The following is a 265,982-nucleotide window of genomic DNA, read 5'->3' as shown; positions in this document are numbered from 1 at the left end:
TTTTCTTAGATTTTTCTTTTATGGTTTTAATTTTAATAACCATGATAAATTACCTGTACGCGAACAGCATGTACATAGTTTTCAATCGAAAATTAGTAGTGCTATTAGCAATAATTTTGAATTATGCTTAGTGTATTTAATGAAAATGTCATCTGTCAAAAATAAATATTCAAAATATCATTAATTATTCCATATAGAAGAGACTTTTCCATTTCCCATTGCATGATTTAGGTTGGTCGGATTTTTTTCAGGTTACAACCACTTTACGAAGATTGACTATTATTGATGCGACTTTATTTAAAATGTAGATGGATAAGTGTGTTGAGCCTTAGATGATTGTGTTGGAAAATGTCGTTCCGCCTTTTTTGTTAGCTTGGTATCTTTTAATTAAAATTGGAATAATTTGAAGCCGGTATACATAATTTTTCATCATGTTACTGATTATGGTAGGAATTACCCGGTAACTTTTAGAATTCAAATTAGAATTTAATATATAAAATTTGAGGACAAAAATTAATGGGTCTAACAAGAATTATACCTTAATTGCACACAACTTTAACTGTGATAACGAACTACACAGTGAACGGAACTCAAATTCCAAATAGAATTAAAGTTATTCTTCTTACTTAAAAATGATATTCAATAATAAATAATGTGGAAAGAATAGTTTTTTTTTTGATTTTCTATATAATTTATAAAATGTTATTTAGAACATTTAGTTTTCATATTAACCATCAAATATTAGTTAATTAGATCAAATGGGTAAGAGATTTTCGAGAGGTTGTTGTTGAGAGGTTGAGAATACTTGAAATTCAGAAGAAACTTTCATTATTTTCAATTCATATTTCAATTATTCAACCTATACACTTTAATTGTTTATATATATCCATATCCATGTAATAAAGGGTACGAGTATAATAAATTATAACTGTATGTTCAATAAATTAAATATTGTGTTATTTTAAGTGTATGCGAGGTGAATCGCAATAACATATTGATCCTATACAATACGAGTATGAGTAAAATTTGTGTTGTTGAGTGGGCCCCAAATTTCAATGGTATGCAAAACACTGGGATTCTAACAAAATTTTAGATAACTTGTAGATTTTTACAACCGAGGTAATAGTGCACTGCAACCATGTATAAGGATCTATTGTGCTTCCCCTTCCCTGACAGCGGGATATGCTCTTCAACATACGGTCGAGAGCTACGCTCCTGATGAAATGAAGCAACTTTCGAAGGCCTAATAGAGGGCTTGAAAGTAAGATATCATATTTTTCTTTTGTTATTCATGTAAGAAAAACATTTGAATTTTTTGGAAAATTGTTTTTTAACCTAACAAATGGCATATAATACTCGTATATTGTTGCAAATCTGAATCACCCTGTACATGGTTATGAATATATATCTTACATATTATGTATGTATATCACCATATTACCATAGAAATATTCAAAATAAAATTAATAAACATCAAAAGAATTTATTCTTTCTTTTATAAAATACACAAAATAATAATGGAAAGTGCGGAATAAGAAGTCAAAGATGAAAAACAAAAACGTTTTCTTTCTCTTTTTTTTTGAAATTTAATAATAATAATGGTAATAATAATAATATAGGAGGAAGGAAGCAGGGTAGGAAGAGTGGAGGAATAAAATAAGGTTGAGTAATTCTTGTCTATCATCGTACAAAAATGTACTCATTTATAAAAGTGTACCGAACGTTTAATTTGGTTTCTTTTCACTTCTATACTGTATAATTGAATTTCAAACGAAAAAAATATTAAGTGGGTAGACAATAATAATTGGTATTGGTGTCATGAAAAGTATTATACTCGGTAGTTAACCTGTTTTATTATAAATACTAATTTTAAAAGAATAGAGGTGGTAAATTTTATTTTTTTTTTTCTTTCATTTTTTGTTCAGTGAATAATCTAGGATGGTATTTTTTAATGTACAAAATTCCCACGTGAAGTGTTCACAAATAAAGGTGTTCATGATATGTGGGTTGAAATTGTTTCTTATTTATAACTTAATATTTCCATTAAAATAATGTGTTAATATAATAAGAAACAAAATGGAGTCTTTGAAATAATTAAAGAATAAATTTTATTGATCCTTTACAGGAGTTTGTTAGATTATGTACGAGTACAATGCTTATGTTTATGTTCCATGTTAATATAAGGGTGCAATATTGAAGAATAATTTAATTAATTATAATAAATAATAATACTTGGTGATCAAGTTCATTTAGGGAACTTACCATCATATACATCGAAGATCTGATTTTTGGAAGAGAGCGATTGACAGTATACAATAACTGGAGTGTAACTGGCCTAACACTCAGGTGGGGAATACAATAGATTCATATGGAAACCATAGTGCATTGTTGTCTCAATAAAAAATCTATTCAATTCAGCTCATTCCTCTCGTTTATATACATGCGATCCAGTCACTATATGTAGGATTGATGATATCATTTTTAAATTTACCTTCTGTACAATCACAGGCAATATGAGTTTTGAGTTTTGTAAATAAAATTTTTTGTGCAAGTTATGAGAAATTTAAGAAATATGCTGAATTTCCATGTGTGTGTGTGTGTGTACTGTAATTGATGTACGAATTTCTATATGAATGATTTGTTGTCTAAAAAGTATTCAAGTAGGTGTCCAATTATAATTTTTAAAATTTGACCTCATGTCTATAATCATCATGTGTCAATGTAATTTATCTAACTGAAAATTTAATTTAAGCAAAATTTTATAGAAAATTCCAAACAAAATTAAATATTTGTCTTTAAAGTAAAAAAGTCTAAAATATGAAATGAAAAATCTCAAAAAGGTTAAAATATCCTTGCTTTTTTTAAAAATTTTATTTAAAATCTTATGAACAAAGGTAATAATGTGTGGGCATTCCACATACATTATAAAATCCTTATATATCCTTTTAATATTTTTGTTATTAAAGTCATTATCGTATAAAAGGGAAACAAAGGTGTTATAATTGGTGAAAATAAAGAGGTGAAAATATTTGAAAATTCACAAAATTTTAAGCTTTATTCTATGGTTTCTATAGGATATGATTTGCTGTGATATAATGTAGCTGTATGCTATGTAAGTTAATAAGAAAGCGTCCTAAAGCATATCCATATTTTATATTGCATGTATATAGGTGAAGTAAATCACCCACACACATACTGTAACTATTTTCTAAATTTTAATTTCAAAAATTTTTGTTTATTGAATTTTTTTTTTTTTTGGAAAATATTGCATTGCAAACTGTGAGAAAATTTTGAAAAAAATTTTCAAAAGGATATTTTGCATTTTTCTCACTTTTAATTAATAAAAACCAATGAAAAGTGTTTAACAATTTTCCAATAATTGAGAAAATATTTATAAATGTATATGTAATGTTTGTATACTTATGGAAATCGTTGAGTAGGTGTTAATATGAAATCACTTTCAACTATTTCAATTAAAGCAATTAGAAGTTCTAAAAGAAATTTTCATAATTTTAACGTTGCTGGAGTTTTTGGAAGTGCATAACATTAAAATTCTTAAAATAATCAACAAACAATTTTATTCTGTTCTAGAAATATTATCTAACATGAACCAATTATTAAAAATTAAGGGTAACTCCGATATTACAGGCTACAACAAAATATTTTCAACACTACTGGAAGGTTGTTAACTGTGAGTGACAAAATAATGCGAATAAATTTAAAGTGTTTTGGAATCTAATACGATCCTCTGTTGTACACCTCACACTAAAGGTAATGACAGAAATATGCCATTATTGCTGATTGCGTGTGTATGTTGATTTTTATTACCATTTTCGTCTTTTAAAAATGAAAAATAACCTGTAAGTAATTTTTGTAACTTTCGAAACTTTTGAAGAGAAAGTTTAACAATAAAAAAAATTTTGTATAAAAATATTTTTTTAACAATAATAATAATGAGAACATCAAAAATGTTATCAAAGTTTTACGATAAAATATTATAAACGGTTTTATTGATCTAGTATAAATGGAAATCATTAAGGATTTTTAAAGTTGAAAATGTAAATTTAAGGAGATTTTTAATATCTGAAGAAACATATTTCCCGCGATTATTGCAGCCATTCATGGCTCGCCTCTGCTTCGTGATGGCTAGAAAAGAACAGTCAAATAAAATATGTATGGCTATCCTCTCGAAGTCTCAGCAAAATTTATATAAAAGAGAGTCAGCTTTACTCAGTTTGTGTAGATAATATTTCACCGGAAATATAGGACATAGACTGTGCTGACGAGCTCTATATTTGAAGCATCTATTTAGGCATTCCTTATTGATTTTGAAAGATGCTTCTGGATCGAGTGGATTATTTAAGATTTTTGCGTGGGGGAAAAAAGGATGAATTCCTATAAAAAACGGAATTAGAAACAAATAATTTACACTTTCAATACCGAATGCTTGTTTTGTTTAAAGATTATGAATGTCGCATTCATAATCTTTACTGACTAGAATATTTTTGTTCCTATGGTAGTGAAAGGGTTAACTATTCATTTAAAAGCTTATTTTCTGGGATTAAAGAAGTAAAAATGCTATGGAATTATTGGTGTTATTTTGAATGACGGCTACTTTTAGAATACCAAATTCTTAATACGCTACATAAATTATAAAAATTTTCAACAATTTTGATATTCAAACTTCAAACCAGCCACAATTTTTTGTGGCCTATTTTCATTAATTTATTCTCGAACCAATGAATTTTTGTATTTCCACTTCGTTTTGCACGAAATTTTTCACTGAAAATCTTTAAATTACTCGCTCATAATCACGTTTTTTCTTATTACTCAATTTATTATTAATAAAATTAAATAATAATTTTAAAATGCTTAATAAAAAATATTTTTTTTTTGATTATCTCATTTTCTTAATTAAATATTTTTTAAATGAATTTATTTTAAGTGAATTCCACGAATCTCTTAAAACCTTTTGACATTGATGAACTAAAATTTTGCTTACAATTCTTCCATTTTGTTTTTTTTTTTTAACAAGTTCAAATTATGGGCAACAAAAACCATCAAAATTTTGAAATAAAGAGAAAGAATAATATTTTTTATTGATGAATTTTTAAAAAAAAAAAAACAACAACAAAGACGAACAAAAAATCCATATCCTCACTTTTAACATTTATTATGACATTTTGTCCTTCTTTTGACATTTTATTATATAATCATAAAAAACATATATAAATAAATTTTTAGATTACCGAATATGGATTTGATTTCCAAAATTTCCAATTCCATTCTGAATAATTAATTTACTTAATTTTAAAGGGGTAGGAAGATGTAGCATGCTTTCAGCTTACAATAATTTTTTGAAACGAATAATGTTGCCCCGTAATTTATGCAATTTTTAATTAATGATTAAGTTTTTTGTTTTCTTCGGTTGGAGACGAAGACCCATGATAACTTCTCATGTCGACCTATAAAATGTTTTGTGATTCCCATCCCTACTTACATTAACACAATACCAAGGCCTCTGATCCTTTGAAAAATTGCATTATAGCAGCTACTTAAAGCCGCGGAGACCTCCATCTTAACCAACCATAACCAAGCCACCGCCTAGAATTCACCCAATGCTCTACTGTTTCATCTTCTTTCAGACAGAAACGGCAGATCTCCCCGGCAGAGTGAGTACACTTAGCAATATCCTCAAGCCTCAAGTCATTAGAAATTTATTTAATAGTAAAATTTTTTAATTTATTATTACTATGCATTGAATTCTCATTGAATTCCCATTGAGTTGCCATTGAATCTCCAACATTTTGATGAAATTTTTATGCATAAAAAAATATTTCAGGATATCTTAGAGTATATAGGACTTGATTTTACTAAAAATACTCTCAAATTCTCTTGTTATCTTATTTATTTTAAGTTATCGTTTTCTTATTATAAAAAAGTTATCCTTATAAAAACTTTTTTTTTTGATAAAATAACAATAATAATAATAAGAATAATAAAAGAAAAATACTTACGGGATATCCTTATTTAGCGACATTGATGTGTATATACCAACTTGTATATATATAAATAAAAAATAATAAATTTTGAGTGACTTTTCATAATAAAAGACGAAGAAAGTATACGAACAAATAATTGTGCTTTAGGGGTAAAAAAAAATATAAAAACAAGAAAAAATAAAAATTATTATTCCTTTTATATTTAAAGTGATAGAGTAAAATCGAACGAATGACAAATATAAAAGAAAAAAAAAGGATATTTAAAAAGGATATTTCTTATTTTTCTCTTAAAAACAAAAAACAAAGAGCAAATTGAGTAAAATTTTTATAAGGCGAGCATTGGACGCACATGAATCATATTGTGTGCCTGTATTGTGTGTGTTCAATTGAAACGTTCTCAATTTTTACCCTAAAATACAAGAATTTTATTAAGGATACGACGCTTTAGATATAAATTTGATTGAATTTTTATTTTCAAAATTTAATTAAAATATTTTCCTTTTTTCTCAAAATTTAATTTTAATTTAAAACAAAAAAATAAATGCAATTTTTATTGTTATGCACAAAAATTGACGTGCCAAAATCTCTTAATACCAAAATTATACCATCAAATTTTACTCAGGTTTCAAAGATATTTAAATATTCACTTAATTTTTTTTTACTGTTATTTTAATGTTATTTTAATAAAATGGGAATTAACAAATGGGAACACGGCCCTTATACGAGCAACTTCATGTTAAAATACTAAATCACGATTTTATTGGTAAAATGACCTTGATAAATGATAAAAGGTTAAGAAAATATTGTTTTAAATAAAAATTCCAAAATTCTTTTTGCAAAATTATTAAAATTCTAGAATTAAATTTGATTGGGATTTGATAAAGAATAATTTATGAGTCATAAAAAGAGAGATGAGAATCTCGTCCTTGTGATTTCTTTTTAAATTAAATTATTTAATATGAAATTTTGACCACACGTTTGTCCAATTTAGAACTTTAAATACATAATTTAGATTAGATTTCAAGTAAGTGTGATAGTGAACTCTATGAATTTTATACAGGTCTTATCACGTGAATTTAAAAATTATTGTGATTTGAAGGATAAAATTTAAAAATTAGTCCCGAAAATATGCAATTTAATAATTTATTCATTTTAAGGATCGTATTTGGATAAAAAATATTTTTTTTTTTTTTGCATAATTGAATTTCTGTTGCTTTTTCATATATATTAATTTAATTAATTAATGCAATATGTGATTATGCATAATTATATAATTAATTTTAAAATGAATTAATAAAAAATTCTTGCATCCCATTGGAAATTTTTTTTAGTATTAAATCAACAACGAATTTAAATAATTAAAAATTATGGTATAAGCAATAAAATTTTTTTCATAATTAATAAATGTAAATTTAGCAATTGCATAATTTTATATTTAAATTATTAATTTAAAAATGTGCCCCGTAATTTATGCAATTTTTTTAATTATTAAATTTTTATATTTTCAACTTGAAATTTTTGCTATCAGAATTTTAATAAATAAATTTTATTATGCTAAATTATCAGAGAGCTACCTAGTCAGCTAGCTATAAATTATTTTTGTTAAAAATAATAATAATGCGCCATAATTTATGCAATTTATTGTTTTCATATAATTAGTATTCAACTGGGATTTTTCAAGTGAAATTTAATTAAATGAATTATTAGCAGTATTATTTCCTGATATAACACAGTGGAAATGAATGAATTTTTTTTGAAGAGTGTTATTTGATTTGCTATAGAAAACTTTATGTCTAAGATACCATATTTTGTCTTTAAAATAAGGCAATAGCCTATTATGTAGTAAATATGGTTTCTCAGCACAATTATTTTCACAATTTAGTGATTATTTTCGATTGCCGATCTGAGTTATTACAATTATATTAAATCAATTAGGCTTATTCCCATATTATATTCTAAAATATTTTACAATTTATAGATTTAATCCCTGAAATTGAAAGTGCCGAATTGAGAATATTGTTTATGGTTATTAAAAAAAACTTTCAGCCCCCCATTCTTATTGAAAATGATCATTTTTGTTCCTTTTTTAAATATTCACATGAATATTTAATCCTACCATATAATATTGCTATTAACAATTTATGGTACCCCAATTATTATATGATTATACCAATTATTACTTATAAATTTTAATACTATTAATAAAGGACAAAGAAAAAAAAAAATCGAAAAGAAAATTCAAGGTAATCTCGGTTGTCATTTTTTGATAATTTTTTTTTTTTCATTGAAAAATTATTATTTTTAATTTTTCCTCAAAAATAAAACAAAAAATAAAAATAATGCTTTTATTTTATTGAAAGAGATCACTATTCGTAAACGTATGTATGTATACAGGGTTATCATGAGATACATCATATGATATTTCCCGGGCAATAGAAACTTGATTGTTAAGTTGAACATTTGTATAACAGAAGAGAGACCAGCATTTTGAACGGTTGCATGTCCTTTTTTTTTTGTGTAATTTCAAGAAACGCCTAACCAGAACAAAGTACACAAAGATACAAAGCAACTCCCAACCAGAACAGATAGAAAAATAACTTGAATACCAAATTAAAGGTCAGTTGACAATATTGCCAGCCCTGCTAAAATTAAAGAGAAAACTGCACTGTTACCTCACCTAAAAAATTCATGTTTTTTTTTTAAATTAAAATGTTGAAATTTCAAATTTTTCGGAATTTTAAAGTCATATTATTCCGAAATCTAGAGAGATGATAATTAATGTAATTACTCATGAGAAAGGTCTTATTGTAAGGTTTCTAAATCATATTTAATAATGCGCATGGCTGCACAGATATGAGAGTTATACTTACTTAAAATTTCGAAAAGTAAAAAAAAAAAGCAGTCGAGATTCCCTCATTGAGATTCTGTAATCGCTTCTATAAAAAATATTTTATCCACTTGAGAAAGCCTACACAATGGTATATAGCGGTGCACTTGAATACGAGACACCCTGTATAAAATATCCTGATAATTATTTTTTGTTTTTCAAATGTAAACATGAAAAATTCCCTGTTATTATATGCCTACAAACTATGGTAACTTTTTTGTTTTTTTTTTTGTATTTTTTTGCTCTTTATTTGTTTTAAGCCTTAAAATTCAATATAAAATTGAAGATACCAAAAAAAAAATAAAAAGGAAGAAAATCCCCACTACTTTTTAAAAAATATTTTTTATTTCATTGAAAAATTTAAAAAGTATGTGAGGTTGATTTTTATTCAAAATCTTTTTCACAAAATCAACACAATATTTTTGTTTTCCTGCTCGTTATCATTATTATTTGCTCATGTATTATTGGTGTGATGTTTGCTACAACCACCAAAGATCAAATTTTCCGGGAAAATCAATTTAAATTTTATAGTTTGATTGTTCAAAAATTATACTATGCTGATTTTAATTGTGACTGAATCTCATGGTTTAGAAATGTGTGTTAGTTTTGTGACCACACCAAGTTCGAAATGGTTTGTATTTGTGGAAAGTTCGGAAAGTAAAAAATATTTAATTATTCATTACAGAAAACTTCTCATTAAAAATTAAGTGACACGTCCTAAATTGATAAAATGATTATAAAATATTTCAAAACTAATTGAAAATAAGGAAAAATCCTGAAAAACATGCTTATTCCAAAAAAGTGAAAAAATGGCGTTTATCCGAAAGAAGTACTACAGCGACAATAATATTTATTTTATTATTTTTGTTTACATGCCTAAGTGTGTATGTGTGTGTATATTTGAGTATGTTTATTTTTTATTTTTTAATTTTATTCATATTAGAATTTTTTTTTATAATATAAACAAAAAATATGGCTGTTGTCAGGGTAAAAGGGGGGAGGAGGGGAACGGGGTAGAGAGTGGAGCCCAAAGTATTACAAATAAAATCTTGTTTTTTTTTTTTTTTTTTCAAAAATTTTATTTTTTTATTTTCTATATGCTTTCAATTGAATTTGAAAATAATCATAAACAATTTCGATTTAATGTGCCAACGCAAATATTTATTTTGTTTTAAGTCAAAAAAAAAAAAAAAAAAAAAAAAAACAAACATTTTTTGTTATTTGCTTTTTTCTTTTAGAAAGTTAAATAGAAGAACTGAATGGTATTAATGGAAGATAAAAAGAGATGAGATGAGCAAAGGTAGTGAATTAGAGAATGGCGTTACGAATTCCGATGCGACTTGCGAGTAAGCAATACGAAAAAAAATTAAATAACAGAATGATATGCGATTCGAGAGAAAACAGAAATCTTTTATATAGGGTTGTGGAATGAAAAAGTGAGGAGAGAAAATCGAAAAATAAAAATAATCAGAGATTGTTTTCTTCTAACTGACTTTTACATATGTGTGAGAGAGATACATTGTGGCTGGATGAAGACTGATGGCGAAGTTTTTGGAACATTTTCTGCTTACAAGTTTACAAACTTCTTAATTTTTCTAATATTGTTTTGTTATTTACGCAAATATTTTAAAAAAATGTTTTGTTTATGATTAACTAAAATTTTTTGGGTTGTTAAGCCCTTTTTCTCTTTAATTCATAAGAAAAGACATTCATTTTATGTGGAATTGGTAATGTGATATTTTTGTTTATAAATATAGATCTTGTTTCTAGTTAAATAATTAAATAATTTTAATGTATAATATGCTGCTTTTATTGAAGTAAAAAATCTCAGAAATCTCATGTAATTCAAAATAAAATTTTCTTTTAATTTTTTTCAAAGAAGCAAGGAATTGTGTGCACAAATAAACGAAATTTACCTCATAGAAATCAAGAGAAAACCAACTGCTATAATTTATGGAAAAGTATACATTGCGCTGTTAAATATTTCTGGTTATAAATATTACTACCTTATTTATTAGCTGCATTTTCCTCTTGCAATATAAAGAGTGTTTATACTATATTCGAAAAAATTTTATGCCTGGAGTCAACACTATAAAAATTTTCAGCATATGACGCAATTTACAACATTTTTTAAGTTATCTTGGTCGTGAAATCAAGTGATATATAAACTTTCTAACCATAAAACTATACCTAATTTAACCTTTAATATCAATAAAACTTTAGAGACATATTGATATCGGGAGACAGAAATAACAAACAAAAAAAGGCAAAAAAAAAAACAAAAAATAAAAAAAATAATTGGAATAAAAAAAATTTTTTTTTTGTGGTTAAACCTTCAGGGGAAATTTTTATAAAATAAACAAAATAATTATATTAAAATAATAAATAAATAAAGTATTGATTCCCTAATATTTCTGGTAAAAAATATATTTTTTTTTCATAATAAAATTGGCTAAAATTCACATAAATAAAATTCGAATTAAGCTAATGATTTGTAAAGTAGCACATTTCCTTTGAACATTACTGTCCGAATGTAGAAAATATATTGCATACTTTTAGGGGAAATTTGGTGATACATGCAGTTTCGGAAACAAAAAGTGATGAACTTGAAATTTTACTTAAATTGAGAGGTGGTTACTTAGAAAGGGAGGAAGGTATAGAAAAAAAATTCTTCTCACGAATTTATGTATTTATTATCTTGTAGAAATTGCTACAAGTTTTTACTATAAAATTGGGGAAAAAACACTATTGTGTAACGAAGGCAATTTGTGAGACTGTTCTGTCCTCTTTTACACAGATGATTTCAAAGCAGAATAACATGGTAGGACAAGGAGGCATTTTAATGTGGAACCCTCATTCAGTTTTTCTCAGTACTGCAATATTTGTTAAAAAATTTCTGTGTTCCCGGAATACAGTAGAATGATATCGCTCGACGAAGGTGATCGCGAGGAATGAGATGACTTTTTAGACCGGCCCTAATTGAAAAAGAAAACTCAGGAATTTTTCTGAGCGTGTATATAAGCCATCGTTATATAAACGCAAGAATTTCTTGAAGAAATACTTGAACAGACAAAATAAGACTAATATGCAAATTTTTTGCCGATATTATTTAAAAAAATGCTTAAAATTTATTTTGCTTTTTTTAATTATTTCATTCGTTTCAATTTTTTTTTTTTGTAACATTGGAAACAACGAAGCCTGAATATACGATTTCCGTTTAATTAAAATAACCCATTTGGAAATTTGTTTTTACAGGATATTAAAAATGATACTCGGTATAACATATATACACAATTGCATACATACATATATGTTAATATGTGTAGTGAAACATGTGTGTTTTGTAATATTATACAGAGTCCAATTTACTGAATTCCTATAACGTAATTACGGTAAAAAGTGAATATTAAATTAGTGGCAAAAAAAAGAGAACCACAATAAACCAATAAAAAAAAAAAATGTTATGGTAAAACAAAAAAAATAAAAAATTTGGTAAACATATTTTTTACGAATTTTTGTGATTGCTTTGGTTCTTGTTTTTGTAAAATTAAATTTTGAAATTATTGTGATTTTTTTTGGATAATTTTCAATTAAAATAAATTTGGTATAGAAAAATGGTATAGTAAAGAAAGTTAATTTTTAAATTAATTTACAGAAAAATTCAATGTAAAATGAATGCTGTCAAAATTTCAATGAAGTTTCGAAAAAATTTAGACCTAATATGGCTGTCGATTTTAGATGTTAATTGAGAACAAGGTATATTTTAAGTTTTGATACAAATGTAAATGTTAAATCGAATTATTGACTGCGCTTTTACATGAGTCTTCATTAAGAAATTGCAATAAAATTAAATATTAATAAAAAATTTATTTTGCAAATGAATAAATTGTTTTTATGAAGAATCTGGAACCAAGAACGTTACAACCGTGGTTGTCATACTGACAAAAAGCTTAGAAAATGTGCAATCCATTTTGATGGAAATTTCGATAGCTGCAATATTAGATCGCCCTGAAAAATGCCGTTATTTAAAAAAAAAACGGAAAAATTTCGAAAAAATAATTTTTTAGACGATTCTAGGATCTGAACTTAAAGAACTTCAAAGTTCGTTATATCCTTGTTGGATAGCCTATTGTATGAGCTTTCCAGAAATTGTCTAAAAATACTGCTATGTCTTATACGCAGCCATAGTTATAACCTGCTTTCGATGAAGTCAGAAATATAAAAATTTCCCTTTCAGAGCTTCTAGCTTCTAAACCTTTCCAATATTTTTTTTTCTTTCATTACTCACTGGTATACGCCAATGCACCACTATATGAAACACCTTGTATATGCAACCACTCTGTATATGCGACAAAAATTTTTGAGTTAGTATAACAGTAATGATTAAACTAAAAGCCCGCAAATTTATATTGCTGTCTCAAACGAAATATCGTAATAAATAATAATTTTCTTATCAAACATATTTAAATTCTCATTTAAATATTATTCTCTTTAATTTTCTCTAACTTTTTAATCTTACTCTTACTCTTTTGATTTTATTTTTATTGTTCTCAATAAATTTTTTCGAATGGTCAGAATATAAAATAAAAATTATAATTTTTTTTTGCATATTTTACGGCGCATCGCAATTTTCATCTTATTTAACTTTAAATAAAAAATTTTATAATTTTATCCAGATAAGAAAAAAAAAAAATAGCTATTGTATAACAGATAAATTTTTTTTTTTGACTTTTGGTTTTTTTTTTTTGACAAATTTGAATAATAAATTCAACTTGTAAATTCGAAAATAATTTTTAACAAAAATATTATTATTTACTCTGTAAAAGTGTAACGTTGTATGTACGTATATTATGGTGTATGAATAAGAAATGAATTTGAATTAAAATAAGTATGAATAATTCATTCGATTAACTTCAATTGCCTTTTATAATATAATATGAGAGTAGAATTTATATACATATACATATATACCCCATATATTTTCTATATTTATAAAAAAAAAAATGAATTTAAAAGGAAAATTGTTTTGAAAAAAAAAAAAATGTAATAAATTTCAAGTGAATATTTTTGGCTTGTTGCGTGTTCGAACAAATTCATTTAAAAAATTATTGTTGTTTAAAACATGTAAAGTGCGGATGACCTATATTAATTTTGTGGTTGCATGTACACAATTCTTGAGTTTAATTTTTCATATACAAATTGAGAGATTTGGGTGAATTATGGTGAATTTTTAAAATTTGTCCTAGATAATTCAAAGAATTGCCATATATTTGTAAAATTTTCATTGTAACAGGAATAATTTCAGTATAACAAAAATTTTTCATATATCTGCTTTCTGACATATTCAAAAATGCCAAATTTTAAGGGTATGGAATTGCGGCTCTTTTAAATGCATGCTCTTTTCAAATACCAATTCTAATTTAGTACAAAAATTTCTTAAAAATTATTTTATTTATTTATTCACCTTCATATTTATAATTAATTGTTTATTAATATTAAAAGAAAACGTTCTCATATTTTTCTGTTAATCTTTTCTAATTTATTACTCCTTTATGGTGTATACCATGTATATGTTTTAAATTTATGGTAAAAATTTGAATATATGAAAAAATTCTCTTTAATTTTATGTACAAAAATTCGCTCAAATATCGTTGTTTTTTTTAATTTGACGGCTACTTTATTTTCACAATAAGTTTTCCTTTTTTTTTTTTTTAAAAAAAATAAAATAAATGTTGTTTATTTCTTATTAAATTTCCTTCTTATGTACATATACATTAATGTGTATATGATATGTTGTAAATATGTATGATAACATGCTTCATACTGTAATGAACAAAAAAGAACATCACATATTATGTATGTAATTTACAATAAAAAGAAGTAGATAGCTATAAAGAAGAAGAATGAAAAAGAAAAAAAGAAATGAATTTAATATCCTGAATTTGAAAAATATTTCAATTATTTCAGTATCATTTAACATTACACATAATGTACGGGTACAATGTTTTCATACTAACTTACATATATGTATGATATACATGTATGATAACTATACACAAAAATAAAATTTGTTTTGAGCAGATCTGGTTAACTCAATTTGAATAATAAGCCAAATATAAAATGTCCTGCCAAATAGAAAATTTTAAATATGAAATTTCCTGACATATTCGAGACTCGAATTCGAGAGGTATTGTTGATGCATGATGATACTCGTAGAATGGGTTAAGACCGACAAAAAAATATGAAAGAACATTTAAGTTTTTTCCTTCTTCTCCTCAACCAAGAGAAAAATAATTGAAAATAAAGTACAGAATTCGGGATTAATATCGATTTTCGCAATTGAATTGATTTTCAATTCGAGATGGCATTCGAGTCTACTTAATTTCAATTGCATATTAAATGGTGAAAGATGTTTCATATGGTGTTTGACAATTTTTGTAAAAATTATTTGTGCCCTACAAACTATGTCTCTATGGGCCGCATGTTGGGAAACCCTATACAATTTAGAGAGTATAATATGAAATAAAATATTTTGTATAGAATCAACCAGGTGTGTGTATTTAATTTTTATAACAATTTGCGTATTCGTGTTTAGCAGGACGTTTACGTGTATGTATGTAAATAGTTTTATAAAGTATGAAAATATTTTGTTTCAATTATCTGATAAGAAATAAAATTTCTTTATTTTTTCTCCATTTTTCGTACACACAGAACCATCACTTTTTTTTTATTACAAAATGTAAATATGAAATGAAAATAAAAATTTTTTGACATAAAAATTTTGTTAAAGAATAACCAGACTTTTTACATAATTTTCTTTTATATGTTCATACATACATATGTACATACGTGTGTTACGTTAATATTTATTAGATTATGTGGGTTTAAATAATTCAATGTTAGCTTTTTATACTGGTAAGATAAGTAGATATGTAAATAGTAACTATGTTTCTTACCTGCCAAATGGCATGTTATCTAAGAAGGGAGGTATTGTTTTCATACCAAATTTTAAACATGCAACTATTGGCAGAAATCGGTCGTTCTTCTATATCAAGTTCGACTGAAATGATTTTAATGGAAATTTATTAATGGATTCTGAAATTATTTTAATGGATTATTTGAATAAGCGGAATGTGTGGAATTCATAAACTTTTAGGGTATTTTAAGTCTCAGAAATAGGACTTTTACTATTGGTGGGTTACAAAGTTTGCATCCAATCAGTGAAATTCTCTGAAATTTAATATTTGAATTTTATTTGTGAACGAAACTGGATGACTCCTGTGCCATGAAAATTGAGTTCCAGAAAATGTTAGAAGTCAAAGTTTACATATTGTGCAGTAGGATACAAAATACATTTTCAAACTGAAAATTTGAAAATTAAACCTAAAAAGTGGTCATGATGTCGTTTATGTGATGACCACATCAAATATGTCTCTTTGAGAAAAAGTTATATCCATGAAGGGAACAAACTAAGTGTTAAACTGATGTTATAAAAAAACAAAACTTAAGGAGCCCATATAATTTACGAATTTGTGTTAGACCCATTAAGGTGTAAATGTGTGACATAATAAATAAATTATTGATGTATCACAAATTATAAAAAAAAAATTCATTTTGGCACACTTAATTTTTTTTTTTTTTCATGTGACAAGACCTTTGAAGTTCATTGAATTTCATTCGTTCTTCGAATAAGAAATTTTTTTAATTATTTATGACTGAATGTGATTGTAATTAATTTATGGAAATTGATTTTGTAGGTGCAATGTGATATGGGAAAATGTAGTAGATAGATTAAGTCAGAATTGTATTCAATTCGGATTGTTCAAGGGGTGCATGTTTTTGGAATCAAAAATACACATCAAACTCATTGATCTACTTCGGGTTGTAATTGAGGCGAGTCGCTATTTTAATGGTTGTATTTTAATAATCTGACTCTGAGAACTTTATTTAGATTATTAGTGCCGGACATAGACCTCCTCCTTGAGATATTATAAGTAAAAATTGGTCTTTTTGGAAATCGGACTCATTGTAAGCAGTTTTTCCTTACAACTAAGAATATATAGCAGACAGAACCTACTTAATAGTTCCAGTTTTAAAGCTCCATAAAGTATCCTTTTCAATTTCGCCCAAAGTTCTTACCATTTTATATTAAGAGGCACCCTGTTATATTTATAATTCATTAAAGCTATTCAATTTAATTTATTTATATAAAAATTTCATTTCATTTCAAATTATTTTGTTAATAATATTTGACATACATACACATACACATAGATATAATTGAAGGTGAAAATGAGAATGACCAAATAAATAAGTGGAAAATGTACATGTCCATTTCTAGGAACCTTTTTATTATACTCTTTTATATTTATGTTAATTTTGATTGTCGTTTCCGATAAATCTTTTCTATCATATACATACAAATGTAGTGAATATGCTATTGATGCTAGAACTCGGGGTTATCAAAAATATGAAAATAGAATATTTTTTTCTATGAAATTTTTTCAATGCTTTTATTAATAAAGATATTCTAATGGAAATCTAAAAGAGCAATTCTACAAAAAAAAAGATGAAATTTCCACTAGACTGAGTGAATAAAAATTTCATTTGTCTACTTTTAACTTTTGTAATTTATTGGACATTTTATCAAGTTAAAAAGGGCACAAGCTAATAATTTCTCTATTATAAAATGGAAGAGATAGAACAAATGTAAAAATATAGGGAAGAATCTGAATGATAAGCATGCTGTCGTTTGATTTGTAATGTCGTGCTTTGTTAGAGTGAAATTTATGAATTTGTTAATAGTATGGCAATAAGTCTTAAGGATATATGTGCATCCTAAATAGTTTTGGTTCGATTCCGAAATTACATGAGGTGAGATATTAAAATCTTAAAAATTTATTAAGAAAATAAATTGCCTATACGTAGCCGTTATAAATTGCCGTTAGTGTGGATTGTGGCCCCGTGTTTCATTCTTTTCATTACGCCATCAAGCATAATTCTGAAGAGAATGAAATTGAGTGATAGAGAGTATTCCTACTTGATACCCGAATCATTCTTCACTGGTCGTCGTGTAATTGTCCGAAGCTAGTATTTTCGTACAAGATTTTTCTAATGTTTTAAATTTTTCTACGTATGCCCTTATAGTGTAATCGTTTCAGATAGCTTCATGAAAAATTTTTTCGGAAAGCTCTGTGGAAATCGACGAATGTACGATGGAGAGGATTATTTCATTAGTTACATTGTTCTATTATATTTTTGAGGATGTTACAGTGGTCTATGCAGCCTCTGTCCTTAGAAATCTGGTGTATTCTTTCTTGCCCTAACTTCATCATAGACCAGAACCAGCACCTACTATGTTTCGCGTTGAAAAAGGTTATACTATTCGTTTATTTGTTCAGATTACTTTATAACTTTTTCCCCAATTGCACTTGTCATCTATTTTTCCTTCTTGTCAGATATTTTCTGGTATAAGCCGGAGTAATTAATTGAAGTCCCATTTTACAGGTTGTTCTTGTTGACGATCAGTTTTTTTTCTTACGTCTTTTACTGCTGCATGATGTTTCAAATTTAGAATTATTAAAAATTACATTTTTGTTTTAATTATTCTTCTATATTAAGTATTAATTGAACCTAAAATTATTATAAAAGCAACTTAATTTTAACATGATCAGATGTTCTCCCTTCTAATTTCATTATTTATACATAGATATTTTTAGAATCATGACAGGACATTTTATTCTAATTGTAAAAAAATAATAATTTTTCATGTATAAATTTTTTGTTAAGTAAAAAATTATGTTTTTTATTTTGTACAAGACCTTAATCTTAAAATATAAATATTGCGATTAAAATTTTGGATGACAAGTATTCACTTGATTCTTATATAACAGCCCTGCCCCCCTCTGTACTTAAGAAATTTTCTTATATAGAGTTTGTAGGTACGTTAATTTTATTTTAATGTTCATTGTACAGTTTAATGTTTTTAAGTGATACACGTGTATTGGAATGACTATACAAATGATTCTAATAACTAAAATAATATTAGAATTGAAAATATTATAAAATATTTTTATTGGTACGTATGAATATTGATTTTAAATTCAATTAAAATTTTCTTTGAGTTTGAGCAAATTCAATAGAAAAGTTTTTATTTTTAATATTCAGTAAAAATACACTTCTTAATCTAAAATACATAAAATCGGGAAAAAAATGAGGGTTTGTGAAGTAGCACATTTCCCTTTTAATAATTTCGATTGGCAAATGCTCAATTTGCCTTTAATAATTTCGATTGGCAAATGCTCAATTTGCCTTTAATAATTTAGATATAATTTTGGTTTAAATGATAAACAAGGTCTATAGATAATAATTTTTTTAGTAGAGCATATAAATTTTGTAAATATTTAGGAGAAATCTAAAGAGTAGCAATTTACGAAAAACGTGAATTTTGTGCCAAATTCATTTGGTTATGACGCAACCAAAGTAGATCATGGAGCTTTAATAGAATATAAATTCGGCAGATTTGATGGTGTGAAATAAATGTACAGCAACTTATCAATAAAATTTCGCAAAATCTTTAAATTACTCACGGATGAGTAAGAATAAAATATTTGTCGACATTATTACAATCTGGTAAAATTCGGAACTAATTGGTATTGGAGTATAGGAAAAATATTAACCCGGAAATGGCCGAAAAACTGTTTTAAACGGGCAGATAGAGTAAAAGGCATAATTTAAAAGGACAGATTGACTGTTACGTATATTTTCTCCTATAGATTGTTTAAAAATTTACCAAAGATGAACTTTTTATATAGATTAGCAATTACCATGGTAATTTGTTTTTGATTCAAATTTCTAAAGAAATTTTTTTTTTGTTATCCCCTCCCTTTTTCTCATTTTTATTCTCAAATTTTCATTTTACTTGTGAATATTATAAATTTGTAATAAAAAAAAATTATACAAAAGCATTTTAGAGGCGCGATTAAGTGTCCATTGTTTTGAAATTTTTATTATAATTTTTTTTTTATTTCAAAATTTCTTGTTAAGTAAAAAGTATTTTAAAGTATTTTAACTTGTATTTATTATCGAATTGTGGTTTGGTATGCAAAAATGAGAAAAAAACATTTTGGAAACATAAAATTTTTGGAGGAAATTTTTTTTACATTTCTTCTGAATTGTCCTTTTATGCTGGAACATTATTTGAATAATACAATCATAATGAATACAAAATATTTTCGGAAATACTTAAGTGAGGCTTGTTAATATTTTGTGTTTTTTGTCCTTATTCTCATTTCTATGCGGTATTTTTCAATTTCAACAGCATAATTTATGGATAGATAGGTACTTGTTAAGTACAAATCACTAATGAATGTTTAAAATGTAATTGTTAAGTGCTTAATGCAAACTACATGTATGCGCTTATAATTCAAAATTAATCTTATAAATAAATTAATATTTGAAATTTTGTAAATTGAATGGTTACTTGGAATGAACTGCTAATCATTAAGTAATAAAATTTTTATTAAAAATGTAGGAGAAGGTGGTGAAATTGCGCGCACTTAAGGTTATTACTTGCTTTCCTGAAAAACATTAAGATTGAATGTGATAGTTTAATATTTAATCTAGCATTTTGTATTTATGTAATGTGAATAATTTTAATCAAAACGAAAATATAAACGTTTTACAAAACCCTTACTTTACGAAAAATTACCCACACTCATGGGTAATTGTGCGTATAACATTGGGTAATTACGCACAAAGTGAAAAATTGAAAATGTTTGCAATTTTACTAGAAAATCTTTATTAATTCACGTTTAGAACATAAGGTAATATAATTTAAGACAAAATTGCATTTATTTGATCTGGCAGTAATTTTAATTTAAATTAGGGTAATTATGCGCAGCGTATAATTACGTTTCTAGAACAATAATTTTTTACTCAAATAATGTTTTGAAACTAGGTTTCATTAATCTTGTTGTAAGGAGAAGAATTTTTAATGATTTTTGATATTTTCAACTACGTTTAGTACCCGTTTTTAATTATTTGAAATCAAGGTTTTCCAATTAAAATCTGGCTACTATAGAATATGAATTTCTTGGTTAAATTTTACGAAATTTTTTAGTTACATTGTTCAAGTTCTGTAATAACTAAATTCTGAAATATATTTTCCTATATTTCATCTATATTGTAAAAATAATTAGAAATTCGTTAAATATTTACTCCACGTCTTCTCAACCTTCTCCCCGATAAGTAAATTCTCTGAAATCAATCCAAAAAAAAAGCGTATAATAAATTCATTTTGCCTATATTAAATTACAAGAACCATTAATAAATTTTAAATTAAATGGAAAAAAAATAATAAGTTGGCTATGAGAGATTATTGTCAATCTCAATAATTCTATTAAAAAAAATTGGAGAATAAAATCAAATAATATTTTTTTATTTTTTCAATTGATTTCCTTAGAATTCTTTTCAAATATTTTAATAATGATGAAAGAAGAAGCTACATTACTATAAAACACAATTTCAAATTGGTATTGCAAATGAGTAACTCTTTAAATTATATGGGTAATAATTATGTAAAATTAGATGAGCGAACCAATATCACCGAGGCGAACCGCAATTATATTCAAATGTCATTTATAAGGATTAAATTCAGTACTAAATGGAGTTGGTTAAGTTGGAAATGATTGGAATTCGAGAAATTTTCAAGTTAGTAATTTTATTTTAATAAAATATGTATGTAATAAGAATGTGTTGAAAGAAATCATCTTCATTGAAATTATTGAGTTCACCCAAAATTTTCTTTCATACGAGGTCGTTCATTATGACTAATATATCAAATTTCTGAAGCAATATAAATACAGGATTTTTTATAATGCATATTGGGAAAATATTATAAAGGAAATTAAATTTGCATAAACCTTATTAATTTTCATTGTCACAATTTTTATTGTTGCTAAAACAAAAGAAATACGGTCTGGAGTTGTTTCTGCAATATTTGTCGTAAATGTGTTCCTGAGAATAAAAAAAAATTAGTGTCACATTAAAGTCAGTTCTCCCTCCCGAAACAAAATTTTTCGTGGTCTTCTAAAGCCTTTAGCTCGTTGTATAAATAAATTTGCAATAGTAATCTTGTCTCTTTTAGTTTTTTTTTCAATTTTGAGTAATAACAGTTTTTCCTTGTTTGGAGTCAATCCGATGGTAATTGCTCTCTTTTTTCTGCTCTGCCTTAATTATTCAATTTTTGTATTAATACTAACTTATTACGATACATGTGCTCTACATTTATACTTGCACGAAGGCATGTTAGTTAGGCTTTTATTCTCTGGCGGTACTTGTCGTATACTGTCGTATATCATTTAGTTAAATTTCTGTCACAAACGATTTTAAATCAAATTATTTAAGTTAATTTTAATTCAAAACGAGTATCAATAATATTATTTTGTAAAATATTCAGTGAATTTCTAAAAATTTCCAAAAAAATACAAATTTAATTTAATTTTTATTTAATTTTAATATTTTATTGGTTGTGAAAAATTGGAAAATTTTTATAAATAAATAAAAATTTACCATATAGCCTAGCTATTAATTTTTCCTTTTGTTTCCTGTCGTTTTTTTAATCCACTTAATTTTAATTCTTATTTATAGAAAAAATACAAATATATATGTACAATTATATGTACAGTTAAGATCCTTTTGTTCTTATCTAAATTATAAAAAATAATAATAATATCCTTTTATAACAATAAGGATCAATGAAGAGAAAATATTCCGTAATTTAGAATTAAATTACAATTTGTTATTAAACTTTCAAATAAATATTAGCTTACACACATTTATATATCAATACGCATAATGAGCTTCTATATATACATATATATATATATATATATGTGTATTTATTAGTGAATATTTACGTATGTAATTTGATATTTTCTCTTCCTTTTTCAACAAAAAAAAAAAAGGGAAATTTTTAAAATTCATATCATATTCATCTTCTATATGTGTGTGCGTGCGTGTGTTCGTATGTAGATTTAATTTAAAAAAAAATTTTTTCTTGTTCAATTGTCGTTAATAAATTTGATAAGCTCTTTTTGTTTGAAATTAGATTGAATTCAGCCAATTGTGAATATGAGGGAGTTTTTTTTTTTTGTTCTATTGTATTTGCTTTGCTACTTGTTTTTTTCTTCTTTAGAAATCAAGTACCTATATTGGGGACTATGAAGAATTGAAAACCATTCTAATAGTCTATTAAATTATCTATATATTAAATTTTGAATAGAAATGTTAAGAGTGAAAGACAAGCAAGGTTCTACACTGCTAGAATTTCAAATAATGTTGGAAGAAGATTTAAAAACTAATAAAAAAGTTGGAATACTCCTTATTCTAAATTCTAATTTTGTATAACTGAAAACCTTTGAAATACTTAGTCGGGAATAATTGAAAAAATTGCCAATTTTACCACCTACCCCGATTTCGATTAATCACACTTGTAATTAAAATTCGTAGAAAATTTTTTAATTTATCATGGTACATTTATGGTACACGTACGTAGAATGCAATTTGAAAGTTTTTAAAGGAAATTTTATTGGAATTTTTGGAACATGGTACATCTTATTGTACATTTCATACAAATTAAAATTTTAAGATTGGTACACATAGGATTTTGTACCAATAAAAAATCCAATATAGATTAATTTAACATTAAATAAATCAATATTTTGCAATTTTTATAATATTGCAAGAAATTCAATTCCGAGTATTAGGAATTTTAGACCGGCTGATTTTTTTTTTTTTGGATAACTAAATCGTAGTCATCAAATTTGCGGAACAGTTGTACAAGGAATATTGGCGTTCTATCATATTTAATTTTTCATTTTCCAAATCTTTTCCAAGTAAGAGTGTGACATAGTGGCAGATTTTATAAGAATATTGTTAGATTGCAATTTTCCAAGATTTGTTTTTCTCGTTATATTAACTGAGAATTTTAATTCATCTTCATCCTAGAAATAATTAACTATGATATTATATGAAATTTAATTATGTTAATTTTACATTAAATTAAATCTATTAATATTAAAAGGTATTCATAATATTAAATTAAATTTTCTCGCTATACATCAAGTCATTTTAAAAATAGAAAAATTTCTTAAAATTTGTATATAGTAGTTATGGTAATGATAAGCAAAGAATAAGCAGATTACTATTATAACTTGTATAAATTAAAATATCATTGTAAACTTTATTAAAAGCTTCAGGCAACGCAAAAATATTTTCTTTAAAAATAAAACTGAATTTAAAAAACAACTTCACGTATACGGTAATCCTTTATTTTCCAGGTACCTATCTAGAATATTAAAAAAAAAATTCCTTAAACTACTCACTTAATATTTTCTTCTTTTTAAAATAATTTGCTTCTATTTTATTTTTTTGTTCTTGTTTGTTTTGTTTTTCTGAAGAAGTTCTCATGATTTGGAATGAAAATTTGCAAGAACGAAACGCATAATGACTTTATATCATTTTGCGTCTGAATGTGTATCGTTAATTATACTGCGTGTATGAGACTTGAAAGTGTTAGAAACCATTCAATGATCGTTAATGTTTCAGAGTATTCGAGACTCGAATGTGCTTTCAAGTCTATTTTCTTCTACATATCTAAAGCTAAACTGAGATTGTCCTTAAACACAACATGTCGCATTTGCCGGGGAGTGAACGAGAAGGAGATTATTTTTCACTATCTCTATGGGTCACTTGAGGCATGTGTAACAGGGCTGAACGAGATATCGAAAATTAGTAACGGGTATTTAGATAGATTCGTCAAGAGAACCTGGTGGCTTAAATGGGCCACCTGTAAAAATTCAGGTGAATTGTGAAAATTAAAGGAAAATTGTGAAAATTGAGGTGTGGCGGATCTATTGCACTTGCCACATCAACCAACCAACTAGCAGATCTAAAACTGAGTTGTTTTTTGTGTGTAACTACGGGAAATTTTATATTATCACTGTACCTTTCATCAAAGGCTAATCTAAATTAATTAATCACTTATTATTATGAACACAAACCATTTCACACAAATGATTCGTGTCTACAATAAAGTTTGTGACATTTATCACTAGTCATACTTAGTGATTAAACACTTAGTGATTGAACACAAAATCATCATCAAATCCGGTCGCTCTTTTTTATTACTGTATTTCAATAATGTACCATAGAATCTTGAACACCCTGTATATAACAATAATATTAATCAAATATATAATATATCACTGAGTGAAATTATATAATCCTTTTGAGTTTTTAAAGTACTTTTTTGAATGATAAATTTTTTTTTTTGTGTATAATTTTTTATACGCGTGTTTTTTTTTTTTTTTTTTTTTACAAGTATAAGTAAAAAATTTCACTGTAAATTTTAATATTCATCAAATGAATTCACTTTTATTTTTGTTGTTATACGAATGCGCAAATTATAATAAATATATTCGAGCATGTTTATAAGTATAACACACACTTATATTATATAATTCAAACTGTCAGAGTTTATTTGTATGTATTTTGGGAAAATATCAAATAAGAATAATAAGAATAAAGTGAATATAATTCTTATTACATTTGAGAGTTTAAAAATTTTAATATTAAATGAAAAATGAGGATAAAACGTTTCAGGATAATAAGAAGTGGTTAGTACATATACATACATAATATTATGTACTTGTATTAATTTATGCGTTTTCATTTAATTTATAGTATAAGAAACCAATTGTTGATAGGTTGTCATGTTAAAAATTAAATAAGTAAAACAGTACAGAAAGTGAAGGTTAATGATTGGAATATAATGTTCATTTATACAACTACTTGCACCGCGTTTCTCTAAATCACCATATCACGACTGTAACTTGTCTAGAGCAATAAAATCCAATCAATCTATTGTTTTCTATTCGGTAAAATAGCACATTTCTTCTTTCAAATTAAAGTCTAAAACTAATTCAAGCAAAAGCATTAAATCTAAATCATCAAATAAGAACAAATAATTTTGCATATCTTTAGGATGATATTAATATGTATTCAAATAAGTAAGGGGACATTTGTTGTTGTGTTTCAGCTTTTATACAAAAATTCGATAAAACATTTATTAGGTGGTTAGATTAGATTAGCTTGCCCTGGTCCCCCGAAAGGTTCACATAGGCAATTTAGCTCCGTTTTCCGGTACTCATTCGAACCAGCCCCAGGTCTTTAAAAACCGGATAAAATCCTTAACATTCACATTTGGTAAGTGCGCCCGAAAGAGTAAACCTCAACAACTCGAACCTTTTATTAAGTTTTAAAGAAAGATTTGGCTGAAAATTAATTTTTTGTTAAAATAGAGGTAGATAGTAATTTGCCAAAAGAGGATGAAGAGGAAGGGAGGTTGGTTGCACAGGGTTGGAATAAATTTATTCTAACCGAGCAAAATATTTAACGATATTGAACATCTGTTATACTGTTATACTCACACTTGAAATTGAGCAAGGAAATTAGTCGAAAAATTAATGAAACCCGGACTGTCGATTGGAAAAATACTGGAATTATGAAGGTTTAATTCCAGATCTTTGCAATTTAAAAATGGTTTTAATAAGAGTTCATTAATATTGAGAGGCTGGTGAACTTATAAATTAATTATTACTATCCATAAAGAATTACAGGGGCAAAGAAGAATTCCACATTCTAGGAGCTTGAGGGTGGGAGTTTGTATTTGCAAATAATTTTTGCTCTTATACGCTAGAGAACTGTTTTGTGTACTCAGAATTTATTTTCGAATATAAAATTAAAATTTTCTATCTTTTAAGATTCCGAATGTTTTGTAAACGGAGGAAAAAACTGGCAGACAAATTTATATTTTTTTTCCCCCAATATTTTGAGATCGTTCTAAAAAAAAAGTAAGACTTATTACAAAAAAATATTTTAATTTGACTAGTAAAGTATAACTTTGTATTTTATTTTGTATATGCAACAAGTCTACATAACGCCATGTAAAAGTTTTAGAATAAATATTATTTAAAACGTTTTTATTAATAAGAATAACAACGAAAAAGCAAAGAAGTATAAAAGTAAAGAGAAGCTCATGATAAATTAGTCCTTGAGGATTTTTTCGGGTTTTTGTTTCTATTCTTTTGCTTATTCTTTTTCTTTGTTAAGAAGTTTTTCTTCAAAATGAATCTACAAGTATACAACAGCGTTAAATGAATTTTATACGTAATTTATTTTAATAATAACATTTTTATAAATACTGAGTACAATGTTATTGTTGTGTTTTGGAAAACAAAAATAATTTTTGTAGGTGGTAGTTAGAAAATTGCAGTAATTTTATTATATTTTTTTTATTACCGACAGCACTGCACAATTAAATTAGTAGTGAAATTGTGGTTGTAGAATTATTTCTAATGACGAGGATTAAACAAAACTGCATCTACATATTTAACATAAATACGTTAAAAATTTTGACCAGTTTGGCTGGGATGGTGTTAGAGAATTTCAATTAAGAAATTTTTCGTGATATTTTATTGGTGACTAATATTGTGATTATTGACAGACTTTAAAAATATTTTAGGTAAAGTAATCTGAATTTTCACTCAATCTTAAAATTTCTAGATTTGAAATTCATTGAAAAACTTTAATCTCAGACTTTTTTAAGTGTCTTAGATAGCATTTTATTGAATTTTCTTGGAATTTTAACAATATAATTGACTTTCCGTTCTGATTACATTTTAATATTAACAAAAAATACTAAAAAAAATTAGAACTTACTAATGGCTTTCCTCAAAATTGAAATTTGATACTTTTACCAGAAGTAATTGTTTCCGAAAATAATTAACGGTTTTTATTAGGCTCAAAATTAATCATTTTCTATTTTTAGGAAATAATTTTTATAAAATTAATTGTTCTAATCAAAAGTAAATGATCACTTCTCTTGATGTAAAAATTATTGAAATTAATTGAAATTCAAAATGACTAGCTCTTAAAAATAGATTATTTTTCAAATATATTTTCTACTTAAAATATTTAAAATTAATGTTAACAATATATTTTATTTATCAAAATATTTAAAATTACGAACCTAGCTATTTCTAATTGAAGATTTCAATATTTCATAAATTTTTAGAAAATTTATTTGCTTTAACAACTCTACTCCAAATTTGAAAATTGTTGCATACTTTCAGGCGAAATATTTTTTTAATTATTGTTTTTTGTACGAATGTATGTTCGAAGAGTATAATAAATTTGCCGTTTGTAATGCTAAGGAATAATGGTCTGAGATGTAGACTCAACTGTATGTTTTTTATCAGCATTGAATTCGGAGGCAATTTAACTATGTCTGTCCGTCGTTTTGTGTATTCGCCCGTTCGTTCCAACGATAACTCAAAAACTAATAATCCTTTATTAATTTTCTAATATTTATGATGTACAAATCTTACCGTATTAGAATGTCTTTCAAGAATTTTTTCTTTCTAGAGAATTGAATTTCAGAATGTAAGGGAACAGAGCAACCCTATTAACAATATATAATTAGCTTATCATGTTTAAGTCTCTTATTTTTGTTTCTTTGACTTCGACTACATTGTTATTAGTCCGGGTCCGAGTTATTTTTAGAAAAAAAATTTAATAATATTTTCATTTTCCACCCAAGTTTATTTTGTCATTGAACAATTTTTTCTTTTAGAATTTCTTTAGACAAGATTGAAACTGTAAAATAATTTTTTAATGGTTTCAAAAATTTCTAAAAAAAAATTTTTGTTGAAAAAATTGAAAATATTTTTGTTCTCGAAAAAACTTTTCTTTTATCTATCGGAGACATTGTTAAAAATGATTTTTGTGTACACACACACAAAAAAAAAAATTCTTTTTAAAAAAATTTTTACTTTTTTTTTTCTCTCTCTGTAATTATTTTCAATTTTACTGTCATTATTTTGGTTTCGTTTTATTGTTTTCATTATTCATTCTATAACAAAGTTTTTAAAGATGTGTCAGTTTGTGCGGTGAGAGGGCAGGTAGCAAAATAAATTTTTGAGAAAATGCAAAATACTCTCAACGCTCTTATCAATTGTTGCTTTTCAATAACAATATAAAAAACAAACAAAAAATAAATATCAGAAAATAAAAAAATAACAATAATAAGAACAAGAGAATTGTGAAGAGAAAGTTTTCCCTTCTCAATGTAAAGAAATAATTTTAAAAAGAGAGAAAAAAAATGATGGAAAATTTTTTAAAGAAATTGACAAATTTGTTTTCCACAATAATTAGTATAGAAAAGATATAAATCAAAAAAGAAAAAAAGTAGAACAACAAAAAAAAAAAAACAAATAACGGATCTTTACTTTTCTCCCTCTCACTTATTACTTTCAGAGAAAAATGAACAACTTAATAAAATAAAAGTATCAAAATGAATTTCCAATAAAAAAGAAAAACTTCAGAAGTTAAAATCCTCCTATCAGTGTTAAGAAAAATTACTCCCCGCCACCCCCTGGCCCATCTAGTGTGTATTGGGAATAAATTATTTTTCGATATTTTTTTTTGTGTTTCGGAAAATGCGTATTATTTTTAAGAAAAATAACACACGTCTCATGATAAATTGCTTTTCTTCTTCTTTTCAATTAAAAATTACTTTTAAAAAATTATTACAAATTTTGTGGTTTTTTTTTTTTATCGCTAATGCATTCTTTTTTCTCGAATATACACATAGATCTATGTTATATATTGAATGATTTATAAGTATGTGATGGTAGCTTCATAATTTCGTATGAATTTGAGAAGTACTTTTGTGATAGCACTTTGATTGCTCTCGAAACTCGCGAAAATAATGCGGACAATGCTTCGGAAGAAATACGGAATTAAGAAGTGTTTGTTTATAAATCATAGTGAAAGCAGAATTTTGGATTGTGTCTTTGCTAAATAAATTGAATTATGGTAAGGAAAATTGCTCCTGGATTCAACTATTTCAAAATTCAACTAAAGAAAAAACAATCGTTTTTTGTGTTTTAGGCTGGGTTTATGTCAGAGTTTTTTAGAATTTTCTAAAACTTAGTATCTCCTTAGCCCATTTGAGAAGAATTCGAATGAGGGGTGCAAAAAGAACTTCTGCGGTACCACGATTAATCCAGTTGGTCTATGTATGCCCTTTGGAGGCCGCGTTAACTTAATATAGTATGAATTAAAATGGTAGTGAATTTTGTCATGTCTGCAATAAAAGATGACCCTAGTGTCACAAATAACTTTTTAATATATTATAAGTGTCAGACACTTTATTTTTTTTTTTTTGGAAGGAATTAAAAAAAATTAGAATATCGTTAAATTAGCATTTTGAATTGTGTATGGTTTGTTTTTCAATTTCAAAATTACAAACTTATGAATTTGCCTAAGTATATGCAAAATTTTCTATTAATTTTTGAGTAAATTAGAAACTTTATAGGATTCTTAACACGTATATATAAGTATTTATTCATAAAAAAAAAAATGAATTTTTTGGAAACGGTTTTATTTGAAATTCCAAATAATAGATTATATAGCTAGCGTTATATATATATTATATAAGGTGAATGAGATACTCAAGATGAAATGAGAATGAAAATTTTGAAAACCTTAAGAAATCAATCATTTTTAAAATATAAATAATTTTCTTCATATATACTTAAAGTAAACAAAACAAATTAATATATTTCTACTTAATTTTTCTTAAAATTTATCCTAAATAAGACCTATAAATTAATATTCAAATTTTCTTTCAAAAATTCTTAAAAACTTTTAGGTACTATGATGCGTTACACCTATTCGTATAAATTATGCAAAATATTTACAAAATTTAAGTTTCCTATTTAATGTCCAACTAAATTCAGTTCTGCCCATCCCATAGTTCCTATTCTTATTCCATGAAATCGTACTGCTATCTTGGTTTTTTACCAGATTTCAATATTAATTTCCAATATTACAAATGGTTCAATTAATTCTAAATTGAATTTTCCACAAATTTATCATTTAATCTTTAATAAATCCGAAAATCATCCAATTTTTTTTTTTTTACAGTTTTATTCAACACCAATTCAATTTTATTTAAATAGTAAAAATTCATGCAAAAAAGAATTTTTTTTTTTTTTAAATATTTTAATTGAGACTTTTTCAAAACTACTCAAGCAAAATATAAATTCTTTTTACTACTCTTCTGTTTTTTACAAAAAAAAAATTCAATATACTACCTTACCCATATATATATATATATATATATAATATATTTATGTACAGAGCGTTTACAATTTTGCACGATTTTCAAACACATTTAACACGATTTACTGGCAAAACTATTAGAAATAGAGGAAAATTTTATAGCAAAAATTCCAATTTCGACGAGCTTTATCTCGAAAACTATGATCCAGATCAATTTTGATTGTTAGACCGAAAATTAATAGCAATCAGTTACCTGTAAAACAAGCCTACGATGGTTAGTCTATGTTACATGGTTCCGAAATTATAAGCATTTATTTATATACAGGAAAAATATGTGGTACCTGTTTTTTCAAAAGACTGCAGCTCAAAAACGAGTATATCTGTACCCCCTTTTCCCCCTGCCTTCCTCATACAGTTTATCAGGGAATCATTCCTGAAATTATTTACTATCTTAATTCGAAACACCCTGTATATGTACCTCAATAATAAAATTTAAATACATAATCGATATTTTTTTTTATATAGAAAATTTTAATATTTCTCACATACTTGTATTTTATATAGAGTGTTTGATTCATAAAAAAAAAAAAAATAAAAAAAAATTTTTTATAATAAAATTTAAATTCATTTAATTTTCCGGTTTAATGAAATCATGAATTAAGGCTCTTATAGGTTCTATTGTGGCATATACAAAAAAAAAAATGAAAAGCAAAGTTTGAACAAAGAATGAAAATAAATTTCCAAAAAATTAAATTTCACTCAGATTTTCCAACACAAATTTTCACTTTATCGTAAAATTTTTGTTGTTTTGTTCTTTTTTTTTTGAAAAAATAAATCGGTTTTCCGTACATCCTTTATGCCATCCTTTTTTTTTTATAATGATAAAAAATATTTTCTTTTTTCTTTTTGTGTGTGCGTTTTTTCTTATTTTTTTTCTTTTTAATATCCTTTCAATCTTTGTTATAAACAATTTAACACATACCTCAATTATGTACAGACACAAACAAAAAAAAAAAACAAAATTAACATAAAAAACAAAATAGGAAATAAAAATATATTTAACCAAAACAGGATAATAAGATAAAAATAAAATAAAAAAACTGTATATAGGACAAAAGGACGAAGTAAAGAATTAAGTAAAAATTTTTTGATAGAAAACAACGACCACTGAATGTCAATCAGAAGAACGAATCATCAGGCAACAAAAAAAAAAACAATAATTTGACAGTTACAAAGGGATAATAATCTGCAAATATTTTTATATCAGAACAGTAATGAGGAAGAAAACATAAGAAAAATAAAAGAAGAAATTGTTAAAAATAATCCAAAAGTAAAATCCAAAAATAAATATGAATTTTTTTTTTTTTATGTGATGGCGTTATTAAAATGAACAGGAGGATTTCATTTTAAATGTCTTATAAATTTTCTAAAATTTTCTAAAATTATTCTAAATTTTTTTCATAAATATATGAATTTTGGTCAATCTCATAAAATTTAGTATTAATTTTAATAAAAATGAACTATAAGTGGTTTGTAAGATTCCCACGTTATTTTTACAAAATGTTTGCTGTCACAGTGAAAATTTCGAATAAATTTTCAGAATTCAAATTATTAAATTTCTAAGATTTTGGTCAAATTATTTTCTAAAATATTATGTCAAAAATATAAAATTGTCGACTATTCAATCACCATTTTGTCAATATAGCAGAAGTTCAGTCGGTGAGATTTGACATACACCAAAAGGCGATCAATAAGTTATAATGGTTAAATGGAGATTCACATATAAATTTTCAATTTGCATTAAAATCAGTTCAGTTGAAATTGTGACACACGCAAACATATACAGACAGACATGCACTTATATATCTAAAAATTGTTTTATTTACCTTTCCCAACCTTGAGGAAAAGTATTTCCGTTGGAAATTCAAAATGAAAAATATGATGCTATCACTGGACCTCCCTTGTTGTATGTAATCATTGAATTGATCAGTTAATAAGAATTGATGGAAAATAGTTAAATTTTTTTTTTTGTTTTTTTATAATTTATTCAATTATGGTCGAGACATTGGTATTATATCGAAATTTATTTGCAATTATTGTCATTGGTTTAGTGTTAAACAATGTTATAAAATTAATGATTTTGAAACAATATCATTAGGGACAAATTATATTGATGATATTCCATAATAAATTGAAATTTTTGTGTTTTGCCGACCTTTTTTTGTTTTTTTTTTTTAATTACTCCACGGGGAGGCCCCTAGGCCACACTCACGTCGACTCATATAGCATCTTTTGTGATTCCCATCCCCCTACATTACCTCTATTTCTAGGCCCCCGACAAACCGAACCGCAGTACGGCAGCCACATCAAGCTGCGAGATCATCCCCGAGGTCACAAAGCCCCTCCTCAAGCACCTCAGCCGCATGCGAGAAACCGCTTCGCACTCACATAGTAAGTGCTCCATGGTTTCGTCCTCCTCCAGTTATAAACGGCAGACATCACTCGGTCCCCCGCCCATCCTTTTCAGGTGCACCCTCGTGAGGCAGTGTCCAGTGAAAACACCCACTAATGTTTTCAAATGTGGACGACTGAGCAAAGTCAGATCCTGGACCCCCAATCTCAGGGGACGCACAAATTTTCTAGAGTGCGGCAGGCCCAGGCAGCTGTCCTAGTGTTCAACTCTAGCCCGCTCCTCCCATTCACTGAGGGCACGCAAGACCGTTGTCTTGGGCACGAGCTTAAAATTGTGTTAATTTTCCACCCTCATTTATGACAATATTTATACATCGAGGCTGTTACTGTTAACAGCTAATTGTTGTATAATTGATAATATGCAAATTCTCATTATGTTTCTCATAATTTCAATTACTATAAATGAGTAAAATTGGTACTTCATGCATTTGATTCAAAAAATAATTCCTCTCAATGAAAGCAAAAAAAATATAAGAGAAAACTGTTACATTAGTAATATGTAACTCTTACCCAATTTTTCCTGTTTTTCTCATTCAGTAATACAGAATTACGTTCGTATATATTAAGTAATATGTGGCCAGCAAAATCATTATTATTGTGACACATTAAACATGATGTACTGTCAGTATTTTAATGAAATATCCCACGATAGGACACTGACAAGAAACGAATTTATATTAATTTTTAAAATGTCCTCCTACTTGACAAGTTTATTGAACTTTAAAAATAACAAGTGCCTATATCTAAATATATATATATATATATATATATGCATAAATTATTTAAAATAAATTAAAAAAAAATAAAATTAAATTTCATGCTCTCTAAGAGAAAAAGAGTGGAGGGGGGGGGGGGGGGGGGGGTAAAAACCTTCTCTATTTCAATATTTTCTAACTTTCTTATACGGAATGATGACACAGTAAAGCCATTGATTACAGAAAAATATTATTGAAAGTGTTATACTAAAAAAAAAAAAATAATAAAAAATATAAAGGATTTAAAATTATTCAAAATATTTTTTCTCTCAAAAAAAAAAATTTTTTCCAATATTTTTTTTTTTTACATTTTTACCCTAAAAAGTAATTCCTTTTTTATTTTTTTATTATATATATAATAAAATATTGTTTAAATACACGAATGTATACAATAATACAGAATGTTTCATTTCTGTATAATTAGGTTATTAATTGAGTATATTTAAGAGTAACAGGTATACGAATTAAAATTTCTTATCACACTATACAAGCGATAAATACAACTCGGCACCTCAAGCTCGGTAGACTTGTCTGTCTGTTTCTGACGAACATAAACATTTCGTTGCCTTGTTGCAGTAGTACCATACCTTTACTTATCAAATAGTCTAGAGGCCCTGGTGCTTATCAAAGAAGGATGATTAAAATTACTTAATACAAGTTGACTGGGTAATTTGACTGTCAAGGTTAATATTGATTTTTATATATGCTGCACGTTCGCTCATCAGGAACACCACAGCTTCATACCACACATTGTAAATATTAATCTTAATTTATTTTTTTTACTCAAATTTCCTATTATACTCGTATTTATATATCTACTACAAAATTAGTGAACTCACATCACGTATTCTCAATCAACTTAAACTATGTAAACGCATTCACAATAATAAATTTGTTGCTATTCCACATAATGTAATTTTATCATCAGAGTAATTTAGAATGGTGGTTATGCGAATAGTCCTGAACTATAAAACATAGAATAATATTGCAAGATTCTTTATTCAATTAATTCACCAAAATTTCACAGATTTTAAATAAAAAATAAAAAAAAAATCATTAAAGAACCCGAATAGATGGACATTTAACATATATTTTATACCTGAATTGAAACACCTCACCTCATCCTCATCATCATTATATTACATTATTATAAAATATACAAGTATTTCATCCTATAGGTATGCAAATATTTTCATATAAAATAAAATTCTGCATGGTATACAATATAAATTCCCTTTTAATGCATATACATACATCTAAACATAAAATTGACAATTTATTGATTTAAAAATCGATAAATGTAGGATTTTTTTTTTTTCACCTACATACATACACATACTATATATTTGTATGCGCCTAAATATATGTATAGATTTTTGATACATTATTATATTTTCATTATATTTTATATGATTTTTTATAGGACAGGAATAAATTATATGAAGTGACAAGTTATTTGAGTATATAAAAATGTCCCTTTTAAAAATTATAATATATTTTTATGCACATTTTATAACTGTTATACATATATAGTATTACTGTATATAAATATGATATTATGAACACATCAATAGTGTATTGTACTTGTATAATGTTACACAGAAAAAAAAAAATTTAATGATAATAATATGTGCATATTATGTACATAATAAGTATGTATAAATACTCGTATGTGCCATTCAGGAATAAAATTTATCAAAATATTTGTTTTTTTTATTGATCAGTTTTTTAGAAAAAAATTATAAGAATTTTTCTAGCATACTCGTATATGAGAATATTATAGTGTTCAAAACTTTCATATTTTTCATATAAATTATATATTTTTATATTTTTATATGAATAAATTTTAATTTAATTCAGTAAATATGGGAAAATTTTTAAGTATATTGGGCCAGAATATTCAAAAAAAAAAAAAATAGGTGAAATTATGTTAGAATGTGTGGTTTAGTGTATAAATATTTTATATTACTTCTATTGTGAATTGAACAGCATAATTTTGTAAGCTCATTTAAAATTTTATGAAAATTAAATATGAAATTCTATAGTAGGATGTGTAAAATGTTAAAAAATTTAAAATAATTATATGGAATTTTGTATTAAAAATTTAAAGAGAAAATTATAGTGTTATAACAGTAATTTGCACTTTGATAATAATATTTTGAAACTGTATAAATTAAAATATTCTTTATTAAATTTTGTTATGAATTTTATTTTCTAATTTTTATTTATTTCTCTCTCCATAATACTCTGTATTGAATCGAGGTAATATTGGTGAATTCTGGTGAATTGAGTTTACACAGGAGAAGAGTAAAAAATTATACTTATTGCAATTGTTTGTTTTAGGCACCTGAATTGTACTCGAGAAATAAATCATAAAATAATATAAAATAATGAGAATGATTTAATTGGAGAGAGAGATAAAAACAGAATCGCTCTTTTTTAAATTGACAATCGAATTCAAATTTAAATTTAGTCTTCAAGAGTTGTAAATTGTGAAGAGAATTGAGTAAGGAACAAGTTTATAATTTAATTACAATTTGGAATTTATTCACCACTCACGGACTTTCTATAGTCTAGCTCTAAGGTCTCGCCTTTGTTGGAACTATTCAATTTATCATATTTTATTGAAATTTTTAATCAATATTATTTATGTGAATGCGATGCACAAATTATAGAGCAAATTAACATTTTTAGTCAGAATTCAATTTTATATTGAATTTAAAAACAAAAGTAAAACAAATATTTTATTTTTCTTGTAAATAAACACAATCCTCTTATTATTAATAAATTATAAGAATTTCCAACTTGATTTATTATATTATCCTTTTGACATCCTTAAATATTTTATTTATACTTCATAAAGAATCTATACATATAAAGTAGTAGGTATACGAACTCGATAATTAATTTGTTATACAAAAGCTTTATTGTTATCCTTATTTCTAATACAATAACAATATTGTACTGTTGTAAGGACTAGAACAAATTTGTTTTTAATTAATGATTTATTCGGAATTGCTATTCTTCTTAGAAATTCTAATTTACAAAATTATCAAATAAAATATAAAATTGGATCTATATTACTTCCATTAATGGATCCCATATATGATCAAAAAAATAAAATTTTGTAATTTTTAGTAAAAAAGTTTATCTAGTGTTGATTTCTTCTTGTTGGTGTCCATTTCTTCTTAAATTTTATTTATAGAATGTTAAAATAAAAATTTGTCATTCATTGCAAATAGGGACTGGACAATTGCACAGTATACGGATAAATATACAAAGATTTTTCCAAAAAGAGTGTGTATATAAGCCAGGCTTTACTGTATCTATGTATTTCCTCTAACAACTCATACAAATAATCATGTATCTCCATAAATAATGAATTTGTTGGCAACATGAAAAAGACCTGGAACAAAAAATATTGTTAAAAATAAGAAAATAGGAAAACCGTAATTATGACAAGAATAACGTTTTCTAAGCTGTCAATTATTATATTTATTACTCAATTTTTAAATTTTTTATGTGCTTTAGTGTGTTTGTATGTGAATGGATATGTGTAAATGTTATACATAGAAAAACTGTTAAAAATATCGTTTTTTTTTTCTTTTGTATTTTTATTTATGGAACAAATTTATTTATTTTTAGACAAACTACCTGCAAAGTATGTTAAAACGTCACAAAAAATATCAAATCTGACGGTTGAAAAAAAAGACTGTATAACAGTTAATTTAAGTAATGGGGGAGGAAGAGAGAATGAGGTAAAGAGTAGAATAATAATGTATGTGTTCTAATTTTTTTTTCTCTTTTTATTTTTGCGTTGTGTTTCCTTTTTTTCTTGTATTTTTTAACACTATTCTTTCATATTTTTATACGTAAATAGTTTTATGTTATTGTTTACTTTTAGGTAATTGGAACTTGAAACTGTTGTGTATAAAAGTATAAGAGTGTTGGTATGTAAATTATTTTTTGTACAAGTCATATGTACAATGGAGCTTTAACAAAAAATTTTAGCAAAAATAAAAAAAAAAATATGGCGACAATAAATTGAATTTTTTTTCCTTGAAAGAGAGCAAAAATTACCTTCTTTTTCTGTTAATGACCGACCTGATTGGGTGGAGTGAGCATACCTGGATTTGGTATAATTTCATAAGTAGCTGAAATGTAGAAAAGTTCTTCAAAAGAAAAGGGTAGCTCTAATGGATTACCTACAGTTCAACGCACAATAAATACAGCAGGAATAGTTGTACGAATTTGAGCAATGCTCGGTCTGTGATCCGTTTGCCAATTTAACCAAATAACCCTTTCTTTTTTTTTAAATTTTTAAAATATTTTACAATTTATACACATAAAATCAATTTCATTTCTATAAATCTTTTATATTTAAATATTTCCTCATGAATTCTCTGACAACTATTTTTAATTTTCATTAATAAAATTATTGTTTAAATGTGTTTCGGCAACAACTCATGTTACTTATATGTATAACATATAGAACAAGTGTGTCTATCAGAAAAATTTTTATAATTTATTTAAAAACTTATTTAAGTTCATTTTTGAATTATATTTTTCGATAATTGGCACGATAAGACCACAAAATTTCCGCATTATATACACACACATTCACTCACTCGTATATATATATAGACTTTGTATAACACTATAAACAATTCTTTTTTTCAATGATGAAATTTTTATGTCATTACTATTAACATTACGACACCATTATATCCAGTATATATATATATATATATGTAGAAAATTAAGTTAATAACATGTTTGCATGACTGAAGTAAAAATGAGTTTATCATAAAAATTAATAATTTTTACATATATGGATGGTATACGTATACAGTTATGTACATATATATTAAGTATATAGCAAAAAAATATTATATTTTTTACACTGTACAGGGTTTTATGGTTTCTAAATGCAAAATGAAAGAAGGTAGATCCTATTTTGAATGGCAAATTTTTTTGTAATTCATTACAGAAAATGAAAGATCGGCACATTATTTTCTCAATAACTTTCGAATTATAACAGGTTGGAAGATGATTAATATAACAATTCAGAGATTATTTCTTTTACTAATGTTCTACCCTATGCATTTGGAGACTTGTCGACGCCTGTCTAAGAGGGTTGATCCCAATTCCTGGTCGCATTCAGATTGTTCTAGCTTTATGTGTTTTTATATCGGATACAAATTCTGTTGTACCATAATTTTTGGCATATAACGCGAATTAATTTGTTTTTGAAAAGCCATATAAAATTATCAACCTGATACACTCATCAAAGATTCTTAATGTTACACCTCTGAAAAATTTTTTGTGAAATTCTACAGTCTTGTGCAGAATTTTAAATGCCGCCGTAGCAAATTGCCTCCATGCAAAAGATTTACATTCTCCTGATATTTCAAATGGTATGAATTTAGAGCAGTGAATTTAGAATTCAAACACCTTGTATACTTTTAATATTCCCTGGTTTTCCTTTTATACAAAAGCTATTTTATAAAAATATTATTTGTGTTTTGTGTGATAAAAAATTTTGATTGACTTTAATAATTGTTGTAAAGGTAACAACAACAACAAAAAAAAAAATAAGTTGAATATTCGAAAATGAATTAAGGGTTTTTTTATTTTTTTGCTTTCCTCCATTTAATATACTTCCTATATATCCTTATTATATCCTTATCATATATTATAAGTTAAAGGATAAATTATAATAAAAATATTCCTATATATTTTAGCTTAAATGATTATTAAAATCATTTTACTTTAAGTTTAAATTAATTTAAAATCCACGCCATTTTTTTATGTGTGCTTTTTTTTTAAATTAATAATTATTATTTGTTGAGGGTATATATGTAAATGTATTCAAATTTGAGTGAATTTTTAGAGTATTAGAGTAGTGTAGGTGTAAGAATATGAATTGATTTTTGAATTAATTATGCATTAATTTTTGATTAATGCCGGGTGATATTATAAAATAAAATTAATTTAATTTTTTAAGATTAAAAATAAGCGATTAAAAATAAATATTAGAGAGATTATTATAATTAATTATTTTAATGGAAATTCATTATAAATATTATTTTGATTAATTTAAAAAAAATGGTAGGTAACTTGAATTAATATAGTATTAAAAGTTAATTTTGATTAATTTTCAATTTAAATTAATAAATTCATAAAATTACAGTCTGAAATAATTCAGAAAATTTTTAATATTAAATTAATTATTTTCAAGTTATTCGGCAAATTGAGCATTATGAAGGGGTTCGAATACAAGAAGCGAGATTTATGAATATTGTTTAATTATGTCAGCAATGCAATACTCTTATATGAATGAGTTACTGTATAAATTGTATAACAGTAGCCAATGAAACTAAATAATGTTAGCTATAGGTTAAATAGCAGCGCTATTAATAAGCAAATGCATATTAAATAAATTTTTTGGAAACTGGTGACTGTATGTGGAGAATGGTGGTTATACAATAAATTAAAAATTTTGTGTCCGAATATAATATTTTAATATGATTAGAATTAAAATTGAATGAGAACTGCCAAGAGGAAATACACACAATTCGACATGATGGACCAGGGAACCTGCAATGAGGACATTTTTAAAATAAAGATGAATATGAAAACTCGAATGCTTGTAAAATTATTTCAACACGTCAAAGAAAATGTGTTGAATTGTAGTTTTTGTGAATGTGGTGAATTGTAATTTTACATTTCATCTTGAAATATTCACCACATTTTCGTCAAAGAAAATGTGATGAATATTTCAAGGTGAAATGTAAATTTTTATTAAATTATAATTTTACCGCAATCTAAACGAACAGAATTGAGTTTTTAGCCGGGATACCATTGATAAAATGGTAATTTTTTTTTTCGAAATTTTAGAACTTTGCAAAGTCCGAATATAAAATTTTCCTCTATTCCAGACTTTAGTATAGAAAATTGATGATAAATTGCTTTAAATAGTTTTACCTTATTTTAGTAAAAATATGGCACTACCCACGATATCCTTTGCTACGTTATATACAGGATATATTTTTTGGTTAAAATAACCATAAAATTAGAAGTGGTGAAAATAATATATAAGAAAACAAAGGGCTTGAATTAAAGTACTTTAATTTTCTATTTCTTCTCTTTACTTCATATACAAGCAATATTCTAACTTTCCAAATAACTCTTCAAAGTTGATATGTGTGAAATATCAAAAACAAAAAACACACACCAAAAAAAAATTATCTTAATGGTAGAATTATATGAGTTGTAAAAATAAGTCAAGCAATTTATTGAGAACTTCATTTTGTGGTATCCTTTTTTATCCAGGATCTCATTCTTTTTTTCCACTAAATTTATTGATTTGTATAAGAAATTGAGTATATGATATTAAAATAAAAGGTTATCCTTTAAAAAGGATAAATAAAGAAGAGTGAAATGAACAGAGAGAATTTGAACTCTAATTTTAATAAAAATTTCATTTTATTCCCTTTCCTCTTATATTGTACATGATTTCTTTCTGGTTTGAACATAAGCTCTTCTGGTTTTTTGTTTTTGGTTTTACTTCATTTAATTGAAGTTAAGGTCAAGAATGTTGAACTTATCTCAAATTAATGCATAAAATAAACTTACTTTAATTTCTCCTATATTTCCAATAAAATATTTAAAGAATTTGATGAAAACTTACCTGTAAAAGAAAAAAAATTAAAAAATTAATTATTTTAAAAATTAAAATTTGATATTTTTGTTAACAATAGTGTTAATAATATTTTGTTATTAGAAAATCGAAGTAGTGCAGGTTTAGTGACACGCTTGGAATATAGGCCGCTCTGGAAATGATTTCTGCTGGAGTTACTGTGACGAGAAGGAGGGAAAGTCGGGGAGAAAATGATAGATTACATGATGGTGAGGCGGGACTATTCTTTTCCTCCTGAAATGATGCTCATGTCCAGGAGACAAGGCATAAATTCCTTGATTTTATTTTATTTTTGTTTATTATGAGCTTGACGAATGTTAATTTCATAGCCGGTTGAGATCTCGTTCTTTTATTCATTAGAACTCAGTGTGATTCAATTATATTTGGGATACAAGAGCCAAGACAGTACGAGTATAATCTTAAATATTGTAGGTATGTCAATCTGAAATAAATTTAAGTAATACCTACGGCGTGTATAGAACATCAATTTTAAAGTGCGTATTTTCTCCTCACTTAGTGTTTTTGTACAAAATTTATGATTGAAAAAAAAAAAAAAAAAAAAATCTTATTGCATACTTTTAGGAGAAGTAATTATTGCATATTTTTAAGAGCTGAATCAAAGTTCTAAGAAAAATTTTCGTATAGAATCTACATTCTTCTGTCGGTTATCATATGTAATCCTTGGAAAACGGATGTCACAAGCTTGTTTAAGAAATTTATTCGTAATTATTATTACATAAAAAAGTTTTTCGAAATTAGACATAGAGAGGAAAATTTTAAATTTAATTTTAAAAAATTTCAAAACTGTTATTGATTTTTATTCATTTTTAATAGTATTTCCTTTAAAATCGCAACTAATGCATTAAGTACATTATTACCATAATATTTTCTAAATTATATTTAAATTGTATTAAAATTTTGCAATTACTATATAGGATAAAATATCGCAGAACTTTTGAATAAAGTTGATAATATCATTTCCTGTATCCTTTCGAATAACTTCATTTTAAATCAATAAAGTCCCCATTATATCACAGGGTTATATAATAAAAAAAAACTTTTCTATCAAATTTACATACAACTTTTACACCTACATAATATGCACGTACATTGAAACTACCATAGAGGAAAAAAAAATTCTATGTTATTTTTAGTATTTTAAACACGTGTTTTTCATTTTTATTGTGTGTAATGTTATGCAAATTATCATAAAATAATATGTAAATGCATATAATACGCGCGTAATATTAAAATTTTACAATCTTTATTAAGGTAATTTTCGCGCCTGATAACGTCTAATTTAACTTTTGTTTTTAGGCTCCAATTTCTGTACAAGTACGAGTATGTACTCAAGGGGAGTGGGGGATTGTAAGCAATAAATTGAGTTTGTATAAAGTGAAAAATACATATAAGAAAAAATTTTCATATTCGTGATAAGATTTTCAATGGTTAGCAAACAATGTTTGGGACCAAAAGGAAGGTACAAATGAGAAAGATAAAAGACAAAATGTCGACAATTTTGTTTTTTTTTTTTTGTCATCTGTATCCTTTTCATTATTCGCATAGTAAGTTTTTGTCTTTTAACTAGGATATGAAAATGTAATGATAAAAAATATTCAAGTTAAAAATGTAATGTAAAGGTTAAAATTATAATGTGAATGTGTGTATGTATAAAAATTTTAATTTTATGAGGAAATTATGCGATTTAAGATAGAAAATACGTATGTTAACAACAATAATGGCTATGATAATTTCAAATATCTTATATTTTAAGGTTTAAATTATTGAATAGGCGATTGAAAATTGCTTGTTTTTTGTTAAAACTACGACCTATACATTAAATATTGGCTATGGTAGTAAATTGAGTAAATGAACCAAATAATTTGTGTTTAAATAACCTGTGAATTAGAATGGTGCCAAACAATATATGAAAAAAATTTTCCAATATATTTTCTGGTTAAATTAGAAGACATTCAGAGCGTAATAAAATTTACTTTACTATTTTTGTCGCAGTAAAATCGGTTGTTTTTCATGAAAATATTCAGAAACATAATAATATTATTATTATCCCCTAAAAGTATGCAATATTAAGATTTTATTAACCGAATTTTATTAGTTGGGTTAGAATAATTTTCTGACTTTATTCAGCTTATTTAGAACTATTACCACGACTACTCACTTGTATTCAATAGTGGGCCTTAAAATTATCCAAATCAAAAGGATTTCGGCCAAATTTTAATTAAAATTCAAAATCTTAGGGTGTAAATTAAGTGATAATACTCACACAGTCACAATATAGTTTATAACTTAAACTCAACATAGTTTATAACTTAAATTTAATTTAATTATATATATAGCGCACACATGTATGTATATATAGCATTGAATTCTCTGTCACTTTTCTTTGAATAAATTCAAAATATTTGTACATTATTAAAATTATATTACAAATTTTAATTTATTTATTCCATTTTGACAAATTCTTCTTTGAAAATTTGATAAATTACTTCCTACATACATATATGTAGCTAGCTGCTATCATTTTGATTATAAAAAATTTCATATCAATGTAATTGGATCACATGCATACTTTTAGGCTTTTAACTCCAAAAAAAAAGCAAAAATATCTAAAGAAATCTGTCAAATACAAGGAAAATAAATATTTTTTAATTTTTTTTTTTTTGTAATTTTCAATTTCCTAAAAATGTCAACCAAAATAAGAATTTTTTTATATAAAAATGAAGAATTAGAAATTTATATTGGTATGTGAACATTATAATGAACACATGTGTTTCCAACAGCTTATCAGTCATATTTCAATTTAAAATAGTCACTTTGGTATTTTTACATACATACATACCTAAATGCGGATGTAATTTGTAATGAAATTAATATCATTTCTAATTCTTAAATTGTGGACCATTTCCATATTACTTCGTATTTGTGGTAATAAAGCTATATTGGCTGTTAGGCAGAATTTGCATTTTTGCTCATTTATAGGTCTAATATTTGAATGATGATTCTCAAAACAATGGAGCAGTAAATGTTTTTTTGAATATTTGTATTTAAAAGGGTCTGTTTTACTAGGAGCTGTTCTAGGAATTTTTTGCCACTTCCAGGGAAATCGCTTTACATATGCTACAAATTTATATTTTTCTAGGTTATTCAATATCATTTTACTTGCTCTCTTAACATTTGAAAGAAATTTTTAAAGGAATTTTTATAAATCTGTGCAGTGCTTTCTCCAAACCAGAAAATGTAATATACGGTCGGTTTCGTGCTGATCACATCACCAGTTCAAGAATATTTATAAACTATTTTCGCTTCACATTTCAATGAATTAAATTTAAGTGCGTTATTTATGATTAAATGTACTCGTATAATTGAAATTTCAAAATTAATTCAAGATTAATACTAAAATTTGTACCTCTTCTTCACAGCCAGTGACTCACAATTATTGTTATAGATTTCTTCAGTTTGATGACTAGTTTCTTCACTCACCATATTTAATCTTTCACTACAGTATATATAGGAAAAACAGGAAAACCGGGAAAACTTTTTTACTAAAGTCTTAAATTTCAGCAAAAAAAAAAGAAGAAATACAAACAAAAACAAAAATTCATTTTTGTTACATTGAAATTCATCAACTTCTTCTATCAACTTCTTCCACTTTTTCTTTTCCCATACAAATTTCCATTAAAATATTTGCAGAAATCATTGACAATTATTGACAATTACTTACCCAAAGGAATTTCTATATAAAATTGAAAAGAAAATACAAGATTCCTATACAAAAATTTTCTTTTTTATATAGATTTTCAAGGATATTGAGGAACGCTTAAAATTTTTCCTCTCTTTCTATTATTCCTATTTTTCATCCTTATTTTTATTCAATTGTTTGTAGGGAAAAATTTTTCGTATTACATTATATCGAAAAAATAAACAAAAATATTAACAAAGACACTAGCAATAAAGACAAAGTTTGAGATGAAAACAAATTTTTTTTTTTTTGCTATAGAGAATAATAGAGTCTATTGTCAATTTTAGAATCATATGCGGATATAGAAATTTTTTACAAATACTTATACCTACATAAACACAAAATATAAAGGCAAAAAATTTTTTATACTAAAAAGAATAACCTTGTACAAGTAAGAAAATTTTCTAATCTATCAAGGAATCAAAATTAAATATTTAATACATACTTAGCGAATATTATGTAATAGGAACACACGCACACATGCTATACATCAACATTGAGGGTGGGGTGATAATTTGCTTTATTGAAAATAATAGTGGCATAAGAGCGTTGTAATATATTTGGTTGGGACAATGAAGCACAAGTCTAAAATTAATCCTCTATAGAATCTTATATGCCTAAATAATAAATGAATTTTTGAATTTGCTTTCCATTCCAAAACAAGCTATAAACTACCAATTCCCGTCGGAACATGGTGATAAGCGTGTTTTTTTCATAAATTTTACCCTTACCTCTCATAATTTTCATGTTGTTCGGTTTTATAGCAGAATATAAAATTATAATTATTAAATTTGTCACTATTTGTGTCTCGGAAAAACAATATTTGCAAATTGGAAAATTATCACAATTTCTCACAATATTACCATTGTCTTATTATCTGATCTAATAACACCGCTTCGTCTGTATATAAATTGTGTATATAAATTTTTTCTAAGATTTCAGTACGCACACAGTAAAATTTATCATGACATTAGTGGATGCTAAGAAATTTACATTACTACGTCGATTATAATTGAATCTGTAACGGTTTAAATGCCATTGATTAAATTCCTTCAATAGCTGTGCTATGTAAATATGTAATGTAGGAGCTCCTTTGGATTTCTGTCCATAGACAATGCCTTAAAAAATTTTTTCTCACTCAAAATTTCTCACTCAAAAACTTATCCTCGGCAATTTGCTGTACAAAGCACGAATTTATTCAAGAATAATATTCATTCCCCCACTTATTATTTTCAAGAATTCTATAACCATTAACTTTGAAAGTTCATAATCGAAAATTTCCTGTATTTTTCTTGAAAAAAAGAAGAAAACTTTTACGTTCTCTAGAAAAAATCAAAAAAAATCACAATGTTATAAAAATCGATCTAATCTTGAATTTATGTGTGTTAAATTTTGTATTCAAAAATTTCACCTTCTCTACTACCAAGTTCTATAAAAGTTTTCTATAACGAAAAAAATCAAAATCCCTCGGGTAAGCATAGAAAATAGATTTTTGATCCCTATATAAACATTCAACTTTGAAAGTAAAAGAAAAAAAATTAATAAAAATAAATTTTTAAAATTTGTCTAGATTTATAGAAATTCTCATAAGAAATGAGTGCCCCTCCTCCCCCTTCTACCCTCCTCAATACCCACTCCCCATTCACATCCTCTCTTCTTCTTCTATAAATATCATTTGTATTTCGTGTTACAAATCTTTATTTCCTTTTTAGTTTTTATGATTTGTTCGTCCCCCCACTCCACCCTTCTAAAACAATATCTCGTCAACGACCTTGTTAACAATATAAAAATAACGGTAGATGATTAGGAATAGATAAAGAAATTAGAAAAAGAAAAAAAAGAGAGTGAGAAAACAAGCAAAACTTTATTACGAGTATTTAAGCTTTTTATTCTATGAGGCCTCCCGTAAACATACTATTCAAGCTACTTTCGGTTCATTTGATTTTCAAATATAATCTTTTTGAGTAAATTTTCGTCTCTACAATCCTAGATTAAAGGCAATACAAGAATAAAAGAATTTTGGAAAAGGATAACCCATAATATTATTAAGAAATCACACAAAAAAAATTATACTGGCAATACTTCAATTTTGTATTTTATTGTTTTATAAGTAGGATTATTGGTTCATATTTTGAAGAAACCCTACATAAGAATGGATAAGAATATTGAATTGTTTCTTATTTTTTTCAAGAGATTATGCAATAAAAAAATAAGAGAACCCAAAAAAATATTTTAATTTTTTTAGAATAAATAACTAAGATTTAATTTTAAGTAAAATTTTAAAAAAGTTTTGAAAATAAAAAGTATTAGAAGCTTTAGGTCTTGGTTAAGGTTGACGCGGCTATCTGAAGATACACTTAGACCAAGTAAAATCTGTTAAAATGCTGTTGAATCTTCATATCCTCACCATCATGTGAACCAGCTCACGTGAGCCTTTATAAACCGGTTTAGGTTCCTGACATTTACGTTCGACAGGTCTGTAACTCGCAAAGAAAAAATGCGACCCAAGGAATCGCCTTCTCCCTGCCAAAACTGGGTAAGAGCATACAGAAAATGAGCCATCGTCTCCTCCATTTCTACTTCGAGGCATCCTACAGAAATCGATAGAAGGGCATTCTATCCTCTAGGCGTGTTCGCCAATCAAATAGTACCTAACTATAACTCATATCATAGTTCTAAATTAGAAAGTTTAAAAATATGAAAAAATTATTATTTAATAAAGAAAATGTGTAAGAAATTGAAAATTGTACTTGTATAGTGTAAGAAGAATCGTAATTTTCCTGAAATTATGGTCAAGTTGCACTCAATTGACTCCAATGTAATCTTATAATACAAAAAAATTATCGAGATTTCAAATCTATCCCTAATATTTCGCTAGTCCTCATTTTGTAAATCCTTGTGGTTTAATTAAACTATTAAACGGCTAACCTGCTATTAATTTTGAAGACTCTCAATATTCTATTTTTTCTGTTTTTGTAATTTATGATTATTTAAATATGACGAATGCAACCAACTAGTGTCAAATTATTCAAAGTAAAACAAAAATCTGACGTCAAATCCACAGGGAATAAAATAAATTTTTATTGCATTTTTTTTTTATTAACATGCCCCCTATAACAGTAAAACAAAAGTTAAATGACAATAAAACAAAGAAAACGAACAAATAAAAATTCATATCCTGAAATCCTTTAATCTTCTACAATGTAATAAAAAAAACAACAAAAAAAAAAAAACAAAAAATTTTAAAGATATTTGAATACGGCAAGAAATAAAATGAAAGTGTAATAAAACCTCAAAATATCTCAATTTTTATCCTTTATTTAATTTTTTTTTTTACTTTTTTTTTGTCAAGGATTCTTTTGATATTAATATTAAACAATATATTATTATCCTTTAAAATAACATTCGAATATAAACTTAAACCAAAACAAAATTTAATACCTTCCTATTTTAAGTTGGATTTGTCTTAAGTCAAACATTTTTTAAAGAATTTTCCTAGGACATGAGTTCTTGGAGGATCGATCATTAAAACATTGCAGAACAAAAACTATAAAGGTATCGGAGATATTTTTAACGATACGCCGCTTGATCATACTTCTCAAATTGTTTAAATTCCCTAGCAAGAATTTTATTCATAAGAATTTTATTCAATTTTAGGGTGCAAATCTCGTTCATTTTCAATACCGTACCCGAAGAATTAGCCTTACTTCCGAAGAATTGGCATTTTTGCCGAGTTTCATCTTTAGCTCTTTGAATTCTCAAATTAGTGCTTTTATAACAGATGGAAGGTAGAACGAACATCAACGTATAATTTTAGCTTACATTTTTATGAACAAAAATATTTATACTTTATGGAATAGGAAATATTTCCTTTCTGGTGTTATATACGTCGTAACAAATTGAATATACTCCACTAAATAATATTTTTGCCGGATCAAAAAAATTCTTCTATACAGGAAAATAAAATTTTTTCTTATAGGTATGGCGTTTTTTCTTAAAAAAAAAAATATTTGACAAATATTCGAAGTGGAGTGGAGTATATGAGAAATTTTACAATAAATATTTGATAATTTTGTACAGGATATGCAAGTTGTAAAACATACAAAATTTTTAAACAAAATCGCTCGTAATATCAGTAATGTATAAAATAAAGACTTTATCAGCCATTTTGGTAACATAAAATAAATAAAAACAAAATTGTAAATTCCTTTTCGTTCTTCCTCAAAACAAAGAAAGTGAGAAGTATAGGGGGATATTTGCTCTCTTCTAAAATGCAAATATTTTATGTGGCAATAAGAGAAAGTTACATAAATTAATTTAGAATAAAATTGAGAATATTATGTGCACCGAAAATTTGACTCAAATCAAATGGCTCCGAGGGGGTTAAAAATTAAGAACGAGAAAAACACAAGTTAATTGACATTTTTTTTTTATTCTTACTTCACTCCTGGAAGGAGTATAAGACTGGTGCACGATATTGTAACTAATCATGAACCAGGTAATCGTTGAATTTATTAGGTAGGTGCCCAGCTTACTGTAGTTTTATATTAAACATTTAAGGTTATTGATATTTACTATTTTATTTTGTTGGTATTTTTAATATTGGATATTATTGAAATCTGGCAATTAGTTAATATTAATTTTTTATTTTTACATGCAATGTCTTTATATACATCCAAGACCCTTCTGTTAAAGGGCCAGTGAAATAAAAACTATACCATTGGTCAGGTCATTATGATCTAATTGACATTAAGATTTAATTAAATTTAAATATTTAAAAATTTTCAAATACATTTCGATACTACATATTTGTCGTATGTTAATAATTTTGTTACGATATTTAGATTATCGCATACGACAGATACCGCAAGACTCTACCTCATCATATTCTATAGTTTCGTTCTAGTATTTTAAAAACTCCTTATTTATATATAAAAATATATCCGGAAATATTGTAATTATTAATAATAAATTAATATAATTGCTCAAATTTTCTTTATACTATTAAAAGTTCAACTTAATATTATAGGGTATTTTCCCTTTAAATAGAATTTTCCGTTTTCTACATTCTACAATAACAATATTACTATGAATAATAAAATTAATGTTTATTTATGTAACTAAAATAATAATTACATACAATTTCTTATATTTGATTATATACAAAAAAAAAAAAATATTTTCGAAACAAAAAGTACTTATAAAAGAAGAAAATAATAAAATTGACAATATGAAAAAAAAAACAGCACATTAACGGGGAAAAAACAATGATAAATACCTGTCTTGGGATTTATTTTTATTACCTGAAAAATACTTATAAAAATACATTAACATTTAACAGGTATTTATATATTACGTTCTTATGTACATTATTATGTTAAATTCGAAAATAACCATATAATAGAAATAATAATATTCTCTTTAATACTCGTACATATTATATGTGACCTGAAAACATAATGGTTTACTCATTCTTCTTATGTATGTATATAGATTCTTAATAATACTATATTATGTTTACACTAATTCAAGAGTAAAAAGTATGTATTATAGAATTATACATGATGTTTGATAGGTTATCGAACATGTTTGAAACATATGGTTTGTTGGTAGAAAATTTACTCCTTTTCCCACAATATGAATACAAACTTCATAAATCTTTCAAGCATTTTTCAAAATGATGATTAATTTTACGACTTACACTTATTGTAAATAAAATACAATTTTATCGAACAAGTTGGAAACACAGTATGAAACGAAATCGTGTTGGATTGATTTGAAACGGTGGAATCAAGCACATTGTTGTTTATTTACATTCTCAATAATGTCATTCTTAAAACCAAATAATTTCATTTTCAAAAAAACAATTTATAAAAAATTCCCGAATTTGTCATCACTTCAATCAAACAACACCACTAAATTCCTGTTAATTAAATTAATTTTATTATTTTTAATACTCGAAAAAAATTATTTAAAATCCATGGTATTTCCACTTGGTTTTCTATTTTTTTCACATTCAATTATCAAGAAAAACCAAAAATAAAATTTTCAACTCTCGAATAGAACATCAAGAAAAAAAAAAATAGGACTCATTCCAATACAATACCCAAAAATTAAAAAAAAAAAACCGATCAATCACCAGTTATAGGTAAAAAGCAAATACACACATTTACACTGAAAGAAAAGTTAATCGATAGAAGTCAAATAAACGTAAAATATAAAAAAAATAATGAAAAAACCCAAAAAAAAAAAAAACCAGGCGAAAAAAAATGAAATAAACGCTCAGGTGTCAAAGTCATGTTCTCTTTGTGCTGTCCTCATCCCTATTTATTTTTATTTACTAAAAAAAAATTTTATTCTTTTTTATAAATTAAAAATTTATGAACAGCAAAAATCATTAAAGACGTAAAAAAATTTCGGTACGTATACGTTGCGAATATACACACAAAAAAAAAAACAAAACAAGTAAAAGGTATAAGGCAAGAAAATGGATGAAAATGAAGAGTTTGTATGGCTAACCCTAAGATTATATGGATACAATTTAGAAATTTATGAAATCATTCAAGATCTATGAGAATAACAGGCCAAAGTGCATGTAATTTTTCAATTTTAACTAACATTTGTCTTCACCAAGGCTGAACTTTTCAGTAATGCAGCTGAATCAAGAGCTGAGAAGCTCCTGAGTTGAAACGCTCACTTCAAAACAAGAAAGAATTTTACAAAACCTAATTAATATTTCCGAAAATTTTCTGGGTCAAACATGTCCTTTTATTAAAAATTCTGCCACATAATTAAAATTTAAGAATTTTAACACAAAAATGGAAAAATGCACGTATATAGTTGGACGTATTTATTAATTTAGATCTTTGGATCCGGTTAGTGCCGGATTTTTCGTATAACAATAGAAATCGTCTAAACACTATCTTACAATTCGTTCTGTTAACTTAAGCCTTATTTTCCTAATTAGAAGCGTTCTTCAATTCACCGCCGAATATTATCAGTATTATTCTAAAATACATGACAGATTTATAATACCTTTTATGAATATTGCAAAACATAAGAAAATGAAAAAAAATATTAAGATTCCTTTTCTTTCTTTTTTACAACGATACAAGGTCAAAAGGTTACAAAAGAAATTTTTGCTGTCTATTTTGTTTCTGTTAACAAAAAAAAAAAAAATTTTTCATATAATGTGAAAAATGAAAAATTAAAACTTTTTGTCATTCAAACTTATTTTAAAATTATGACTTTAATAATTTAAAAAGGATCTTAGACAGTTTCCATAACATTACAATCTACGATTATTACGAAAGAAAAATTTGAAATGAAATTTGAGTGAAGACATAATTTTTATAATTTTAATTTTGAATGAATGACACATAAATTTTGAAGACAGTCAAATTTAAACAAGACTATGTGACTACAATTTAGACGACAACGATCTCAGTGTTACTAGACATGAAAATGGAACATATTGAATTTTATTTGTTTATAAATTAAATTTGATAACGTAATGGAATTTTATGTAACGAAAATTTTAATGCTCGGAAACAATTCGATCGAAAAATTTATTTTGGAACCTTAAGATGTCTTGCAGTAAAAATGTGAAATGGTGGAACGTTAAGGAACACAAAAAATTTATTTTAATTATTCTACTGGAACTCAAAGAAATTTAAAGCCAAACTTAAAACTGTTAAATATATTTAAATCCTCAAAATTAACAGTTTGTGGTACTACAATTCTTCCAAAAATTTTGAAGGTGGTTACAAATTCTGAATTATTTAACCCTTTTAGACCTAATTGCTAAAAAAATAGATTACATCTCAAAGACATGTAGAGAAATTGAGACAGCTCTAGCGAAAAGGGTGGACTCTTTATACTTGTATTTCAATACCCTAAAAGCCATACAAGACTTACAAGATCTGCATAAAAGAAATGATACAATACCAACATAAAAGGGAAGAGACAGCCGTTCCTGATGTTAGTTCATTGAGTATCCGTTGCAAAATTGCTAGTATTAGTTGCTCAAATATAACTATGAAATCGAAACAAAAGTCGACTATTTCAAACGCGTTCAACACCTCAGATACGGTATTTAAGCTGGGTATTCAATGGTTTACGCAGGATTGGAATAAACATATTAAAAAAATTAATCCTAACCAGGATTCGATCAACAAACATCAACATTAAAAATCATTCAGTCGGTGGACGAAATTGTGCAGGCAGTTGAAGTGGAGGACGCTGAGTGAGGATCAATTTGGGAATATGATGGTATGAATAGCTCTAAAAATGTTGGTCTGTCAAGAAACTTTTGTTCTGTTCTTAATCTGACTTAAATAAGAAGATTGAATTAGAAACAGTAACAAAAAATATTTTCCCCGGTTTTATTACTCACATTTATTGCTACTAACATCGAAATTTATGAAATTATTCACATAATTTACTCTCAATACGTATATATATATATAAAAATGGATGTTATATCGGGTAAGTAGATCCTTTCTAATTTATAAAACATAACGTTTAAACTATTCCATAACTTGTTAATGTTAATGGACTTCTTCTTATAACTATTTTAATTCTTATAATAATTTTGTTGTTTTTTGTTCATGTCATGTTTTATTCTCTCTATCCTTCTTAATTATTTGTCATTAAATGTAATAAAAATGATCAAGAAAAATAATATAATTTTTCTTCATAATTAACTCTGTTAAATGACCTTTAATTAATTCTTTTTTTTTTATTCTATTTTTCATAATTTCATTTAATTGATACAAAAACAACAAAAAATTTTTTCCTCAAAAGAAAAAAATACGGTAACAATTCACAAAACATTAAACAAGTTAGAAAAACAAATAAGAAAAACAAAAAGGACATATAAGGAAAAAACAAAAAAAAAAATAATTTTTGAGAACAACAATTTCATTAAAACTGTTGAACATCCTAGTTAAAATAGAAGGAGTAAAAAAAAACAAGTAGAAAAAAAAAATATCAATTTGTCAATTTAATTCATTTAACTCCGATTCTATTCATTCATTTTCTCCTTATTTTTAATATAGAAAAATATTTTTTTTTTGTATTTTTTTATTTATAAATGCTTGTATGAATCCTTGAATGTATTTTATTATATTAAAACCCTAAAATAGGTTATTTAACACGCCATTAAACTTATATAAATATTAATTGGTTAGATATTGAGTGTATTTTTTTTTTGCGGTGCTTATTCTTTAAATAATATGAAGGAATATAAAAATTTTATGGTCTCGCTCATAAGATATTTCATAAAAATGAAAGATAACTCATAGTATTTTGTAGTTGACTGATATTTCCAATAACAAATTTGCTTAAAATTCGAAACGCTTGGCCAGTAAATGAGAATTTTTCCGACGTTAAAATAGAACAAAGTTTTCAAAAACGATATTTAAGGTTTATGAACAGAATAACCCATTGGTTGAAGTCTTCGAATTTGGCGTCTATCGAAAATAAATATAAAATCCTATAAATACCAAGTCTACGGGCATTGCCAAGCCCAAAATATTAAGAAATTTTATCGCTTAACAATTTTTCTTGCTTATTTGGGTACTGTTTGCAGGAATTTCAAAAATCAAAAATTTTTTCCAGTAATTGTCGGTTTTCATTTCTCACAGAGTCCAATTTTAACAGATTTTACTCTATTAATATTATTGATTTGTTAAATAAGTAATATTACCCTATAATTTACAAGAAAAAACTGAATTTCTAATCTAGAAAATACACAGATTCAATGAATAACTACTGCATGTAACTACTTTGTATAATAATATAACTAAATACTGAAGAAACATTTTTGTCACTTATTCTCATATTGTTATTATTATTAGTTCTCAAATGAGAACGAGTACATAGCAACATGCATGATCGTATAAAAACAAAAACATAAAAATTTTTCTCTCTTTTTTTTTTTTTTTATCAAAATCATAAAATCAATACTCCGTTGGGGATTTTCTCAACAAGTTTTTCTGCTCTATTCTACTCTTTATAAATATAAATTCTAACTGTGCATTAATTCTCTTCTTTCAATACACGAAACCAAAAAAAAAAATATATATAACAAGAAAAAATTGTTATTTTTAAATAAAAAATAACAAAAATTAACTATTTTAGGCAAAAATATCACAATTTAATTGATTCCCTATTGAGAAAATAATTTATGAATTTTATTTGTGTGTGTATAGAGGTGGGTTCTGTATACACTTCATATTTAATAGACATCATATTGGGTTTTGAATGATATGAAAAATTACGATAATAAAGAAAAAAAAAACAAAATGGTTTTAAGTAAATGAGTAAAAAAAACAATTAAAAATATTTTAGTCGACGTGAATCGGCTGAAATATACCCTACGTCATACGTGTGAATAATAACTTTTATTTTAGACGTATATACTACATATTCCGACATTTTCTTACCAAAATTCATGGATTTATCTGAATTAATTTCTGAAATTTGGAATTATTAGGGTTTAAGGGTTGTATGGTAGCTACATGAACCCGTTCGAGCTTTTTTCCAGAAATTGATTTAGGATATAACAGAGCTCTAATTGGATATATGACTGCCAAATTTCAATTGGTTTGGGTATGGGAGCCTGTTCCCCCCTAAAGGTGGATATTTAGCGAATGAGATGAGCCAATGTCACTTCTTCAGCTCCTACAGAAATAGCTTAGAAGGCGACCCATCTGGCATGTTCGCCAATTAGACAATGATCCGTTATGAACCCTATCGCAGCTTTAATAACTCCTCGGCTGAGAGACATCAAATCCTTGGTGCGGTGCAGGTCTGGACTTGGCCGCAGTTCTCTGGCCACGTTGTCTATGCTTCCGTTTGCCTATCTTCGATTGGCGCTGTAGCAACTTATAAGTACTCAGATGCATTTCAAGGTCATATAGTCAGGCCGCTAATTCAACTAAAATGGTTCTGCCTAATTATAGTACTTTAATAAAATTCGAAAATTCTCATTATTTTCTCTTAATTCTTAAGTAAAAACATTAATTGTTATAACAATAATGAAAACTTTCTCTCATAACATATGCAATTTTAGAAACACTATTTAACATTAGATCTCACTCTTTAATAATGCATATTGTTATTTTCAGATTGAAATTTGATCGAATTGAACTTTTATATTAATATTTTAATAATTGTATTTTTCTTTTTTACAATTTAATATTGAAAAGAATTATTATTCATATTTTAAGTTTGCTCTTTTAAACTATGAAATTTATTAGAAAAACAATTAACCGCAAAATAACCTTTTATTAAAAATAACCTTTATTATAATATAAGAAAACAACCCCTATATTAGTATTTCACAAAATTATTAAATTTTATCAAAAAAAAAAAAAACTATTATCATTAAAAATTTTTTACTTTTGACATTATAACATACATGGGTTCAAAATTAACAATATTTTATTATAACATTTTAATTAATTTAGATAACTCAATCCAATATTTATACATAATATATTCAAATTTACATTATGAAACATACAGAGTATTTTGGAATTGTTGAAGAATTCTGACGGGACTCATTGCTGAAAGGGTTGGATGTCATCAGAATGCAGTTTGAAAAAAAATTATGTCTGGCGAAAATTCATAACAGATTCGAAACTTTTGAAGATAAAACAATGTATTATTCGCAATATTTTTTCTCAATTAATAGATCTACATAACGGTATTACTAATAGTTGATTTCAGACTTACCGTTTTCGAATAATAGCTGTTTATATATGAGATTTTAAATCAAAAAATTAAAAAAAAAAAAATATTAACTATTTTCTAAAAATTTAGCATATTTTGCACAATAGTTCGATCTTCGGTGCGTTACATCGCATTTCGCACTTCGGTGCACTACATCGTTTTTCAAAATTTGATCATACATATTTTTCATGTTACACTTACTGCCTTTACTATAGCATTTCTCTTCAAAGTAGTACATTTTTTTCTACATTAAATATCATTGACGATTGAATATCACTGAAATTGTAAAACCATTTTCAGACCACTCTGTATTTATATATATTAATCTCTTTAAAATCATATTTTATAATAATATTATGAATTTTTTGTGAAAATTTTCTCATTTTTTTTGTTTTTCGTTTTTCGTTTAGCAACTTTTTAATTATATTATTATATTTAACACGAGAATTTATTTTATAAATTTATGTATACATTTATGTATGTACTAGTGTTCATATGGCGTGCGTACATATTTATACTGCAGATAATACTCGTAACGTATATATAGATAATGAAACTTTAGTCAAGGATAATGCAATTTGAACCATAAGTTTAAGTCATTTTCCTTTTGTTAATTAAACAGTTTTTAAAAGGGTTTCTCATTCATACTTAGTTCTATATTAAAAAGAAAACGACAACAATATGAACTTAGAAAAATTTTTTTTTGTAGTAGTTTCTTCATTGTTTTTTTTTTTTATATATAATTAAATTTTATCAAACACCGCCCCCGCCTTTCCTTTATACCGTAAAAATATTTCTTTTCACTAAATTCTCATTTAAGATGTTGCAAAACAAATGAGAGAAAAAAAAAAAACTAAAATCTCAGATTTTCTTTAAATTAATTTATAGTCCAACAAAAATCTACATTATAGAAAAATACAACAAACAAAAAAAAAAAAACAATTTTTTTTAAAAGGATCCTTAAAAACCTTTTAATAAAAACTAAAAATATAAGTTAGAGAGCTGGAGAATATAAGCGAGAAAAGTGGGAAAAAAAATGAGAAAAACAAAACCGAAAAGAAAACAAGGATTGCTAAATAGCACATCGACATCCTTTTTTTTTCTTATTGGTTTTTCTTATATTGGTTTTTACTTTTCTTTAGTCCTTTTGTTAAATAAATGAATGGTTCATTTCAGTCTTGTTTTTCATGTTGTTTTTCTCTTGTTCATTCAACTTGTTATTGTTTTGCTTTTTTTCCTTTTCTTTAATCTTTGATGAGACAGAAAAATTCTTTCAATTCTTATTGTTTATTTCTCTTGTATATAGTTTTCTCCTTCTCATTGTCTTTTCGTGTTTTCTTGTTTTCCTTTCAACAAAATTAGGACAACAAAGAGCTAATAAATTTTACCTATATACTCGTATATAGTGTATATGTATGTTTGTATATAAGATTATAAAAATGTAATTTACAAATGAATGTAAAACAGAAAATTAATGGACATGATAACATTTTCGATCCGCTTCAAAAAAAAAAAAAATATATTTTTTTACCCGTTTTCAAGGAGAGAAACAAAAGAGAAAACGGCAAAAATGAGAAAGAAAAACAACAAGAAAATTAAAAGTTTAAAGACCCTTTTCACCTCAAAAGTCACAAAAAATATAAGCCTATTAAAAACTAAATAAAAAATAAAGATTTTCATTTAAAAAATGAAATTTTATAATTATAATTTTACTAAATTTTTTTTTCTTTTTTTGATTTCCTATCTTTTGTATTTGAAGAGATTAATAAATCAATTCGGGAATCTTTTTAAAATATTGAATGGTTTATTTGCTCTATTTGAGGTGATTAGAAAAGGCTTTACCCAAAATATGGTACTGTTACCCTATAATAAAACCAAACCGTCCGAAATCGATAGCATTTCTAATTGGATTTCGTGAAAATTTTTTCATATGGGAGATCCAATTGCGTGAGTATTTGAAATATTTTGCATTTTTGGTACGATAGAAAATTTTGGAGGAATATATTTGGATACATTGGACATTTGAACCTAATTTAATCTTTCTGCATGGTCTTTCAATGTAAAGGGTTTTTAAACTTAAAATATTAAACTGTATTCCTATTAAAGCATTCCTAAATTTTGGGGTAGTGTAGGGCAGTACTAGCAACAATCGTTCTATACTGAATTTCTTGGAGGAATAGAGGGCAATGAAAGGCTCCCTTGGCTCGCAAGAGTGGAGATGGTCGGACAAAACGAGTTAATAGATTGGTATCTCCTCCTCCATGCCACCACTGGACAAATTTAGGAATGTAATATGCAAAGAACATATAAAATAAATAAGCAGGATGGATGGAGGGCAAGATCCAGATGGGGCAGATACACGTGTCGAATCCCTAAAGTCTTCTGGTCGTTTAGATGTGAGGATCGCTAGTGAAGTACGCTGCGTTGGAGGGATACCGATGAGCCTTCTACTGGTCTAGTGCTGGTTAATAGCGCTAAGGCAGCCGCCTGTCCTCTCTTCTGACGAATAGCAGAACTTATTTGGACCTACTGGTCGGTTTTTTAGCGTGGAGCTTCGTCTTGGGAATGATAACAAGGAGATTAGGCACAAAAATTTTGCGTTTTAATATAAAACTAAAGAAATTTTTAAAAAATTGTATGCATTTGAAGTATAGGCATTATTAATACAATAATCTCCTCATGCTTTATTAAAGATAAAACAAAAAAAACTTTTTACAGAAAAATCTTTTTATTTTCCTTTAAAATTAGTTTAATCCCAAACACAAGATAGTGATCATTTGAGCTGGTGAGCCAAAAAACTTTAATACTTATAGTGGTGACCATGAAAAATGCTTTACCCAAAAAAAAAAAAAAAAAAAAACTGGAAGGGGGAGGGGATACAAAAAAAATCAAAAATTTAATCTCTTTCTTGTAACTTTTGTTAACTTTTTTGTTTCTTTCTTTCATTTTGTTTCTTTTTATAATTAGATTTCAGGTATTAATATGCCGACCTTTTATCACACTAAACACCTTTGAATAAAATTTTTTCCGACAACACATTTTCATTTTCATGATGATATCACAGATATCAGAAATTTTCCAAAAAAACAAAAAAAAAAAACAAAAAAAATAAAAATATGGGATCGAATTACACATGTCTACAATAGGAACAATTTTAAATTCGAAAAATTACGAACTATTATTTGAGTTAAAAATTTGAGTTGAGTTTTAAGCCAGCTAAAGTTGTTAAGATCTATTAAGAAAACAATGTCTATTTTCTAATCTTCAATCTAAATTTAATATTAAGTAAATTAAATACAATTAAAGTTAAATAGTGTGCATCTCAACTTATTCTTCAACATCTTAAACATCTACCAAGTTCATGTACTTCTAAAATCTTGCTTTCATTTGTCAAATTTTTGATTGTATTCTGAAAGAAGCCTGAAGATTCGGTATTGAATTCAAATTATTGGACTTTGCGAATTCACAATCCCTAATAAGCCGCTTAATTTTCGAGATTATCAAGTATTAGTCAAGAAAAACATTATCATTTGGAAAATACAGGTCTTTAAAATTATTTAAAAAAATCCTTTACAAATCCTCTTAAAAATCCAACCACAAAACATTTAAAATTAAAAACAAAATTTGTTTAATAAAAAACCTCACAGGACTGTCTTATAAAGGTTTTTTTTTGGGCGGGTTTCATAATTGAATTCAACCCTCCCCCCCCCCCCCCCCCTTTTTTTTTCTCATACTCAATTAACTCTCGCTGTTGCAAATTCCATAATATAATAAAGAATATATTGTATTACAACTTTCAATTTTTCTTTTCAATATGACGTATTATTTTTTTCATATGTCTCTCTCTTTCCATCTTTCTGTCACTCTCTCTTTATACCTTTTCAATTTGACTCTATTTCCTTTTAGTAAACGTACACTGGTACACAGTACAATAAAATTTAAACGAGTTTGAAGAAACCAATTCAATGGTATTACGAGCGGAAGAAATGCAATTTAAACAGTACGAGTTGGAGAGAAAAAAAGAGAGAAAAATTTGAGAATTCAACTATGCGAATAAAATTTCTTATTTAATATTTTTTTTTGTTATTGTTGTGAATTGGTGATGTTTATTTGACTAGCTAAAGCCTTTTCGTATAGAACACATACATACACGCAAAATTAAAGAAAAGTCTGGTAGCTAAAAAGTAAAATGAATATGAGAAAAATCCAAAAAAAAAATTATTTGGATTAGAGAATGTCAAGAAGGCTTTTAATAATATCGTCAGGCTGGGTTTTTTTTCGCATTTTCTTATTTTTTTTTTTTATTTTTTTCCTTTTTTTGTATTATATTAGGGTTTTTGTTGCTTATGTAGTATTTTGCCTAATGTATTAAAAATATTTACCGAGTACATTGCATACAATAAGGGAGGTAAGTGATCCCACCCAATTTTCGGTGGGAAAGCACTTCAGCCATGGTAGGCAAAAGTAAATAAACTATTGATTAGAAAGATGTCAGTCTGTCTGCCTAACTGACTGTCGGGCTGCCGACCTGTATGTGCACGCGTATATTTCAAGTTCGGCTTAATCGATTTTTATAAAATTTTATATATGAGTTTATATCAGCTATGTTACAGATTGAACAACTTTTGTGATATGTCAGACATCGGGAATTGGACCTTTTTTCAAGCCGGTTTTATTCAACATTTTCTCTAGTAAACTAGACAATACACGTTTCGGTCGGTTATGTGCTGACCACATCACATTCTTTCTTGTTTATTTATTAATATATTTTTAAAGGATATGTTTGATAATCATTTAGATCCACATATTTACATACATATGTACATATTAATCTTTTAAATATTTAAACCATCTTAGATAAAAATGTACTATATTATGGAGGAACGAAGTGATAAGAAAACACGAATAAAATATTTAAAAAAAAAATTCAAGAAAAATAAAAGATAAAAATTATTTATTTTAGGAAATGAAAAATGAGTGTTAACACTTTAGAATTTTTAAAGATTTAAAAAAAAATTCATGTATATTTTGATAAGACTGTAAGGTGATGGGATTGAAATTGATTAATTTTTTAAGAGATTCAAATAATTAATCAAAAATCAAATTTCTGTTTTTTGAAAAATTCCAAAGAATGGCTTGTTAATGATAGAAATAAATTTTTCTTATATAAATAAGAGCAAAATTCAAAAATTGGAGAAATTAAATTGAAATTTGAAAATAATGTTTCTCAATTATTTGGTTCTTATGAATCCAATAAATTAGAATCCAAAAGTTATGTGCATAATTTTCGAACTCTTTAGTGTTCTATGGATATACTTTAATAAATGGAAGCTAATTAATAAATCATGATTATGACGGCGACTGGAACTTCATTAAATAATGGATATTGTGGAAAGGATTTTATGGATAAGAAAACATAACAAGAAGTGTTTATGAACAGAGACCATGAGAAAAACTCCTACAGTTTTCATAGTAAACTTTTAACTACAATTGAATTGAAGACTTACAAATCTTGTAGTACCATAGTATGGGAACGAAAAATAGTAATATCACATTAAGCATTGAATTACTAATTAAAATTTTCCTATTAAAATTTATAAAAATAAGGATAATCAATGAAAAATATTGCAATTTTCCTTTAATAATGCAAAAACTCTTTCAACACATACAAAACTTATTATAATTAAATTTTAATTAATCAATTATCAACTTCGTAAAACCGAATTTTTCAAATAAAAAAATAATTTTATTAAATGGTTTTAATTTTTATCTTCCTCTAAACATTTTTATTCTATATACTATCAATTACAGATAGTTCATATAAGTATACGAAATACATGCTTGCTATAAACGGCAATAACTTCTTACAATTAGAAGAAAAATATTCACAGAATTGTTGGAAAAATTCCACACGTAACCAATTAAAAAGTTTTCCTTCTCTTAATATATAGTAAAAAATACAAAAAAAAATTTTCCAACCTAAACAAAACGTAAGTGAAAAGAATTTTTAAAAAGAATTTCCTTTAAAAATTAAAACCTGCACGTAACCACTAATTAAATTGGTTATAAAGTAAAACCTAATTTTTTCATCATAGATATTAGAAGAGAATTAAAAGATATTGTATAGAAATATTTCTATATATTTTAAATTATTTAATTTTAATTAAGAAATCATTTAATTTCTAAATCCTATTATATAGAAATTCCATTAAGAAATATTTAGAATTTTAATAAGGAATTGTAAATGAATAAAATTTAATGTAAAATTCAATTTATTAACGCAAATGAAATGAAGAGTGTGGATTTGAAGGATAATATGAAAATTTTTATTGAAATTTCAAAATTAATTTATATCGGAAATTTCGGACGCAGCTAATTCTTAAGAGAAGGTTCTACTCTCAGCATTAAGCATACTATTTAAAATAATTTTCGATTTTAGTGATAAAGGAAACAAAAAATGTGGCATTTAACTAAATTTTCCAATTTTAAAAAAATTTGCGCCTGAAAGTATGCAATTTTTTTTAAATCTTATATTATATTTCTTCTAAAAAATGGAATACTGAATAAAATATTTTTAAAATAATTTTATTAAAATTAAAAAATTTATGAATTTTCTTATGTAATTTAATATTTTCCCATATCTCTTATATTTATTAAATTAAACTTTAATTTGTCCAGGATATTGTTTTTTTATATTATTTATGCACCTAAATTAACAGAACGACATGTAAAGAAATATAAACTAAAAATAAATCAAGTAACAGTCAAGTAAATTTCTTTGCTCTCTGCACTAAATTTTAAATTAAAAAAAATGTTAACATTTCAAAAACTAAATAAAGATATTCAATACACACATACATACATTTATTGTGTATATCATGTATATTGGGCTCAGATATATTCGAAATAATGTAATATTTTAAATTTATTTCATTATATAATGCACATTATTATAATCGTTTTAATACAAAAATAGCGTGCAACACAATTTTCATATAATATTTTACATATTATACATAATATAAGTAATTCATTATCATTTTATCTTTAACATGCAAAAAAGAGAACAATTAAAATATAGAGAAAAAAAAAATTAAAAGAGAAAAAAAAATATTTAATTTTAATAATTACAAGAAAAAAATGGAAACCTACACAATATTTTATACACAATATGTAAAATATGGGGTCTTAGACAGAGTGTGAAAGGCTCTGTAGGACTTTTGAAGCGGTGGTAATTGAATGCGCTGAAACAAAGAAAAAATACCAAGTGAAATTTTATTTTTATTCTTGGAGAATAAGACAGTCAGAACCAATTTAGTCTTTTCATATTAAAGCTCCTGACATTCCTATTCTATCGTTGTATCAGGTGATTGTCGAAGTTATTTTTAAGTTTCAGAGATATTTTGATGTAAAGTCAAATTTTTTTAAAAAAAATTATTTTCCAATAAATTTTTCTTTTAACTGCCATTTACCGATAATAAGAAATATTAACCTATAATATTTTAAGGGATGTGATGTCTTGCATTCTGACCTTTATTTCGATGTAATACAATGTACCAAATATCTCTAGGAATATCATGTCTATGGGAGGAAATCTTTAGGCCAAAACTACTGTGGCTGGTACACCATGTTTAAGTGCCCATATTATATCTTTGGCATAATTTCTTAAAAAATAAAATATTCTTTTGTTATTTACATATAATGCAACCATATATATATATTGTCGTATGATATTATATATGCGCATATTAATATTAACCCATTAAAATCTAGGTACCTTTTTCTGGTACCCGAATTTATTGATATTCGGTGCAAGACTAACAGAAATTTGAAATTGCAGTACCGAAACAGTACGCAGAAGAAACAATATTTTAATGCAGTTCCAACTTAAAACGGCAAAGAATTCCTAGGTATTCACATATTATAAATTGAGATTTTACATACATCCCTAATACATCGAGAGCTTTTAATGTGTTAAAAAGATTCCGTGAATTTCATTAACCTAATAAAAAATAAATTTTCTCCCTTCTGGTTTTTTTTTTCTTATGATTCTTTCATTTTTAATTTTAAAACCTTAATATTTTTATTTACCTACCCATTTTTAACCACACTATTATCATATATAATATTATGTAGATATACTCGTATATTATGCAAGAAAAAAAAAACCCTATTATTAACATTTTAAAAGCATGCCATCGTTATAATAATTTACATATACAAATATACATTATTATGTATACAGCAATAATGTAGATGTTCATTTTACATATTCCATTACATATAATGTGATTTTTCAAGCTAAGGCATATAACACGAAAGAAATTCTATTTTACATATGCATAATATATGAGAAATTTTTTAAACTGAAGATATTTATTGTCTATATACTATGGTTGTTATTGTTGTGGTCATAAATTATCCTTACAAATGAATATTTTAGTTTAAGAAAATAAAAATAAACGAAAAACAATTTTCTAATTTTATAATAGTTTCTTGATTTTATAAATTATTTTATGTAGAGAATATAGGGTCCCTATTGTAGGGTATATAGGGATATGCGAGTACCTTAAAAAAACAGAAGAATTTCAGGATAATTATAATTTTGATGAGAAAATTATGGTTGACAAAGTTAAATTTCAGTACAGGCTTTGTTGAATATAAAATCTAAAACAATTTTAATAAAATTCAAAAATTAATCGAGCACTAAATTTTTAATTTCATCAGAATAATAGTGATATTTTAGCTAAATTTTTAATTCTAAAGATAAATTTTAAAATTCTAAATCTATAAAATTGCATTTAAACTAAAAAGGAAAATTAAAAAATTATTTCTCTCAGTGCAGAATGACGCAGAAAATCGAAATTAAGATTTTTACATCAAAAACTCAATTTCAAAAATTTTGTCATTTAGACCTTATTCGTCGGACATATTCAATTTTTACATCATTACTTCTATAATTTACTGGTATGCCAAAATATTTCAATTATAGAGGTAAAACATTTTGAAATTTTGCCAAGGTGGCAAAATATTAGGGCTTATTAAAAAGAGGTCATGAGCCATTAATATACCTTTAACAGATACTTTTAACAGCAGTAAAAATAAAAACAAAAAATTTTTGGTTAATTATCAGAAAAATGGAGTCGCGTAGCACCCAGAATTCCAGATTTACAAAAATTTCCTTGAAGAAAAATTTCAGGTGTCTTCAGTACCTTATCGACACTATACAGAGTGGATTTGTAAAAATTTTTTCTGAAAAAAATTTGCACCGCATTTCATTATTATTGCACCGCCGCCCCATTTCTCTATCATAAATGTATTTGCTGGCTTTCTGCTGTTACCAAAACGGATACTTCTGGTAAGACTATTCGGAATCTGAAAAGCTTCAATACCAAGTCTTTTTTCATTAAATGCAAAAGAATAATATACTTTTTGTTCTCAAAGTTTCTAACTCATTCTATAATTTTTGAATTCTTTATAATGCCATTCCCAATCAGAGAATTCAAATTCGAGAAATAGTTCACTGTGTTCTAAAAATAACATTATACGTAACATAAATTTTTATTTATATCAGTGTATACATTTGCATTTAATTATACATTTAAAATAAAAAATTTATGAGTGTGTACAGAGTGTGAGTGTGTGTACATACGTGGTAAGCGAGTCATATATCGTATATGTGCATTTTAGGTATGCAAACATTTGATATGCAAAATTTAGTTTTTGATATTTGCTTGTGGTAAATAAATTTTCCCTTTTTTTTTTGTGCTTTCTATGCTAATAATCTAAATATATTTAAGCAATTTATATATTTTTCTATTTGTTGTCTTTTATAATAATTTTTTTAAATTTTATAAAAATATTTTTATAGTTTGTTAAATAATTTTCACATTTCCTACTGACATAAAGTGTTATTAAAATAAAATTCTTCCTTTATTTGCTTTTCCTGTTTTTACTCTATAATTATTTTTAATATAGAAATATGCTATTTTTTAAAAAAGAAAACTAGTTATTAAAAGGCTAGTTTCCCTTCATTGAATTAAATTTTTCACTATTTCAGATTGGTTTCTTAATACATTAAGTTTAAAATCAAAATTTTAAATAAATCTGTAAAATTTCAAAGTGAAATGATTAAATTTGCATATAATCATTATCATTTTCGAAAAAACGCCATGTTTACAATTTACTCACTATGATATATGGCGAAAAGTGTCACACTCCTTAATCACAGAAAATATTTACAACTGTTTTCAATGAAAAAAAATCTGATGTGATCAGCACATAACCGACCATGAGATGTGTTGTCTAGTTTACAGCGAAAATGTTAAACAAAACCGACCCGTAAAATGGTTCAGTACCGAATTTTTGAGATATCCCAAAAGTTGATCAATCCGTGACCATAACCAAAATAAACTCACATATAAAATTTCATCAAAATCGATTCAGTCGAACACGAGGGCACACAATGACTGGCCAACCGACAGACCGACATTTCTCTAAAAATAGTTTAGTTACGCTTCCCTTCCATGGAAAAACTGCATTCCAACCAAAAACTCGACATGCGAAAATTAATGCTATCACATAACCTTCCTTATTACTGCATATTCTTATTTCATACAATAAGAAATGCAGTCGGTAAAATTATAAATTTCACTTAAACTTCAATTATATTTCATAAATTTTTTATTTAATCCTAACATAGTATGTAAAATCCAAGACTTATCCCCTTATTAAAATTATTTTTAAACAACAATTTATTACATAAACAATTTGTAGTAGAATACCTACCTACCTATACTTTCAACACTAATTTCTAATTATTTGTGTACACCAAATATATACATATATAAAATTAAAGTATGTTTTTATAACCTTTTGACCTGAATAATATTAAAAGATTTTATACTAACACAACTCTTACACCAACTCCCCCTTCCTCCTTTTCATTCATGTTTTAATGCACTTCCGTCCTGGTATAAATATAAAGTAAGAGGAACGATTTATTTAACAAAAAAGTGGGGTATTTTTTTCTCCTATTTTTTTCATATTTTTCATTTTTGTAACACTCTTCTTCCGAATTCTTTTTTGCATACAAATATTATTATTTCCTTTTGACTAAATGCTTTACTTCAAAGCTCATGTTATTCTCTTCTTCCTCTCTTCTGCTTTAGTAAACTATACTGCTATAAGCAAATGAGAACGAGCACGTTTATATGATATTATAGTGATGGTACTTAAAACAAGGAGTGCAATGTATAAAAGAAAATCTATTAAGGAAAGAGAAAAAAGAAAAGAAACTTGAAAATACTTAAAACTTAGATGTAAAGATCATCAGGGTGCAGCAGTCTCAAAGTCCTTAAAGAAAGAAAAAAAAAAAATTTAAATGTTCAACTTTAAAAAATGTTGAACTACATATTAGTTACGTTTTAGAATATATAAGTATATGTGGGTATATGAGTTGTAGTTGATGTACATAAAGGAACTATAGTCATAGTCGTTTATTTTGCGGATCTATTGTTAATGCATAAAAACAAGAAATGTTGCATGTAATCACCTTTAAATCTTCTTTAGGAGGACTTACATAGAATATGTTTTCTGTTTATACAATTATCATTTTGTTACACAGTTAAAAGTTGTAAGTTATCACCATTGCTTTTCGATATATATTCAGAAGATGTCTTTGAGGAAGCGATTAGTATGTAGGTGTAAGTATCAAACAGTGCATATCATCAACAATATTTGATAGCAGATGACAATGCTTATTGCAGACAAAAAAAATAGATCTCCAATATATAGTTGACAGAATTAATCACCATAGTAAAGATTTCGGCTTGACAATAATGACATCTAATACAAAATAAATGGTAGTAAGCAGATCGAGGAAATCTATCAAAAACTGAAATCAATAACATCACGATCGAAAGGATAAAATCTAACAAAAATCTTATATGTTGGTTGACTGAAGATTGGAATTGTGAAAAAGAAATCAAAGGCCGCATTGAAATGGCAAGCAGCTCTTCTATCAAGCACAGAAATATGCTCTGTAGCATGTAATTTAGACTGGCTTACGCTTACTGGCGTCTTTTAAAATGCTTTATATGGTCAATACTGTTATATGGTCTAGAAACTTGAACATTAAAAATTAAAGACATAAACAAACTTGAGGCATTTGAAATATTGGCATTCCAAAGAATTTTGCGAATATCTTAGGTAGATCACATAACAAACAAAGCAGTTCTCTGAAGAATATATACGAAATTATTCCAGAGTATAAAAATTGTCTTACTTTGTTCATGTGATATGTGGCAATGTAAATATGATCTCACTTCAACTAATCATTCAGGGGAAAGTCGAAAGGCAGGAGAGGTGTTGAACACAAACAGATGGCTTGCTTTACAAACTAGCATCTCTATTCATAACTGATTAAAACTTGCACAATACTATCACTCATTTTTGCACAGCGCATTTTTCACAGTTAAAATAGTCTCAAATTTTTTTTTCTAAATTTAATCTTGAAATTTTTTACTGTGTATTTCAAACAAATTTTTATTATTCATAAATGCAGAATGAATATATGAGGCATCTAGACTAAGGGATGCTTTAGATGTCTACGACAGCGAATCTTGTTCCTCGGAAGTGGTCACCGAGGGAGGAATTCTTTGGGCTACCCGCAGCTTTCAGCCTTTCAAGTCGCCGGCCCGGACGATATAGTGCCTGCGGAATTACAAAATGCGGCAGGGGTTATCCTGGCTTAGCTGAAAATTATCTACGAATGCTGTATAGACCTAGCTCACATTCCAAAATTGTGGAATGTTGCCAGGATCGTCTTCATTCCTAAAACTGGGAGGAGCTCGCACAGCTGCCCAAAGGATTTTAGACGAATTAGTTTAACATCGTTTCTACTAAAAATATTAGAAAAATTGATAGACGCATACATAAGAAGCAAACTTAACCCGAGGTGGGTGTCTCCGGCACAACATGCGTATCGAAAGGGTAGGTCAACGGAAACGGCCCTACACTCCTTGATACACTACATTAAAGGGTCCGTTAACTGCGGGGAATACACGCTGGCTGCCTTCCTAGATATTGAAGGCGCTTTCAACAATGTTAGGTCGCGGTCGATCACTCAGGCTCTGTCGGAACTCTCAGTTCATGGCTCCCTGACTGCCCCGATAGGGAATATGCTGTCGGGCAGATCCATCAGGGTCATGCATTGAGCACACTGTTGAAAGGGGCACTCCCCAAGGAAGTGTGCTTTCTCCTCTTCTCTGGAACCTGGTAATCAATCGGTTACTAGTACTCCTGGAGGGGGAGGGTTATAAGGTGGTCGTCTGCGCAGATGACGTGGCAGTGGCCGTGTCTGGGAAGCACCTCTATGCACTAAATGGGCTAATAGAGAGGGCTCTTGGCTTAGTTTCGAACTGGGCGACCGACTGTGGGCTATCTATTAACACTCAAAAGACGGAGCTAGTCATTTTCAGTAGGAGATATAAGATTCCGGTTCTGGTGTGGTGGACGGCGCTCCGTACTTCGTTAAACCTGAGGTTAATCAGCAGGGTTCAAAGGATGGCAATGGTGTGTGTTGGTAGAGCTCTGCGCCCCACCCCTACACAGGCTCTTTAGATTCTCTTACATCTGCTGCCATTAGATATACTGGGCAGACAGATGGCTGCGGAGTCTGCAGTGCGTCTTGGGGCCGCACAGTGGTCGTGTTGCCCCACGAGTCACGCTTCGATTCTTGCGGACTGTCGAGGCAAAGCTGGCAGGACGCGGCCAGGGATGGCTCTGTCCATTTCTACACGGATGAATTCAAACTTGACGGAAAGCTGGGTCGGGGTGTTTACTCCGAGCAATTGGGAGTTGAGCTCTCCTTCCGCCTGCCGGACCACTGCAGTGTTTTTCAGGCAAAGGTGGTCGCAATTGGGGAGGCTCTGCGCTGGCTTGGTGAGTATGTGGTGTCCGCGGGCAGTGTTAGCATCTTCACGGACAGCCAAGCCATAATAAGGGCGCTGGAGTCGGAGACCTCTACGTCCAGAACGGTCCTTGATTGTAGGTCGTCTCTTAACGAGATGGCGAGGCAGTTCGAGTTAAATTTGGTTTGGGTTCCCTGACACAGTGGGATCTCAGGGAATTGCAAAGCAGATGAGCTTGCGAGACATGGAACGACCCTCGGAATTCTACCTGAAAAGGAGAACCTTGGCATGCCTCTAAGCATTCACAAGCTGGGGCTATGCAGTGCGGCGGTGGAACGTACCAATCTCAGATGTGCGAATGGAACTACGTGTAACGCGGCAAGGAAGTTGTGGTCAAAGCTAGACTTGCGTCGCACGAGAGATCTAATATCTCTCCGACGGGAGGATATTGACGCGGTGATAGGGGTTTTAACCGGATACTGTCTGATTGGCGATCACGCCAGGGGAATGGGCCGCCCCGCAAACCATCTTGGTAGGAGCTTCTGTGACGAGGAGGAGAAGGAAACGGTGACCCACCTGCTATATTCGTGCACCTCCAGGCGAAGGTTTCTTGGGTCTCCCACTTTCTTGAGCGGGCCACGGACCTAGCGAATGTAAATGCTAGGGATCTTGACCGGTTTCTGAGGGGCTCGGGCTGGTTCTAGTGAGGGAGAGAGGGGGGATCCGGCGGCATCACAACGGGCCTTAGTGACCTAGGTGTACCTTTCGGGGGGCCGTGCAACCTAGCCTAACCTAACCTAGAAATATAGGTAGGAAAATTGTTATAGAATTTACGGGAAAATCCTTTAATTACTTAGTCAGTGAAACCATTTATCTATAATAAACATAGAAGATTACCTATCATAAACAAACTGATGCTAAGTCTAAATATTGAAGCTTTTGAAATAAGATTTTTCTTACTTTATTCGCAAATGAGTATACATTTCTCACCACGATTACTATGTCAATTTCATGTGTATAATTATAAAGAGCTCTTAGAGAATTCAATTAATTTATTTTATAATAGCGATTTAAAATGTTGCAGTTATCTTGCATCTTAATCTAAGGCTTAATGTATAAAAATTTCAGTTGTAAATTTAAAATTAAACTAGTCAATTAAATATTCTATACATTAGTCCTAAAAATTAAAAATTACGAGAAATTTCTTAAATTAAAAATCACAAATCTTTAATATTTTCCACAATTTATTTATAGTTTTTTAACCCGACCATATTGTTGTTATATTTAAATTTTACTAGTATATATAACACTTATGTCTTATAAATATAGAAATTCTAAAGATACTAAAATTCAAAAAAATAAATCAAATGTAATTTACTTATTCTTTTTATTTTAAGAAAATTTAAAAAAAAGACCATAGAATTATTCTTCCGGAAAATAAATTTAAAAAAAAAACAAAACCTTCCAAATTTTATTTAAATGCCTTCTCTGAATTTTCATTTTTAACAAAAATTTTAATTTCCTAAATTGTGTATGTACATATACATATCTTTCACATAATTATATGTACATAAATAGAAAAATATTCAAGTTCTTTAAGGGTCTCCTTTACAACTTCTTTAACTATAACTAATTTTCTTAAATATTTTCTCATTTCTAGCATTCAACTGTATTTTAAATTCTCTTATTTTACATTATTTGAGTGACCATTTGCAATTTACTGTCAAGGACAAAATTAAGTAATTTTTTCTTGAATTACGAAAAAAATTTGATATATATGCCCCGCCATATATGAGTATATGAGCCAAAAATCAATATATTAATAAAAATTAAATTTTGAAATTTTCGGAAAAATTATTATACCGCATGCAAGAGCCATATGTAGCGTATATCATATTTCTTATAATACCATAGGATTCAATGGAACAATTTCAATTATTTTTAAAGAAGAAGTGCAGAATTATGAAAATTTCTTTATAGCTTTAAGAATAATATAAAACTTTTAATTCTTAACAGATAATTTCAATTTTTTATTGTTATTCCAGTCTTTTATCATTGACAATATGCTATATATGAAAGTTTCTTATATATCACATATGAGACTACATTATCATAAAATATGTTATCGACTTGTGCTTCTTTCTCCCATACATTGTCCTAAGTAATTAAATGACAAACTGAACGATTATAGCCCGAAATTCTCCTAATATTTGACAATTTTTTAAACCCTAACACGGGTAATCTTTTCTCTGGTAACACTGGTAAGTGGTTTATCTTAAATTTTAAACAAATTCCATATTCTATAAATTTAACACACAATATTCATTCTCAATTATATTTTGAAAGAAAATCTAGAATATTTTCTGAATTTAATTAAAACTCTTATTTAAAAATATTAAAATATGCAATAAATTTAAAATTTAATTAAGAAACGATAAGAATTTTTTAAACTTAATAAGAAACTTTGTATTATACAAATAACTGTTATATAAAGTAAAACAAAATGGCGTACATAATATAAATTTTTAATTATTTTTTTAAATAAATTATTAAAATCACAATTAAATCACTTTTATCTTAATCATTATAAAATTCAATTAATTTAATTGAAATTTAAAAGTGTTATATAAATTTTGATTAAAAAATTCATATAACAAGTTAATTTTAAAATTATATAATAATTATTATTGTATAACTAAATTTTAATTTAATTATACAATTATGCTAATTAATATGTATGAACCTTAAGTATAACAAGAATAGTTCTCTTCCTCCTCTTTTCCTTCTTCTAGAAAACACAAAGTATTTTTTGAGTCTATTTTTAATTTATAAGTAGAAATGAAATAATTTCTAATATAAAAATTTTTTCGAACGCCTACGTTTTAAAAAAAGTTTTTCTTTTTCAAAAAAAAAAGTTAGACATAAACAATGAATAAATTTTTTTTTTTATAATTGAAATATCTAATAAAAGAAAATAATGGTGTATTTTACCTAGCTAGTTCCCATTGTATAGACAACTGTTATACAAAGAAATTAAAAATGGCGTTTTATAATAAATTTCAGAATTTTCAATTAGGTTTTCTATAAGATAAACCGAACATTTTATTCTGAAAAAAAAAATAAAGCGACTGTTATCAGTAATTCAATAAATTTCAATTAAAAAATAAATATATTGCATACTTTTAAGATTAAATTTTAATAATTCTAAATATTACACTTATAATATTTAACTGTTATATTAATAATTATTGGGTTAATTAACAGAAGAAATTTCGAGGAGAATGAGTGAAGAGTGAAATTTACAATTATTATAATTGAGGTAATAAAATTTCGATTTAGTCTAACTATAAAATAATTTCAGTAAAATTTAGAAACCAAGTTTTGGCATAAGATATTCATTGCTTACAAATTACCAAAATCTTATCATTTATACAACAGGATTCAATGAAAGCTTTCTATATTCCATGAAACACTTTCCAACACATGCAAGGAAAAAATATGTAAAGGTACCAAGGCTTTTTCCTATAGTTTTTCCGTTTTCGTTTAATTTATAACAATCTGGAATTGTTTATAATATGTAACAATCTGGAATTGTTTTTGGATATAAAGTTTGAAATAAACTCTGGAATTGAAATTTTTATTATAATTGGGATTGGAAAAGTAAATTTCGAAGTGAAATTTGAAAATTTTTTTGGAATTTTTGTGGAGCATCTTTAAATAAGTTTATCGAAGAATTTGGTTTGATACACTGAATTCTAAATCCGATAAATTTATGTTGCTGTAATTCTGCGATGCAAATGAAATTGAAAACTTTCTCTGTTGAAGTTTCAGGTCAAGAAGTTTCGAAATAAAATTCAAAGCTCTCATTCCGGTCAACATTGTTAATAACCGCAATATGTACAGTAATTGAAGTTAACAAACATCTATCACGTATCGAAATACCCTTACAACAAGTAAATTATTTCGATATGTATAAGAAATAGCTAAGTAAATATAAACAAAAATAATTGTAAAAATGAAAAATTCTTTTTTTTTTGTAAAAACTTTTCTATTCTTTAAAATTGGAAGCCATAATCTCATAAAAAGAAAATTAAACGTGGGAAATAAAAATTCAAGGACACTTTGTCCTTATTTGTGCACCGTCCATTTTATTTGTTTGTATTCCCTCTTCTTTTTCTGGCTTTCACAAATCATTTCTTAGAAAATCTCAATTAATTGTTTTATTTTTATTTTTTTGGACATTTTTATTTTTAAGGACGTTTTTTTTTTTTTTTTTTTCGTTTTATTTTTCTGATGATTTAATTTCGATTGTTAACGCCTTAATGTTTGTTCAAGTTTTAATTTTCAAAAAGGAAAAGAGAAGAAAAAAAAAATTTCAAGGTGAACTTCTATTGCTTCCGTGTTTTATTGTGCGGATTTTGGTTAGAATCATCTAGTGTTGTATAAAGAATTTTTAGAAAAAAAAAAACAAGAAAAATAAAAATTATTTAGGAAAAATTTTCTAAGTAAATAAATTATTTAAAATTTTACATTTTGCTTTAAGAAAAATATTATTCATAGTGTAGAATTTGAATTTTAAACAGCAGAACAGAAATATTCAAAAATTTTCTAAGTTTATGAAAGGTACGGGCAGTATTAAAGTTAAAATGGAGCCTTTTCAGTCTTACAATAAAAGAAAAAAAATTTTGAATTTTTGGAGTTTAGATCTATACAAAACCCAGTACAGGCTGTATTACCTCTGAAATGAATACTCGAAACCCTGTCCCACATCGACTAAAACAATTAAGAAGGGTAATTTTTTCTTTGTGTATGTGAGTTACGACATTCTGGTTCTATAATGCACTCTTACGTTATTATAGATGAATATCAAAATACGTCCTTTTTATATATATGCACTTAATATTGTAAACATTATCAAATCAATTTAGAAACTATATAATATACGAGGGCTTCATATCATTCTTATCTATATTCTGAACACTATAAGATTTTTGTACTTATATTTTAAATTAACTTTACATTTTATCCGTTCACAGCATTTAAATCCTTTATGTACATTATGCTTAAAATTCAATTTGCAATAATGGAATTTTATATAACGGTATACTAAAAATTTTCTTCTTCTTTCTCTTCTTCTTTTGTTATTTAAAATTATTTTTTTTTTTTGTGTTTTCTCAAGAGAAAACTAGATAAAATCATTCAATAAATGAATAAGAAAAATAACAAAAATTGATTTATTTTACTTGAGAGCTTGATATGGAAGATTAACGAGGGCATATCAGAAAAACAAATACCTAAAATTTCTTTGAATTAAGAAAAATGTAGGGGAATTGAGGAAACTTTTCCTTATTTTTTTTAAAAGCTAATTTAATTATTTTGTACATGTCTAATGCACGTAAATATAGAGATGATCGTGCATAAAATCACAATCCTTGAATGTTAATGGAAGCGTCTAACGTATGGCAACAAAAATTATTTTCCTGTTAAATCTTTGAATAATATTCAAACAATTTTTATAAACTATAATTTTTACATTAAAATTATGTGCCTAGGTTTTATTTACATACTTTAATTGGCACCTCCCACCATTAAAAAAATTCATTTGCAATTTCTCTTAAACCAAGTAATAAAGTGGTTCTTTTGATACAATTGTCGAGTAGATTAATAACGTGCTCAATTGAAGGAATCCTTAGAAAGACGAATCAAAAAATTTTCCTCAAAATGAAGTTGAATCACCTTATCTCCTATTTTCTAGGCGAAAACTGTATGCTAACTAATTTACTGAAGTATGAAGCTTGAAATTGATAACAATAATTGATAAAAAAATTATTGCCCTATATTTACGAAAACTTGCCGAAATCTAGTTTTGGATTTTACCAAATTTTTCGAAACCTTTTAAGCCCTGTTATACTAAAACTGAATCATTAAATGTAATAATACGGAGCATTGCTGGAAAGGTTTCGGCAAGATTTAGGGGTTTTTTTCAAAATCAATACCAGCTTCCGCTAAACGGATTCAACAATGGCCATGTTTAATATTGTTCTATGTACAGATTTTTTGTGTAATTAATTTTTGATATATCTTCGTACGCTTAAGGAAAATTTTACCAAGAGGCAACTAGTGAGGGGAGGCCTTATATACATGAAATCTTAAACTTGAATAAAAGTTTTGGCAAATTCATGTAAGGTATCCAGAGAATCTTAATGCATCCGAAAAACTTTTTAGAGCTCTAAACGAATATCACGATTTCACTTCGGAAATCACAGACACGGGCGACTAATTAGTTAATATTTAAATAAGGTAATTCAATAACACTTATAAGACCTCTTAGAAAACGATTTTAATCAATTGGCAATATATTTTAAATATAATTTAATTAAACTCAATTACCAATTAAAATTTTCCTATTTTGAAAATTCATTTTAACAAATTTGTCAAATTTCAAATTAAATTTAAACATTTTTTTTTTTGTTTTTCAATAATCCCTAAAGCAATAAAACTCCTATAAAATTTTTTTTAATTACATATACATACATACATTACAGATATCCTTTAACCCATGTACAACTGTAATTAAATACTTTGAAAAAAACAAAAAGAAGGGAGAGAAAATTTTTTAATTGAAAATGACAAAAACAATAATTTGAAAATAGAAAATAGTTGGGGAAAATTTTTTTTTTGCATTAAAAATAAATCTAAACCACAAACAGCTTTAATTCCAACTTAATTTTACCACGAAAAGTAAATCCAATTTTTATTTTAATCTTATTAAATTAATTATATTTTATGAGAGATTGTTTTTTTATATGTAGGTATTTATTTGTGCACACGTATAACAATTTTACAATATTGGAGGAATATAAAAGATTCTCCTAATCCATATATTGGCTACATATATATGAAAAATTCATGTGCATTTAGATTATGTTCCTATGCAAGTGTGAATGATTATCGTATTATAATTAAAAATCTAATGTGGCCAGTCAACTTGTCTGCAATGTAGTTGAATATGCAATATGTTCCCCTATAACGAGAGTTTGCTTTGCGACCCTTGATTTCTTTAAATAATAATTCTTAAATTTTGTTCTTTTGAAAAACCAGTTTTGAACTATAAATATTTTTCGAGGAAAGTAGTTGATCCTTTCTCTAAATATGTGATCGAAATTGTAAATTTGATTCATTCAGGGGCTTAGGTAATTAAGCGAGTGTTCAAGTAGACAGAACAATATCGCGGAAACTAGAATTTCCGTTCAAATTCTTGGTATACTGTGAAATTCGATGCCATATTACAATACCTTCCCTTATTGTATGCTATTATAGGTCAGTGATTTTATGAAAACTTTTGAAAAATAATTTTAACTTTTTAATCCTTTAGAATTAAATTAGGGTAAATTTTTTTTTTTTTTAAATTTAATACATTTACAAAATATTCATGAACTAAATTTTAATTTTCTCCCCTACCACACTTTATAATTTTGTAATGATTTAGGAACTCTGTTCTAATATTAATAAAAAATTTAATCATTATCCATTAGGGGTAAATATTGGTTGTGTAAGGGTATGGTATCAACCATTATAGTAGTTCACCTCTTTTTATACAGCGGAATTTACTTTAACTGGCAAGTATGATATTGTGCCGTTTTTTAAGAGTCATATTGTATAGGAAGTGCTGTAAAATTGTAGTAAGAATTTAAAAAAATTGTTATGAGTGACAATTAAATTTTGTAGTTTTTTTTATAAATTCCACCAATTTTCATAGTATATGTGCAAAATAAGTGAAATACATGAAATTTTCTATAGAAACACGTTGATATTACTACTACTATAAAATGTCTTACGTTTACACGTGTGAAGTTTAAATCAAAACATTTCAATGTCAAAATTAAAAATAATTTTTATAAGAAACAAAATCTCAAGAAATATTTTTAAATTTTTTTTTCTTTTAGATTTTCCTTATTAATTTTTAAGTTTTTTCGTTTCCGGTTTCATTGTTAGTATTATTTTTCGTTGTTTTTCGTTATATTTCGAATGACAATTACTCGTAATATGACAGAGAACTGACAGAAAAATTATGAAATATTTTTTTTGCATTACAATTATTATGTCACGTTTTTTCTCCCTCACTGCTTGTGAGAAGCGAAGAGGAAATAAAAATTTCAAAAGCAAACGCGAATATCACAAATTAAAATTGAATAAATAAGGTGCTATATGCTTGTAAATTTTTTGGAACGTGAAAATTATGTTTTAGTTGTTAATATTTCGGCTCTCGTGCCGATTAAAAAAATACTTTTAGGTTATTTATTCACAACATTAATAAATTGACGTAAATAATTCACAATATTAAAAACGCATTAACCTATGTCTGTATGTAAATTTCGAAACATGCAGCGCTCCCTCTAATTGTCAAATATATATTATTCTTATCCATTGTGACATATTGAAATTCTCATTAAAATTTTAACAATTATTTTAATTAAAATTCTTCCAAGCGGCATGTTTTTATGGTAGTACCCGAAAAATTCAAATAATGCCAATAAGAATAATAGTTTTCGTTTAATTTTTCTGCAGGATGTCTCGGATCTAAATTCACTATCATATATTATTGTATAGGCCCAGCTGAGTAAAAAAATCATTCGAAATTAACTAATTGAGCATTTGTAACTTCGAAATTGTTGAGCTGTGAAAACCTTACAAAAGTTTTGTTTACTCATCAGGGCCCATACAATGTTATATAGCATTGCACTTAGATATGAGATACCCTCTATAATAAAATAATTTAATGTCTACATTATAAATAAAGGTGAAAATTAATTGTATATAAGTGATTAAATTTTTAATACCTTGTTGATGTGAACTATAATTTTAGATCTAAATTAAGATATAAAATTTTTTCTCAGATTTTTTGCTATGTAATTCGTATTTTTATTTGAAATTTATTATTCATTGAATAGAACTTTCATGTATTTGATCCTTGAAAATAAAGTATATAAAAATAAGGTTAAAAAAAACTTGTTATACATGCTGTTATACTTAATTAACTATAATAAAACTTGAATTTATTTAGTCTATAAATTTTATACGGTTCTTTTATAATAATATTATAAATAATGCAATACAATCAAAAGTTAAACTAATAAAATGTTCAACTATAATGTTTGATTACAAAACTATAATAAGTTTTTTAAAATTAAAGTTTAAATGATAATATTTTGGGTTTTGTTGGAAGAAAGCAAAGAGCGTACAAAAAAATCCTTAATAATTTTTTAAAATTTTAGTATTTGTAATTAAATTTAGTTCCACATACATTAAACTCTCATTGGCTTCAATTTAATTTCTTAGTTTGACTGATGTGAAGATGAACGGAAATGTACGGCTTGTATAGCCTGAAATACTTTGATATATAAATTTTAATCTTCACTATTGTCTACCTAATTCAGTCATCAACATTGTGCCGCAAAACAATTATCAAAAACTATAATAAAATTTTCTGTACAATATTTGAACAAAACTAGTCTTATACGCACCTTATATTAGTCTTATACCTTCAATCTTGTTTTGAAGAGTTCAAGAGGAGAGTTGTGATCTGGCTCAATATATTTGGGAATTCAGAATTCAATCTACTGGTTGTCTAAAGGAGCATTAAATCATGCAACATTATTGCTAAAATTCAATTTCTTAGCACAAGTTCTCTATTATATAATAATTAAATAACACAAAAGATACATACAAGACGATATAAATATAAAATGCTCCAGCATCTACCTTAAATTACTGTAATTGTAATGCGACAGACATATTATGAAAATAACTTTATTTTAACAGCAATTTTAGCATACCTTAATCATAAAATAAAAATTATCTACTAAATAAATAATGCAAAGAAATTACCCCCACCCCATATATTGGTATATAAAACAGACTAACTATGTTATTGCGTAGGGATTGTCAAGATTCATATACAGAGCACCTTTAAGAATTCAATATATACCTTCAGAAAGGTTAAATACCTATTTAATATTTCGGTTATAAAAGTAAATTTAATAACCTGAATTTTTTTTTTGATTACCACTTAAATTCGGATATTAGTTCGTATACATAAACTTATAAACATAGGGACATAATAATCGAATATTACTTTAGCTAATCTGTATAAGGGGACAATGAAAAATATTCAATATAAATGTGAGTAAAATGTTCCTATAAATATAATATTTGTATAAGTAGGGAAAAACCAACAGGTATTCAAACGATTTTGATGATAAGTTAAACAAAATTATCATGGGACTGAAAGTGTTCCAGGAAAGATTTGTTTTTCATATCCACCACGCATTCCCTCCAAGAGTGTCCTTTTTTCCCATCCTCCTATCCCTACAAATAGTTTTTTTTATGTGTTTTTTATTCTCTTAGTTCTTCTGGTTTTTCCTTTCGTATTTCATTTAAAATTTTATTATTGCTTTTTAAATTATTATGACATTATTAAAAGCCTACTAAGGCTTTTCATAGTAAAAAAATTATAATTTAATATTTTATGACTTTATTAAGGCTTGTATAAATCAGAAATTCAACAAAAAAACATTTTTATTTTCTTAATAATTTGACAAAATATTTTAACAAATTTAATTAAAATGTAATAAAAATGTTAAGGAATTAAAATTTTGAAATGTTTTTAATTGTTTTTGAAAAGTACAAGTTATTTAACATTAATTGGCAATTCTATTGTGTTAAGGAAAAAATTAACTAAATTAGAAAACGAAATTGAAGACTTTTAAGCAAAGATCTGAAAAGTTTGAATTGAATTTGAAAGAAAATTAATGACAATTCAAGCAATAACACATTATAAACGTTTAACTGTGCATAATAGCAAATTCAAAGGCGCTACAACATAAATTGAATTCAAATATTAAAGCATAATTCAACATAAGAGCATTACTACAAAGCATCAACAGGATAGGCTTCATTCTTGAATTCTTGAATCGCTATCACAACGTTGCTATCGTAAACGAACAATCAACTTCACATGCATATATTGATAGACAACAGAAGAACTCGAATCAAATAAAGCCTGACTTCCCCCTTGTGCTTAGCAAGATCATCTGCTAAATTATTACCATATACATATGTCCACGTGCATGGTTATCCAATTGCCACATTATATTCGACCTGACATAATAGGAGTCTAACGCTCTGATCACCACTGCCTTACTAACTAACTGTGAAAATGGTGATAGTTTGATTAACATAATATTTCTACTTCTCACTAGCGAAAGTATCAACTATTACATCTACGAAATATAGAGCATATTCATGAAATTTTGCGAAAACAAAGTAAAATTCCCATGAAAATTTTTTGTTACAACAAATATTTTATATTTCTTAATGTCTTTTGGCGAGTCGATTTTTATAAAGTGTGTAATTTTCCAAAAGAAAAATTCTTTCATAAAATTCAAAACTTTTATTTGTAAAAAAAATTGTAAAAATATTAAGTTCATATACACATAATTAAATATTAAAACCTTTGTATATAGATGGTATAAAAAAGTTCTAAACAATAGCCAAATTTTTATTCTCTTTATGCTCGTATGTCCGAAGGGTAACACAAATTTCCCTTATGATTTGTAATACTAAGAAATAATGATCTGAGATATAGACTCAAGTGTATGTTTTTGATCACCGTCGAATTCTGAAATGATTTAACCATGTATATCTGTCCGTCCCAATGATAAGTTAAGAACTAATTGAGCTAAGCTCATAGTAAATTCCGGAACCCTATTTTAATTGGATGTTCTTGCGGCAGTAGTTACTTCGAAACTCATTTGGTCGTATATTATGGAAGCTATTGATATTACAGTGTTGAAATTTTTCAAAAACGAATATGGTAATATGGCCATTATTTTAAATAAAATTTCTTCCAGATGGTATGTGTGTATGCGATAACTTCGGTGTATGTAACTAGGAGTATGTGTGAAACATAGATGCGATTAACATACAACACTTAAAATTATTCATTCGTACAGGTATAACAAAGTTGACACGGTCATCTCTACCTGTTCTCGTTTTTTATTCAATTTTTCCCTTTTACGGTACCTATATTTATACCTACACCTACCAGGCCAGAACTCTTCATATTTAATTGTAAATTCCTACATTGTTTTTTTCTCCTTTCATTTCAAAATTCTCATAAATAGGAAAAAAAAAAAATTGGCAATAACATAAAATGGAGAACAACCAGAAAAAAAAACACAATTATTGTAATATGAAAATCGCCTTAAATGAAAATGAAAATTCAAGCACAACTGAAGTTTTCCATATCCTTTGTTCAAAGTTGAATAAAAAAAAAAAACAAAATAATAAGACAAAAAAATAATAAATTTATTGTCAGCATTATGATTGCTACTCAAAATATACTCCAAATGTATTAAAGGAGCCATAGAGAGAACAAAAAAAAAAATGAAAAAATTAAATGAAAAAAAAAAACAGCAATATGAATTGTGTACTTTCTTTTATTAAAATTAAATTTGCCGTAAAATATCCTTTTCTTCGCTTTGGGTATTTGAAAAATTTGTTTTCCTTTCTACAATTTAAACAATAAACACGCATACATGGAGAGAAAAAAAAATATTAAAATTGTGTATTTTATCGGACGTTTATTTTATAGTCCTTTTGGGATTCGGTTTTTTTTATTTGTGTTTTTTCTTAATAATGAAAAATATAAGTAAAAAGATTTTCGCCTTTTATCAAGACTTACAAAAAAAAACTGATAAAAACTTGAACTATAATGAAAATTGATTTTTTTTTGTTACTCCTATAGTGAGATAAAGGACATTTGACGTAATTTTGAAAAAGAAATTTTAATTTTTCTGACATAAAATTTAAATGTGACTTTAAAGAATATCCTTGAAGGTTATTAAATAAATTATTTTCACTATAAATTTTATTTATTTTTACTTATTTTGAATGGTTTGATGCAGGGTTTAGGAGGATTACGCCAAGCAAGATAATAGTAATTGTCCACAATCACAGAAGAGTAGGGGAGGAAGGGAGGGGCGGAGTACTACACTAAAAAATTCTTGATTAAAATTCAGAACGATAATATAGGAATATAATTATTATAAAACATTGTTTTAAGTGAAATTGCTTTAGGTTAAACAATATCGAATAATTGAGATAAGTGTTAATTTTTTTGTAGTAAAATCATCTACAAAATTTGTACACATCAGCGTATCTACGAAACTAAATGAGATAGCGAAAATCTGATTACATATAGTGAAAGATCATCGTCGAAAACCTATAAAAGTGGTCTTTAGTCAGAAATTTCGAAAGTGACTTATGAATCAAAATAGCACTCAGCCGACGAAATTTCATTTATTAACCAGAATTCAGTATGTACTTCATTTAGAGCCAGAATTTTATGCTACAAAATTTTATGCAATAATTAAGAAATTTGTAAATTCGGGTAATTATTTTAATAATTAACGGAACAAAATTGTCAGTGTTACACTTATTGTTGGAAAAACCTTTAAACTTTAAATTTATACTGCCATCTTTCGAAGCACGTACATTGCAATTTTAAAAATATCAACAAATTTTAAATTAATATGCCCCAAAATTTGAATGAATTGAATTTAATATTTTTACGATTGTCACACATAGATGTACGTCTAAAGTCTACACTGAATAAAAACATTTAAAGTAAATTTATCTTTTTTATTATTAAACTTCCTTTTTTACGCATAGTGATTCGTCACTATATATAAGAAAAATCACTTATCTTTCATAGAATTACAATGAATTTCTATACAAAATTTTGTCATATAATCCTCATCTTTTAAATAGATCCTCATAATCTTAAAGTCATCTATACCGACTACTTATATGTATAAAATTTGTTAAATCATTTTAATACTCTATAATTATTAAGAGAACTCCCCATACTTTAACTGTATCCCATTTTACATAATATTGAATCATCAGGTTGCAATAATAATAATAAAAATAAAAAAAAAATTAATAAAAAATTGTAAAATAAAACTAAAATCAATATTCAAATTTTATTCTCCCACACTTAAACGCACCACTCTTGTCGTATCAAATTCACTGATTTACCTCACATTTTAAAATAAAATCAGTGGGAATAAAAACAAAAAAAAAAAACACAGATGAGAAATAAATAAATATAATAATAAAAGATAAAATAAGATAAAAAATAAAAAAAAAAGAGTAAAATGAACCCAAAATACTAATACCAATAAGTAATAAAAATAAAATACGCAATCAATTTATATTAACGGTATAAAATGAGTAAATAATACTTTTTGATGGTTGCTGCTGTTGCAATGACAACGCAACAAAATCCAAAAAAAAAAAACAAACACAGAAAAGTATCATAAGCACAACACAAACATTTAAAAGTGAGATGATATTGAGGTGAAAAAAACCAAAGAATATAAAAGCAACAGCAACAGTAATTTTCAATCACTGTAAATAGTAGCTGGCAACACAACAGGCACAACAATATGAAACAAAATTTAATACGAACATCGGAAGTGACACAAAATAAAAACAAACAAAATCAGAATAACAAGAGAAAAAAGAGAAAAAGTAAAACAACAAAAAATGGGATTTTGTTGTGATTTTTTCTTTACCACCCACTCACACACACACTCACACTCATAAAACCACATAAAAATTTGTGATTTTTATTTAAATTTTTAAAGTTTTTATTCTCTTTAAAAAAAAAAAATCTTTTCTCCCAAATGGGAATTTTTCTGTATTATTATTGTGAATCGGAGAAGAGAATGAAATGCATAAGAATTTAATATTAAATATTTTGAGTAGCAGTTAATAGGGAACGGATTGTATTACCGGGTTAAATGAAATTTATTGAATTTTTCCTATAGTTAATCAGTTGAAAAAAAAAACATTATTATTTTTTTTTTTATATTGGTAATTTTATCGCAATTTTATATTGGAAGATTTAATAATGGCTAATGTAATTTCATAGTGATTTAATATGATTTTCAATTGTAGGTGAAAATACGATGAGAAATTTGATAAAATTTTGCAATTTTGGCGGGCAGCAACAAAAATTTATCTAAATAAAAATGTAATATTATTGATTTGACGTTTAAAGAGCTTTGTTATGGAATATGGGCCGAATAATGAAAGTATTGTAAATTCAAATTTAATTAAGTAGTTGCATTAATAGAAAATTGTGGAACACATAGACAGTGATTCGGGTTGATTCGGATTTTCAATACATTGAAAATTGTTTTAGGAATTAAGCCATGGTCCAGAATATTTTTAATAAATCTTCAAATCAATTCATAATTAAAATTTCTTACTGTTTATAAGATCTCACACAGCGAGTCACCACTGTTCAATCTTGTTCTAACCGTACATTTATTATCTCTTGCCTTATGATTTATAATTCCGATCTTGAAGAGAGGAGTGTAAAAGAAGAAAATAAATTTTCTCTTTTTTTTTTATTATTAAAGAAATGAAAAAAAACAAAAATTATTCCACTTTTGTAACAATTTTAAAACTCACGGGAATTAAAAATGATTGGCGTAAAGTTCTCCTTAACTAACAGTAGTTTTAAGCAATTTTTCCAACAAAATAGGAAAGAAAGTGCTCATTAGTTTCACGCAGTCTGGCCGCCTATCCGCTTACAATACTTCTACAAATTTTGAAATATAAAACCGAAAATGTTTATATACCCAAGTAGATTTTTGCGAGAATTTAATTTTTTTCCTACCAAATTCCTACAAAACCAAAAACATAACGGTAAAATGGCCATTTCAATTAAAAATGTTGCCATTATTGTAGTTCACTTATTTAACCGTCAATTTCGATTATTTTGTGATGTTTTTTTTCAAATTTTTGTTTTTTTCCCCCTAAAAATATGCAATAATTATTTTTTCCATAATATTATATTTTTGGTATATAAATGAAATAATTTCACTAGCCGACAAGTACTCAAGAAAAAAGTGCTTCTTTTCAAACCCCTGTTTTAGTCCCAATTTAATTTTTTCTTCTTTTTAACATTTTTTTATTCATTTCTTATTGTTGTCATTATTATTATAATTTTTTGTCGCTTTAAAAAAAAAAATGGAAGGTTGTTTTTTAAAATCAAAATTATCAAACAAAGCAGAAAATAAAAAGAGAAAAATTATAAAATGGAGAATAAAAGGAAAACTTTCTTATATTTCTGTTTTTTTTTTTTTATTTCATTTTTAAGCTATTGAGAACTTATGCTTCGTTGAAACTTGGCACAGGTACATAATATTTATGTACTGTGAATATATGTATATGTATGTATATAGAGAGGCGAGTCACGCAAGAGAAGAACTTTTTAAAAAAATTGGTTGGTAATCAAAGGTAAAAATAAAAAAAAATAAAAATGGAAGAGGGTTGATAAATAAAATGTAAAAAAAGAAAAGAAAAAACTTTAGACAAAGATAAACGGAAATATGTACCTTGAGAATGAAAAAATAAATAAAGAAATTAAGAAAAGAAAATAACGGTAAAAGGATCATAACGTAATAAAACGGTTTAAGAGAGCTATTTCCATTATTTTTATTTTCCTTTTTTTTTTATTATTTTAATATTTAAATTAACCTGTTTTTAAAGTTATTTTTAGTTAAATTATAAGTTTACAATGCCTTAGAATAGATCAAGATTTACTGATGATGAAGAAATGATTAGCATCTCTTATACACGAGTTCTGCGGTAATTCATAAGAAATGAAAAAAATTTCAAAAGAATGACCGTTTTTTGTATGTTTTGTAAAACATATCAAGTGATAATGTCATTCAAATTTGGGTTTAATATTAGGGACGGCTGATTACTTTAATTAATATAATTATGAGAGGATATACGGTATTATAAATTTTACGGTATTAGAATTTCTTTAAGCATTTTCAAATATCTATATAGTTTTGAAAAACATGCTTGAAATATTTGAGTTTGAAATGAGTTGGTAAAATTAAAATTACATCAAAAATGGGAGAATAAATTTAAATAGTGAAATTTTATACCAGTGTTGCCAAATAGTGGGAAATTTCCCATTTTGAGGAAATTTCCCATTTGGAGAAAATTTCCCTCAAAACGGGAAATTTCGCACGAAATTGAATAATTGAAGGGAAAAAGGGAAAAATGCCAAAAGTCTTGGGAAATTCAATTGAAAAGTTCTTATTATTTATTTTGAATTGATATTGTATTACTTATATTAAATTTTGAAAGTGTCTGTTTTATTTAAGCATAATGCTAGATGTATGGGTATAAATAAAAAATTTCTTAAAGGGAAATTATAAAGGAAAAAATGGGAATTTTTAAACTAAAGGTGATAAATTGAGCTAGAAAGAGTTCACTGTTTCACTGTCAAAGTTTTCAAATCACATGAAGATTAAAGTACAAGAATACTTTACGTTAGACAGTATCGCTCAGTAGATTTAGGACGAATTAGGCTCGTTTTGATGTAATATTTCCCGAAATCTTAATATTACCTAAAACGATGGCAGGATCTTAATGTTGCACAAATGTTTCCTTTTTTTTTGTTGAAATCTTAAAGAAAAAAAAATTTTCTTAAAATTTATTTTTTTTTTCTTTTATTTTTTCTCTGTTTACTTATTTTTATTTCTTTTCTTGTTTATTTAAATAAAATAAATATTGTGCAAGGTGATTTTATGATTGTTTTTTGTCTTTCTTCCTTCATATAATGTAGGTGGTTTAAGTATTAATAGAAGTTCCAATTTAAAAGATGGTTCCTCTGAATTTTTTTATTCAAATTGGCAACATAGCACTTTTACAAAATTAAAATTCTGTTACGTTCTGTGAGACTTATTTACAATAATTGCAGCCAAGTCGCATAGCCAATATTATAGTTCAAGTTAACTAAAAGAACTAATTTTTTACAAGCATAAACTTGTTATATGCTAAGATTATATAACTTTTTTTCGCTCAATTGAGACATTACGAAAAAAAGGTCGTGTCTTGTCGATTGTAATAGTTTCAGCAGAAACAAATTATTCCAGTTAATTTTCCTGGAAACCAAATTAATTTGGGTTAATTGTTCGAAAAAATTGTAAAGAATCAGCCTAGGTAATGTATTTTTCATTGGTCAGAAGTCTTGTCTATGAAATCCCGATTTAAACCATAGTCCTGTTCGTAAGTTTCATCATGACTGGTCGCACAAAACCGACTCCCTATTTTATATTTACAATTATTTTTATTACATTGATTTATTAAATTGTGTTAAGCTACACGTACTCGTACACTGTTTCGGAGGTGAATATCTCGATGTATTGCACTACACTATAAAAATGAGAAAATCTTTTATACCCCACGAAAATTTTGTTTTTTTTTTTTAATATATTCTATAGGAGTGTGTGTTTTAATGTTAAATAAACAATTTAGTGGTTATGCAAAAAATGTATTATTTATAATATTTGCATTACAAACACATATACACTTAATAATAATAATAAAAATGCAAAACAAATACATAAAAAACATAATTTTTATATATTAACATTAATAACGCTTATCATTTTGTATACAATATAATACAAAGGGTTCAAGGATAAAATCCAAATTTTTGAAAAAAAATTTTCTCTTTCTTTTTTCTTTTCTCTTTGTTATTCTTATAAATTTGTTGTAAATTTTTGTTTTTTATTCTTTCTTCTTTTGTGTTTTCTTAAGGGAAATTTTGGTTTTCTTAATTTTATTCTTTTCTCTGTGTTTGTTTTTGTGTTTGTAAGTTGAATGTTATCTACATTCCATAAAGTTATTTTCCTGATTATTCTCTAATTTTGAATTGATTTAATAGGATATAAAAGGATATTATTGTTAGATAGTTAAGGATGATAAGAAACAAAAAAAAATTATCGATTATCAAAAAAAAAAGAGAAAAAATTTACCCAATATTTGGCAAAGTAGAATTCTAAATGTGCTATGGGAATGGGAGGCTTAAGTTTTTAAGCGATTTTTATATAATTTAATACACTTGAGACAGTCACTTTATTATTGTGCTATTTAAATTATATTCAGAATGTGTCAGTAATATAAATTAGAAGATCTTACTTAAGACGGATTTTACTTTTCATATTTTTTGAATTAGAATGATAATTTTTAGATTTTTCAAAATATATCTATTGTGACTTACAAAATTCTAAGTGAATGGTGTGATATTTAATATGAATTGAACGAAATGTGATATTTTGCTGTGCGAATGAATGGTTTCGAAGTAGATTTGATTTAATTCAAAGTACAAACAGCTTATGATCTTATTTAAATATTCTGTAACGCTGTAGACGGTGTGGGAAATCGGAGATATTTTCTATTAGGTCTAATTATACAGTAACTGATTCTATTTTAAAAAGATATTGTTTTTAAAATTGTAAAAATTACAAAAAAAATTGCTCTTGGCACAAGCCTTTCTCATTTTATGATACCACAAATTATTAATCATTTTACACAAAAGGCATGTTTCTTGGCAAATCTACTTAAATTTGGAACATTAAATCATTTCGTGTGATAGTTAGTAAATGTGTCAAGTGCAGCAAGTCTTCCGCATTCCAATTATCATAAATTTACCGTTTTGCTGTAACTGCCCCGGGATCACCAGGACGTTATTGAGCGTCAGCTTACAGGTAGCCTATCTAAGCCACCTAGTTCTCTTGAGCAATCTATCTAAATTTCTGATACTAATTTTGGATATTTCACCCTGTCGCGCCCTATATGCTAAATAATACGATAGTAATTTAATGTGTTTCTTAAAAGAAACTCCATTGAATTGGAATGAAGTTATTAATGATGGACAATAAATTGCATTTATACGTAGTGTATGAGAAAGTTGTAATATAAATTTTATTCTGAAGGTATATATGGTATTAGCATATTACCAATTTAAATTATCATATTCGTCTTCGTTTACAGAAATGCGTAGGAAATTTTTAAATGGAATTTTTGATATACTGAGTCGATTACATTTTTATTATAGAGGCGTAACTTTGAATTACAAACGGTAATATAAGGATAATACAAAACACAGGAGGAAAATATAATTTTTTTTTCCATTTATAAAATACCAAAAAAAAAATGTAATTTCCCCTCTTTTATTTTACATTAAATATCCTTTAATATTTAAATTTCAAAATCAATATTTGAATTTAATTAATTTAAATAAAAAAAAAAAAATAATAAAAAATGATGCAAAAATTTTAAGCTCTAGTATAAATTTCATATTCAATAATTTATTTATTAAAATAAAAAAACTAAAGATATTTACATAATATTACAGCTCAGTCAGTCAACCAGATGCGGGTCACCACATTAATCCTCTCTATATATGAAAAATGTTAAAAAATTAATCCCATATCAAAAGTTTAATTAAGGATATTTTTATTTCAATTGTAATATTGGACTTTTCTTTTTGTTTGTTTTCGTTTTACTTATTTTTTTCTCGGAAATTTTATTTGGAAAATATATTGAGTGTATCAGTCACAAATTATCATTACAATTTTCATATAATATTGTAAAAATAGTTTTCAACAATTGAGGAATCTTGTCTGCTTGATAGTATCTTCCATAAATTAAGATTTGAATTTCAAGAGAAAAATTTGGTTTTTAAAATATTTTTAGGGTAAAAAATTAAAAATTTTATTTGAGTAAAACACCAAAATTATGACGTTTTCTGTGAAAAATAAATACGATTGCAAATTTAATTTGACAAATAGCCGTACCCGAGTTTATATAAAGCCCTAACCAGGAAAAAACTGTTAAAAAAATTGACTGATCTTTACTTTTACTGGTCTTATATTAGAGTCCGAGATTAGAATGTTTTGTTTAAAATTTAAATCTAATATAAACAAAGTAATTAACCACTGAAAACCAAAATGTACCAATGTACATAATAAAAAATTTTTAATGAAATCTTTGGAAAAATGTAATTTATTTCTAAAGTTGCAAAGATTTTTAATTTCGTTTTTTAATTAGATATATTTTAGTACATAAACAGTGATATTGGAAATTTCATATGAAAAAACCAATGGTACTCTAGGAATTTTAAAAATATAAGAAATCTTTTAAAAATTTTCAACGAAATTTAATTTAAAATTTTAGACACTAGTATTTAATGATTAATATATTATGCTTATTGTCGAATATATTTGCTATAAAATTGTTAAAAATTTTTTAATGCAATATATTTAATTGGTTTGTGATCTACTGTAGTTCCTTGTACTTATATGGAGAATATACGAATAAAAATATATTATATTGATGATAAAAGGATTAAATTAAGATAAGAACTGTATAAATATATTATTAGTATGTATATGCGAGAATAAAATATGATCACTGTTAATGTTATATGCTTACCATATGGTAAGCATATGTTATTTTTAAGTACCTATACCTATATACCTAATATATACATATAAATTATTACATTTGAATATTCATCATGTTACGTGTAATCAATATTTTTTCTCTTGTTTGCGATACACATTTTTTTTTTAATCCATATATCATGTGCTATATTTTATGATAAGAGTTTTAATTAATTAGTTGGAATGAAAATTATCCTCTATATCCTTAATATAATAATAAATATAAATATGATATTCAACGAGGTACTCAAATTCAGATTATGCTTCTATTTACATAAGTTTTTTTTTAGGTGATTATTATTTATTTAAGCTATAGAGTCAAATATAAAGAAATAGGATATTATGAGAAATAATTTTATGAATATTTAGGTCATTCTTAATTACACTTACAACGAATACAATATGAAAAAAAAAAAAATTAAAATGAAAATATAGACGAATAGTAAATAATTGGTTGGTAAAATTAATTAATTATATTATAATAAATTTAAGAAAATTTAGCAAAAATTTTAAATACGAAATAGATTTTAAGATTATTAATTATTTATTCATAAAATCATTTCTAAAGTATTGTAATAATAATTTTAATTGAATGATTAAGATAACTCAAGCCCATATATATTAAAATAATTCAAATCTTGTACACACAAATGAGATCAAAATGAGAGAGAGAGAATTCTGTGTTATAAAAGAGAAAATTGATTATAAAAGATTTATTAAAAATTTTTATTTTATATAACAATATTATTCCCGATTTACAGCGTCGATATAATGAATTTTCATTGTATTCAATGTGAAAATATCATTGTAGGGGGTCTTTTCGAATGGAATTAATAACGTTTGTTACAATATATCCAAAATGTTTTGTTAAGTTTGGAATTCTAAATTTTAAATGAAAATTTTGGAAAATAATTTCTAATAAAAAACTGTTATATACTTCTATATATAACTGTTTATATACTTCTTCTACTGTTTATAAACTGCGCTACGGTTTATTCTTGAAAAAAAATTATGGTTATGGTGGTTGTTTTTGGCTAATTTTGTTCAAAGTAGGCAATAATTTTGATTGTGTATAGGATAACAATACTGATGTTGAGCCGATAAATCTGTTATCTTAACAGTTGATTATGTTAAATGGAATTGAAATTTTACAGGTATTGGCGTTTACAGTTTTATTATAACAAATGGAAAATTATTAAAAAATTCAAGAAAACTTTTGAAAAATTAAAAATTTGAGTATTGTAAGAGAAACAGCAGCTACATGAATATTGAATTGATTTTATTTATTTATTTAGTAAAAAAAATTGAATTAATAGAGAATTTTATAAAAGGATATTAATAAAAAGAAAACAAAACTTATTCTTTTTTTGGTTTATTTTTCAACAAATAAAATTTTACATGTGGGTATTTCTTCTCTCTCTCTCTCTCTCTCTTGCTCTTGCTCTCCCTATAAATTTAATATGCATGTGTAGTTTAGGATTCTTTTCTTTGCTAGTAGATCTCGGCTATTTTCTATCTTTTTATTTAGTTTTATTTTATTACAAGATTATTTTTTTTATATAATATGTAAAAACCGGAAATATTTGTATACAAAAAAAAAGAGAAGAAAAATACACACAGAAAAGAAAAAAATTCTTTATATTCTTTAAAATTCTATAATACACAACTAGCATATTATTATACATATAACAAAAGAAATAAAGAGAAAATGAAAAGAAAAAGAAAAATTCATGGGAATAAATTATAATTTCAAACAATAAGAGATAAAAGGAAAAATAAATAAATAAGACAAGAAATGAAAATGGAAAAATAAATAGCCAACTGATGGTAATAAGAGAAAAAAGGAACAAAAAAAAAAAGAAAATCGAAATAGAAATGGATAAAATACAAGGAAAAAAAAAATAAACAACAAAATGGAGGAAAAATATCCTTTAAAAATCAACTTTAAAATTTATTTATTCTGATAACGAAATTTAAGACGAATTTTTTTTTTTTGTATTTCCATAAAGGCGATCTTCGGTATAATTTCAATTTAGAATACAACAATAATATAGCAAGTACAGGGTTAAAAAAAAGTTAAAGAGAGTGGAAAAGTAAAATTGCTCTCCAAATGTATAATCTGTCCTGTAAACTTTGAGGTGACCCTACGAAAAAATTTCAAATTTCAAACCGTGTTATAGGAACTGGCTATAAATAAATCATAAATACTTTCTGATTTTTATTTTCAGTGAAGAGAAGAGCCCTGCGTAATCGGTTCGAAAACTATTCGGCTCCTAACTCTATACTGATTGAAATTTTTTGCATAAATTTCAATTCCGAATCAATTTTAGATTGTTTAAGACCATGGCTCTTATTTTCGGTTTATAAGAAATTTTTTTATTTAATTTGGTCCAAAGCGTCCGTTTATCAATGTAAAATAAATGGCTCTAACTTTGACTTCTTGACTAAGACTCTTTGACTCTGACTCCTTGACTCTCAGTTCGACTCCTCAGCACTTCGACTCCACAACAGTTTTGCTTATTTTAGCCAAATTTAGCTCATTTTGTGATTATAAAATTGGCTTTATGCCTCCTTTTTGTTTTAATGTAATTGCATTCGGATTCGGATTTGGCTAATTTTTGATTTTCTTTAGAGAATTTTACAATTTAGCCTGTTTAACAAAAATTTCCTTGAGTCATATATTTGTATCATATATTTTTCAAGTACGGCAAGAGTATAATATTAAACTACATTAAACTAGTATTAAATTACGTGAAATTTTTCAGTGTACGAGTGTGTATTTTTCAATGTACGAGTGTACAAACAAAATTGTTTGCTGATTAAAATTTATTTAAGTAAGCCATTCATTCTTAATGGAGTTCAGAAAATTTGTCCCGTATAATATTTCGAACTATAGTACTTCTCAGTAATTTTACATTTTTCACGTTTTTCCAGTATAAGAGTCAGATATGAGGTCATTCATAATACTTTTTCAATGATGGCATACAATATCTTATACCCTGTATATAAGAATATATAGTGCTCTAAACTAAATTGTGCTCTGTACAATATTAGCATTAAAGGATAATAAGTATTAAGGATAATAAAATAATACAAGAGAAAGAGAGAGAGAGAGAGAGAGGTAGAATAAAATTATGAATTAAATTGAATAGATCCGAGAAGATTTTTTTTTGAGTAATGAAATTATGAATTAAAAATATTATTTTTATTTGAATAATTATTAAAAAATTTATTATATACCTCATGGTTTTCCATTGCTTAATTTTCTGTTTTAGTAATCCTTTGTAATATTTCTTTTAAGTAAACGCTTAATTTGAAATGAAAAGAAGTAGGAATATATTTAATTCTACATTGTAGTTGGAATAAGAATTTGTGAATGAAAAAAAAATAATTAAGAAGGGGATAATTAAGAGATTGCTTCCAAAAATTTTTAATTAAAAATTTAAAAATAAAATTTGTAATAAATTGAAATTTAAGTTTTTTTTATTAGAATTTTTCATGTAAAATTTTATTTATAGCTTTACTGCAATGGAATTTTTGTTTTTAATTGGAAATTATTAAACCTCTTACAATATTAATTTATTAAACCTGCAATTTTTCGATAAATCTAGAAATATTTTTAATTATTGTCGATTTCGAATCAAATTGTAAAATTAGATTTTTAAATTTCAGTAATATAAAATGTAAAACTCATTCAATATTTATTCATTTGGAAGAAATTTAATTATACAATATGCATAACAGGTCATTTTTTATTACTGATTCTTAAAATAGTATACTTATTATTACGCCCACAATAATTTTTGATGCAATTATGGTCACATACACAAATATACGCCAAATATAATTAATTTCAAATATGCATATACAAAAATGTAAGACCTTTAAAAGTAAAAATAAAAATATTTTTTTTCTTTACCCGGAAACGTGGATTTTATATTCTGTATTTTAAATATTGTAATATGGCAGCAGTATATACCACGATTTTCGAAAATTTATTTTAAAAAATTTTCTAAAATTAGATTTTAAAATATACTTGATATTATTAACCTATTACATTTAATTTAACGCTTATACGATAAGTGAGCGTAATTTGTTTAATAACATTAGTGGATATTGTTTTTCGAGGGAAAATCACTGTATAATATGCAGAAGAGGTTTCTTAATACAATAATATTCAATTTTAAAATCCTTTTTCTAGGAACACGATTATTTTTTCCAAATATTTGCTGGAAATTCTTTTAATACGAGTATACACTTTTACTGCAAGTATTAAATCAACATGCAATTTTATGTATATCTTAAGGCATTTTTATTATTTTATTTGATATTAATAGCCTCATCCATATCAGGAAACTGAAAATATTTAAATATTATTTAGTTACAATGTACATAATATTTAAATGTCCCTAAATTGTAAAATAATTCCATAATATTAGAAATTATTATTATTTATTCTATGATCTAAATTAAAATGAAATGAACATTTTTCAAATAGTAAACATTAATTTTGTATTTTATAATAAAATTTTTAATTAAATTTTTGCCTGAATATCCTTTTTTTGGTAACTATATGGAAATAAATTTTGAAAATTTAACATGATTTTTTTTTTTTCGGAAATATTTGATTTCAGTTTAGTTGCGGTACATATAAGGATACATGGTCTTCTAAATGTTAATGCGTTTCAATAATAAAATATCATTCACATTGATTTCAAAATTAATTTATGTACAAGAAAATAAAATGAATCAAAGCAATGAAAAGAACATGAAAATTCAATTTGAATTCAAAAACTTTATGATTATATTGAAAAAATTTTAATGATTTATTTGAGAAATTTCCATAGAATTGGCAATATAATTCAAAACTCAAATGAATAATTTTGTGATTTTTATTTAATAATTTTTCTTTTTTAGCTTTACAAATGAAAATTTCGAACGAATTTTTAAAGAATTTTTCATTTTTATTCTAAAATTTTCATTCTACCGTTGAAAACTTTAAAAGATTAATTTAAAACAATTTTTAAAAAATTTCATGTAAAATTGCATACTTTTAGGGGAATAAATTAAAAATATTTTATGTTATGATTATTCTAACCTAAAATATTCATTCAAATTAATTTATCAAATTTAAAATCTAATAATAATAATTTAAATAATATTAAAAAAAGAAATTATAAATTCAGCTAAGCTTCCTGCCCCCAAAAATATTTTTCTAAACTTCAAACGAATTTATTTAAAATTTCAAATAAATTTGTTGCAAAATTTTTATTAAAATTATTTTTAATAAAAAAAAAATTAAATATAATTTAATTAATTTAGAAAAAAATTTTAAAAATTTTATTATATAACAAAATTTTAATATAAATCGTTATAAATAAAATTTGGCAATATTGTAATAAAATTTTATTAAAAATTAAATTTAATAAAAAGACAATTTTCTAACAATGGCATTTCATAAGCTCCTATAGTACTTAAGAGACCTAATTTATGAAAATAAAATTAGAATTAGAACAACCTTAATTAAATTAGTTTTATTATATGAAAATGTTAAGATTTTTCTTCCGGTGTTAGATCCCTTGAGAGCATATGGCTTCCAAAATCTCTATTATAGACCATTCGTTTTACTTCTGCCCATGTATTGTTGGCAGTGTTGAATTCTTTCTTTATTGTTCTTTGCCATAAATTCTTGGGTCGCCCAACGTTTCTTTTTCCTCGCGCGTTCCACTCTAATACCAGCCACGAAATTCTTTTGGGTGTTCGGGTCGCAGTATATGATTGTTTTAATTTTTTTTTGTCTCCTATTACTCTTACTAACTAATAGTTCTTGGTCTTTTAAAGCTCAAACGTCTGTGTTACTTATTCGTGTGGGCCAGAATAATCGGCAGATGATTATCAGACTTCTATTTATGAATACCTGTATATTCTGTTTGTGCATTCATTTTTCGGTAGCAACATTTCGCAGTCATACAACAAGAATGATTCCACCCGTGTGAATATTCTTAATTTCGTATTTCTCGATAAGTGTAAAGATTTCCAGATGGCTTATAATCTGTCAAATACCGCCCAAGTTAGTTTCTACCCATTTTTTATTCGTTCCCCTCCGACTGTAGATATTATACTATTGGGATAATTAAATTGTTCGACATTTTGTATTAATCTGGCATTTATGAGGAAGTTTTTAAGGGTTTTGCTGTGTTTAATTGGAGTGATTTTATCTTTCTTGTGTTAATTTTCAGGCCCACTATAGGAATAATATTTCACAAACAGAATTCAAAATATTGTGGCTGGCAAAGTTTATACTTGATTAAAAAGTTACAAAAAAAAGTTCGGTAGTGAAAGGGTTAATATTTGCATAAGTTAATTTTAAAACAATTCTTGGAATTATCTCTTTGTGTACAGAATTTTGACTCAATCAAAAATTTTCCACGATTTTCATAATTATTTGAATAATATTTGTTTAATTAAGTTTACCATAATTTCGTTTGCTTCGTTTGAAAGAAATCATGAGTTTTTGAATATTATAGAGTACATTTTTAAAATGAAAAATTAATTAATCAAAGCATTTCCGTGACTTTTATGCAATAAGAATGAAAAAAGATTTCCTACAGGAAAATCTGATTTAAATACATGCTGTTCTATACAGAATAAAAATTTAATAAATTTTCCCTAGAATGCCACAAAAAAAAAACAAAAATATTTTGATTTTGTTTATTCATAATTGAATTTCGAATTTATAATTGAAGATTATTGTTCATTAATAATAGTCTATATGAAAATATTCAATTTGCATTTTAAAAAAGGAAATTTTGCATGGCATGTCCGCGAAAATGATATTTTTATTATGAGATAAAAGAAAAAATTTGTTTTGAATTTGATTTTAGAGAACTTGTGTGCATTTTTCAAATTACTCGTAAATATTTTGAAGCGAAAATATTTAGATTTCGTTTTATTAATGCTGTTGTATTCTCGGAAAAAAAGTAGGTTTCAGAATTTTATAAGACCCTCCTAAGAATTGATATGCAGCTACTATTTCAAATTTTACGAAATACTAAAAGCTACTATTCATTTTATTTAATTAGTACAAGCATGTAGATTTCTTCTCATTTATTCTAAATAGAATTTTAAAATTCTAAAATTGAGTCACTTAAACTCATGCTAAATAAAAATTGCTGGCCATTACTCTTTAATACCAATTTTTTCTTTTTGCATTCCTGCATTCGAAAATAAGCAAGAGACTTAAATTTCATTCAAATAATTTTTATATATATATAATGCATATTTTATTTAAAAAAAATATTTACAAAGGATTCATATAACTTTTATGGCGAAAAAAATTTTAATAAAAATAAGATGAAAAAAAAAATTAAACTTTTAAAATTTTTCAAACTTTTTATTTCTTTTTTTCTTTTTTTAAATAAATTTAATTTTAAGAGAAAAATTTTTGTGCAGTAAAAATTTTTTCAAGATTATGTCAATCAAAAAATTTTATTAAACCAAGAGTCTCGACGCCTCATTGTAATCTTACAAAAGATACCATTTTTCTGTATTGCAATGCGATTATTTGTTAATCCAATTCTTCAAGGCCTTAATCCAACTGTCTAGGTTTTTTTAATTCAAATTTTATTGCAAAAATTTTTATCAGTAATAATTCAGAGAACGAATATTGTTAATAGGAATTTTTTACCCTAAATTTCTTGATATGAGTGAAGTTTGTTAAATTATTTCAGTGTAAGGAATATATCCTTTCAAATAAAGCCACATTGATGCTGTGGCTCGGATATTGAAATCAAAATATTTTGAAATTAAGATCCAACCGCAGAGACAACAATTATCATACGAGAAACAAGAGACGCAACAAAAATTGCTTTTAATTAAGAATTCGAATTGTTGAAGAATTCGTGAACCTTTACTGAACGTATAAATTTTGTACGAACATAGTTCCACCATGTTTAAGAATGAAATATTCATAGAAAGCCTTACAATTTCCACAAATTTAAATCATTCCCTTCTAACCAATTGTCTCCCTGAATAAACAATATTATTTTCTATCCTGGTACAATTTGAATTTCTTAATATTTCCTGTTTAGTATTGTGCGAGAGCGTAAGTCTTTTGAATGAGAATGAAAACTACTTGGTTATTTTTTTTTTTTTTACTCAAAAAAACTCATTTTTTTGTTGAATTTTTAAGTGATTTTAAGTGAAATTTATTTACACTTAAAAAACAAAAACAAAAATAAAATTGTTTTTTTGTTTTCTTTCTGTTATTGTTCTTCAAAAGCCAAGACTATTTGTAAAAATTATTCAAATTCTTTTAAAAAAAAAGTTAAAAAATAAAAAAATTTCAAAATAATTTTTTTTTTTTTATTGTTGTTAATTTTAACCTTCTCTTTTTATACTGAAACTTAATTTTTCACTTAAAATAAATGAAAAATTTCAATAATTTTTATTTTAATTGAAAAATTTTTTAAAATATTGGTAAGTATTATAATTCAGCGCATTTCCTGAATTTTATGTTCTCCGCCTATAAATATGCAATCCGGCTACACGATTGTAGATTAATTTTGAGAGAGAGTAATGTCAAAACAAATTTTTTTGAGAGCATTTTTAAGCATTTAGAGATTATGATATTTTACAAACTATTTGCTTGAGTCGAGTTCATTGCTTTTGATTTTTCAACTTGCAGGCTTTTAAATAATTCGAATAGTGAAACGCAATTGTAGTGATATGAAATTTGTATATTCTAATTCCTGTTTTAAATTCATTAAAATGTTAAGTTGATTAATTTGAATAAAATTATGCTGCCTCACATGCACACACAGTCATACAAGAGATATAGGAGTAGATTGTGTTAAATCTAAAAATGATTTTTGTTATTTTTTTAATTTTTCAATTTTTTATTGAATAAATTTTCCAAGTATATTGACAGTAAATTCATGGATAAAATTACGGCAAAAAATTTCAAAATAAAATAAAAGTTTTCAATTTTCTCCATTTTCTTTTTTCTATTTTTGTTTTTGTTCGAATGAAAACTTTTAAATTTTCCCATAATATAGCCTAGCATTTCAGAAATTTCTTGTTGAATAGCTATTATTATTTGTTGATTTTAAAATGAAAAAAACTCTTAAAATAAAATAACAATTTTGAATTTATAAAAGTTTTCAAAATTTTTTTTTTGTCTTTTTGTCTTTTGTATAACAAAGTAAGTAAATAGCATTTTCAGAATAGTTATAAAGAATTTTTTTTATATAAAAGCTTCTTTCATCATCATTTCAATATAAAAATTAATTCATTAAAATAAATTTATTTAAATTCGGGAATTGAAATGCTTAAGAATTATTTACGAAATTTCAATAATTTTTAAGATTTTTATTATTGAAATATGAAATTAGAAACGACAGAGCAGAAAAATATAGAAAATTGCTAACTGAATCAGCTCTAATATAAATATAGAGCTAATAGAAAACGCTTTGAACAGTACCTTTCTGTTAAATAATAAATATAATAATAAGAAACATAAAATCTGAAGCCGTTTTCACAAAATACTAGGGTTCATTTTACTCGCAAAGCAAAAATTTTTAATATATGGGATACTAAAGAACTGCTGTTTTCATCTTTGTTTTTCAATCAACAAACCATAGGAATTTTAAGTATTAATGATCTAGTGAGATTTTGTCTTGAATTTCAAGTAATGGTCGTACAGCAGAACAATAAAACATCAATACTGCAGAACAATAAAATTTTGTAATACTAAATTGTAATAGAAAAAAACATTTTCTTTTAAACATTTTCCAAAAAAAAAAACACTATTTCACATATAGTAATTTCAAAATTCACGGGGGATAATTATGTAATATGAAAATAATTATTTAAATAAAAATTCTAAAAGTTGTCAACTTTAAACGTAAAAAATTAAAAGAAAAATTACTGTTATATTGAGTGGTTAATAAACATTTCTTGGCTAAAAAAAATATTTCCTCACCTTGCTATATTTGTATTGTATTATATCTATAGATTGGGCTCAAGAGTCTTAAGACCAGAGCCAATTTTTTTTTTATAAAAAACCTAATTTTTAAATGTTTATTTTTCAAAAAATAAAAGTCTTTTATAAAAGTGTAAATTAAATAAAACAAGAAATTGAAGTACTTAGAAAATTTTAAATGAGAATGAGAAAATAAAATCAGTGGCGTGCCTTAAAAAATACTGCGAAATTAATTTTACTAAGTTGGAGACCGTTGTTGTGCAACTCAAAATTTATTTCTTGTACAGTTTTTCTAATAACAACCATTGTACCCTTAAATTATATTGATCACCTCAATGAATTTCCCAGAAAACCATATTATATAAAATTGGTTTTAATATCTCAAAAGATTTTATATTAATTATTTTTTGAATAAATTTTAATTTCTAAGAATATCATTATTTTTCAAAGAGAAAATTCTCAATAAATTTATACTTAAAACTGTTATAATAATTAAAAAATATAATAATACATAAAAAAAAAATTTTATAATAAACACTTACATAACCAATTCATTTTCTCCGTATAATCAATTTTTCTTTTTAAATCTCCAACAACTGTTCTTAAATCATCATTATTAAACTGGCACTGTATAATAGTATTTTGTAATTGTATTAAATTAAATTCACTTCCTTTACTACCACTACTACCACTGCTATCTTTACGAACATCATTATTTTTATTACAATTATTATTTAAATTATTTAAATTACTATTATTACCACTATTATTTTGATGATGATGATTACTATTATTATTATTATTATTGTTATTATTATTATTACTGTTACTATAATTATTATTATTTTGATTTTTATAATCACTATTATTATCATCACCGTTACCGTTACCACCGCTACTACAAACTATTGTTGTAGTAGTTGTTGTTGTTGTAGTTCTTTCATTATTTGAATTTCTTCTTTCAATTAAACATACACTACTATTACTATTTATATTACTAATGCTACCACCAATATTTATACCACTGATATTTGTACAACTACCATTATCACAGTCACCACAGCTATCATGGCTACTACTACCACCAACACCATCAACACCACCACCACTACCACTGCCACTACAATGACTGATAATATCACTTGTACTTTTAAATATTGTTGTTGATTTTTTATCATTAATATTTAATAAATTATCAATTGATGATTTATCTTCATCTTTAAAATGTACATTACCACTGGATCGGCTTAATAATATTGTTGATGAACCTTTTGTTGTTGATGTTGTTAAAAAATTATTATCATTTTTTAAAAAAGCATTTGATGTTGCCGATTTAAATGATGATTGTGATGATGTATTTTCAGTATTAATACTACTTGAATTACTACCGCATATATCTGATGATAATGTACCAACACTATATTTACGTGAATTACTTAATAATTCCGTTTTAAAATCATTAATATTACTATTTGTTCGATTTTCAACAATACTACTACTACTACGACGATTTGTATTTGTTAATGAATTTGATATAGCAGATTGTTGTTTTATAATACCAATTGTTCGATTTGATACTGTTGTAGTTGAAGATGATGTTGTTGATCCATTTCCTGTTGTTTGTTGCTGTATATTATTTGTTGTATTTAATGATTCTTGTTGAGCATTATTTGATGAACAATTTAATGAACCACTTGATCTACTACATTGTTTATTTGTTTGATTTTGTGATGATGATGATGATGATTGTGATGCTGATGATGATATTAATTTATTATTACTATTATTTATAATGGCAGATGTTGAATTATTACTGGCTGATGTTGTATATGATGTTGATGTTTGTAATGATGTTGATGATATAGGAGGTGGTGCAGCTGGAATACCAAATAATTTAGAGCCTGCATAATATTTTGTACTTGTTACAGCTGCCACTGTTGTTGATGCTATTGATAGTGATGCTGATGAGGGTGTATTATCACCGGTTGTTGTTGTTGCTATTGAATTATTTGATACAATGCTATTATTTTGACTAGTTGTTGATTGTTTACGATTATTATTATAATTAATATTATTTAAATTTTTTTGATCGTCTAATGATAAAAGTTTTTCAATACTACCACAACTCATTATATAAATTTTTTTTGGAAATCTTCTATCAATTTCTTTTTGATAATCAATATGCTCTTGTATTTTAATTCTTTCCTCTTGACATTTATAAAATTTTATTAATAAATCTTCTAATAATTCAATACGTTGCCTTTTTGAATATTCATCAGAATTTGTTTGATTGATTATCTTATTTGTTTGGGTTCCAGTTTTATTATCTAATATTTTTGCCTCCGTTAAAATTGTTGTTGTTGTTGTTGTACCTGGTATTAAATTAGTAGATTGCTGTTGAGTATTGTCAAGTTGTTGTTGTTGTTGTTGTGTTAATTCTGCTTGTTTAATTAAATTACTAATTGGTCCGAGGCTTTCTATTTCTAGTGAATTTTTTTCAATTTTATTTTCTGTATTTTCATCAAGACAATGTTGTTGTAATGCTGTTGTTGTTGATATTGGTATATTTGATAAATTTTGATCAGATATTTCTGATTTCGTTATACTTTCAATAATTTTATCATTTTCATTATTTGTTATTGTTGTATAATAATTTGATAATTGATTTTGTTGCTTATTATTATAATTATTTTGAAAATTAATGGCAGCCTTTTCAAGCTCTTTATGATATTCATACGGTCCCAGTATATTATTAAAATATGAATATTTTTTTTCTAAATAACGTAATTGTGATGCAATATAACCTATATCGGTAATTAAATTAATATCCTCAGATTGAAATGAAAATACTGGATGTGATGATCTTCGACAATTTTGATTTAAATTAAAACTAATATTTTCTGATGATGAGCTTAATAAATTTATTGAATTATTTGAATCAATTATTGATGATGATGTATTCTTATTTAATAATTTATTTGCTGTTGTTGCAGTTAATTCTGCTGTTGTTGATGTTGTTATAGATGTTGTTAACGTTGTTACAGACGCTATTGTATTTGTATTTTTTGTTGTCTGTTGTTGAAATGATGATGATGATGCACTTGTGCCAGGTATAGGAGAAGCTGCAAAAAAAAAAAATAAAATTAATTAAAAAATGTGAAAGAAAATTATATTTTGAAAATTGCTTTAAAGGTTTTAAATTTTATTATTCGACAAGAAATCAAAATGCTGTAAAGAAACTAAATATGCTATTTTTCTTAATTTCAATTCTGTTCACATTGTGGAATTGTGGCCGATGGTTAAAATTTTCAAGATGGTTATTGATTTTTTATATATTTTTTCATATTTAGTAGCCATAATATTCGAAAATCGCATGTGAATAAAATTTTTAGCACAATTTTAAATGGAAATGTTCGGAATACTCTTGTTTTAATAAATTCAAACTAATATTTAATTTGTGTATGAGAGCAGGTGAGATTAATATCTTTTTTAATTTCTTATAAGAAAATTTAAAGAAAATTAGATATTTTTCCATAAATTATGAAAATATTTTAAAAAATATTATTAAAGTTTTCTTAAATTTTTAGATATTTCCTCAACATCTTGTTGAATTTATTGTCATCATTATCCTTTTGTTTTTTCTTCAATGAAATTCTCAAAATTTAATAAACAAAAAGAATTATTAAAAAATTTTTGAAATTTCTTTTAAAAACTAATATGCATCTGCAATATACAGAGAGAGTTTGTTTCTTGTTTTCTTAGTATTTAAAATAGTGGTTAATAAAGGATGATGTTATACTAAAATTTTAAAAAAAAAATTTTCAAAAAAATTTAAAAAACAATTTTCTTAAAATTTTTCAGAATATTTTTCTCTTATTCTCTTATGAATATTAAATTTTCTGAAATTATTGGATCAATATTTTCGTAAAATAATATTATTATGCAAAAACAAAATACAAAGCATAGTTCTCGTCTAAAAGAGTATGTAAACATAGAAGCAGCTCGGCTGCTAGCTAATGGCGTTATGACAGAAAGATTTAAACGAACAAGATCTTTCAATTCAACACAAAATACCAATTTCCTTATGAAAGATATTTAATTTTTGAACGGAAAGACCAAGTTAGCGCAAAGGTAATAGTTGGTCTGTAGAACCAGTTTTATCAGTTCAGAGTTTAGGTGACTTTTTAAGGTAGGAGCTCCAATGTCGGAGCAAAAAGGCTGGTATAACACCGTCCTTCTTCGTCTTTCTGGATTTTTTCTCCTAGGCTTTAATATCGCCGCTTTAATTCAAAAAATTTATAGCTTTCCGCCTCTACCATTCATTTTTTTAAACACAAAATGTACTCGTTGCATAATTAAGTTGATTTCTAAATTGAAGTTAAACCAAAAACTCTTATATGTATGTAGAAGATCTTAATTTAAACTTCCATATAAAAATCATTGATTTTATAATAAAAATTTTCAATTTTCTACTCCATTAATTTTTTGATTTTGGAAAAATTCTGAAATTATTAAGTTGAAAATGTTGATATGTCTGTAATTAAGAAAATTCAATGAATCTTTAAGAGTAGTAAATTAAAAAATTTGATAATATCAAAATCACATTAAAAAATTTATTCTTTTCTTTTTTATACTGTTATACACATTATTATAACATTATAATAAAAATTCAATTTTCTTCCAGTTTCATTCGTTTCTTCATGTTAAGCAAAAAATTTCTTAATCATAATTTTCTGAATAAATTGTTCAACAAAAAAAATATTCCAATAAATTTTCTCTAATTTCAAAATCATAAATTTTATTAAATTTTTAAGGAAAAAAAAAAAGGAAATATTCCAAGAAAAGTTTTCAATAATTTTTTTTAAGATTTTAATTTTAACATGACTTTATAGATTAGGAAAAAAAAATTATATTAAAATTTTAATCAAAACTCCTTTTTTTCTTAATTCTAAATATTTATAGTGAAATATTTTGAATGCAATTTGGGAATGCTACTCTATTTTAGCATCTAAGCAAAGAATAATAACAAGAAAAATTATAAAATGTTGCAATTTTATATACTTGGATCTTGAAAATTTGGCACTGCAATTTCCACAAATCCACTGCAGCTAGTGGAAAAAATGTTTCCATTCTGGAGATTATTAAAATTTTTATTCTTCTTGACAAAAATTTTGAAAATTTCAAAAGTACACCGAGCATTTATTAATTACGTAAGCAATTCGATTCGAAATGAAATTAATTTATTGCAGATTTTGTTCACTACAGATCTGACGAGACGATTGCATTCAGTTTAAATCAGTTAATAATTTTTTCTTCCTTTATATTTGGTTTTAAGCATTCAAGTTTATTAAGTTGTGTAGGTCAGGAATTCATTTAAGGAAAAAATATTTAGGATTGAGTGCCCCGTTTGTAAATATTTGAAAATATATTTAAGAATTAATATTCTTGGTGATAGTGAGATCACAAGTTTTTCGAAAATTGTTTTTAATTAATTGATATTTTGAAATAGGTCTGGCTACATTTCGAGTTCGAATATTATTGTCTCCCCTTGCAAAAATTATAAAAATTTTGTTAAAACATAAAATTTTTTTTCGGATTTTTTCATATTTGGACATCGGGGCTCTCTCACTACTAAACAAAAATTTATGATTTTTGGCAAGAATATTCTCTAGTGGAATATAATTATGTAGGTAGTAAAGTCGCTAGATTTTTCAAAATAAGTATTAGATTTTAATTTGTTTCTAAACTATAATAACCCATTTTTAAATTCTGATACATATTTTGAACCACTTTCCAAAGCTCATGGGTAGAGTATGATTAAAACTTAAGAAAATCAGAAAATAAAGGAAAAATTTTTTATTACGATATGTGATTAAAGAAAGCATAATAGTATTGTGAACATGTGTTATATGGTGTGTATACAAGGACAATAATATTAAAATGAAAATAGGAAATATACAAAATAATAATTGGTAACAGGAAGTTTTCTTCCTTATGTTCATTTGTTTTTGGGTTTTTGTTTTTATTGAGAATGGGAATAAGAAAGCAACGAAATTAAGTTTTTCTAATTTTCCATTTTATTTATTTGTATATTTTTTATTTGTTTTTGCTGGTTTGTTATTTTTCCATTCTATTTAATTAAACTTTATTATCTTGATAGTATACGTGCAATTGTATAAAAAAAATTTATTTTATTGTTTTTTTTTTAAAAAGATCTGATAAATTTTATATGAAAAACTTTTTAATAGTAAATTTTTATTTTTATTACTATATTGTGTCTGTTGAGCAGAGGCGGTTCAATTATATATGCAAAGTAATAATTTGCATTGAGTGGCGGAAAACAGGGGCACAATTGTCGAATTAGAAAAAAAAGCAAAATTTTAAAAAATAAAAATTCTTTTCCAATTTTTTCGATTATGTATTTGCTAAATAACTTTTCCCGTTATTATTTAGAGTTGAATTATATAGTTGAATTAACTTGGTAACATGTTTCTGTATAGAAACATTGTTGAGAGTTCAATTCGAGACTTTAATTATATGACTAATCTCGCATTCAGCATGATGAAGTTATAAGAAAGTAATTAACTTTACATAATTGTTAGGAAAGTGAGGCGAGAGAGCATCCTCTTTGAAAAGCAACTGCGAAAAAGTCAGAACCGTCCCTGCTCTTGAGTGTATACATGTGTACATGAGAGATAGAAGATATAGCGAAGAGGATAGAGAGTTAAGAGATTTCTTTTTATCCTTAGTTTGTTTTTTGTTTCTGTTTCATATTAAAGTTTTAAAATAGCTTTTTTCTTTTTCATTGTTTTTTAAGTTTTAAAAGTCTTTCAAGTGTATAGAAACTGAAAAAGAAACAAAAGATATTTTAAACTTTTTTTTGTTCTCTTCTCTATCTCTCTCTCTCTCTTTCTGCTTCTCTCTGACTATGCCTCTTCTGCTTCTCTCATTCCTTAGATGTCTTTTAAAGATAATTCCCAAAAAGGATTAGAAATAGTTTTAAGGATGAAATAATGCATAGTGAAAAAAAGAAAAACAAAAATAAATAATCCTTAAAAAAATAAGAAAAATTTCTCATTTAAATGTTTTTGTTTTTTTTTCAGAGATCTACATAGATTTTTAGTACCGTAATGGAAATTAAAATTAAAATAATCTCTTAAGATTTTTTTATTTTCTGAAAATACAAATCCTTTTTTAAAAAAAAAATCCACATAAGAACCGTATCGATGTGAAATTAACTTGAATGTTTCTTAAAATTATTCCAAGCAATTCAAAAATAATAATTGTTTAAATTATCTTGAATTGTTTTTAATATTAAATTATAATTGAATAATCTAAATTGATAGAAAAATATATTATAGTTTTCAAATAAAATAGTAAAATATTGGATTATATTTAAAAGTGTGCTAGAAATATTCAATACGTAATTGCTCTCAGTATATTCAATAGGGGTCGAAGTTTTTATTATATAGAATTAATATTGGAATACAAATATTACGATTAATTCTGTTATTTCGCAGATTAAGACTCTAAACAATAAGCAATCTCGAATTTAATAATGGATTTTAGATGAAATCGTAATAGTTTCCCAGTAGTACTTAAATATTTCTCATGCAAACAAGGTCCCTATATTGTCCCGAAGGTGTATTTAGATTTTCTTATCTTAATAACAAAATCTTCAATTGCCATCACTTCCTAAATCTAGCTTTTTGAGATGCTCTGCATTGTCCTATAAAGACACCGTTGAGAATTCTCGTCGCATCCACGTCGAGCTTTGTAATGTTCGGAAAGCGCTTTGGGTCTTTATCTTCTATAAGTTCATTGCCATGTCGACGGCCTGGAAAATTTTCTAAGGCTTTGAGCGTCTCTTATCTGTTTCCTTTTTTAATTCTCCAAAGACAGTGGGAGGTTTGACTTCATTGAAAGACTCTGGGCCGAGAGCAGGTGAGGCAGAGCTCTTTCTTGTAAATTTGTTAGTCACCCCCTTATCTTTGACGTTTTGTTGTGCCTATTCCCATTGTTGAGTTTTTTTAAAAAAGCCCACAAACACCTCAGGGAATACTATAAAAATGTATATTATGAGTATGATCAAAATCACTAGCCCTCGTCTGAATTAATTGCTAATTAAATTTTATTCATCCAAAGCTATAATTCTCTTCTTCTACTTTTAAATTTCCGGAATTATGAATATTTCATATTTCTTCTATAAAAAGTTGACCTTAATTATTAGATATTAGAATAAATAATATTTACAATTAACATGTATATTAAATATAATAATAATTATGATAGTATATAAAAAAAAATCATTTTCATAAATTTCTTAGCTGTTTCATTCTCACATTTATGCCCCTTCGCCCCTGCCCTTATAGAAATAAAAAATTTGTTTATAAATAAGGATAACAAGGAACTGTAAATTCACACTATTATTTTTTTTTGTACATTTTTTGAATATGAAATTTTTTGTTACAAAAAGAACTTATATTTTCTAATATTAATGTGTTTATGTGTTAAGTATTTACCGCCCAATTCATTCTATTCGATATAATATTACATTACATTAGCACATTAGTTATACTATTACAATCTAAGAATTCTTATATGTATACATATTTCTACTCTTCAACGCAGGATATTGTAAACTATTTTGCTATACGTTCCATATATACATATATGGGAATGTGAAATATTTATGAATGTAGATTAAGTTGAAAAATTTTCATAATCCTCATTATGATCCTTGAATATTAAACAATATTTGTTACAGAGAAGAGAAAAGGGCGTAAATATGTTGGTAGAGAGATATAGAAAGAAATTGCGAATATTGTGTAAATTTAATAGTAAAAGAAATATAAAACGAAGAGTTCTTCAAATATATATAGAGAACTTGTTAAGCATTACTATGTTTAAAAGGTTATTTTAATTTAAAAAACAACTAAAAATTATTAACAAGGATTAAGTTTTGTTTTTAGTTTTTGCTTATTTAGAATATTTTCTAAGATCATTAATTTTATTGTATATAAAAATATTTAATCTATTTTGTATACAATTTGAGGTTTAGAATGTTTTTCAAAAATATTTTTTCAAATTTTTATTTTTTAGTTGATTATGGTAGCTTTAGGTTAAAAATTTACAGTATTCACAGATTATTCTAGAATAATTTGTACGTGCGAGCTGGTTACGAGCCTCTAAAACAAAATTTTATAAATGAAAAATTGTAATTAAATTTTTATGAAATATTCCAAATTTCATATGTTCTTATGTACAATGTATGTATACGTAAATAAGTTTTTCATTAAGAAATATTTCCTATATTTGGGTTTTAAAATAATTTCTAATACACATACAATATACTTATAATCAGACCCGGGTCTCACTTTTTTGACGCCCTACACGGTTTCAAAAAAGTGTGCCCTCCGATTCAAAAACAATGAACAGTATGCAATAAAAATTGCAAATTGCGCATAATAATTGCGCCCCTGTTTTTCACCGCTCACTGTCTAAGATTATTTTACATATATGGTTGATTCGGTGTTGCTTATAAGTGTACGTAAAACAAGAAATTGCAAACTATTCTAAAAACTTAAGGAAGGAGAGCAAATACACATATTCCTTAAAAAACACAAAAACAAAATAATGAACAAAATAGAAAACGTGGCAAGGAAATTATTTGTTGAATACGGCAAACTTTTAATGTATCCTAACAAAAATACACAACAAAATAATATAAAACACAAAGTAGAAAATGTAAAATACAATATTAAATCACATTAAGAAAAAAAATCCCTACACACACATCAAATAAATAAATTAAGAGGTGTTTATAGTAATGAAAGTGAGGCGGAATTAAATGAATAAAAATAGTACAATTTATATTGTAGTCACGGTATACAAAACCACTTTAGTGAAATGAAAGGATAATAAGAATTATGACCAAAAATTATATTATTAATGATTTCTTTCCAGACGCAGCCAGCTACTTTTGTATGTATTCTAGTACCTATATTAATAAATTTTGTTATATGAGAAGAATTTCTTGTGTTCTGAAAAGGATATTATTCTAACATATATCATAAAAATATTTTTGTTTAAATTCTCACGTTTATCACCTTTTAAAATTTATGTATCCTTTGAGTAAATTTGTTTCTTATTTCTTGTTTTTTCATATTTTTCGGATATGTATAGAAATAAATTTCAATATGTTTAAGTAAGATAGCAAATAAAAGAAATAAAAGAGAAAAAAATGCAGTCAGTCAACAGAAATCCTTATAGAATATTTGATTTAAAAATCAATATGGACAACTCTAGGATAGTTATTTTTATAAGAATTTCTGATATCTTCAATATGTAGATTATGTGTTTAGTATTGAACTCTGCAAATATTCTAACAGCAAAGAAATTAAAATATGCAAGAAAACATTGCAGTATTGCAGAACTTTCGTATGATGTACATGCATATGTATATAAAAATTGTTCGACTTTTGAACACTTCTTCTAAAAACGCACAAACATTGTCAGCTTAGCCAGAGAAAGCAATAAATTTAAATTTTCCAAATTTCTCGTAGCATATGAAGCTTTTTTATATTGACAATAATATACTTGTTTCTTTCAACTTTTCAAAAATTTCGGCCAAACACATTCAATCAATTTCAGTTAAGTCAGAAAACAAATTTAAATATTTTCTTCAAGTGACGCCTTGTAAAACTAAACTTTATATAATTTTATAATTAAAGAATTTCCATGAGATTCATTCATTCAAACGACATGTCTTTCTTAGTTAACTCAAAAACCGCATTAATATTTCATTTTAATGATTACAAATGCAAAGGTAATTTTATTACACCTTCCTATTACATAGCAGGGTCCATATGGATGAAAAAATATAAAAAAAAAATTAATGATTTATAACACCCTACATTAGATTTTTATTTTTATTTTTGTTACAATCTAAAGATAAAAACATGCGCCTATATGAATATGAAATTTTCTTTATAAATTCCAATTTCAAATACCTATGTATATGTATTGGTTTGTGTATTGCTATCGAAAAGAACGCACACTACAAAGGAAAAAAAAAAGTTGAAAAAAATTCCGCAAGGTCAATTAGAAAATATGACAGTTACCTTATGACAATAAAATGAAAAATATTTTGTGTTTTTTTCATTTTTTTCCATAATGTCGTTGACTGCCATTTATTTTGTTATATTATGACATGTGTGTATAAAAGGGGAACTAAAGTGATATACTAACACATTGTTAAAGGTATGTAAAATATTTTCTCATTTTTTTTATGTGAGAAATAATTTTAATGAAATTTATTGACAAAAATAAATTGATTCTTTTATTTCTGTTATATTTCTTTTATAGATTTTACTTTAGGAGATTTAGGATTCTGATAACGTATTTGGACAATAATGTATATTTGAAGTTTAATAAGGTAATCGGTCAAGTGACAAATGGTCGAATACTTAGATTATTAAAATTAGATTTAATGTTCGAGTAAAAATTTGTAATATAATAGGTATGTTGGTATAAAAGATTAACTGTTATACTCATGTGAAAAAACTGTTATACTCATCTTAAATATTTGTTTATAAATACGAATAAAGAATTCGGATTAAGGACAGTATCTGTCATTAAGGTTTTTAGTAATTTACGCTAGTAACAATTATTAAGTAATAACAATTAGTAAAAGCTGGATATATAAAACTAAATGAACAAGCAATTGATTATATTTTAGTAGAATTTCGAACTTAAAATTATACTTGAATTCAAGGACTATAAAAATTTCGAGATATTGTCCTATAACGAATTTCATTTACAAAATTCTCTCAGTAGTATGCTGACCTTAATTTTTAATGTAATTATTATTTTAATAAAATTAAACAAAAATATATTTCTTAATAATTTTGTTTTAATAATTTTGTGTTAATTAATTATAATCTTTATTATAAATATAAAAATATTGATTTTATATGTACGAATAGCAATCAACAAATTTGATAGTTACTATGAGATAAAATATCCAAATTTAACAACCAAATAATGATGAAGAAGGAATTATTTTCCCTCTCCTCTTCCTTCTTTTTCAACCCACATATGTTTTAAATATAGATCGAAAAGTCAAATGTAATTTTGTAATTCATGGGAATTTTAACCTTGAGAATTTTTGTATTATTCTTTGTTTTCATTTTTGTGATGAATTTTTTATTGTTCTTTTGAAAGAAGAATTCTAACTTTAGTTATTGTAAGTAATTAAATAACATACATATGTATGTACGTATGTAAAAATAGAATAATAATATTTCTATTCTGACAATTTTGATCAAATGAGTGATATTTCATTGGTAAAAATAAATTTTTATATGAAATTATTTAGTAATTTTCCATTATAGTTTGACCCGCAAAGAATATTATTTATAACAATATGGCGGAATTTTATTTGGTAAGAAGTAAAAAAGTTGTAAAAGATGGCAGTAATAAATGATTGTATATCCACATTGAAATAATCGACTGTAGTACAAAATTTTCGAAATCCTTGGTTACGTATTTAATTTCAATGAAATGGACGATTAACAGTATGGTAAACGTTTCTTTATCCACTCTCTCTCTCTCTCTCTCTCTCTCTCTCTCTCTCTATCTTTGAGTAAATAGCCATGAAAGCTCAAAATGAAGTCCTATGTGTTACATGCTTTCAGAATGTAAAACAGTGTATAATTTCGGAAATATTGCATTATTGGATAGAGAAATAGTAAATGGAATTTTAAAAATTTATATTTCAATTGTAAATATTTCAAAGTGGTGAATTTTGTTCAATTACACCAAATTTGAGGTGAATTAAACTTAATATCAGTTAAGTGACAGTTTCTCATAAATAAGCAATGATTTATTTGATTCTTTTTGGAAACACGTTGCGCTTTCGAATATTCAAGATAAAACCGAACAAAAAGGGTTGAGAAAAAACGGAATGAGAGATGCGAAAAACGAGTATTTAATAGATTAATATTTAATTATATTTTTAAAGTTCCAATATACTCTATTAAAAATTTGGCAATCAATGGCAGAGGCCTGTTACTATTTTACAAAATTCTTAAATAAATAAAAATTTTTATTTAAAATTCTATTTTAAGAGATATTTTTCCACCGAATTATCTAATAATCTTCAAAAATAGTATAATAAAAACAAAGATCAATATTATTAATTCCAGTCATTTCTATATTCTTTTGTATTTCAAATATAATTTTGTATTTTAAAAATATACTCTTTTATTTCTATTATACAAGATGGCCATAATGAACAAATTTACATATAAAATCAATAAAAAAAGTTTCCACTTAGAAAATTTATTCTTTAATATATAATAAAGAAATTTTAGAAAAAACAAAAACTTTTAGCACACTTCAAATTTTATCGGAAAATTTAATTTTCAACTTTTAAAGCTAAAAAAAATAGAAAATTTTCTATTTCATTTTGGATGAAAATTATGGTGATTTTGTTTATTTTATTTATAACGTTATTTGTTTATTTAAATAAATCTTTTATTATTTTGTATACAAAATAAATAAGAAGGCGTATAAAATAAGAATTTAGCTTAGCTATATTTTTGTTTTTATATGAAAACACTTTAAAAATTAAAAACGCAAATATAGAGAAAATGTGAAATTAAGACAATTATATGGCGTTAGACGTCATTCCAAAAATGTTTTTTTTTAATTAAAATACAGTGCTGTATTTTCTTAAAAATTTTACCATTGTATACAATTTTAATGAATAAATTATAAAATATACTAGGTTATTAAAAAGTAATTTCTTTGTTTTGCTGAAAGAAATCGGAAATTGCTTATATTTAAAATACTTATGTAGTTATATAGCAAACTGGACGACAAACCGGGTAGGATGAGCTAGTTGTGCAGAAAATTTTATTATAAATCTTCAACTATCAGCGAAAGGGAGCGTTGAGCGAAAATAAGTCATTAGTATAAAATTTACTTTAAATATAGAATACGTTTTATATTCAATTAATCAATACCTTTTATATTTTTGGTTATTTACATTATTTACATTGTTTACGTTGTTTACGTTTTTTACATTTATTTTATTTATCCCGCGTTTTTTACCTAATTTACTGTTAACACGTTTCTTACATTTTTTACATATTTTACATTGTTTACGTATTTTACATTTTTTACGCTATTTACATTTTTTCAAATTTAACGTAATTAAATAAATATAAAAGTGATACCTTTTATATTTTTTGTTTTTTACATTATTTACGTTGTTTACGTTATTTACATTTATTTTATTTATCTCACATGTTCTATCTAATTTACTTTTATTGCGTTTCTTACACTATTTACGTTGTTTACATTGTTTACATATTTTACGTTTTTTACATTTTTCGTTTAAAATTTAGCTTAATCAAATAAATATAATTGTGATAAATAAGTTATTGTATAAATTAAATATATGTACCTAAATTGAATAAATACACAATACTAAGAGCAGCACACGTATACAATAAGGAAACATAAAACCTCTTATGATGCGCACAAAATCTCGTTAAATCAACGTTACAATATCTTCGTAAATAACTTTTACCTAACATAAATTTCGACATTCGTTATATCCAAGGATAAATTGAAAAATTTACATAATTTTGAATGTTTATAGATTGTCTTAATTTACTTTGTCATCATGCAAAAGAGCCACCAAACGAAGTTAGTCTAATTACATATATACTCATTAGTCTTTTCATTTTGAAAAATGAATTCACCACTCAAATCTTCGAGAAAATTTGACCAACAAAACTATAGTGGACAATAACTAACTAACTAATTACATATTCAGCCTCCGGCCCTGTTCGATTTTATTATTATTTTATTTATATTGTGTAAATACATAATATACGTACGTACAATGTCAATTAGATATTTGTATATAAAATGAAATTATATTTTTTATATATGGATATGTTTGTACATCCTTAATATGTTTATGTAAATATTTATAAAAATGTTTCCATATTCTTTCTATCATTTCATTATAATTTTTTTTTCTCTCTTATAACCACAATCATTAAATAAATAAATCAGATTTTAATCCTTTCAGTTTTTCATAATAAATACGTACATACATATGTGTATTTACATACCTACATATACAAATATAATATTAAGGTAAATATTATATACATACAATATATATTTCAAATATATATATATACATAATATTACAAATACATTTGCAAATGTACTTATTAAATTTGCTGTCATCATATTTCAAAATATAAAGGGAAAATATAATTTACCAATACATTTACAAGTTATTTTATATATATACTCGTATATCTACATATATTATGTATATTTGTATATGGATATATAGTTATCTACTCATATTATTTTAAATTAATGTTTGACCTTGAATATTTTGTTATTGACGTCCTTTAATATCTCAATAATACTACATATTATATGTATGTATTTACGATACAATTTACCTATATATATATATATAAACTTGAAAAAGAAAAATTATTATTGTATATGTGTATGTTATTTAATTTCTTCTTAAAATTTTTATTATCTGTTTTTTGTTATAAATTTTCACTAATATACAATTTTATATATATGATTACGACACACAAGTAATTACAAAATATAACACATATGTATATACTTACGTACGTAAGTACCAAACATGTGTCTTTCAGTTTTAAAATCTAATTAAATTTCCATATATATAAATTTTTATTTTATTTAATTTTTAAGTGTTTTTAAGAACGTGTTAGTATGCAAAAATACGTACGTACACATATACATTACATATTGTATAAGGAGTGTCTTACATTCAAGTGTAAATTTCTATACGAGCGCGGTGTAAAAATTTATTCCAAAAATGTAGAAGGTCGTATACAGTAAAGGTACATGCAACTGTACTACAAGTAAACTGAGGAGTTTTTTTATGTTATAATTATTGTGTATTGCTTGTTTAATTATATTAAAATTTTAATTTTTCACGTAGTCATTAAAGTTAAAATGATGTAAGAACTTCAAAAAATTCTTATTTTGAAGCCAAATCAATTTTAGAATAATTCCTTATACTTAATATAGTATATATAGTAGAAACAAAATTATTTTTAAAATGCAACTTTAGATGTTCGATTGTTTTGAATGTCATCAAAAGTTCCTAATCGTAAGCCTGCATAGAGTCCTTATTAGCAATTATACAGTAATATTAATATATCATGCCCATTAAATCGATTATCATAATAAGGTCAGGGCTGATTTCTTGTGCTCTGAAAAGGATACAACCACAACTTCAGTCGCAATACAAGTCAGAAAAACTCATCACGTTTCATTGCAAGTAGATCAACCGAATACCGTTAAATACATTAAATTCGCATAGAATATCTTGCCTTCCATATGAGATAACCAGTTAAATTAATCTGTCTGATTAAATTAATAAAAATGGCTTCTCAATTTCTAATGATCCATTAGGACACCAACTCAAATTGTCTTCTTCCCTCTGTACGTCTTGACTTTTACACAATTATAATCTCAAATTTTGTGTAAATGTAATAATAGATTCATTAACTGGACAACTTGTTAATTGAATAATTAAAATAAAAACAATAATAATAATAATAATACTATGTTGCAAATATTTTAAAAATAATTATGGTTATGATTTTGATTATTTGATTATCATATTAAAATTTAATATTTAATTTTTTAACAAACACAAAATTCAAATGAAAATGGTTTCCTTATTATAAAGATTTTCAATATCCTTTGGCTACAAAAATTATAAACATCAAAGTAATTGTAAAATTATTTTTTACCTTTTATAATATTGTTATCGTATATATTTATTATGTATTCAATGTCTATATCTAGTAAATTTTCTTAAGCACCTTTATTTGACACTTATCTTATATTATATATTATTATTTAGGTATATAAGAATATTTTAAATTACAGATGCCAGATAAATAAAGAATTTCTTTTATACAAAAAAAATTTTATTTAATAATGAAAATTAAATACGGGAATTTAAACCACAATTCTACCATACAATAATTAAATTTTAATAAAAAAGAAGAAAGGAATATAGAAAACAAAAGTGTAAACAAAAAAAAAAATTTTGTTTTTGTGAAAGAAGAATAAGTGAGAAAGAGTAAGAAAATAATAAAATTAAAATTTTCATCTTTTGTATTTATAAAACTGTAAAAATCTATTTATTTTTGTTTGTTCTCACTTTAATCCTGATATGTGAATGTATTGTACAAGAAAAGAGTTGAAAATTACAAAATTCGTAGAACAGTTTTCCGAATACAGAAAGTTGAACGAAGGTTTTTTATATATATGGTATATTAAAAAATTACTTATAATCAAAATGTGCAATGCGGTTCCCATACTAAATAATGGCGTTTTCCAGAATACGGACTTGATGCTAGCTTGACTTATTCGTTAATACAATTTGTGCTCTAACGAAATTTAAATAATGAATTAACCCGACTACTGGAACAGTTTTAAAGAATCAAAGCAAAGCAAGTATATCAATAGTAATAACAAGTTTCAATAGGAATAGTAAATAATATCTCAATGCCAATCTCTCTTATATTGATGACACAAGTAGTTCATGTGAGAATTAAATGAGCTCATTAAAATAAATGCAAAATTACAATGCAATGCATTCATTTTATTGCTTTACATTGCTTTCATTTTATGTATCATTAAACTCAATTTTATAAACTGTTCACATTGTTCCAGCAACAGAACTCACTATACAAAAATTTTACAATCAGTACAAACCGGATAAACCTCCCACACTTTATAAAATGCAAAAAAATCGGGAAAATTTAATATGTGGAACATAATATATGTTATTTTTTTGTAACTCACTCTGTTGCTAAAATCTCTTAGTTATTTTACCATCATAGTTATTATAGGGGTTTAAAAGAATACTCTATACATATTCATATAGAAGTTTATAGAAACTATGCATATAACAGAACTTTTAAAATTTTAAACCAATTTTTAATTTAAAAAAAAATTTTTTTTTCCTAATTTCCCAACACCATCAGAATAATTTTTTTTTTTACTTTTTTTTTTGCAGGTATTAAAACAATTAAAAATTTCGGTTTTAATTTTATACCTTTTTCATCTTTACAGGGAAATGGTTTCATTTTATATAAATGATAATTAAATTCTAAAGAAATATAAGATTTAAAATGTCATAGGATTAAAATGATGATCCTGGAATCCTTATGGAAATTATAATGGTATATAAAGAAAAGAGAAATAAAGGTATGTGTAATAGAGAGAGTTAATTTTGAAATTAGAATTTTTATAGTGCAACTTGTTGATGAAATTTTTTTTAGAGTGTGAGTTTGAGTGTAAGTGTGATTTTGTTTTTGCGTCTCTTTATTTTTGAAAGGTTAAGATAAAAAATATCAACTAAATTGACAAAAAAAAATATTTTTTTTTTTATTTAGAATATTTAAAATCTTTTGTTGTTGTTTGAGGAAAAAAAAGGATTTAAGAGCCAAAAAAGTTTTAAGGAAATTATTTTTTTTTTATTTATTTTTTTATTTTAAACAATAATTGGAATGAAGTTTGATCCCGGCATTAAATGAAGAACTTTAAAATGTTTAGGTATTGAAAAGTAGACAGAGCAAATACATTTTAAAAATTAAAAATTTTGAGAGATAAAAGAGTAAAATTGAAAAGACAGGAAAAGAGAGAAAGAGAGAAAAGAGAAAGAAGTTTATTGCGTGTTTTATTTCCGTTGAAAAGATATTAAAAATTAATGAAAAATAAAAGCAAAAAATTATTGTCTCCGGGGAAAACTTATTGAGAATTTTGTTTTTTTTTTTTGGATGCCATTATAATAATGATTTTTTTATGCTATAAAATTTTACAAGAATTTCTTCTTAAAAGTGAAATTAATTTATGCGTATTTTCTTTAAAATTTCAATATTAAATTTTTTACAATATAATTACTATAAAAATATTTTCAGCCTCAAAGGAAATATGAAAATCAAAAATATATCGCCAGAGTCAGGAAACACTTACAAGAAGAATTGTTAAGAAATTCAGGAAATATTTATATATAATTATTAACAAAATTTTAAATTCAATTTAATGACCACCATTACTTTAATTTTCAATTTGATTACAAAAATATATATAGTAGAAATTTTGTTGCAATTTAATATCTGATTAAATAATTTGAAAATTTCTGTTCCAAAATATTTGTTTAAAATGTAAGATTTTAATTTACAAAATTTTAAAAATATTATATAATTAATTAAATTTGAAAAATACTTACTAATAAGCACCGTTTTCGTTGAATTATCTGAAGATGTTGAGGAACAGCTTTCGTTCACGGAACTTTTATCCTTGTACATTTAGATAAAACAGAATTTTTTATTAAAAACACCTCTCAAAACTACCTTTATTTTGTATAAATATTTTCTTGTTGTTGTTGTTGTTGTTTTCTTTTCAAATTAATTTTCTTTTTAATATTTTGTTTATTAAATATTTTTCTCTGTTTAAATCATTTAATTGCAATTAAAATTAATTTTCACTGTTTTTATTATTTTATTTCAATTCCTTTTTTTTTTTTTAATTCTTATTCGAAAGTTATTTATAATCTGAAATATAATAAAATTATATAAAATTATTCATTAATTTATTTAAATTATTAAAATTTTTTGTAATTTAATTGAAATATTAATAATTTCGTTATATTTTACTAAAATATTAAAATAATATTTAAAAATATAGCAAAAGTCAGGATCTTATATAGTTAAATTGTTATTATTGTGAAAAAAAAAAATTATTAAAATAATAATGTTAACCCATTAAAAGCACCAGTATTAGTTTTTATTCTTGAAATTTAATAATTTTTTCAGTTCTTGTTATAAATATAAAATAATATAAAATTTCTTAATAAAAAATTCATATTTTCTTGATAAATTACTAAAATTCAGTCAAATCGTTTCCGAGATTTAGACTGTACTGTATGTATGCAGTATAACCGCTCAAAATGGGTTGATGAGAAGAGATAAAATTGAAAATATTATTAAATTCAGTTAAATTGTTTCCGAAATTTGGGCTCTACTGTATGTATACAGTATAAACGCTCAAAATGCGTTAATGAGCTAGATAATTCCAAAAATTATTATTCAATTTATATTTCCAAACTGCTACACAACTGTTTAATTACATTGTATAAAAATTAACTAAAATTTAATATAAAACATTTTTTATTACTAATATAATTTTCATTTTTATATTCATTATGGAAATTGAAATTTTTCAAAATAATAAAAATAAAATAAAGAAGAAAACAAAAATTTTTTTAATGTCTTTTTGATGTTGCAACCATTAATTTACGTGCAGCATATTATTACAAGATGAAAAGAGAAAAGAAATAAATTTTTGTAATTTTAAATTTCTGCAGTTTTTTTTTTATGTGCGGTAGCAAACGGAAACCGGATGAAATTAACATATTCTTTATGGGTATGCAATGCTGCACTTTTTTCTTATTTCTTTATTCTATATAAAAATCTTGAAATAATGTCATAACTTCTAACGTACTTATTTCAGTTCCAGCTCTATTGTATTTTTTTTACTAATGTAACAAAAATATTTTTTAATATTTTTTTCTTGTTTATTTAATTTTTGTTTTTTTTTTTTTGAGTAAAATGTAATTTTTCATAATAAATAATTATATTTTACATTCTGGCTTTTTTATTACTTTTATACAATATTTTATGTTCTTTCAAAAAAAAAAATTATTGTTGTACAAAAAATTTATCTTGCAATAAGGATTATCTCATAGTTTTTTTTTAATTTTCTTTTTATATTTTGTATACATGTAGGAGAGAAATAAATGAAAGGGAATTTTTGTTAACATTGTTATACTTTATTGTGTTTTTTTTTTCTTTTTTGTGAAATTTACCTTAAATGCGTGGTAAATTATGTATAAAATTCGGTTATATATATATATATACAATATTTAATGTAAAACATCTGTAGCAAGAGGACAAATGTCTTTAAATCAAATTGGATAGTTTTAAAATTAATTAAACTCAAAAAAATTAAAGATATTTTAGAAGATTATGAAGAGCAAACAAGCCAAAATCAAAAATATAGCAAATTGAGCATTATGGTTTTTATTCAAAAATTTCGTTTCTATAATTAGTTTTGAGTCGGTTACCTGATTTTGTTAACATTTTGTTAATTTCTAAGAATTCGGAAGCGAAACTATAAAAAAAAAACCGAATTCCAAATCCGGATTTATTTGAATTGAATAAAATTGTGCCATGGATTATATAGAATTTAATATGGAGAATTTAATTATAATATTTACTCAATTTTGTTCTTAATTTAACTAATTTAACTAATTAAACGGTATTATGAATTAAAATACCTGTAAAGTGCTGAGAAGAAATTTAAATTAAAATTATTTTGTAAGAAATTGCAAACTAAAACTTATAACAATATTAATTTTGGAAATTGAGTTAAAAAAATTCGAAATTTACATATTATTTTCGTTGTAACTTTATATTTAATTAAGATATATTAATAAAATTTCTACAGAATATAGCCTAAGTCATAGGAAACTTAAATATACAATAAAACTGAAAAATATAAAATTTGATTTAGACGGTTTTGGTTTTCGGTTACAAATTTTCCTTAAAATGTATGTTATATATACCTATCTATATATACCTATATAAAATGTATATAATATTTATTTAATAAAATTACGACAATGTTAAACATATACAAAAAGCTAAAACGAAAGTTATTTTAGAGTTAAGATTGTATAGAGGCAAAAAAAAAAAGAAAAACACAAAATAAAAATGGAAAAAATTTTCCTTTTAATGGAAAAATAATATTTTGATCCATTAAAACTTGTAGGTAATAGAAAAAAAACAAGAAAACTGTAGATTTATATTGCAAAAGAAAAATTATTATTATTCTTCCACCTCGCTCCCTTCTTCTGATTTATGTACATTTTCTCTAATAGCGTTGTATATGAATAGCATTGTATATGAATAGCATCTTATTTTATAACACTCAGTTATATGACTTCAAAATAGTTATACACATAAAGACTTTTATATTCTTTTTAAAATGAGACACACAATACCATAGTAAATCTTCATTGTTTAGACATTGTTTAAGATTTTAAGGCTGAATTCAAAGTGTATAATAAAAGTAAAATGATTTTTTTTTTATTTAATATAAAATATTGTGTAGGTCATGGCTTTATATAGGTATATACAAAATATAGTTATATGACAAAGCATTTCTTATATATACTAATAAAATAAACATTAAAATTGGAATTTTTCATTTTTAGTTTTGAAAAGTATAACAATTTTAAATTGGAAAAATTGAATTTTCATTCCCAAAATTTAAAAATTATTAAAATTATTTGAAAATTTATAGGTAAATATGGCATAATTTAATTATAATTTTTAAAAATTAAATTTGAAATTAAATTTTACACTTATGAAAATATTAATATGTGGAAAAGAACCTCATTTAGAAGCTCAAATTTAAAAAAGTAGAATAAAGGCATTTTATTTAACCACACCAATCCGACATTTTTTTTAAACAACAACACTGCGTATAATATTATTTGATATTGTTGTAAGTTTTAAATTTAAATTATCTTATTGTATAATTTGTTATATGCAGAAATTTAAATGTTTACTGGCTCATTTGTTTCAACAATGATATAACTCAAAGAAAATATAGTTCCTGAATTATTTATAGAAAAAATAAGTATTTAAAATATTTCTTTCTTGTGAAAAAACACTATTTCTTTAGCTTGAAAATTCTTGATTTTTCCAAATGTTAAAATTTTGAGTTATTTCATTGTTGCAACAAACAAGCGACATATTTTTTTCAACAACACGTATAACATATACATTTAGTTTAGTTTTTGTGGGTGTAATAATCTCAAAAAAATTTTCTAATAAATTGTATAAAACAAGTGATATTAATAGTTTTAAATTTGTTAAATCATCATTTAATTTCATAGTATAGAGGATGAATTTAAAATATGTATGTATGCACATGTAAAAATATATATATTGTATATTATATAACACATAAAATTTAATTCCTTACGTAAATGACTAAATAATTATTAAATTTACAAAAATTTTCTATATTATGAATAGGATTTATAGTATAAAGATTTTGAAATAAAATTTATAGTAGGCTGACATGATATATTTGACCTTCACTAGTTATATTTAAATATTTTTACAAAAATATTAACGCTCTTAATGAATTATTAACAGTGTTTTGTCAAATATATTAAATTTTTCGATTTAAAACAAGTTCATCATAGGTTTCTTTCAATATTATTTGAAATTAACCTCAAAATATTTTAATAACAATCATTCCTCTAAAATACTTTTTAGTTTCTTAATTATTGTCATCTCGAAAATTTTATTATATTTTTAAATAACCTTATAATCTTTATTTTCATTTACAGTCATTTAACAATTTCATTTTCTAAGAAAACATACATATAAAATCAAATTTTCTAATGGTTATTTAAAAAACAAAAAAAAACCAAGTCCAATAAACTTATGCAATAGCAAAAAATTAATTTTTAAAACTCGCACTCTTAATTCTAATTTGTTTTGATTTGTGGTGATTTTTTTTTATTTTATTGCGTATTATTTTTAAAAAAAAATTAAAAATGACAAAATAACTAGAATTAATAGAAAACAATTTTTAGTGCCGAAAATTTAATTTTGAAAATTTCATTTTAAAAATTATCATTAAAAATTAGACAAGTAGAATGGATAAAGTAATCAAAAATAAAAATTGTTATTTTGTGGTTTCACATTTATAATTTGAAATGAAAATGTTATTTTTATAATCCTTGAAATCCTTGACTTTTTGAAATTTCTTTTGATTGTGATATCATAATAATACGAGTATATACAAACGCAATTACAATATATGCGAGAATTTATTATACGCATTGAATGTGTGGTAGAATGAGAATATTAAAAATAATTTCTTAAAATTAAATTAATCATTTTAATGTTTCAAATATTATTTCCAAAATTAAGTAATTTTTTTTTTTAAACATTTTAAATAATTAAAATAAATTTTATTTGATTGTACAAGTTTTTTGTTTGAAATTGAGTGTAGGAAGTTCAAATCAGAACAAATTAAAAATTAAATTAAGAAAATTTTTCATGAGAAAAAGCAGAAAATTAATTGTCAATTTTTTTTTAATCAAATTATTTAAAATAAAATCAAAAATTTCTTGAAACCATCATCATTAAAAATTAGATTTGTTATACGAAAAGAGTTTTCGTTTTGGATATATAAATTAATTTATTGTACATGTATGACAGTTTTGTTATAAAATTATAATTTTAATATTGTTTTTGATTTGAAAAATTGTGCGTAAAATTTTGATATTTCAAAAAAAATATCAAAAGATTTTTAGTTTTAAATACTTAATATTTGATTACCAAACTGTTATGTATGAATATAGAATGTTTTTCAAGAATCGATAGTATTCTCGTTATAGAATGATAGTAAGGGTATCCAAAATAATAAAAATTAATAGAAAATTTTTCTTTGTTTACTCTTCATCGAATTGAGGAGCTTATGTGAGCTATTTAAAACTGTTTTTGTGAAAAATATTCAATTTTTACATTTCCAATTATAATCCGGAAAATATGACGGGTAAAATAAATGCTCATGAAATTCTCCTTTAATAATTTTTTTTTTTATTAACGAAATATTCAAGTGCAAAATCAAAATTTTTAACAACTTTTTGGAACAATTTTTCAAATTAATCAAAAATTAAAATTTATTTTAATATAAGAACGTCATAAAAATTAAAATTAAACTCTCAATTCTTAAAAATTATTATGTAAATCAAAATATCTTAAATCTATAATAATTGTAAATTCAGAATCATTTTTAAAATTTAATTTACAAATTTTAAACTTCGAATATGTGCATAAATTATACAAATATTTTGATTAAATTTATTTTTATAAAACAATATGAATTCGGAAAAAATGAAATTTTATTCATTATTATTATAATTTTGTTTTTTTCTTTTTTCTTAAATAAACTTATTCATATTTGACATTTAATTCAAAAATTATAATGAAAAATCACCAATTTTCATTAAGTTATTATTAAAAAAAAATTTCATTAAATTTTAATTGGAAAAAAAACAAAAATAATTTTTTAAAAACAATGGTTATATACTCTAGCTTATACTCATGCATGTGTGCATACATACGAGTACATACATTAGCATAGTTTATATAATTATAATTTCATGTACAGAAATTCATATATAAATAAATTTTCATGTGAATCCTTTTCTTTACATTTTACTCTCTGACACTAACATGATTGAATGATTTAAAACCGAAAATAATAATAAAAAAAAAATTCAATTTTCATAAATTTTCATTTAACTACAAAAAAATATATTTATAATCCTTTTAATAAAAATTTCAATTAATTATGTTTTGTTTGTGGTTTTTGTTTTATAAAATTAATTTCTAATATAATTTTTAATTGTCCATTTTGAAAAATTCTAAAATTTTTTTTGCTACTATTTTATTAATTTTCATGCAAGTTAAAATTTACTTTAAATTTACTTTAAATTTTTATAAATTTTGATTGTCACAAGTTCACTGTTAATATTTTTCCTTAACATTAACATTCCTGTTGTTGCTAATATTTCCTTAACATTTTCATTACGTTATACATCTAAAAAGAGAAAATGAGAGAAAAAAAATATTAATCATAAAAAATATTATTTAAAATTTAATTAATTTTTTTAATATTATTCAAAAATAAATTTTAATAATTTTTTTGTCTTTATTTTTTAATTTATTTACTCAAATTTGCATTTTTCACAGAAAATCTGTGCATTTCAATTGCTAGAATTTAATAAGAAATAAAATATTTTGGTGAGTTGCAAAAGTCCCCTATAAAATAAATCACACTCACCTTTAAAATAAATAGGTGAGTTTTCAATAAGAAATGAGCAACTAGTGACAATTTATTAAGAGTACTCTAATAAAATTTATTATATTTCGCATTATTATCGTAAAATTTCTAAAAATTTAGTTAAGTTGATTTGGTACAAAATTGGGCTGTTCGAAAATTTCTATTATCTGTTTAAAACAATTATTTTAAGTGAATTGTTCTGCATTTGGACTATTTTAAGTTGATATATAATTAAAATGACAAAAATGTTCTAACAATACATAAACTGGTCAAATTAATGTTTAGGCACAGAAACTTAAATGTTCATTGTTTGAATGGTTAAATTGTTAAATGTGAATTATTTAATTGATATTTGAATATATCACTTAGTAGTTAAGTACTAATCGCAATAAAATTGAAAAAAAAATTCTACGATTATTATTGTTTTCAAACACAATTTTAGCATGAACCGCACAGGAAATATTTTTTTTTTATTCCAAGATGACAGTAAGATAAAATGAACTACTGACACGAAAGAGTTAAATTTTTCATATTAAATTGAGTAAAAAATGTGTACTCTAATTTATAAAATATTAAAATATGTCACATTGTTTAATTAAATTTCATTCTCTTTTATCTCTTAATCGTAAACACAATTACTTAATCAACGTATGTTCTAATAAACAATAACACAAACAATTTTAATAGAAAAATTAATCAAATTTCCCAGTTAAAGTTGACAAAAAATCGAAAATATAAAACCAAGGCACAAAATGTATTATGAATTAAAAATTAAATAAATTTTCAATATAAATACAGAATAACTACTCTGACTACAGCACAAATCACATAAATTCAAAAAGGATAATAATTGACAAAATTCACTTTAATATACAAACAAAATTCTTCTCTATAATTTCTCTCAAATCTAAACTTTGTCAGCTATTTATATACAATATAATCATGTACTTACTATGCACGTCCGAAAAAATTTAATTATAAAAACAAACCTTATTATATATGGAAAAAAAAGATTTCATATAAGTTAATATTTGAAAATTGTTAGAATTTTTTTCAAAAAAAAAAAGTTAATGTTTATAAATGTGAAAATTGTTAAAAACATTTTATGTGAAAAACGTGTCCTTTTATATAACATATTCTCCAATGGTCATGTATAATATGTTATACAATATTGAGAATTCGATTATTTGAAATACCCATAAGTATATTGATAAAAATTTCGTGATTTTTATATTGTAAGAGGTTTTTTGTCCAAAAATGTTTAGAAGGTAGTGAATGAAGTACTATAAATATGGTAGGAGGCGGTATTTTGAGTGTTGTAGTAGGGATTGAAAGGCAGCGATTATTATATGACGTGAAAGTTATATGAACAACAATGGCTTGTTTGTCAATGGTTTGATAATTTTTAAGGCTTCATTATAGGCCGTAAGTTTTAAAGAAAACTATATAAGTTTTTCCCGCAAATATAAACGATCTAATGAAGTTCCAGTTCTAATTCACATCAAATATTAATTCGGTATTTGGAAATACGATATGAAATTTTTTACGATATATACGATATAAAAAAAATTTAATAATTTTACGATATGAAAATTGTGCACATTTAATTCCACACACAATATAGAGCTGGCACATTTTTAAAATTTGTCATATAGTTCTGCAAACAAGACAGATTCCAATGCCATACTGTTCATTTAGATAAAAGAGCTCTCTTTAAGGTTTTTTAAAATTTGATAATTACTCTGGACAATCATGTATTCAGTTCACTTCCTTTCAATTATTCAGTTTGGGGTATAATCGTGTGCATATTTTAACACATTTATATTATTGAATTAAATCAAAGTAAATTGTTAATTTTTTATGTCTTACAATTCACAAGAATTTTTTTTTTTTTATTATTCATTAATTTTTAATTTATAAAATCTGATAATAACTGGAACGTGGAATAAATTTACTGAATTTTTCATTAATTCATTAAATCGGAATGATATTATTTATTTGTTTGAATTTTTAAATTAATTTTCCAGTGAACAATAAATAATGAGTTTTATAAATTCATTCACACATGCATAAAAAATATTTTGATGGCTTCTTTTTAAATACTTAAGAGATTTGTGTAAAACAAGAATATGATGTGGTCGATATAAAGTCAACTCCGATTATTAATTGTGCAAGTTATTGGCTGCAATAATTGGAGCTATTAATTGACCCCCACCTCAATTATTAATGACAAAATTGATGAAAGTTGTAATGGACGTTCGAATGTGTAAGAAAAAAAATGGAAATATAGATTTTATCCTTAAAGAATCTAGTTTTTACATAGAATTTTTATGATTTTCCAAAAACATTGTTTAATTATTTTTAATTGAAATTAAAATATTTACTAATATTTTTATAATTATTTCATTTAAAGCCAGCCAAATTGCTTGTGTATAACAATAAAATCACAGAAAACAATTGGCCAGAAATATACGTTGCTATATGCGGTGATGTAGTTTAGTCTGCAGATCAATGCAGACTTGTTATGTGAATATACCGAGAATATTTGAAGTTTGTTATGAAAACAATACCTTACTCTCCTACATATTCAATATAGTGAAAATTTGAAAAAAAAGGATACTTTTTTTCAGTTCAATGTTTAAAAAATTTTGGATATATTTCGTGTGCAGTAAATGATCTTTAATTTCACGTGCCGCAATTCAAATTAATTTTGTAAAAAAAAAAATAACAAAATTTAAGTTTTTTATTTCGCCCTTTTTTTTTAAAAACCAAAACTGATGAAATACTTGTTTACGTTACTATTCCAAATAACCTCAACTAAAATGTTAAAAAATGTGAGAATTCTAAATTAAGAAAAACTTTTGATCTTAAAATTAAAAAAAAAATTAAATTTTCTTTTCATTTGGCATGATTTAGGTTTAATGATGCCAAATCATATATATGATAAAAATAAAATAAAATTCCCGATTGACTGTTATTAGTTGGGCTTGGGATACTTAAGAAAAAACCTCATTGAAATGAAAAAAATTTGAAAGAAATTAAAAACAAAAAATTGATCGTCACCTCTTGGGTATTTGGTTTTTTGTTTTTTGCTTAAATTTACCTAATAGTCGTGTTCTGGAAAGATATCTTCGTGATTCGGATGATAGCATTAAGCCTCATTAAAATTTTTGAATCTGACGGGCTGGAGACCTTGTAACCATCACGCCACTCTTGATAACTTATGCTCAAAATGACTTACAGTAAGAGTCATAGTTTATTTTTTTACATAAGAATAATTAATTGTTCGTAGAGAACCAAGCAAAGAATAAGATACAAGACGGACAAAGCACTATAGTTATCTTTTATGACGTCGATTTTAGTTACAGCTTAAGAAGAATACATAACAATTAGGTAGGATTAATTACCAGCGTCTTCTCGTTGGCAACTCAGAAAACATTTCATGTAGCTATGCTGAAGGCATTTGTTGATTTTGTTCAAATTGCTGAAGGAGGGTAGTAGAAGCATATCTTAAACTCAGTGGGAACAGTGGAGTCCAATAGATCTTTATACCTTAATCGCCGTGCGCTTATACCCCAATTACACAATCTACAAATTATTAATTTAACACAACATTTTATTATCCATGTAGGCATAACGTAATGTGTTCCAAACTATGTGTGTGGGTATTAAACTTTCAATCACTTTGTTATTATACTTTTGTTTTGTTTTTTGTGTTAACTATTTTCTAGGCAAAAGTTCACAGAGCTAATTTAAACTTTTTATAAAATTTTAAAACCTGAAAAAATATTTTTACTTATTTTTTAGCTTATGTTTTCAACCGAAACACCAACAAAAAAAAAACTGAAACCTCAAAAACAAAAAGAGTTTTAGGAGAATGAAGAAAAAAAAATATTTTTTTTTTTCATTAATTCCAAATGTTACAGTTTTCATATCCTTAATAATGTTCAAGGATATAAAATTAAAAAAAAACAACAATTTTTTTTTTCTAATTTTCTACATAAAATTTTTTGTTTTCTTTAATTTTTAATTTTTACAACTTATGACGTTAAAATAACAACAAGAACAGTAATAATCTAATTAAATTAAGGACATTTTAATATTAATTTAGGTAGGTACCTTTGAATACCTATGTATTATATAATATGTGTGTGTTAGTGTGTAAGTGTTTGAGAATTTAAATATGATAATTAACTATAAACTAAATTTTATTTTAACTTTTATAGCTAGTTTTAATATTTTTGTTTTTTTTTTTATGAATGAGTAAACAATTTATGAAATTAAAATATTTGGAAGCAACACTCAAAGTTTACCTGTCTACTTTAGGGATATAGTTTTTAAAAAATTTATTTGAAAATGTTCGAGAAATTTAAATTACAGCGTTATAAGCAGGTTATTTACAAATTTAGCTGAGCTAATTCTCTGTTGAATAGAAAAAATTTTATGAAATTTTTTGTAATTTGAGGAGTTATATTCTATAAATAAGAATTGCCGTTGTTTATTTTGGAATCAATAGCGGGGGAATGTGAAAAAATATTTGAAGAAATTTTTAATTATGTTATTGTTGTAAAATTTTTCAAGCTAATTCACGCTAAAGAGTGCCTTCCGTTTTTAAAGACGCAAAATCCGTTTTTAAAGAAAATAGAGTGTCCTAACAAAAGAATTTTGAAAATGTCAATAAAAGATTTAAGTCAAGCTACTAGCATTCCAATTCCAACTATTCCAACGACTTTAAATACATAAATATAAAATGTATACAAAAGATTTAAATGTCACCTATTTCAAACACAATTATACTTCATACTATGTTCGGAGTGAGAACTATATCTCTAGAGTATAAAAAGAGAAAAACTAAGAGGAGAAAATTGGGTTGAATTCGGATTTGCAGTTTTAACTGTGAAAGATATTATTATTTAAAACTAGACTGCAATATAGAAATAGAACTACTAAAGCAGCGTTGCCAACAGAAACTCTTGTGTTTGGTATATGTCTCTACTCTCTCAACAATAAGTTATTTACTAATTGAGATTATGAATATAAAGAAAGAAAAAAATTTTATGCTGTCAGTTATCGATTTGACTAACAAAACAAAATCGATTTGTAGTTTTACTAACAAAAACGGAATACTTTTTCAAGCGAACTATAAAAACGTGCTGCCATTGCAGATCTTTGTTAGAATTGCAAAATGCAAATTCAATATTATACTGTATGTGTATAATATGTGTACTTTACGTTTGTGTATGCAAATAATATGTGCTGTGTGTTGTACACAAAAAATAAAAGACAAAGCCTTCGTCATGTAAATTATGAATAGGAAGGTAACTAGAATGATTTTTTTTGTTTTTATTTTTATATTATCTTTATGATAATTACTTTGCCCTTAAGGAATATTTTGGTTGCTTACAATTTAATAAAATATTAGTTATATTGTTTTTAATAATAAAATCCTTTTATGGTTGAATGGATATTATACTATAAAATTTTATAGTAAATTTAGTAAAATGTTTAAATTTATTTTCATGGTATAAAAACAATTTGTTTTTCCTGGCACACAGTACGCTGTATGCGAAGGCAAAGGTATTGTTTTCTAAACAAATTTATTATCATGTTGAATTTTTAATCCTGTTAAGCAATTTGTTTGTCAATGATCATGAAAATTACTACCAAAACTAATAATATTAAAGCTTAAAACTATATTTATCTAATAATTCATCCTATTACTGCAAGTAAGTGTTCTAATAATTTACAAATTTTGTTGAAATCCAATGAATGAAAGTCATTTTTCACAATTTTACTCCAAAATTCTTCATTTACTGAGAAATTTGTTAATATTATTCTGCAAATTCACAATGGAGTCTGGGTGATTATGTGCTCATCCTATATTAGATTGAATATTTTTTTTTTTTTTTGGTACAAATTCCAATTTAAGCGTATACAAATTATGGATACGATCCTAAAATAATTTAAACATTAATTAAAATTCTTGAAAATTTTTATGTTTTTCTTTTGTTTAGGTCATAGGATATGAAAAAAAAATTTTGAAATTTTTCGAGTCCCTTACAAAAATAATTTTGTTTTCACTTGGTAAAAATTTAAAATTTATTTTTCATTTTTCCTTTTATTAACCCTTTTATTAAAATAGAACTCACAATAAGGATATTTTCAATATTTTTCTATAATAAACTTTTTCTCTTCCAGAATTTCAAATGAAAAATTTGATCGATTCATATTAAGAGGAATTAATAAAAACAAAAGAAAATAAGAACCAAAAAAAATATAACAAAATTTAATTTTCCAACAATTTATTAATTTTTTCTTGTTTTTTTTTTTGTTATAGAATAAAATTTCCAATGATGAAATTCATAGCCTTAAGGATCCATTTTCAGAAAATTAAATTATAATTTATTATTTTTTGATTCTTTGAGCTGCAAAAAAAAAAATTTGAATTTTCTATACCTATACTTTTAATGAAATACCTTTCTTTATGGTATATTTAAAGGAGTTATAATCCGATTTTTTAATTTGTTTTTCAATTTCTTGGTATAATTAAGGGACTCTGAATTTGAATTCTTAGAAATAATAGGTCTATTTTAATTAAAATTATATTATTTTATTGTACACGTGACATTTATCAAAAATTTTCACTTAAGTACGGCTTTTATAGTTGATAGTTTCAAAGATTTTAATGATTTTATTAAAGATAGAATTTTGAATAAAATTTAATTAAAATTGAATTTCAAGAGTAATTAAAAATTATGTATAGAATTGATAAATTATATAATATATACGAATATATTCTTTCGCTAGTTTAGGGGTTACGACACCGCGGTCAGGTCTTTATAAAAAATTATATTCAATATTTAGCATTGTAACTACAAAACTATATAAAAATAGTAAAGAAAAATATCCTTTTTCAATATTTCCAAATTTACTTACATCTACAACATAAAAATCAGCAATCTTAACAAAATTCTCCTATAAATATAAGACTGGGTTTATTAATCTTAAATCGAAAATCATGTCACGCCTCAAAGTATATATATAATTACAAGGAGTTTTTTATATTTTTATTCTTATAATTGTTTTCATAACGATTTCATTCACATTCTTAATATTATTTGTTTTTTTTTTGTGCTCATTCAATTCACAATAGACACATTAAGAAGGATCTAATTTATTTTAATAGTTTTTTTTTCTCATTAAATTCACAATAATATGATGACAATGCAATCTTTTTAATTAAATTTACGACTTATATAGGTACTTCCCTATTTTTATTATTATATTGACATACACTATTTTTTTTATATAAATAATAACAGTTATAGTGCTAAATTTTTAAATTTTGAGTATATTTAAGTTTTCCACTTTTCTTCTCATACAGCTTTAACTAAACCATTTAAAGAATTGTTGGTTACGTCGTATTGTTAAGTTACGTCGATTTAGCCATATCTTAACAATTTGAAGTATTGATTTCAATGGCATTGTGCTTACTTTAACAATCAATCTTCTTTTCTTATCAACCAAATCATCATTAATTAGAGATGTTGAATTGTCAAATAATAAATGAGGTAATGTTTATAAACTCTGCTAATTATCGCCGCTGCACCATCCTTTAAGAGACGGATAATACCATATTTTTTCGGCATCAATACAAACATCATGAATTTGCCACTTTTTTTACCATGTGGTGTTGTAATACATAGCGATGTAGATTCTGCGACCTGGGCACAAAGGACTCCACTCATGTCTTATTTGAGTGTAATGGCTTGGCCAACTCTAGATACAAATTTCTCGGGGCCTTGGATTCTCATGAATCGCTGTGCATAGTGAGCATGCTAAAATTTATTGGGAACCAGAATCTTGAGTTCTAATGATCTGCTGCGTGGATGCATAAAAGAGCTGTATGGTCGAGGTGCTGATTAAATTCGTCCCATATATAACATAACATACCATGTGGCATTAAAAAATATTCCTAGAAATGGCAATCTAGTTACAACTGAATGTTTTTCTAATAACGTTCGCTAAAATGGAACAGAAGAAATTCAGAATTAGAGACTGACTACTTTTTATATTTTATTTACCATTCTAAGAATATCATATTTTTACATCATTTCTTAAAATGAATATTAACGACTACCCACTTATATTGTGGAAAATAACATTTAAACATGGAAAAAAGGCAATTCCCTGAATATATTGTTTAAAATTTTTAAAACTTTTGGTGTTTTTAAACTTTTCGCCTTGTACAAAAAAATTTAATTATTAAACTTGTTTAAGTTTTTAAAAAGGCACGTGCTATTCAACGCACCATTAATTTGTTAAGTATAAAATTTATTATTTACCTTCTTTTTATTGTAGACATATATAAAAATATGCACATAACAAAAGTTAATTACTTAGAGTAGTAAAAATATCAAAGAAATAATTTTTTTCAAGTCTATATGAAAAGTCTTTATTAAAAATGATCACTATATACTTTTTGTCTATATTCTTTTTATATCGTTTTACAGGACATTTACAATCTAATTAACATAATTATTTTAAAAAATTTTTTTAAAACTTTTTCTAATTCTTGTTTATTTCAATTTTTTTTTTATCTTCTTATCTTCTCCTTTTTGTTTTTTTTTTTATTATTTATGCTTGTTTTTTATTGTCAGGATTTTATTTTTTTTTATATTTTTTGTTCTTTCTGTGTTTTGTTTTTTATTTTGAATTAATCTAATATTCCATTTGCACGTGTTGTATGCCATTCTTATTTTTGATAAATTTTCAAAATTTCTGAAACCATTCATAATATTTTAGAGATAATTGTGTTGACTGTCAGGTGCTTAAGTATGTGATTACATCAGAATTTGGCGACTATTCATTTCACAGAATCAATAGTTTTACAAAAGAGGTAAGTTAGAACAGCATGTGTTAACGCGGTCTCCCATCAAAAGGCCCGCTCGTTATGTTGCCGGGGGATCTCTTCTTTTCCCTTTGTCGTTCAAGCCAAAAACTTTTATGGTTGTTATCACTTATATTCACTAAGATCGTAGCCCGGTAAAAGAAACAATACACAAAAAATCTCTTTCCAGAGTTCGTTAAGGTCGGACACGAGCATTGGAAGTGGATCTCCATTTCAAAAAGATTATGCTCCTCCTCCTTGTCACACCAGTTTTTACAGAGAACTTTTATAAGGTGGCCCATTCTTTTGGCATGTTGACTAATTAAACAATATCCCGTTAAAAACCCCTCCTATATTCCCGTCGGAGATATATGAAATGCCTTATAACGGCGTAAATATAGCTTTCTCCAAAATTCTCTCTTAAATTCTCTCGAAAATAGGGGGAAGAAGCCTAACAACATTGTTATATTCAATTTTTAACAAACACTTCAAACTGAAAATTTACGAAAGTTTCGCAAAATTTAAGCTCTTTTTCCTAAATCATATGGAATTTACTTCAAAATTTTACAATATTGCTTGATGCTATCTTAAAGTTGTGTTTGATATTTTACGAAATCCATCATCGTTCTATTTCTGTTATCATATTAGTGTGTATGTGTGTATAACATTATACTTGTTAAGCATCATCTGTGTTTGATTATTAGCACAACATTATAAGGGAAAAATGTATAACAAAATTCATGTACAATTTTTTTTGTGTACTTAATATGCACATATATGTACATATATGTAATGCCAGTACATATATATATTTAAATTATATGTAAATGTGATAAAGTAAAAATCTTGTCATCATAGATTTTATTAGAATATGCTAGATGCTAGAATAATATCCTTTTTTTTTTCATTATTTTTTTAATATTTTTTGTTGTTATTTTTTTTTTCTATACTAAGTATATAAATATGTGAATATGATGTATAACATTGTGTTAAAGTAATCGTTTTGGGATCCTAAATAATGTGTCTCGTATGTACATTTATTATTTATTTTTAAGAACCCAAAGTACTGAAGTAAAAACAAAATTTATTTCTTTGCAATTTTTGTTCTTTTTTGACATAAATAAGAATAGAAAATTTATAAAGGGAGCGAGAGGTAAGGTGGACGGCGGAGGGGGGAGGCTATCTTAAAATATCTTAAACAATTTAAATCTGTGTTGTAAAATATTTGGAAAAATCTTTACATTGAAAACGAGTTGGATTGTAAATTATGTACAAATTTATTGAAATACCTACTACATCTACTATATAAAGGCAATTTAAGCCTTTCATTATTGGGGATGTGAAATTCTTTAAAATTTAAAATTCTTTTGTTGTTAACATCGAGTATTTTGAAATTTAATTCTTTTAAAATTTAATGTGGCCGAACAATAATTTTCTACGGTATGTGGGAACAGTAATTGCAATTATCGTAAATTTAATAAAATTATGCTTAAATATTGGACATTTATGACAAAACTTTTTAAATCGAATGAATATTTTTAAAAAGAAAGGGTTAATATCTGGTATTTGAGTTGCGTTATATTGTTTCATTCACTCAAAATTATCAATTAATTAGATTATTTAATCCAATGCGGGTACAATATTTGAAAAAATTCTCAATTACACTTCAAATCAGTGCTTTATGAGTGTATTTCAAAATTTCACTCAAAATTTAAATAATATTTTTAAGTGATCATGTTAAATTCTTATAAGATTGTCTTGTGACACACTTATATCATTGAAACTATTTAATATAAAGTGCTTATATTCATCCATAATTATATAATTTTCAAGTAAGAATTTGAGTAAATTTTATTGAGTGAAATTTAAAAATTTAGTATTATTACCATAATAAATCATTTTAGTTGTATATAAATCATTTAATCATTTATTTATTGTTAATAAATCATCTAGTTGTTTTAGCATATTTCACTCACATTTCTTATTTTTATTCATAATTTTAGTTTAGACTACTAAAGGAGTAAAGCCTATTTTTATTGGCACAAATTTCTCATACATTTTAAACTTTAAAAAGTCTATTGGTAGTGAGAATAGGCCAGCCCGAAGTAGGTCTAGTACATTAAAGGGTTAATAATGAATTAATTTAAGAAAATAATTTGGCATATAAAATCACTTTATACACACAATAAATAATTTTTTTTTTTTTTAAATTAAAATGAGTTGATTAAAATTTTATTTAAAAAGAAATTTATGTATGCTCGACACCATCACAGAATGTTACCTGTTCTTTAGGTCTCTAGTATACAAAAAATATAATATGATACAATGTTTTATTCATATAATGTTGAGCTTTACATTTTTTTTTCTTAAAAAATTTTATAATTTATTTGTATGTTCGTGAACTTGTTCATTATCATGAATAAAATGACTTACTTAAACATTTATGTATTCTCGAGTATGTGTGTAAAAACAAATTGCATTTAAGTGAAAAAAAATTTTGAAAATCAAAATTTTTATAAAAAAAATATGTGAAATGTAAACGTTTGATATCTCGAATAAAGCGTTTCTCAAATTTTAGATTAATTAATTGAATAATTGAAGCGTAAACTCTGAAAAAAAGAAATACACACATTGAAAATTCGAGAAGAAAAAATTTAAGTTTTATACATGAATGAAATGAAGAGAGAGAGAGAAAGGAGGATGGAAAAGGAAGACGGAGATGAGAAGAAGAAAAAAAAGCAATCCTGAATGAAAATTTTAAGGATTTATGAAGAGAATTTTATTTTATTTTCTTTTTTATTTTCAAAAGAATAAAAAGAATCCTTTTTTTTTCTTTTGATTTTTTGCAACAATTCAAAATTAGACAAATCAATCAAGTTGTTAGAACTCGTTACATATATTTGCCTATATATCTACACTTGTTATACACATAGAGTAGCATAACTTGGAATCTTCTCTTTTATTAGTAACAAAATTTCCCACATATCCTTATTAAAATACATATATATTAAGTAACACTACGACAACAATATCTCTGCACTTCTCACATATCACATATGATTGTATTTATTTTCTAAAAATAGAGACAGAGAGAGCGAGAGAAAAGATAGAGAAAAAATATAAAAAAAAAAATAAGTAAGGGTTATTTTTTACGATTTAACAATACAAAAGAACAAAACTACAACAAAATAAAATTGTGTACATATACATGAATTGAAGTTAAAAAAAAAAAAGGACAATGTATATTAAAGTAAAATTGTATCCTTGAAAATTGCTTTTGAAAAAAAAAAAAATTTAAGAAAGAAAATGATTTTCGAAAGTAATCAAACTTTTATTATTCAATCAAGTTTTTACTTTTTCTCATCTTTTTTATTTTTTCTTATTATTATTATTTATAAGGATATTTCATTAATATGGTATATATACGGTAAAATATATTTAAAATACACAATATTTATAGTTCTTACACACTATACATAACTTAAAAAATATTATGCACTAAAATTCATTAAATGAGAAATAGGGTCATGGAAAATTCATTCTGATTAATAGTGGCAATTAGAAAATTAGATTCAATTCAATAAATTTGTGTCTTAAAGGAAAAAAAAAAAAAAAAAAACAAAAAGGATAAAAATAAATTTTTGAAAATTACTATCCCTATAAATGGGTACAAAATAAGAATTTTCTAAGAATTGTTTATATGGAGTATTTAGGACAAATATTTAGAAGCATTCATTTTCGTTTTAAGAATATTTTTAATATTATATGTGTATGATAAAGGGAGATGAAAGAAAAGGAAATGGAGATGAAATTTTACAAAATTAAAATTCTTGTAAATTTAAATTTTAAATTAATCAATTAAATGAAAAGCTGAAAAATTCGATTATAAAATTAATTTGAAGATCATGTTTTGACTCAGTTCTTAAATTCAGAAAATGGTTGCATCTGTTACCTTGTTAACTTGACTTTTCATGTAAACGTTTGAAAATCCGCTCTTAATATGCTGATCTTAAGAGACCTCTGCTGAAAATTATTGTTTACGAATGTAGTAGCGCTTTATTACCCTAATTTCATTATTACAATAACAAATTAGACCAATCCGGGCAACTTCCCCTATTTGCAAAAATTATTAATATCATACAAAAAGTTTGTATGAAATCTTATATGCGTGCATTTTTAAAAACGTAACAAGTACATAAGATTTTCTATAATTTTATATCATGCGTACTCCATATACATAAAACAGAACAGCATACACCCAATGATAAAACCAACATTGTTAATAATAATATGACCTTCACAAGATGATTAAATAAAGTATTCCAGTTCATGTCCTATAAACTTTGGGAATAAAATTTATTTGAATGTACTTAATTTCAAAGGTAAAATTAAGTATGACAATTTCTTAAAACTTTAAGAAAACAATTTTCAAGAATTGGCACGCAATCTGTATATATTGTACAATTTCATCCAAATGAAACATAGTGAAATTTCATTCCTATAAAAAAAATTCGGCCATTTGATGAATATGGGAAAAGTTTTCTTCTTTTCTTTCACTCTTTAGCGTATACTTGTAAATAATTTTTTTATGTTATTTTTTAATTACTTCCAGCCATTAATTGTTTTAATAGCACTTTTTCCAAGAAATTTATTATTTACATGTTATATAAGTATATATGTTATGTATAGTCCTGTTTTATTCCTGCTATATAATAAAAAAAATATAATAAAAAAATAATTGTTCGAGTACAAGTCAAAAAATTTTTTTTTTTTTTTTTTGTAATAAGTTTTTCATTTTAATGGTAACTTTTAAATGTCGGAACTGTCATCCAAGTCATATTAAATGTCATCTAAAAAATTTTTTTTGAAATTTTATGTACTCTTACATAATAATCTGAATTAAAAATAAAATTTTTCTACGAAGAAATTTTCAAGTTATTTTTATTTTTGGATCCTAATTGGTATTTTTTATGAAAACAAATTTTGATAGTGAATTTCATGATACATTTCGAATAGTAATGCTGACAAGAATCTTATTATGGCAGAAAGCAATAATACATATTTCGTAATTTATTTAGGGCGAACATCTTAAATATTGAGCGAAAAGTGTGACATTAAATGAAAAAATCAATAAATTCGGCCACCCGAATTGAATATTTTGAACGGAAAGGACTTAAGAGAGTAATATTTTGAGAGAAAGATCTTAAATAAATTTGAAAATATTAATTAATAGCCATTAAGAATGGTTTTGTCATTTTATGACCATTTATATTGCAAATGTCTTAAGAACTATCCGCCATCGGGCAGCAGTATTGCGTTTTTATACTTATATCACAGAATTACTAAAAATCGGACAGCAGTTTTTCTTTATTTTTATATCACAATGTCCGAATTCGTACCCCCATCGAGTGGCAGTTTATTTTTTAATACTTTTATCATAGATGCTTTTAAGAGTATCCACCATCGGCCAACAGTTTATTATTATTTTTATATCGCAGATGTCCTTAGAAGTAACCGACATTGGACGGCAGTTTTTTTTTATTTTATATTTATTTAACAGATGTCCTTGATAGTTCCCACCATCGGGCAGCAATTTTTTATTATTTTTATATCTCAAATGCCCTTAGAAATAATCGAATTCGGACGGCAGTTTTTTGTCCAATATTTATATCACAGATGTCCGTATTTGTACCCACTATTGGGCGGCAGGTTTTTTGTACTTATATCACAAATATCCGTAATTGTACCCACGAACGGGCGGCAGTTTTTATTTCATGATATTTCGATTTAATTGCCTTGATAAATAATTTAATATTTCCATAATTTGAACAAAATTCTAAATTGAATTTATTATTGAATAATAAATTGACATGATCTTGTTTTATAGTACGATGGTAGTCTCAGAGTTGTCAGATATATACTATCCAATACATTAATGCCTATACTGATTTTATACAAATTTTATGTATGTATTATAAAAATATTTTTTTGATTTTTTTTTCTTTTATTACTTATTCTTTCAAAAAAAATATATTTTTTAAGTGATATTTTTACTGATGAATTCCCCAATTGAGTTCTTTTTATACAAGAAATAAAATTTAATTTTATGTTTTCGGTTTTATTGAAACTTTATATTATTTAAGGTTTTAGTTTTATGTTCTTATTTTAAGAGAAATGTCAGGATAATAAGGTTTTCTTTTCATTTTTAATATTATCAAAATTTTTTGAAATAAAAATATTTTTTTTTTATTTTAAAAATTACACAAAGAAGAATTTTTTTTGCGCTTCTTTTCAATTTTTTTTTTTTTTTGCTTTTTTTCGGTATCTGCGTATATTTTATTGTATTTTAATTTTAATGTCATAAAGAGTCCTTGGAGTATATCATAATGACTTTATAAAATTTAAAATAAAAATAAAATTTTTCTTTTTTTTTTTAAACTGGAATAACATTTTTATGCATTATAATTAACAATTTAATTGTAAAAATAAAGAAAAACTATATCAAAACGAAAAATAAAAGAATGCAAAAAATATTTTTCAAGTCATAAACAAGATTTTCCAAAAAAAATTTTTATGACAATCTGTGTATAAAATGATAATAAGGATGCGAAATAGCTGCGATAATCTAAGGTATAAGGACATGAAAATAGTTTGTAAAAATTGGAAATAATTTTAATGGTTTACGTTCCAAACCAAAAAGAAATTAAAAACAAAAGTAAAGAATTTATTACCGTAAATGTTGGGTAATAACATTCGTTAATGTCGTAAAAACTTTTATACATTATTCTTAAAAGGATAGCTACGAGTTTTTAATTTTTTTATATATTTCAAATTAATTTCGTCCATAATAACCCAAGTAACAATTTTTCTCCATATGTTTTTTAATATCGAATTAACTGGTCGATATAATGATATAAAGATGGTCGATTCCACCACATTACACCACATTATTTTGTTAACACCACATTATTGGACTTCCACCACATTATTTTGTTAACAAGGTATAATTTACATAACGATTGTGCAATTCTATTTCGAAACACTAATAGACACTGGTTAATAGTTCCATGGCGAGCATTGTTTTCTAAAACTTTTCTGTAAGACATCATTTAGCTCTATAATATGTATTATATTTTCTTCTTAAACTCTATAGGCGCCACTCAGTTTCCTACTATAAATATTTATTATATTTTTTCTTAAACTGTTCTATACAGGCCGCCGCTTAGCTTTACTTAACATTTATTAAGATATTTATTTTTTAAACTGTTCTCAAAAAACTCCACTTAGCTCTACTCACGGAATATAAGATCTAAATTTTAATTTTTTTCTACAGAGCTATAAATACAAAGATCAATTGAAGAAATTATTACATAGTCCAATAAAGCTAACTATAATAGACAAAAAAAAAATTGTTACTTGGGAAAGAAAAAAAGTCATCTATAAAACCAAATTGTAACTATTTAGGAATTTTTGCATAAATCGAAAAAATTAGGAATTTTTAAAATGTTGTACAAGGATTTTTGAAAAAAAAAAATTGAATTTCTTGAACACAAACTTAATGAAAATAAAAAGCTATTAAATAACAGTAATATTTTGCGGGAAAATAAATTTACTTAAAACTTATTTGTCTTTTAGTGCTGATTCCATATTGTACAGTCATTTTGACAATATGGAATCAAAGAAGAGATAAATTTTGCTTTCCATTCTCTTTCACTCTTTTTGCTTTGCTTATTTGTTTTTGTTAAAAAATTTACTTTCAATTTAATTTTGTGTTCTTCACTCTCTTATAGAAAAAGTTTGGAATTCTTAATGTGTTTTTAATTAAATTTGAAAATAATACACGATACATATATATATATATATTTTGTAGGTATCTCTATATATAAGTAGTATATATAATTTATTTAAGGGAAAAATTAAAAAGTTTTAATCAATACGTGAATTTGTCCAAAATTTTGATCGTGACTATTTGTATAACATCCTTAATAAACAACTCCATTACCAGTTAGTCATGTTATAAAAAAAAATTGAATTAAGTGAGAAAAATACATACATATTTATGTATGAGAAAGTTTTCTATAAAAAAGTTTTCTAATAAAATTAGATTCTTGATTAAGATTCCTAATTTGTAATAATAAAATTTTAATGATATATGTATGTTTGGGGTTTCACGTGCTTATATTTAATATAATTTTATCAATTATTGCTTTTATATTATTTGACTTTTAAAAATATTCAAATTTTATTATAGCTATGCTAATGCTCTTTGTAAAATAATAGCTGTGTAGAGTTTTTTTTTGGAAAAATTTATCTTAAGTTACTCATTTTTTGTGGAGAACTTGAAAATTGTACCGAAAGAGAGATTTGTTAACTCTTGACTTAAAGATAAGTTTGAAAATTTTTTAATTTTTTTAAGAAATATTTACTATATTTCTAATTTCTGGTTTCATATGAAGGTTAGAACTTTGAAGAAAGTCAAAACAGTGTCTTCTCTTCTTTGAATTATTTACAAGAAATTGTGTGTGAGTAATTACTTGTTTTCTCTGAAAATCCATTAACAAAAATGACAGAAAATTATTTGTGAGAAAATTTCAATATATCAATAAAAATTTGGTATAATAAGGAATAAATTTTCAACTAAACTTAAGAATCACACCCTTGACTGATGAATTGTGATTAGTCGAATCGATTTACTAATTAGAGTTGGTCGACATTCTTGTTTATTCATTCACCTCGCAATCAGGTCGTTGTATGTCTATACCTTCAATATTTTAGTAGTACCTAAATACCTATTCTGTTTTTAACAAATTTATCTAGTATATCTTTTATATATATTTCGATTATCTCAGCTATAGCTTTGCTCAGCTAAAAATATTCAACGTTTACAGCTTTGAATTTACATTTATTTCATAAAATCACTTGAAAATTTTAACAGCATTCGATTATGATTGAAAAAATAACAAGAAAATTTCTGTTAAAAATTTATTTGAATATTGACTGACTTAGTTGTGTTATGTAATACTATATATAACCAAATTCAAATAGCTACCCGTATCCAATATTACAAAAACAAACGCATTAGTAATCCCTCTATAAGTCTATAAAATAAAAATTTTTATTTTAAGTATAAAAACCTGAATTTTTTTCATAAAATTCCATAAAACACTTTTTTAATTAAAACAATTTTAACACTAAACTAGAATCTAAAAATAGGTCTGCGTATACCTAAAATTAGAAAAATATTATGTAGTATAAATTTTAGGCTGAACACATTAGATTAATTATTTTTTGAAATTTTCCATTAAAAAATATGTATGTATACAAGAACCTAGATAATAAACCTTGAAAATTTTTTTAGAAATTCTTATTCTATTATTATTGTTACGAAAAATAAATTTTCATTCATCTCAACAGAATTGTTGTTATTTTAAATAAAAAATTCATTTGTATTATTAATTTTTTTTTTTTGAATATGCGGAATATTATGAATTATTAATGTTGGTTGCGTTAATCTTGCAAAAATTTTTTATACAAAAAATTTTATTTTTAGGTTTTTTTGAAACAAAAATTTGTTATTATATTAAACTCATTTCCATAGATTCGTGTATAGTTACAAGATTGTAGAATTGGTTAACATTTTAATTTTAACGTGAATATTACTAAATATTCGATATTATTTATAGCTTGTATAATATTCAGAGAATTGTTATATAAAATTCGTGTATATTTAAAACTAATTCATATTACACTCTATTCATGTATAACACAATTACAAGTTATCATATTCAACAAGTAGGTGATGTTCATGTATATGTATTAAGGATTTATACGAGAATTCATTATGAAAATTCAAACCATTAAAACTTTAACGTTTTATTTGTACGTGGGAAATACGCCATATTTGGGTGTCATTTTAAAAGGATTTTTCTTTTCTTTTTATAGTATTAATAATAAAATAACGAATTTGGGGGTGAATTTTTGTAGTATAGAAATTCATCCAAGAATGTATGCATTTGGAAATTTTTTTCACCTCAAAATATTATTTTTTTATTAATAGATTTTGATTTGATTTTCTCATAAAATTCAAATGAATAAAGTTCTGTGACGAAAGACGTATTAAAATAAATTTTGATCCAAAAAAGTTTCCAAAAAAAATTTTTGGTCACTAGGTGTTATTCTATATTGGTGTTATTAAAAATGATGCGTTGAAATTTGAGATTATTGTTAATTTAATGACTAACTTATCATGAAATTTTTCAATTTGGGTGCAAAATCACATGCTTACATATGTAAATGAGAAGAGATATAGAAGATTAATTTTAATACTTTATTTTCAGAAATATAAGGGCTCAAATTTTGTAATGTTAATAAAAGAGCTTGAAGAATTTAATCAAATTTAAAAAATTTTGCTCATTTCCCCTGAGAATTTTAGATTTAAAAGACTGGTAACAAAAAATTTTTTCCATAACAAAGAAGGTATGAATAATTTTGTTATTTTTTAATCCACATTTCTTTTTATTGCTTTTTCAGAGAAAACAAAGCTATGCCAACGCATTCATTTCACCAGTATTGTTAATACAGGATTAAGCAATATATGACACCTGCCGATTTACGTAAAACTGCTGATTTAGCTAAAAATATTATATCATTGGCTTTCTTTTTTAATTGTGGGTGTTTATGATTACTATAATTAAAAAGATTCTACACAAAAAAATAATATACAAAACAATTGAAATATTAAAAAAAAAAAGAAGAATTTTTCATTCTTGAATGTTAAACAGTTAAAAGGATTAAAAAAAAATAATTGTTGTTTTTATTTTTGAGTATTTTTCTTTTTTCTTTTGGTATGTTTAGTTTCTTATGTAAATATCATTCATAAATTATTGTCACATTTAGAAATTTTAAATGATTTTTTAATATTGTTATTTAATATTTCGGAATCAGTTTGTATAGCGCACACAAATTATTCTTTAAAATTTGAAAAAATAATAAGATTCAACTTATTTAACCTTTATAATATAAGAATACCAAAAATTCTGCCCATAATTTCAAATATTTTGTATATTATTTTAAATATTAACATGGCCACATTTGGTGAATGTAACACAATACTATTCAACTTTTAATAATAGAAGCCTAACAATTTCCAGTTTTAGGTGCTCTGGCATTTTACAAAAATATATGTTGCACTTAAGAAGCTCTCCAAAATAACACTTTCAATAACATTTTCTCGTATTCCATAACAATGTTTATTAATGAAAATTGCTCTACTCAATATAATAATCGCAATACTTTTTTTTACAAAAAAAAAAAAAACAAAAAAGTAAATTTCTAAAAAATGAGGCCTTTAAAATAATTTGAGTGGAAAATTAAGTTTATAACATTCATTCTTTTCTTATACACAAATATATATATAACTCTTTGTATATAGTCTAATTAATCATATTAAATTAAATTCTCTAAAGAAAACCATAATAGAAGTTGCACCCACAGAAAAAGACTACCATATTTTTATTGTATTCACAATATTTTTCATATGAAACTATTTGTTTTTAAAAAACATAACCTAATTTTTTAAGAATTTAAATTTATAAAAATTATTGTAGACGAAAATTGCAATAATTCAAAATGAAATCTTATTATTTTTTTTATATTTCATAATACTCCGAAAAATAGTTAATTATTGCCAATGAAAACTGGGACTAGACCAACTGTTTTAAAGAATCCATAAATTTACTTGTAAATGTACCCTAACTTATTGCTAAAAGATTCAAAGAGAAGCGATTTTTGTCACATTACGTTTTGTGGCATAATATTACAATAAAGATGCGAAATTGTAAATGGTACAAGGATTTTCTCCTTCTCTTCTGTTCTTTCCTAAAATAATTTCCCTATATACTACATGCACACACACATTTATTGTATGTATATATTTAAAAGTAAATAAATGACAATAATGATGGCTATTATCGAACCCATAATTTGTGTTTGTTAATATTTTATAATTTATTTTAAGCAACGATGAAAAATATTCGTTTGGGTTGATGAAAAGAACACAGGACATGAAAAATATTAATAGCTTTTTCCTGTTTGCGTTTTTTTTTTTTTTTCTGTGCACATTTTGAAATTTTCATTTTGTATTATTATTGAAAGAGTAAAAGAAGAACTCAATCACATTTAGCACCCGAAAAATTTGAACACAACAACAAAAAAAAAAAACTTTTTCACATGAAAAACGATGATGAAAAGTAGGCCAAAATCCTTTAGGGTATTTTTCTAAAGTATGAAAAATATATTTTCGTCATTAATCTCACAAATAACCAGTAACAGTACATCATACAAATAGCCATATACAACCAAAAATATTTCAAGCCCAAGAAATAAAAGGAAGGTGTAAAAGGAGTTTTTTGCGTTTATGTGTTCGTGGTTTTTTTTTTTCGTCCTCTTTTTGGGTTTTCCCTCAGTTACGTGTTTATGTAATTGAAACCTTTTTCTTTTTTCTTGTTTTTTAATTTGTTTTATTTTATTTCCTTCATAACTTCTGTTTTGGGCATTTTTATTTTAAAATTTTTATTCTCATAACAAAAGGAGCTGAAAAAAAAAAATGAGAAAAGAAAAACTACAGTTTACTGACGGTTTGATAATAATAAAAATACCCCAGTTTTTAGACCACACAAAAAATTTTCACATTATGAGGAAAAGGAAATGCAAAATATTCAAAAAATTTCTCATAAATTTAAGGACTTGGATAATTAAATTTTCTTTAGGTAAGTATAGGTACCTACCTATAACTAGGTACCTATAATTTGTACGTATATATAAGAAACATACACACAAGAAAAAATTTAATATAACTAAATGTATTCAAATTTATATTTAATGTAGAAATGTTTAAAGGATTTACATAACATTGGTGTAAAAATTTGTTAATTTTAGTGTATATTTGTATAGAAATTATAAGGAAAACCCGATATTTTAGAAGTTTTCCTTGGGTTATTTCGGGTTTATTACAAAAAAGGGAATTCTTCTTCTTTATTTTGTTTTTTAATTGAATTGTATTAATGCATTATATTTCTTTTGTTATAGAATTACAAAAGAAAATTTTATATTGTAAATATTAATGAAATACAATTTAAATTTTAATAGTCCTCTTAAGAAATTTGAAATAATTAAAAGCAAAATATTTTGAAATATTAAAAATATTTTAAAGAATGTTTTAAATAAAACCAAATTTATAAAACAGAAGAAAATTTTACAAAAATTCATATCCATTTTTATAACAGAAACAGAATAGATTTTATTTAAAAATATTATTGAATTTAACTTTTAAAATTATATAATTTCAAAAATATTAAACAAAAATATATGAATAGAAATCATCTTATAGACAATTTTATCAATCGTTACGAAAACTTTGAATTCGCACGTATTTCAAAATATAGACCCACGTACTCGGACCTCTAAACTCACACATATTTTATTTTCATTTCTTATACAAAAACTTAAAAACAGATTGGAAAATAATTGAATTCTTCTTTTCAATATTATCATAAAATTTATGACAAAGATGATGGAAGTAAATAGATTAACAAGATTAATCCCATGCTCACCATGGACAATAAAAATGAAAACTTATTATATTGAGTCCTATAAAGTATCATTTGTGAAAAAATCAAAAGTACAGGCTGCTAAAAGATCGTGCTACACGTTTGACCAAAATAAAAATTTCCAATCAGTGGCACGTGTTTCCCTTAATTTGATTTTAGGAGAAATGAATAAATTTAAAAATATTAAAAAATTATAATATATGTATCTTAAATTTTCTTTGTTCTTTGACAAACGTTAAAATTATTTTAAAGTAACCAAGCTTATAGGGTTCAGTGGTCCTTCAATATAATGGGACTCAACATTTTCAAATCGGAACAACAAAAATAATATCCGACTACTATAAAATAATTAAATTTTGACTAATACAAACATGCATACATATATGTATCCATAAATTTTGAAAACTAAGGCTAAAATTTTAAACTTTAAAATTAGAAACGAGATATGTATTTTGCAAAAAGATTAAAAATTTAAGAATACTTAACATGAAAATTGGAAAATTCGAATAAGTCGCATCATGTATGTAACTGGCATGATCCAACTGTTGTTTTGTTTTTGTTAATTGTTGTATGTAGGTTTTATTGGTTCGTCTGGTTAGGCTGACCAACAGGAAAGGTAAAATAATTCCTGTTTGAATTAAAATTTTTGGATTCTTATCTCAATCAGTTATTCAAATATTGAAACAGCAGCATTTGATATTCACTAAAATTATTTCGAACATTAAGATGTAGTCCATTTCTAAAATTAGAATTTTAGAATATACCTATCATCTTTGAAATCTCATGATAACTGTAATATGATTTCAAGACAGTACCTCTCACAGCATTAGTTAGTTCTCTCAGAAACAACGCAATAAATTATTGTAGATAAGTTTAATAATTTCCAATTGGTAATAGAATTTTAAAATTCCTAAAATTATAAAATATAAATTCATGTTATAGCTAAACAAAAATTTATTTTGTATCATTTGAACACTTGTAGCACCATTATATACTATTAAAGATCTTTTGACCTCAAATATAAAATTTTTGCTGACCACCAACAAAAAAATAACATTAAGAGCATTAAACTGCAAAAGAAGATTTTCAATGGTTTTTCTAAAATTATTTAAAAAATTTTCAAAAATTTTCTTTTTTCTTTTATTGTTTTGTTGTTATAAGTAAAATTTCTTCCTTCCTATTGATAATTTCTCGTATCCTTGAATATTATGTTTTTTTTAGTATATTAGCACCATATTATGTTTTCACATTCAAAAAGAAAAGTATATAAAAGCAAAAACTGAAAGTACGAAAAAAAGAACCTATAATAATTTTGCAAGTCATTTCCAATAACAACAACAGCAACGACACAACTACAGTAGCAACAATAGCAACAAACCAAAATATTTTATCCCTTTTTCGTTTTGTTAAATTACCAATGGGTAATTCCATAATTTTGATGTAGTCATTTTGTATTTGGGTTATATTTTGATTGAATAGTCTTCAAATAGAGTGTGACAGTATTCCGCATTGCAAAACGGAAATTTGGCGATGAATTACGTTTCTTATTGCATTTTACAATGTTACGCATAATAAATTGCATGACAAGCGAATCGTATATTCCAAATTTCTAGAAGCTTTTTGAACAATTTTGAAATGCTACCAAGTACCCGCTTTATAACGCTATATAACGCTAATTTTTAATTATTTGCCTTAAGTATTTTATATCTTTTACCTGCCAAAAAAATGAAATGTTAATTTTTAAAAAAACCAGTGTCGTTGTTCACGTTTTCGTTTTTTAACCAAGAGCTTAATATTTATGCTATTTTTTTAATATCAAAAACATACTTAGACCAAACTCTATGTGCTAGCAAAAAAAAAATGTTCAAATTTCACAGAGCTCATATATTACTTTGACACTTTAAACTTGAAAAATTATTAAATGACACATTACTTGTCTTGCGTTCTTTTTTGAAAGCAAAGTCATATTAGAAAATTTTTTCATCTAACTATAACATTCCCTGAAAATTCTGAATTTAATCTGATTTAACTCCAAGCAAAAAAAAAATCAACATTTTATTTTTTAAAATTAAATATGGTTAAGCTTTTTTTTGACAATACGGGATACTACCTGCGGTAGCATCTTTATTCATTCAAACAAGACGTCTAAAATTTATGAAATTTCCATTTAAATTTTCAAATCATTTGAAATTCCCGGGAATATTATGATTAGAATTATAATAAAAATAAAATATATACACCGGAAATTAAAAAAATTTAAATAGATATTAAATCTGATCTGACACAAATTAGAACATAGTATATTATAAAGACATTACTAAATTTTTTACAAATAAATAATGTGTAATATGTTGCGTGTATATATAATCTATTACAATAAATTATAATAGATTATTATAATGTATAAAAATTTGATAAGTTTTAAGACAAGTTGTCAAACGTTAAATTATATGCGAATGTCAAAACATATGACAATTTAAATTTCAAATTCCATGATGTAAATACGTACTCGGAAAATTTTTTATGCTACAAAATAATTCATGTAAAAATAGTAAAGTTAAGCATGACGTAAAACCGGTTTATATATTTATTGTTTTACAATCTGGAAACCAGGGAATGATTTGATAAACGAGTATTCATGTGCTAAACATTTTATTTTCTATATGTGTATGTGTTGTGAATGAGTAACGTATAATGCTAACTATAAAGTTTATGTAAATTTTCACATGCAAATATTTGTGTGTGTTTACACTCTTTTATAATAATAATATGATAATGCGATTAAAATCTTGAAGGTTTTTGTAAAAAAAAAATGAAACACTTTTCCTTTTTGGTATTTTTGTTATCCTTTGTCCATCTATTAAAATTTAGAATTTTTAAATAGCACTGTGCATTAACCATACTGATACATTCAAAAATGGAATAAAAATGAAAAAAACGAAAACAAAAAATGGAAAAAGTTCCTCTTTTTTCTATCCTACACAAAATGGGATTATTTTTCTTCTCTGTTTTGTTTTTTTTTCTATTTTTTCTATAAAATACTAAATTTTTGTTATAAAATTCCTTTTCTTTTTTTAGAAAAATGGGAAATGTAAAAGAATTTAGAGAGCCTGAACTTTTTCAATGTATACGACGTGTCGGTGAAATATTCAAGGTGTTCTTAAATCAACAGAGTATGTAAACGTACACAAACATACAGAAAATGTAAAAATACCCTTGTATGTAAAATAATTTTTTGCTTTCTGTTGAATAAAAAAGTAAAAAATTTAAATTTTATATAGAAAATATGCAAATTGACTATTGTGAATGAGCATAAAAATTGTTGATTGTCATTTTCTTTTTTGTAAATTTTATGAACAAAATCATTTTTTCTTTTTATGTCTACTAGGTTATATGGTTAGCATTCTAGATCATTATAAATTTAAAAGTATAAATGGTTGGTTAGTTTTTAAATTAAAATATTTGTAAAATAATATTATTATGAAAATTCGTATGACATCGAAAAATATTAATAGTGTGGAAAGTTTATTGGAATTTGTAATTTTTCTAGACCATTTTGATATCAACATAATTTAATTTAATACTGACTGCTGACAGACTTATTGAACTTATTAGTGGCAGGCACAAATACTATATTGAAAATTTCTATTGAATTTTTCCGATATTAACTACATTAAATATTATTCCAATTTTCGAAAATTTCAAATTAAAAAAATTGTTGTTATATTTGCCACTAGAGAGCCTTGATGGACCAACTCGTTATTGTGAATGACAATATTAAGTAAGGAAACGTAATATATTGCGTTTATATGCAGGTTGAAGCCGACTTCGGATAAAGACCACATATAAACGCTACTTGACTTAGTATTTTCAATTGAGTCGATCGGATAAAATTGTTAATATAATCAAAATAGGCTGCGGTAGAAGTGAGTAAAATTTACTGCAGCATTTGATCTTATCTACATATTGATTGAAGACGTATTGATAAAGTTTGATGAATTATATACGAGGCTGAAATTATCTGATAAACATGGAGATCAAATTTTAGTTAAAATTTAGAAAATTTGCTACAAAATTTATAAGCAAAGTATAAAAAGCAGCTGATCACGGCTCAACATTTTTCCAAAAAAATTAATTGCCGCCATTTTACTAACATGAAAAATCTAACAAAAAATCTAATGTGATTTGAGAAGATGGAGTGATTTCTACTATTTGTGGTATATAATAATATTTGTGGATTTCGAAAAAAATTGAAATTAAATTTCATGGTAAGAATTTCTAATTACATATATCTTTTTCTTAAATGTATTTGATCTGAAATCTACATACACTTAAAATACAATTATATGAATCGTTAACGTTAATTTAAAAGTGTTGCATTATGATCCTTAACTTTTGTAATACAATTATGATAATAAGAATTATAATTTAAGGTTTGAAGAAATATTCAGTTAGTTATGTTCAACAAATTATTCTAGAGAATCCTAATTAGAATTTGGAGTTTTACATAACGAGAACTGGAAAACTAAATTGAAGAATTATTGTATGAAATTTTGCTAAATTTATCAAAATCAAATTTTATCAGGTGAAAAAAGAAAATTTATTAGATTAGAAATTTGAAGAATCAAGAATACTTTTTCCTAAATTTTAACATTAATAGAAAGAATATTGTTGCAGAATTCAGAAAAATCTGATACAAGAACTGTTGTACAATTGGAATTGTTGCACAAACCATAATCTATTATAAGTAAACAACCATATTATTCTATTTCTATAACTTTTATTCAACTCAGAGTAAAAAATGATAAATTGAATAACACATGAGGAAATATTATCTACCACAAATTTTTCTTGAATTTAAGCTGAGAATAACAAATTCTTGTAATTCATAATGAAATTATTCAAATAAATGTTTACATACGCTTACAACTATACATATGAGTTATATATCAATTTCTTGTTATCCTCATGAGTAAAGAAATGAAGAGATATTTATAATATCAGATGTAAATATTAACATTTTCATTATACAAAATTCATTGAAATTTCATGATAAGGATCATAATCTAGGATACATACAACATTTGCAAGATTGCTTGCAAGTCAAAATATTTTTTATATTTATTATACCTTTGCAGATCTATTGCTTCTATAAATTGGTTATTCTTAAGTATATTTGTTGCATGTGTTACTAAGTGTATGTATTCATAAATTTTGTAAACGCATACGTAAATATTTTCGGTAACATTACATAATGTGGATATGAATAGGTGGAAAAATTTGAAATTGAGTAGTAGTGATATATTTTCTATAACCTTGATCATATCATTAATAAATGAAAGATTTATAGAGTAAGTTTAACTTATGAACTCTTAAATTAAAAGGAAAGGCTTACGCTTTCCGACTACAATTGTATAATGCTGTTCATTTCATCAATTAATTCATTGCTTAAGTTAATTAAAAAAATCGTTCCCTGTGTTAAACTCTTTTATGGAATCCCTAACGATGAGTAGTGCTGTCTCATAATTTCTAAAAACGACCATGATCAATCGTCTAGCATCAACTAATTGTGCTTCAACTTTTTAAGAAAATATCTATATGGCATCTATTACTCGCACTATAATCTGCCATTAATTAGCTGCTACACACACAATAAATAAGTCGTAATATCGATTTTGATAATTGTTTTATGCAAATTGAATGTTTTTCAAAAACTTTGTAAAAAACTTAAAATTATTTATTCACATAATTATGAAAATGCCATGTATACGTAACATACGTGTATAATTAACTATATATCATATGGTATTTTGTTAAAAATTTATTCCATATTAATTAGTTTAAATTGTTTGACTTGATGTAAAGTTTTTCGCAAAATAAAAACTAAATTTATTTAATTTTCAAATACATACATGTGCACGCGTTTATTTCGAAAGCCACTTTATATATACATATGTACTTATTAACAATAAAATATTCATTGACTTAAAAATTTAATTTAATAAAAAATGTTTTTAATTTTTTTTTTTTTTAAATAACAATTCATTTTAACCCATTGTTTAATTTTAGGTGTATTTAATATTTTATTGAACAATTGAGAGTAATTTAAATTATTTTAACAAATAATAATGAAGACAATTAATATTTTAATTCAAAATAAGACACTTTATCGTAATTGTTACGAGATAACGGTATATTTTATTATAATATAATGGCGTGATAATATGGTTCGATTTACTAGTTTAAACTAGAAGTTCGATTAGAGTTTGAATTAGAATTCATTAAACTTTATTAGAAACTAGTTATTTAAATTGAATAACAAACTAATTATATTTATTTTTATAATAATTTTAATTGAAAATTGTAAGTGAGTCAATGATCTTTTCTAAATTTTTTGTATTATTTGTAATTTCTTATATTGTTAATGTATATAAATGCTATAATTAATATCATTCATTATTTAATTATGCTATTTTTAAAAATAAATTTTGTTGTAAGCTCTTTAATATTTGGATTAAAATAACAAAATTAAATTTACTTACTAAAAATACATAATAATAACAAATGTAGTTCAATGATAACAATATATTGAATAAGCAGTTATTATGCAAGATTTTCATTGTAAAATTCTTAAAGTATTGAGAATTATACAGTTGTGAAAGGGTTAAATAACTTAATTTACTATTAAACGTGTGCTATACGATACAATATATAGAAATTGGCGAATAGCATCAAAAACAGCGTAAATTAAATTTTTCATTTTTTTTTTTTTGAGCTTACTTCAAATTCGTATTACTTTATAATATGATTTACATGTACATATGTTTGTATATCTCAGCAAAATTTGATAAATGAACTTAAAATTATTCTCATAAGTTATTTTATTAAAAATGTGAAAAATTGGAAATTTTTAAGAAAATTTTTGATTTTAAAAAAATGTCTACCTTTTCAAGTAAGCTTAATTTACTGAGTCAAGTATGAGAGTTCTGAATTCGAAGTCACTATGTTTTATGTTATATAACTATGTTTATGTTATGCTATGTTTTATGATCTATAAGGTGCTGTAAGAATTTTATCATTGTATACTTCTCAATTAGTTCTGAAGTCAGATTACTTTAAAAATTATTAAAAGCAAGAAATTTTTTAGAAAAATTGAAGCCGAATTCGAACTTAATTTTCTAGAAACACAAATTTTTCGAATTAGTAAGTTTTTATTTCAAAAGACAGAAACATTTTTGAAAAAAAAAATAAGTATTCAAGAAGTGTGCTTTTTGCAAATATCAAATTTAAATACGAACTTGTTTTTTATTTATTTTAATTATAATGGCACGGTTCAGTAAATAATTAATTAATATGCTTTTACGTTAATTTATTTCACCTAAATTTTTTGTTGTGTTTTATTTTGTTTCCATTTTATTTGATAATTAGGGTAAAAAGTGTATTGTTTTTTTTTTATTTTCTGATGTTTATTTATTTTATTGAAAATATTTTATTTTGATTTGTAATAAATTTTGTTGATTTTTAGTATTTCGCCTTTTTTTTGTATACTTGAACCATATTCTATGGAAAATTTTAAATTTTTTTTTTTGTTTTCACCTACTACAAGTCATACTGAATTCTGGAATATTTTTTTTTTCGAAATTCTCAAATATTGCTTAAGTGATTTTATAGCTATTTTAGTATTGTATAAGTTTTCTTTAAAAAATAAAAAAATATTTGAATGAGTAATGAGCAAAATATAAAATTAAGTAATATACACGCGCGCAAATATAATTTTTGCGTATATAAGTCAGAATATTAATTAATTTTAAAATTCTAATGTAATGATTGATGTATGATTAATGTTAAATTTATTCTAACAAAATTGCATAATAATTTTTTATAATATTTTTAATAAATTATTATATTGGAATTTTTGAGTAATTAAGTGTAATGAAATTAAGTAAAATTGGCATGATTCAAAAGAATTGAGTTTAGAATATAACACTTAATCAATTAGTATTTAAGTGATTGCTTAAGCTTGATTGTTGAATTGTTTTTTGAGAAATAATTTGCATATTAATATGAAATTTGTATTTAATGTATGCAAAGCTGGGAAATTTATATTTTGTTTTCCGAAGAATTATAAGATATAATTTAACAAATTGCGTTAATTAGTTCCAGTATTGTTGACAATAAATTTATTAAATCTTCAAATTTTCTTATGGTAATAAGAAAATTTGAATCTGCACAAATTTTTTTAAAAAATAAAATCTAAAATTTTTTGGGTTTGATTTTGATCAAACAGTTTTTAAGTGAAATTATTCAAGAATTTCAAATTCATACCAAAATCATTTACTTTTTTCAATAATGTAATCAAGTAGGTAATTTATGTATTCTAGTTGAAACTGAATTATAAATAGAAGGTTACACATAATGTGTAACTTACTTCTTCCAATCAGTTCCTTCCAATTTCCATTTAGGTGCCTAAATACTCATAACACAAATATAATTAATAACCAATTTTAACATTTTGTTAAATAATTATTTCTCTAAATTCCCAAATTATTATTACGAAACCAACAAACAATTTGTTTTCATAAGTACTTGAAATTCTTCAATATACATATATTTTTAATTCTTTCAAAATAAAATAAGAAAAAGAAAAAATAACAATATTCTGCCATAATTTATTTGTTTCAACAAAATTAATTTTCAAAAATTAGGTAAATAGAAAAGCAAAAAAAATAATAAAAATTTAAATTGAAAGGAGCAAATTTTTATATTTTCAAATTAAATTTTTAGATTTAATTTCAAAAATGAACTCTTTTCTTTTTTATTTTTACAATTACTGTGGTGAATTTTTGTATAAACATTTAATAAATTAATGATTTTTATAAAGAGTTTTTTTTTTTTTTATTTTCAATTTTGTTTTTATTTCTTTATAAAATAAACATTTATTGGATATTAATTCCATTAAAATTTTACAGTACTCATATATATGCGGGACTATTAAAAATAACACAATATAAAATTAACATACGAATTTCTATACATTCTGTATATAAACACCAAGCATATTATAATATTACACATAGTATTATATATACATATATATACGTATAGATATATATAGAGATTTATGAACAACAGCTTTTTGTAAATATACGAGAATTTTAAATAGAAAATTTAATATGAATAAAAAAGAGCACATGGAAAAAATTACAAAGAAACAAAAGAGAACAAGTTTATGATATCAGAACATTTTTTGTCTTTTAGGTAATTTAAACTATTATCGATCTTCGAAAATAAATTTCGAAAATTGTCGAATCTTCTCAATTTTGATTCTAGAATAAGATTATAGTATATAGTTATAAAGCTCCCGGTATGGATAATTTTAGAATTTTTTTATAGGAACAAAAATTATGCGCTCTGGTGGTGGGACGCGGGTCGAGAAATCAGTACAAATTTTTTTGGGCAGAATTTTTGTAATTTGATTTTATTAAACTCTCCTATATTACCGTTACCCAATACCAACACGAACAATTTCTTAAACCAACGAATCATCTCAATTTCGGATCACTACATATTCGCACCTTCGCCCCTCCATACAAAATAAACTGGATAATAAAATCCCAATTTCATTAAATTTGAAATTTTACGCATGTACGCATTATTTTTTTCGGGTAAAAATATATTTTTTCCCCGAAATAATTGTGATTTTCAAATTTTGAAAAATATTTCGAAAAAAATTCATTTAAATGCGATTATCTCTAAATACTGGTTAACAATATGTATATCCTGTGTTACACGTGTGTTCTTAATATTGCCGCCCAATAATGCCATTATTATGGCGTTTCGTATGTTAATTAATTTAAAAATTTTATTTTGTTTGGAATACTCAATATTTCGTGTAATTAAATTAAAGATTTTTATAAAAGCTAAGCGGTACGTTTATATTTTTTTGTTTTTTTTTTTTTATTATTTCATGTTACAGTATTAAGGAATCTGGAAATATGCATGCAAAAATAAAAAAAGAAAACAGAGAAAAAACAAACGGTTTTTCCTTTGATATTTAAATTTTTGCTATTGAAAATAAATTGAATTTTCCTTTCGTCCCTATTTCTTTTTTTTATTTTTAGTCTTCACTCTTTTTTGTTTTCCTCTATAATAAACTTTTCTATATAGTCTTTTTTCCTCTTTTATCTTATATTTGGATGCCAGAAAATACGTTTGAGGGTTTTTTTTTTATTTTTCTTGTTGTTTAGTATAAAAATGTCAGACACAAAGTGCTATCTATCGGCTGGAAGCTAAACAATATAAGTATAATAAAACAATAATAAATAATGGAGAAAGAGAGAGAAAAAAAAATTAGAAATTGTTTGAAAAGTGGAAAAAAAAAATAAAGTGAGCGAATGACGTAGGTAAATATTTACAATTAGAATTTTTTTTATTTGTTTTTCTACTTTTGGTCGCTCTTTATTTATAGTTTGTTTATATTATGTATGTATGTATGTATTTAATGCTTGTGTGTATATGTAAATATTATTTTTTATAGTTTATGTGCTTATTTGCAAATAACATTGGCGTTTAAAATGTCATCGATTTAAATTTTAGATAATTTTTTGTTTGTTTTAGTTTTTAATTTTTTGAAGGATATTTCCTTTTCACACCCCATTCTCTCTGTCTCACATAATATGTATATTTTGAATATTTATTTATATTTATAGAAATATTATTGTTTTCTAATACATAAACTTTATTCAATAAATTTAAATTTTATATATTTTGAATTAGAATTAGAATTTTAAACAAATAAAGGGAAAAATTATTCAATTTTTATGAGATTTTTTACAAACAAATTTTAAATAGAAAAATTTTCGGCTAATATTCTTATGAATATTTAAGTAATTCTGAAAGTAAAAAGAAGTGAAAGTAATTTTGTTTAGGAGTATAAATTTAAAATATTAATGAAAATTTAAAAATACATTTATGAATTTCTATTTTAAGTTCCAAAATTAAACACAAAAATTTTAAAATTAGGTCATAATTTAGAATGATCTGTTCGGAATTTATAAACTAATTGTGAATAGTTTCAATTAACATAAGAATCACAATATCAATACAAGATTTAATGGCATATGATAATCATGATTAACGTATTAAGATTTTTAATTTATTTTATTAAACACCTACATATTATGCATACTAAAAATCTACTTAAGTAGAATACTAAATTAATTTTTTTAAATACCATAGTAAATATATCATTATTATGTAATTATATAATTAGTTTAAATAATGAAATTAATACGTGATCATTATTTGAAATTAACAATATTCAATATTATTTATAAAATCAAAAAAAAAATTTCGAATTTTTTAATTTTATTAATTAATATCAGAATATTTAAAGGTTTAGAAAATTATTTTACCTTACGGTATCAAGTGTATAAAATAATTTCTGTTCTCTTTTTCTCTATATTTTACTTAAATTTCACAATTTCTTTGTCTTTTTATGATTTTAACTTGATTTAACCCCTTAAGATATTTCTAATTATTTTATCGTATATAAAATTTAATACATTTTATTACTTCAGGGAATTCTTTTCAAAAAAAAAAAAAATACATTTTTTGTTTTGTTTAAATGTTTAACAACATTTTCATAAGTATTTTTCCTTGAATAATTAAATAAATTGTGTGTGTTTACACATTTTAATTGTCTACATTTAATATTTTATGTATAAAATGTCAGTACTTAAATTTTGTAATTTATGTAAACAAATTTTGTACTAATTGCAGAAAATTTTTAAAAAAAAAAGGATTTTAAAAATATTGCGCTCATTAGCTTTAATATTTTCGCCCGTTGGCGAGAAAGCGAGGAATTCAGGAAGATCCCAGAGCCCTTCTGCGAACCACATAAGGAGGTGAACTAAGGAAGGAAGTTAAAGAGAGTGCGGTCAGGGTACTAGAGCAATTAAAAAAAAGGATTTTAAAAATATTGCGCTCATTAGTTTTAATATGTCCGCCCGTTGGCGAGAAAGCTAGGAATAGAGGAAGAATGCGGAGCCCTTCTATGAACCACATTAGGAGGTGAACTATGGAAGGAAGTTGGAGTGAGTGTAGTCAGAGTACTGGAGCAATCTTGCAGAATCTTGACAGGTTTATTGTCTTATTGGGAGATTATAACCAGAGATGTTTTAAGAATTAAAATGAGCAAAAGTCGGATACTCGATGCTCCGAATCTTACATATTTAGCACACAAAGCTTGGTATATCGATTAGAACACAATAAATTTATACATTTGCTCTAATCAGTATATTTTGTTCTTTTAGCGTTAACTTACAAATCTTCAAATACGCTCATAAATATATGCGCTCTATTACTTTTAATATATTTTTAATCTTCCCCATTCCAGAGCTAATTTTACAGGGAAATGTGCTACTTCACTTACCCCTTATAGGTTTACATTTTCAAAAATTCAATATTTTTTCATATCAAAAACATTATTATTAACATTATTTTAATTGATAATAATTATTTTAATATTATATTAATGAAATTTATATAATAATAATAATGTTATAAGGAAGTATTTTGTTTAAATTATTGTAAAATCTTCAAAAATTAATAAAAATTCAGGTGATTTTGTAAACTATTTAAAATAAAAAAATTTATCAATTAATTAATTATTACTTTAATTATTAAATAATATTGAAAATTTACGTAATAATTAAATTAATGAATAAGTGAACAAAAAAAATACTTATATAATATTAAATTTAATTCCATTCAATTATGTATTCAAAATAAAATAATCAAGTAATAATCATGCACATATTATATACACACTTAAATGCATTTTATGTACATTGTCATTAATAGATTAAGTTGAATAATTATTATTGAATTACGGTGGGTTTCGCAGCGAATTAATCAGCTTTCTGTATACTTAATTATAATTTTTAATGAAAATATTTATTAAATAATGTAGTTTTCAATTTTATTAACATAAATTTATTGGGGTATTTAAAAATCGAAATAATTGGGGTATTTAAAGATCGAATAATTGAGGTATTTGAAAATCGAATATTTGGGGTATTTAAAAATTGATTATTTATAATTTTATAATAATATTGATGATAATTATTTATAAATTTTCTAATCATAAAAAACTTACTCTGTAGTTGCATTTCATTTGAAATTGGCTAATTTTTGTGTAAATCATCATAGATATATTACTAGTTTTAAACAAAATTTTATGCAGACAATCTGCTCTTTAATAATTATTGTTTAATAATTAATTAAATTATTTTTTCTAATTAAATTAACAATATAATACCGTTAATTCTGTATAGTTGAAACAAAAATTAAAAATTTTAATCAAAATTATAATATTTATTTCTGGTGATCAGAAACGAACACAAAATTATATGTTGAATCTATTAAATTGCATATGATGCACTTACATTTACTAAAAATTTAATATTCAAATACTTATATAGTTATACTCGTAATTAATAAGTAATGCATAAATATAATATAGTTGTATAACACCTAGTTATAATTTATATACACCTTTATAACATAATAAGAATAATAATGAGAAATTGTTCATGAAATCCTTAATTACTTCCTGTGGTATCAAATCCTTGTAATCAATGGCTTTGTCATATCTATAACTTACCACATTTTATGGGTAAATAATAAATAAAGACACTATTGTATACATAATATGATAATGTACATATGCATAATATGTAGATATATACATATACAGCGTATATATTGTGTATATCCTAAATGAGATGAAGATTATTGATTTTCAATTCAATTGAATTTTTCAATTTAATTTTTGTAAAAATATTATAATGCCTTTCTCTATACTTTATACGCATATAGAATGCAAATAATTAAAAAATATAGTAAGACAAAATAACATAATGTATGTATGTACTATGTAGATGTATGATATACTATAGCATAATTTTGGATATAAAGTATATTTCAACAGAAATTGTATTCATGCATTAATATGCCCAATGTATTGGAACACATGCATGCATATAATATGGTCAAAGATGACACGATATAGTCACAAACAGCATATAACACAATTTTTCAAAATTATTACTTTAAACAGAATTTTATTGAATTGTAAAATGAAATTTCTATATATATGTATATTGTACTACCCTTATACTCCTTATTATGCGATAAAATCCTTGTAATATTTTCATTCTCCTCTTAATGTTATTCTCACATCAAAAACAGAGGAACGCTTTTAAAGTGTGTAATTACATTTTATTTTTTTTTTGTTTTTTATTTTGTTCTTCTATTTTCAAAACAAAAGATCACAACATAATAATAGTTTTAATGACAAGATACACAAACTCTCGTATATTATATTTAATGTGCATTATATAGGAAGAACTGCGTATATGTAGAGCAGATATTAAGAAAGGAAAAAGACATGGGGTCACAATTACAAATAATAATTTTTATTGTGAACCAAAAACATCGTAAGAATATAAACAAGTAGAAAGGATAATAAAAAAGAGAAAATCCTTTTTTCTCATTTTTTTTTTTGTTTGTATTTTTTGTGATTGTTGTTTTTTTGTTAATTTTACCACTTCATCAGGATAAGTAATAAGGATTTTTAATTTAAGTCAAAAGTGGAAATAATTTTTTGCTTTTTTTTTTATTACTCACCACAAAGTGGTTTCAGGACCAACCAGATTTTCATAAAATTACACTTTTCCCTTTGTTATATTTTATATATACTTTATGATTTATGTTATGGAAAATGTGATTATATAAATGTAATGAGATTGTATTTTTTTCATGTATTTGATTTGTGTTGTTTGTGATCAAAATGTTTGAATATAATCTTTGTGTATGCATAAACATGTCTTTGATACTCGTACAATCGTCCATATAAGCTTTATTGAAATATGTTGTTATTATATAGAGTGAGAGTGTGGGTAATAATTTTCTCTTCTGACACAAAGTATAGGGGGTAAAGTAAATAAAATTTTTATTGAAATTTAATTTTTTAATATTTATTGAAAAAAATACGAATGAATTTAATTGTCTTCAAATATTTCAATTTAAAGTTTATTAAAATTTAAAATTATTAAATTTTTTTTTTTTAAATTATATTAAATTAAGAGTTAAAAATTGTTTCCCATGCATTATAAATGATTTTATTGTAAAATAAACGCCCGTAATTTGGTACCAAATTAACGGGCAAAATCATCTAATTTTACAGAAATGTTTTAAAAATTTTTTTACATAATTTTTGTATTTTTCATTGTAAATTTTTAATTTCTATTCCTATACGAGTATACCATAGTAGGCACATGAAATAACTATATGTAAACGAGAAAATTACTCAATGCTATTATGAATTTAAATATGTATAACACTATACTTATTACTGTTATATATACCGTAAGCGTATATATAACAGTAGATATAGTTTACATTAAAGTAATAGTATTTTACGTGTGAAATTTTCTATGTTCCATGCTCATCGTATTTGCGTGTAGGTTGATTGTATATGAAAAATTGTTTTCATATATATATATATTTTTAATTTAAAAAATGTAAAAATTGAAATAGAATCCTTTTTAAACACGCACACGTCTGTGAATGAATGAAAAATATTATTAACCTCAATTTTAACTGTAACATGTATGTATAGTTGATTTATTATTATTTTACTTGCATACTTGTAGGATTTTAAGTTTTGTAATTGTTTTTGTTTTCTTTATTTTTTTTTTATAGCTACACTTGGGAATAGATCTATAATGTATAGAAATTTTAGTATAATGTTCATTTTGGTATAATTATGCGATTTAAAATTAAAATTTTTATTTAATTTAAGGCAAACACCCCACACATATTATTTGGAGGTGTTTGAGAATATTATGTTAGAAGTTTTGCATTTATAAAAACTTAACAATTGAATGGTGTGAGAATAAAGAATGAGTGTGAGAAAATTAAGGAATTGGGCACGGAATATTAAGTATGAAAAATCATATACTAATTATATTGAGCTGTGTGCCTCAAAGACACAACAACGTGAAATATAAATAATAAGTATATTTAGTATGGGTTAAAACACTTAGTGAGTGGAAAATTGAAATTCCTAGAAACATTTTTATTGAGATTTGAAATTCTTGTACGCATAGTGTCTAATAATTTAAATTTAAAATTTATTTAACATTTAATATTTAATTTTTTTCTCTAAATATCCTCTTACCCACCCTTCTACTTCCCGACTCCTTTATGTTTTTAAACTGCATTAAAAATTTTATGTATATTTAAAATTTTACATCCTGTTTTCTTGTTCCTCCGGATTTATTTATAACATGAACATGGGTTTATTGGGTCACAACATTTAATAAATTAAAAAAAAAAAACAAAATTAAAATTATCACAATTACAATGATTCGTCATCACAATTATAATGATTATTCCATTTATTGACCTATAAAATCTTACATAATAAATTTTTCTTTTTTTCTTCCAGAATTCATCCAATCGAGAAAGTTAAAATTAACAAAATATAAAAACAAAATATCATAAGACGAAACAACAACGAAAAAAAAAGGAAACATAAAATTAAGAATGGATAAAAGTCATAACCTTTTATAATAAAAAGGATCATAAGTCCTTTTCATTACTAAACAAAAAAAAAAATCTTACATTTTTTCTACATACACAATATAAACTCAAAATATATATTTGCTATTATTAACATTATTACAAGAGTCTATTCATTCATATCAAATAGCATACATGTATATATATATATGTACTTATGTATATGTGTATCAAATTGAATATAATATGCTTGAAATTCTAATAAACCTACATTGATCTTAGAGCTACTTAAACATTATAATATTATTGTACCATTTTTATGCATAGCTATACACAAAATAATGTTTCGAAATATTAAATAGAATGTGTGTATGTTGTTCGGAAAAATTTTATGAAGGAGAAAATTATATTATAATATTTGAAGGTCTATATAATATTTTTGTATTTGGGGAAAAAAAAAATGAAAGGATATCGTAATCATTTATAATGGATTTTTGTTTTATTTTTTTTTTTTTTTTTGTGTATGTAACAAAAAAATTCAACAGTTGATAATTTTACTTTTATATGAAAAAGGAAATATTAAATGTAAATGGAAGAATTTTAAAAAGGAATTTACTGACTTAATCACAACTATAAGGGTGCAAAAATTTTTTATTAACGCCATCTTTATGCTTGTAGGTAGAATTCGAAAAATTTTTAGGAGAAAAACCGGGTCATTTTATTGCAGCACAGGTGGTTTCGGCCCTTTAAAAAAGAGGTGTAAGAGAAGGCACAGGGGGAAGTAAGAAGTGTAAAAAGAGGAGACATTACATATAAATTGATAGGAAGAATAATAAGGAAGTACGGAGAAGAAGTTAGGAAAAACGGAAAGAAGAAAAATTAGCATTTCTGCATTTGATTCAATAAGAAAATGGGGTCATTTAGATAAAAGTCTTCGATGAATTGTTAACTAGTTCCGAAAAACACGCTCTTTCATCATATGTACACGCACAGAGAGTGTATATTCTTGATTGGAACACGTAAACGACAATTATTGCGTATACCGAACAAAATCATTTTCACGTATGGACACAATAAAAACGTATGTTTTGTACTTTCCTGTTCAAGATTTGTAAATATAAAAAATTCGTTTGAAAAAACCACATTTACTAAAATCATTTTCCAAATCCCAAAAGAAGCAAACTAGAAGTTTCAAAAACAAACCCAAGAAATACGAGTAAAAAATCTAAATTTTAAATCTGATGATTTTTTTTTTGATAATTCATTTTTACAGGTATTTTCTTAGAAAAATCATACTAGAATCTTAATTATTAAAAATAATATAAAAAATTCTTAGTGTTTTTTTAATTTAAATAAATAAAATATTTTAAATTTTCTATTAAAATTCAAAACACAAATTCAAAAATAAAATTTCATTTACTTTTATTTTTAGATAAGATTTTATGATTGGCAAAAATGTTGAACACTGGTTTAATGGAAGTTGGTTATTCGAAGGATGAATAAGGATATGTTTGGAATGAAAACGAAATATTTTTTTATAACTCACTATTATTGGTTTTTTTAATATTGTGACCAATATTGAACGTGATGAAGGAAGTAAATTATAGTTTAATTTTTTTCGAAGGTATTCCATAAAATGCTAAATTCCATAAAATGCCAAAAAATAAACAAAACACAATTTATTTATGTATGGGGTTTTTGTCAATTAATGTTTTAATTTGTAGTCACAATTAATACAATGATTCGTGAAGGATAAATCCATTAATGTTAACCTGAAGATTATGTTAATATTGTTGTTAATTTTATAGAAAGATCATTATAAGTATTAAAATTTCTGTGTAACACATGTGCTCATTTTAATTTTTAGATCTAATGCCTGCATTTACAGATAAGAAAATTGTAAATCGTGTTATATCGTTTAAAAGAAAAATTTATTTATTTGTAGGTTTGCAAGAAATTTCAATTCGACTTACCTAATTTTTTTTTTTTTAAATATTTTTCAATCAATTATTAGTTAAAATTTGCTAGATCATTTTAAATTATGTTGTTTTACAAAATTTATAGCTCTTTTAAGTAAATAGTGTGTAATCAATCACTGATAATTTTCAAGTACAAATAGATAGAAACATAATAATCTTGAACAGATTACAATATAGTCTACAATACGATAACTATTTATCTAGAATTAAAAATGACGTTATAGGAACACGCTATTATGCCTGTGTAAAATAACGTGTACTTGAAATCGCTAAATAATTATTTCTGAAATTTTTTGCCTATTTGCCCTTCAACATTTGTTTAAAAATAATGGACGTGTAAAATTGTAAACCTACATAATGTTGCTTTGAACCAATTTTCAATTATTCAGCGAGTGCCAATTATAATAGTTGATCTAGTTATACATATTTTTTTCAAAATATGAAAATTAAATGAATTTTTTATTCGTAGAAGCATTTTTAATCAATTCCAATAATTTAATATGAAATTTTATTTCAAATGAAATTTTAAATTTCTATGTAATTAATAAATCTTTGATTTAAATATATTTCTCATTAATCAATTAATTACACAATATACATATGTATGGTAGGTTATCGAATAAATTTCAATATCAAGTGCATATATATTGTAATATCAGAATATCTTTATGAATCACAATGCATTGTAATTTGATTTCTGATAAAAAAAATCACGTTAGTATTCGGAAAAGTGCCTTTGTCTCGCAAATACGACGGCACAAAATGTGTGATAAATGAAAATTTCTCACTAAAATTAATATTAGAAAATGCTTGAATTTATTATTTTATTAATATTTATTCAATTTTTTTTTTACTACTATTTATATTTCAAGGGTTCAGAATTCAATTTGTGTAAGCCAGTAAATGTTAGTTTTGGAAAAAAAAGCAGAAGAAAATTGAGCAACTTAATAACAGGAACAACGTTAGCACAAAAAAATTGTGTTGCAAAATTTCAACAATCTGTAACAAAGACACGATGTTAGTGCTCTTATCAACTAAACTTGATTGCGAAGTAACTTACACTAATTGACTTCTGAGCTTTCGATTTAATTTGCATAATATGACAACACTTTTTATGTCTCAATAGTTAAAATAAATTTTTTTTTTTAATAAAAATAAACTCTTGAAGTTATGAAAAAGTGTTAATTAAATATTTCTTCTTTTATTGTTACATTTTAGATTGTGTGTGTACGACTCGGATCAATGATCAATTTGATATTTGAGAAAATGTTACGTATGTCAAACATGTGAAATCGAAAATTCAAATAAAGATATCAGACACTCTGTTAATATGAAAAATTATCACATTTTTATTATTATAGATATTTTAACAAAAAATATTTAAAAATAAACCAGTTAGATTATATTTTTATAACATAAGAAATATGTATACATTGATCTATATAATAATTATGATGATTTGATGAGTGTTACCTTAACTGTATAGAGTTAATAGAAAATTAGTTTAATATTAGAGTAAGAAAATCATGTAAGATTGATGTAAAATTTAATATTTTTATATATTATTGCATGAGAATATGAAATAGGTATATACGAATGGTGTAAAATTAATGTAAAATCTTGTTTTTGAAGTTCACGGCGTTTTTAAGAATTCAATAATATTCCATTAGTTCCTATCTGGGCCCGAATAAATTTTATTTAGAAATATAATAAGCTGTTAACTTTTGTATAATAGACTTTTGAACAATTAATGGTCTCCCTAACTCAATTTTGCCGTTTTAAAATTTGTTATCAAATCTCCAAGAAAATATTTTATAGATTTTCTTGAAATTTTTAGTAAAAATTTGAGTTTTCAATTAAATTCAATGAATAGCTACCGGTTTTTTAATATTTTTATACATATTTCGAATATTTTAAAAAAAATATTTAAAAATTTTTACAAAAACTTCATAATATACAAAACTATTCTGCGATCTCATTGAAAATTTCAATAATTTTTCTTCTTACAACATCATTCAAATTGACTTTCACCAATAACTAATGGATCGTTGTTTTTTATTTGTTATATGAAAGTGAAAATGAATTACAATACGATCCCTAATTTATTAATAACGATTTCTTAAAGAGCGTGTAATATCTATAGGAGCGCAAAACTATAGACAAAGCAAACTCACACGTAAAATAAAAAATTTCTTCACAATTTTTTATGTAATTCTCTTAAACATCTTAATATAGGTATATGGGTTTGTTGTATTTTACTGATAAAAATACAACAAGTACACCTAATTTAATGTATGTTTTTCTTGTTAAAATAATAATTTTCGAGTTTTAATGATTAGCACACAAGTAAAGTTCGATAAATCTTTACAAAAAAAAAAAATTCTTTGCTTAGCAACTGAAAAAAAATTACTATGTACACAGAAACCGTATAATTCTAAAGAAATATCATTAGAAATTTCATTGGAAACAAGATAATAATTAGAACATTTTTTCAAAAATTTCAATTAATGTAACCAAAGTAAATTTATTAAGGAAGGCCATATTTTATGTAAAAAAAATTGTAATTAATTTTAATTTTTATTATGTGGCTTCCATTGTTAAAATTTTATTCTGTTAAAATTTTTTTACGATATTTTCGCTAATTGTAGAAATTTTGTAAATTTTTATTAAATAAATAAAATAATTATTAAGAGTGGTTGAATTTGTGGAAGAAAAATTTGAAAATTTAAGGGAAAACAATTTTCACAAATTCCTTATTATTTTATGCGTATGAATTTCAACAGAAATTAAAAAATACTAGTTAATTATTAAAAATTAAAATAAAAAAATCATGAAAAAATATTTGAAATATTTTAAAATAATTCTTCCGTAATTAATATTTGTGTTCATTAGAGTTATAAATAAAATCACTTAAAATCAAATAAATAAATATAAACAAGGAAAAGAAAAAATGGAAATAAAATATCAGAAATCAGGATAAAAATTTTTAATTTATTTAAAATTAAAAACAAATATTTTTTAATTAATTGAATTGGTTTTTTTTTTTGTTTTTGATTTGTACATTAAATTCCACTAAATTATTTTAGCGTAAAAATATTGCTTTTTTATATTTACATTATTTTGCGCACAGATTATTTAAATTTTAGATAATTTTAAAAAATTTGAAAAAAATATTTTAGTCCTTACTATAAAGGTACAATTTGTATTGAAATTTTCATATTTAAAATATTTTTACATCATAGATTTTTGATTATAAAAATTTCAAATTAAAAGAAAATTTTTTAATTTTGAAAATATTGGTCACCATTTTGTGGTTACATTAATTAGATATCAATAAAGGAATTTTTTTTAAAAATTTGATTTTGTAAAACTGAACAAGTTATATGAACAAGGAATTCATTAGGAATTCATAAATAAAATGTACATATACCTGTTGGTTAATTCTGAAAGCGATATGTTCTCTAATATTTTGTGCAATTTATTATTGCCATTAAAATTAAATAAAGTTGGGTCAAACCAATGGTTTGTATTGTAGCACTTTTCCCTTCAACAAGTGAAAATTCTGCTTTTAAATACAGTCTATGCATACCCATCACACTATTAAAATTATTTTCATTCATATACAAAACTATTTCTAGGATTGCCTATATTTAGGATGACGCATATATGCAGTCTTTGAAATAAAGCAAAAATTAATATAAAAAGGGGTTAACATAATGCTCGATTTTAAGGGTTAATTGTGTGAGTTAAGAAAAATAATTATATTTTTTAGTATCATGGAATTTACCGTTAGCTTTTTGTGTTTATAGAAATTGAAAAAACCTTGGGCGGTTCGGAAATATAAGGTGTCAAAAATTCAAATTTTACAAATTTCAAGAGGCGATAACTGGAGAGGGGGTGGAGATGGAAAAAAATTTTCTTCTAACGAAATGAACTATTTGTTAATGTCTAAAAGCCCCTAAAATTTCAAAGTTCTACATTATGGGGTCTAGAAGAAAAACGAGATCAAAAATTTGGAAAAAAAGAACTTTAGATAACAGTAAATTTGAACGGCCATTTTGTTTTTCTAAAGTTTAACTATAGTATACCGCGCTAGGGGAAGCAAGTCGCTGCCTCTCTGCGTTTGAAAAATTTCAAAAATGCTTATGGTTTCATTGCAACAAATATTTAAAAAAGGCCATTTTTAGGGTTTTGGGGGGGTATAACTTCTAGAGGGGGGGAGATAGGTAAAAAATTTGTTCTACGGAAATAAGTTTCTAGTGAAGATCTATGTACGTATGAAATTTCAGCTTTCTATCTTCAAGGGTGTAGAAGTTTTGTAAACAGACACACGGACGGACGGACGGACGGACGGACGGACGGACGGACGGACGGACGGACGGACAGAGTGAAACTAATAAGCACTTTTTTTCAAAATTTTTTGGAAAAGTGCTAAAAAATAAGTTTTAGTGAATTGATAACAAGAGCCATTTTATCTATTTGATAGTGATTTTTTTTATTTCTTTTATGTTGAATTTTTTTTTTGTTAATTCCGCGGTATGGAAATATTTGCTACCGAAAAATTTTTAAAATGTGGGAATGATAGAGTGATTTGTTCGGAAGTTAAATTGAAATATTACTTGAAATATTGTATTTGGCCTGTTAAGTTTTACTCTTTGATACCGTCTTTTTAATAATACCTGATGATTATGATATTACCAGTTAATCATATCGCTTCTCTTAAAAAATAACAATTTTGCTTTGCATTAATAACCAATAGTCATAATATTTTTATGAAATAATATTTTATCAGAACCCTTTATGGCGTTACTGCTAAAATCTTAAACACTCACCTGATAATAATAATAATGCAAAAATCCAATTTTGCAATTTAATACAATTATTATAGGATTTTTTAAATTACAGTATGCATTTTAAGAATTGTTTTATCTTTTCATATAACAGAATGAATATAAAATTAATATTTTGCATATTGATGAAGAATTTTGTGCTTTAATAAATAAATTAACATAGAAAATTCTGATTATAGAAAATCTGATATTATTTTATAGCCATTTTAATTATTACACTGTAAGAAAAATTTACTATTTAAGTAATTTTCAACTGAAAATTTTAAAAATTTATATTTTTTGCATATAAATTTTTATTATATAGTGCAGTTAATATTCGAATATTACTCACAATTATACCGACAGATAATAATTATTTAAGTAAATAATAATTATTAATTGTTTCGGTCTTATAAATTTAACTTAACATTTTATGACTGCTGTTAAAATAACAAATGATATCAGTTCACATTTTACGTAATCATTTACATACAATCTCGTGAATTGTATATATACATACATTTACTCGTATCTTATCGCATGTTATAAGTATAAGGTGTACATAAAATAACAATTGAACAATTTATAAAATCGCTTTAAAAATTTTTTTAATTTCTAATAATTTTCGATTAATAATGTTATTATTCTACATACATAGATATTTTTTCAATTTAAAATCTTTTATACAAATATAATTATTATGATTAAAAAAAAAAAAATCTGATTATTACAATTTTTATCAATTTTGAAAAGTACATACTTGAGAAATAAATATTTTGATTTTTGATTGCATACTTATTATTATTATTATTATTATTATTGTATAAAATGATAATGATTATAAATATATATATTATAGATTAAAATATATGTATGTATAAAAAAAAATGTATATAGGTAATTATTATTATTATGACAAGGTCTTATAACACACGTTATTTTTATGGTAGTAAGATGATAATTTTGATGTCACAAGAAAAAATAAATTTTTGTTTTAGGCTTATATTTGTTTATAGGCTTATATTTATGTTATTTATGGGCATATATTTTGTTGTTATGTACCATAATATTAATTTCTATTATAAAATCATAATTATATTTTCATTAGATTAAAAATTAGGCCTGCGGCAAAGATACTGTTTTATTATATCAGGCAACTTGAACTTGAAATTTAAAATTTTTGATTATTTATCAAATCTATATTCTTTTATGGACAGTTTTTGTAGTCACCTGTTTTGATAATAATGATTAGTTTTTCATTGTTCTTTTCTATTGAATAATTAATTTCAATTCTAGTTCGCATAAAGGGTGTTGTACAATACAAATTAATATCATTTTCATTAATAATTAAACAGTGTTTGTTTCTCTGTACATATTTACGCATTTGGGGATATTAATTCTGTTAGGTATTTCGTTTAATTGACGACAAATGACGACAAATCAATTTATTATTTGAAATTAATTTAAATGACGAAGGGCAATCACAGAACGAAACGATTTGCAAACAATTAATTATTGAATTTAATGATTTTTAATGTTTTTTAGCAACTGTAATCGGCTTAGGAACTATCAAAGTTTCGTTATAAAATAAAAATTTTAAAATTCCAATAATCGGAGTAAAATTTTAAAATTTCAAATTACAAAATTTATTTAAGAGGAACAAACGACTTTATGTTTTCAACAATTTAACAATTTTATTGTTATCGCAAAATTTCCTTTAATTTTATTTGGAACATAAACATTTTTATTTTATTTTTTCATTTTATTTTACACCATTCTTAATAATATAAAATTAATTTTATTCGATAAAAAATAAATGAAAATTTACAAATTCATTTACTATGCTATGATATAATTATATTGTGTTTACACATTAAGCTTTACGTTTTTTTTGATAAAATTTATTTAAATAAAAAATAATAAAAATACTTTTGATATCACCGGTGCAAAAAAAATTTGTCAAAGTACGGACGGTTTTCTGCCGCTTCTCCCTCCCTCTCCCTCTTTTTATAAGGGTTATAATAAAATTTCAATTGAGTTTGTGTTACAGGTAATTCAATTATAATAATTAAGTAGACAGTATAAACAATTTTGAAAAGGGATTTTATCGGCAAAAAAAAAAAACTTTTACATTCCAATTTTGTTCTAATTACATAAATTTAATTTGGATTTTAAATTTAATTCGTATCGCTACTGACACCTAAATAAATTAATTAAGTAGAAATTTTATTATAATTTTAGTTGATTTTGGATTTCAATGAATATTAAATGAGGTTATAGACAAAGTTAACAGGAAGCAGCAAGGCTGAAAGCGAATTTATAATAAACGTGCAAATAATTATGAAATTATGGAAGTTTAATTGGAAAATTTTTATTTCGGAAACTGATTTTTGTATATTATGAATGGAAATGTAATGAATTTTTAAGTTGAAAAATTTATGCTGTTGCAAATTACCTGTAATACCAGACACAATTTTATGTTTGGGATGTTGAAGAACCAAGTGGGAGCTTACTAGTGTAGCTCCAGAATGAGTATTGTCGACTGGAGAGCGATATTAACCGTAGATTTTATTGAGGCAGAATTTTGATCGAGAAAAAAATGTGTCCCAAAAGATACTTGATTTATTTAAGATGCCCGCCATGCTCAGATATTTGATTAGAGTATACAATAGATTTAAGTTATTATTTATTAAGCAGAAATATGCAGATAATTGAATTGGAAGGAATGGGAAGTGTTAAACTAATGTTTAATTTACAAGCACCAACAAATCAGCAAACTGTTTAATAAATATTTTTTAATTTTAAGAAAATTATTTTGTATTATAAGGAGAATTTTTTCCAATTTTGCCACTTTTTGCCATTATATCAGTTTGATACTTATTTGACAATATTTTTCTAATAACACTATATTAAATTTTCAATTTTACAACTAATTCATTCAAGGTGAAACTCAAATCAATAATAAATAGAGTTCGATGATATTTTTATTATAGTTATTATGTAAAATATCTATTAGGTCAAGTACATTTCAATGTGTAGGTACGTTTACTATTATTTTTAATACAAAATAAATAGAAGTATCTAATAAATTGTAATTAATTATTATTTGTGTAATATTAGAAAAATGTTTTTATATAAAAATATAATGTAAAAGTATATATTTTATTGCCTATATTAAATTCGATTTATCACTTAATCCTAATTTAATGTGTTTTGAGTTTGATTATATAAATAAATTATATTATTCTTACATAATATATGTGTACATAGAATAAATTTTACATTGAGTTTAAAGTTCAATATTTAATAACATAATATGTGCTTACAGTAAGTGTGTTCACATACTGTATAACATACAATTTTATATGACAATTAATTCAACCCATATATTATGTGTACTTAAAATATTTATTGATTTATTAGATTTAAAATTTTTAGAATATAATATATTAGATTTATTAATGAAGGTTTGAGTATCTATAATTCAATATTATTAGATTAAGATTTTTAAATTGTTAAGTAAAAAATATAGGATATTGCAGGCTGTGTTGTCACTTGCACAAATTGCGGGACAATCTGCGAACCTTTTGTGTAAATTTTTTATAGATAAGTCTTTATGCCTGCAGTGTATAAACTCGGTTAATCTAATGTAAATAGTATGCAATAGTATTCAAATAGTTGATATGAAATAGCCCAATTGATTCTGTTCATGAACATATCTTTATTTAAGATTTACAATTCAAAATTAACTTACAATTATTTTAAATGGTTAAAACTTCTTCATATTTGTAACTTTGCAACTCACCTGTAAAAGAAAAAAATTATTTTAATTAGTTTTGATAAATAAGCTATTTAAAAATAAAATATTATTTGGGCACAAAATCATAAAAACAACTTATAAACAAATAAATAATAAAGATATGTGGGCAGATATTTTAATACTTAATCTTAAAAGCTGTCATTCAACGAGAAAATTACTTAAATATGCAAAAAATATTTTGGAATAGTTTCTAAGAAAAATGTATTTTATCACAATAATTTTTCAAGATATTAATTTTACAATTTTTTTCTGGAAAATTCCATTTACAAATTCTTTATACTCCAATGAAACAATATTAAAGTCATCTGCTCAAGAACTGAATTCTTCGCCACTTAGAACACTTCTTATATTCAAGTTCGACCGTGAGAAATTTTAAATTTTCTTTAAATTTTTGAAAATAATTGCAACATTAAAATCATATTTACACATTAACATCGTAAAAAGCATGTAATTTAATAATAAAAAAGAAAAAAAATAGAAAATCCAAAAAGGAAAAATTTGCAAGGATGGTGTTATAAAATATAAAATTATCCTTTTTATTACGTCATAAAAAAAGAAGCTGAAATGTTTTATTCTTTATTTTTTTTTTTAATATTTTTAATTTCTTTTAAAACCTAAATGCAAGGCTTTTAACTTTTTTTCCCTTCATTTTATGTGTATGAAAAATTTTTTCTTTTATTTTAAAATTTAAAATTTTAAAAAAATAATATTTTAAGGAGTCTTTTTTCATTAGTTAAAAGAAAATTAAAATTTAATTATATTATTATATTTTTTATTATATAACAACTTTGTAAAAAAAAAGTAAAATGAGAAAAATGAAGAATTATGCTTGTAAAGAAAGAAAAAAAAATTATTTTTTAACTTAATTTTAAAATTTTAATAACAAAATTAATTACAGAATACAAAAATTTGTTTTTAAATGCAGAGCTCTTTTGCCTTTTTTTGTGTTCTGTGTCAATAAAATCAGACAATTAAATTAAGAAATTTATGTATCTTTATTTTTTACGTTTAATGAATTTGTAAAACAATGAACTTTATATATCGTAAATATCTTTTATAAGAAATTCATAATTTTATTGTAGGGTATCTGAAAATATTGAAAAGCCGAACTAAAATATTAGCTTTTACTAAGCAGTAGTACTTAAACACTAGTATGAATACGAACAAAATAAGTAAAATTTGAAAAAATAATTAATTTTTATAGTGATGTAGGTTATGCCGTCTTATAAAATCGATTTCCAAAAATGTTTCCGAATAAATATTGATGAGCTACCTTTTGAATCATATACCGCATTTTTTTTTAATTTTGTTAGCTTTTCGAGGCTTCAAAAACGGCATAAAAACAGTATAAAACCAATTTCTAATAACAGATTCAATTGTTCATGCTCAACATTAGATAAAATTTCTTTAATTGATCAAAATGCTAAAATCAATGTCAGTTTGCCACTTCAAATTAATTATTAAATTTTTGTTTCTTGTTACTTTAATTTTATTTTTCTTAAAAATTGTTATACAATTCTTAAATCTTAATAAGATCTAAATATAAGATTCTATTTATATCTCCTATTCATCATCATAAAATTCTCATCCAAGTCCATTTCCTAAACAATTAATTATTATTAAAATAAAATATTATAAAACAAAATATTAAGAAAGTTAACTGATATATACAGCTAATATATACAATTAAAATTACATATAATAACTATGAATTATGTAATCTATTAAATAGTGATTATATAATTATATAAGAAACCACTAAACTAAAATCCACAAAATGCAATAATAATAATAATAGATTTTCATTAAAATCACATCAATTACAAGTGCATAGATTGTACAATATTACAATATCCTTTAACATATTATAAATGTTATATAAACATTATTATTCAATTACTACTATAATATATGAGTAGAGTAAATTGATTTTTAAATACAGGATAATAATTATGTAAAATTTGTGTATATGTTTGACCAATTATAACCCATATGTTGAAGGATATTTTGTTGTTGTAAATTAAAGTATATTTTAACAAAACAAAAATAATGTGTTTATTGTAAAAAAATAATTGGATTTTGTGAACATAAATGGTTTCATTTTTTGATCATATTTGGTGTAGTTTAATGGTATTCTTAATATATACGCAAAATATAAGAACATCTAAAATGTCGTTTGATATGGAAATTATCCTTAAATTTTGCATTTTATTTTCAGTTATAAATTAAATTATATACACAATTTGGTTTAAAATAGCTTTGCCATCCTTTATAGTACTATAAAAGTTGTGTGTAATAGTGATAAGTGTGTAATTCCTTTCACTGATATTTTGAATATTTAGAATTTATCTATTAATTTCTAAGAAAAACTTGATGATATATCACGTTCCGTATTGCATTTTAAAAAAATTTTCTGAATGATTTTTTGTAAAATTTTAATGAAAACTTCCATTATGCGTTATTCAATATTCAAAACTAATAAAAATGAATTTTTGCGTTGAATTTTGATATAGAAAATTGAAAGTAGAATCTAGAGAATAATGTCAACGTCAAAAATATCAAAATTTGTTTGACAATGCAGTTATCATGCAGTATTTATTTATTTCTGAATTATAGTACGATTTAGAACTGATTTATTTGTTTTTGGCAATATTACCATAATTTAAATTGGTTTTATGAATGATTAACCTGCATGCGGATAAGATTTATAACAAAAAAGTGATTGCTCTTTGAAGGAAATTTTACAGTAGATATGTGCTTTGATTTCATTTCAATCTATCGTAAATAGCAGTTGTATTAGATTTTTGAATTCATTTGAGAAGTTAATTTTCTCTTTGAAAAAAAAATAAATTAAAATATTTTATTTTATAATTCAACAATATGTCCAACATCACTTTAAGATCTCAAAGAAAGCAAAGTTGTATTTTAAAATCAAAATCAAAGAAAAAGAAAAACCAGAATTTCAATTAAATTGTAATAAATTTTTTTTTCTAAATTATTAAATGAAAATTGAAAATTGAATGTTTTAATATATAAAATAATACATATACATTATTATGTATATAGTGAAAAAACATAAAATTTAAAAAACGATAATAAAGAAATTCAAAAAGTTGCTGCTCCTTTTTTTTTTCTCATATCAAAATTATTATAGAAAAAAAATAAACCAGAAAATTGTGACCATTAAATAAAACCATAATAGAAAATCAATTTAAAAAATGTTTCAATTCATATTCTTCAGTCCCATTATGGGATGCCAACCTTGATCGATTCTCATACACATACAATATGTGCTTTCACTCTCACAAACAACTAATTTTCTCCCGTAACATTTATTTGAAATAAAAATTAAAATCTATATAAAAAAAAATTTCTATTAATCTTTTTTTATTCTTTGCATATTTGAAAACACAAAAATGACAGACAATTTTACGGTAAAAGAGAATTAGCACTGATTGCAACTACTGCTCTCTTTTAAAGGAAAGAAAACATAATACAAACACGTATATCGTATCTTGTATATATGATAAAAATTGTAGTAGAACAAATTAAATATTAAGAAAAAAAAAAAATTCAATTATGAAAACATCCTGAAAACGTATTGCAAAATGGTTTTTTTTTTTACCTATTGAATTGGATACGACAAGAGAGGTATTATGTGATGGAATCAAATTTCATATGTCGAATTTTCAACGGAAACCGGGATTTCGTAGTGATACTATTAATGTTGGGTTATGTATCAGCGTGAGTCGTCTATTTTTAATTTCGGCTGTAATCAAGTAACCACGTGGTCAATACGACAAGCTAACCCCTATCAGTTTTTTGAGGAACCAGATAGACATATATTTTTCGATAGAGAATGAAATATACAAAGATACCAATTTCCGTCAAATTTAATATTTAAATGACTGTTATAAATAGTGAACTAGTAAAATATTTTCGTAATTAATCGTAGGGGGTTTACATATCGAACTTTTACTATAGTGCCCACTTATGTATTTTATCATATGTGTATGAGGAATTTAGTTAGAATTTCTTAAATTTTAATATTCGAATACCGTGTGTATGTTAATCAAATCAACTAACTTTCAAATTTTTTAAAAAATTCTAAGTGCTAAATTTATTTATTTTTAGGTATATGCTTATTACAAGTTAACTGGTATACACTTAAAATTAAAAGATATTTTCATAGTCGTATATAACATTTTCGTCAAATCAGAAAATATACTTTACAGTTGCTTATGTGCTGTCCGCAATCTAACATCACTCTTTTTAACTTGTACCATATAAAATAGATTTCATCATAGTGACAGAATATCCTTGATATACAATCACTTTTTTTTTTGTGTATAACAATATTATTAATGCAATTGAATACTGGGTACATGTTATGACTATAACAATAATAGAAAAACCGAACAAAAAGAAAAAAAAAACAACCGAAACCAATTTACGATTTTTCTATAATTTTGTTTTTTTTTTATCATAACTTCTTTCCAATCAGACATCACCCATAATGCATTTATGGAATATTGAAAGGATATGTTTTATACGTACGTACATATATGTATAACAGTTTTATATAAGTAAAGTATATGAGTTTTAGCAAATTATTTCTGTTATAAATTGGATGCAGCTCTATATACGATATAATAATATTCCATTTAGGTTTACTACTCATTTATCTTCCTCTGTTATTGTGGTTGTGTGGGTACGTGTGTCTGTTATATATTGCATTTTAATTCTAAAATAAAATTGCTTATCCTCTTTTAGTTGACTAAAATGAAATTGCTCTCTCTTTCACTCTCTTTTTCCGTTGTTTCCGGTTAATCGTATATTGAATGAATATTGCAATTTTATGTCAATTTTAATTTTATAACAATAATTTTTGTTCTTTAACTATTTTATGTTTTAGAATTAAATTTTTTAATTGAATTTATCAAACATGTTATAATTGAATCTATTATTGTGAATTTTGATTGTTTTATCCATCAAATATTTGTTAGATTATGTATGTATAACAGTTTATGATATTATAATATTTAACAATTATTTGAAAGCAAAATTAAATAAAATCTTGATTTATGGAATTGTCAGTAGTTAGGTTAAATTTAAAATAAAATTTTGCACCTAAAAGTATGCAATTTTGTGTAAGCTTACCGGAGATCACGTATTTAAACTTTCTCTATTTCTAACTATTTTTCTGAAATTTAAATTAATTCGGCTTAAGAAAGTTTCTGGTATTTCCGTAATGAAAGCATTTTTCTACCAGAAAATTCGGCCCATACACTCATTAGCCTAGTTATTTGAACTTTTAATAATTCCTGTTTTTCTACATTTTTCGTGGTTTTGTGTTTTCAAAGATCAAAAATAGTTCATTTAGAAAAAAAAAAAAGGTTATTATTTTTACCCCTTTTATTATATATATATGTATATACCTTTAAGTCCTTTAGAAAAATATTTTGTTAAAAATAAAATATCCTTGAACTCAAGTGAAAAATATTCTGTTTTTTTTTGTTTTCTTTCTTTAAAATTAGTGAAAAGACAAATTTTTAACAAAAAAAAAAAAAAATTTTTTTATTTATTTGATAATTTCCAGTCAATATTACGGTACCAGTCAATATTGTGGTGAAAATAATTAACATTCTTATAAGGTATAGAGACGGTGGAGGAGGTTGGACGGTGGAGGAGGATGGACAATTGAAAAGAGGTAATTGCCTTAAACAAACTTATTGAAAAAATTTCCCAAAATTATTCCAGAAAATTTTATTCAATAATGTTAAGCATCTACATATATGAATGGATGGTTCAGTTTTCTTTCTATTAAATTTAACCAAAATTTCATTGATTCTACACCATTTTCGAATTCAATTCAAATTTGGATTGAAAAATCATTGTATAACAGAAATTTCACCTCAAATATTTCCTCAATTTTATAGGAAATTCAAAAATCATTCATATACTTATAAGGTTTATATTGAACTCAAAATATTACATTATAAACTGTAATTCAGTTTTAGTAAGCCTTGTCTTTAAATATAAGAAATATTTTTAAGAACAAACAAACAAAATTTTTTAAAGTTATTTTTAGTTTAACAAAAAAAAAAAAAGAAAAACAAGATGAACTCATTTTTTTCATGTAATTCAATATTATTTTTTCAGCTCTTTTTTTTTGCTCTTTAAGCTTTACTATATATACATATACATATATAGAATAAATTTATTTCTTCTTTTTAGACAATGTGATCCTTGGTATGAGCTTAACATAGACATATTATTATAATAAATTTAAACTATGATTTATGATTTTTAATACGACATGTAAATTATGGAAAAGGAACAAAAACTAGCTAGAGTATATGGGGAAACTTTTATTAAGATACATAGAAAAATTTATGCATATTAAAAATTATTAAGATGAAAATGATGAAAATTTGTTTTTTTTTTGAAATTTTTAAAAAATTTATAAATTTTTATTCATTTTATTAAAGGATATGAAATTAAGAAGGAAATAAAATGAATCGTAACTGAAATAATCATTGTATAACATGTCTAGTGGAATAATCGTTCCGGGTTATCCTGCCCAACAAGTACGCATATGAAAATTTTCATATAGAGTTTATGAATTCAACAGAATTTGGGTATGTGTATTAGTAGATTCGATGTAAAATATTTAAAATTTCAGATATTTTTAAATTTGATTTAGAATAGAGTGCTGCTTAATAAATCTATTTTTAAGTCTAGTATTTCAAAATAGAAATCATCCAACAATATCTACAAAATTTCATTAAAAATAGAATGCTTAAAAATTTTTTGGAAATTTCATGTCTTAATGAAATAATGCTTAGCGACAGTGCTGTCAATTCTCATTTCTTAATTTACCTCTTTTGGTTCAAAAATTCCCATTTTTTCCGTCTCCAAACGCTATTTTTACCCATAAAATTTCCCTTTAAGAAATATTTTTATTTATACCCATACATCTAGCATTGTACTTAAATAAAATACTTAATAGTGATAATTTAAATAGGTACCTTCAAAATTTAACCTTTCTGTCTATATCAGTTTAAGAGCTTCAAAATAAAGAGTAGGACTTTTTATTAATGAACAGCAAGTGTAAAATGCATTTGGTCAAAAATGAAAAGAAATAATATTAAATAATGTTAATGAAAAGTTTTCAATGGAATTTCCCACGATTTTTGACCATTTCTCACTTTTCCCTTCAATGTTTCAAAATTCCCTCAACATGGGTAATTTCCCACGATTTAACAACACTGTTTAGTGACATGTTAATCGTATAAAAATATTATTATAAAATTTTTCTACAAATTTAGCCATTAAATTCCATTTCAATATTTTAACCAATTTCTTATTCAAGCACAAAATAAACCAATTTTTATTATTACCCATTGCGCTCCTACACATAGAAGTTTTTTAACAAATTAATTATTAAATTAATGTTGCTACAGGAAAAGTGTAAAATTTCCACAATATTGTTGTATTTTCTTATTAAAATTCCACAATAATGTCTAAACTTATAAGCTAATTAATTTGGAATTTAATATTTAAAAAAAAAAAAAAATTGCTTAAACATTTTAATTGCTGCCCCAAAATTTTATAAATGCTTCGAAAAAAACAAAATTTTGCGTGACAATAACAAACTTTCTTTTCTCTCAAATTAAAATTTATTCTGAATTAAAGAGAAACAAAAATTCAGTAATTATTTTCTTAAATATTTAAAAAGAAAAAAAAACAAATATAGTTAAAGAGTCTTATATGTATACGTTGACAGAAATATTGTGTCATGCCACTGTCAATTCAACATTAAATTAAAGAAGTTTTTTTCTTTCTAACCATTAAAAATACAAAAAGAATAGAAAAAGAAAACCACATTAAACTCAAGGCTGCTTTAATAAACAAAAACAGAGAAAGAGAGAGAGAGAGAGGCAGAGAATGGGAGAGAGAGAAAGAAAAAATATAGAAAAAGAATAGAATTTTTTCTTTTGTTTTTTATTGAAAAGGACAGTAGAATTTAAGCCTTTTGTTCGTAACAAGAGAGTAAGAGAGAAGAGGTAAAGAAAAAAAGGAAGAAGAGAAAAAAAGGGAAAAATAAAAAATTAGTTTAGTTTTTTGTTCTCTCTCAATTTTTTTTTTCTTGTTTTGAATAGAAAATTGAATAGAAGTTTATCGAAATATCAAAAATAATTTGCATTTTCGATTTTGATAAAGGTCAGCAAGAAAAAATTATAATGATACTATCAACTAAATTAAGGATCTTTGATCCTTTTTTTTTCGTGACCTTGTACGTAACACAGTTTTTTTTGGACCCAAAAGATTATTTTTGTGATCTGTGCAATAAACATTTTTGGTTTTTTTTTTCCATATTCATTTATTTCTGAATTCATGTAGAGTTCAAACTCAACAGGTGTACAACCCTTTTGACTTGAAAATATATCGAAATGAATAAATTATTTTTTAAATGTTTTTTTTTTGCTATGGGTTTACTTAAAAACACGAACAATAATAATTTGAAGAGCAGAAATAAAAATTGTGAATTTGTTGAAAAAAAAAATATTTTTTATTCTTAAATTCAATGAGAATTTTGTGCGTTGACTTCTTGTTTGAGTAGCAGTGGGATACTAAATAAGAAATATTTTAATAATTTTTCTCGGATTCTTCTGGGACTCATTTACTATGAGTTTATAAATGCTTTGATTTGAATATAAAAAAGAAAAATTTTCTAATTTTAAATTACACAATTTAAAATTTTAAATTCTACACTGCTAAAAAATTTGGTTGAAAATTACTAGTAAAAACGAAATTACCCACACGACCTTAATTTATTGTTTGTGTATTCTGCTATAAACAGCATATATATTTTACTTGATTTCGTAATAATTGTAAAGAAGGGCGGAAAATAACACTAAAATCAAAAACAATTGCTGTGACGACTCAAAATTTTTATGAAAAAAATGAGAGTAAAATATACGCCATTGTGGCAGCAATTTTACATGTTGGATTTGAAGATAAATTTTCGGGATGTTGAATATTTTTGAAATTTGAAAGTGTACTCGAATAAGGTACATTGTTCTTTTTTTTCCCTGTTTAAAACTCTTGTTGTATAGGGCATAGCGCTTCGATTAAACATCTCCATCTGTTTCTATTTTAGGTGATAAACCTTATAAGTCTTGTGTAGAGTTGTTATTTATTTTTCTATTGTTCTTTGCCATGTATTCTTAGCCTAGAAATGTAATTCCAATCCTTGCTTCGTTATATACTGATCTAGTCTCCTAAGTGTGTGACCTACCCATCTATATTCTTTCTTATTTGATTTTATTTATCGGATAAATATTCACAAATAGTTATCTGCCACCTGTTGTTAGATAGAGAAAATTTTATTCATTTTCATGCGATCAAAGCGTTAGTGGTCTACAAATTTTATATGCAATCCAATTCCTTCTAATATTTGACTATATATACGACATAGATTAAGCCTTAATAAGCCATAACAAAATTTCGGATTCTCTTGCCTTTGGTTCAACTCCCTTGAAGCGTTGTTTAATGCTTTGAATTTAATTTTTGTAATAATTTTTCTCATTTCACACAACAATATTTTTTAAAATTTCTACTACGAAAACAAAAAACATTCAAAAATAATGGCAATAAATTATTACGAAATCCATATTGAGTGAAAAAGAAAGAAAATAAAAAAAAAAATGAAAATAAAATTTAATAAGATTTAAAACGGATACAAAACATTAAGGATACGAGTAAAATAAATGATAGGAAAAAAAATTCCTTTAAAAAATTTTAAATTTTAATTTTCTAGCCATTAAAGACATTTCTATATAGCAATTTTAGAGTCTTTTAATAAATTTTCTGGCTGTTTACTTTTGCTATATATAGCTATACATTTATGTATAAGATTTTTAAATACCTACGTATTTATATATAGATGATTTATTTAATTTTATTAAAGTGTTGGAAATAAACACAAATTTTTTCTTTTTTTGTTATTTTGTTAAAAATCACGTTCTAAGAATTTCGTCTTGTGATTTTAAATTTTTTTCATCATAATTATTTTCAATTTATAAAAAAAGAAAATTAATTTATTAAATGAAAATTTATAAGATTAGAAGATAGATAACGTGTGGAGCTGGTGTTTTTCATAACATCCTTTTTAATGGAAACCATAATAATTGTTGAATGCAAGAAAGAAGAGAAACGTTTTATTTCTCACGTATATTTTAGGTATTCTGTTAATGTAACTATTCAGCAAGTAATCGCACGTGCAAACATTGTTGTAAAATATTGCAGATCAAAATTAAAATTGTAGTGCAGTAAAGCTCAGAGGTATGATTTTGCATTTCTCGACAACATGTGTAGATACATAGCGTTCATACACAGCGTTCATATAACTAGTTTTAAAGTTATAGTGCAATAATTTTTTGAAGAGAAAATTTGTGAGTGACAAAAAATTTAAATATTTTGAAATTTTTTTTCTGAGTGTGACAATTCTCTTTTCCTAGTCTTTCTGTTATGATCTCCGTTAATGTTCATACCTATTGCTTGAAAATTATACAATTAGATAGTCACTGTTTTGAAATCACACTATAAATAATTATTTTCAAAATGTGCATGTGAAAAGATAAAATATGTTAAGAGAGAATGAGAGAATGAGGGAATGAGAGAAGAGAACGATATTTTAAACCACTTGATGTTATTTTATAATATCATTTTGTAGTGAAGAACATGTTGAATATGCAGTAAATTCGGTTATATTGCAGAAGATATAGTTATACTGCACTAGATATTTTTTCTCCTATACGCATTTTGATTTAAAAAACATTGACCCCGTCGAAAGCATGGCTTTTAAAAATAAGATTAAATATTATTATTATGAAAATATTTATAATTTTTTAAATGTGTGACAATCAATTTAGTATCACAACAAAGTAATAATATTAAGCTAAAAAATATTTTTATTTTAAGTGAGAATTAATTGCAAAGCTATTAAACTGCCTGTATGTATGCAAAATTTGAAAATGTTAAGTTTTTGCTTATCAACATAAAAAGTAGGTGATTAAAAATTACTTTCATCATTAGGCATACAACTTACTTGTGTTCGAAATTTCCATTAAATGAAACAGTAGAACTTCCCAAAAATTCGATATAGGAAAAGTTTTGGATATTGAAAAATACTATAAAATATGTGAATATTTTGAGGTGGTAGTACATGAGAATAACATCTGCTTAAAAAATGGCTGTTTAAGTTATTACAGGCTCCTGTAATCGACGTTTTTGACTCCAACCATTTCGACACCATATTTCTCAATATTTCAAATTCTCTGTACGTTTTTCACTCCATCAATACTATTATTGACCATGTCCATGACTGGCCAAGTCACATTTAACTGAGAACGAGATTTTCATTTTTAATACTCACAATTCCTCCCTTTTATACTACACTCATAAATTGAAATACTGAAATAAGACCAATTTCTGTGTTCAACATTTCAATTACATTACACCAATTTCTGTGTTCAATATTTCAATTACATCTAGCCACCTATACATTTATCTCCCCTATTAAACCTGTTAAACTTTAATTTTCTATGGTTTTCATTCATTTTTTTCTTCTTTCAATATCTTAAAAAAAAAGCTAATAGCGTGGGATCGAGAAATATTGTATAACAACCAGAAAAAAAATTAAAACCTTCAACTGTATAACAAAAAAAAAAAAAATTTAATCCTTTTATAAAACTAAATTAATTTATATAAGGAAAAAAAGTAAAAAAATTTAAAGTTTTTCTGACAAGGGATAAATTTTTTAACAAGGTATTATTATTAATTCGCCTGAAAATATTCTGTTCTAGTTCTTTATATAACAGAACGAAACGGAAAGAAAACCCCGCATATTTTATAATTTTTATAGTGGTATTTAACTTTTTTAAAAAAAAAAAAATAATAAGGATTAAAACATCAGAAATAATTTTTGAAACTTTCAATATTAATAGATTTACTTTGGTTTTTTTACTCCTCTTTCGAACAGTTTGAGGTTTAGGAACATTTAAAATAAGAAGAATTTCATTTAATTATAATAATTTAATACGTATAACAAAATTAATTTCTATAATTTAATTTAATAATATTGTGTTTCTAGTATAATTAAAATGGTCATTAATTTTTCGGCGAATTTCTAAAATGAGTCGAAAATGTTTGATTTTAGTTGTAAAATTTAAAAGTAAAGAGTTTACTGATCTTTCTTTAAAATTGTGATAATTGTGAGTCATAAGACGAGAAATTCTAGTTTATTTTTAGAAGGGCAACTACATTCATTCAAAACACGGCAACACGCATCTTGCCATAAGAATGTAGCTGTACGGGCTGTTTCCAATATAAAACGCACCTTGTTGATTTTTAATATTTTATCGAAAATACGTCTTCAATTGCAGAAAGCAGAAATAAGATGAAGGATTAATTTATATCATTAGCATCTCGATATACTTATATAACACTAATATACTATTGTATAATACTAATAAAATACCAAGGCTGATCTTATAACGCTCAGACATAAAAATGACATAATGCTACATAATATTAATTAAGAGAGTGAGGTGGGAATATTCATACCTAATATATGGTGGTAAAATACGTTATGTTGAATTCATAGAATATTTTTATATGCGTGTATTTATATACGAATACATGTATATAGTTTTGTATGTTAGATTTTTAATTGTGTTAGAATATTAATAGTGATGCTAACACTCTAAACAAAACTGTAGCTTCACCATAGAACCGATGAATTCGGTTTAAGTTTTGATATTTTTGGAAATGGATTAGAGAACAGATCCATAATTATAACTCGATTGAAGGTGTTATATGCTTATAAATTGAGTTAACAGCCTTTGAATACATTCTTACTGGAAGCATATGATTTTAAACTCACACAATTGTGGTGATTTAGAATTACAAGAGATCATATGAGTCGAAAAGGGAGGCGTTCATAGTGAGTTGAATTAATCGTGTATTCTATAAAAAAAGGAATATTTCATTTGTCACTATCCGGAGAACAAATTAATTCGGAATAATGTGTCAAATTTTTTGGCCAAAAAATCTTTTATACACCTAAGTTTATTTTATTTGGAGTTCTTAGAATAATTTTCCTCAAAATCATATCCAATAATAATAATTTCACTCTTGCGATCAATTCATTTACATTGGAATATTATCTAGTATTATATTGGTATGTGTTATATTGGTATGTATTATATTGGTCTGTATATACAATGACACACACAAATACACATGGATGCATTTAAAATTGGAAAATTTTCTTAGAATTTTGTTTTTTTTTTTTTTGTTCCTTTTAATTTTTGTGAGTCTTAAACTTTTCTTTTGGTTTTTTAGTATTTAAAAGTTTTAAATTGAAAATTTCTTATGGTACAAAATTTTGTTTTATCATAAATATTTGGTTTGTGAATTGTAATCTCGCATTTCTTCCATTTAAAAAAGTTTCTTGGAATTTGTATTCAATTTCTTTTGTATTTTTTTTTTTTGTCCTTTTTTTGGTGTTTTATTTTATTTACAAAAGACATAAATTGGGTACCAATTTCTTTATATACAAGTTTTCATAATATGGTATACAAGTTTTAAGGGACACAAAAATTTTTTATAACAGAGAATCTCATTATAGATTCGAATGTAAGATTAAGATTGAAAATTAATTAAATTTTGGATTTAATTCGAAACTAGAATCACATCAAAATGTTATACTGGTAAATATTATACATTTTAACCAAATATGAACAGATGATAATGTAATTCGACATACTTTACATGAAATTGTAATAGACTGGTCTATATAGAAAGATAATTACGAGAGGCAATTAGTGATGCTTGTTGAGCTCAATTACATACACACATAACACGAAAATCATCAAAGAAAAAAAAAAAAATCGAAATATTCTGGTTGGTTGATTGACGTGGCAGCTGCGGCAGATCCACCACATCCAAAGTAGCACAAAAGTGTCATTTTGCTACCACTACCTCGTGTTCACTAGGCTGTCATTAAGCGTACTATTACAGGTGACTTAATTCCGCCACCCGTTTCCCTTGATGAATCTTTCTAAGTACCCAATACTAATTTTCGATATCTCGTCGTCACACATTCTCTACTCATGTGACTCAATATGATCAGCCTAACCCCGCACAGAGCCGGCGAAGAAAAATGGTCTTTTTGTTTTCCATTTCTCGAATGTGTTTCTAACGGGCCTAGCAGCATGCTCACTAACGGTCGTCATTTCGTGTAGATTGCCGTAAGGCTCGAAACCTTATAGGAAGGGTTGCAACATTTTTTATAATATTCTTTCAATAATTTTTTTGATATTTTTTTTTTAATTTAATTTAAGATTAGAATTATTTTCTCATATTTTAAATTCCGTAAATGTTCATTAAATTGCAGTGCCTTTATACATTTGCGTACGACTTGCATATTTTGAAATGTAATTAATCACTGCGTGGCGTGTAATACGGTTACATAATCCAAGTCGAATCCCTACTCAAAAATTAATCTTAGCTTAAATTTTTGTCGGGTTGTGGCAAATTTTTCTATATTTTTCAAATTATATTTTGTAATTATTTTCAAATCACATTTAAAGTAACCCTGATTTTTTAAAATAACAAATATCAATACATCTTAAATAAAGTCTAATATAGTTTAGTACGTTGTTATTTAAAAATTTGACTTGATTAAAAAAAAAATTACAAAATCTTCTTTTAATTTTTTTCTTACCTTAATAATGGTTTTACACATAACGGTTTGTATTTTAACATTAACAAAATTTTTTAAGGAATTTTTTTTAAGGACTGCCAAAATAAAGTCCATACATACTTATATTAGAAAAGAAAAAATTGGATGTGGTCAGCTCATAATTATTTCGAAAATTTCGTATTTTCTGAATTGAAGCATTTCAACTTCTTAAAGAAAAATTTATTCAAAGTAGGGTAACACAATAGCTGTTACGGAAATTTGGGGTTTTATTGAAAATTTTTTGTTCTAATTATAAGAAAATTTCAACTTATGTGGGAATTTGCGTTTTATTTTCCAAAAGCATTAAAATTTCTTTTCTTATATTTGGGGACTTCGCAGATCTTAAAATGTCTTTAAGCAAGATTAGCCCCCTAATAAGCCCCTATGCTTAAGGGAATATTGCTCAGTTCGTCATATTCAAATTCAATTACATATTGAGGCTCAGGAATGCATAAACAGCCAGAAAAAGCTTCCTTTCACCGTTCTTCAACAAGAAGAAGTCAATTTAAATTAAAAACATTAAATGATTAGATTTTTGATATGGAAGCAATACTGCCCACCCAACTATGTATGTAATGAATGCTTTTACTAAAAACAAGAGGAAAATACTTGGAAATTAAAAGAAAATTGAAAATTTATTTATTTTGTGTTGCAGCATTAATTTATTTCTAAATAAAATGTTGTTCAACAGTTTACATTGCTACATATAAAAGACCGCCGTGTAACTGGCTGGTTTCACCTATATATCTACTATATGTTGCGTATAGTTTCTATAACAATACCGTAATAAGGTATTATAACTGTGTTATGCTTACATATACATTGAATGAACATTAAAATGTACAAATAATACGAAATTACTTTTTGAAAAACAAAAATAACTGTACTTTAATGTGGTTCATTAGTAACTAAACTTTTAATATCCTTTTTTTTTGTGGAAAAAAAAACAGAAAATAAAAGTTTTTAGTCCATGTTTTAAGGTTTTTGTTAATATTTTCTGTTCTGTTCCTTCCCCCCACCCCTGCCCCCAGAATTCACATTTTATTCGCTTGTGTTTCATGTACGTTTATAAATTTTAAAGACTTTTGTATTTGTAAAGAAGATTATTAGTTCTTTTGTACTTAATTGGGATTGAAAATAAATTTGAAATTTTTTATTTTTTGTTTTTTTGATAAGGGATGGGAAAATAACAAAAAAAATTGAAAAATATCAGGTGAAATTCTTTTAAATTTGAAAAAAAAAATTAATTTTTTTTTGTACTTGTTGATGAAAATTGTATAAACTATATGTATAGTTTGGTAACCCTTATCAAATTTTTAAATTAATTACTGTAACTAAGAATTTGATTAAAATTGACTATTTAAGTATAAAATTCGAAACAGAGAAAACAATTTCACAATTGGACTTAAATTTAGAAAACAAAAAAATGATTGATTGATACAAAATGATACAAAAGATGCGTACCTCAAGGATTAAGGTACATTAGATTAAATATTAAATGCCTTTTGTGTTATTTTATATTTTAAGTTTTAAGCAATTTCTCTGCTGCAAATTTTGTCGAAACTTTTTGAGAAGGTTATACTAAAAAGAATGGAACCTATAATTGAAGAGAAGTCATTAATTCCGAACCATCAGATTGGGTTTAGAGCAGAACATTCAACTACTGATCAAATCCATAGAATTACAAATATTATTGAGCAAGCCCTAAAAGAAAAGTAAATTTGTACAACAATTTTAGATATTTTAAGTTCAAACTCGATGTTTGCTTTTTTGCCTCTTTATGATCAATGTGATGAGCAAGGCAGAGGGTAATGTTTACCTTATCTGCTTAAAAGAGAATGAAACAGTGGAATACTATAATAGTGTGAGTGCGAGACTATGATTCGTCTACGACTAATATATGTCGAAGGAGATTTTATGAGTGCGATGGAAATTTCGCAGCTTAAGGTGGCTGTTATAGTGCATTTCGTCATTTATAGTGCTAATCTAGATGGAGATGGGAATCATGAAAAATCTTATGCGTGTACTTGAGAAGTAACTTAAGGTTTCGGTCCCCGACACGGCAAAGAAAAAAAAAAACAAAAAAAAAAGTTCTAAGCCCCATAACTTTACCAATTTCTATAAAAGCGACAAACTAACGGTAAATACCATGTCATAAAAAAATTAAATTATTAATTTTAATTCACGCAATTAACCCTTGACTTCGAACAATATTTTTATGCTGTTTTTCAATTTTTTCAATTTTTTGTTCATCCTAAATTTATGCAATAATTTGATACATTAAATAAGTCAAAGTTGTGTCAGTTTCAATTACTTTGGGTATTGAAAATTAGTTAATTCTTGTATGGTAATCAACTCACTAAAAAATTACTCACTAAAAAATTACCATTGCAAATAATTAATGAAAATTCAATAAAAAATATTTCAATTATTCGCAATATAAATTACTTTAAAAAATGAGAGTAGAGAAGAGAAGAAGAAAAAATTACTCAAAACAAATATTAAATAAATAAAATAAAAAGTAATAACAAAGGAAAAAAAAAGTGAACGCCTATAATTATGCAATTTGTTTTATGACTTCCTCTCTCCTTATATTTTGATTTTTTTTTTCTCTTTTGTTACTTTTCAAATAAAAGCGATTTAACCACTATAAGAAAAATTGCCTCAAGTTATTTCCAAAATCTCAAATCTCTAAATGAAAATAATAAAAAAAAAAAAAGATATTTTTTTCTAAAGTTTTTTTTTTTATTCCTTTCTCTCTCAAAATCGTTGCTTTTGTTATTTTGTTATTTTTTTTTATTTCGAAATTATTTCGAAAAGTCATCAGATAAATTTCCGACCCAAAAAATATTTTTGGTTTTTTTTTTTTTGTTCTTTACTTTTGCCTTCATGCTCTACAAAATTTTCGTACTTTGATTTTGATCAGTTTGTTTTTTCTCCTTTCACTCAATTTTGTTATATCCTAAGAATAAAAAAAAAAAAATTTTCTTTGTTGTCCTTAAGCAAAACGAACAATAAAATAAGAAAAAGAGAAGGAAAAACAAAATTTTTTTTATATTTTGTGATTTTCCATTCTCTCATAATTTTGTAATAAGTTGAAAAGCAAAGTAAAGGTAAGAAAAGGAAAAACAAAAACAACACAGAATTAGAATGAAAATTCGGATCAAAAAATCAAAGTATTTAATGATTATCAATAATAATCATTAAAAATCATAATTTCAATCAATATTATTATGATTATCATTATGATTATCACTTTTCTTTCTCTTGTTTCGCTTTATACATTTTTTTTTAATAATCATCTTCATTAACAATACACAATCGGTTATTATAATTATTTTTTTTTTGTTTTATTTTCTCTTCTTACGTTTTTGCTCTTCGTACTTCTCTGGTCTTCTCATATTTCTGCCTTTTTCATATCTCTAGGCTCTGACTCTGACTCTTCTTATATTTGAATTTATTTTCTCGTTCGTTTATGTTTTCTCTTATTTTTTTTTTCTATTAATCACTCCAATATTCTCAATATATACATATATACTTTTAACACTTCTACAATTATTTATTCTGAGATTTATTTTCTGAATTATTGCTTTTTTTTTTTTTTACTTTTATTTTCACTCATCTTTTATCGTTCATATCCTCTTCATAGGTAAAATATTATATATATATATAGATTATCTATTAAAAATTCAGTGATGAATTCATTATTTTTTTTGTTTATATAACAATTAATAAGGTTTCTCGACAGTGTTTATAATAGGAAGAAAAATGATGAGCAAAAATTTTAATTCTGGATAACTAATGTCCTATCGAACCGCTTGAGCCAATAACTAATTTTCCAAATGATGCAACAAAAATTTCAGATTAGAGATAATTATTAGATGATAATTTAATAAAATGTGGTCATTACAAGTTCAAAAATGTTTTTCCAAAAGGATTCCAGAAGCTTTTTTAAAATTCGAATATAATATTCATTTAAAGCTGTTTTAATACATGTTCGATCGAACTTGGTACAACGTGTTGCATACAACGCATCATATTTCATCAGTTTGTTAACAATTTTTAAGTATTTATGATAAGCAATAATTTTGATCATAGTGATTAATATCACATTGAACAATCTAGACGAATAACTAATTTTTGGATTGATCCAGTACAAGTTCAAGATTAGGGAAGAATATTAGAGCAAATTTATAAAAATTTTGTCATTACAAGTCCGAAAAAGAGCTCTTCCAAAAGAATTCGATGCAGTAGCATTTTCAAATTCAAAAATATTTATTTAAGATTATTGTATGATACATGTTCGATCGAACTTTGTATAACGTGTTGCATGCGACATATCATACTTCTTCATTTTATAAACAATTTAAAAGTATTTTCTCTCTCTCACTCTCTCTCTCTCTTTGAGAAATAAAAGATTGTAATAAACTAAAATAAATAATAAATCAACTCGAACGGGAAATTTATCGGCCATATTTTTGTATATATATTATATTTTTTTTTTGTTTATTTTCTTCTTTCTGTATTTTTAATGTTTCAGGTGCCGTTATTGTAATTTTATTGATTATTTTAATTTTTTTTTTAATTAATATTTTTTTTTCCAATATTTTCCTTTTAATATTTTATTTTATTTGCATATACATATATGCATACATAAATAATGTATGACACAATTTCATCCTTTTTATTTCTTTTTCAAGCAAAAATAAGGACGCATCAATTATAATTTTATAATATTAAAGAAAGCATATGTGTAACACATGCAAGTGTACATTATGGAGATTATAGTAAGCACAAAGTCACAGTAAAAGTAAAAATAAATTTTGTTGTAAAATTCAATAAAAATGACTGAAAGAAAAAAAAAATTTCCTCTTTTCTTTCCCTTCTTCCCAAAAGGTCCTTAATGTAATTAAATCGCTGATCGAAATTACATGTTTACCTATAATTTTTTTTTTGGAAGGCGTAAAGAGAATCGAAATTTTTTTTTTTAATTTTAATTTCATGAATAAATTAAAAAAAATTAATCACGATATTAGAAATTATAGAATAGGAAATTTGCTTAGGTATTAGGAAAGGTGCTCAACAATGTACTAGGAAAGTTGCTCAGCAATATTTGAATTGAATTTTTTTTATTGAAAAAAGCTACTCCAGTTCAATTCTTACAGTATGGAGACAATAATCTCTACCATTTTCCATTGAGAAAGTTTATTTCCCGAATTATTTACTGAATTAAGTCACGGCAGTTGCATTTGTAAAATTATTAAAGGTATTTTGTGTTAAGTATTCAAACATATCTCAGCTTACTCTGAAATCTGAACGATGGTGGAATATTAAACCGAAAAATTTAAGCTGTGACAAAGTATAATAAAAGTCTAGGGAAAGATTGTGGACTTTACAGGCGAGTTAGCTACGGAAGTGAGCGTTCATGAAAAACTATTTATTTTATTATACTTTGGAGACTACTATACACATCTCATGTCACTGACAAGTACTAGTCTACCCACGTACAATTGTCTCGGAAAGAGTTTTCTCATCATTGAAGAACTGTTATTCAATTCTTTAAGGGACATCTCTAGTTTTATATTTTATGTGGAAGCCTAAAAGTCTTGAATAAGTTGCGAATGACTGCGATGGCCAATACAAGGAATGATTGCCATGGCCAAAAGGAAGTTAATAACATCGGTCTTTTTTATCTTTTTCCAATTTTAAATGAAATTACTGTCGTTCAAAACCTCTCGAATGCAAGGTTGTGTTGCGTCTCATATCGACTCATTCTCAAAATATTATCAAACACTGAGCAATGCGTTAAAACCAGTTTTTTTTTTTTTAAATTAATTATTAAACACTTTAATTTTAATTTACTCAAATATAATTTTGAAATTATTGGCATAGACAAATATCAAACGTTGTTTTTTTCTTAATCCTATTTAAATAATTTTCCATTAACATCTTAGCTTTTCTTTGTTTTTAAACACTTTAATTTCAAATCTATTTTTTAAGTACCTAGGACTCTACAAATATTTTTTCTGATTTTAATATTAAAATAAAAAAAAATCATTCGAAAATAAAAATAAAAACTTGAAATTTTTTAATACCATGGAAATTTACTGGTTATCATTCTGTTTTCATCTTCTCTATGTTTTTTTGTAAAAAATAAAAAATTAATTCAAAAAAATAATAATAATAATTAAAAAACATTCCGTTAGCATTATAAGCTAAAATGTTAATTAGAAAATCATTGACTTGAAAAAAAAAGAGAGAGAGAAAAGAAAAGGAAAATATGTTTTCATTTGAAGGTCCTTTGCCTCTTTTTTTTTTTTGATTTTTGAAATCATTTCATTTAAATTAAAAACGAATTTTTTATTTTCAACTCCTAGTCATCGCCACCATCCTCATCAACATCTTCTTTATCCTTAATAAAAAGCTAACAGACAGAAAAGCAAAAAAAAAATAGAAGAAAAATAATTATGAATTAAGTTGTCATTTCGCGGACGTTGACAACATGTTACAATTAAATAAAGACAAATAATTTTTTATGTTATGTTTCTGGTAAAAAAAAATATCGATTTCAAAGAAATGGGGATAATTTAATTAAAAAAATGGCGACAATTTTAATCCCAACCATTTTAAATTTGGACAAAAACAGAAGGGGTAAATAAATTAAATATCCGATAATTGATCAAACCCTGTGGTGACCTGAGGTTAAGATAATTGTCAATTATTAATTTGGTCCAAAATATACCGGTGTATGTTATTGGATAAGAAGACATTGTTATATTTATGCCTTTGACGAAGCTTGATCAAACGTCGAAGAATTAGGTAGAGTCACCAAAATTTAATATTTGTCAAAATTTTTAGGGGTAATCGAACCGTGAAGTAAACGAATTACGAAGAAATTTCGTTGTTAATACAAAAATATTGTTGCTTTATGTTGTTATAATTGCAGGTTTCGCTAATCCAAGCTGCCTTGTATGAAACAAATGATTTGAAACGGAAGAAATAAATGAACAAGAAGAACAAGATTGACTGAAAATTGTGCATTAAAATGGATTCAATATGTAAAAATATTGATTGTTCTCTAGAATATTACACAAATGAAAAAAAATTACCACATAATTTAACAAAAAAAGAATTAATTTCAAAACTATTTCCAAATCTTTTGTGAAGAGTATTGCGTTCACAGGAATCAAAATATTTAAAATTGAATAATTTGTTGTCACAGAAGTTTTAGATATTTTTAAAATTCCTGTCGTACTTTCTCAATTCAATTCAATTGACCAAGAGTTTTGAAAGCGATGTCATTCTCAATTTTTAATGTCATTCTCTAGTTGAATTGAAACAAGAAAATGGTGCCGAAAATATTAAAATTTTTTCTTATTAAAGTACCAATGTCAATAATATACTCCTCTAAATTAGTGTTAAAATAAGTGAATTTTGAATATGTGATATGAAATCTATGGCCTGGTGAATTTGAATACCTGATATTTGAATGGTAAATTTTGAATATCTAAGTGATACCTAGGGGATTTGTTAAATTATTCCAACTTTGACCAAAATTATAATAAATTATAATAAAAATGAGATGCTAATGAGCCAGTAAATTCCCGTATTTAATTTAAATCATATGTCATACTTGTACTAAATTTTTAAATTAAAATATTTTCAAGGGAAAATGTTGAATATTGCTTTTCATATAGAAATAATAAATAATTATGCTTATATAATTGAAGCAATCCTTTGGATATTTCAATTATCATATAATAATTTAAAAATATTTGTACAGAATTTCGCGAGTACATACATATATTTGTGTTTTTAGAACAGTTGTTTAGAGAGAAAATTTTAATATCAATTACAAATACATAATCAATCTGACATACCCTTTCATTAAAAATCTTTAAGGTGACATTGTAATAATAAAATTTTTACACATTATTTACCCACATGTATGCATAAAATAAATTATGTATATTTTATACAACTTAATATATTATGCTTATTATATAAATTATATATAAGTGTCCTTGTTACACATATGTATATATACTAAATAATTATATGAGATGGGGAATATTATTTTGTATATTATACGGTTATGTTTCTAATGATTTTTCTTAATTATTTTCATGCTATAAAATTGAATGTTATATAAGTATAACATTAATATTTAAAGAAAAATTATGTAATTTCTAAGAATAATTTATGCTACAATAAGTTTTCCTTTATGCAATTTTTATTTTCACGTGTGTATAGATATATATATATATATATACGTATATAAAATTATCATTTATATAAGAAAAAATAAACATTTCTTTTATTTTAAATTATTATTAAATATGATAATTGTATAACAGAAATAATAATTATTTATCAAAATAATTAGGAGTTCACCACTCAACACTATTACGAATTCACCACTCTGTTTCCCAAAACTTGATTTCCTATAACTTGAATTTCTCTTTAAAACTAAAATTGCTTTAAATAAATCAGTGATCTCAAAAAATCAGTTGTGTATACCTAATTCGTATAATGAGAGTTCGAATTCGCACTGGACTTAATCGACTATTTCGAATTTTTCCGATTTAATTATTTTGAAATCTCGAAAAAGAAGATTTCTCATTTTGTTTTTACGAATTCGAATTTTCTTTATTTCGAAATTATTTTCGAAATTTAGTGTATTTCGAATTTCGAATGTTCGAAACTCTGTCTTTATATTGAATATTTTAAAATGACTGATTTAATTATTTTAGAATTTTTAATCGACTCATTGATTTTGCATAATTTAATAAGAATTTTCGATAATGTTTTCGAAATTCGAAAAATTTTACTTCTACGTTATTTTTCAAGCTTTTTCAGCTCAAGTTTTAATCGATCAAGTCCGTCAATCGGGCAAAATCCATTATGAATAAGGCTATTTACTAGAAATATTCATAAAATAATTCAATTATTTTGAAGTACCCCTCAAGCAATGTTAATGACGAAGATTTGACACAACCAATAATATTCATTCGGTTTTTTTAAGTTAACGACACTTCCTTAATGTTTTCTATGTTAAACACATAAATTAAAGGCAAATGCAAAAAAAAGTTGTTAAAAAATTTTCCATTTTCAAGAAAATTATAAAAATATTCATGAGAAAAACAATAAAAAAACCAAAAATAAAATAGAAAAAAAAAATTAATGACGTTTTCGTTTGTAATTTTGTAGTTTGACGTCATGTTTTTCGTTTCTTTTTCTTCTTTTTATTATTATTTTGTTGCCTTCTCTGTAAATAGATTGACTTTTATTGGTATATGAAATGTAAAAATCATTCATATTTCAAGTTTCTTTTCAAATATGAGTGGAATATCAAAAAATGAAGGGGGGGGGGGGGGGGAGGGAGGGCAGAGAGATGGGCAACGTCTTCTCCTTTAGTTTCATAATCTTTTAATTGTTCTTTAAAAAAAAAATATAATAAAAATATGAAGAAGAAAAAAAACTTCACATTTTTTTTTTGTTGTACAAAGAAGTTGTTTTTAAATTAAAATTTTTATATTTGTTAAGCCGTAGGACATTAAATTTTAATTTGTACATTTTTTTTATTTTTCTTGTTCCAAATTTAAGATTTTAATTTGAAGTTGATAAGCGTTTTTATTAATCATCTAAAAACAAAATATTTATAAGAAGGAGCAACGAAATTTTGAACTCAACTTGAAAGTTTTTTATATTGACAAAGTGTTTTGCGAAAATCGAGTGTAACGCTTTGAAGTAAGGGGTTTTGACATACTTTAAAAATTTGACGGAATTACGATATGACAAAAACTAACGACGTGACTTCTTCCATAGATCTTTTTGGCTAATTTACTTATTTTGCCACTCTTTTGCCACCGGGGACATGGAATAATGGAAATGAAATGTCAAATCCGGATTATTTAGATTTAATATATAACTTTTAAGAGTACCTTCTGAATTATGCTTTTTGTCGAGATTTTATGGTGTTACTATGTTATTGTAGATTTGTAGATTTGTACAATTGGGGCAAAAGTGCACCGCGACCACGTATAAGGATCTATTGTCCGCCCCCATTCGAGTGCGGGACATGCCCTACAACACACGCTTGAGACCCACCCTCCTGATCAACTCAAGCAACTTGTGAGGACCAGAAGACCGTAACTCCGCCACCGTTAGAACAAAGCCACCCAGCACCTCCCCCCTCCTATGAGTAAAAGCATCACAATTCCCCAGGAGGTACACCGAGGTCTCTCCATACTCCCCACAGAATTTGCAAGTATCTTCATTTTCCAGGCCCAGCCGACTGAGGTGTCTCGTAAGCCTGCAGTGACCCGTCAAAACGCCGGTGAGGACCCTCACCCATCCCTATAATTTTCTTAAATTGCTTCTGGTCATATTCTCCCAAGAGCTCTTTGGCTTGCCGCAGCCCCGGAAGACTTTTCCAGCGCTCCGGCCGCCTTATTTCTGATTCGTTTCTTAATTCCCAACGAATAGTATGTGGTCCTTACAAGCGCATCAGCGGCCTCATTTCCTCCCGCGCCGACATAGCCCTATAACATACTATGTTATAGATGAGAACTTGAATAGTTGTAAGATTGGGACTTTCACTTGACTTTAGAGATTTGCTTCCGCTTCATAAGACATTGAGTTAAGGAGGCGGATGACTAGATGACCTTTTATGTTAAGTTATTCATAGTTTTTTAATTTATATTTGCTTTAATATGGAATATTGTAGATATATAATGGTGATTTATAGCATGTGACTATATCGTTTGGATTCTAGACCCTTCTTTTGAAAAACTGGGAGTAATAATCATTACACTATTGGTTAGATGAACGCCTATTGCATCAGGAATAATAGCGACTAAGTTAAATGTACATTTTTAATTTAAATTCATTAAGTTCTCATATCAAACCACATGGAACAACACATAGTATTTTTGAAAAACTAACATCTATAATACAAACTAATACAAACTGTCCTCAGAGATTTTTTTCTATAATTAAAATATTTTTATTTTTGCTACTTTAATTCTTACACCTTAAACTTAAAAATAGTTTTTAAGAAAAAAAGCAATTTTTTTTATTAAATTTTGAATCAATTATCACTCTGATGAGGTCACGACAAAATTTTTGAGTACAATAAAATAAAAAAAAATTCCATCAAAAATAATTTTATCACCAATTTTAAAGATTTCGGTAATATCGTAAATGACCTTTCAGTTTTTAACAACTAGTTTATTCTCAATTTTCTCAATTTTTTTTTTAAAAAGTGTAAAGCAATCAAAAGAGAAATTCATCTTTCTCTCATTTTATTTTTGTCATATTTTTTTTCTCATTTTGTAACATTGTCATGTCAGCAATAAAATAAAAATTTTTGACAAGATTCCCTACATTTATTTTCTTTTTTCTCTTTTAAAACAAATTCAATTTACTTTTATTAAAAAAAAAAATATGACAGGAAAACTACCATTTTGTCTATCAATGTAAAATATTTTCTCCTTTAACACAATTTTTATTTTTTTCAAAGAAAATATTTTAATTTCCTTTTTAGAAAATCTTACATAAAGCGTAAAACACCTGATTATCACAAAAAAAAAAGGAATTTGAATAATCTTTTGAATTTTGTATCCTTTAAATTTTAAAATATGATTGATTGTAAAAGGAAATTTTATTAAAAATATTCAAAAAACGAGAATAGGTAGAGTTGGTCAGAGGTTATTGACATACAGTTTCAGACAACCTCCATGTTTTATACAACTTCCTTCATATAGCATCAAAATAGCGGCCATATTACTATATTTATTTACGACAAATTTCAGTACTGTACCGTTAGTAGTTTCTAAGATATGATCAAATGAAGTTATATGCCACTTACCACAAAGAGTCAAGAAATTTCAACGATTTTTATCGCAAATAACAGTCCCAATAATATATTTGCTTGTGCGAAATTTGCATATCACTGCTTCAATAACTTCTGAGAAACTATTACAAAGATTTGAGAAAATTTGATGAGCAACTAGTTTTTGAGATATTGAACAGGCGGAAGGACAGCCGGACGCACGGAAAGACTGACAGACATACAGACATGGTTAAATCGAATCAGAATTCTACTCTGATTTTTGATCACCTGATTTTTGAACACCTGATATCTAAGATCACTGTTTTTAGCTTTACAAATCGTAAAGCAAATTTATAATACCCTTCGAACATACTGTCGCGTGGTTATAAGAACTAAAGAAAAAGCTGAAGAAAAAATATTCCCATATTTTTTCCTTCTTAAAAAAGCAGGTTCTTTTCCAAAATGAATCCTTCTATCTTGTCTTTAATAATATTTCCATTTTCTTTTTATGAAAATTTAATGAAGTGAATTTGTTTCATTTTTCAAACTTTTATTAAATTTATTTTTGCTTTAATGAAATTTGATTTTTTTGGACCACATAATTGACATTTTATTAGCTAGTATTTTATAAATATTTTACGTCTTTTAAATATTCTTCGTCTTGTTTTTGTCTATGATCTAAAATTTGTGGTCGTTTCTTCTTATCTTATCAAATTTTAATCAAATCAAATAACATCTACGAAAAATATTTAATATTTTAACATCTGATTCCTCAATAATAACTAATAATTTTACAGATTTAACGTCGTTTAACCCTGAATTCGTCTTATTCTATTTGAATATAAGGTCAATAGTTAGGTTGCTGGCGCTTTCTGTTGCTGGCGCTTTCTGTTGCTGGCATCTTCTGTTGCTGGCGCCTCATGTTGCTGGCACCTTCTGTTGCTGGCGCCTTCTGTTACTGGCGCTTTTGGTTGCTGCCGCCTTCTGTTAATTGCACCTTCTGTTGCTGGCGCACCTTCTGTTGCTGGCATCTTCTGTTGTTGACGCCGTCTGTTGCTGACGCCATCTGTTGCTGACATCTTTTGTTACTGGCGCCTCCTGCTCCTGGCGCCTTATTTTTGAATTTAAAATTTTCACCTAATACAAAGAATTTTCGGAAGTTTATGTACATATAACTGCAGATTATAATAAATACTACTCTTATACAGTTTTAGTTAACAGACAATTGTAAAGTATATCTGTAATATTAATTATCGGTAATCAAAACTAAAATATCTTATAAAAAGTCAATTATTTTAATAACTAAATCTCAAAAGGGCAACAGTTTTCAATTAATTTTAATGAAAAATTACATTTAATTTTCTTTTTAATTAATTAGTAGCTAGAATAGTTGTATAAAAATCCTTGACATTATTTTCAAAATTTATTGCAATTTATATATATATACACACATTTTCTTACCATATGAAATAAGTTTGAGTTCTTCATAAGGAATTTGCTTAGGTAATTAAAGAAATACTTCTATTTCTTAACTATAAAGATGAAAATTTAAAAATAAAAAAATTAATTTTCTTTTTTTTTAACCCCTTTTACAGTTTTTTTTTTTTACAATTTATAGTTGAAGGAGGAGCAAAAAGAAAAATTACACATTTTTTTCGATGAAAATTTTAAAATGATTGCATACAAGAGCAGGTGAAAAATATTTTTTTATTTCATTGTAAATATTAAATTTATTTTTTTTTTCCTCTTTTGCTCTTTGCCGTCATCAAGGAAATTTTTTTAAAGCAAAAATAAGTACAAAGAAAAAAAAAAATTGAATTGAAATAGAACTCGTACAGCTTCTCTCTCAATTTCAGTAAGAATGTTATTTACAAAAATCTCATAAGACTTTGCAAGAAAAGTGTTAGAAGAGTCCTTTACCCAGGATACGAGCACTTATATTTTTTTTCTCATAATGTATTTGAAGAAAAATTATAGTTTATTTTAAACTTTCTTTTAACTTCTTTATATTTAAATAAAATTCTTTAAGTATATTTTTCTTTCTTTCTAAACTTTTTATATGTAAGAAGAGCTAAAAAGATTTTGAAAGAAAAATGTGAATACTATCATAGGGTGTCGAGATTTTTATAAGTAGTTCGTGATTCAAATTCTTTGACTCAGTCCTCAGAAAAAATAAGTCCAGTCAAATTCCTTGGTTCTATTAAATTATATGAATTAGTGCCAGAAAATGAGCCCGAATCCAAAGTTAATTCGAGTGTATTTAATTTCGATAAATTAAAAGCCGAACAATATTCCCGAACCCGAATCTTAATCCGAATCGGAATCTGAATGCATCAAATACCATGATTTTATGTATACTAGAGATTTTAATTCATGATTTTAAATTTAAAAATATATTTTGGAATATAAAATTTCGCTCATTATTCGCTCATTTGATAATGAGCGAATAATGAGCAAAATATCGGATTTGAACCCGAAGTCAAAAAGCCGAATCCGAATACTCTGTACTGAATTTATATTTGAATATATTGAAAACAAATACGAACCTGAATTCGATTCCGAATGCAATAAATCGCAAAAATTAATTGTAAATTTTTTGAAAATAGTAAAACTGAAGGCGCCAACAATAGAAGGCACTAGCAACTCAGAATTTAAATTTATTGAATTTATTTAGAATAATATTTTATTATTTATTTTTTTTTGTTTTTATTTTAAGCTAAAACAGCTTGATTAGGGAAGTAATTTAAGTGAATGGTAGAGCCAAAAGCCTTCTAATTTAAATCAAATTAGAAGTTTATAACTTCCGTACATATGTATGCATTTCCAGTCACAATCAAATGAACAATCATCCAACTTATACATAAATTGTTTTTAGCACTTTTCCAAAAAATTTTTTGAAAAAAGTGCTTATTAGTTTCACTCTGTCCGTCCGTCCGTCCGTCCGTCCGTCCGTCCGTCCGTCCGTCCGTCCGTCCGTCCGTCCGTCTGTCCGTGTGTCTGTTTACAAAACTTCTACAACTTTGAAGATAGAAAGCTGAAATTTAATACGTACATAGATCTTCACTAGAAACTTATTTCCGTAGAACAAAATTTTTACCTATCTCCCCCCCTCTAGAAGTTATACCCCCCCAAAACCCTAAAAATGGCCTTTTTTAAATATTTGTTGCAATGAAACCATAAGCATTTTTGAAATTTTGCAAACGCAGAAAGGCAGTGGCTTGCTTCCCCTTGCGCGGTATACTATAGTTCAACTTAAGAAAAACAAAATGGCTGCTCAAATTTACCGTTATTTAAAGTCTTTTTTTTCCAAATTTTTGATGTCGTTTTTCTTCTAGACCCCAGCCTGTAGAAGCTTGAAATTTTAGGAGCTTTTAGATATTAATAAATAGTTCATTTTGTTAGAAGAACATTTTTTTCCATCTCCACCCCCTCTCAAGTTATCACCTCTTGAAATTCGTAAAATTTGAATTTTTGACACCTTATATTTCCGAAACCGCAAGCTTTTCCAAATTTTTATGAACGCAAGAAGCTAACGGTAAATTCCATGAAATTAAAAAATATAATTATTTTTCTTAACTCACACAATTAACCCTTAAAATCGAGCATTATGTTAACCCCTTTTTATATTAATTTTTGCTTTATTTCAAAGACTGCATATATGAGTCATCCTAAATATATGCAATCCTAGAAATAGTTTTGTATATGAATGAAAACAATTTTAATAGTGTGATAGCTATACATAGACTGTATTTAAAAGCAGAATTTTCACTTGTTGAAGGGAAAAGTGCTACAATACAAACCATTGGTTTGACCCAACTTTATTTTCTTAAAGGACAATCAGTTTAAAACAGAATATCCTTCGTAATCACAAAATACTTATATATATATATATAAGATAAGATAAAGCAAATGAAGGAAAAGTTGAATATTCAACTTAATTTCCTGTAAGAGCAGGATGTTTTCTCAATTTTTTTTTTTTATAATTTTTCTCTTTTATTCTTTTTTGCGTTTTTGTCACTATCATTCTCTCACTTTTCTCTCCATTTTTTAAATATATGCTGAGTAAATGAATATACCTAGAGCTTTTTAACCTTGAATTAAATAAAATAAATAAAAAAAATTTTTTATTTATTTAAAAAGGATTTTCATAAAAATGAGCAGCATTAATTACATTAAAGTTTATAAGGAAAAAAAAAAACAAAACAAAGAGAAAAGTAAAAGACGTCAAAAAAAAAAAGTTCATTAAAAAAACTTTTGCTTTACAAATTAAAATCGCCTTTTATAAGAAGAAGTAAAATAGGGACTTAAAATATTTTTGCTTTCAAGTGGATGAAGTGCTTCAGATGACATAATGAAAATGACTTGAAAAAAATTTTTTTAATTTCAGGTCAAGATTTACAAAATTTAAGAATCCTTAAGAAAGATGAAGAAGAAATAATAAAAAAAATTTATTTATTATTTTGCCCTCCGAAATTTGTTTGCCGTATACAAAAATTTTTTTTCTAAATTTCTTCATTTCTTAATTTTTATCTTATTTTTGTTGAAATTTTCACAGTGAATAGCTTATTGCTCATATATACCTTATAATACAGCTGAATTATGTTTTTAATAACTTAATTATTTTGGAAAAATCTATTTTATTTTCTACCATTAATTTCGAATTTAAAAAAAAAATGTAAAAATTTAAACCAGAATCTCGAAAAAATAATTGTTTTGTCACACGTTTGAATTAATAAGATTTGTATGATAGCTGCCCCATACAGATTCATAACATTTGATTCATACCAAAATCTTATTAGAACGGTTGACACAATCTTATTACCTTTAGTGTGAAATTAACTATTAGAGTATGAAAACTACCTTTATTGCACGAAATTTGCATACGATTCTGACATTTATTAGTACAAATAAAATTGTTGTTTGAATGTTATCAGCAGTGTGACAAACTGAGTGTATAAATATTCCAAACTGTGATTTCATTACAGAACAGACCTGTTTATAATACTGGTTCTGAATATCCGGAATTCGCAATATTTAAAAATTTTTATTAATATTGAAAATATCCACAGAAACGACATAAATTAAGGATTACTAGAGGGCAAAAATTAAAATATTGGAAAAAAATTTTTTGATAATGGTGGAATAGAAAAACTCTTCAAAGATTCGAAATCTGTACGGTAGAAATTTCAAAGATTTTTAAAGTCGAAATCGGTTATAATAAATTATTAATGCTTAATTTATGTTTGAGTTTTTCAATTTTGGATCTAATTCTAAAATTTGTAATGGTTCGATTCATGGAAGTTCTACTGTATTAGAATGTACTTATATACCAAATGGCGAAATACTTAATTGAGCTAGTTTTCGATTACACATATTTTGTCAATTTAAAATATCAATATCTAAATTTGTAAATCAAATGTAAACATGAATGTCTAGCAAATTGTAGGAGCAACTTTAAATAATTTAAAATTTAATTTAAAAAAATTTAATATTCAATGAATTTTTTGAATTAATCTTGTGTTGATATTATAAATATAAAATTTCTAGTTATATAATAACATTTAACAAATCTAAATTAATAATATGAGGGAGGCGGATGGAAGAAGGGAGGCAGAGGGATAACAACATAAAATTCTTAATTTCATATTTTAAAAAATTTAATAGTTTCTCATATAAAATTGTAAAAATTTCTTCGCTAACATTTTCCATGTGAATATTTTTAAAATTTTCCGAATGGGTTGCGGGCGGGAAGATTACATTTCTCGGATAAATATGAGTACTATAATTTTGTGAATTTCATCTTTAACTCATTAAAATTTTTTTTTTATATATTAAGTTTATTAAAACTTTTCTAAAAGAGTATTTTTCTACTTGAAGAATTTTTGTATATCATTTTTATATTCTTGTATTGCTGTGTATACCCATGTAATATAAAATTTTATTTAAAAATGTTAACAAGATTTTCCAAAAAATTTTATTTTGAACAAGAAAATCTTGAAGAATTTCAAAATCTTTTTTTTTTATGTTTTGAAATTATATTAAAAACTTTACAGCCATGTAAAATTCTAAAATATATTTATAGTAAAAAACCCCGTCTTCATGAAAATGTAAAATAAATTTTGATTTTATAAAAAGTTAAATTGAATGTATCCATACATATAGCTTAAGGATAAATTGGTAAGTGTTAGATTTAAATTTTCAAAGGAGAATGTTTCCAGAAAAAAATAATTTTGTAAATAAGTTTAAAAGTACTTTAAAATAAACACAATGTAATTATGAAAAACGTTACAGACAGACAATAATTACGTTAATGTTAATATTCTGAGTTTAGAGTCTTCGTGTTAAAGAATGTCAAAGGGTTTGAGTGAATTTGGGGTTATGTTCAGTGAAGTTTTAATTTTGATTTTCGAGAAAGTTTTCAAAATTACTGTGAAATAAGCATATTTATAGTCGACTATTTAACATCATTTAGTTACTATTTATGAATAAAAATAAGAAATGCGATAGTTTACATTCACAGTATACTGTAAGAAATGGGTTGAAAATTGCTATACAAAAAAATTGGGTAATTTTCACTTTAAATACTTATCAAACATACAAAGCTATAATAAAATAAATTTTACCTAATTTGGTAGGATATATTATGCTGTATATGAGAAGCGGTGGGAGGAAATTTTTATGGCTTAATCGTACAAGATTTAGCGATTTTTCTTGAGAAAGAAATATTATTACCCATTATAATGTAAAATTACTCGCACTTGTGGGAAATTTCCACTGTGTGAAAAATTCACTTTGAAATTTTTTTTACGGTTAATAATGATAACACTCTAATTTCTTTTATTAAATTATTGACAAGTTGTTCAACTAACTAGCACAATATAACGTCAATTATTAATAACCCCTAGACTACTAAAATGGAATCGCAATTTTTATGGGTTTCGATTTTATTTCAAATTCAGTTAAAAACTATTCTTCCTTAACTAGAATTCATGCTCCACTTGAATTTAATTTAAATGAAATCCAATGTAATTTTCCTTGTTTGCTTTGACCACCATTTCAATCTAGAACTTTTCAAGTTAACTTTCAACTAGCCGTCATTAAAAAACGCATGTTATTAAAATTTAAACATAGAATTACACTCAAAAAAAAAATTTTTTTTTTCTAAATATTTCAGTAATTTTCAAATATGAGATAAAAAAAAAATTTTATAATCTTTTCAGGCACAAATTTTCTATATAGCAACGCCATATAGAAATGTAAAAGAGATAAAAAAATTGGTGTTACAATGATCACAGGTGGTATTTGTAAATGTACGAAAAATTTTGAAAATATTTTTGATGTAAAAGAATTTTCAAGGGAATATAAAATTGTTCCATTTCACATTCACATTTAAAAAGCAAATAACTTTTCATCAGGACTAGAGAAAAAAAAAAAATAATGAAAAATAAAGTAAAAATATTTTATCACCGTGTAAAAAATTATTTTGCAAAAATTTTTAGTGAAAAATGCTAAAAAGAAACTCATTTCATTAAAAATATTTGATGTCTGGCCCATAACGAGTTTTGTTCATGCCGATTGTATGATATGAGTTGAATTTTACTTTGAATACAACAGCAATGTAGAATGGCATCCAAGCTCTGGACCAGCTTAAATATTAGCGGAATAGTTTAAGTAAAATTTATTAGAAACAACACAAAATTTCGTTGTTATGAAAGTGACCTTCATTGTGTTGGAATACTTGATCAACTTTGTAATTTGATATTTAAATTCAAGATGTACCAAAGTACCAACCAAAAGTATCATTGTACCAATCAATTTTCCATGGTAAGATTAATCGAATTTTTCTTTGTAAAATACTACTTGCTCCATTAGATTCTAATAGCTTTAATTTCTAACAAACCTTATTAATATTTATCCTAACTGATAAATATAAAAATTATGAACATTTAAAAAAACATATAAAAAAAATCCAATATTTTTTCCATTAAAAGTACCACATGTTTTACCACAAAATAAAATTTTCATTAAATTCAATTGAAAATTCTATTAATTTGTTTAATGGTAAACTAACTGAAAATAGACCTTTAATTTATTGTAAATAATAAATTTTCTAGGCGGGGTATTCTAATTTTTTAAAAAAGAGAAACAAAAATCCAAAAATTTCTCATCCTATTATCTCACATAATATCAAAAATAAATTCCTTTACAATATTAAAATCATAATTTTATAAATTCAATTATAAAACGAAAAAAAAAATCCCTTCCGCTTCGTCTCCTTAATTTAACACCCAACACGAACAACCGGAAAAAAATACAGAAAAAACAGAGAACCAAAACGATTATAAATCAGAAGAGAAAATGAGCAAATTCCATCATTCCCCTATTCATATGCAAAATTTTAAATAGTGAGAATATTTTTGACATTGATATTTTGAAATGAGTGAATAAAAAATAAATTACGAAATTATTTAATAACAAACACAACTACACGAATAAACCCACTACATACACAAATCATTCTAGCTGTTTGTAAAGTATAAAAAATTATTTTATGAATTTTAATTATTTATTTCCGGAAACACCTACACTACCCAACCTCTTGTCCTCCCTAAATTAGATAGTTTAGGTATGAAGTGTTCAAAATGAATTTGACAGCGTGTTAAAATGCGTAATATTATGTCAAAAAATGATGGATTATTATTTTCAAAAAAAAAAATTGTTTTTTTTTATTCCTTAAAAAAATTCAATATTAATTTTTTAGATAGAAATTGACATGACAGTTGCTTTTTTTTTTCTTGCATCAGAAGAAAAAAAAATTTTTATTATACTTTCAATCAATCAATAATTTTTCGCTTCTTGGGTCTTTTTTTTCAATATTCGTTCCTCTTTTTATTGTTATGGAATTGTTTTTTTTTTATCAGGAAAAATGCAATGACATGAATTTGAATTCATTATCAAAATTATAATGACATTTAATTTTTGATGCATCTACATATGTGAATCGCTGCTTTCGTATTCGATTTTTATCACTATGGCAATTATTGTTGTTAACAAGTTGAAAAGAAAGAGAAAAATAAATAGTGAAATATCAAAAATATTTACATAATTTATGTAAGAATATGTGATTATGTTTGAAATATAATGTATGTAAAACAAAATACTTGATGACAGATTTTTACATTTTGACATATTTCTGAATTGTTATCAATTGACAAATTTGACAATTGACATTTTATTTGAAGTAATTTTACTGCGTTATTACTCATGATGACGTTACATTTCAAATCAAAATATTTGGTATTTGAAATCAGGAAGGATTTTCAATAGTTTTCTAGGATTTAAGAAAAAATTTTTGTGATTTTAAATTTTTGATTATATAAAGAATTTAAACAAATTGATTATTTTATGATTTAAAAATTCACCGAACGAAGCGTTGCTGGCGTAGAAATGATTTAAATAAATTTGACCAGAGGCGCAACTAAAATTGCGTCTCTATTGCCAATAAAATGCTTAAGAAAATTTGTATATAATTACTGAAATGTTCGATATTATACATTGAAATTGTTATATTGTTATAAATGTGTGTTTAGCACACATTGGATAAATATTTTTCAATTCTCAATTTCTGCTTTAAATTGTAATTAATTATTATAGTAAAGCTATATAAGATTTCTAAAAACTATTGTATAATATATAGAGCTTCCATCTTAGTTTTTGAATTAAATTCGTGAATCATTTTAGTTTTTGAGAATTACAAATTTATCAACTCCTTTAAGGCACTAATGACTTCCTGCCTGAGTTTAGCTCAAACTTAACCGAAACTAAATAATTCATAAAAAACTAAAAATACCGTAATTAAGTGATTAACTGTTTTGTAGTAGTTTGTGTAATACATCTCTAAAATGTAATGGAAAATATCAAACGTGGGCTACAGAATCGTATAACAGTTTAATAATATTAATTAAAATCTTAAACTTTTTTAAATATCAAAAGTTCTTTTTAATATCGTATAGTAAATGTCAATTTGATTTCTAAATGTTAAATTTATAATTTTTGAAAATTTTAAATATCAAATGTTATATACATAGATTTGCATTTTATTCTTATTTAATAATATGACAGAGTTGCCATATCTACAAACTACTTTCTTATATACATGTGAGTAAAAGAAACGAATAGAAATTAATGATAAATCGGATTTTGATTTTGTTTTAGAATCGCTTTTCGGATAGCTTCGGATTTTTTCAAAAATTTTTGAATTCACTTTAATATTTTATCAAAACAATCAATTCGAACACTTTCAATTCACTACATTTACATTTACACTGTTGTTCTTAAGAGTGAATAAAAATAAGTGCCAAGTTCTCATGATTTCCATCTATACACACGTCTAACACAAAATACGAATGAAAAAAAGATTATTTTTTGATTTTCATAAAATTGCATAAATATAGGCGCAATTAGAATACCATATGAATAATATTTAATAATAAAATTTTTATTTAAAACTAAAAATTTCTCTTTAGTATAAGCAACACTAAAGCGTTATATTGTAGGTATAACAGTTTTACACTCTCCTTGACAAGAATGAAAAGCAAAATTTTAAAAATAGTTTCTGTTTTTTTTTTTTGAATTCACTTTATTTTTATACATTATGAATTTAAATCACATAATATACGAGTAAGATCACACTATTGAAACTTCTTTTTCTAAATTGCATATAGAAAACCAAAATAACCGAACAGGTTCTATTTTAAAATTCTAAACAAAAAAATTCTCTTTTTAAATTTTAATTTTGTTATTGTTGTTGTTATTTTTTCAATTTCAAGGATATCATCTGTATATCCTTCTCATATTATACATATATACAAGGATTATGTACAAAATTCATATTTTTTTTTTGTACTGATAAAAAATTTAATTTCACGACCATTCATATTGTATTGAAAAGAATAAAGTTGATGTTTTTTATACTTACTTGCTTGTTGTTCGTTCAGAAAAACGTGATATACGAGAGAAAGAATATTAGAAAATTTGGTTCAACTGCAGTCACATACTTTTATCGTAACTTATATTCAAAATATATTCTATGTATAAGTATATAACATTAGTGTATATGGCCACACATTGTCACAAACAAAACTTCAATATAAAAATTTTCTTTTCAAATTTTATCATAGTTTCAAGAGAACGTCTGTTTGTTCTGCATCTCTGTATGTATAACAAACAGGACAAATTATAATTTGTATGGTATGACACGTACATATGTATTTATGTTACTCTATAGTCTATATAGTATACATGTATAGTTAGTAAGAGCTTATGAGCTCATAGTGTGTATAACTAGCACAATGTATAAATGTGCATATGCATAAAAATTCAAGTGAAATTCAAAAAGATTTTTCATTTGAAGATTTTTTGTTTTTTTTTTTGCTTTTAAAATAAAATTTTTTCTCTACACATTCAGTTGTATATATGCATATATATGTAAAATATACCGAGAATTGAATTAAAATGACAATAGAAATTGAATAAAAAGCCGAATTTTCATGAAATAGGATGACAATTTAAATTTTAGTTTTTCGTCCTGATTCTTTTATTTTGTAATTTTTACGTTTTTGTTCTTTGTTCATTGTGTATACGTTATTTTAATTGAATCAATTCAACAATACTAAATTAAAAGTGTAGGTATTCTTTTATAACAATTCTATAAATTTCACTGCTGGTCCTCAGTTGAGTTGATTCAAATTTGTGCTTGATTTTATAGTGAATTAATTTTATTGTGTTGATTAGATGACAGGGCCGGCGCAGAAGGTTCACCGCACCTCAATTAGCACAATAAATGTGGGGTTTGACTACTACTACCCCGTGATCAAGAGGCCATCATGGTGCGTTCGATTATAAATAGCCTGTACAGATATCCTGTAGACAATTACATACATATTTAAGAATCTACCTAAATCTCCGATGCTAATTTTCAATATCTCGTCAATCCTCGTCACACATGCTTTATTTAACGTAAAATTGAGTGTAATTTTAAACGTTATAACTGATATTTTGGATGAGGTTGAAGCCAACTCCCCTGTAATCATTGGAAATTCGAAATTCAACAATTAAAAATAGGAAAAATGAACACCATTTTATTATAATATTGACTCCAGTTTTCGATTATGTCATATATAAAACTAACTTTTAAAACACTTTTAGTAAAACATTAGATTCATAATGAAATGTGCAAAAAATTTGTTGAGCTGGAGATGAATTACTCACCCACTGCAATTATCAGTTCGAGCCCGTCAAATCAGTCTGCAGATATAGCAATAATCTTAAAATATTTTTTCAGAATATGATATTTAATCTAAACGAAAACCTATGAATCGTTAGGGTTATAAAAGAACACTTTTAAATTTGAGTTTATTCTTTTATTGCGAATCTCACAAATTATTCAAATACATTCCAATAGTTGTTTAATTGAATAGTGTAATTGAATAATAGGGGATGCTTTACACCAAGGCGAAGGAAAAATGCATTGTTAACACATAACACAGAATTTACAATCTAGTTCAAATTATAATAAACATAAGGCTAGTCACAATACTACTCTTATATTTACCCACATTTACCCATAATATATTTAATTTCAAATCCTCAACAATTCATAAAATTTTTGCAAAAATATTGGCATATGTAGAGTATGTAGAGAATTATGAAATATCAATTCATTATATGCACTTTTTTAATATATTGATTGTAAGTAGTCCAGGTGTAGTTATCGGAAAATTAATTATTATTACTGAATTGTGAAAACAATGACAATAATAATTATCTATTGAAATGCAAATGAAGTACGGTACAATTCTGTAAAAAATTTAAGGCAAAATATTTTGTTTTTCGAATTAATTGAAACTAATTACCTTTTATGCAATCTCTCATGATTTTTAATTGAATCCAAATATTTAATTTTTGGAGATAGTATAAGTAAAATATTATTCGGAATATTAATTATTTTCAATTTTATAACTATGAAATTTTACTATTTATTTATATAAAAATTATGTAGGTGAGCAAAGGAGGATATAGCAATTAAGTAAGAAAAATAAATTAAATATTAATCGGATGGTTTTCAGAAAGACCAACTTTGTAGACCAATAATTAAGCAAGAATGGCGAAAAAAGGGAAATTTCTCCCATTAATTTTTACTCATCTGGACTTATATTACCCTATGCTTTTGGAATACAATCGAGTGTCGGAAACTTTTTGTGTTTAACCAATTATTTAATGAATAAAAATATTATAGTTCTCATAAATGCAGTATACAAATTGTTATTGTTCCTGTATGCTTGATACCACCTGTCAAATGGGAAAGATGTGGTTAAATCGGCTCAGTATTGGACCATGATCAAAAACATACATTATTATGTCTATTATCTTCGACCATTATTTCTTAGTGTTACAAGCAATATGGAAAATTTATACTTTGCTTTGAACAATATTTCGAGTTCGTACGGGTATAATACAATGTACAAGATTATGACAAATTTTTCAATATAATTTGGGTATGACAAAAATTATTAAATTGAAAAGAAATTGAATTTAGAGAAGAACACCAAAAATAAATAAATAAATAAATATTTTTTTTATAGACAACAGGATTATTTTCAAAAGTCGCGCAAATATTAAATTTTAATTTTATATGAGAAAAAAATGAAAATTTTTCAAATCACAAAATATATAAGGTGACATTTTAAAAAGAATAAAAGAATAACGTATTTACAATACAAGCACCTGTAAAAAAATCCATAAAATTTTAATTTTGTCATATTATACATTTTTACATCGTAGCATACAAATGCAAACAAATTTATATAATATTATATAACTCTTATATAGAGTGTTTCCTCTATCTCTCATAATTTTGCCAATAAAACGTCTTAAATGTTTACAAATTTTCGAGAAATTTCGAGTGTTTTTAGAAAAAAATCAAAGAAAACGTGCAACTATAACCAGCTTTATCTCAAAAACTGTGGCTCAAATCTAATTGATTGTGAAACACAAAATAAAAAACAATCAATTTCCTGTAAGAGACAAGTCCAAATGGTTACTCTATATTGCATGATTCTGAAGTCATAAGCATTTATTTATTAACAGAAAAAATCTGATCCCATTTTTTTTAACAGGCTGTAGTTCGAAAACGAGTATATTTCCTCACGCCGCCGCCCTCCCTTACAATATTTTCCTGAGAATAGTTCAAACAAATATCTCTGAAGTTTGCTGCCTCCCTTATGCGAAACATCCTGTTGTATACATTTTATAATACTTATGTTGAGCATAAAAAATTATAACCCACGTAAATTCGTTAAAAAATTCATAATATTTGAAAATATTTTCTTCCTTTTTCGAAAAGGATACCTTAAATTTTTATTATTATAAAAAAAAAATATAAAAAAAATTAATAAAATTCATTTAAGTTTTATAAATTAAGTATAAGATTTTTTTGTTCCGAAAAGACTGAGTTAAAATTAAATTATTTTTAAAAAGATAATAAATTTTTTAATTATTTAAACTTTAATGAAATTTCACAAAAATATTAAAAATTTCATTTTTAAAAGATTAATAAATTAAAAATCAAAAAAAAAAATTTATTAAAATATTTTTTGTGAGTTGAAATTAATTTTTAATTCTCTATTTAATCTTTAATTTTATTATTGTTAGAATCGGATGTCAAAGGTCCGATATTGAAAAGGAATGATTTATTGACTATTTGGGATTAAGTATTTGGGTAATTAAAATATTTATGAGTTTTTTTTTTTGGGAAAATTAATTATGGGCCCCTATAATAAAAATTGATGATTAAATAAGATTTTTATGTGCTTTATTAATTGTGATGTGAAAATCTTACGATATTCCGGATGGTTTCAGTTTATGCGTTAGGATGTGTTCTACAGAAAAGGGTAATAAAAATTTTGCGTTAAAAAACTTTACTTGCCTTGAATATTACGCATAAATTCCGTAAATATTTAGAATCACCAAAAGGCATAACAACAACAACCACCTCAAACGTTTAAATCCGGAAACCCAAATGTATTGCTTATTATAGAGCAACTTGAAATCAGTAAAATTTAAATTTGCCGTTGATTATAAAATTGAACAAAATGTCGCCGCCAAGAACGTTGATATTAACTTTCATGCATAAGAGCAATCACCGAATTGCATATGCTTACTTTAAAAATATATTAGTGACATCTGGATGTGAAAAGCTAAGGTAGATCTATCTGTCATTTATATCGATATTAAGTTAAATGTCATTAGAACAAATAGAGTGAGCCTTGAGCCTTCCGCGATTTTTCGAGACAATCTATACCCGAGATTCCCAAGCAGTCCTATTTGTATTTCCCAATAAATTATTGGATGAAATAAAAACACCACCATTTCACAATCACATAAAAATAATCCGCAACAAAAAGATACCTTATACATACTCATATAATAAGTATTGCCCAAATTTCTCATGTATTTGCATTTTATGGAGACCTATACTCAAAAAAATTTATTTATAGTATTCTGTTTTATGCCTGTTGCCTTTCTAGAAGCATATGGCCGTGCTTTTTTGATAAACGGAAATAAAACAAAGAAATTCATATTTAAATTTTAAGGTGTTGAGCCGCGCAGTTGGTAGCGCAACAGTTTAATAACCTTAAGATTGATTCAGTTAAATTCAGTTCGATGTCGATATTATACACATTATTGTATTATATTTTTTAATTCCTACTTGATAAGTGTTCCATTAAGAATTAGAACTGAAGCTAATTTATTATTTACAAGGTGTAGTACAAATAACTTCAACTCATTTTAGTATCACTCCCTTCTTTATCGTCGAAATTATTGTATTCATAGCCAAACATATGGCAATTCATTTTTATTTTAAATAATTTTAAGGGTTATTCATTGATCCGATTTGGTTATTTTACTGAACCTATGTGTATATTTTGTATAATACTTCCATATATGAGATAATTTAATATTCTATTTAAACTAAAAGAAAGTTAAAATACTCTTTAAAAAAAATTATACTTTATGCACAATGGTTCTCCATTATAGGACACTATTGAAATAAATTATGAATAAGATTGGTTATTGGAAAAGATTTTCCATTTCTTAATGAATTTTCTATACACAGTCACATACATAGTCGTATTTCATTTTCCATTGAATAAAATATGATAGTTAAATCTATAAATTTAATGGACTTATAATGAAAGATATTCAAAAAATATAAAAAGAAAATAATATTTATTCTAAAGAGAATAATATATTAGAAGGAAGAAAAAAAAATAATATTTATTTTATATAAAAGGACATTTTTAAGAACATCCGATTTAATGATTATTTAAAATAAAAGGGCAAAATATTTTTATAGGAAAAGATTTTTTATTTTTCTTTCTATAGTAAAAATTCTTTTCGGTAAAATCATTTGAAATTAATTGGTAAAATTTTGATTATTTTTCGAAATGAGAATATAAAATTAAACAAGGTTACGGCTCCTTTTATAGAAACCAGTGGCTTAAAAACAGGAAAAGAATTGAATAAAGGCAAGTATTATAGTCAGGCTTTAAGGAATTTTATATAGATTCCGGTTTTTATCAAACGAAATCAAATTAAAAATTCTTAATTTTATTCAAAAGTTCTCTTAAATATTGCACTCCCAATTCATTGGACACTATATATGAAGCAGTAGTGTCTTAAAACTAAACACGACAATATTTTTACCGTTACTGTAATTACAATTATTCTAAATTTCTAATACTCTTGGGACTACATTAAGTAAATCCTATGAAATAATTTTAAATTTTTTTTTTTTAGATTATTCGACAAAATGTGGTCGAATGCATTGAAAGAAATTGCGGCATTCAAATATTTAAGTGTCTACGTTACGTATTGTCAATACAAGTGTAAGAAGTCAACAGAATATATTTAGTGCAAAACAAACTGTTCATGCCATAGATAGTGGGATACCAAACTGTGAAACGTAATTTTAAAGAACTGAAGATATTATTGCGACTTTTAACTTCATTTCAAAAAAAAAGTATGAACTGTCCAATATTTTCGGTTAAATATGAAATGATTATGGCAGGCTACAGAATATAAAATACAACCATAAACTTTAAATATTAATTAAGAAAAAGTATCGGAATTCGTATACAATAAATCACAAAGGAGTTAGTGGCTTGGTCAATTAACATGAAATCCGAAAATTACGAGCATTAAGAATAACATTCAGCCATTTACAATATAGATGGTATAACAGAAAACGGTTCAAGAATATGATGGTCAGGGGTTTAATAGAAGTAGTTCTAAAAATAATTACCGTTACAAATTGACGAAGTTTAGCAATGCAAAGAATAGAATGAAAAAGGCTTATATTGCAGAAGCAATCAAGGCTTGTAATAACTCATATTTTAAACAATATTTTTTAATTATTTTAAAATAAAATTATTTAATTAATTATTTAATAATTTATTATTAAAACGATAAAATCAAAATGTAATTAATAATTAAAAAAATTTTTTTATAAAATCATCATCACCTTTTATTGTGTTTTGTACACAATATTTTCCATTACCAGTAAAATATTTTTATGGTCATTAAATTTTGAAATAATTTTTCTTTTTTCTTAATTATTATTATCAATAATTAATAATTAATATACACTCATATAGTTGTTAATTAATATTATTTTTCATTTATAAATTCAAATTAAAATATTTTATATTTATTAATTGAATATTTTTAAAATTAAATAATATTTTTTTCAAATTATTCTTAATTTTATCATTATTATATACTAATAAAAATTAAATAATTAATTTTAATTAATTATAATTAAAATAAATGTTAAAAATTAAATATAAATTTCAATAATAATTATTTTAATTTAATATTTTATTAAAATTAATAAAATTTTGTCATTTAATTTTTAAATATTAATTGTAAAATAAATTTAAAATAATTTTTCATGAATTTATTTTTTAAATTAATAATTAATTATTAAATTTATTTTCTTTTCAAATAACAAAAATTTTGAAATATAATTAAAAAATATTTGCATTTTTAAAGTAAATTTTTTCTTTAAATTTAAATTTTGTCACTTTAAAATTTTATTTTTAAATATTTTCACAATATTTTGTATATTTAGACAATAATATTTTTTATATAATAATTAATTATTAAAATTTTTATTTCTTTAATAAAATTTGTGAATAAAATTTTTTGTAATTTAATTTCAATTAATTCTAAATATATTAAGAATTTGAAATTTTTTGAAGATTTTTGGTCCAACTAAATTAGAATGTTTGTTTGTTATATACACCATATAACAATTTTATTATTAATTAATAATTAATATAATAATTAATAATTTTATAAATTTTTAATAAATAATTTTAATAATATAATAATTATATTTATTACACTCTAATATTTATTTATTTTAATTGAAAAATTAAAAATTTCTTTTTTTTTTTTGTGAAATTTTGATTTTATATTATAGTAATATTATTGTACTTTTATATTATAGTTATTATTTGGTATAGTAGCTGTTGTACTACTAATAAATTTACTACAATATACTTTTCAGAGAGAGGGAGAGTGTATACTAATATACGGTATACCTTTTAATACGGTATACTTTTTAAGAGAGAGAGATAGGTTGTTGTTGTAATAGTACAAGTATAAAGAATCAAATATTTTTGTATAACAAATTAATTTTTTTATTCAATGTTCTTATATTATTATATATTTTAGTATTTAATAATTATTTTGGAATAATAATTATAATATTAATTGTTATTTTTAAAACAATTAATTCATTACATTTATTTTTAGATTTTTCATTCATATTTGTATTTCATTTATGTGCCAATATTAAATTTTTCACTTTTCTTTTTCTCTTAAATTTATTTTAATTATTAAATTAAATTGTTATATGTATAATAATTTTGATTTTATATTATTATATATAGGAATAATAGTACTTTTATATATTTTATTTAGTTAGTATAACTGTTGTACTAATAATAATATAATACGGTATACTTTTGGAAAGAACGTTTATTTTAATGCTTTATATTATTTTAATGCTTTATATTAATTAATACATAATATGTATAACAGTTACTGAGAACAATTTATTATATACTGAGTAAATATTAAACAAATTACTAAAAATTAATTAATTAATTTAAAGGTAAATAATTAAGAAATGAAATTTTTAATAAAATTTTTAATTGTTCAAATTTTGATTTATTGTTTTTTTTTTTCTATTTATTTTTGATGTTAAACGTCATTTACACTCTTTGTTTTTAAAAAATACTAATTTTTAATAAGAGAATTTCGGTATATTTTCTCAATTATGAAGTAAAAATTATAATAAAAATTTAATTTAATTTAAATATTTTTTTTTAATTTTATTTCTCTTTCTCTTTCATATTATATTTGCAAATGTAGACTTTGCTCTGTAAAAATTAGTGTTTAGAATAATAATAAAAATATAAATTAATTACAATTAAATAATTATGTAAATTTTTTTTTTTTCAAAAATATTCATCGCATATTTAAAATAAAATATTTCAAATTAAAATGCAATTTTCTTTATTACTTTATTTATATTATAAAAAAATATATATATATAATTGTTATAAATAATTTTAATTTTAAAATATTTTCGGTATATAGGATTATTTAGAGTATATATACCATATATAATGAAAAAATACCTAGTATTAATTCTCTTTTATTTGATATATTACATTATGTATTATATATATATGTACTCATATTGTATATATGATACTATATATTGTATATATACTATAAGTATATATACTATATACAAAAATTTTTTTTTCCTTTATAGTATTCCTTAGATACTCAATATTATGTATATTAGGCAGGTAAGTATTATTTTTGTATAAAGGTACAAGTGTTATAATGTATATGCATGTAATATATATAAAGAGAATTAAATGTTATAAAATATTAAAAAAAAAATTTACAGTTCTGAAATTTATTTTGTATTTTAAAATATTGTTAATTATTAAAAAAAAAAATATTATACGTATGCGTGTATGTATGAATATTATTAAAATATATAATAGAATCAAAATTTGTAAATTATTTTAGAATACAAAATTTTTTTTAAAAAATTTGAAATTTATTTACATAATGTACATAATATATGTATATATATATATAAGGAATAAATTTAAGCACCATGAAATAGTATGAATATATGTATATATGCACATAACCTGGTATACATATGTGAAATACTCGTAATATGAAAATTCATTTTTGAAATTAATATTTTAATTTTTTTTATTAAAAAAAAAATTCGATTATATTGTGAATTAAAAAATTATATTTTTGTAATAAGCATACAAAATTCAAAAATATTTAATAAAAATTCAAAAAAAGTATATATATATTTGTGAAATTTAAATTCGGTTTTGAGATATATGAATAGTATTTATATATAATATGTATATATAATAATGATTTAAATGTCAATATTATATATAACATATTATTTTAATGTTACATATTCTAATATATTTAAAATAATTCCTTAAAAAATGTATATATAATATATATTTTATGAATTGCATTAAAAAAAATTAAAATTTATTCCCGAAAATTATTATGTATATATATATTTATTAAAAATAAATATTTATTAAAGTTTTCAAATTTTTGAATATTTTATAATATATACATAAATGTGAGTATATAATATTATTATATAACAGATAAGAATATATAATTGCAAATAAATATTATATACTCGAATTTGGAGTATTATTTATATATTATAATAATAATTTTAATTAAATATAAAATTTTATAAAATAATATTGAATTGTTCTTGTAATGCTAATAATAATTTTAATTTTAAATAATTTTTAAAACATCACAATTTTTTTCTCTTCAATTATTTTAATTTTAAATTTTTTTTTTAAATATTACTGTTATTTCATGAGTAAATAACTGTTTAATTAGGGTAATGACTTTTTTTCCCTTCTTTTTCCTTTTTTTTTTATTTTTTTCTAATTTACTGTTATTTTTTTAAATTATTTTATTTTCTCTTTTACAATTCTGTTTTCCTTCTCCTTGAATCCTAAATAATGATATATATGATGATATAAATGATATATATATATATATATATATATCATTTATATCATCATATAAATGATATATATATATATATATATATATATATCATTTATATCATCATATATATCATTTTTTTTATAATATTTTTTTATTAATACCTTCGTTTTTTTTTTTATTTTATTTCATTTTATTTAAATAATTTATTTAAAATATTTTTTTAATTTTAAATATTATACTCTTGTTATAATTTATTTATACATATATGTACATACATATACATATAATGTATGAATGTGTATAAATTAAACAATTTTAATTTATTTTTATATTTTCTATATTTATATATGTATGTAGCGCAACGTTCAAATTAAAGAAATTTTTTTTCTCTATATATAAAAAAAAAAAAATTTATTAATTTTTTTATATTTTTCCGAATCAGTGAATTGAACCACTTTGAAAAGACGGCGAAATTGTACTGGTCGTGAATTGATTTGGAAAAAAATTTTATTTAAAAAAACAAAAAAAAAAAAAATAATATTAAAAATTTGTAACAAAATTTTTGTTTTGTTCTTTTTGATTATTTTTTAAAAAGCTCCAATTTATTTTGTGAGAGTATTTAAAAAAAAAAAAAATTGAGTATTAAAAAATTTTTAGTTTATTTTTTTTTTTTTTTGTTGATATTAAAAACAAATACAATAAAAATATTTTTTTATCAGTAAATTTTAACAATAGCGAAATTAGACAACAACAACAATATTAATAATAAGAGAAGAAACAGTAATAAAAAAGTTTAAAACTCTGAGAAAATATTTGAGTGCTTTTAAAATTAAAAAATTTCCTGCTTAGCTTTTCATTTCATACAAATTTTTGTTTCTTTTCTCTCTCTCTCTTATAACTACTCGTATCTCTCCGTTCACAGAAGAAGAGAAATCTGATGAAAAATTTGTAGTTTTTTGTATATAGTTTTCTTTATTGTGGAAAAATTTATGAAATTTTCTCTTTTATTTCCTGCCATACCAGCTGAGCTGAATGTATTTTAATAAATTGTAATGTTTGTTGTTGAATTGTTGAAAAGAGATTTATCAAAAAAAAAAAATTAAAAATATTATTAACAAAACAAACTAATTTTTTTTTTCAATTTGTTCTTGATGATAGCAAGTAATAAAATATTATATTGTATGTAGGTATGTTGGTATATAGAAAAATCACTGACCTTAGAAAAGATGAATTTTTATTGGAAAGTCTCCAATAAAAATTAAGACAAACAAAAGAAAATATATGAAAGAAAATATTTTTTTTTTTTTAAATTTCTTTGATAGTAATAAAAGAAAAAGTATAAGAAAATTAAATAAAATTAATTGTTTAAAAAAAAAAAAATTAATGAAATTTTATTTTCAATTTAAAATATTTGCGATATTATAAAACTACAGTGGGTAATTGTAAAAGTTTGAGATTTTAAATAATATAGAAGTGAGTACTTGAAATCTAGTTAGAATTTTCAATACAGCAAATTCTCATTCGCAATGATTTAAAATTTCCCTTTCGGATATTTTTAAAACTAAGATCCAATAATTAGTGTTGATTATAATCAAGATTTCGTCTAATAATGATTATCAAGTAAGATGATAACACTGAATGAGTTGACCATGATTATTACAGATACTAAAAATAATTACCAGGCCTTCAAATTATTGGAAAAAAAAAGAGAAAAAGAGTGAAAAATTTTAGAGGTTGCCATTTATGAAACCCAATACAATAAATTAAATAAATTGGAGAATAGAAAAATAATAACAAAGAAAACATTTTTCACCAAAGTGCAATTAAGTTAAATATAGATTTTTCCACCTCAGAATCGTGGTGAAAACAGAAGATTTTAATTTTTAATTTATGAAATAATGCAGTAAAGATTATCTTAAGCAGTCGAATCTTCGTTTACTCTCGATATTCTTTTGATAGTAATAAAGAGCACCAACTTTTTTTTATGGGACTCAATAGAAGAGTACATGAAAGGCTTAATTCATTTATGTGAAATTCAAATTCAACTTTAAATAATTGTTTTTTTTAAATTACTAATTTTAATCAATTTCATTTAAAATACTTCAAGTAAATACTATTTTAAATACTGCGTACTAGCGTATGAATAAAATTCATTTAAGAAATCCCCATTGAGTATAGCATTTTAGTGAGAAAAAGCTTTAAACTCAACAATATTAAAAATTTCCAACAATGTTCCGTTTTTATATGTTCCTCTCTCTCTCTCTCTCTCTCTCTCTCTCTCTCTCTCTCTTCCTTTTTTATTTTCTCCTAATTATTAGGTATAGGAGAGAGACATCTTGGTTTATTTGGTGCCTGCCTATGACTACTTTTGTATTTACGAACTAAAATTTTTTTGGTGAAAAAAAATCATATGCGCGCTAAATTTTACATGTTTTTCATTATGTATGTATGTATACTAGGTAAGAAAATTTGGAAATTGAAAAAAAAAATAGGAAAAATCTCTTTGTATACAAATATTTTTATACCTGTAAGTTTTTTTTTGAATACCTAACAAAAGCTTTGTTTTCCCTTTTATAAAAGCTTTTGTTTTTCTTTATCCTTTTGTATATTTTCAACAATTTGTTGTTTTTTTTTAAATTGGGAAACTTAAAAATATATTGAGCTGGTGTACGGTTATTTTTATTATACAATTCTGTTTTATGTATGTAAATATAATTTTATGTTTATTTATAGTCATAATAAATAATATTGTACATACTGTCATATATTTATACTATGTGTAAATAGCAATTTTATATACCTATATTGTAGACATATATAACATAAAAATTTACTAATACAATTCAAAAAGGACCACCTGCTGAAAATGTATGTAAAATATAATGCATTAATATAAGCTGTGTATAGTATTATATAGTATACTTAACTGGTATACTATATATATATATAAGAAGTTGTATTACAAGAACAGTATATAAGTATTTTTAAGTTTTGTTCTTCTTCGAAGGATGTTTTCCGTTTTTTGTTCGGAGACCAAGTCGATTGGTTTTTAATCAAATTTTTAACACTTAAAAAATGGGGTATTTATTCCTGTATTTAAATTCTATTTGTGAAAAATAAAATTTATGCAGTTATGAGTACTTGTAATTACTTTAAGAATGTGCTGATGCTTCTATATGAAATTCGGAGTTCACTCCGAAAATTCGGAATAATTTTTTGGAGATTCGGAGTGAATTTTCTGAAAGCTTTACAATATTCTAGTCGGAATCCATAACGGGATCGATAAAAAATTATACTCAATATACAAAATCTGACAATAAACATTGGCATCAGGGTATGCCAACTGGGTAAAAGCAGCTCGGAATGCATTAAGCAAAAAATTGAGTTGAGATAGGAAAATCCGAGTCAGAAAATAATAGTAAGTTGGTGTGTTGCTTCTTTGTTGCCTGTAAAATTATATTATCAAAGTATATGTAGAACAAATACAATTAATTATGAATTAATACAAATTTGCAGTATCAAATTCAATGACGTACTTATATATTGATTTAGTTTTAAAACGAAGACTGTCGGCAAAAACAAGAACATTTCTATATTATGTTAGAAGTTTCGAATTTCAAGTATAATTCTCTACAAATAGATTAAAATATAAATTACAAATTCTCATAACAATAATTTTATGAAAAAAATTTTCTTAAATTTAGTTTTGCCTTAGAGAATTCTATAAAATAATGTTAGTCAGGTTAATTCATTGTGTTCATCCTTTATCTTATACATATACTGTAAATAATTATTATTGTTTACTAAGACATATTAAGTATGAGTCCTTTACATAAACTTTATATAATGTGCAACAAATGTATGAGCAAGGTACACAATATAGACCTGTATTTTGTTATATGAGCTGCAATATGTAATCATCTCTTATATATATAAAATTTTCCAATTACCTTATATAGACAACGAGTATATGGGTATAAATACATAATGTCTATAGGAAATTAAACAATAATGTGTTAAAAAAGTTTTTAGTTTAAAAAGAAAAAACAAAATCGTAAGAGCAAAAAACAAGGCAATTCTTTCACTCTCTCTCTCTTTTTTACTGTAATTAGAAATCATTGTAACCTGTTCTATTTTTTAATGTCGTTTTTTTGCGGTATACTATTTGTAATCCTTTTTTAGTAAATGTTTTAATAAAAACCTGTTACCATAACTTTCTATACAATATGTAGCATAAAAATGAGTCTATGCTATGCTATTTATGAAAGAATTTAAAATGTTAAATTTTTATTAAATTTGGGTACGTTTACACATAGTATTCATTTTGATATTTGAATATTATAAAAAATGGCGATTTTAATGAGAATTTTAAAAAAAAATTAATAAAAGAATTTGAAATCCTAAAAACTGTGTAAAATTACTGTGTTTTCCTTGGCCGTAAGATCAAATAGGGTTAAGAAATATCCATGGAATAGTAAAATTTTTTAAATCCAATTCAGTTTGAACAGGATAAATTGCTGAATTTCCATTGGATACAAATTTCCAAATAAATTGAATTAAATAATCGCATTATTAGTTTAGAAAATTTAACGAAATTTTTGTTGTGTTAGAGGCAACTCCAGAAGAATGAAAGGGTTAAATATTATCTACATATAAGTATTTACTTCATTGTATGTACAGTTTAAAAAATGTATAATATTAAATTTACAGTTTATTACGGTATGCAATTGATATGCTACTATATGATTACAATATTCATGCTACTCTTGTGTCAAGTATGACGACTAAATTTTTTTATACTCTTTCTCTCACTATTGTGATTAAAATGTGTGAAGCGCTGTTGTGATTTTTATTTTAACTACAATACTTTGTCTTTTGTAATATTCAGAATTCTTTGCTATTGAATAAAAGATTTTATGAGGTTTTATTTTGCTATGTGGGGAGAACACAATAGCATAGGAGACAAAATATATTTTTTCATTAAATAATAAGTACTATGAGATCTAGCTTATGTGCTTGCATTAGTTTAATATTTTTATTTTTTTATGTAAACAAAAAATGTTAATAAATAATAACAGTGATTTTAAAATGTTAGAGACAAAATATAACGGAGAGAATAAAGAAAGGATAATAAAATATTTTTCCTTGATATTTTGAGGTTCTTTGAGGTTTGAAGGGCATTTCGTTTTTTTGTCTATATTTTTATTGTTTCTGTAAATGTTTTGTATATGGTTCATTATTTTCCGCGCCTCTCTCTCTATCTCTTTCTCTCTCTCTTCTCTCCATCTCAATTAGTCTTGTTGTTTTGTTCCATTTTAGTATTTTAGAATTCTTTTTTGGAGTTTTTGTTTTTTGCAAATTTTTTTTATTTAAGAGGATTTGAAAATTAATATTTTTGTTTGTGATTCGTACAATTGTTTATGTTGTATAGTTAAAAGCTTCGTATTATTGGGTCTTGTATTCCGAATTTATAGTATGAAGGAGAGTAATGAGAATAATTTTCTCTTATTATATTTGCTTTTGTTTTCTATTTTTTTTTATGTTGAAATTTGTCTCATTTCTTATACTGTTATTGGGGTTACATGACGTATGTATATGTCTGTATGTATGTGTGCTTAGGTACCTACCTAAATATTTTTTTTTTATTATTTATTTTGTGATTATTTTAGAATTAAAACAATGGTACATATAATTCATGAATATTATTTTGTGTAAAAATAAAAATAATAATTTTTAAAGGATATTATTTTAATGGTGTCAGCTGTGGTGTAAATGTCACTAATGGTCTACAAAAACAAAAAAATATTGATATAAAAATAAAAAAAAAAATTCTAATTTTTTTTGAGAATTTTCAGATTTGGGCTTTTTTTTTCTTTTGCAAGGTTTTTTATATTTCTGGTTAAAAAGTACATAAGTATTATGAGTGTCCATTTATTTTTGCACATGACATAATATGTGTACGTTTGTATACATGTACAAGAGCCAAAATATTACCATGAAACCGATTTATATCCATAGAACCGAATTATACCCGTAGAACATATGGCTATAATTTGGTCCGATAGATATATTTCGGGCTCATGGATATTATTCGGTCTAATGGATATAATTGGGTCCTATGGATGTAATTCAGGCCTATGGATATAATTTGGTCCTATCGATATAATTCGGTTTCATGGATATCATTTTTTTACTTTTCTCTATTTTCCTATTTTTCATATTATTTTAAGATTTTTTTCAGTTTTAACTTTGAGAAGAGCTCAAATATTTATTTTACAGATCATGTAAAACAGTTGTTTACTTTTCTTTACTGTATAACTTTATGATTATGCTAAATATATGTATACAATAAACTAAATGTATACAATACAACATAAAATTGAACTCATTAATCTTATGTTATATGAAAATTACAAGAAATTATAGTAATTTAAGGTAGATGTACTCGTATGAAGTATATTACGTGTATAAAATTATTCAATTTTCTCAACAATGATAGCAAATTCTACACTACAAAGTAAATATTTTTTATAGTGCATGTTCTAGTAGTAATATTTTTCTTAATCTTAAAAAGAAAATTAAAATTAAATTTTTGAAATTTTTTAAAATTTTTCAATTTTTATCATTGATTTTCAGAGCCAGCCCTAAATGCTCAAAATTTTACTTTGTCGAACTTCTCATTTTAATACCACAAATACGAACTTTTTCTGTAATTATTGAGATCGTATATATTGCACTGGTTTAAGCCAAATTAAACTAATGTAATAATCGAGTGCAATAATAATGTAATAATCGAGTGCATGGCTCAAAATTTTGAGCATTACTGTAATCATAAGTTCTATGTAACATTATAAAACAGCTTGTACCCCATAATTTGAATCACCATTTTGTAACAAAATTAGTTTTGTGTTAAAGATAATTTTTTTCCAACCGGAGTTCATTTTAATGGCATTCTACTTATAATTTTCTTCAACCCCTAAATATATGCAATATTTTTTATTAAAATTTTATTTTATTAAAATATGCACTTTTCTTTCTTTTTTTTTTTTGTTAAATAATCCAAAACTAATTTTATAATACTTTTAAATAGTTAATAAGCTAGTTCATTTTTGTAATTAATTTTATTTTGAGTTTGTGAGAAATAAAAATATTTTCAAAACATTGAAAAATTTAATTTTCCTAATGGGAGATGAGCAGCTGTCTAAGCATTTTTAAAAACAAAAAAGTTTTTACCTTTTTAATTTCGGATTTTGGTTTTCGAAAATAGTTTTTTTTTTTAGTTTGTTTAGAATATCTTCTTTAGAGCTCATAAATCGGATTTTAAAAAAATGCAAATTGGATTCCTTAATTAAAATTTCATTTTTAATGAATCTTAACCAATTTAATTGCTTGTTTATCGTATGGAAATCATGAATAAATAAAAAAAAAATCCACAAATTGCTAAAATGTTAATTAAAATATTGTTAAGATATTTAAAATTATAAGGAAATTGCTTTTGGTGGTGGGAAATTCGTAAGTTTACATAGGTAAGTTTTTTTAGGTTAAAGCTTGTATAAAGAAAGGGAACCAATTAAAAATATTTTAAATACAGACTAGGGACAGATTAGGGATTTAATAAAGGAGTTTACGTATATTTGTGCAGGTCACATGGTTAGAATTAAAATTAAAAGTGTTCAAAGCCTCTCGTTGAATTATTGTTGTTAAATGAAGCAATTAAGATTTAATGGAATTTTTCATTAAATTGTAAAAATATTTAGTCAGCTTTCGAATTTCACTAGGCCTTCTGCTTATTTTCTTACTTGTTTTTTTTAAATATAAGTAATTAAATTAAAATTTACTATTGTCCTTAAAAAGGACAGTGATACGAACAATTTTATTTGAGAATATCAAACGGTTACTGTAGTACATTAAAACAATGCCCTAGCACTACAAAAATGCCCAATAAAATGTTATTGCATTTCTTATACTCTCTCAATTTATTTTGTAACACAATCTTGTCAAGGCTGTCTCCCTCTTTTCTGAAAAAAAATTCAAAAATGGAACATTAGATTTGGAAAACTTTTATAACATCATCTTGATAACAATCCTCAATCCTAATTATAAGAGATCTGAATCACCAATATGATTTTAGTTCTCATATTTTGAGGCTACGGCAATCTGGCTGCGAAATGTTTACATATTTTTGTATTGAAAGCGGAAAAAATGCACAACTATAACAATAATCGTATTCTTCTCCTCAATTTATTCTTTTCTGATGAGATTACTTTCAAATGAAAATTAATGATGCAAGTTCTCTTAACTTTAAACTTTTAATTTATTTTTTTAAATTTCTAGGCGAAAATTGTTACTTTTTTTTCTTCTACTTGTTAATTATAACGTAGGTTGCACACACAATTAATGTAAACAATTATTTTAAACGTCACAACCAAAAGCATTGTAATTATAACCATTTCTCGCTCTCTCTTATTTACAGCTGCTTTGTTTTAAATGTTAATGTGCTCTACAGATATTCTGGGAATTCTTTGGGGCTCATCTTCAATACTTGATACTATCAAGTTTCAGTTAACATTAACGTATTTTTTATATAATATTTTTTTTTTAATAAATAAAATAATTAACATTTTTCACTTTAACCGTTAACTATCGTAGTTATAAGGTATAGGTTATAGCAATTATAAAGCACTTTAAATTGAAAATTTGTTACAAAAGTTGCATTTTTATTTTTACTGGTTTTGAAAAGATTTTTGACACGGTTGACATTAAAATGAACTTTAGATTTATACATGGGTAATGTATAAAAGGTAAAAAGTAAAAAAATGTAAAATTTTTTTAATATTAATTCTCCTTTTTTTTTAGTATATTCAAAAAATGTGAGAAAACATGTACTTTAAAAAAATTGCATTCTGTTTGTCCGTCCATTTGCCCGAGTTTATTTTAAGAAAACCTTCTATACACTCTTTATTGAACAGAATACGTAAATAAACCTTTGAAAGAAATCCCATTTTTCTCTATATTTGAATATTTTAATTTTATTTGCAAGCCAGTTAAATGTTATGGTCCTTACCGTCAATGGAATTACAAATCAAAATTGGGAATAAATAAATTATAAACCACAGACGGTTGCATATCAAGCGTTTCTTTAATTGTCCAGACTTAATACCGTCATGTTCGTTCCATTGCAAAACATTATAATTACGTTGCAACTACGCTACAGTCATAACAAACGCTATAATTGGAATATATCAGCTGCAATAAATTGTTACCTTGTGCCCTTTTCAAAATTCTTGTATTATTCTCTCTTAGACGATACATATGCAAATTTGTAATTTTGCGAACAAATTTCTTAATTACAATTTCCTAAAATAAGTAAGATTTCATTATGTTCGGCAACTTAATCACTTCATTGAAAGCATAAGTCAAATTTCTTTAATACAAAAGGAAGTACTCGTCTTCTTGTCAGAATACATTGCATATATTGTAAACTTTCATTAATATGCTAACTCTTTTAATTATTTACCTATCCTAAAAGTATGCAATTATCAATAATTATTTAAAATTTTAAGAGAATAAAGTAAAATTAACATGTTTTCGGGAGAAAACAAAAAAGAGAATTAAATTGTTCAAGGAAAGGTTCTCATTTACAAACCTTTGATTTTATCTGATGTTTTTTTTTTGTTATTTCGCTGAAGGATAATAATTGTTATCATCCTCTTTATTGTAAGTAGATACCTTACAATATACCTTATAAATAAAACATTGTTGTAAAAAAAAAGCATATAAAAGGAGACATCCTTGCATTAACGATAGTGAAAAAATAATGAAAAAATTTAAAAAAGAAAAAAACAAAAAAATTATTTTTTATTTGTCTTGAAATTAAAACGCATAAATTTCAATTTTCTCATAAATTTAATGCTTTTATTTTGTCTTGTCCTTTAGTTAATTTTTAGTTTATTTTTCATATTTTTTATATTTATTCATTCATTGTTATATTTACCTTTTATATTATGTGGTATGTTGTTGTCCTTAAAAATCCTGCAAAGAGAGAATAAAACAAAAAATGTTTTTTTTTAGTATCTATTTAATGCTTCTATTACGTCAAATCAATAAAGAGAATTATTAACAAAATTTTCATATATATATACAAAGCTTGTAATTTACAGGATTTTTCCTATAGTCCTGATAGATTTACATGTACCAGCGTTAAGATTTTCGTTAGTAAGGAAAAGAAATTGCTCATTAATTCTATTGACAACATTTTAGGAGGTAGGGCCAATAAAAAGCAAATATTTTGTTTTTTTTTTTTTTTGGGCTGATTTTATTGAAATTAGTCTATAATTTTGGCTACATAAGGAATAAGTATGGTACTTTTGGAAATTAACTGGAATTCAGTGATACAACAGAATATTCAGCGTGAATATAATGACATATCACTTCTTCAATTTTTAGTTTATAAATGGCCGTATTTTCTGATATAAATGATGGTATTTTCTTAAAATGTTTTCTTAAAGTGTTTTCTGATATGCCAATCATAGACGTTTACATCCCAGTTGGTTACAGAAAAATTTATTATTATGTATTCTAATATATAACAGAAATAAGGTTTAGAGGTGCTCAAAACGATTTATAATAAAAAATTAATGGTTCATAGATTACGTAGTAAAAATTTTTAGTTAGAAAATTTTACGATATAGAGAGAATTACGGTCAAATTTTTTTACGATATAGAGAGAATTACGGTCAAACATTTTTACGATATATATCGAATTACGGTCAAACATTGCACTATAATTTTAAGATTTTCAAATAATCTACAGCGTTAAAATTATACGAGAAATAAGTGCTTCAAGTACCTCTATAAGCAGTATTGTTTTATCAAGCACGTCAGAGCTATATGAGCAAGTAAATTGCATGAAACAAAATAAGTTACATACAGTATATAGTTTGTTAATTTAAGTATATAAGGTAAAGTAATCCAAATCCTAAATTTAAAATTTTTGGGAGCAACAATTACATAAATAACATATTGTATAAGAATTTTAAATTTTATTAATATTTTATTACAATAATAAATTTTTTGTTATACTTAATTCAAAACCGAAACAAAAAAATACCACATGGGACATTGCAACTTATACATTTATACACATATATAACATTAAGAATGTTACGTTGCACTGCATTTAAGGATAGTACAAGTAAACGAGTACGTAATAAATTTTCTCCCCTCTCTCTCTCCACTGTTATATTTTCGTTAACAGTTCTTCTCATAAAGAAGTAACATGAACATTAAAAGTTATAAATGAAAATGTTGAAAATGAACTTTTTACTCTCAGCATAATTGAACAAAACTTTTATAGTCAATGTATAACTTCGATGCAAGTAAAATTATTCACATACTGACACATTCATAATAATAGGTTTTTTTTTTTATTATTTATGAAACTGAAATTTCGAAAAGAATCTTCTTCATGTAACTTGCATTTCATACTCATATATACAATGTAATTAAAATTATATACACATATTATGTATGTATGTATGTATAGTGTGTCATTTCGTATAATTCTGTAAATGAAAAAGGATTTTAAAAAGGAAAATTGCAACATTGAAAACATTTGTTGCATGTCAAATAATTTTTAACATAGCTATAGGATAGAACTTGTAAATTACAATATTTTAAATTGCATATACGTAGGTGTTATATGTGTGTATATTATAAAAGTTATAAATCATTGAGGTTATGTTGATCTATGCAAATGTATGCGAATGTATTTAATATTCTAAAATATTTTCATAAATAAATTTATTATGCCCAGAATTTATTTTAGCAATTATGAATTTTTATTAAGAAATATTTTTTGTATTTTTTTAAAAGAAGTGTTTTAAATAATTTAAATTTTTTTTTTATAAAATTATAAAGTATAAATTTTAGGGTTTAAATTAATATACAAAATTTTTTTTATATATACAATTTTTTTTTCTGAATTCAGTGAAATAAATAGTTTAAGGTGTTATACGTATAGAATAAAGTTTTATTTTAAATCTACATGGTAAGAATATCTTAATTTTCTTGAATGGAAATTAAGATATTTCAGAAATAAATATGAAAAATTTAAAATATTTGTTAAAAGGTAAAATATTTTCAGGACATGAAGGTAGTTTATGTTCATTATCCTTAAGTCATAGGAATTGTACAAAAATACCTCAATAAGATTGGGGTCGTTATTAACTAATACGAAAAATATTATAATTTTCAATAATAATGCCAGATATCGAATAAAATAATAGCCACAATCACGGTGATACTTCAAGATGATGAGCTTAGTAATTAATTTTCCAAATAAAAATTAAATAATTTTGAATGACAAAATTCGTTAATGATCTAATGTAGATTCTCTCGTTTTCTACTTCTCGTATTAGGATCCTCATAGGCTACAAATATACAATATACGATTAAATGAGTCAGTAAATGTTTTTGGGTTTGTGTTTTGTGGCTATTTTCCATTCCTATCCAATATTATGAATTGTGACCCACAAGTTCTTTGTGTTCTACCAATTTTTATACAATCAGTTACTGCATATGAATATCAGTAATTTATCTTCATTTTGCTTATTTCTGCGAGGAAAATTGTTCAAATTCTATTATATCATAATTGCCTTATTCTTTAATTTTACTATTAATTCAAAAAAAAAAATGTAATTCTTTAATAAAATAATTAGAAAATTAGATATTTGTATTGAAAAGTCTATTTTCGCTCAAATTTCGCTGAAATTCGCTAAATTTTACTAAATTTCGCTATATTTTCGAATTAATTATTCCGAGTTTGTTAGAAATATTATTTAGAATGTCCAAGAACGTGCTTAAGAGCATCTTAGAAGTATTTACAAAATTGTTTTGCCGTATTTAATTTATTTTTCAATGAAAATTTGTGAAAGAGTATAAGCACTCAATATTTCTTAATATTTTTTTTCGAATAACTTGGCAAAGACTATGTCATAAAACCAGAATATTAAACGTTACCTTTAAAATTCTCATTAAAAATATTAAGAAATTTAAATGGTTTTCGAATATCTTCTATATTGCATCCTTTATTATATTATTTACAATTATTATTTTTATTGTCTGGTAAGTATGTAGTTTTTTAATATTATAATATTAAAAGCTATAATATATTTTATATTATTAAAGCTTTTTTTTTTGTCTCAGACTAAGAACAAATCCTTTTCTCTCTCACCTCTCTCTCTCTCTCTCCCCCTCTCTATTTCTATCTCGTAATAACCATTTAATTTTATGTATTGTATATTTTATGTATTTTTATATCCTTCTACCAACTCCCAATAACCTTCAAAATTTTTGAGAATTTTATTTTATCTATATAGTATATAATGTAAGTACTTGCAAGTATATAATGTAAATATGTATATAATATATAACATATTTTAATATTTTTAATGTAAAAGCTTTATCCTTTTATCCTGAAACACAAGAATATTTTTTAATTGAGAGTTAATTTCTCTTTTCAGAGTATATTTAAATTATTTTAATATTTTTAGTGAAAGAAAAGAATAATATTTTTTAAATAAAATAAATTAAATTAATTTTTATGTTATTTTAAAATAGAGATTATCATAAATATCAGAGAGAGAGAGAGAGAGAAATAGCACATAAACAAAAACAAGTATAAAATATTTAAAATTAATATTTATAAAAAAGCTTCAAAAAAGTGAAGTGAGAGAGAGAGAATTTTTTGTTCCTCAATTTTCATTTATTTTTATTGTTGAATTACAAAAATTATAAATATTTTAAAAAGAGAGAGAGAGAGAGAAAGTTATTGCAGTGGAAAAATCTCAATATTTTTAATTTTATAAGAAAAAGTTTTTCTCCATCTCTTATTTATTTTTTAATTGCACCACTTTTTAAAATTGTTATTAGTACCAAATCTCTTGTTGGTGATTTTTTTTTCTTGTTATTTTCAGAAACTATTTTAAGGAGAAGAAGATAAACGATTTATTTTTCGTCTCATATTTTAATTTCATATATTTATAAGAAGCATTAAAGAGAGGGAGAGAATATTAAAAATACTTAGTTGATATTATCATTGTTGTTATTGTGCTATATCATTACGAAACTACTAAACTAATCGATTGTGTTATAACAGTATAGAATATTTTAAATAAACTTTCTTTTTTTTTTAGCAAGAGAACAAAAAAATATAAAAGAGAACAATATATAATAATAACAATTATCCTTTATTTTAATTTACGTTTCACTTTCACAATAGCTACTTTTATTCTTTTACCCCATATTTTTTCTGTTTCCCTTTTAAAATTTTTAAAGATCCTGGCATAAAATAATCTCATGCATGTATTTGTACCTGCATATTATAACCCAATATGAAGTACATATACATTATTAAGTACCTATATTTATATTTCGTATAACAATAATGTTGAAAAGGAAAAAGAAACTAAATGAAAATAAGTTTTTAAATATAAAAAAAAACAAAAAAAAATCAACAGCGGAATAAAAATAAAAGCACAAAAAGCAACAAGTTATTTGTATATTTAAGCGTATAACAGTATATATAACAGTATATATAACAGTATATATAACAGCGAATAGTAAAATCGTAAAAAGTAAAAACCACACACAGAAAAACACAAAAAACAATAAAAAAAGACAAAAAAAATACTTTTACTGTCTCGGGCCTCTTTTATATAAAATATTTTCAGAAATATGACAAAAAAATAAAATGAAAATTTTACCTACGTAAATTTACGCGTTCATGTGTATTTAATATATATGTATCTATATATGTGTATACGAATGTATAAAACACATAAGCGCCTATTATAAATTGTGTATGAGGGAAGATAAAACGCGATATTCTTATATGTATATGAAAATTTCATTTCATTTTCAATAATAATTGAAGCCCTCAAAAGCAAATTCGGTCCAATTGGCAAAAAAGAGAGAGATTGCGAGAGAAAAAATATATTTAGCAAAAAGTATTGGTATTTTGGCAGAAATGTATAACAATATTTGATGATATTACAGAACCTTGCTTAGATAACTTAGTTTCAGAAGTAAGAGAGAAGTTAAACATTTTTATAACACTTTCTTAAATAATATTATAGTACCGATATAATGACCATATACCAGAATATGAATTGATATATACTGTTATACTGGTTGGTTGCTTCATACGGCGACCCCATGACTACCAGGTCTTCATATTCTCTTAATAATTTTATGCAATTATTTTGAGATTCACAAATTTCGGATTAGACTATTTTACTTTTAAGCGTTACAATTTCATTTTTATTCTACGTTTAAAATTTTTCGTCGTCGTTTTTTGTATATTCTATTTATTTTACTAAACTTATACGACATTCTTACTGTTATATTCCTCGTATACTCATATATTAATAGACAAGAAGCGAGCGGTTGGTTTTTTTTTGTGTATATAGCCTATAGAAATTTTAATTTTTCCTAAGTTTTCCACTTACTTCTCTTGTGTTTTTTTTTTTTTTTTTGTTTAACAAAAATGAAAAGATATAATAAAAACGGGGTTATAACAATTTAGGATATTTAATATACTTCATATATACTTTATATTTAATAATATTGTGTGTACGTGTTGTTTGAGGTTAAGAATGTGTTAAAAAGAGAACAATTTTACTGTGAAACAAAAAAACATTAAAAAGGAATGTAAGAAGCAACAATATAGGATTAAAATATTTTTTTTTTTTTAACAAGAAAATAATTTAGAATATGTTAGACATTGCTATAGGGTATTTTTCATTTTGTGTTTTTTTCTCTTAAAAAATGATATTAGACAGCGTATTATATTATGATGTTTTCTTGTTAATATGCTCGTTTAAATAATAATTTTCTAAAAGTATGTATAAGATAAAAGTAAATCCTTTTTTTCAATCGCATATTATTCTTGTTTATTTCTGTATTTGATCTCTTTAAATATGGTATATGCTAAGGAAGTAATCTTATATATGGTATTAAAATGTTTTTATATCAACTAAAATTGTTAGTAATGGAGAAAGAGAGAGAGAGAGAGAGAGAGAGAGAGAATTACACATAAATTAAGGATATATAGCTATATATTAATAAAATTTTTAAAATCCTTGATTACTTATAAATTCTAAATTAAATAATAAATTATATTCCAGGAAAAACAATTTTATGTAAAATATTGCCAAGATGGGGGACAAGTATATGACCCGCACTGTCAAAAAGTTATTTCATCTCATTATAGAATCAAGAATATTTGCGGTCTCTTTTCTTCAAAATCTAATTTCACATTAGCTTTATATAATCTTAATTAAGTATGACTGTAATTTAATGGTCTAATTGGCAAAAGCTATAAATAGATATAGTTTCGAATAGATAGTTTTAGTCCACTCATCGAATATAAAAAATATTTTTTAATAATAATTTCGCTAAAGTGTAGACAAGACACGACAAAGAGGTCTTTTGTTTTAAAAAATGAAGAATTTATTGAATAAGTGTATACTCGTAATATAATGAGCCTAATAATATGCAATTTTTTAAAGAATCGTCTTAATTTTTAAAAGAATCTTTCCTTGACAAAATGTATAATTATTAAATTTATATTTCATTGAGTAACTGTCTAATATTTAACAATTTATTATTTAAAAAATAATTTATTGTGTTCTTAAATGTTTTGAGTCATTCATTTCACGTAAAATATGCAATAAGCCTATAGGTATGCAATTTTTCATATTATATAATATAATTAAATATTTTTTGATAATTTTAAATTATCAGAAAAATATTGTGATAATTTCTTTTTTAAAAGGGTGTAATTGAATATTAATTGCATTTTATTTTATTTAGATAACATTGTATTTTATGTGATTGTATGAGCCGGAAAATATGCAATTTTTATTAATTTATATTTAATATGTAATTTACGATTATTTTAAATGTTTCAAAATATATATTCATTTTCATTAATTTAATAGTAATTTCTCACCAAAATGTAATATTTTCATAATCATATATACAATATTGGTAGTAAAAATAACTATAGTATATTTTATTTAACTACCGTGTATAGTTAACACATTAAAATTAATTAAATATACCTACGTTTTTCTTTATTCTTTATTTATGTCTTATAAATCAACTTTGCACCTGGTTCATTTTATTCATTTTCATTTATTTTATATAGCAATAAAATATCCTTGGCCTATATAACAGTGTATTCGTATATTACTGACCGTATACAGTGTATTTAATATATACAAAACTATTTACAATATATTAATTGTTTTAGTATATATTGAATATATTGAATATATCTATATATGTGCCTATACTAAATATATATATATATATTATATGCAATATATATATATATATATATATATATATTATATATGCTATATGTCAATATAGCAGTATATATATATATATATATATATATTAACACATATAATAGAATATTGATATATATATGAATATATATATATCAATATTATATATATATATATATATATCAATATATATATTATATATATATATTATATATATATATATATATATATTTAGTATATATATAGGTATATTTATAAGTGAAGATTATATAAAATCGAATAAAAAAATTATTTGTATTTTATAGGAAAAGAAATTAATTTTAGTTTTGTGTTATACTTAGTTGGTTTTTGTTTTCTAACCTAATCAATATGAATTGGCTTATACAATTTCTTTTTTTTTTCCTTCAGGTCCTTTTCAGTTTTTCTATTTTGTGTTAATATGGAAAATTGCAAAGTCATGCCTTTGTTAATATATCTAAATTCTTTGAGAATAGAATTTATTAAACATTTAGAAAAACGTTCATATACAATATGATTCTCAAATTCATAAACAGGAATAATGTATATTGTGAATATATTCACAATAATTATATATAATATAGAATGTAAGTATATCCATATCTAATCATATAAGTATATCAGGAGCAACCACCTATGTTGGTAACTCTATATTCGTATAAAATTTGAGGGCAATATTGTAAAAATACTATATTTGTAGATGTATTATGTAAATAAGTTTGTGTAAATATAAAAGGATTTAAAAAAAAAAACGGGATTCGAAATGACTATTGTTAATTTGATACCGAAAGAAAAAAAAATGAGTTCAAAAAACAGAAATCCTTGTTTTGTATTTAGTTTTGTTATAAATTTTGTTTTTCTGTTTACTATGTTGCTATTGTGTTTGTATATTAAGACACATATATACATACATATGCTCATATAATATTTACATTTATCATTATTATTATAATTTATTTACATTTCTTTTTTTTTATATTATTTCTTTCCGATTATTTATTATTCTGTATTGTCATTCATTATAAATATTTGACATATACATAAATAGAACGTTTAATTTTGAATGAAAATACACATTTTGTAATACAATCTAAAACGTATGTATGTGTGTGTTAAGAATGAATATTGAACAACATGAAGGCGTTCTACAACCACTTACTCTAGATGTTTGCTACAGCAAAAAAAAAAATTTAAAATTTAATGCTAAATTCAGTTAACATTTGCTTCTCTTGAAAATGATGAAATCTACAATTCTTCCAAAGTATAGTCCATCTATGTCAACATTCCGGTAAACAGTATAATCTTCTAAATTCAATAACTTGAGTTTTGACAACTCAAGAGATTTGTTGAAATTAATTCTAAATTAAATTCAACAACTCTCGTTGTTCCAAAATCATTAATCCATATTCTTGGCCATAGTGGAGCCAAAAAAAAAAACGTCGAAATTGGCATTTATTAATTAATTTATTAATTATTATTACTACTCTTAAAGGCATTGTTGTGTTGAATTTTTGGCATATGGAAGTAGTAAATCACTTTTCTAATCTCTTCTCACTTTGACCTAATGACAAAATTACGATAATTCCGTAAAATGTGTACCTTATTTATATGCAAAAGAATTTTTAAGTCGCCCAGTCCATGTTGGGTTATCAAAACCTTGTATTTGTGTCAAGAATTCTTCAATTGTAATCATTGATTCTTATTAGGCTTGTATTATAGCTTCTTATTAGGCTTGTGTGAAACATATCCTTATTGAATTCCTGTACATTTTCCACATATTCCCAGTTATGTTCAACTAATTGTCTTCGTTTAAAGAACGGTTTTATTTGTTAAATGGAACAAATAAATATGAACTGTGTTCGAACCTCACCTGCCTGTTTCCGCACAGTTTTGCTCATACTTAATATTTTACTTTTTAATTTTGTGTATAAACGAACTTAGTTTTGTTTTTGGCTACTTTCCTCTCTCTCTCTCTTTCTCTCTCCTTTAGTTTTTTTTAGTCGAATTTCATTCATATTATACAGTTTACACATTGACGAACACTATAAAGGTAAATATAAAACTTATTTTTATAAAAAAAAGAAGGCAAATATAAAATTCGGAAAAAGGGGAGCAGATTATAAATGATTGTTTTACTACTTGAAATTACATTCAAGTTAAATTGAAAGACTAATATAAAAATTATTGGGATCATGGGAGAATATTTTTTTTTCTCCTAATTTCTTTTTGTTCTCATTTTGTTCTCTGTTTTGTTCTATAGTTCTATAGTTTTAGATTTAGGGATGAGAAGAGTAATAAGGAGAAAAAGAGGATATTTTTTTTTGCGGTAAGTTTAAAAAATGTTGCTTTTGTAACCTTCAACCGAACTATTTAAAATACTAAAGTTTATTTATGTATAGGTGAATGTTCAAAGGCTATCTACAACAATATTTTGTATATATTTTGAATAAGAAAATTCATAAAGAAATTTGTACGCAAAATTAAGGTACAAAAAATTTTTAAAATTTTTACCAAAAATATTTGTATAACTATTTCGAAATGGGGTTATAAAATTAATTTTGTAATTTTATAACCCTATTTCCAAATACCATATAATAGAAGAGGTTTTATAGGGTAATGATTCAAAATTTTTCAAAAATAAAATAAAATTTAATTGCTATTATTTAAATATTTTTTTTTAATTTTTCTTATAAAAAATGCCTGGTAATTTTTTTTTTAAATTTGGAAATCAATTTCTAGAACAAATCATTAATCTTCATGACCATTAAATGATTAAATGGAAATTTAGGTAGTGTTTTCAGCCTTTTGAATTATCTTTCAGCCTCAATTTTTCTCGCAAGAAACAATTGAAGTTCGTGATTCTGTAGATTAAGGTTTATCTAAAATTAATTTTTGTCGCAAAAAATTCAGAATTTTTAGTATGGAAAATAAAGGCAGTCGCCATAACCATCAACTAACACCCAGTGGAATTAAAATGGCTACCGGCTGCTGCTTTCCAACATGTCTTGTATCGACTCATAGTGAGTTCTAGTACAGAAATCATTAAAGTTTTAAGATTTCAATGGGTGGGTATAGGAAGAAGAAGTGAAACTCAGCAACGAAATTTAATTTCATTACTAAACGCAGAATTATTCATAACCCCTATTTCTAGCACATTACCCAATGAAAATTTTTAAAAAATGTAGCCAATTCATATTTTCCATTCTTAATTTTATAATAATGAAAATATAAGGAAAGGGGTCGGATGTGAAAGATGGGCAAATTATTTAATAAAAACAAAATTTCACTTAACTCACTTATTTATTAACAATTTTAATTACGTTTATAATTTGAAAGTATAACAATAATCATCATTTATATAACATTAACAATTTTTTCAATATAACATTAAAATATTAAATTTAAGATCCGAAATTTCTCCTTATAAATGACCTTTTTACACGAAAAATCCATTTTTAATACCCAATTCTCCCTCTTAATTTTTAATACTTTTAATTCGAAATTAGTCATTTTCAATAAATTTTGTATAACAGGTCAATAGACTATAATTACTTCGACCTCATAATTATAAAAATTTATTATAATATCAAAAAAAAACAATATATTTTATCCCTCCCTCTTATTTCTACCTCATCATTATTAAAAATATTTAGGTGTATAAGAATAACAATTAAAAACATTATCCTTAAATTAATTTTTTTTTTATTTTTCTTCTTTAATTATGGCAAAAACTTAATTAAATATATACCTACACCTTACTAGACAAGCATTTAGGAATTTTTAAATATCCTCATTCTTTGAACGCAGAGAGAAATCTTAAGGAGTTCTAAAAATTTTTAAAATTTTTTTTTTTGTTTTCTTGTTTTTGATTTTTTTTGAAATTTTCGTAATTCTTTTCAATTATAAAATTATAAGAGAGAGAGTAAAAAGAGTAGAAAAGCATGGGTACGAACCATCAAATATTACAATCCTATATAATCCTTGAATAAAATTTGCTTATTTTAGAGTGTATACGAGTACAAACTATGGGATTAACATAGGAGAATAATACAAAATTTGGAATTCTCTAGCAGTGACAATCTAAATTTCTAAAACAAAAAAGGGAAGAGAGCCTTTTTTACGCAACTACGGCTTTCGGTAATTTAAATTAATGGTTAATTTCTATTGGCTGGTATCGCTGTTCATTTCGTATAGGCTGGTATCCCTGTTCATAATTATATCTTACACAATTTAGATAATTTACAAATTACAGACCTCATTGGTTATTAATTGCAATAAAAAGTGTTTTTAGAGTTAATCTTTTTGAAATCTAGCATATTCTGCTAAAATTCTAGAATTATTAATTATTTTTCATTTAAAGTAAAATTAAAAAAAATCACATTTATTTTCTAAAAGTACTAAAATTACAAAAATTAGTCGGAAAAGTAATCACAAACTCTTAAATTTTTTGAATCAGAATTTTGATTTTTGATCGACATCAGCACCATTATAATTTATGAATAATAAAAACAAAACACCTACAGAATTTAAAGTGTGGAAAATATTTCAAAAATCTTTCACAAATAAAGTGTAGGAATATTTCAAAAATATAAAAAGCAGCTTTAAAATAATAAGAAAAGAGTCATATATTGTGTATTCTCTTCTATTCTAAGAATTCTATATTCTTTTTTTACGATTAGGAATCTCAATAATCATCCGTGTACATTACAAAAAATTCTTTTGAGTAGAGATTATCTACTTTTCCACATTTACAGTTGAAATATACATATAAACAAATCTATTCTGCTACTTTCAGATTACACGAGAGTTCTATATTAATTAAACATAGTTACGAGTATAACAAATGTATAAGGGAAAGGATTAAATAGGAAAATGAAATGCGAAAAATTAAACCATTTTTATCCTTAATGATTTTATTAGTTTCTTTACCGTTTTCATTAACTTGGAAGATGTTATACAAGTTCTATGGTTTTATATATATATATATATAGATTTACACTCGTATATATATATATATATATATACGAGTATATATCATTAATTATGAACTAAGAAAATTAAGTTAAAAAATTTTAATATCATAGTGTTGTAAAATGTTTCTCGTAATTAAATGAAACGCGGTATAATGCAATCTAATGCTGTTTTGCGTTATTATGATGAATGTACGAGGACAGGGAATGCAACAATTCCCCTAACTTTTGGGGTTCTAATTCAGGTACATGAAGCTGTTCAGCCATTTCACAAAAACTCTCAAGTATTTGTCTGCTAGACTATAATTGGATACATAACTGTTCAATTTCATGTGTTATTACTTCTACAGATATTCGATAGTAGCTATACTAAGTTTAAATAGCTACTAATATTCTAAACGAGCCTGTTCTTTAAATTGGTCTACTTTCAGTAACAGTTGATTTCTTAATAGAAAAGAAACAATATCTGAAAATTTGTCCGAACTGATCTGAAATCTGTTTGAACTGAAAGTAACTAAAAACTGGCGCCCGAACAACTGTCTTCGACGAATAATTAAATAATATTGAACGTGTATTTTGTGGTGTTATACTATACAATTGCAAAATCCGTAAAAAGTTATAAAATTTTTCACATATTTTTATTTTCTCAGAAAGGAAAACAATTAAAATGTAACATAAGTTCCAAGAAACTGGCAAGGAATGTAATAAAAAATAAATAAAATAAACAAACAATAAAATAAAATTATTGTTATTTTTATTGCCAAAATGTGACACAGAACAAATCATTAAAATGAAACAGATTTTAACTATATGCTCACTTAACTGCCTTTTCATATTTTTCTATACTTTAACAAAATAATAAATAAAAATTTGACGTACAAATGAATAATATATGACGACACACTCACAAGTAATTCACACGAATGAGAGGATGTATGACTTTTACAAGTACCTCATTTTACTGAGAAGAGTATTTTATACTCACTGTTAAAATTCATTGTTAATATTCATGTTAATGTCATTGTAATATTCATGATAATATTAATTACAATTTAGAAAATTAAATTACCGTAAAATTGAAGAAGCACTGTGAATAATTTATAGGCTTTTATAGGAAATTCCAAATTAATTTTAAATATTTTTATTTTTAACAAAAAGAGAATATGCTCACTCGTATAAAATAGAGAACAATAATATAGCGGTAATCATATTAGTCCTAATGCATTCACATTATACCAGTGTTATTTATGCTTCTTACACGCGGGTGTTTCAAAACTAAGAACTACATTTGCAGCATTTTTGTCTATCGAAAAATTTTAGTCAATTTATCACGTATGTGTGTTAACAATGCAATAGCAGAATATGAATATTTGCACATATTGTCTTGAACTACACAAACTGACCAGAGTCAACACAACGAATACAATAATATTTAAGCGTTTATCATAAATGATTTCCATATTCAATCTCAAGACATATTTAATTGATTTCATTTATTAGAAAATTAAGATTATTTAATAATTTTTAATTGTTTTATTTTTTTTAAGAAAATATTCTATTGAATTAATTTGCTTGTTTTGTAATCATATGATATGCTAGATTCTATATGTATATAAATGTTTATACGTTTTATTATTCAAGTCGCGAGTAAATGTTAAAGTAGTGTGGGTCATCTTGCTCATCAGATCACTACAGATTTTAAGTCTTATTGAGATAAGCCAGATGTTTGTATAGACCATCTCCCAGTATCAATTGCTTTCAATACAATGCCATACAATTAGTTGTAAAAAAATGTGTTCAGTCGTTTCCCCCTCTTATTTGTAGAGTCTTTCCATCAGCAGTTCATAGATTTGTGCATATGGTATTTAGAACCAACCTCACTGTTTTAAATGAATTAAATTTTTGGTTTTTCAATTGGGTGTACTGCTATATTTCTATTTATTGAGTGACCGGACTCCCTGATCTTGCATATCTATTAAAAGAGTGATAGAGATAAAAAGTTTTTATTCACGGTCTGAAAAGAAAGTGACTGAGTGTCAAAATTAAAAAGTGAGTGAGTAAAAGTGATTGATTTTTTATTTTTTGTAATTTTCATGTAGGTGGAATGATTCTATTGATAAACGCCTAAAACGATGCAATAACGAAGCGATGTGAAAATTTAAATTATTTAAAACTTCCCGTAAAATTCAAATTAAATAAAAAAATCAAAAACGGAATGGGAAATTCAATATATCCGCTCAAATACTCACTATATATAAAAATGAGAAGAAAAAATACAAAATATTATTTAATTGTTTTCATTATTATATTAAATAATATTGTAAAAATATGATTGTAGAAAAATAATAAATAGAAGAGCTTTCTTTAGAACAAATTTTTTTTGTTTTATATAATCGTAATATAAGTAAAAAATATTGTAATCATTTATTTTCCGTTTGTATATTCCATTTCTGCCTATATAAGATTTTGCGCGGCAATATTAATAATATAGCAACGCTATTAAATTGCGTTCAATGTTTCAGCATTTTTATATTTATTTATTTATTTTTACTTTTAAATTGCTTAAAATAATAATGATTCATTAGTAAAAATATAAAAATATCAAAACGATACCAACTCAAATTTAAATACAATGTGAGTAATTTTAAGATAAAAATTTTATTTTTGTATATCAATATAAAATATTATACAAACTAGGTCTAGATAGATGAAATTGAATGCTACAGCCTGTATAATACGATAGTAAATTATCAGCTTTTCTATTTGAGATCAATCAGTGTCAGCATGCATAATAATTATATGAACACTTAAACACAATATACAAGATATACAATAAATAATTATTATTGTTCTACTCCATGAAATAGAAGAGAAAAGAGAGGAGTAGAACCTGAACTAAACTAGAAGTTCAAACATAATTAATAATAATTTTTTTTTTATACAATTATTATAGAGTAGCCTGAATTCAATTTGTTATATTAACGATATACAGTAATATACGCATGTAATTAAGAGGCGCCATCAAGAATTTTAATAAATTATTTATTAGACAATTTGCTTTCATTGCTTTCATCATTGCTCTTGTATTTATGGCGTTAGATGAGATGACCTATTAATTTAAAAGAAAAAATACAAAAAAAAAACATTTTTCTTTATTATTTTAATAACCAAGACAGCTACTATATAGAAATAAAATATTTGAAAAATTTTTTCTTAAACAGGAAAAAATTGAATGAAAGTTGATTTAAAATTGCATTGCTGTTTGTACATGTAATTGTTAAAGTATATCGTAAAAAATATAAGTATTTAAAAATATTTAATTAATGTAGTTAATCATTTTAATAGAAAAATTTATTGTGAATATTTTTTTGTGAAGAAAAATGTGAAGGTATGATAAAAATTTCTATAATAATCACATAATTTTAATGCAAATTTTTTAATAAAAAGAAAGTTTAACAGTAAGTGTAAAATATTGTAAATTTCTTATTTAATTCCAAAGAAATTATTCTGTAAGTATGCTGGGTATACAGTGAAACCTGTAAAAGTAGGACAAAGTGATGTTAAACTTGAATTAACTTAAAAAACGTCAACAAAAAATTTACTGTATTTAATTAATTCATTTTTTATTTTTAATTAAAATATTTTACAAAATTCACAAACTATTACAATTTATAAGTGTTATACATATTCAGGAATATGTCTTCTATTATCTTTGGAAGCGAAAGTTGACTTGAAAAAAAAAACTATTCACTAGTTACAACTATTGTAGATTGTAAATTATTGAAGAGAGATCTGGGTAAACGAATTTCCCACCTTTAGACCACCGCAGCTTGTCATGGGTTATTGGGGCCCTCCTATAACACACCTACACTACGCCGGTCCCAATTAAATACCTTGAGATATTCCTAAAGCAGTTGGATGGGAATCTACACAAGAGGGGGCCGGATTTTCTCAGTTTATGCAAGTAATATTTCACCGGACAATGTCGAGTGAAGAAGCCAGTTATATCACTAACCAGGTTTCAATCCATCCCATGCAGCTCTATGGAAAATTTCCTTGAGCAAGATAGAAGGAACAATATCGCAAGATGACATCCCTCAATAGCCTTCCAGCGAAGATCCAATTCCTCCTCAAGCAAAGCCTCAAGTCTGCCGTTAATTGCAAACATTGACGGTCTACAAAAGGGGACGGATTAAACGAAATGAACCTCATATCCTCCTCGTGCCAATTCGTTAGCCATTTCGTTTCATCGATGATCGCCGCACCGCGGTAGCCAAATGAGCGTTGCTCTATTTGTTGATGCCACCTCCACCAGCACATAGTTCCAAACACAGTTTGGATTCTGACTAGAACTTTGATAAATTCATTCTTTTTAAATGGCAATCATAATTAATGCCTATATACGTAACACAACAATGCCAAAATATTAATTAAAAATGATTTTAAATTTTATGGCGTAGAAAGCGTTAAGTGATTTTTTGTTCTATTTGAATTGTTCTTATGAGTTATTTAACCAGTTTACTTCACTAAAAAAGTACAAAATTTTTTATAGTTGGTAATAAAAAAAAAATTTTTTTTTTTTCTCTTTAAAAGGAAAGCCATAATAATTTTATTTTTTTAAATTGCATTTACGTGCAATCTTCTAAAACCTTAAATAAGTAAATTAATGTGCTGTTTTTTTTTTATTGAAAACAATAAGAAAAAATTCGATGTGATCGGCACATGATCGAATGCAGTGGTGATTTTCTGAATAATGGTAAAAAATTCCAGTCAACATTAATTTTATGAAAACTATAGTAGCCTTTTAATTATTTCACCTCCAAAAATGAAAATAAGGCTCGTTTGCTTTATAAGGCCCAATTTCTTAATTCTTATGAACAAATATTAAATTTTAAGACATTATTTGCCGTGGTAAAGATATGATGTTGCTGAGGTTTGATATTGCCGATTTGACAATTTGAAATTGATTAAACCGTCAAATGATCAATGCAAACTCTGGTGTAAATTTTTATTCCCATTAAAAGTTCGATAAACGAAATTTGTTGCCATCACAATACCACCCTTAATGCTGACAATGCGCCCGAAAAAAAATTGAAAAAAACCGAGGCTAAAATACATTTTTATTGTTAATAAACATTAAAAGGAGAAATACTAGAATTTATTAAAATTTTGTGACGTTAAATCATAAAGGTACACAAAAACAATTTTGCAATTTTTATAGTTGCAATTCTTGGTGTTACTATTGTTGTTTCTAGTTATTAATATTCGTGTTCTACTAAAAAAAATGCAAAAAATTAACAGCTGGAATTCCATTTTATTATAATAATTATGCATTAAGAAACAAAAAACAAAAACAATTTTTTTCTTTACCATAAAAGATCGCAATTTCAATTTCTACATCGTAGTTTTTGTATTCATGTGAAAAACAAAACATTTTTATTAGTTCCAATGGTGTGAGTAAAGAATTTTTTTAAATTACGAGTAAATAGCAAAACTCTATTCTGAATATTTTAATGCAATTAAATAAAATACCGTAATTGCAATTAATTATTTTTTGGGAAAAGGGTGTAAAAAGTGGGATACGGTTTACAAGCAGTGCTACCAGTCGGAAATCGTTAAATATCCCATAAAACAATCTAAAGTTTCTCGAATTTAGCTCTAATTTCCAGAAACGTAATGTGGTAGAACAAAAATACTTCTTCTTTGCGAGAAATATAATATAAATATATTAGTAATATATTTCATATTACTTTATACATAATATAATTTAATAAATTTAAAATTGCATTCCGAAATTACCCACAAATTTCCTGAAATTACCCGCAAATTTCTCAAAATTACTCGCAACACTTTTTATGACATCCAGTGCTTTTATAAAATTCAGTGACATCGGCTGGATCTATATCAACATCAAATTGTGTGAATCGGCTCTCACAACCCGAAAACAGGAGGCTTTGTACTATTCTAAGATTATAGACTTAATTTATAATAGAAATTTGATTTCGTCTTTTGGACTCTTCTTAAAGATTCATGGAATATTTTTCATTTTGGTAGAAGTTGATTAAATTTGCTGTTTCTCAATGGAGGCTGCGAATAAGCTATTGAATTAGGCAATAAAATTGAATAACTTTGTTATTTCTAAAAGTACAATAATTTTCTATTTGTTCTATGAAAGTAAATGTTTGGGCAATTTAATTATTATATAATTATATTTACGATATTAAATTTTGAGTATTTTATTAAATTCGACAATTTTTTATAAAAATAATGCTGTTATACAAATTATACTGTATGAATTTTTATCCAAACTAATTAGTGTAATAAAAAAATAAACAATTTATTCAAGTGCATTTTATATAATTTGATTGACTTGATAAAGTTGACTGACTTTGAAGGTTGAAGTTGACTGTTTTGTTATTGTTTTAAAATTTGTTTTTTGTATAATAATTATTTGTTCTGAAAATTTTATTGTTTTTCCTGTTGTTATTCTTATTATCTTATTGGATTAATGAAGAATAAAGTTATTGAATAAATGTGGGTGTTGTATTATCGAAGAGATCTTACAGATCTCTTGAAGTTTTGTTCAAGGAATTTCTTTGGTTATCGTTTTCACGAAGAATCAGGCCATATAAAATGGTTCCGGAGTTTTTTCAATACCAATAAATGGCAAGTCAACTATAGCTTAAGAATTTTCCTTTCCCTAGACGTGTACTGCTATTAGCTTAAGATTAATTCTATGCGATCTCTCGTCATTTATCCAAATGGTATTTATATTCAATAAACGCTTCTAAAAGAACACTTATAGGATTGATTAAAATAGGGCGCATAGGGTTTGAATTAAAATAGGTATCAGTTCCAATTAGTATAAATTAATGTGGCAATTATAGTTAGATTCAATAGTCCTTAAATGATTTCAAGTTTACTTATATTTCTTCCTATTAGATATTTCGAAACCAATTTAAATTAATTCTACTTGTTTATTAAAACTTTCTTCAGAAAATTTCTATTAATATCAGCATATCTAGATATGAGTATATTCCATTTTCTTATTTAAGTAAAGAATTTTCAAAAAAGTAAAGAATTTTTCACCATATATAACAAAAAATTTATCAGAGGACATTGGCTAGTATTTTACAAATTACAAATATCAATCTATTATAAACAACAACTACTTTATGGTATCTTTTATATAAAAGAAAACCTGGAGGAAAAGATGTTTAAATTAAGTGTAACTAAATTTAAAGTAAGTTTAAATTGATGTCGCATTCTTGAAATAAAATCATGAGAGAAATAAAAAAAAAGAGCTGCAGGAAAACAAAAAAAAACGATAAATAATAAAATAATCGAAAAAAAAAATACATTCTTCATTTTTATTGTTGTTCTTGCTCTTTATAAATGGCAATACACTTTGTACATCAACGTACGGTTCTTCCGCTTAAGATAAAGAAAATTATGGACCAGTTGAAAGCGGCTTAACAGGTGTCTTTATAGATCACTGCCGCCTGAGCAAATGCTATATACAAATATAAATTTTGGAATTTGTTAAGTTTTTTGTTGCTTGACAGATCTTTTGATGGTTGGCTGCCGCCTGAGCAAACACCATAATAGTTTAGGGTTCGTTTAGTTTCTAGTAGTTTAATAGGTATTTTGATGGGCCGCTGCCGCCTGAGCAAACACCATATAAAAATTGAAATATAAATTTTGGAATTTGTTAAGTTTTTTGTTGCTTAATAGCTCTTTTGATGTTTGGCTGCCACCTGAGCAGACACCATTTAAAAATGTTTATATAAATTTGGAATTCGTGCAATTTCTGTACGAAAATAACTGAGAATTCAAATTCTGAGTGAAAATGTAACTTTTATTTCAAGAGGAGAAGAAAAATACTAAAGAAATATTTAATGGCAAGTGTATAGGATCAATCTGTCAAACACTATAAATTATTCAAGTTTACAGGTTTTGAAATGCGAGAATACGTTGCTACGACTAGTGTCTTGTACTTAAAGGGAGTATAATAGAAGAAAGTAAGCCGCCGAGGCAGTTTTCGTTTGATTAGTGTAATTGTGGATATAATACGGGTTAATTTGTGGATTTTTTGTTCCTTTTTTTAAGAAAGTAAATTTTGTCTTCTAATGATTCAAGGCATAGGTGTACGCACTTTATTACAATATTCATTATAGTCCTTACACAACCCGAATAAAAATTTTCCATTATATGTATATGGAAATCAATAATAATATAAAACTAACTTTTATTTTATCTTTAACAATACTCGCTTACTCTTCATCTCTTTTTTTATATAGGTTGTTTGTTACTGCTGTTTCTTTATTAAATATTTGACATTTCTTATTTCAGTAATAAAGTATTTTCTTTGAAAGAAATTACATGTTGCCTTACACATTATACTTTACTGTAAATTGCATTATAACTATAAAAATGAAGCTTATTTTAATTGATAATAATCACTTCGGTATAAGACAAGAATAATTTCCATTATTGAAGTTAATCACTTACTATATATAGGTATAACGGCAAGAGTTATCTGAATTAGTTATAAGAAAAAAACATGCACACTTATGTATGAGATGATATGGAATTATAAGAGTATTTTATTTGAAATTAATTTACAATTACGTGCTGGTGGGGCTGAGCTCCTTCTGTTCCGTATGAGCTCACATTTTTAACTTTTAAGGTGTAACGTAAGATTGGCTACAGTATAGTCTAAATGTTTTCAGATAACAAGTAGGAGCATGGGAATGTACGACTTACTTATTAGGGTTTGTGTTACAACTCACGTATAGATGATAGGTTCAATGCTAGAGCAAACATACCTAGTGATATTTAGATTAGATACTGTTAAGCGAGTAGTTTCCTACAATTTTAGCTGATTATCTATAAAATTTAAGCCAGCAGTTTCCAATATGAGTTTTTGTTCCCTCTTAAAACAAAATTTTTATTTCAATATCTTAAATTTCAAAATTGATCTTCTTTGTTCTTTAAAAAATTAATTATAAATTTTCGAAATTCAAATAATGCTTATTTCGACGAAAAATTAAATTGGTAATAGTTCATTATTTATGAAGAAAAAATAAAATAAAACCGATAATTTATTGTGTGTATGTGTTTTAGAAATACAAAACCCTGCAAATGTGTTCATTTTATAAACAAAAATAAAAAAATTTTCATTTTTTGTAAACAAAATTATAAAATATTATTAATATCCAAACACTATCATATGTTTCAAAGGTTGTTTACATTAGAAATTTATTTTTTGCAAATTTATTTTCTGTCAGATCAGAAATTACACATACGCTTACATACATATAAAATATTTGATATTGATTCTATCTTCTTTAAGATCCTTACAAAATTTTTAAAAAGTGTTCATAAAATTTTGTAGCTTTGTTATAGAATTAAAGAGACTCATATAATTTCTAATCGAAAATTTTGAAAATTGTGAAAATTAAATCGGTTTTTTAGGTAGCGTTTACACATCAACCAAACTTAGATAATTTTATGTGGTTGGATGGAAATTTGATGGAAGTTTGATGTGTAAACGTCCAATTCTATCAAACTTTTTTGACAGAAATAAAAAAATAAAATGGTCGGCAATTTCTTCATGCTTCTGTAGCTCAGTTGGTAGAGCGTCCGCCTAGAAAGCGGTAGGTCACTGGTTCGAGTCCAGTTCGAGGAGAAAAATTTTTTTAATGAATTTTTCTGCCTTTAACTCGTTCCTTTGATTACGTCATCCATCTGTTCCGCAGTTGTATGAAGAAATTTCCATTAAGATAAAAAAAAGGTGAGAATATATTTTTTACGTTATGTTCGCTGTGATCAGCTGTTAATTGTGATCAGAAAAATTTAGTATTTTAAAATTAATTTTTTATAGTTTTGCAAAAAAAATATTATTTGTTGGCGATAATATAGGCGATATAAGAGGTTAAGCAAATATTTAATGAATTAAGCACTACCTGCAACAAGGTAAGGAATAGTAGTTATAAATAATTAAGAATGTGTGCAAATATCCCTTGACACTATAATAGCGATTAACTCACAATAATATTTGTAGATATAGTAGGTATAACTCAAAAGTATACATACATATATAAACCTCGATATAAAAAACAAAAAAAAATTAATTTGACAGTATATTTGATGAAATAAAGTTTGATGTGTAAACAGAATATCTCATTCAATTTCATGGTTGTCAAATTTAATCGTCAAATTTTTCTTGATGTGTAAATGATACCTTACGTTGTTATACAATTTGTGCTGAGAGTAAACGTATTAATAATGAGAGATATAAAATTTAAAATTGAGAAAACATTGACACAAACAAAATTCGGCATCCTGTATTATGATTTATTGAAAGTTATGAGTTTGACTAGGTATTCTATAATTTTTTAATTTCTAAAATCAATTGAACTGAAAAATTGGCATTTAATATAATTTTTTTTTTTTTTTTAAAAAATATCAAATCTTGAAATAAGATATTTACGCCATCTATCCGTATATATTTAATGAAAATATAATGTTCTCAAAGAGCACAATAATAATATGTTTGTATGTATATATGTTTATACGAGTATAATTGAGTATGAACAGATGTGTATATTTAAATATATTTTAAATCCTTATATATATGTAGGTAGAAAAAAAATTTAAAATATAACCAGCTGATTATGATCTCGTGTGGATCTCACACGACTGAAATAGATACAAAATACAAACGATACACAAACGATTAAGTATAATACGAGTATGTTTCTGTGTATGTTTCCTTATGTGTTAAATTGATATAAAGAATTTAAAGAAAATAAAATATACGGCTGAACGCGTTCGTGGTTGTATGTATGACAATAAATTTATATGCAATAATACAGAATGTACATAAATATCTTTTATACGTATGTATATACCATAAGTATTTATACAAAATTTATACGTTTGACTTCATCTAAGCAGAGCCAAACATACATACATGTATGAGTACATATACAATACAACTCACTGAAAATATGGAATTGGAATGCAGATGATAATATAAAAATGTCGCGTTTATTTTTGTAGTTGTTGCATTTTTTTTTTTATTTTTTATATATAGTTTAGTTTTTCCAGTTTCAATTTGAACATAAAAGGTAAAACAAGCTGTCAAGTCAAGCATTCTTGTCTCCTGTTTTTTTTTATTGTTGTTTTTTTTTTTTTGTCTTGTATTCTTATTTTATTGTTGTTATTGCTGTTTATTTTTGTTTTTCTTATGGTTATTTGTTTTTACTTTATTTTTTTTTTGTATTTTATGGGTAAAATGTGAGTTAATAGCAGTTTTAAATTACAGGTAAATATTAGGGTATATATACACACGATATTCATACAAAAAAAAAAAAAAAAAAACAGAAAAATGTTATAAAGGTCGTTATCATTTGTTTTCTTTTGCAATATCAGCAATAGTAACTGCTATTCACAGTTTAAAATTACTGGGATTATTATTGGTTATATAGAATTGATAATGATAGTTAAAAGTATACGGTTGATAATAAAAATGGAGATGCGCTATCAATGCGTTCACTTCTTCCCGTTGTTACAATGAACCTGGAAAATGATGATGAAAAATGATGACTGATGATGATGATGATAGTGATGATGTTTGATATGATTATTTTTTTTAATGATATCGAATTGATAATAGCGATACTGATGATGATGGTCATGATATTGATGACAATATGTGTAAATTTATTTCTTTTTTCTTAATAATCTCATATGTATGTAAGGATAGTGTATATTTTTGTACCCATATATTAAATTAAAGTATAATTATTTTAGAAATTTTTTTTAAATTTTATTCTATATACTCAATTATTGCTTTCTGTTTTCTCTCTTTTATAATCACATTAATATAGTCTTATATACAAGAATATCCAATTAGGTATACATGATAGATATATAAAATATGAAATTAAATTTTGGTGTCATCATCATATCTAACTAAATTCGAAAATATTGAAATTAATTAAATTCAATTCAAAAATTTATTATTTAATTTAATATACAAGATTTTTATTTAAATTGAATTGAATTTTTACTACCGTATTATTACAATTTGAATTTTAGAGATATTAATAAAAGGTATAGATTAAAGTTTACATAATATTTATACCATAGGGTCTGCAATAAAACTGGGAACAATGGTATGTAAACAGGCAATGAATATTTGTTGTTGAAAGATTTTAGATATTTACCTTGAAATAGAACTTGTACAACTATGTAAAATCGAAAAATCGTAATTAATTCGTGGTATTTTATTTAAGCCTTGATCCCTGGAAATTATCCAGTTTTTTAAGTAGATAATTTTAATTCAAAATCTTAACGACGAAAATGATGAGAAAAATTAAATTTGTATTAAATCAGAAAATATATTTTAGGACATAGGCGGTGTAAGATAGCCGTAGCTAGGCACATTTCATGGTACCTAGTATCCACCCTGATACTAATCCTTTGCATGGTAATTATGGCTCGGTAGCGATTACACCTTCAAGCGGAAGGGCGGCAAATGTAGCAACACACCTTTATTTCTTATTTATTTTTAGACAGTTCTTCTGTATGATATCTTAACTTGAACACAATCATTGATTAAGTTCTAGTGCAAAAAGTTGAAAATTCTTATCATACATCCCAATTGTTCCCTAGCATATAATTTAAGAAAGCATTCAGATACATTAATAAAATAAATAATTTCATAAAATACATGTATTCAACATTTTGATTTGATCTTAACCGTATACGAGACTTACTTACATATTTGCTTTGATATATGTACATACAAAACATATAATATTCAATTATGGTTTCAGATTTATATGGCTACATAAATTTTGCCTTTGTAGTTATTTTAATTATACAAAATATATTTATATTTAAAGGCACATAATGATCTTTAACTACATTTTTATATACGTTGTAATTTTTATATAAGTACACATGTTTTATGCTCCTATAAACCAATATAATGATCGTAATACAAATAGTTAATATTCCTGTAAATTTATATAACAAAACGTAAAAGTAAAAGAATGCAAAACTGAAAAAAACTGGTTCGAAAAAATCAAAAAACAAAAAAGAAAATGGCAAGTACATATAAGCTGGAAAGAGTAACTTTTTTTTTTTAATTTTTCTTATAGTTCTTATTACGGCTTTACTTACTATACTATTATGAACAAATTTTACATGAAACGACCTTTACATCAGAGTCGTATTAAAATTTGTGTATCTAGAATAAAAATGTTGGCAAGAGAAATCAAAAATTAAAAATAATTCAATTTTATTTCCTGAGGCAAATTTATTCTTTTTTTTTTGTATTTTGCGAATATTTTATCTAAAATGGTGTTTTAATTATATTAAGTGTATTATTTACAATTTGTAATTATTATAAAAGTAATTTTAATCTATATTTACGAGGTCCTTAATACAAATACATATACTTTTGTTATGTATTAAGGTACGCATAGGTGTTTGACGTTCACAAAGGTTTATGATTTTAAATGTGTATGATGTTGTGAGATCCCACCGGGTAACTCGAAAATTCCCGCCCCCAACTCCGTCTACAGCAAGCAGCAAGGTAAAATTTTTCTTTCGATGTAGTTCCTAAGCAAACCAACTCCATTGCAGCATTTTGGCACATTCTCATAGCTCTGTGATGTAGATGTATCATATTTTTGCAATCGTTCCAAGTACTTTCTAGCCACTCCAAGAGCAACCTCTCTCGCTTAAGTCACTGCTTCATGTTTAAGAAGCGACACCACCGCCATTGTATACATCCACCACATGATAGACGGGGAACACTCCACGTCTTGCCGAATATGACTATGCGAAACTTAAGCACTCGGGAGGCCGCACACACGTTGCGTCTTCGTGAATATTTGATCTCGAATTTCCTTTCAGCAACAGCCCCGCTCACACAAATTGTGTGCAGATTTTCCTGCTTCCTTCTTCTGGTGAAGGCCCGTAAGTCTCTCTGGAGTATATCATAAAAAGTTCTCCCAAACTCATCAATATCAATTATGACAATATCATCAGCATAAGCCTGGACATCAATATTTTCAATATAATCAGTATAAGCCAGTTTTGGTCAAACAATCCTAGTTCGGCTTTGTTGAGTTAAGTTTAGCGAACTCCTGACTATGACTTTGGACGGTCACTATACATACCTAATACATTTCCACTTTTTTCATTTTATTTGTTGTTATATTGGTTCTTTCTTATGAACCATTTGTTTACGGATGTTTTTAAGTTTTGGAAGTCACGTAACTAGTCACGTTTCTTCCGTGAATAATAATGCGAACTTTATGTATAAGTTGAATTTTCATAATTTGATTTTTCGAGACAAGTAGATAGAATCCGTATCAGTTTTATATGTTCGCAATTGTTTATGGCGTCTATCATGATGGTTACATATTTTTAAGCTATATTGCTATACTTTCAGAATAAAGGTCATTGTAAACGGCTTCCATACACAAATAACTCCCAACTTAATAAATTTAAATTTCTCTAATGTAAATTTTGAATGTTATATACCCTTAAATCGAACAAACGATTTAATGTCACACGATTAAAAAATTAAATTATACCAAATATTTCGATGATCAAAAATTATTCATATAATATTAAAATTAAAAAAAAAAAAAACAAGCACAGTTTTTACGTCATAATTTCATTTTAATGAAGATTCGTTATAGAAGCTTCTTTTATTTTTTTGATTCGTACGACCGGTTTTGAATGGAAAAAATTCCTAAAAAATGCGAATTCTTTTAATAAGCTTAATTATTTTAACGGATGAAATGCCATAAAAACTTTTAAACAAAAAAGTATAAAGAACTGAAAAAAAAATTTTAAAATTCCAAAAATGTTAAAATTATTGTTGATGTTGTTTAAATAAAAAAATGTGGTCCAAAATTATAATATCTTGATTTTTTAAAATTTCTAATGGTTAGTTGAATTGGATTAAGTTAGATTGGATTAGATTAAACAAAACCGAAAAAATATCAAATTTGCCATCCATTGGAATTTGATAATTTATTGAAATCATGTTAATCCACGGCTTTTCAAACGACTTTCTTAATAAAACTTTCACTCAAAGAAGATCTACTACTTATTTGTTATATTTTTTAAAATTCTAAATGGAACAATAATCATACAATGTTATACAATATTGCTAATTAAGATTAAATATTTTTAAATTCTTTAAAATTTTATTGAACTTGAATTATAAATTCTTTTTAAATGAATAATAGTAGTATAATCAACTCTAAATCTCAATTAAAATTGGTTATAACCTAAATGATTAAGATTTAACTTGTTCTAACTAATTCAAATAAAAAATCTATAACATAATTTCGATCATATCCACTTATTCACTTCTAAATCAAACATTTTATAACCCTAATTATTACATAAAAACTAAGCAAAAAATTTTTGTATTTTAACCAAGTTAAGTAAGTCTTAAAGATAAGATAGTCGAGTATCTTAAAATATCAAATTATTCAAAAGTTTAAAAAAAAAATAAAACACAGAAACATAAACGTTTATTAAAAGATAACACTGATGTTACATAAATATTTATTTATCAGTTTATAACTTACTTAATTCATTCCTCATTTCGAATATTCTCCTGTTATCATACTTGTATACAAAATGTATATATACATAGTTAAAGTAGTGTAGATAATAGTATAGATGAAGGACAGAATATTATTGAAGTAGCAAAACTACCTTAACAAATTTATATAAGTGATAGGTCTACAGTGTCTAAACACAATAATAATTAAATAATATAAACAGCTTTTTTTTATTTTCATTTTGTTTTATCATTTGTTTTCTGCTTTTGCTTTTTTTTAAGACATTCAATGATATTGTCACGTGAAAGTACTTAAAAAATAAAATAAAACTTACTATAAAATATGGTAATTCATTTAGGTAGAAGGTACGTAATATACACTGAAAATAGTTAATTAAAATTTATAGTTCTATGGGGTGGGCTTGTGATTCACAAAATTATATTTTTCTTTTCTTTTTAGAAAACTACTTATAACAAACAAACTTAAAAAAAAAAACGGAGGCAGCAAAACAAAAATTCCAATAATTACATGGTTACGGGTTGTTGGCTGCCTGCAATATGCATGATCAGAAAACTCACGACAAGGTAATCTATGGTGGCGATATATTAAAAACAATTACCAATGATGTCAATATACTAAAGACTATCTACTAAAACCACCCCATGCGGCGAAAACAAGAGTGTCAAATAACACGAGTATCGTTGTAGTATTGGAATGAAAATTGAATGATTTAATTCTAAGAGGCTATCTTCGAAAATTAGCAAAAAAAATTATATATACAAGATAAATATACAATTATGTATACAAAATTAAATATCGTGCAATGAACATAGACAAAAGCGAATATAATGAAATCAATTTAAGTGTCAAGAATTAGAATAAATCGAATATTAGACATATTGACAAAACGGCATACCACAGAGTATAAGCCTTGCTTGAAGACAATCGATTGCTAAATGTATTGTGTTCTACGAATTCGTATTAAAATCAAAACAACTGTGAAAATTAATAAAATAAAGAAAATTAATAATGCTATTATTTCAATAAGCTAAAGAAGTGAAAAGTAGAACTCACAATAACCTATACACAATTAAATTATATTGGTCCACCCAGTTAAACATGTATACTTGCTTACTTACATGTACATATATACATAATTTAAAGTAGGCGCTATAATAAATATTTAATTAGTAAATTTACACATTTATTTTAATTATTATTAAATAAGAGTAATAACTTCGTCTCTTATTTCATTTTAATGAAAAATATTTAAAACAGATAATTAAGTTTAAGACAAAAAAAAAAAAAAAATAATAAAAATTTTTATGATTATAATTATTATAATTTGTATTATAAAAATTTTAATATACTTATAGGAGGTAATTATTAAGTTCTCAAAATACTTACTGCGTAGAAAAATTATGGAAAAATCGGAATTATTATATTTCCATATATAAATATTGCAAAAGCCTATATATTATGTATGTAAGTAAGTACATAAGTAGGGTAGGCTTAATTTTGTCAAAGATTGAATTCTATTCAAGAAAATTGTTGAGCATAATAGTTACTTAATTTTTTTAATTGTATAAAAATTTTGAAGTAATTAAGAGTTAATGCGTTGTTCTATTCTATTGAATTAAAAATTTACCTTGTCATACTA

At 24.8% G+C, this 265,982-nt stretch overlaps 1 protein-coding gene across 2 annotated transcripts; it reads right to left on the bottom strand.

Annotated features, from left to right (window-relative positions):
• Positions 1-41,867: 41,867 nt before the first annotated feature.
• Positions 41,868-222,883, bottom strand: LOC129617947 (putative uncharacterized protein DDB_G0282133). Of its 2 annotated transcripts, none has more exons than XM_055532935.1 (5): positions 222,786-222,883; positions 128,481-128,592; positions 122,129-122,453; positions 103,335-105,914; positions 41,868-42,000 (listed from the first exon to the last, which is right to left on the bottom strand). In XM_055532935.1, exons 3-5 carry the CDS (start codon positions 122,205-122,207, stop codon positions 41,957-41,959), a joined length of 2,703 nt encoding a protein of 900 aa, XP_055388910.1. In that variant the 5' UTR covers positions 122,208-122,453; positions 128,481-128,592; positions 222,786-222,883; the 3' UTR covers positions 41,868-41,956. The 2 variants fall into 2 exon arrangements, with proteins under 2 accessions (XP_055388910.1, XP_055388915.1); XM_055532940.1 differs by lacking the exon at positions 222,786-222,883 and adding an exon at positions 178,485-178,535.
• Positions 222,884-265,982: the final 43,099 nt, after the last annotated feature.

The sequence above is a fragment of the Condylostylus longicornis genome, unplaced genomic scaffold (genome assembly GCF_029603195.1).
Source record: "Condylostylus longicornis isolate FDR11 unplaced genomic scaffold, ASM2960319v2 ptg000006l, whole genome shotgun sequence".
Taxonomy (NCBI): domain Eukaryota; kingdom Metazoa; phylum Arthropoda; class Insecta; order Diptera; family Dolichopodidae; genus Condylostylus; species Condylostylus longicornis.
Note: the sequence above shows the minus strand (reverse complement) of the source record. Positions and strands in the feature narration are given on the sequence as shown.

Excerpts from the sequence above, each read along its gene's own strand:
- LOC129617947 (XM_055532935.1), bottom strand. The coding sequence starts at position 122,207 with ATGTACAAGGATAAAAGTTCCGTGAACGAAAGCTGTTCCTCAACATCT. Across the intron at positions 105,915-122,128 it reads AACGAAAACGGTGCTTATTA|CTTCTCCTATACCTGGCACA; the intron begins GTAAGTATTTTT and ends TTTTTTTTGCAG. Across the intron at positions 42,001-103,334 it reads GGAGAAAATGAATTGGTTAT|GTAAGTTTTCATCAAATTCT; the intron begins GTAAGTGTTTAT and ends TTTCTTTTACAG.